At 38.6% G+C, this 288,358-nt stretch overlaps 5 protein-coding genes, 1 non-coding gene and 1 pseudogene across 16 annotated transcripts in view; 3 read left to right on the forward strand and 4 right to left on the reverse strand.

The window, feature by feature from the left end:
* The window catches only part of LOC148872198 (putative wall-associated receptor kinase-like 16), a 13,010-nt gene extending 12,216 nt beyond the window's left edge, over nt 1–794 (forward strand). Inside the window, exon 3 of the mRNA XM_088973282.1 lies at nt 1–794. This exon is cut by the window's left edge and continues 476 nt beyond it. Within this exon, the coding sequence (XP_088829408.1) occupies nt 1–699 (699 nt within the window). The 3' untranslated portion in view covers nt 700–794.
* A 7,451-nt stretch (nt 795–8,245) lies between these two features.
* On the reverse strand, nt 8,246–24,615 carry LOC148872199 (uncharacterized). The gene is made up of 4 exons (XM_088970100.1): nt 24,265–24,615; nt 23,987–24,155; nt 22,660–23,229; nt 8,246–8,865 (listed from the first exon to the last, which is right to left on the reverse strand). The coding sequence occupies exons 1-4, from the start codon at nt 24,613–24,615 to the stop codon at nt 8,246–8,248; spliced, it is 1,710 nt and encodes a 569-aa protein (XP_088826226.1).
* LOC148872200 (small nucleolar RNA R71) lies at nt 18,202–18,309 on the reverse strand. The gene has a single exon (XR_016108573.1). It is a non-coding gene; the product is annotated as a small nucleolar RNA R71 (small nucleolar RNA).
* A 7,556-nt stretch (nt 24,616–32,171) lies between the features above and the next one.
* LOC148872201 (uncharacterized) lies at nt 32,172–33,056 on the forward strand. Its single transcript, XM_088970101.1, has one exon. It carries the CDS (start codon nt 32,172–32,174, stop codon nt 33,054–33,056), a length of 885 nt encoding a protein of 294 aa, XP_088826227.1.
* Nucleotides 33,057–50,125: 17,069 nt separating this feature from the next.
* Nucleotides 50,126–63,560, reverse strand: LOC148872202 (heat shock cognate 70 kDa protein-like; annotated as a pseudogene).
* A 12,421-nt stretch (nt 63,561–75,981) lies between these two features.
* Nucleotides 75,982–87,402, forward strand: LOC148872203 (uncharacterized). 6 transcript variants are annotated; one of them, XR_016107982.1, is made up of 4 exons: nt 76,015–77,025; nt 79,746–83,440; nt 83,534–83,658; nt 86,777–87,402. XR_016107982.1 is itself a non-coding variant. In XM_088973053.1 (2 exons), exon 1 carries the CDS (start codon nt 76,276–76,278, stop codon nt 77,017–77,019), a length of 744 nt encoding a protein of 247 aa, XP_088829179.1. In that variant the 5' UTR covers nt 76,060–76,275; the 3' UTR covers nt 77,020–77,025; nt 86,777–87,402. The 6 variants fall into 6 exon arrangements, 1 of the variants encoding a protein (XP_088829179.1); XR_016107983.1 differs by lacking the exon at nt 83,534–83,658 and having other exon boundaries at nt 75,982–77,025; nt 79,746–80,073; XR_016107981.1 differs by having other exon boundaries at nt 79,746–83,658.
* A 12,550-nt stretch (nt 87,403–99,952) lies between these two features.
* LOC148872204 (protein FAR1-RELATED SEQUENCE 5-like) lies at nt 99,953–155,624 on the reverse strand. Of its 6 annotated transcripts, none has more exons than XM_088967270.1 (10): nt 155,488–155,624; nt 155,129–155,219; nt 131,064–133,241; nt 130,878–130,987; nt 129,948–130,049; nt 129,583–129,747; nt 128,259–128,422; nt 128,069–128,129; nt 127,782–127,842; nt 99,953–100,475 (listed from the first exon to the last, which is right to left on the reverse strand). In XM_088967270.1, the coding sequence occupies exons 3-5, from the start codon at nt 133,237–133,239 to the stop codon at nt 130,011–130,013; spliced, it is 2,325 nt and encodes a 774-aa protein (XP_088823396.1). In that variant the 5' UTR covers nt 133,240–133,241; nt 155,129–155,219; nt 155,488–155,624; the 3' UTR covers nt 99,953–100,475; nt 127,782–127,842; nt 128,069–128,129; nt 128,259–128,422; nt 129,583–129,747; nt 129,948–130,010. The 6 variants fall into 6 exon arrangements, with proteins under 6 accessions (XP_088823396.1, XP_088823399.1, XP_088823394.1 ...); XM_088967273.1 differs by having other exon boundaries at nt 128,259–128,417; nt 130,869–130,987; XM_088967268.1 differs by having other exon boundaries at nt 128,259–128,417; nt 155,380–155,556.
* Nucleotides 155,625–288,358: the final 132,734 nt, after the last annotated feature.

A 288,358-nucleotide genomic window follows, 5' to 3' on the forward strand; every position in this document is an offset into this window, starting at 1 on the left:
CAGAGATCTTCACTTTCATGGGACAACCGTCTAAGGATAGCTGCAGAAACTGCATCAGCACTCGCATATATGCATTCTGCAGCCTCTCCCCCAATCTTTCACAGAGATATTAAATCTGCCAATATTCTTTTGGATGATAATTATACAGCAAAGGTGTCAGATTTTGGAGCTTCAAGATTAGTTCCATTAGACCAAACTCAATTTACTACATTAGTACAGGGCACAATGGGGTACTTGGACCCAGAATATTTTCACACAAGTCGATTGACAGAAAAGAGTGATGTTTATAGTTTTGGCATTGTTCTTGCAGAACTATTAACTGGTAGAAAAGCACTTGAATTTGATAGACCTGAAAAAGAGAAAAGCTTGGCTCTCCACTTTATTAGTTCCATGAAAGAAGAAAATATTTTGGATATTTTGGAGGATAGAGTGCTTTATGAAGCTAATGAGGATCAACTTCATGAAGTCGCTAAACTTGTAGAGAGGTGTCTAAGAGTGAAGGGAGAAGAAAGACCCACAATGAAGGAAGTAGCGATGGAACTGGAGGGGTTGCGTAGGTCTAGCAAACATCTTTGTGATGAACCTCATGAAGAAGTAGAATGCTTGCTTGGGGAACCACCAAATTCTCAAAACTTCAATACTACTGAATATGATAGTTTGGGAAATCAAGTTGTAATATCATTAGATTGTGGGCGATGACTATATATAAAGAAGTCTTTGGATTATTGTGTGGTTTTTTCTTGTTAATTATATATATGATTTGTAATAATTTAGATGTGAAATTCTTACGTTGATAGAAAAGAAGAATAGTAACTTTTAATATAATGACTACTTGTCACTGGATACTGCTTGAATTTTCTATTTCTTAAGAGATTTACTCTATTCTATATAGATTTCTGTGTCATTAGAAACATCTAAATTCATAAGTTAGAAAGTAAGAGCATAGGTGCAAAGTTTTAGTTAGAATACTATTACAAGAACATAGTTGCATGGCATCTTAATTTTGTGTATATTAACTTCTAATGTGGAAAACAGTTTGCAAGGATATGAACTATAACATATTTGGTTATTTTGTAATGAGTTGTGCTAAAAAGTCTATGCAACTCTGATAAAACTCAGCCTAAAAGCATTTTGCACTCTGAAGGCGCAAGTAACTTTTAAGATATATCAATATTAAATAATAAATATTTTGTAATTAATGCATTTCTATATGTGCATTCTTAAAGCTAAGTCAAGATGAATTTCAACAACATATTCAGAGAAACTCATATCAAATATATTTTTTAAATATATAATCCCAAACTTCACTCATGTTAAAATTTTATTAACCATTACCAAAGAGAAACCAACCAATTACAAGAATGAGAGTTTTAACATTATGCTAGTCAGAGAATGATCTCTGAAATGAGTCATATTACTTCTCTATAGCCATGTAGCATTGCAATATCTAAATTATCCATGATCGCCTTGATGTGAATATTTTAACTAATGTTATGTACCAGACGGAGCCAATCCAAATCTCTCTTGTTTCGTACTCAAACCAGTTTCTTGCTTCTAATTGCAAGCCACAACTCGTGAGCCCATAATCTGCTTTAAGTTTCTAGGCAGTTACTACTCACCTAGCCCAACCGGTTTGTTTGAGCTCGGTAGGGCTGCAAGTAGACTTGTTCATGGGCCGGGTAGCCCGATGGCCCGGCCCGCACCCCGATCGGGCTTGGTCATGTAATTAGGCCAGCGGGCCTGACCTCGGGCCTAACACAATAAGCCCGACTGTGTTTCGGGCCGGGCTCGGGATTTGTCAAAAAAGCCCAGCCTGACTCAACATTATATATTTTATAAAATATATAATATGCATTTTATATATTATATGAAATATATAAATAATATAATATTTATTAAAATATATATTTATAATTTAATATATATATATATATTATTCTTTTCTTTATAATCTCTCTCTCTCTATTTAGCCGCTAACAATATGGTCTAAATTTCAGGCTCGGGCCCAGGCCCGGGCTTCAGGCTTTTTATGAGGGCCGGGCTTGGGCCCAAGTTGTAGGCCCGATGGTCGGGCCGGGATCAGGCTCGGGCCTTAGAAAATTCTATTAATACAGAGTGAAAGCCCGGCTCGAGCCTAGCCTGGCCTGGCCCATGAACATGTCTAGCTGCAAGTCTAATGGGTTGGGTTTGGTTTAATACCAACTCAGGCCGACCCATTTGGACCAAGTCCAAGGTCAATATTGTGTTTGGGCTCAGGATTGGGCCAGAATTGGGTTCGTTGATGAATCTTAAGCACAACTACTAGCAAGGACCCATGTGATGCACGGGAAAATCTGAAAGATTTAATAATTTTATTTACTATTAATTAATATTAAATTAATAATCAAAATTTGTTAATATAAAATACCCTTTTTAATATGAAATATTCTTAATTTTCAATAATTTTTTATTATTTTTAGTATTTTAATTATGTTTAGGGTTTTCAGAATTTTTTGGATTTTTAATTAATTGTTGGTATTTTTCACTATTATTAAATAATTTTTGCATATGAGTACCTTTTGAAATAAAATATTTTTAATAAAACAGGTTCTGCATTTTAAATTTTCATTAATTTTTATCATTTTTAATGAGTTCATTATGCATAATAAAGGTCTCAACTCATAAAAATTATTAATTAATTAGAAATTCATTAATACAAGGTTATCTAATAATATTATTAAAACTATCAATTAATATTTTATATTTAAAATTCTTATTTTTAATTAATTTTTTTATCTTTTTTATTATTACTCAGTAATTTTTGCAATAAAATACTATTAATAAAATGGCTTCTGCATTTTAAATTTTCATTAATTTTTATCATTTTTAATCTTGAGTTCATTTTGCACAATAAAGGTCTCAACTCATAAGTTATCTAATAATATTATTAAAACTATCAATTAATATTTTTATACTTAAATTTTTTATTTTTATTAACGTTTATTAAGTTTGATATTTACTAAGGTCTCAACCCATTTTATTAACAGTATTTTATGCACTAGTCCCTATAAAGAAAAATAACCAAAACATAATACAAATATCCATCAATTATTTTGAAGAGGAAAAAAGTGAAACCTTGCCAAACCAAGAACGAGCCTTAATGTGAAAACCATTTCAAGATAATACTTGTTCTCTAAAAAATAACCTGATTTATAAATAAAAACAATTTGTAAATAGAATTAAATTTCTGCATTTACTAATGCTTTTTCATTGAGCTATTGAAAGTATATGCCATCCCACCGGGGAGGTTTAAGAAACTCTCAAATAACCAAGGGAGGTTTGGCAACTGAAAAGGAAATAAGTATCATTGATATATCAAATTCTAATTATTGAACTCTAAATTCAATAACTGAAATATAAATGCCAACAATTACCTAGCTTATAAATCAAACTCCCATTATGCAATTTTAGAAACACCTAAAATATACAAATTAGAAGTAGAAAAAGAAATAACTTGGACCTCACCTTCAGGTTGAGAACAAAATCCATACACTTGTTATAAGTTGGACTCTTATCTACTCTTAAATCCAACATTACTGTTCTAACTACAAAGCCAAAACCCCTATGAAACTCTTAAATACTGTAACTTCATTCTACATCAACTTAGCAGCCTTCTTTGTAAGTACAAAAACCACTTGAACTTGCATCAATCCAACCATATTGTTCTCATCGATTGTCTTCCCCTCTGCTTAGCAAGTTGCATGTATGATTCCATACCGGAATTCACCATGGGAAGCCCACAAAGATATCATGTAAAATACAATAAATGAGAATAAAGGTAATAAAAAGGGGAAAAAAGTAACAACTAAAAAAGAACCCAAGTAGTTTGTATCTTGGAAAATCACATGAACTAAGTTCTTCATGAAAGTTGTGACATTGCTGAATTCTTTGTTATAGTGAAAACACTAACATATGAAACATGCTAATTTATATGATACATTGATCGCTTTCTCCAATATGCAAATCAGCAACAAACCTACAATATTATGTGATAATCTAGATCTAAAAAGGGAAGGAGATTGATTGCTCAAAACTATTTTTTTCCTTATTTAAGGCGGTAACTAGGGTGGGATCAAACTTGATAATCCACTTATTAATAGAATTCAAGAAAAAAAAATATCTAGAATTATAAGGTAAACATATGTGTTTATATGGCAGCCAAAAAACCAACACCAAACCATGCCATAAAAGACGTGAGATTTCCTATTTAAAAAACATTAATATAATTAACAAAAATGTTTTTTATTCATATAATTAACTATGAAATATGTTTACACATCCTCCAATAACCATGTTATAATGCCTATTTATAACCTCATATACCTACCAGAGAATGGTGAGTAAAAATATATGATGCAAGGCTTCAAGTCTACTATTTGCACTACAAAACCATGGTGGTTATGAATTTTTTCAAATATAAAATCCACTTATAGTGGTACCACTAACCCAAGTCTAAAAGAAAGGATAAAAAAAGAAAAAGAGAGAAATTTATATGGATGGCTCCTCATGGTGCGCGATCTGGATGCCCTTAGCTAGAGGGCAATTCGGATGTCAGTTTGCTTTGTTGGCCGGTCGAACTGCAAAAGAGGAAGGCTCAGAGGACCTAGAGTGGCTTATCCGGTGTGGGTGCTCCGATGCTTAAGTTAGTTCTCTGGTGTGCGATCTAAAAGCTTGTATGCTAGTAGGCTAGTGAGCAATAAATCGCATGTACCTTTAAACGTTGGGGTTGGTATCCATATATAGATGAGCTAATGTAGGTCTCACGAAACACCTCTGATATCTTTGGCCCACGCTACTAGGAATCCATTCTGCGCCAGGAGGTGAACTTCATGCTAGCTAATAAGGCTTATCGAGTCCGTCCGATCTGGGCGGGATGAGGATAAGGCTAGCAGATGTGCGACGTGATCCCAAAGAGGTTGAAGAGAATTGGTTTGCTTCTAGAAGTTGGCTAATGTTAGACAGTTATTCCCTTAGCTCCAATCAGATTGATCTATCTTTTGACATTTATTGTAAATGAATAAAGTACATAATTGATTCATGTAATTGTTGTGTGTTTCTGTGTAATACCCTTAAATTGGACACTTATGAGACTCGTGTTAGTTTAGAATCTTCACAACTGTTGGAATAGGGAGATTTATCTTGCCAAGGCTGACACTAATGTGCCGCCAAGTTGGTTGGGGTGGCTTGTCTCAACTGCTAGGGTGAAACCTGAGGTACATGTAGTGTAAGTTTTCTTGAAACCCTGAATCGGACCAAATTCCAGTATTGCCCTGGACCTTGGAGATAGAAGGGAAAAACTGGAATGTTACACTTGACCCCTAGACTCGATTATGGTACTGCACTAGGTGTCAGATTGGGCTGTCTTTGATATGCCAATCAGTGAGATCCTTAGAGGGGGTCAAAACTGGGTATGTTGGGACAATCTGAGAATTCACCTGAGTGGGTGATCATAGTGACAGGATCAGCCCCTTTATCGGACAAAGTGAATGATCGGGGAATGCACTATCTCTGATGGAATCCTAAACTGTCGGCAGTTGATTTCAAACGTTGAAATTTGTTATTGTAAAATATATTTATATAGAGATATACATATTTATATTATGGTTTCAAAATGTTTGCAAAAGGTTTTAATTCCCGGGATCCATGTGAGTAGAGAGTGCAGCATTGTACCTTGCAGCTGAGGGAGAGGTCATCTCTTGTCGGGCAATGTTTGATCATTATGGGCTGAGAGGTTAAGTGTAAAACCATTGAGGGTAATACCTGATGGGCTAATCTTGCATCTGCCCATAGTTCTTGGGTTTTCATAAGGTGGCTGAATCCAAGAACCATTTAGTGTAAATGTTGGGCCCATTAAGAGCCCATGGTGATGGACTCAGGGGTTCACTGTCTCCTATAGCGAATTCGGCCAAGCCTTGTAACAAAGGCTGGGCTGAACCCATGTAGCTGAACTGTAGATTGATGTAAGGGTCACACGCCATACAAAGAGAGCCAACTGGGCAACAGGCTAAGGAGTAAGTGAGCACATAAGCTTAATGGGCTTGAGGCCCAATTCGAACTGGGCTTAAGTTAGTTAATTAAAAGGAGGCAATATCTGATTTATAATCTGATTAAGATTAGCTGAATGGATAAGATAAGTCTTATCCATTTAAGAGTCCATATCCAAATATCAAATTTGGGTCAAGAAACTCTCTCCTAATTAGATTAGGAGGCTGATCCAAAGAAGACTATAAATAGGGGGCGAATTCCTCAGTTTTATACATAGTAATCTGCAGAGTTCTCTCTTGTTCTTGCCATCCCTACCCAGTTCGATCTCCACTTGTGGATCAGATCAAGAAAGGTTCTTAATATTGTTTCTTGGCTGAAGAAACAATCTAAAGTCGTCCTCACCAACCCTTGTTTCATTCTTGCTGAAGAGTCGTCCTGTTGATCCTGCTTCATCACACACTGTGTCATCTTCAATGGAGGCGGGTTTTGGTCTTCTGCTTGGGCGTGAACACCTTCATTAGGCGTTGTTGTTACTTTGTATCAGTTATATCCCTCTCCTCCCTTTTGGTTTAAGATCTAGTCCGGTTTTGGATTCAAGAACGAACCATGAAAATGTAGTTTTCTGAATTAGGGAATGCGATTCCCGGATGGGAGCGAAAGAAATTTTTGAAATTTTGCCCAACCTTCCTACAGGGCTCGGCCATCCATATGATGGATCTCCCATCCCTTCAATGGTATCAGAGCTAGGTTCAATTCTTGAACCGATTTGTGTAGTTTGTAGTTTCGTTGGGAAAAAGGTTCCTAGTTTTGGGCGAATGATCTAAAAATTAAATCTTTATTAATCTCTAATATATTTAGAGTTGTTCTATTTATATTTCTTAGATTTTGGGCCGTTCGTATGGTGGAGATTGAAATCTTTTATTGGTGCAATGAATCTGCGCAACTGCTGTATTCTATTCATTCTTGGTCTGTAAATATATTTTTTTATTTTTTACACAGAATGTATAGGATTTGATTTTGATGTAAATTAATAGAAAAATTAGGCTTTTTTTCTATTTTATTTCATTGGAAGAAGAAGCTAGTTCACATGGAGGAGAAGACATTTGCGCAGACGAGAAATCTGCGATCTACGATTTGCAAAAATCAAATCTGCAAGCAATGACTAATCTTTTTCTTGCAGGTTTGGATCCACACAAACAACCCACTGATATGTTTATTTGCTGATTATTGAGTGTCATTTATCAACCATGATTAATTTTCAGATAATCTTCTTGAATTGGATCTTGAATTAAACACCAAACCCTAAATCTATTCAACCCAGATTGGACCAAACTGGTTGAACTGAATCTATGGCTCAATATGGGTTGTTCACAGTCCTAAAATTCTATATATGGGCCGAGGGTTTAATGGCCAATTGCAAGATGCAATTCAGCCCACCTTTGTAAAACCCTATTTTAATTTGTTAACACTGCTTTAGCCAATTCAACCGAGCTACTCGTTGTTGGTAAGCCACAGTCCAAATGTAGGCCAGGTCGCGTACTTCTTCGATCAAGTCAAGGTTGGTCCACAACTCATCGTCATTGGCCTCCTCATCCTATTTCGATCAAGTCAAGGTTTGATGACAACCTCCGTACTATAGGTCAAATTGAATGGGGTCTCATCTGTCGCGGTCTTGATGGTAGTCCAGTAGGCCCATAGGACACTGGGCAACTCATCAACCCACAAACCCTTTACTCGTGCTAGCCAAGATTTTAGTCCACAAAGAATCACCCTGTTCATCACCTCAGCATGTCTATTTGCTAGTGGATGCACCACCTATGTGAAGTTTTATTGGATCCCCATCTTGGCACACCAATTTTGGAATTTAATGTCCTCGAATTGTTGCCCATTGTCGAAGATCAGCACCTTTGGCAGTCCAAATTTGTACACTATATTCCTCTGGAAAAAAGTTTTGTAAATTCTAGGTTGTGATAGTCACCAACTGCTCTGCCTCCACCCACTTCATAAAGTAACCTACTAGAACAACCAGGAACCTTCTCTACTCGATTGTAGGTGGGAATGGATCCAAGATGTCTATCCCCTATTGGGTGAAAGGTTACTAGCTGGTCAGATACTTCAGGTCGATTGTGGGCTCGTGAAGTATTTTAGTGTGCCTTTGGAAATTATCACACTTCCGGACGAGCTACAATGCATCCGATTTCATAGTAGGCCAGTAGTATCCTTACCTTAGTCTTTTTTGGGCAAGAGCCCTACTCCCCAAGTGTCCTCTACAAAGACCTTCATGGATCTCATGTAGCACTTGGCTCGCTTCTGAAGGTCGCAAGTAGTGCAAGTAGGGGAGTGTGAAGGATCTCCTATACAACTGCCTGTCAATGAGGACATACTGGGCTAACTGACGCTCTATCCGTCGAGACCAATTATGCTCTGCTGGTAGGGTCTTGTGGAGTAGATAGTCAACAAGAGGATTGATCTGGCTTGGTTTTTCTATCAATATGGGAAGGACCTCTTCTACCGCCCTCATGATGCTAGGTCGCGGCATGTCTTCAATGTACACCGTCCTCATGGTGATGTCACTAATGCTGACCAGCTTTGACAATGCATCAGCCTTAGCATTCTCCGATCTCGGTACTTTCTGGATGAACCAAGAGTGGAAGTCGTGCAGGAGTTTCCTCACTTTGGCCAGGTAGGCCATCATGGCGGGTTCCCGAGCCTCGTACACTCCATTCACCTGGTTCATGACCAGTTGAGAGTCACTGTATACCACGACATGCTTCACACTGACCTCCTTTGCCAACATCAACCTGGATATTAGTGCCTCGTACTCCACCTCATTGTTCGTTTCTTCAAATCCAAAACAAAGAGCGTACAACAACTTTACTTCGCCTGGCCCATACAGTATGAGTCTAGCTCCACTTTCTCACTGATTAGCCGAGCCATCCTCGTGGTGGATCCAGGGCTCCTCGTCCCAAGTTGGGATTCTCCCTACCTAGAATGGGTGCTGTGCTGGTCGAAGCCTCCGACATGCTGGTCGACTCAGCCACCTCAGGGGTCGGCATGCTGAACGTGCATTCGACAATGAAGTCTGCCAAGACTTGTGCTTTGATGGTTGGTCATGGCTCGAACCGGATGTTGTATTCACTTAGCTCAATGGCCCACTTCGTTATCCTTCCCGAGACCTTGGACTTCTGTAAGATGTGCCTCAGTGGTCTATCAGTTAGGGTGATGATGATATTGGCTTGGAATTAAGGGTGTAGCTTCCGAGTTGCAAAGATTAGGGCATAGGCCAGCTTTCAATGTCGAGGTACCTAGTCTCAGTTGCCTACAAAACTTATATAGTAGATGGGCCTTTGAACTTAGTCTACTTCTCTTATTAGTACCGAGCTGACCACCTCGTCACTTGTAGAGAGGTATAGTCTAAGCTCGTCTCCAGGTTCAGGTTGGGTTAAAACCAGTGGGGTACTTAAGTACTTTTTGAGCTCATCAAATGTGAATTGGCACTCTTTAGACCATTCAAAATCCTCGTTCTTTTTTATGGCCTTGAAGAAGGGTAAACACCGACCAACCGATTTAGGCATAAATTGGTTCAAGAAGGCAATTCGTTAGCCTTTGTACTTCTATTATGGTCTAGGGTGGTCTCATATCTAAGATTGCTTGTATTTTATTCAGGTTGGCTTCGATGCCACGCTGGTTCACTATGTAACCGAGGAACTTTCCCAACGTGAACCCGAAGGCACACTTGTTTGGGTTGATCTTCGTATTAAACTTTCTTAGAATTTGAAAAGCGTAACTAAGATCATCAATTAAAGAGGGGGAGAACTGGATCTTCAAGATCATGTCATCTACATAACCCTCCACTTTATTGCCTATCAAAGGCTCAAAAGTTTTATTTACATGTCTCAGGAAGGTCGCTCCAACGTTTTTCAGTCCAAAGGGCATGACTTTATAACAATATGACCCTAATTCTGTTACAAAAGCAGTCTTATCTTGGTCAGTTAGGTCCATCCGGATTTGATTATAACTGGAGTATGCATACATGAAGCTTAAAAACTCGTGCCCCGAGGTTACATCTACCAGGCAAACTATTCTTGGAAGAGGGAATTTGTCCTTTGGGTAGGCTCTATTGAGGTCGGTGTAATTGACACACATGCGCCATTTTCCATTGGCCTTCTTCACAAGGACTGGATTTGCTACCCAACTCAGGTACTGAACCTCCTTAACAAATTCTACTGCAAGGAGCTTCTCGACCTCCTCATCTACTACCCTCCACCGCTCTAGGGCAAGATTTCTTTTCCTTTGTTTGACTGGCTTGACTAAAGGTTCCACATTAAGCTTATGAGTTATTATACTAGGGTCAATACCGAACATCTCTGTTGTCGACCAAACAAAAACATCTAGATTATTTAATAAAAAACTTACCAATTGTGATCGAAGTGGTTCATTTAGGTGAGCGCCGATCTGGAGAGTCATTGTTGGATCAGTATATGAGACCGGGACCTAGAGCATATCCTCCACCTATGCAGCTTGCTCGTTGGTGTGTTTAGGGGGCGGCTCCAGCTCGACGTCATCTGCTAGCATTGATTAGACCTTTAACGTTGTGACGTAGCACTTCTGTGATTCCAGCTAGTCATCCCGTACTACCCCCACTCCACAACTGGTTGACACCATCGTACGTAGTGCATGTAGGATGGGTCGACCTAAAATAACATTGTGAGGGGACGGGGTGGCGACCACGAGGAAGGTGTGCTCAAATCAGACCATGTTGGGCTTCATTCCTGCTACCACTAGCACTATGACCCTACCGAGGGGCTTCACCACATCTCCATTGAAACCGACCAAGGGTGTATCTTCTGGCTGGAGATCTTACCGGTCTAACTTCATCTTGTCAAATGCCTCCAAGAAGATGATGTCTACGGAGCTGCCTGAATCTACCAGAATTCGTTTCACCTCGAAGTCATTGATGATCATCTTGACAACGAGGGCATCATTGTGCAGATACTGGACCCTGCAAGCATCGTCCTCGGTGAAGTAGATCACTTCCTCCACCCGAGGGTGCTTCAGCGGGTTCTTGTCCTCATGCTCAAGCTCTCAGACTGCTGCCTTGCCCATTGTTGTGCTACAACCTGCTACAATTGGTCCACCGGTAATCATATTGATTACCCCACAGATCTGCCTCTCCTTTGCTGGCAGATCTCAAGATGCCTAGTCGCGGTCATTCCGCTTACTTGACTCTGGTGCATCTTTTCGCAGCTCAGCAGGTCGATGATCTATTTCTTGATAAGCTTATATTTGCACATATTTTCATACCTCTAACTTGATGATTTTGGTAATAATGTTTTTGGAATTAACACGATATTGCACTAATTACGATGAAATTGTCTTGCAAGGTAATTTGGAGCTTAATTGTGAAATTTTAATGAAGAGTTGGATTTAATTGATCAAGATAATCATAGAGGAAGGACCATGCAGCAATGATGCTCCATGATGTAGCCATAAAGGAGAGAAACCATTGAAGTCGGATTTGATATGTATGCACAAAAATCGGGAATTGTCCTGTTTTGATATAGTTCTCGTATTTTGGGTATAGCTTTCTGCCTATAATTCGGATTAAGGTGATTCAAACGTCTAGTTAAAGCTAAGAGATAGGGCTACAACTCTTATGTTTATCGCTCACCCTAATTCCGCCGCCAACGAAGTGAAATTTGAGCTGCAAGTTTCGGGTCTGGTAGTTGGCAGTGAAGAAGAGATAGAAATTCAAGTGAGATAAAGACTAAGAGACATAATTTGTATTGAATTAGGAGACTGCATTGAGAAGCAATTGAGGGGAGGCTGCACTATAAAAATGACCATAGGCTCAAGGCAAAGGAACACATCCTTAAAGAGAATTTGGCAGAGAAGAAAAGATGAAACAGTCTCAGCACGCTAGAGAAGAAGAGAGGAAGCAGTTTCAGCAAGCTAGAGAAGGAGAGGAAGAATCTGAATCTAAGAGGGAGGAAGGCTTAGTTGCTACACTTATCTTCAATCTCCAAAGGCTAAAATTTTCTTGTTATTCTATTCATTATTTGAGATTTTTCTATATTTCTCCTTTAATTTCCGTGACACTACACAGGAAAAATGGCCTAAGTCGGCGGTCTTTCTGACCACCGCTATACTAATATCTAAGGCAAGGGTCTTTCTAAGACCACCGCCTCTATTGAATTTAAGAACAGGCATGAAGGTCTAAGAGAATAGATACAACACTTTTAAAAATAAACCTTTGAACTGGTCTAACAAAAGGGCGCGGGGAAGCCAAAAATACTTCTCCCGCGCACTCTCTACTTCCTGTTCGACGAGACAAAAGGTCTCCTTGCAGAGAACCGGATAATAGTTTTTTGAAAGAAGAAGAATATTGTAGAGGGAGAATCACTGAATCATTTCTCAAATAGAGATTGGGAAGGAAATCTAGGGTTATAAGTGTTATGCGACTCCAAATCCAGCATCAACTTTGCTTGAGAAGGCTGAAGATTTCTTTCAATTTGGAGATATCCAAGTCAACATCAACCCTTATTCGTTCGAGTAGGAGAAGAGAAGGTAATGCCATATCCTTCTGGGTTTAACATTTATACTTTTAAATCAAGAGGTTGAAGGGTATAAGGGAAGGGTTTTTGATGAAAAACCCTTTGGTCATCAAGTTAGTAACCTAATGAAAAACCCTTCGGAGCCCAGAGCATCATTCTTCCCGCCTTCTTCTCTTCGATCAGTATCTGTTTGTGGCCATGGAAAACCCTGACGAGGAGAGTTTTTCCTTAACCTATGCCCTCCTTCCCTTTAATGTGCCCACCTATTCAGCTTAACAAACCCTCTGCTTCTGTTTTGTTGCCCTAAATTTGTTCCAGTGGAGTTTCTAGTAGAAAAAACCTTCTCCATCGACGCGCTTCGTGTTCATATGGTTCTTCACTGTTTTCTCTAATTTTAGAAGTGAATTGTGGCTTCCCACGTAGGTTTTGTTCCTCCTCCTCCTGCACCCTCTAAGGGCAATGAGCCCAAGGCTGTGGAGAAAATTGATTACCTGAATCTTCCTTGCCCCATACTATACGAAGAAATCAATCGAGAAGCTCTAAGTGAGTCTTTTTCTTAGTATTCTATTTTTTTATGGTTTCTCACAGCCCTTTTTTTTAATGGTTTCATAGATTCTAGTTCATTTCCCCCCTTTAAATAATCTATTTGATCTTTGAGTGATTTCCTCTCTAGTGATTATGACATTATCTGCATTTATTTATTTCAATCATCTTTGTTTCAATTTAGTCTGATTTGAGATCAAATGGATGGTGAATAGGTGAAATGATGGAAAACATGGATCCATTACTCTAGGATGAAATAATGGATTATGAATTCATAGCTTTTTGTCAATGAAGTTTTTGTTTATGTTGTTTTTTTCTCATACCTGCTCATATTTTGCGTATGAGATTTCTGACGGTGTTGAAATTTTAGTGTTTTTTCTTGTGAATTTAATTTTTGACAATGTTATGAGCACTTTTGATATAATTATGATGCTTTGCAAATTAGTTGTAGATTGCAGATCCCCATTTAAAGGTACAAAAGCAAATATCACTTACATCGGAAATTAACACCATCTCCTAAACATATTCCGTCATTCATTTTTTTCGTTAGAACTATCTGGAATATCACACGAGAAAACTTAATTTGTGAAACTTAACTTAAGCTTTATGCTTTTTGCTTGATTTAATCTACTTAATGTGTGATAACATATGCATATGCAAATACTTTTTTTTAGTGAACATATATTCATATACACATGCTTATGTACGTAAACATAGACGGCATAAACAAAAGTTTATGCCATGTGTAGGCATAGACAATTTAGGTGATAATTTCTGATGAGACCTATAAATTGCAAACAACAATCAAATCATGAAAAAGTTCCTATTAGTTTCCCTTGTTTTGGGTGTTAGTGGGGAGTAGAAGTATTTAGCATGAACTGAAGAGTTTATTTAGGAGGATTTGTTTACAAAAATGATGAATTGGGTTTCTTCTTTAGGTGGAAAATCATATTTTGGCCATATTGGGGAGAACGCATTGCCATTCCAATATGTTTAGTAGAGAGACTGAGAGAGGACCTCTGCTTTGCTTGGGAACAGATTTTTTGACTAATTCATAGCAAATTTTTGTTCAACTCTGTATTTCTTTCTTTTAGTCATTTAGTACAATGTTTATAAATCTATAAGTGTTTGGAGGTGATGATTCTGATACTGAATCCCCTAGAGACAACCACACTTTGGGAACAAGTTTGAAGCAACATGGAGATTCTCAGAAGTCAATTAAAGATTCCAATAGTGAACATAATGAGCAGCAAGGAACATTGACAAATGGAAGTGAGAACCCAATGAATGAGATGGATGGTAGTAGAAATTTACCTGCCAATGAATCTCACCAATCAACGGGAGAGATTCTGTCTTCAATGGATCCGGGACTAGTCATCCTACACCTGGACCTGAATTATGTGTAGAAAAGCATGCAAGTAAACTAAATGACTCCAGCTTCAATGTCAAGCGCTTGACTTTCTGGGGAAGGAACACTATAAGATGTCCAACCCTGTTAACAGAGCAGAGGGAGTGCTGAAACCCAGAAGTTTAGGGGGTCTTTGTTGCAAAACAAAGCTTGGACGGCTAAGTGTCACCACCCCCTAAATCCTAAGTACAGGGTGGCAGTTTGTAATTTACCCTTTCTTTCTTTTGATGGATAATACATGATGAGCACTTGGCCATCTGAATGCTGTCAATATCTTATCACACCATTGACACTGATCTCTGCAAACCCTAATCAGCAATTGGCCTCTCTTTGTGGTTGCATTGTTGTTCTAACATTTTTACTTAGAATAGTTAGTGTAAATAAGAAGTTTTTTATACTTTCTAAAATATTAGTGTTCTCAATTCCTGCTTAAGTACTAGGATGTGAGATATTTCATTCTTAGAATTAAAGTTCTGGCATATTGTTCTTAATCCTTTTATTTTTCTTATAGACCAGGAAGAACACATCCATGAAGTCGATTGACTCTTCTGGTGAAGAAGAGTATGTTATCCCACCTTTAACAACTTAACATCTTTCTATTTACAGCTAAGAAAATTCTTACCTCTGCAATAATTCTTACCTTGGCTTGAAAATGAATGGCAACTTCTTGCTTATTTGGCTAGAAAGAGATAACCATTTCACAAAGTTTTGGAAGGTCCTGATCATGCATATGATAGTGCATTGAAACTTGAAGTTTTTTGTTTACTGTCTTGTATTCTCTCATGCTCATGGATTTGTATCACATGGTCATTCATTGAAGTGTTTCTGACTAGACTCGTGGCTCTTAATATCAAATGTGACAGTACTGAGAAAATGGTCACACCTTGTAGGAGTTATATGATGTACCAAGAAAAAAATGGTATTTTAAAAATTTAAAATCAATTCATATCCTTACATTTCCTATGAAACATTTTTGTTTCATTGGATTCTTATATGAACCATTATGCTTTCATTAAAACATTCTCTTTTCTTGTTTTATTTCATATTTGAGCAAGCTTACACAGAAAGCTACAAATTGGGTTTAAGGATGCACCTATTATATCCATTTCTCTATTACCATCAATGATCTTTTTACATTTTGGAAATTTACTTTGTCTACAATTATAGGTACCAGGCCAATCATGATAGGATCCATTCCACACATATATAGGGGGTATGTGTGTGTGTGTGTGTTTGTCATGCATATCATTCTGACTAACGTGGCATATATTGATATATATCATGGTCAGATCCATTATCTGATTCTTGTACATATATAATTGGGAATGAAACCTTTGAGCCAAACAAGAAAATAACACCTACATCACATCCCACATACGTTTTATTTTTATAATATATGAAATGAATTTCTGAATTTCTCAGAGAAATTCATGTATCCACTACATCTACACCTACACCACATCCCACAAGAGAATAGCACCTTTCAATACCATGTATCCACTGCTTAATCATTCTGAATGTCTCTGAGAATTAGAAGAAAAAAACTAATTATGTATGTGTGGGGACTAATTACATATGACAACAGCCTCGGCCATCACTCAAGTGTGTAGTGGGATTAATGTCTCTTCATACAATAGGTGAACTAATTAGTTGCAGCAATAAAGCAACTTCAAATGCTCTGCCACCTGTTCTCTAGAGATTGGTCAATTACCCATCCAGGCCATCTCTACTTCCAAAAGGATTATGGTGAAATAATATGTTAATGTTAACATTTGAGCAAGGTACCTTGGATGTTAAGATTTCTGGTAAGGGAAACAAGGAAATTGTCTGCTAACCTGAACTGCTTGTTTTTGGTGGAGCCCAGGATCAACAAATGCTTTGGCTTACAGTTTGGCTAAGGCTAGAGTAAATAGGGGCAATATGAATGTGGTAATCCAGGGCTAGATGGGACAATGAGATAACCAGTTTGAATCTTCCAATTTTCTTTTACAATCTCATTCTAGTGTACTGCATTCTTATCCAATTCCTTTAAATCTTATACATATCTGAATTCCATAATCCAAAACCACTAACACATTTTTTTTTTGTAGTTTGCTAAATTCCATAATCTTATGATGATGACTTAAAAGAAGGGTTATTAGGTGAAACTCCCCTTCTTTTTTGAAATTCTCTTGGTACAAGGACTATCTCAATGGAGGTGTGGATTTTAAAGGCAAAAGTTTGACATAGGGTTACTATCTCACTGGAGGTGTCCAAAAGTCAGGGTAAACCCAAGAGAAAGATAGAAAAGTGAAGAGTGATTTTAAATAATAACCCAAATAAGTAATACAATCTCTTTAATTAATCGAATTAGTTAATTGTTCAGGGTATCAGACTCCTAAGTTTGCATATTCTATATATTTGTGATGAGCATTAACTAATCATACACGTAATCTTGTTCTTTGTAGAGGTCAGATAGAGCTATTTGCTTATAGGTATTTACAATGTTTGAGCATAAAGCTTAGTGCATGATACAACCCAGAGGGAAAATATCTCTATTTTGTTGAGCATAAAACTTAACTTTATCATTCCCTAGGCTTTGTAGTAGAGGTTGTGGAACTAGGAAATTTAAATTATTCATTTGAAACATGAATATCCAATCGATCTTTAATCCTGAAAAATACTTTGATGATAATTATATTTAAGGAACTGTCATACAATCTGTCTTCATGCAGGAATTGTACTCAAAATTGAAGATTCTGAGAGAGATAAGGCATAATCAATTTATTTGGCTGGGCTTGATTAAAATATCCATCAATTCAATTTTTATTAAGTTCTTGGATTTGCATTAATTCTTTTAGTTTTTATTCATTCAATTGATTCACGAGTTCAACTTATGTTAGTTTAAAATTGATTTGGTACTGTGATCTAGTCTCTGTGGGATTAACACTTTTCTCATCATTATACGTACATTTGACTAAAGCACACTTGCTTGAATTAACTGTGCATAAATTACATTTGACTAAAGTACACTTGCCTGACTAAAGTACACTTTCCAGGGACTAGTTTATTTCATATCAAAACTACCTAAATTAGCCTTAGATTGAACTTCTATTTATTTTATTTTCAGATTTAAATTTTTTTTTCTATTTTAATTTCTGTTGGGTTCGGCTTTATAAAATTTTTTAGGAAATTTTTAATTTTTTTTCTTTACTTTGTAGGTTCTTAGTGCATGACACGCACTAGTGGTGGAGAATTAATACCCCTTGATCAAGAAATCGAAAGGACTTTGAAAAAGCAAATGAGGGAGAGAAAGAACAAAATAATCCAAGGACTTTGAGCTCCTACGCTATACCTACTCTGGATGGTACTACATCAAGCATTAGGAGGTCGAATGTGCAAGAAAACAATTTTGAGATCAAGCCTGCAATTATTCAAATGATCGAAATGAGTGTGCAATTTTCTAGCCCCAATGATGACCCTAACTCCAATATTGCTAATTTTATTGAAATATGTGACACTTTTAAGCATAATGGAGTTAGTGATGATGCCATTAGACTTAGGTTGTTTCCCTTCTCCTTAAGGGATAAAGCAAAAGATTGGCTTAATTCTCTTTCTGCATGTTCGATTACTACATGGGATGGCTTGGCACAAAAGTTTTTGTCTAAGTATTTTCCGCTTGCTAAAATGGCTAAATTAATGAATGACATAACAACTTTTTTCTCAATTTGATAATGAAACCTTATATGAGTCGTGGGAGAGATTTAAGGAACTGCTTAGGAAGTGTCCTCACCATGGTCTACCTGTTTGGATGCAAGTGAAAAACTTTTATAGTGGCATTAATCAATCTAATCGTTCAATGTTAGATGTAGCTGCAGGTGGTACCCTTATGACGAAAACTCCCGAAGAAGCATATGAACTTTTGGAGGAGATGGTGGCCAATAGCTATCAATGGGGCAATGAGAAAAAATAAAAAAAGGGAGTTGGAATTTATAATGTTGATTCTATCACTGCTTTATCAGCTCAACTTGCTGCATTAAATAAGAAATTGGAAAATTTGGGGGTTTTAGTTATGAGTGTTTCTTCTTTCCCTTTCTTTCATGTGAGGTTTGTAGGCAAGGGGGACATGCTAGTGTAGACTATCAAGTGGAAAATCCATTTTCTTCTTCCGAACAAGTTAATTTTGTTTCTCATGGTGGCAACATGTCCAATTTCAATCCCTACTCCAACAATTACAATCCAGGATGGAGAAGCCATCCAAATTTTTCTTGGAGTAATAACCAACAAAAAGCACCTCCCGGCTTTCAACAGCAACACTAACAAAATCCACAAGAGAAGAAGACAAATTTGGAGGATATGATGGCAAAATTTATCAATAGTACAGAGGCAAGACTTCAAGGGTTGGAAACTCAAATTGGACAACTTGCTCAAGCAATTTCGGCAAGGCCACAAGGAGGATTCCCTAGCAATACCGAGAAGAATCCCAGGGAACAAGTAAAAGCCATCATTCTGTGGTGTGTATTTATTACACTAGCAAGTGCACTAGCCGCATAAGTAATAGAGTGATGATTAGAGTATCGTTCCCACGAGGACTTATGTAGCAACTACTAGTAATATATCAACATACTCTTATCTGATTAGCCGAAATTTAAATCTAATTCAAATTTGAAATTTCCACTACAAAACTATCTCTAAAACATTGGATCAAACACATTGCAAGCGAATTGAGAAGACAAGCTAACTATACACAGAATTGACTTAGCAATTAGATCTATAGGTTATTCGATTAGATTAGGATTCAACCTTGGTTTGGTGAAACCCCAAGGCAATGAGCAGCCTCTCTCAAGTGCATGTTCATTCTATGTATGAGTGATGATTCTTTTATCTCTAACAAGAGTCTAATCCCCATGAATGCATTAAGATCTAAAATTATAGGGCATCATTTCAGATTCAATGATCACCAACCAAATTGTGCAAGTTATATCTAACATTCCACTCAATTCGATTCTTGATTAGCAGATCTGAAATCTTAGAGTCTTTCTCAAGCACTCTAGGATTTCCAAGGAATAATTCGGCCAAGCTGAATTAAAGCTACCTGAATTCTATCTCAAGTAATTTAGATATTACAATTTCATGATCTGAAATTATAGATCTGAGATTACAAAATAGCAATTCGGCTAGCAGTTCTACAATTGAATTTCTAATCAAGAAACATCAAATTTGAATCTAATCTATTCGAATAACCCTAGAGAACTAATTACAAATCTGAAATTACATGAGACATCATTCAATTACAACAAGAAAGATTGAATTAATAGAGAAAACATGAAAGCCCTAGCTGAATTCGATTACCACTTGTGTAGAAATCAAGGAAGAAGACAACCTAGATTGATCTCTTCCAATGGCTTCTTCTCCAAATTCGAATTCAGCTTCTTCTTCTCTTGAATAGTCTTGAATCTTCTCCTTTCTTCTCCTCTCTTGTGCCTATCTTTCTCTTCTCCCGAAAAGGTTTTTCACCCCTTTTCCCTTAGCTCTCTTCTCCTTTGATAGCCTTCTCTTCAGCCCCTTTCTCTCATCTAGAAAGTTCTCTCCTCTAGAAAGTTTGGCGTCTTTAGCCTCTTGAACCTTCTAGAAGTTGCTGCCCTTAGCTCTCTTGAACTTTCTAGAAGTTGCCGCCCCTAGCCTCTCTTGGCTGCACTTTGGGCTGCTCTTGAGCTATAATTGGGCCTCCTCTTTGCTGGGCCGAATAAGCTCCCTTGGAAGGCTACGGCTGTGCTCTCTCTTTAGGCTCTCCCAAAGAGTGTTGCATGGACTTTAAGGGTCGAATAGCCCTCCTTTAACCATTCGGCTTGGCCTTGCTCCCAGCTAGGCTGTATCACCTTCACTTTGGCCTCATTTAGCATGGTTTTATGCTTGTTTTCCCTAGACTTATCCCCTTTGACAATTTCCTGAAATCAAGCTCAATTGGGGTAAGAATTCACACAAATTAGCATCAAAACCATGCATAAACACCATAATTTATATGTAAATTGTGCACACATCAAAACACCCCCACACTTAAGCTTTTGCTTGTCCTCAAGCAAAGACATAACCCATAAACTGATCATCCCTCCCCCCCTCCCCTTATTACCATTTACCGGATGAATTTTTGGATGAGAATGCATTGAGTGATCAGGAAATTTGTAAGTATTCTGATTCATTCCTATGAACTACCATTTTTATCACAGACATAAGAGACAAGGAGGAGAGAATATGAAATTCTTCATGCTCTAACATTCACTTCCATTCAACATGCAAATCAACAACTTGACCTCTAAAATTAATCATTATTATGAGCTTGGTTTGTTCAACCACATTTTTGGTGTGAGTGCATTTTATGCTCCATCTCACATGGGGCATTTTCTCTCTTTTCTTTTGGTGTGAGTGCATTTTATTCTCCATCTCACATGGGGTATTTTCTTCTTTCTTCTTTTTCTTTTGGTGTGAGTGCATTTTATGCCCCATTTCACACTCTTTTTTTTTCTTTCTTTCTTTTTCAGTTATTGAACCTCGTGCATTAACAGTTCAGATGTGAACTAGCTCGAATGATCATTAATTATTCAATTAAGTCTATTCTACACATGAAGGTAGTTAGGGCCGGTCATGCTGAAAGTCATATTCAGCTTCCTTAACCTCATGAATTGTGATAAGTTTGGATCATTCATAAGAATAAACTTGGACACTTACCTCGATTTCCCTCGACTCAATGTATTCCTTCTTAGAATTCACCTAATAATCATCAATAATCTGGGGAAATTTCAGTCTATTCGGCCTGTCCATGCATGTATGTATGTATTGGGATGAGTGAGGTGCATGGCTACAGCCTAATTCCCCACACTTAAGATGAACATTGTCCTCAATGCTCCTAGTGTTAGGTAGTGAAAATGAATCCAGCAATGAGGGTAAGGGCATGAAGAGAAATATCAAGTAAGGAGAGGGGTTTAGAGGACTCTCCTGAGGATCATTCTGAATTCTACAATAGCTCCTTTGATGGGAAGCCTCTAGCTGCAGAGAATCACATAAAACTAGAGATAGAACAGTAGCTTTATTCAATTAACAACCTAAGAAATAAAAACTAAACTAAACTCAACTGATAAGACTAAGAAAAGAAGAAAACAAACAAAAAAGTTTATGACAGCTCTTCTAAAACTCGCCAGTCTAGTGAGATCATCGATCATCTAAGTACATAGTGGATGGAGTAGGCAACGTTCCTCCCACTATATATGGCTTGAGGCGCTGGCCATTCACCTTAAATGTGCCCTATGCCGGGTGGGTGACCTCTAGCATTCCATAGGGGAAAACCTGTGTGATGGTGAAAGGTCCAGACCATCTCGATTTCAACTTGCCCGGGAACAATCGGAGACGGGAATTATATAGCAACACTTGTTGGCCCACATGAAAATCACGTCTCAACAAGTTCCTATCATGCCATATTTTATTTCTCTCTTTGTAAACCTTGGCATTCTCATAGGTGGTAAGTCTGAACTCATCCAATTCATTCAGCTGCAGCTGCCTCTCTACTCATGTGGCATGTGAATCAAAATTTAAGAACATTAGTGCCCAATATGCCTTATGTTCCAATTCAACAGGTAAATGACATGCTTTTCCAAAAACTAACCTGTAGGGAGACATGCCGATGGGTGTTTTATATGCAGTTCTGTATGCCCATAATGCATCATCTAACCTGATTGCCCAGTCTTTCCTAGCAGAGTCTATGTCTTCTCCAAATTTCTTTTGACCTCCCTATTAGCTAATTCTACTTGGCCACTGGTTTGAGGGTGATATGTGGTAGCTAATTTGTGTGTAACACCGTATTTTCACATCAGCCGCTCAAACTGGGTGTTACAAAAATGGGTTCCCCTATCACTAATCATAACTCAGGGTGTGCCAAATCGGGTGAATAGATTTTTCAGGAAATGTACTACCCTCCTAGAGTCATTTGTGGGTAAATTCGTGGCTTCCACCCATTTAGATGCATAATCAACAACCACTAGGATGTACTTATTGCCAAAAGAAATCGGGAAGGGTCTCATGAAGTCTATACCCATACATCAAAAATTTCACAAATCAGAATATTAGTGAGGGGCATTTCATTCTTCTGGGAAATGTTACCTGCTCTCTGACATTGATCACATGTGGACACATGCCTATGAGCATCCTTGAACAAGGTAGGCCAATAAAAACTGGATTGCAAAACCTTGGCTACAGTGCGGTTGGCTCCGAAGTGGCCTCCCGCTTCTCTATCATGGCAGTACCAGAGCACCGACTCCATCTCCTCTTCGGGTACACACCTCCTTATGACTTGATCTACACATAGCTTGTACAGTAAGGGATCCTCCCACAAATAGTGTTTCACATTAGAGAAGAATTTCTTCTTCTCTTGATATGAAAGATGAGGAGGGATAACATGTGCAGCAAGGTAATTTGCAAAATCAGCATACCAAGGTGATGAATTTTCCTGAATGGAGTAGAGTTGTTCATCCGGAAACTCTTCTCGGATGGTGCTGATTGTCTTCTCCTCTAAATCCACATTATCTAAATGGGAAAGATGATCAGCAGCTAGGTTCTCGGTACCCTTCTTGTCTCGGATCTCAACATCAAATTCTTGCAACAAGAGGATCCACCTAATCAGCCCCGGTTTTGCATCCTTCTTGGCGAGTAGGTGCCTTAATTTCGAGTGATCTGTATACACAATAACTTTGGACAAGATTAGATACGAACGAAACTTATCAAAAGCAAAGATTACCGCTAGTAGTTCCTTTTTGGTTGTTGGCGTAATTTTGTTGAGCATCATTCAAGGTTCTGCTAGCATAGTAGATCAGCTGAAAGTGTTTGTTCAATCTTTGTCCTAACACAGCTTCTACGGCTGAATCACTCGCATCACACATCAACTCAAATGGAAGTGTCCAATCCGGTGCTATCATAATGGGTGCATTGATTAGCTTGTCCTTCAGGATGTTGAATGCTTGTAGGCATTCGACTGTGAACTCAAAGGCTACCTCCTTTTGAAGCAAAGTGGACAGTGGCTTGGCTATCTTGGAGAAGTCCTTGATAAATCTTCTGTAAAACCCGGCATGGCCCAAGAAGCTTCTCACAGCTCAAACTGATGTTGGTGGTGGCAATTTCTCAATTGTCTCCACCTTGGCTTTGTCAACCTCAATACTTCTCTGTGAAATCTTGTGCCCGAGCACTATGCCTTCTTGCACCATGAAATGACACTTCTCCCAATTCAGCACTAGATGTGTCTCTTTACACCGCCTAAGTACCTTCTCCAAATTGTTTAAACATGCATCAAATGAAGAGCCAAAGACTGAAAAATCATCCATAAAAATCTCCATGAACTTTTCAACCATACTAGAGAATATTGGCATCATACACCATTGAAAAGTTGCTGGAGCATTACACAATCCGAATGGCATTCTTCTATAGGCAAAGGTACCATAAGGGAAAGTGAAGGTGGTCTTCTCTTGGTCTTCCGGTGCAATTGGAATCTGATTGTAACCTGAATACCCATCCAAGAAACAGTAGTACTCATGCCCGGCCAACCTCTCTAACATTTGATCAATGAACGGGAGAGGGAAGTGATCCTTGCGTGTGGCTTCATTCAACTTTTTGTAGTCAATGCATACTCGCCACCCAGTGAAAGTTCTAGTCGGGATGAGTTCTTGGTACAACAGTTATGCCACCTTTCTTGGGTACTACTTGCACAGGGCTCACCCAAGGGCTGTCAGAGATAGGATAAATAATCCCAGCATCCAGGAGCTTAATGACTTCAGCCTTCACCACCTCTTTCATGTTCTGGTTCAGACGTCTTTGGGGCTGAACTGAGGGCTTGCTGCCAACTTCCATCAGAATTCTATGCGTGCATACTAATGGGTTGATGCCCTTGATGTTGGCTACCTTCCAAGCCAATGCTGTCTTGTGTTCCCGTAACACTCTCAATAGTTTTTCCTTTTGCAAAGGGCTCAATGCTTCTGATATGATTACCGGTAGAGTTGATGATGCCTCTAAGAAAACATACTCCAAATGTGGTGGAAGTTGCTTCAGCTCAAGGGGCAGGAGATTCATGGTTTGAAAGCTTGCTTGTTGGTAATGGCGGTCTGTCCAAGCTCTCCAACTTGAGAAATCCCTTCCCTTGGATTGGCATTCAGGTATGCTGCCATGCTTTGAATCTCCTCATTTTCATCTCTTGCATCTCCTCCCTCTTGTATGCAAAGGTCAAGGGGGTCGGCCAACCTGCTAACCTGAAAGCAATCATCAACCGCATAATCAATCATCAAATGTGGTGGAAGTTGCTTTAGCTCAAGGGGTGGGAGATTCGTGGTTTGAAAGCTTGCTTGTTGGTATTGGCGGTCTGTCCAAGCTCTCCAACTTGAGAAATCCCTTCCCTTGAAAATGAGGATTGGCATTCAGGTATGCTTCCATGCTTTGAATCTCCTCATTTTCATCTCTTGTAGCTCCTCCCTCTTGTATGCAAAGGTCAAGGGGGTCGGCCAACCTGCTAACCTGAAAGCAATCATCAACCACATAATCAATAACATCAACCATGTAACAAGAATCATCACTAGAAGATGCATGTTTCATAGCATAAGACATTTTAAAAATTATTTCCTCATCTTGAATCCTAAGGCTGAGTTGCCCTTGTTGGACATCAATCATTGCCTTCCCCGTAGCTAGGAAAGGTCTTCCTAGGATAAGAGGAACCTCAACATCCTCTTGCATGTCTAATACAATGAAATCAATTGGAAAGATGAACTTATCTACTTTAACAAGCACATCTTCTATGATTCCCCTTAGATGCTTTATGGATCTATCAGCTAGCTGCAATGCAACTCTAGTAGGTTGGGGTTCTCCCAACCCCAATTTCTTGAAAACCGAATATGGCATCAAGTTTATGCTAGCCCCTAAATCACATAATGCCTTTTCAATTTTTAAACTGCCTATTGTGCTAGGGATAGTGAAACTCCCTGGGTCTTTAAGCTTTTGGGGCAGCTTGTTGAGAAGGATTGTTGAGCATTCTTCATTTAGAGCAACCGTAGCCACATCTCCCAATTTCCTTTTGTTTGCCAATATCTCCTTCAAAATCTTTGCATAGTGTGGCATTTGGGCTAAAGCATCAGCAAAAGGAATATTAATATGTAAACTTTTAAACACTTCAAGGAACTTACCGAATTTCTCTTTCAATTTGTGTTTCTTCAGCCTATTGGGAAAGGGAACTTGCGGTTGGTGGTGTCTTTCTTGTTGCGGTTCAGATTGCTCCTCCTTCTTCATTCTGGTTTCAAGGTTTGCATCCGCCTTGTTTGTTAGATAGTTTTTGTATGCCCTTAACTTCAATCAGAATGATGTACATTATGAGTTTATTGTAAATGAATAAAATACATATTTGATTCATGTTCCTTTGGTATGTTTCTGTGTAATACCCTTAAACTGGACACTTAATGAGACTCGTGTTAGTTTAGAATGATCACAGCCAGTGGGTCGGTCTAGGGAGACCTATCCTGATAAGGCTGACACTGATGTGCCACCAAGTCGGTTGGGGTGGCCTGTCTCAGCCGCTAGGGTGAGACCCAAGGCACATACAGTGTAGGATTAATTGAATCTTTGAACTGGACCAGATTTCCAGTATTGCCCTGGACCTTGGAGATTAATGGGCAAAACTGGAAAGTTACACCCGACCCCTAGACTCGATTATGATACTACACTAGGTGTCGGATTGGGCTGTCTTTGATGTACCAATCAGTGAGATCCTTAGCGGGGGTCAAAACCTAGGTATGTTGGGACAGTCTGAGAATTCATCTGAGTGGGTGATCATAGTGACAGGATCAACCTCTTTGTCGGACAAAGGTAATGATCGGGGATGCACTCTGACTGATGGAAACCAAGACTTCCGGCAGCCGATTTCAATCGTTGAGATTTGTTTTGCAAAATGTATTTTATATGAGATATAAAAGTATATATATATTATGGTTTCCAAAATGTTTGCAAGAAGGTTTTAATTCCCAGGATCCATATAAGCAGAGAGTGCAACACTATCCCTTGCAGCCGAGGGAGAGGTCCTCTCTTGTCGGGCAGTGTTTGATCATTATGGGCTGAGAGGTTAAGCGTAAGACCATAGAGGGTAATACCCGATGGGCTAATCTTGCATCTGCCCACAGTCCCTGGGTGTTACAAGGTGGTTTGGCCTAGGGACCACTTAGGGTAAGTGTTGGGCCCATAGAGCCCATATGATGGGTTTTAGGGGGTGCACTGTCCATAACAGTGTATTCGGCCAGGCCTTGTAACAAAGGCTGGGCTGAACCCATGTGGCTGATGTGTAGATCAATGTTTGGGTCCCACGCCATACAAGGAAGCACAACTGGGCAGCAGTTAGGAAGGCTAAGTGAGCACATAACCTTAATGGGCCTAAAGCCCATTTCGAGCTGGGCTAATTTAAGTAGTTAAATATGGGGCGAATTCTGGGATGGATTAGCAGATAGGATAGGGTCTTAACCCTATCCACTCAGAGAGTCCAGATCTGAATGTGATCCAGATCTGGAAACCTCCTAATGGGATTAGGAGAAGGCTGATCTAATCTGCAGATAAGATAAGGGTTTATCCTTATCACCTAAAAGGGATGTCTGATCCAAATATGATTTGGATCAGCAACTCCTAATAGGATTAGGAGCTGATCCTTTAAGGTTACAAAAGAAGGAAGGGGTGGCAGCCTTTAGACATCACAAGAACATCAAATCACTACAAGTCTTTAGACCTGAAATCACAGAAAAAAGAATTCAGCATACCTGTGAAAATTCTCTCTTGCCGCCTCCTTCCTGTCGCCGCCTCACCTGCCAGTTCGACCTCCTTTTTAGTGGGAGAAATCAAGATTCGATATTGATATTAGTTCCTTGTGAAGGGACTGATAGGAAGTTGTGCTCATGTGCCATCCTGCTACTTCTTGCGAAGGATTAGGTTCTTGGAGAGAACACTACTGATTCTGCTCCACCCTACACTGCGCCATCTTCAGTGGGAGCAGGCTTTGGATCCTTCATTGGGTGTGAACACCTTCGTTGGGAGATATTATTTCTCTGTATCAGGTATAATCCTCTCCTACTGCTTTTGTTCAGATCCGGTTCAGTTTATGGTTCAAGATTGATCCTTGAAAATATGATTTTCTAAAGAGGGAATGCGATTCCCAGTTGAAGGGAGAGAAATTTTTTTTTTTGAAATTCGCCCACCTTATTCTGCAAGATTTGGGCGTCCATACAATGGATCTCTCATCCCTTCATTGTTTTCAGCCTTTGCTTTCTTCTCTAGTTCCGGCAGCTCCTTACCACTTCTTAAAGTGATAGCCTGCACTTGTTCTCATGGATTCACTTCTGTATTGCTCGGTAGAGTACCCGGTATTCTAGCTGAAATCATTTGCGCCAACTGCCCAACCTGATTTTCTAAGTTCTTTATTGAAGCCTCTTGGTTCTAAAATCTGGTTTCAGCACTGGCTATGAACTTGGTCATCATCTCCTCTAGGTTAGATTTCTTTTCTGGCTGATGGAAAGTTTGGGGAAAGGGCTTCGGCCCATGCTGATTTGGCCATGACTGATTCGGGTAGCCCCTCCATCCGGGGTTAAAGACATGGTGGTGCTGATTTCCTTTCTGCCTTAGAAAGTTGCTCACAAAGTCAACTTGTTCTGTGGACTGCCTAAACTGATTGCCAACTTGGCATTCAGTGCTGATGTGGCCTCCCCCACACCAATCACATGTTACGGACTGCACATGCATGGCTGCCATCTGCATCTCATCAATTTTCTTGCTAAGTACACCTATTTGTGCAGATAGAGCTGTGTATGTGTCCACATTGTGAAGGCCATGTTGCGTCCTCACTTGTGTTCTCTCTAAATGCCATTGGTAATTGTTGGTTGCCATCTCCTCTATGAGTGCATGGGCCACTTCAGGGGTCTTATTGTTGATGGAGCCCCCGGCTGCCACATCTAGGATGGTCTTGTTGGCTTCGATTAGACCATTGTAGAAGGTTTGCACTTGCAGCCATATAGGAAGTCCATGGTGAGGGACCTTCCTTAAGAGATCCTTATACTGCTCCCATGACTCATATAAAGATTCTCCATCTTGTTGGAAGAAAGTGGGATGTCATTAATCATTGCTGCTTTGGATGGAGGGAAGTACTTGGAGAGGAATCGGCTAGCCATCTCATCCCAAGTGGCTATAGATCCGGCCGGTAATGAATTCAGCCAAGCCTTGGCCTTGTCTTTCAATGAAAATGGTAATAACCTCAGCCTAACAGCATCATCACTCACCCCATTGTGTTTGAAAGTGTCACAAATCTCCAAGAAATTGGTTATGTGAGAGTTAGGATCTTCATGAGCCATGCCACAAAGTTGAATTATGTTTTGGATCATCTGAATTATGGCTGGTTTGATCTCAAAATTATTAGCAACAATGGCTGGTCTTACAATGCTTGAGGCAGCCCTGGTAAGGGTTGGTTTGGCATAGTCCATCATAGTCCTTGGTTCAGCTATCTCTTCAATTTCAGCTCTAACTTGTCTAGCAGCTCTTAGGCGGATGCGGAAGGTTCTTTCAATCTCCGGGTCGTAAGGGACTTCCTCCGGTTTAGGTCTGCTTGTCATGAACTGTACAAGTCAAAGCAAGAAAAAGACTAATGTACTCAAATAAAAAATGTAAATAATTAAACAATTAGCAGTCCTAATAGCCGCAATTCACAAGGCAAAAACTAAATGCTATTTGACAAGAGAAGTCTCAAGAACAAGAGAAATCAACAAGCTGAAATCTGATAGAAAAGCTTGAAATCAGAGAAGTATCCTAGCAACCTTAAGCAGATTGCACACTATTGAAGCAAGAATAGCAGCCTAAGATAGAGACAACCGGCAAGAAGAAGAAAAAAAATTCTGATTTCAGCAATGAAGATTAATATACACAGATCTGAATATCAGCTTAAGATTTTTCTATGTGCTCAGATCTGATTTTTGAACTCAACAGTGATAGTTAATGTATACAGATCTGAACTACACTACATATATCAGAAAATACAGATCTGAATCCTAATACAAATCAGAAACATATTAGATCTATTAAACTAGAAATGGAATCTATAACAGTAGAGATAAAAATCAGATTACCTAGAAACATTCGGCAAGAAGAAAGAGATTACCTAAAACAGTAGGTTAGTGTGTGCAAATCTGTAATGTATAGAACTAGAACTACCTCTATCAGTTATACTACTGAATTAAAACAACTACAATTTTTTTTTTCAGATTACCTAGAAACATTCGGCAAGAAGAAAGAGATTACCTAAAACAGTAGGTTAGTGTGTGCAAATCTTTAATGTATAGAACTAGAACTACCTATATCAGTTACACTACTGAATTAAAACAACTATAATGCAGCTACACTCTTTTTTTTATAAAATAAGAGTGTTCAGATCTGAATTCTGATTTCAGCAATGAAAGTTAATATATACAGATCTGAACCACACTCTTTTTTTCTATAAAATAAATAGAACTAAAATGCAACTACACTATTAAGACTAAAACAACAATCAAGGATAAAGCAAATCAGCAAAATGAAACAAGACTACTTATATCAGCAATGAAAGCTACCATATACAGATCTGAATCCTAATATACAGAGTTTGAAATCAGATTAATAGTGGCTAATAGTTCATAATATTGTTGCAATAAGTCCCCGGCAACGGTGCCAAAAACATGGTGCATATTTGTTACACTATCAAGTGCACTAGCCGCACAAGTAATAGAGTGATGAATATATTATCATTCCCACGAGGACTTATGTAGCAACTACTAGTAATATATCAGCCTACTCTTATATGATTAGCCAAAATTTAAATCTAATTCAAATTTGAAATTCTAACTATAAAACTATCTCTAAAACATTGGATCAAACACCTTGCAAGCAAATTGAGAAGACAAGCTAACTATGCACAGAATTGACTTATCAATTAGATCTCTAGGCCATTCAATTAGATTATGATTCAGCCATGGTTTGGTTAAACCCCAATACAATGAACAGCCTCTCTCAAGTGCATGTTCATTCTATGTATGAGTGATGATTCTTCTATCTCTAACAAGAGTCTAATCCTCATGAATGCATTAAGATCTAAAATTATAGGGCATCATTTCAGATTCAATGATCACCAACCAAATTGTGCAAGTTATATCTAACATTCCACTCAATTCGATTCTTGATTAGCAGATCTGAAATCTTAGAGTCTTTCTCAAGCACTCTAGGATTTCCAAGGAACAATTCGGCCAAACTGAATTAAAGCTACCTGAATTCTATCTCAAGTAATTCAGATATTACAATTTCATGATCTGAAATTATAGATCTGAGATTACAAAATAGCAATTCGGCTAGCAGTTCTACAATTGAATTTCTAATCAAGAAACATCAAATTTGAATCTAATCTATTCGAATAACCCTAGAGAACTAATTACAAATCTGAAATTACATGAGACATCATTCAATTACAACAAGAAAGATTGAATTAATAGAGAAAACATGAAAGCCCTAGCTGAATTTGATTACCACTTGTGCAGAAATCAAGGAAGAAGACAACCTAGATTGATCTCTTCCAATGGCTTCTTCTCCAAATTCGAAATCAGCTTCTTCTTCTCTTGAATAGTCTTGAATCTTCTCCTTTCTTCTCCTCTCTTGTGCCTATTTTCTCTTCTCCCAAAAAGGAATTCACCCCAAAATGTTTTTCACCCCTTTTCCCTTAGTTCTCTTCTCATTTTATAGCCTTCTCTTTAGCCCCTTTCTCTCCTCTAGAAAGTTCTCTCATCTAGAAAGTTTGGCATCTTTAGCCTCTTGAACCTTCTAGAAGTTGCTGCCCTTAGCTCTCTTGAACTTTCTAGAAGTTGCCGCCCCTAGCCTCTCTTGGCTGCACTTTCGGCTGCTCTTGAGCTGCAATTTGGACTGCTCTTGAGCTGCAATTGGGCCTCCTCCTTGCTGGGCCAAATAAGCTCCCTTGGAAGGCTACGGCTGGGCTCTCTCTTTGGGCTCTCCCAAAGAGTGTTGCATGGACTTTGAGGGTAGAATAGCCCTCATTTGACCTTTCGGCTGGGCCTTGCTCCCATCTGGGCTGTATCACCATCACTTTGGCCTCCTTTAGCATGGTTTTATGCTTGTTTTCCCTAGACTTGTCCCCTTTGACAATTTACTAATATCAAACTCAATTGGGGTAAGAATTCACACAAATTAGCATCAAAACCATGCATAAACACCAGAATTTATATGTAAATTGTGCACACATTACTCTGCGAAGTGGAAAAGAACTTAGAAAAGAAGAAAGAGATGATGAGCATGTGAAAGAGGAAGAAAGCTGAAACCTTGATGCCAAAGAAGGAGATTGTGAGTCATCAATGGAGAAAAAGGGAAGTTCTTCTACTCTTAATTTAAAATCTTACAAACCCCCTCTTCCTTTTCCTAAAGGATTTCTTAAGGCTAAATTGGATAAGCAATTTGCTAAATTTTTATAGGTGTTTCAAAAGTTGAATATTAACATTCCTCTTCTTCATGCTATTTCTTAGATGCCAAGTTATGTCAAATTCCTTAAGGAAATAATTTCAAACAAAAAAAAGTTTGAGGAGTTTGAGATGGTAAAACTTAATGAGGAATGCTCGAAAATCCTACAAAATAAATTACCTCCAAAACACAAGGATCCAGGGAGCTTCTCTATTCCGTGCACCATTGGCGAAATTAATTTTGATAAGGCTTTATGTGGTCTTGGTGCAAGCATTAATTTGATGCTTTTTTCTGTCTTCAGGAAGCTTGGGTTAAAGGAGCCAACACCTACCATTATTTCTCTTCAATTGGCTAACAGAAGTATCAAATATTCAAGGGGAGTAGTGGAAGATGTTTTGGTAAAAGTAGATAAATTTATTTTTCCAGTTGACTTCTTCGTTTTGAACATAGAAGAAGATTATGATATGCCCCTAATTTTAGGGAGACCTTTCCTTGACACAGGAAGAGCTTTAATTAATGTCCAACAAGGAAAACTTAGCCTTATAATTAATGATGATGAAGTTATTTTTAATGTGTTTAAGGCTATGAAACATTCCAATGATGAAAAAGAAGTCTTAATGATAGATTGCATTGATGATTTGGCAGATAGAAAGTTTCATGCATTTAGGTTAGATGATCCCATAGAAAATTGCATTGCTAACTATTTTGATGTGAAGGAACAAATTTTAGATGAGAAGCACAAGGAGGTCGTAGGCTATTTGGGAAAAAAGCAAAGAGGACTCGTGACAAAAAGAGAAAAATTTTTGCCTTTGGATATTTCCTCTTCTTCTTCAAAAGCCAAGTCATCAATCGAGAAGCCTCCTACTCTTGAACTTAAACCTCTTCCTTCGCATTTAAAATATGTTTATTTGGGGAATTCGTCTAACTTACCTATGATTATTTCTTCTTACTTGACAGGTCTTGAACAAGAAAAGTTGATAAAGGTGCTTAGGGAATACAAAAAGGCAATTGGATAGAGTATTGGTGAAATTCAAGGAATAAGTCCATCATTTTGCATGCACAAAATCTTGATGAAAGAAGGATTCAAGCCTATGGTGCAACCCCAAAGGAGGTTAAATCCTAATATGAAAGAGGTAGTAAAGAAAGAGGTGATAAAATGGCTGGATTCAGGTATTATCTTTCCTATCTCTGATTCTTCTTGGGTAAATCCTGTGCAAGTTGTACCTAAAAAAGGAGGGACCACTGTAGTCGAAAATGAAAATAATGAATTAATCCCTACAAGGACAGTAACAGGTTGGAGGGTATGTATCGACTATAGAAAATTGAATGATACTACTACAATAGATCATTTCCTCCTTCCTTTTATTGATCAAACAATTGAAAAACTTGTTGGTCAGGAATTTTATTGTTTTCTTTATGGTTATTCTAGTTATCACCAAATTCCCATTGCTCCTGAAGACCAAGAGAAAACTACCTTTACATGCCCTTATGGAACATTTGCATTTAGGAGAATGCCTTTTGGTTTGTGCAATGCCCCTACTACTTTTCAAAGATGCATGATGTCTATTTTCGGATTTCATTGATGATTTTATGGAGATATTTATGGATGATTTCAATGTTTTTGGATCTTCATTCGATGCATGCTTGCATAATTTGTCTTTGGTGCTTAAAAGATGTGAGGAATCTAACCTTATTCTTAATTGAGAAAAATGTAATTTTATGGTTAGGGAAGGAATTGTTTTAGGCCACAAAGTATCTTCTAAAGGTATTGAAGTGGATAGAGCTATAATTGAATAAATTGAAAAACTTCCTCCTTCAAAATCATTGAAAGAAGTTAGAGGTTTCTTGGGACATGCAGACTTTTATAGGAGGTTCATTAAGAACTTTTCTAAAATTGCTAGACCTTTAACTAATCTTTTAGTGAAGGGCGCACTTTTTGTGATTGATAGTGCTTATTTACATGCATTTAATTGTTTAAAAGAGAAATTGATCCAAGCCCCCATAGTTTCGGCCCCCATGTAGAATTTGCCTTTTGAGATCATGTGTGATGCAAGTGATGATACTTTAAGTGTCGTTTTAGGAAAAAGAATAGAAAAGAAATTTCATAACATTTAGACCTTATTTGATGCACAGAAATTATACAACAACTGAAAAGGAACTATTTGTTGTAATATTTTCTATTGAAAAATTTAGACCTTATTTGATATTGTCTAAACTGATTATTTATACTGACCATTATGCATTGAAATATCTACTTGCTAAAAAAGATGCAAAACGTAGGTTGTTAAGATGGATTTTATTGTTGCAAGAATTTGACCTAGAAATCAAAGACAACAAAGGCATCGAAAACATGGTAGCTGATCACTTGTCTAGATTGGACGGGGAGTATGTAGAGAGCATGGATGAACACCCTTTGCATGATGAATTTTCTTATGAGAAATTATGCTTTGTGCATGATGATGAACCGTGGTATGCTGATTTTGCTAATTTTCTTGTAGGTGACGAGTTGCCCCTTGGCATTTCTTTTCATCAAAAGAAAAAATTTTTATCTGATTTGAGGCACTATCTTTGGGAGGAACCATATCTATACAAGATTTGTGCAGATGGCATGGTGAGAAGATGCATACCAAAGAAAGAGGTGCGGAGTATACTTAGTTTCTGTCATGACAAAGAAGTAGGGGGACACCATGGACCATCCAAGATGGCGGCAAAGGATTTACAAAGTGGATTTTGTTGGCCTACCTTATTCAAGGATGCTTATGCCTATGTAAGTTCTTGTGATCGATGCCAACGAACAGGTAATATATCAAGGAAAAATGAGATGCCCCTAAACAATATTCTTATTTGTGATATTTTTTATGTTTGGGGCATTGATTTCATGGGTCTTATTCCAAAATCTTTCAATAATGAGTATATACTTGTTGTTATTGATTATTTGAGCAAATGGGTGGAAGCAATTGCATGTCCCACTAATGATGCTAAGGTTGTAATCAAATTCTTGAAAAAAATTATTTTTACTAGATTTGGTACACCGAGGGCTATCATTAGTGATGAAGGTAAACACTTTTACAATAAACAGTTTGATAATTTATTAATTAAATATGGTGTTACCCATAAGATTGCTACCCCTTATCATCCTCAAACTAGTGGACAAGTAGAAATTTTAAATAGGGAATTAAAAGGTATTTTGGAAAAGACTGTGAGCTTATCTAGGAAAGATTGGTCAATGAAATTAGATTATGCGCTTTAGGCTTATAGGAAAACTTTCAAAACACTTATTGGGATGTCTCCTTATAGGTAGGTGTTTGGTAAGACTTGTCACCTTCTTGTTGATTTAGAGCATAAAGCATATTGGGCTATGAAACTGTTTAACTTTGATTTGCAAGTTGCGGGTGAACAAAGAAATATACAATTGAATGAACTTGAAGAATGGCGGCACCAAGCTTATGAGAATTCTAGAATTTATAAAAGAAGAACCAAGGCATGGCATGATGCACACATTAAAATGAAAGAGTTCACAGTTGGAGACAAGGTTCTTTATAATTCTAGATTAAAGCTTTTTCCTAGCAAACTAAGGTCAAGATGGAGTGATCCGTACATAGTGACTATAGTTTTTCCTCATGGTGCAATTGAAGTATTTGATGAAACTAAGGGGACTTTCAAAGTTAATGGGCAAAGATTGAAGCCTTACATTAATGGTGGACATAACTTTTTCTTCAAATCCACCATTCACTTGAAGGATCCATGAAAATGGAAATAGAGTCAAGCTAACGACTATAACTTAGAACTATATTTTTTCATTTATGCACTTTAGGATTTCTAGTTGTTCCATATTTCCTTATTTCCTTTTAAGTTTTGTTTTAATTTATGCTTTCTTTTGCTACCGCCGTTTTTCTTTTCTTTCGATTGATGAAAGGTAGGTTACAATTTTGGAGTCTAGGGATAGGAAATTTCAACATGTGCAACCGAAACCAAGACTAACTCAAAAGGATGTCTCTTTCCCTTCTTTGTGAAAGGGATGGTAGAATCCATCGTATGGACGCCAAAATAGTTGCGGAATAGGTGGGCAAATTTCAAAATTTTTTTACCTGCCTCTCAATTGGGAATCGCATTCCCTAATTTTAGAATCAAGATTCAAGGATCCTACTTGAACCAGAACCGAACCAGATCTGAACCAAAAGTGAAGGGAGCAATTATACTTGATCCAGAGAAAAAAATTCTCCCAAATTTGGTGTTCACGCCCAAAGAAGGAACCAAGATCTGCTCCTGCTGAAGATAACACAGCAACTATGAAACAGAACTAGCAGGGTGCGCTCTACACACTGAATCCTTCACAAGAATCCTTTGGATGACAATGAGCATCAAACCGAATCAGCCTTTCAACAAAGACTGATATCAAGAACTTTTCTTGATCTTTCTATAACATAGAAAATGAACTGTGACAAATGGATGGCGGCTGCAACAGGAGGAAACTAGAGAAAAAAATGGCGAACTGCTTTTCTTTTCTCTAGGGTTTCTGAGATCCTATCTCACAAAACTGCAGAGTGTGTGTACTGTCTCCCCAGGGTTCGAATTCTTGTAATTCGAATAGGGTTTCCTCCAGTTGCTTAATGATTAAGAAAGGATTTCCTGATCATATCAGGAGTTGCCCCTTATTCAAATTTGTGTTTGGATTAAGACTCTTCTTAATCCTATCTGCAGATTAGATAAGCTTTTGGGCTCATCCTAATCTCAGATCCGCCCCTTAATAATGACTGATCAAATCAGCCCAGTTCGAAATGGGCTTTAGGCCCAATAAGGTTATGTACTGAAAAGTCTTCCAAACTGCTGCCCAGTTGGGCTTCTTTGTATGGCGTGGGACCCAAACATTGATCTACACACCAGCCACATGGGTTCGGCCCAGCCTCTGTTACAAGGCCTGGCCGAATTCACTGGAGAGCCCAGTAAACCCTCTGTGGGCAGGTGCAAGATTAGCCCATCAGGTGTTATCCCAAATGGCCTTACACTTAACCTCTCAGCCCATAATGATCAAGCACTGCCCGACAAGAGAGGACCTCTCCCTCGGCTGTAAGGAATAGTGTTGCACTCTCTACTTACATGGATCCCAGGAATTAAAACCATTTGCAAAAACTTTGAAACCATACTTAAATATGTATCATATATATAAATTTTGCAAAACAAAATTCCAACGATTGAAATCAACTGCCGGCAGTTTGGTTTCCATCAGAGAGAGTGCATCCCCGATCATTACCTTTGTCCGACAAAGGGGCTGATCTCGTCACTATGATCACCCACTCAAATGAATTCTCAGACTGTCCCAACATACCCAGGTTTTGACCCCCGCCAAGGATCTCACTGATTGGCATATCAAAGACAGATCAATCCGACACCTAGTGCAGTACCATAATTGGGTATAGGGGTCAGGTGTAACTTTCCAGTTTTTCCCATCAATCTCCAAGGTCCAAGGCAATACTGGAAATCTGGTCCAGTTCAAGGGTTCAATTAATCCTACACTGCATGTGCCTTGGGTCTCACCCTGGCGGTTGAGACAAGCCACGCCAACAGTTGGCAGCACACCAGTGTCAACCTTGGCAGGATAAATCTCTCCAGACTTATCCAATGGCTGTGAACGTTTAAAACCAACACAAGTCTCATTAAGTGTCTAGTTTTAGGGTCTTACACAGAAGTATACCACACAACATGAGTCAAACATGTACTTCATTTATTTACATTAAATATCAAAAGTACATCAAAACTGATTGAAGCTAAGGTTATACAAAAACTGTCCAACAGCTCCCACTTGCACTTAGGTCCAATCTGGTACAAGCCAGAGTCCCATACTTTCCACGTGTTTCTCAAACACCTTCTGTGTGAGTGGCTTAGTTAATGGGTCTGCCACATTATCCGCTGATGCTACCTTTTGAGTTAGGACGTCCCCTCTACCAACGATCTCCCACAGTACATGGTACTTTCTCTCGATGTGCTTTGACTTCGAGTGGGCCGGAGGCTCTTTAGCCTAAGCGATGGCTCCATTGTTGTCACACAACAATGGGATGGGAGATGTGCTGGACGGAACCACTCCTAATTCGTGAACAAACTTCTTCATCCACACAACTTCCTTGGCAGCTTCACTTGCGGCAATGTTCTCAGCTTCGGTTGTGGAGTCTGCCGTGGACCCCTGTTTGCTACTTTTCCAGCAAACAGCACACGATCCTATCGTGAAAACATACCCAGATGTAGACTTTCTATCATCTGGACCTGATTGGAAATCGGCATCAGTATACCCCAGAATTTGCAGTGAACTACCATCGAATACCAGACAAAACTCTTTTGTCCTTCGAAGGTATTTAAGTATGTTCTTCATAGCTGTCCAATGCTCCTGCCCTGGGTTGGCCTGGAACCTTCTTACAACACTCACCACCTGAGCAATGTCAAGGTGAGTGCACAGCATGGCATACATGATGCTCCCTACTGCTGAGGCATAGGGAACGTCTTTCATGCCCTCAATCTCCTCATAAATCTTGGGAGACATCTTCTTGGAGAGAGTGACTCCGTGCCTAAAAGGAACGTTTCCTTTCTTGGAGTTCTCCATGGTGTACCTTTTGACAATTTTGTCAATATAAGCAGCCTGGGATAATCCAATTATCCGCTTCAATCTATCTCTATAGAGTCGAAGACCCAGTATATAGGAAGCATCTCCAAGATATTTCATGGAGAACTGCTGCGAAAGCCATACCTTGACCGAAGTCAACATTCCTACATCATTCCCAATGAGTAGGATATCGTCCACATATAACACCAAAAAGGTAACATTATCCCTACTAGACTTCCTGTAAACATAGGGCTCATCTGGATTCTGCTCAAAGTCAAACGATTTGACGGCAGAGTCAAAACGGATGTTCCAACTTCTAGAAGCCTGCTTAAGTCCATATATGGATCTATTAATTTTACATACCATGTGTTCCTGACCAGCAGCAATGAAGCCTTGTGGTTGCTGCATGTAGATATCTTCACTAAGATCTCCATTCAGGAACGCGGTTTTGACATCCATCTGCCAAATCTCGTAGTCATGGTATGCTGCTATAGCTAGTAGGATCCTAATGGATTTAAGCATGGCCACGAGCGAAAAGGTTTCCTCATAGTCGATATCTTCTTTCTGAGTATACCCTTTTGCCACCAAACAAGCTTTTTAGGTCTCAATCCTGCCATCGGGGCCCTTCTTCCTCTTATAAATCCATTTGCAACCAAGTGCTTTTACCCCAGAGGGCGGATCTACTAGAGCCCAGACTCCATTGGCCTCCATCGAGTCCAACTCATCTCTCATGGCCTCCACCCACTTCTGGGAATCTATGTCCAACATAGCTTCCGCGTAAGTCACGGGATCCTCCTCACTAGTCAAGGCTTCCACCAGGTAACTATCCTGGTCATAACCATAACGAACTGGTGGCCTGGATACCCGGGTGGATCTTCTAGGTTGGTCACTACTTGGAACCTGCGGGACATCTCCCACTGATCCTGAGCTCTCCTCATCAAGAACTATTTCCTGACGATGAGTGTCCAAGATATAATCCGTCTCTAAGAACATGGCATTTCGACTGCAGAACACATTCTGTTCACTTGGGTCATAGAAAAGATAACCCACTGAATCCTTTGGGTAGCCTACAAACAGGAAACGGCTGGTCTTGGATTCCAACTTGTCTGCCCTCATTCTTTTAACGTGCATAGGACAACCCCAAATCTTCAAGTGTCTGACACTTGGTTTCTTTCTGGTCCATAGTTCGTATGGAGTTTTCATAACCGATTTGGTTGGAACCTTATTCAGCACGTAAATTACGGTCTCCAACGCATATCCCCAAAAGGATGTGGGCAATTTTGAGCGTGTGAGAAGTGAATGGACCATGTCAACCTATTCCTCCTCTCCGAAACACCGTTAAGCTGGGGTGTTGCAGGAGGAGCCAACTGTGAGATAATCCCTTTGGCCTTCAAGTAGTCCCTGAATTCATCAAAGAGATACTCGCCACCTCGATCCGATCGAAGGGCCTTAACTTCTCTCCCTAACTGTTTCTCGACCTCTTGTCTGAACTCTTTGAACTTTTCAAAGGATTCAGATTTATGTCTCATTAGGTACACGTAACCATATCGTGAAAAATCATCGGTAAAGGTGATGAAATACACGTGTTGATTGCGTGTCCTAACACTCAGGGGACCACATACATCACTATGTATAAGGTCAAGTGTGCCTGTACATCTTTCAGGCTTACCGTTAAATGGCCGCTTTGTCATCTTGCCTCTAAGGCAAGGCTCACAAGTGGGAAGGTCTTATACGATTAGAAAACCCAAAGGACCATCCTTTACCAATCTTGTGATTCGGTCAATACCGATGTGGCCAAGTCGGTAATGCCACAGGCACGTGGGACTTACCATGTCACGAGTCCTTTTCTTGGGGATTTCAACCGACATAGTTTCGGTTAGATTAGTTTCTAGATAAGAATGTAGAACATAGAGACCGTTCTCCAATTCCCCACATGCGATGAACTTGTTGTTCCTTTTGATAGTAATCATATTACTAAAAGAGACAGTATATCCATCCACACACAGTTTAAAAACAAAAATCAAATTTCTTCTTAGATTTTGTACAAAAAGACAATCTTTCAATACAAGAATCCCTTCTCTAAAATTTAATTCTATGGTTCCTATCGCCGTAGCTACAACACTTGCAGAAGTCCCCAAGTATAGTGTCACTTCTCCTTCACTCGGCCTTCTGCTTACTTTGAACCCCTACAAGGAGTTACACGCATGAGTTGAAGCCCCAGAGTCAACACACCAGGACACAGAAGTTACTAACAAATTAATTTCCATGACACAAGTTTCGAAAGTACCTTTCTTAGATTCCAGGTAGGCGGGACAGTTCCTCTTCCAGTGGCTGGCCTGCTTGCAGAAGTGACAGGCATCGGATGCCTTGTCTTTCTTTTGTTTCTTAGATTTGGTGGTTTTCTTCTGAGACTTTCTCTTTGCCTTCCTCTTCTTGCCAGATTTGCCAGCTTCAACAAGCATGGCTATTGGCTCATCCTTCCTTATTAATTCCTCAGCTCTTTGCAACATATTGCTGAGCTCTTGGACGCTAACATTCAGCTTGTTCATATTATAATTCATAATGAACGGGTTGAAGGACGGAGGCAGAGAGTTGAGAATAGCATCGATCTGTGTGACCAGATCTAGCCTGGAACCAAGGGCCTCCAGCTCGTTTATGTAGCCCATAATCCGAAGACAATGGTCATGCACTTGCTGCCCCTTAGTCATCTGCGTGCGCGGTCATGAACTGTTTCAAGACCTTTTGTCGAGTAGAACGATTATGCTCTTCGTATATAGTCTTCAGACTATCCAATATGTCTTTGGCGAGTTTGATCTGATCAAATTGCCTCTGTATCGGATTGTCCAAGGAGGCTATGATATAGCAATGGGCTAGGAAGTTTTTATCCTCCCATTCTTGTAATTCTCTCCTTCGGGCCTCAGAAGCCCCGTCACCCGGACGATCCGGAGCAGGATTTTTAGCCACCTTATCCAGTTTTTTTGAAGCTAGTACCAGCATAAGGTTTTTGTACCAGTCGGCATAATTGGGTCCCTTAAGCTTGTTGTCGTCAAGCAACTTAGCAAATTGTTCGTTTTCCATTTTCTGGTAAAACAGCAAAACATTAGTCCACAACCTTTAGTTTGATTCATGTTACCTACATAGATATGGCTTTTAATCTATGTTCCATTTCCATTTGTTCATGTTTGAGATTTCCTCCTATCTCAGTGATGGAGACGGCGAGATGTCTCTAGAAATGTGGGAAATCACATAGGGTGCATGGAGCCAACTGTTTTAGCTGCATAACCCCACCACCTTTCTGCGACGGATCACATCCACTCATCGTATGAGTTTCCCTTTTTGGCCTCTATCAGACAAGGTTCAGAGCCGTTTTCAGGTAAACCTTTTTGTCCAGTGAGTGCTCACCCATCATATTCAGGTTACGCCAAGGTACTGTGAAAGAGTTCCCATTTTTTTGTGAAGCCCCTCCCACATCGGTCTATGACGCCCCTATCATCTTATGAAACACTCTGATAGACCCAACAGCAAATGGATAACCCAATTTTATGGTGCATTTCCTCATTACTGAAGGACCCATCATCGTGCTAATGATGGAAGGCCTTTAGAGAGTCCATAATATGGATCTCCCTATCACATGCACTCATATTACTAGAGGGAACAAAATTATGCCCTAGTTCTAATTTAGGTCAAACCAAAGTGGCTCCCACTGACTTTCATAAAGTCAGATTTCTGGTGGGCCTAAATCGGCTAGGGTTTCCGCACGCTTCCCTTTTTAGGGTTGTGGGGCCCACCAAGCAAGGAGGGGAAATCCAATGACCTTATAGGACACCATGGCAATGATATGCATTCAGCCATGTTGTGCGCAAGAGCCACTAACGAGTCATCATGGGCCAAGTGCTTATGGCCCAAGGTCGCAGCACATCAAACATCCAAAAGGCCTGACACTTAACCTCTCAACCCATAATGATCAAACACTGCCCGACAAGAGAGGACCTCTCCCTCGGCTGCAAGGAACAGTGCTGCACTCTCTATTTACATGGATCCCGGGAATTAAAACCATTTGCAAACATTTTGAAACCATACTTAAATATATATCATATATATAAATTTTGCAAAACAAAATTCCAACGATTGAAATCAACTGCCGGCAGTTTGGTTTCCATCAGAGAGAGTGCATCCCCGATCATTAGCTTTGTCCGACAAAGGGGCTGATCCCATCACTATGATCACCCACTCAGATGAATTCTCAAACTGTCCCAACATACCCAGGTTTTGACCCCCGCCAAGGATCTCACTAATTGGCATATCAAAGATAGCCCAATCCGACACCTAGTGCAGTACCATAATCAGGTCTAGGGGTCAGGTGTAACTTTCCAATTTTGCCCATCAATCTCCAAGGTCCAAGGCAATACTGGAAATCTGGTCCAGTTCAAGGGTTTAATTAATCTTACACTGCATGTGCCTTGGGTCTCACCCTGGCGGCTGAGACAAGCCACCCCAACAATTGGCAGCACACCAATGTCAGCCTTGGCAGGATAAATCTCCCCAGACTTATCCAATGGCTGTGAACATTTAAAACCAACACAAGTCTCATTAAGTGTCCAATTTTAGGGTCTTACACAGAAGTATACCACACAACATGAATCAAACATGTACTTCATTTATTTACATTAAATATCAAAAGTACATCAAAACTGATTGAAGCTAAGGGCATACAAAAACTGTCCAACACTTTGTGCTCGTTAATTTTCTTAACATTGAGGACAATGTTAAATTTAAGTTTGGGGGGGAGGAGATTGCAATTTTTTTAAAAATTTTTTTGAACCCGAGAGCATGGTATGATTGCACCAATTTTTTTCTGAAATATGCTTTAGCTTAAGTTTGTGATTGCTGAATTTTTTTGATGACTAAAAGCCTATGATAAATTCTTGATTGAAGTCGAATATGACTTAGAAAAGGAAGATAAATGCTAATCTTGTGGATTGATTGATTCTTATGTTAACTCTATTGTATCATGCAAGTTGAAATTCTTGAGCACATTATGCCATGATCTTGTGAATTGTGTACAACTTGGTGAATGATTCTATGAGTTATATGGAACATTATGATCATTATGTGATATTCGAGAACTTGTTTGATTAGCCTTTGAGGCGAAATACTAAACAACATATTACTTTAGAGATGATTCAGGTCATCTTTGGATCGTTTGAGCCTTTTAAAGCCAACCTTGATATATTTCAATCCTTAGTTACCCTTTTGAGCATTTTCAAAAGAATAGCATATGCAAAGCATATGACTAGCCACCATTCGAATTTTTTTTAACACTCATTGTACTTAACCTGTCAAACCCAAAAAACCATGATCTACCCTTCAAGAGAGCTTAATTTTGCACAATGATGTTGATGAATGAAAGAAGGGAAGATGAAAAAAAAAAGTGTTGAGAAAGAAGGAAAAGAGGCTTCAAAAATATATCATGAGCCTAAAATTATGTGCTGAAAAGTTTATTCACTATCCAAGAAGATCAAAAGAAATAAGTTTAGGAATTGTGATACATGTGGAAAGAAAAATAAAGAATATAGGGATATCTGGAGAGTACATTTATATGTGCATATCCTTCTATGCTCTCTTGCTTTGTAATTCCTTATCCTTTCTTTGTTAGCCCCTACCTAGGCCTCACATTACAACCTTAATAAAGACCTATTGATCTAAAGCTTTACGATTGTCTACATTAGTGGAGAATGACTATGAAGAACAAGCCTATGAAATATCCAAAAATTTCAAAGATCTATCGGTTTGCATAATTTGAGCTAAGAACCATGCATGACACTCAAAAATTGGAAAAACACACACACACACACACTTCAATTTTCATGATGAGATTTTGTTAGCATAAGATTCATGATAATTCTTGGATGGTATTTTGAATGCTTTCTAAGTTATATACCTTATACAATCTTTGAGGCATATATTTTGGAAAATCAAGATAAGTAAAGCATGGTCAATTTATGAGCTTAAGTATGATTTTATTCATATTTTGATCGAGGACAATCAAAAGCTAAGTTTGGGGGTATTTGATAAGCCTATATTTGTACATATTTTCATACCTCTAACTTGATGATTTTAGTAATAATGTTTTTGGAATTAGCATGGTATTGCACTACTTATGATGAAATTGTCTTGCAAGGTAATTTGGAGCTTAATTGTGAAAGTTTAAGGAGGAGTTTGATTTAATTGATCAAGATAATCATAGAGTAAGGACCATGTAGCAATGGTGCTCCATGATGTAGCATGAAGGAGAGAATCCATTGAAATCGGATTTGATATGTATGCACAAAAATCGGGAAATTTCCTATTTTGATATAGTTCCCTTATTTTGGGCATAACGTTCTGCCTATAATTCGGATTGAGGTGATTCAAATGGATAGTTAAAGCTAAGAGATAGAGCTACAAATATTTTGGGTCTTGCAGTTGGCAGTGCAGAAGAGATAGGAATTCAACTAAAATAAAGACTAAGAGACCTAATTTGTGTTGAATTAGGAATCTGCATTGAGAAGCAATTGAGGAGAGACTGCACTATAAAAAAGACCATAGACTCAAGGCAAAGGGACACATCCTTAGAGAGAATTTGGCAAAGAAGAAAAGATGAAGCAGTCTCAACATGCTAGAGAAGAAGAGAGGAAGCAGTTTTAGCATGCTAGAGAAGGAGAGGAAGAATCTGAATCCAAGAGGGAGGAAGACTTAGTTTCTGCACTTGTCTTCGACCTCCAAAGGCTAAAGTTTTATTGTTATTCTATTCATTCTTTGATGTGTTTTTGCTGTGTTTCTCCTTTAATTTTCTTGAGTATGTTGAATTTAATGATGTCTAGATAAATTTTCGTAGCTAGGGTTTAGATGGATTTTGATCTTAAGATTATATAGTTATTTGTTTAATTCAATTCAAGACCTTTATTATTTGCATGAGCAATTTTTATTACTATGCTTAATGCTTTAAAATAATTGGCTAATCTTTTAATGATTTGATGATTCATGCATGACTAACCAAAGGATTGTTATGAATTAGATCCTTAGGCAATAAAAATCGCATGATAGACTATGATATCGAAAGATGATTAGCTCATGTGTGAGAATCAAGGAAGCTTAGTGAGTCAAATCCCCTTCTACAATTAGAGGTTTCCAAAGAACTTAATGCTTACTTTTCCTTTTGACAACCACTTAGAAATTTGATGGTAGAATTGGATTAATAAAGGATTAATATAACTTGAGAAAGCTTATTAATTAATTTAGGGAAATCCACTATCACATGCAAATAACTTTAATATACCTTAGGGTAATTTCAGTCTTGAGTTGGATTAAATAGGTAATTATATAACCTTGATTTAATGAAATCTAAACTCTAGTTGCATTCATCCATTAATTCAGTTTTTATTAAGTTCTTGGATTTGCATTAATTCTTTTAGTTTTTATTCATTCAATTGATTCACGAGTTCAACTTAGGTTAGTTTAAAATTGATTTGGTACTATGATCTAGTCTTTGTGGGATCGACACTTTTCTCATCATTATACGCACATTTAACTAAGGTACATTTTCTTGAATTAACTATGCATAAATTACACAACATTTCTCTGTCTCCATACCTGATTAATTTTCTTTGGTAACCGCAGTGGATCAGCTCCTTTATCTCATCCTTTAGGTTGCGGCAACTTTTTGTGGCATGCCTGATATCCCTGTGAAAGTGACAATACCGGTTCAAGTTATGATTTGTGGGATCTCCTCTCAGCCTGGATGGCCATTTAACATAGCCGGTGTCCTTGATCGACATTATAATTTCACCCCGTCTTGCATTCAGGGCAGTGTAGCTTGTTCTCTGGACTAGAGGGGTTCTAGATCGCCGACCTGATCCAAAACACCGATGTGGTGACCGACTCTTTCTTGGTGACTTGCTTCGCTTGCTACATGGTGACCTGCTTCTCTTCGGTGATTTGCTCTTTCACCGTTGTTGCTTGCTGCTACTTGCTTCTTCTTCAATTCTCTTCCTTTTCCTGGCCTGGTGCAGCTCTAATCGGGACTCGAGCGCCTCTTCTACCTTGATAAACTTATCAGCTTCCTCGAGGCACGCCTCCAAAGTACTAGGTGGGTTCAACTCAAGGTGCCAACGAAAATCAGGGTGAAATACTCCTCTTCAAGCCACAGTGAGTTGCACGACTGGGTCAAGGTTTGGTACTTGTAGTCTTTCAAAATTAAATATTTTTATGTAGTCTCGTAAGGACTCGTTCTCCCTCTAGACCATGTTTAGAAGGCTTGTCATGAACTTCAGGCACTTTTTACTTATGGCAAAGTGTGTCGTAAAGAGATTGACAAACTGCTTCCAACTCTTGATCAAGCCTAGGGGTAGACCTCGATACTACAATCTTGCATTTTGTCTGAAGGTTGTTGAGAAGACCATGTGGAGACAAGCTTCATCTACTTCTGCGAGCAGCATCAAGGACTAGAAACTATCAACGTGATCATTGGGGTCTGGATTCCCATCGTAAGTCTCCAGTACGGGTGTCTTGAAGTTCTTCAGTCGTGGGGCTGAGAGGATTTTAGGTGCTAGAGAGGAAGGCCAACTCAATGGAGTGGAGGTCGGTTGTGCTGCTACCGAGCTCACTTCTTCCCTTCTTTTATCAACTTCGGCCATTGGGGTGGCACTGCCCTTACTTGAGGTGCGGTGTGCACATTGGTGGCATCGTTTCTTCGTCACCTTGTTAGTGTTGTTCACCTTGGTGTTGGCCAAAGTCTCGACCTTAGTGTTCTCCCAGTCTCTAACATTGTCACAGATAGGTGGAAGATCCTGATTTCTGATGTTTTCTCGAGCAAGGGATGGATTCTGGTTACCGAGGTGATAGGAAGAATCCCGGGCGGGATCCTCTCCCCTCACCTCGGGCTACTTATTGCTTGGTTGCCTATTGTCTTGTTGATTGTGTTGGTGGTGCTGTTGGTCATGCTGCTCATGACGGCGTTGTTCGTTCCCTGCTCATTGCTACTGATCACTCTGGCAGCTACGTTGTGGTAGGTTGTTTCGCTAATTGACGAGCTGTCTGGGTGGTGGTGGACAGTGGCTTGGTGTTGGGTCCCAAGGTGGTACTTCGTTTCAAGGTGGAAATTGAAATCTATTCTGATTCTAGTTCTACTGAGGAAGAGGCGGAAATTGGAACTGCCTTACTTCTGCTTATGCATGATTCGGACGCTCTGCATGAGCTCATGGAACTACCATACTTCTATCCTGGCGGGAACCATGGAGGGCTCTACTACCAGGAGAGTGGCGCTCACATGAGGCAGGGTGCGTTAACTTGTTGGACTAGGAATGCAGGGTTCTGTAGTGCTGACACTCCTAGAAGAGTGAAGGGCACTATGACCTGCCCAATAGTCACAGAGGGGCCCTCTGGGTTGAGTGCTAGCTGCTCTTGCCCCCCAGTGACAGGCATCTAGACTTTCTTGTTGGTGATCTGGATGCTCATAGCTAAGTGGTAGGAACTTAGCTTTTATGTAGTGGTTCCTACAGATGGAATCAATTGATTGTGTGCGATCTGGATGCTCTTAGCTGGAGGGCAGCTTGGATGTCGATCTGCTTTGCTGGCCGATTGAACTGCAAAAGAAGAAGGCTAAGAGGACTTGGGGTGGCTTACCTGGTGTGGGTGCTCTGATGCTTAAGTTAGTGCTCTAGTGTGCGAGTTGAAAGCTTGTGTGCTAGTAGGCTAGTGAGCAATAGATCACGCATACCTTAAGACGGGGTTGGTGTCCTTATATAGATGAGCTGTTGTAGGTCTCACAAAACACCTCCAAGATCTTCGGTCCGCACTACCAGGAATCCGTTACGCACCAGGAGGAGGACTTCATGCTAGCTAATAAATCTTATCGAGATCATTCGATCCGGGCGAGATGAGGATAAGGTTGTCAAATGTGCAACGTGATCTCGGAGAGGTCAGAGACAATTAGCTTGGTTCTAGAAGTTGGCTTCGTGTCACCTTGACAGGTTGGGCATTGTGAGCTGCTCGGACCTTGGTCTTGGCCGAGGTGCCCGAGGTACCCAAATTGACCTAGCTTGCTGAGGTAGCAGGAAGTGTTGAGTCATCGTCCCGTCAGCAAGTCACTTCCACATGTTCAGGTGGTGATAGTTCGGGCCAAACTACCCCTCATTAGTCCCCATAGTCAATAAATTTTGATCAATCCACAAAATTGGTAAGCTAAACTAAAATTCAATAGAAAAAATATTTAAATTTCCATAGGTGGAAAAAAAGGAAAATCACTACCTACACGGTACCTACTAACCATTAATTTCTTGATTAGCATATTATAGTCAATCTGTCCTGGGAATAGAATAGAAAGGGTGAAGAAATGAGCAAGTTCCTTATGTGCCCATATGTTACAAATAATGTCAGAGAAGATCAAGACATATTGGATTATAAACTAAAGTCTAGGTATGAGAATTCCTTCAGCCTTCAATTATTCCATTTCATTCAGCCTTCGGCCTTCAATGTAGCAGACATCGTCTTAACCCTATAAATCAGAACTGGAAACCATTAGAGGATCACCCTTTATAGTTACCTAATAGAAGTCAAACTCACTCCATTATGCATCGAACTTAAGAATGTTACTTTTTCCTCACAGAGGCTTTCAAAGTTGAAAGGCCTCAATTAGAATTTGCCGTTTTGAATATAGCTTCCATTTAGAATATAGCTGAAAGACTTTCTGCTAGTTGATCAGCTTCAATTGATTGGTCGACTCCTTGAATCCTTAAAACATATAGAGATGCCGAGTTGAAACAATCACTTATTCCTCTTATCCTCCTATCTACTTTCTATCTCTCCTTCCCCCACTCACCTTCTTTAACCTTTTTTGATTAACAGATACTATCCCACAGTTTTCCACTCTATCTATGCAAATCAACTGAAAAGAAACTTCTAGACCTTGTCGCTCTATTTCTCCTGTGACATGAGAAGTAAGAAGAAAATTGTTGAAGGAAGATAGGGAGGGTAGCGTTATTGAGAAGATAGAGAGGTTGTGGAAGAGGTAGGAAAGAGAATACCAGAGTAAGAGAAAGACGTAGGGGAGAGAGAGCTCTCTCGTTCTGTGTTCTTTTCCTCCCTCGAGACCTTGTGGTAAATGAAAGAAAAGATGGAGGGTGGGAGATGTCTTGGAAGCCCAAACGTTTCTTGCTTTTGATTGATGTTCATACGAATTATGTGAAATAAAAGAAAAATAAAAATAAAAAAATAGAAAATTAGAATGAGGTTTTTGAAAGGAGAGGGCCGTTGACATAGACAAACCAATTTTAATACATACATATATATATATATATAGATAGATATATATGGACTAGCAGGGACCCATGCGATGCATGAGAAAATCTGAAAGATTTAATAATTTTATTTATTATTAATTAATACTAAATTAATAATCAAAATCCATTGTTAATTAACTAAAAGTATTCAAAATTATTGTTAATACCTAAAATTTTAATAATTGTTATTGGTAACATCCAGAAGTAGGAAGTCCTGCACTTTATCCTTACCCTCACCAGTCACCACTCAAGAGAGCAGCGTGGACAGCAACACCATAAGCAACGGCCTCGTTGGGGTTGATGTTCTTGTAGAGCTCCTTCCCGTTAAAGAAGTCCTGCAACAATTGCTAGAACTTAGGAATCCTAGTAGAGACTAGAGACCCACCAACAAGGACGACATCGTGAACTTTACTGTTATCCATCCTAGCGAGTTCGGATTTCCTGCACTTGAGCATTTCCAATCGGATTTTAACACGTTGTGGTTCACATAAACATCTGGCTCACATGAACATTTATTAATATTGCAAATTGTTTCCGTTTAATTTGGATTCAGCCACGGTGACCGGAGGAGCAGCAGATCCCCCTTCATTTTCTAATTTCCCTAATAATCGACTTGGACTTGCCATTTTGGAGAGCGAAGCGTGTTGTACTTGGCTGCTCTGATGTGCTGCCGGATTGCACCTCCGGCTGTACTGTGAAGTTGCAGTTGTTGATAATAGTTAATGTCTTTAATAATACCCCTGTAGAAACTGAAGCAAAATAAAACAAATAATATAATCCAAATCAAGAAATGAAATATGCGCAGAGTCGTCCTTGACACAGGTTCTTATAATGCATTACTTGAAACAAGCGCAGTAAGAATAACACAAGACAAGAAAAAACACAAAAAACGTTAAGCTAGGCCAAACTGTGAAATAGCTTCAGATTGGCTGTTTTAAATTGTCAACAACCATACAAGATTTTGAAACTTAAATGAAGATTCAATCTACCCAAGCGGTAACTTCCCCATTAGGCACTAGCTCTTTTTTTCCTCAAAGAGTATTTGTCAACGTTGTTTGATGCCACATAGTGAATGATCAAATAAGAGAAAGTGATCTTCTGAGTACCAACTTCTGTTACCCAGAGATGGAAAGGATTGAAGGGTGTATCCGTGAAGCTGGCCGCCGCTCTTTGATTGTCGAGTTGGGGAAGAAGATGAATAGTTCTCTTTTTCATTTTTTTAATTTCAAAAAATATTTTATAAAATTATAAGAGGACAAAGTTCTGTTTAATTTTTTGGCACATGTGAGATGGGTGTGCATGTGAACCACGACGTGTTAAAATCCGATTGGAAGTGCACCCCAGCATACACGAAACCAAGTGCAAGAAATCCGGACTCCATCCTACAAACCCAAAGACACTTTTCAACGGACTCCATACACTTTCTGAAAAGATCCACGTTGAGCTCTTCGAATCTGGCACGGGTGATTGTGCAACAGACGTCAATACCCTCGTACAAAGAATCAATTTCAATGGTGGTATGGGCAGAAGAAGACAGAATCCTCTTTAATTACCCTCTCACAATGAGTCCTCAGCTTCCGGAGGGCTCTGGGATCCCCACTTATGTCCTTGTTGTGCTTCCTTTTGAATTCCTGCACGAAGTGGTCCACCATGCGGTTGTCGAAGTCTTCGCCTCCAAGATGGATGTCTCCAGTGGTGGCCTTGATCTTAATGAGATCTTCTTCCACTCTCGATCAAGAAGGATGCATCCAAGGACCGCCGAGGTCGAAGATTAGCACGTCCTTCACTTCATCTCTGCTAAGGGCCTTCGTATCCAGACCATATGCGATGGCAGCCGCGCTGGACTCGTTGATAATACGCAAGACGGTGAGGCCGGCAATAACACCAGCATCCATTGTCGCCTGACGCTGAGAGTCGTTGAAGTAAGCAGGGACGGTGATGATGAAGGAAGATTTGGCCTGACCTCTTTATTATGAGACACATGGCAGCAACGACAGCTCGGCAAAAGGGACCAAGTCTAGGCGGGAACAAGGGGACACACTTCGCCGAACTGCCACCTTGTAACAGCTCGGGATAGAATTCGCCGAACTGCCACCTTGTAACAGCTCGGGATAGACTTCGCCGAACCGCCACCTTGTAACAGTTCGGGATAGACCGCCGAACTAACCCACCTTGTAACAGCTCGGGATAGACTTCGCCGAACTGCCACCTTGTAACAGCTCGGGATAGACTTCGCCGAACTGCCACCTTGTAACAGCTCAGGATAGACTTCGCCAAACTGTCGCCTTGTAACAGCTCGGGATAGACTTCGCCGAACTACCTTGTAACAGCTCGGGATAGACTTCGCCGAACTACCTTGTAACAGCTCGGGATACACTTCGCCGAACTGACCCACCTTGTAACAGCTCGGGGTAGACTTCGCCGAACTGCCACCTTGTAACAGCTCGGGATAGACTTCGCCGAACTGACCCACCTTGTAACAGTTCGGGATACCTCCGAGCTCAAGACCGCCTCGCTCAGCACTTCGCATCATCTTCTGGGCACCAAAGCCAAACAAGTCGTACCATGCCTGACACCAGGGAAGTCCGTGCTCGAGGGCGCCACGCCTGACTGACTTGGGATCTGACGTTTGGCAGCAGCACTCTAAACGGCCACCTGCCACCGTCACTGACGCCGCCATCTCCAGTTAGACGGTTAGGCAGTGACGGTTCTGTCTCAGCAGAAGGGACGACGGCCGAGTTGACAAGCGCAAGGGTAATCATACCCGGTCTGACAAGGGCCTCGGGACGAGTACACGAAGTGACTATAAGAGCCCCCTGCCCCCCGACAACGGAGGTATGCAAACTTTGCGCTATCTGGTATTACCTTGCTTTTGAAGGATTCTAACTTGAGATTCAGAGCCTCTACACCGGGTTCCCCCCGGAGCTTTCCCATCTCTTCCGTTTTAGGATCCCTGCTACCCCGTTCGGAAGCAAGGCAGCGGACAACTAAGACCAGCCGGATCGTGCTCCATCAATTGATGTCGTCTGTGGGAAAACGCTTCAAAAAGCCTCCCTCCAAACTTCGATACCCCCTTTCTTCTTCAAAAAACCCAACACTCATGGCCTCCTCCAGCAACACTGGACGTGGCACGGAGACAAACGCCACCAGGGAGCAACTTCAGGTCCCCGTAGTGTGCGTTGGACAGTTCACCATCCCCCTTTTGGCGGATGGGATCCCCATCCTGAACAAGCCACAAGCAGTGGCACCCGTAAACCCTCCTACCACAAACGTCCCCTTTCCTCTCCCCATTGAGACAACTTTCACTGAACCAACTACCGTCCCCCTGGCAGTTAGCCAAGACCGATTAGAGGACCTGATGCAGTGCATGCGGGCAATGCAAGCCCAAATGCAACAGTTCCAGCAACACCAGCTTCACCAGCACCAAGTGCTGCACAACATCTCCCCGTATCACTATCAACAGCAGTTCCCCCAACTGCCACTGAACCAACCACTACTTCCACCTCGCCACCTTGCCCCGAGGCCTGTCAAGGCCTCCCCGCAGGATGGGCGCCCCCGCCAGGTGAAGGCCTCCCGGCCCCAGAACCACCCCAACAGCCAGGCCTCGTCCCCAGGCCGAAGAGAGAAAAATGTCATCCCCACCTCGCAACCCGCGGGTGGGTCGGGAACCTCACCCGCGAGGTCGGCACCCCGGCGCTCCAAGCCCGAGCTCCCGCTCACCGAAAATCGATTCAGCACCCTGGCGGCGGACTACCAACATTCCGGGCCCATCGAGCTCGGTAACACGGAGGCCAACAGCGCCAGCACAAGGCCCGCTCAACGGCGAAGGCGCCGGTGAAGTCGCCAAACCACTACCCGCGCCTTATCGGAACTTAGAGGCAAAGCCACGAGCTCGGACGAGGTAGGGGCTACCCCGGCTCTCTCTGTTCCTTCCCCCCTCGCATCGGAACTCCTGGCGGTCCCCTTACCCAGAGACTTCAAACTCCCACCTCTGGACAAGTACGACGGGTCCTTCGACTCCAACGACCACGTTGACGCCTTTCAGTCGCAAATGCACCTCGCCAGGGCTAGCGAATTGTGCATGTGCGTGGCCTTTACCACCACCCTCAGAGGGGTAGCCCGCACTTGGTACAGGAACCTGGCCCCCGGGTCGATAAAGTGCTGGGCCCAGTTCGTGCAAGTGTTCACCACACACTTCGTCACCAGCTGACGGTGCCCCAAAACAGAGGAAAGCATCTTCGGAGTGGTCCAAAGAGAAGGAGAATCTATTCGGGACTACATCAAACAGCTCAACGAGGCATGCTTGCAAATACCGCGGTTGGACCCCGCAGTGCAGCTCGTGGCGGCCAAAAGAGGAGTGACGCACAAAGAGTTCAAATGGCACATGGTCGCCAACCAGCCCGCGACCGTGGCCGAATTCCTCAAACTCGCGGATAAGTTCATGAGGACTGAGGAAGAGAACAACCAACGAACCGAAGGCGGGAATGAGAAAAGAAAGAGAGAAGGCGAGCTCTCCAACCCAGTGAGTAGAAAAAACCCAACCCGGGAGCCAAAGCCGAACCAGTCCTTCCGGGCCCCCCTAGCAGTTCGGACAGACTACACGTCGTTGAACACGAGGCGGACAGAGATCTTAATGACGATCAAAGACGCTCCGTACGTTAAGTGGCCACCTCGCCTGAAGGGAAATCCGAACGATAGAAACAAGAATTTGTATTGTAGTTTCCATAGAGACCATGGTCATAGCACCGAACAGTGTAATAACCTTCGGGACGAGATAGAGGGACTCATCCGTCGTGGATACTTGAGAAACTTTGTACAGCACAACAATAATAAAGCAGGTCGGCAAGGGGAGCACGAAAGGGATGCACCCGAGTCTAGCAACAGACCTGTCAAACCGTTGCAGAAACAGCCTCCGAAAGAGAGGCTAGTTCGGGGAACCATCCATGTAATAGTGGGAGGATCAGTGGTAGCGGGGTGTACCTCGGCAGCAGCCCAGACTTCAGTTCGCAAAGCGGCCCTCGAAGAAAGGAACCCCCCAAAGAGGCCAAAGACCGAAGAGCCAATCTTTTTCATGGAGGACGACGCGCGAGGAGTCCACTACCCCCATGATGACGCGCTTGTCATTAAGCTAAGGATCAGCGATTTCGAGGTCAGGCGCGTACTCGTAGATTCGGGCATCTCAGCGGACATCCTCTTCAAATCGGCATTTGACCAGCTGCAGTTAAAGAGGAGCGAGCTGAAGCCCGCGAACACTCCCCTGGTAGGTTTCAGCGGAGAGGAAGTTAGGCCCCTCGAGAAAATAACTGTCCCTATGGAAGTCGGCACATGGCCTTGTGCGGTCAGACTCAACCATGATTTCCTGGTAGTCGCGACCCCCTCCCCATACAATGCCATAATAGGGCGGCCGATCACGCATGTCCTACGGGCGGCGGTCTCCACCTACTATTTGGCCATGAAGTTCCCTACGGACTTCGGTATAGGGGTAGCGCGGGGCGACCAGCTCGAGTCCTGCAAGTGCTACGTTGCCGCCCTAAAGGGAAAAACCAAGGCGGCCGACGACCTCGAGCTGGAGCGGCCGGCGGAGCAAGGTGAGGAGCGAGCTTCGCCCACGGAGGAAACAGTCGCAATCCAGACTTCAGCTACGGACCCAGCTCGCACACTAAGCATCGGAGCTTCCATCGAAGACCCCCTACGAGCCGAACTGGTGAGTTTTTTACTTTAAAATTTAGATATTTTTGCCTGGTCCGCGGCCGACATGCCCGGCATTAGCCCCGGACTGATAACTCACAAACTTAATACTGACCCTGTAGTCAGACCCGTTAGACAGAAGAAACACAACTTAGCCCCAGAACGCTAGAGAGCGGTCGACGAGGAGGTCGAGAAGCTCCTCGCAACAAACTTCATAAGGGAAGTCCACTACCCGAGCTAGGTGGCCAACCCGGTGTTGGTAAAAAAGGCAAGCGGCAAGTGGCGCATGTGCGTCGGCTATACCGATCTGAACCGAGCCTACCCGAAAGATTGCTTCCCCCTCCCCAGAATTGACCGCCTAGTGGATGCGACCTCGGGAAACGAGTTGCTAAGCTTCCTGGACGCCTACTCGAGCTACAACCAAGTTAGGATGGACCCATCCGATGAGGAAAAAACTAGCTTCATAACCGAGTTCGGCCTGTATTGCTACAAAGTCATGCCCTTTGGACTAAAAAACGTCGGGGCAACTTTCCAAAGACTTGTAAATAAGCTATTTCGGCCCCTGATTGGTACGAAGATAGAGTGCTATGTAGACGACATGGTCGTCAAAACTCAGTTTTCACAAGAGTTAATACCAGACTTAGATTCTATTTTCCAAATCCTGCGTCACTTTAGCATGAAGTTGAATCCCAACAAGTGTGTCTTCGGCGTCACTTCGGGCAAGTTCCTAGGCTACATTGTCAATCGGCGCAGTATTGAGGCCAACCCAGACAAAATAAAAGCCATTCTATATATGAAACCACATCGGAAAGTAAAAGAGGTTCAGAGGCTAAACGGCCGCATAGCCGCTCTAAGCCGCTTCTTATCTAAGTCAGCAGACCGCTGCCTACCCTTCTTCAAGGCAATCAAAGGCAAAGGGTTCGAATGGACCCAGGACTGCCAGTTCGCGTTCGACGAACTAAAAGGTTACCTCGCTAGTATACCAACCTTAGCCCGGTCCGAGGTGGGCGAGGTCTTACAACTGTACCTCTCGGCGAGTGACGAGGCGGTCAGTTCGGTACTAATAAAGGAAACAGACCGGGTCCAATGATCCATATATTATGTCAGAAAAATTTTGCAGGGAGCAGAGGCAAGGTACCCGGAGATAGAAAAACTAGCATACGCCCTATTAATAGCAGCTCGGAAACTCCGCCCGTACTTCCAAGCTCACACCGTCATCGTCCTAACTGACAAACCTCTTAGACAAGTTTTACTCAAACCCGAAGTCTCCGGTCGACTGACGAAATGGGCCATCGAACTTAGCGAGTACGACCTCCAGTACAAACCGAGAACCGCTATCAAGGCCCAAGCTTTGGCAGATTTTATCGTCGAGTGTACCTTCAGCCATGAAGCTCCACAGGTCGAGCCCGATGTCCCCATTTACGGCGAACCCGGAGCTCCTGAGCCCATAGAGTTTGAACCCCGTGAAGTAGCACCCAGTGTGGCCTCTCTCCTGATCAGGCGAAGAGCAAATTGGGATGAGGAGCCCTGGATCCTTCACGTGGATGGTTCCTCGAACCGGCAAGGCAGTAGAGCTGGAATAGTCTTGTGCGGCCCGAGCAGCACAAAAGTAGAGTGCGCGCTATGCTTTGAGTTTGCGGCATCCAACAACGAGGCAGAGTACGAAGCGCTAATCGCCGGGCTGGACCTAGCGCGAAAGGTAAAGGCAAAACACTTGGTCATCTACAGCGATTCTCAGCTCGTGGTAAACCAAGTCACCGGCGAATACGAAGCACACGATCTCTCCATGATCGCATATTTGGCCAAAGTAAAAGAAGCCCTGCTCAACTTCTGGTCACACATCATCAGGCAAATCCCGTGGTCCGAAAACACTGAGATCGACGCCCTGTCCCGGTTAGCCAGCACGAGTCACAACAATATGAGAACTGTGTACATATAGGACTTACCTCGGCCTAGTATTCTCGGGGGGACAGAGGAAGTCGCTCCCATCTTAGAAGCAGAGCCGAGCTAGATCGATCCACTCGCGAGCTTCCTGATAGACGGAACCCTCCCTGTAGAACGCAATGCCGCCAAGAGGGTGCAGCGCCAGGCGGCCAAATATGTCATAATAGACGAACGGTTATACCGACGGTCGTACACGCTCCCCTATTTGCGGTGCCTACGACCTACTGAAGCCGAGTTTGTACTCCGCGACACTCATGAAGGCCTGTGCGGGGGACACTTGGGGGGCAGAGCACTCGCCCAAAAGGCACTTCGACAAGGATACTACTGGCCAACAATGAAGGCAGAAGCTGTCGAGCTCGTCAGAAAATGCGACAAGTGTCAGAAGCACGCTAACATCCACCATCAACCTGCCTCCGACCTCAAATACCTCACCAGCCCATGGCCCTTTGCACAATGGGGCATCAACCTCCTTGGGCCATTCCCACCAGCAACAGGCGGAAGAAAATTCTTAGTTGTTGCGGTAGATTATTTTACGAAGTGGATAGAAGCCGAACCTCTGGCAACTGTTACGGCCCGAAACATACAGAACTTCTTTTGGAAGAACATAGTATGTCGGTTCGGATTACCTCGAGTTCTAATTTCCGACAACGGCAAACAGTTCGAGGATATCAAGTTCCAAGAGTGGTGCCAGGACAAGGGGATTCGGCAAAATTTCACGTCAGTCACGCACCCATAGGAAAACGGTCAGACGGAAATAATGAACAGAGCCATCCTGCGCGGACTGAAAGCACGTCTGGATCGAGCTAAGGGATTGTGGGCCGAAGAGCTACCAAGTGTCTTATGGGCTCACCGAACGACCGAAAAAGCAGCCACGAGAGAAACCCCCTTCAACCTCACCTACGGCACTGAAGCAGTGATCCCGGCGGAAATCGAAATACCAACGTTGCGATTAGAAACATACAACGACCGGACGAACGGAGATGAGTTACGCACCAACCTCGACCTACTGGACGAGGTAAGGGACCTCGCGCACATCCAAACAGCGGCATACCAGCAGCAAGTAGCTTGCTACTACAATAGCAGAGTAAAGCGACGAAGCTTCCGAGTCGGCGACCTGGTCTTCCGGAAGATTATGGTGCCCGAACCCGGCGTCAGCAAGCTTGGACCTAATTGGGAAGGGCCCTATAAAGTAAAAACAGCGCTCGGGGGCGCATACGAACTCGAAACCTTGGAAGGCAAACGAGTACCCCGAACGTGGAACATCGTGAACTTGAGGCGATACTACCTATAAACCACCTAGCGAAGTGGACGAAATCAGGCCATGTGCCACAAGGCAAGCCGAGGAACTTCAGCACATTATCAGCTCGGCAAAAATCAGTTCGTGGCATAAAAGGCCACGGAAATTTAAAAACCCGGCAAAGAAACAGCTTGGGGAAGATGAGCAAGGGGAAAAAGACTCCATTGCAAGAAACAGTCCACTGGCAAAAAAAAAAAAAAATTTACATTCCCGGAGCCACTTCTTCACCATCGGAAGGCACTTCAACAACACCCGAAGGCCCTGCCTCTCCTTCAGAGTCCGGCTCGCCATCGGCAGCGTTGGCCATCTCCTGAGTTATGCGCGAAGTGTTTATGGCACTTACATCGAGGTCGGGGTATGTATTCCGGATCATCCACCGGCTCAACTTGAACCCCCTCCTGTAAGAGTCCACCATCAGATCGTCAAAACGCGGGGAGGCAATGTAGTCTTCAACTGCCTTCTTTTTGGCGTCTTCAATGCCTTGGGAAAAAATCTGTGTTCTCTCCCTAATGTCCTCCTAAAAATACTCGACTTGATGCTGCAAATCCAACTTCAAGTCCGCCATGTGCTTGACAACTACCCCCATGGCCTCGGCGTCATGCTGAGACCTCGCCTGTCTGGCCATCGGGACGCGAGCAGCCTTTTCAGCAGCATAAGCAGCCGCCTCAGCAGCCCGGGTATTTGCCTCTGCAGCACGGAAGGCTTCTTCAGCAGCATGAGCAGCAGCCTCAGCAACTCGCGCCTGTCGCGAGCTCCTCTCCACTTGGGCCGCCAAGGCATGAATCGAAGAATTCACCTACCAAAAGAAACAAGTGAGCAAAAAGACAACAGAAGCAACGGAATTAAATAAGACAGAATCTTACTTACCACCATGGCATGTGTTACGGCGTGGCAAGCGACTTGATTCAAGGGAAGATCGGTCAACGCCGCGACCTCCTCGGGGAAAGTAGCGTCCCTACTCTTCTAAAGAGCGTAGTTCGGCGTCAACATGCTCCTAAACTCCCCTTGAGCTCCCGAGCCTGAGGGCCCAGCCCGCGTATGAGCAGACCCGGAGTGAGGAGCACTTGAGTACGTAGGGGCGCCCGTATAAGTGGTTTCAGCGAAAGGTGCCCCGGCAGTCTCGTGCACCGGTGGAGTCACTTCGGGCTCCCTGGGCAGATCCTCTGTCGTATGGTCTGGGGCTTGGGGCTCCTCATCCAGGGGCAGCTCGTTACGAGTTCGCTTGGCGACCCGCTTCCTCCTCTTTATACCTTGGAACAAACGCCCGCCGCGAGTTCTCTCCGCATCCATCACACCTACAGAAACGAGTTCGACATCAAAAAAAAAAACCGCATAGCAAGAAGCCTACCCGAACTCAGGCCGGCTGCAAAAAGCTTAGCCTCCGTTAAGTAGTGGTGGCACTTTAAGCCTTGCCGTGCCCACTGCCAGAGACCCTTCACCGTCTCTTTATCAAGAGTTACGCCCAAGTCGGGAGCGGCCTCACCCCACCCGGTCTAAAAGGGTCATCCTTGTGCACTTCGCACGCCGAAGTAGTCCCGCTTCCACGCTGGGACCTTGTTAGGAAGATCTTGCATAAGCTTAAAACCCTGGCGATGAGTAAGGTAATATGCCCGTCTCCCCCCAGGAAGAGGACCCGCCTGTCTCTTGAGCATCAAGATAGAGGAGAATATCTCTAAGTCCAAGGGGAAGTTCTGCTCGCAAAAAAGGGATATTGTCCCCACCAGGTTCCGAATAGAGTTCGGATGAAGCTGGCCAATGGTGACACCGAAGTGGTTTATGACTTCGACGAGAAGGGGATGGAAAGGAAGTCGCAACCCTGCAGCGAGCTGCTCTCGAAAAATCACGATCTCATCGGGACCGTGTTCCCAAGGAAAGCTACCCGAAGGAATGAAATATGTGTACCCCCCAGGAAGATTGTAGGACAGAAGTATGGATTGAAGCCCCTCAGGCGTCATGGTCGAAGGACCAAACCTGTCTAGCATCCGACCTCGGTGGGAGTTAGACGCCAAACTGCCCGAAGCGACTCGACCCACTGGTTCATAGTCTTCAAGCTCCACTTCAGGATCACTGAGGCAGTCTGGGGACACGGCTCGATTGGTGGAACCTACGTCGGCCCTACTCGAAGAATCGTCTGAGCTATCAAAGCTAGACATTGGGGGAAAGAGAGATTCAAGAAAGTACTCACCGGAAAGTTTGAAGAACAAGCCAAAGAACCGTGAAGACTGTATAACCAGCCTCGACGCGAGCTGGAAAAGATTTGGACGCGAGTTGAAAGGTTGGACGCGAACTCAGTAGACAAACCGCAGAAGTGACAAACCAACCGGGGTCCCCCACTATTTATAGCTACAGTAACCAAGAATCGACCGTGCAGACTGAAGACGATCCGACGGCCCACGTTCTTACCGACCGCACAACCCTTAAAGTCGAGACGTGATTGGCGCACGTCTTTCTGAAAAAAGTGAAACGTCAGCACGTCTTTTTGAAACCGACGTCGCTTCGACACGCGTCTTTTCGAAGCTGACGCGCCGCACGTCTCCCTGACAGTCAACGGCGCACGTACAGCAGTGGCGTGCCTTTTTGAAATGACCCGCTGTCACGTCCCAGTGGCGCGAGTTGGTTTGAAATTTAAAATGCACGGTCACAATCACCAGCGTTCTTGAGTAAGCATGTTTCCAGCCTTCTCGAAAATCGAAAAAACCCTAGCAAAAGCATCTCATACAATGAAGGTTTGAAGGACGGGACAAATCTACAACCACCTCGTGAAAACTCCCCGCACCATGGCAAGGCCCTCGGCGCAAGGAGTGGGGGGCAATTGATGAAGGAAGATTTGGACCGACCTCTTTATTATGAGACACGTGGCAGCAACGACAGCTCGGAAAAAGGGGCCAAGCCTAGGTGGGAACAAGGGGACACACTTCGCCGAACTGCCACCTTGTAACAGCTCGGGATAGACTTCGCCGAACTGCCACCTTGTAACAGATCGGGATAGACTTCGCCGAACTGCCACCTTGTAACAGCTCGGGATAGACTTCGCCGAACTGCCACCTTGTAACAGTTCGGGATAGACCGCCGAACTAACCCACCTTGTAACAGCTCAGGATAGACTTCGCCGAACTGCCACCTTTTAACAGCTCGGGATAGACTTCGCCGAACTGCCACCTTGTAACAGCTCGGGATAGACTTCGCCGAATTGCCACCTTGTAACAGCTCAGGATAGACTTCGCCGAACTACCGCCTTGTAACAGCTTGGGATAGACTTCGCCGAACTACCTTGTAACAGCTCGGGATAGACTTCGCCGAACTACCTTGTAACAGCTTGGGATACACTTCGCCGAATTGACCCACCTTGTAACAGCTCGGGGTAGACTTCGCCGAACTGCCACCTTGTAACAGCTCGGGATAGACTTCGCCGAACTGACCCACCTTGTAACAGTTCGGGATACCTCCGAGCTCAAGACTGCCTCGCTCAACACTTCACATTATCTTCTGGGCACCAAAGCCAAACAAGTCGTACCATGCCTGACACCAGGGAAGTCCGTGCCCGAGGGCGCCACGCCTGACTGACTTGGGATCTGACGTTTGGCAGCAGCACTCTAAACGGCCACCTGCCACCGTCACTGACGCCGCCATCTCCAGTTAGACGGTTAGGCAGTGACGGTTCTGTCTCAGCAGAAGGGACGACGGCCGAGTTGACAAGCGCAAGGGTAATCATACCCGGTCTGACAAGGGCCTCGGGACGAGTACACGAAGTGACTATAAGAGCCCCCTGCCCCCCGACAACGGAGGTATGCAAACTTTGCGCTATCTGGTATTACCTTGCTTTTGAAGGATTCTAACTTGAGCTTCGAAGCCTCTACACCGGGTTCCCCCCGGAGCTTTCCCATCTCTTCCGTTTCAGAATCCCTGCTACCCCGTTCGAAAGCAAGACAGCGGACAGCTAAGACCAGCCGGATCGCGCTCCATCAGGTGATAACAGCGTTCTTTACGGTGGAGCCAAGGTAGGCTTCAGCGATCTCACGCATCTTCATGAGGACCATGGATGATATCTCCTCGGGAGCGAACTGTTTCTCCTTACCCTTATAGGTGACCAAGATCTTCGGTCTGTCACCAGGGCCGGCAATAACCTTGAAGGGCCACAACTTAACATCGCTCTGCACAGAGGCATCACTGAATCTCCTACCGATCAAGCGCTTTGCATCTGTGATCAGTAAAAGAGTTGCATTCAACAGAAATGAATATAAGAGAACATAATTAGTAAGAAAATCCGATTCCTTTGTCCAAGGTAAAAGATTGCATCAACTTTCAAGAAGACGGAACGATGAAGACCAACTAAACCAACACTCATCCTATCTATCATATCAACGCTTAAATCGAGCAAACGCAGCTCCAAATAAAGAGAGAAGAAACAGCATAAATGTGAAACCAATATAAAGATTTAGGACCAAGAAAAGATAGGAGTTTAAAACTCGCCAAAGACGGTATTGGTTAGGTTCCTGGCACCCTGGTTAGCGCCATCTCCGATCAAACGCTCAGTATCAGTGAAAGCAACACACGATGGCGTAGTCCTCTTGCCCTGGACGTTAGCGATGATCTCAACACGACCATGCTGCAAGATCGCGACGCACGAGTATGTAGTTCCAAGATCGATACCTATAGCCGGACCTTTTACATTTTCGGCCATTGTTCTAAGCGCAAACCGATCAAAAAGAATCGAACATTTATACAAAAATTAAGGAACCTACGATGTATGATGAAAAATAAAAGGATAAAACCGGTTCATAAAATGAATTATATATCAGTGAGTGCAACAATCAGTTGGGGTCCATAGCTCAGTGGTAGAGCATTTGACGTCACTGGTTCGAACCTTTGTTTTTTCTCAAATGTGATATATTTTGCAAAGGTGCCGCACAGAAATCGATCTATATATAGATCTGCTGCTTTGTTTACACCATTCAGCTTGGTTTCTTCCACGGGCTTTTGATTCTTCGACTGCTGGCTGCATAGACAGGAACAAAATCTTTTGTCAGAATGATATATAACCTGTAGCTGCCACCCCTTTCAGGACTTCCGAAAACTGAATCAACAAGTAAAATCAAACCAACAACTTACATTGGATTCGAAAAATGAAAATAAAATTGTATTGGTCTATTCTTCTTGATTCTTGCGTAAAAACTTTCTGAGTTCCTTCATGCGTTTTCTTTTCATTCCTGTTCACGCCTTCACAAACTCTTTTCACAATCAAACCACGCGTATTTAACTATTTATCACAACTAAGTTGTCTACAGGAACTTTACAACGCTCGAGAGGCGCTTTGGTTTGTGTATTTATCACAATTAATTATATCTACGAGAGACGCTTGACGTCCTTATTAATACAGGGACGGCGAAGAGTTCTCTTCACAGTTTTTCCAGAATCAGATGGTGAGTTCATTTCAATTTTCTTCTGCGAGTCTTGCCCAGTTTGATTTTATAATTTTGCTACGATGACAAGAGTTCCGGCGGGGACCATTTGCGGAGAAGGTGGTTTCAAGGGGGAGTTCCCACATAACATCACAGCCATTCATGGAAAACATCTCATGTCCTACATAATATATTATGCAGGGGGAGATATTCCCAATTCATGGGGATAGTATGTTGTGGGTAGACGTGGGTAGAATTCTGGTGTGCAGGAGATCCGGATTGGATTTCAAAATTACTTTCCCCCGATTAATGGATGCATTACAAGAGTCATTTTATGTTAGGAGTTACGACCATGATGTGATCCGTTCCATCAAATTCGGAAGCATCAATCCTATAAAAGGGGGTTATATGTACTCAAAAGTGGGCAAGTACATTTCGAAAAAGACTAAGATAACCAAGACCAATACTGATGTATCCATTTCCCTCTAAGACCCAAGATAACAAAAACCAATACTGATTAATGATCTCATTCTTCTTTGTTAAACTTTTTACATAATTATACATTGAAGGCCATATCAAACCTTTTTTTTTCTCATACTAACCAAAAGAAAATATACAAAATTTGAACAAAATCATTTAACATAAAAAATATTTATTATAAGCATCTTAAATAAATTATTAAATAAAAAAAATTAATTGTTCTCTTGCAAGACAAGGGTGATTCAAAAGAAAACAAATGATCCAATGACATCCCATGCTCCTAAGGCAAATCCACTTAAGAAATTATTTCAATGATAGATATTAGAATTAATGTTGAAATGCTTGCTTCAAATGACACAAATAGTAAAAGAATCTTACAAATCAATAAAACCAAACAATTGGTACACCAACAACAATTCAGATTGTCATGTAACATCCATGTGGACGTACTAGAAGTGCATCATTGATGATAAGAATGTCGATCACAACCTCAACCCATCCTGGACCAAATCGGATACCGCCTACGGTTTTTGATTGATTGTTACTTATAATAGTTGCTTCCGCTATAGATGCAAACATCCCTTGATGGCTAGTCAACAAATAACATTTCATGTTTTCCTACAAATGTAATTCAATCATTATCAAATGTCTTTGTATTAATTTTAAAATTAATGCATCAGATAAAAAATAACACTTACAATTAAATTCTATAAATCATTGTTATGGTTGGCACTAAATTGATGGTAAAAGGGGCTTTGGAAAGCATGAGTGAAGAGTGCTTTGGAAACTGAGATGATTCTCCTTGTGAGCCCTTATTTATACACGATGAACACAAATATCAAATTAGTCCATAATAAGATTTCGACTACATATAAACAAACTATTTCCTGTCTATTAGCTGACCTAGCCTCCATTTCATCCAGTTGAGCTCGTAATTCCCTATTTCCTAGGCCAATTTATTTGCACGTTCTTCAACTATCTTTTTCATTTTTTTGTGCAATTCTTGTTTACTCTTCATTCCTTTGTCAAGGGCCATTGAACCTATTTGGGTTCGGACCCAATCCTAGTCCATGCACTTGGCCATGACGCTTTTGGCCTGTTACATAAGCATATATGTCATTTGGTCCATTATCCTCCCCCTATTTTAGATTTTTTAACATATAATTTTCCATTTGTCCCTTAAACAGAACACACAAGTTGAAAGCACTAGAAGATCATCCATTAATGTGTTATTAATAATAATGGTTTAACATGTCATTAATAAATTATAAGATTTCATATTTAAAATATGGTTACCATTATATCAACAAATTGTGGATCAACAGGTGCCCCATCTTTCTTCTTATGAGTCGTAAACTGTAAGTGATATTTCTTTATTCCTTTCCTTTCGCTGTTATAAAAAAAAAAGTATTATATATTTTCATTCTTAACACACAAATGATATAAATATAACAACAAACTTAGTAAATCAAATAACATGATACCAATTCTTCTTGAATCCTCACATAACTCTTTGCACCAGCAGTGTGCTTTAATCTCTGTTTAGAGAGATTAGCTTTATTGATCATAGCTCGTGCCTATAATCATATACAATTTTATTAGATATTCAATACATTCAATGTGGAACTTGTTTTAGTATATCTACTACACTTACAATCCCCTTCTCAAACTTCCAAAAGTTAACCAAGTTTTGCAATATCTGGATTTGGGTCAAAGTATTTAGCCTTTAAATCACATTTCCAATCTTTCCGCTTCTTACCCAAGGACTTCATAGAAAAGTCTTTCAACTGCTCATCAATATCATTTTTTTTTTCTAGAACCAAAATAAAACACCAATCAATATGGTGTCACAAGATAAATAATATTAAAAGAACAATGCATTTACCTCAACTGTGTCCCATATGTCTTTCTTTAATTCATTGGAGACTTTTCTCCAGTCTACAATGTCTATGGGCAATTTATATGATATTCATGAAATAGAACCCAAAAACTTAACCAATTGCTTTGATGCTTCATCACTCGATTGGTTAGGTTCATTTATCTCAACCTTAATACGCTGCCATTCAAACATGTTCCAATCATCTAATGCCATGGTTGGGTCTCTCAGCTTACGTGTATTAATAGAAGATGAATCTCTAATAGGCTGGCCTATAGTGGATTCTTCTTACAAGTTTGAGTGAGGTGTCGGGGGCTAAGTTGAATCATACTCTGTCTCATGTCTTGGTTTTGTTGTTAGTTGGAGCATTGGTCGGCTTGCTTGTGACCATGTTCTCTTTATTCTAGTTAGCCAACGCAAAACCATTTTCACATATTTTCAATATGGCTAGTTTATAGTTATTTTAATTTATTAAAATAAAAAAGAAAGAAATACAAAGGAAGCTGATCAACAGTCACTCAAGAGAAAAAGAAACAAAACTATACTTCCAAAAGGATAACTATAGAGACAAAAAATGGCATACTTGGAATTTTGTACGACATTATACAACTTAAAATATTATTTAATTATTTTCCAATTATACAATAAAATTCACATTGACTCTAACTTAGCTAAAATCAACTTCATCGTTATCTCCAAATCACTGTCAATGTCCCCATCATTATTATTAACATCATCAAACTCAATATAATCTTCACCCACTCCATTTGATTGTATGGAATCATATGCTTGCTCAATCTCTATACAGGGTGCATCTGTTCTATCCCAACTAACATCATCACTACTTAATGGGATATTGTCTACTAAGTTTTGCACACTATGAGGCTCATATAGTATATCACCATCATCTTCATCTGCATCAACATCCCCATGCATATCATATAAATCTCTAGGATTTGTCTTGACAACAACATGCCAATTTGAGTTAATGGGATCATGAACATAGAAAACATGTTCTGCTTGAGAATCTAAAGCAAACGGCTCATCTGTATGCAACAGGTGATTGAAGCTGACAAGAGTAAATCCAAATTCGTCAACCTCCATCCCCTTACATTGAGCAACATTAACCCAGTCACATTTGAATAGCATTACCTTCAAATGATCATAATAATTCAATTCTATAATATCGGTGAACACACCATAATATGCAATGTCACCTAAAACTGGGTTCATATCTCACGTATTGGAAAAACTATTTGTTTTTATAGTCACAACAATGCCACTATTTTGGGTTTTTCTGTTTGCTTCATGTTCAAAATTTGTTCTTTTCCCTCAATACGCAATGTCATTATCTATATAACAATCAAAGGATATCTTATCGAAAACATGATAATGGATTAACATCAAATATTTCCCAAAAGGAAACTTAAAATATGCATTACTAACAATGTTCATAAACCAATTAGGAAATTCCTTATTGTGGATTCTCTACACATGTGGCCATGATTTAGGGTTCCCTCCACGAATCTTTTCAAGGTGTTTCTTACAACTGCATATGTTGACACAAATTTCGTGCAAATTTTGGAGCACAAAAATTAATGAAGACAAATCGAAGAAATTTAATTTAATTTCTTTTGCAGAAATTTAAGTGGGATACAAACTCTCTTTTTCTTGGCAAATAAAACCCTTTGATTTGGCAGTTGAAGCCTTTTAGATTACGGGAACTTAAAGATCGAAATTTCCCCAATTGATATGGTATGAAGTTGTAGCAATTTCGGTGCTTCGGCAGTTGAAGAGTTGGAGTCTTTCTTCTTTCTTCCTTGGTCTTAGTATAGCTCATTTCTCCTCTTTTTTTTTCAAAAGCAACAGAAGTGGTCAGAGATGAAATCGGTAGTTGAAGGGAGGGGGGAGCCGAATGGGAGAAAAACCAACCGAACAAGAAGGCCCCCCATCCCCTTTTATAGTGAAAGAGCTTGCCCAATTCAGATTGGGAATCAAGCATTTAATTTGGGAGACCCACAAAATTAGCTATATATGACTATTAGCAGGATTCTCTCCACCGATTTTGGGTTTAATGCAATTAAGATTGATTGGTGAGAGAAACGCCTAGTTGGCAGGGTTTTGACTCCACGATTTCAAGGATCTTGTAAATCCGGTTGAGCTATCTATTAGCCAATTGTATTTCCCTTTTTAGGGATCTTAATTTAAGTGTGATTAGCATTCAGTTGGGCCCCACTAGGCTGACTGATTTGTTAACCAATCTTGCTGGATTAAATATTGTAATATAAGGATTTGAATGGGTCATCATGGAGAGGAATCCCATTTGTTGATGGGTTGGTGGGGTAACTCTCCCTTGGGCTGAAGGATTAGTGGGCCCCTACATTAGGTCCTACCATGATGGGCCCAAAAAATTATATTCCAACAAATGCCCCCGAAGTTGGTGGTTGTTTTTGTAATTGGCAATGCAACCACCAACTTATAAAGTTTATACTCTTGCAGGCTAGGGGCAGAGAATTTTCTCTTTTTTCTTTTTTTTTTTATGTCATCAGTAGTTCGTACTCTTGTAGGTTACTGAGTAAGATTTTTTTTTTTTTTTTTGGTTTTTAGCCATTCACAGTTTATATTCATGCGAGCTAGGAGTGATACAAATAAGTTATTTTGTGACTGCACCTTTTCAGGTTGCCTACATACCCCTTAGAGGGATCAAGTCATGACGTAGTTCATAAGGTAGTTTGTGACTTGGGGCTTTATAGATAGTTTAGGCTCTTATCTAGGAGCTCTTAGTGGATAGTTTAGGCTCGTGTCCAGGAGCATAAATAGTTTAAGCTCATATCTGGGAGCACTTAGTGGATAGTTTAGGCTCGTGTCCTGGAGTAAATTTTGAGTTACATAGGAAGTTGACTAGTTTATACTCATACTCGAGAGTCTTGTAAACAGTTTATGCTCGTATCCGGGAGCAAACACTAAGTTATTTAAAAAGTTGAATAGTTTATACTCATACTTGGGAGTCTCATAGTTAGCTTATGCTCGTATCTAGGAGTAAATTTTGAGTTACTTAGGAAGTTGACTAGTTTATACTCATACCCAGGAGTCTTGTAGACAGTTTATGCTCATATCTAGGAGCAAATTTTGAGTTACTTAGGAAGTTGACTAGTTTATACTCATACTCGGGAGTCATGTAGACAGTTTATGCTCATATCCAGGAGTAAACATTGAGTTGTTTAAAAAGTTGAATAGTTTATACTCATACTCAAGAGTCTCGTAGACAATTTATGCTCGTATCTAGGAGTAAATTTTGAGTTACTTAGGAAGTTGACTAGTTTATACTCATACTCGGGAGTCTTGTAAACAGTTTGTGCTTGTATCTAGGAGCAAACATTGAGTTGTTTAAAAAGTTGAATAGTTTATACTCATACTCAGGAGTCTCGTAGATAGTTTATGCTCGTATCTAGGAGCAAATTTTGAATAGTTTCAAAATGACAAGTAGTTTATACTCATACTCTTGGAGTTTTGTAGACAACTTATGCTTGTATCTGGAGCATAGATAGTTTAAGCTCATATCCAGGAGTATGGATAGTTTAGGCCCATATCTAGGAGCATAGATAGTTTAAGTTCATATCTAGGAGTACAGATAGCTTAAGCTCGTATCCAGTAGCGAACTTTGACTCATCTTCTTTTCGTGTAACGTGTGGTTGTATACACAGCTACACATCCTCTAGAAAAAGAATTCCTTTTGTATGTACTCTTGTAGAGTAATTGAAAATTGAGGGCTTGTTTCAAAACTTCATTAGTTACCACTCTCAGTGGTTGGGTAACAATGTTCTTGCCTTGTCTTTTCTTACTTTTGAGGGGTTTCTATAATCAAACATTCCTTTTAATTTGCTTTGGTTGTCCACAAGGTAGAGTTGATTGGTGCGGTGCATGACACTCCCGATGTGTAATGATGGTTCAATCATCTTTTGAGAGTGACGTGGTGGACCGGGGTGAAGTAATTTCCTTGGGACTTAAGGCCTGTGCTTGTGCTCGATTTAGTACTACCCCTAGTGTAAAGCAACAAGTAGAAGGGTCATTAGGGATTTGTGTTTGATTTAGTAATGCCCCCGGTGCAAGTTCATAGATGACAAGATGATGAGGGCACTGAAGAGCTTCAGGTTCAAAGGATCCAAATGTAACGGTTATCATGTTAGCGGTCTCTATGTCCTCACTTGGATCTAATTCGATAACTCTTGACTCGGCCAATTGCATTATCTTGTCTTTGAGGACAAAATATTTCTCAACTGGATGGGTAATTACCCAATGATAACGACAATACTTCGGATGATCAATTTTCCCTTCCCCTTCTAGTCGTTTACTATCAGGAAGCTCTATAAGCTTTTCGGCTAGAAGGGCATCCAACATTTCTAGGACATCTGAGTCAGGGAATGTATACACTTTCGCTTTCAATTCCTTAAGAGTGAATTTTGGATTTTCTTTCTCTTGTTGAGTATTTGATTTTATTTCTTTCTTGCTTTTTTTCTTCCCAACAACCTTGAAAGGGGCTATTGAGGTTGATAAAACTTGCATCGGCCTAGACGATTTTGTCTCATTTTCACCATCTTTCTTTTCCCTTTGAAAATCATCCAAGTGATGTTCTCCGAAGGTAGCCAAGCTAAGTTCCATGTCATGGGCATGGGTGGCAAATTTGTCAAATGTTTGGGGTTTTATTCCCTTGAAGATGTAATGCAAACCCTAATGCATGCCTTGAATACAAGTATCAATAGCTGAAGCTTTTGAGAGCTTGTCTCAACAGTTAAGGTAGAGATTTCTCCTCCTATCAATGTAGTCAACAACTGGTTCATCCTTCTTTTGTTTGTGGTGGTAAATTCATACATGTTTACAGTATGCCAAGTACTGTAGAAGCGATCCAAGAACTCTCTTTCTAATTGGTCCCAACCATCGATTGACCTGGAAGGGAGGTTAGTGTACTAGTTAAAAGCATTTTCTCGTAGAGATCGTACACATTGCTTTACCATCAAATCACCATAGGTCCCAGCATTGTTGCACGTCTCCACGAAGTGCACAATATGTTGCCTGGGGTTACCTTTCCCATAAAATAATTGAAATTTTGGGAGCTGGTACCCTAACGACATAGGCATATGATCAATGCACTCAGTATATGGTTTAGTATACACTAAGGATGATTGTGAGACATCTCCATACTGAGCACGTATCGCGTCAGCTATCATGTTTTGGAGTTGTACTGAGAGGGAGGCAACCGAAGCATGTTAGGCATCCTGTATATTAGTACCTTTTAGCAACTCCTCTCGAGGAGGGTTTACTTGTAGAGTGAACCCTGGTGGGTGCGAAGGCCCTTGGATGGATGTTGTTGTTTGCATTTGTTACATTCAGTTCATGAGAGAAGCAATTTGAAGGCCTTTCTCTTCCACCGTCTTTTTAACTTAGCGATAGCTGCAACCATCTCAGCAGGTTGTTCTTCCACTATAGTAGCTCATGCCATCATAACGGGCGCTACTGAAGTGTAGGAGTGTATCTGTATGTAATTAGACCCTCTAGTCTTAGGGGAGTTGGGATGAGAGTCGAACCTTGAGCCGTACTAGATTTTGCGTCCGACACATGTATTTGTCCACTTGGATGCTCAAGTGGAGTTGTTGAGATCAACTCTTTTCTTGGAGCTACCCCTTCCTTAGTAGCGTCCTTCACTATTGGTATCCCTAAAGGTTCCATTTTGGTGTTTCGGCTTTTTGAAGGGACCCCTAGAGTTGTACAAGGAGCAAGAGATGCAATCCAATTGTGAATTCTTGGACCTCGTCATGAGACAAGTGGTTGGCCTCTCGTAGTTGTAGGCTAAAAATGCACTTGGTTCGGACGAGCTTGAGCTATATGTGGCATTTTTCTTGTTCTCGATGATACTTGAAATGGTTCTCTTTGGAGCCATGCGTCCAAACTGTTTGTCAAAAACAAGCTTGATGTTTTGACTTGAGAGATGAGAGGAAAGAGAAGTCCCACCGAGTGTGCCAGAAATTTGTTGACACAAATTTCATACTAAATTTGGAGCACAAAAATTAATGAAGACAAATCGAAGAAATTTAATTTAATTTTTTTCTTGCAAAAATTTAAGTGGGATACAAACTCTCTTTTTCTTGGCAAAGAAAACCCTTTAGTTCTCTTGTCTTGGACAAAATCTGAAACCGCAACTGAAACTTGCAATTATGGAAAGTAAGTAACCCCCAACCTTGTGTGAGCAAAAATTTACTCACTCTCAATCAATGATTAGAACGTGAACAACTGAAAGAAATATCCTCGCTTGTAGAATTGACAAAAGCCTTTTGGATCATGGGAATTTGAAGGTCAAAATTTCCCCGGTTGATGTGGTACGAAGTTGTAGCAATTTCGGTGCTTCAGCAGTTGAAGAATTGGAGTCTTTCTTCTTTCTTCCTTGATCTTAGTGTAGACCGTTTCTTCTCCTTCTTTTTCAAAAGCACTGGAAGCAGTAGGAGACGAAATCAGTAGTTGAAGGGGGGGGGGGAAGCCGAATGGGAGAAAGACCAACCGAACAAGAAGACCCACCATCCCCTTAGAGCTTGCCCAATTCAGATCCAATTGGGAATCAAGCATTTAATTTGGGGGACCCACAAAATTAGCTATATATGACTATTAGCAGGATTCTCTCCACCAATTTTGGGTTTAATGCATTTAAGATTGATTGGTGAGAAATGAAGATCTTGTAAATCCAATTAAGCTATCTATTAGCCAGTCGTATTTCTCCTTTTAGGGATCTTAATTTAAGTGTGATTGGCATTCAATTGGGCCCATTGGGCTGACTGATTTGTTAACTAATCTTACTGGATTAAATCTTGTAATATACCGATTTGAATGGGACTCAGCATGGCAAGGAATCCCATTTGTTGATGGGCTGGTGGGGTAACTCTCCCTTGGGCTGAAGGACTAGTGGGCCCCTACACTAGGTCCCACCATGATTGGGCCCAAAAATTATATTCCAACATCATAGAATTGTAAGCATGAGTCGTGGTTATAATAGAGCATTATAAACATACAACAATTTAGTCAACTTACTCAATATATGGGCCACTAGCATTACAATTGCCTAACACATGCTTTCATTAGTGTTTCCTTGTCTAGTTGAACATGAAAGGGACTTTCAATGAAATGGCATATGCCCATCCTCTTTATTTCTTATTGGCCTATTTAGTGTAATTTCAACACCTCAGAGGTATCTAGAACAGAAGGTCATGCACTCATCCACTATGTACCCCTTGGCTATACATCTTTCTGGCCCAAGGTTCAAAATATTGATACGCCGGTAGGGGCATATTGGGCGATTTCGATACTTTTTTTTTCAAAACCGGTTCAAGGGGTAGTTTAAGGCTCCTCCACCCATGAACCGATCAAAACTCCGATACACCCACTATAGGGGCTGTAAATCTTGAATGATGCGTATCGATCAGAACCCCGATACACCCACTGTAGGGGCTATAAGCCATTTTTATATGGCTGTTGGGGGGCCAACAACCTATGTTATTGAGGTGACAAGATCTGCTCACAAATGGGCGCCTCATAGACACATCCACTGTGCATTGGGAACATCTCCCATGAATAACAACTAATAAGCACGGGAAATATTCCCAATGCATGATAGGATGTGCGAGTGAGGCGCTTGTGAGGCGCCTGGTGTGAGGAGCAGATCTGGTCTTGTTGTTGAGAACGTTTTTAGGCTAAACAGTTCACCAATTCATGCACATATCTATGTTTATGATTAAAAAGAAATAGAGGCAATTACTATTTTACCCCACTTTATGGTACTATGGCATTCCCAAAAACATTCTCAACATCATAGGCTGTTGGCCCTTACAGCCAAAGTTTTTCTGAGACTTTTCGCCCTCAGATATAAAAGTCATAAAGGAGGAGGAGACTTATCACCCTCAGATTTTAGAGTTGTAGAGGAGGAGAAAATTGTCGAGCAAGAGATATCCCTCGAAGATATATACAAATGATGAAAAAAATATAGAATCCCTAATTGATGGATATTCGTTGGATGCCCATGACCCAACCCACCCAATCCATTTAAATTCTTTTATTAGGTTGACCCACCCACTAAGGACTTAGTATTAAAAATTATGGCCCAACCGCTAATAAATGGGTGGATTGGGTGGACTGGGTTAAAAATTACTGCCCCTAGTTATACAAAAAGTCGTTGATTGAGTCAATAAACTATCGGTCTGGGTGGTTAAACCAGCTGGCAACAAAATTATCTTGTGACAGTTTAGATTTCGAATGATTTTTTTGGAGGTTTAATAGTTTGAAAATGGCCACCATGTCCCAAACTCATAGCTTAAGCCAGAGTGCTCAACCCCATTTTTTTCTGGGCATTTGTGCTCAACCACTGTACTTTGGGCCTAGTGCCATTTTGGTCCTCAAACTTTAAAACATGACAATTTTGTTCCCAAACTTTCAAAATGTGCCCATTTAGTATCAACCGTTGAGTGGCATTTTAAAAGACACAAATGCCCTTCAAGTGTCATCTAATTTTCTTTATCAACCATCCAAATGTTGACGAAAAATGATGTGACCCCAACCTTATTGAATAGAAGAGAAAAGGATTTAGGATTGTTCATTTTTTGTCAATGTTTGCTTGGTTGGTAAAGAAAAATAAATGACACTCAAAGGGCATTTGTATCTTTTCAAATGCCACTTAACAAGTGATTAATGGTTTTTGGTAGGCACTAAATTGACATGTTTTGAAAGTTTCATATACTAAATTGTAGGGTGTCAATTGAACTGGATTTGGTCCAATCCGATCTAGTCCAATGTGAGTCCATTATAAATGGATCAGGTCCAATCCAGTCCAATGAATGCGTTTGGACCAATTTGGACTGGTCCAATTCAATGTGTTCAAATTTATTTTGATTTAGATTGATTTCAACCCAAACCCAATCCATTGACACATATATTCTTATCTTGTATCAATGGATCAAATATTGGCTTAATCCAACCCAATCCAATATAAATTTGTTACGAATGGACCAAGTTTAATCTTATCCAATAAATATTTGAACCGAATTGGTCCAATCTAATATATTTTATGGTCCATTCAATCCATTCAATTTGATTTTAGATTGGATGGGGTCCAATTCAAAACCGGTCCATTGACACACATTTTAAAATTTGGGAATAAAAGTGACACTAGGACCAAAGTGTAGGGTATTAATTGTAAAAAATCAAAAGTTAAAAGAAAATATCAAAGAGGATTTCAATGAAAGATTTTTCTGAAAAAAGAAATCAAAGATTTAACGCCGGCAACTCCAGTCCAGTGATTAACGCCCACGAGTGTAATCTTTTTGAGTTTTTCATTTTAATTTTTGAATTTTCTTTTTAGTTTCTAACTTCTTAGACGATTGAGACATGCGAAACTCCACTATTCAGGCATTCATTCTAAATTTCTAATATATATATATTTTGGTAAACTATCTTGTCATATATTTAAAACCCTAGTTTGGGTTAGAGAAATCCTTCATCTATTAGCATAATCTCTCTCTCTCTCTCTCTCTCTCTCTCATTTCAGTGTCATCGAAGTTCAAACCTGAGAATCCCAGAAAATTTCTTAATTCCTTCGAGACTGGAAGATGATTCGAAGCTCCAACCTCTCTAGATTAAGATATCTTACTTCATCCGTCGAAACCCTAACTTACCAGTTTCTGCAACGATGTTCTGTCAGTGGAACTGCGAAAGGAAAATCCAAGATCAAAACAGCGCAACCACTGAAGAGGTCTAAGATCCCTAAGAAAAAAGGCACTTCTTCTGGCGGCGGGGGTCGAATGAACGAAGCAACTGAACGTTTGAACAGGATGGTTGATTCCTGTTTGGATGCCCCTACGCCAGTACGATACCTGACACCTAAACAAAGGGAACGAGAAGCCGAGCGGGAGAAGCTTGGACTCATAAGTAAAGATCGACAGCGCGAGATTGACGCTTTGAAGGCAAAGAAATCAGAGAAAAGTGTCGAAGAGAGTCCGACGATTATTGGGACTCCGGGATTGGATTTGATCTCGTTGGGCCTGGTCGATGCCAAGGACATCCCGAAGTATGAATTGACTGTCGAGGATGGTCGAAGACTTGCGAAGGAGTACAGTAGGGTTCTGATGAGGCGGCACAGGGCTAGGCAGGCAGCAGAGTCAATGTTGCTGCGATTGAAGAAAGAGGCAATCGAGGCACTTCCGGAGCATCTAAAAGCTGCAGCATTGGTGCCAGATCTGACTCCTTTTCCGGCTAATCGGTTCATGGCGACATTAACACCACCAATTGAAGGCTACATCGAGAAAATCAAGGAAGCAGCAAAGAAGAACGTTGGGAAGGAGAAGCTCAGATGACTCTAGGTTTGGAGTTTTGTTTACTCTCTCTTTTTCTCTTCTTTCTTCCAGGATGTTTCAAGGATTTTGAGTAGCTAATGTAAGAATGCAATTTTGATTAAAATGTCTCCTTTTGAGTAGCTAAAATAGGTATTCTTAAGCCTTAGGAAGAATTTAATTTATTTATACATTAAGACAGTGGAAGGATCGGGCAAACTATCACCCCATTGTGCCATTTATAATAACTAATTTGTTTTTCAAAAAATTAAGTGATGATAGTGCCGTTCTTTATCTTCCTCCATTTTTATTGTGGTCTTAGGTCAATATGTTATCCATCTTATTTATTGTTTTCTCAAACAAAGTTTAGCAGCACTATTAGCTCTCTTAAAGGTGTCAGTGTGAAGGAAGCGAAAAACATGACATGGTTTAAAGTTGTTATTATAGCATCCTGCCTTTTGTTAATTAAGCTAGCTAGGTGCCTTACAGTGTCTATTTGGACTTTATATACTCTTCTAGCACAGGTGATGTTTGTTTTAGATCGTTCGTATTACTCCTTTCTTTGCAAGCTGCAAACTTCTTTCTAAACCCAGTTTGCTAAAGCATTGTTCAGAATTTGTTAAATTCCTGCGGTAGATCCAACAACCCTAGAAGAGCATTCACAATGATTTATTGTGTCCCTGCATCACAAACCGTGTTCAATTTATTAGTAATTTTATGTCAAGCATTCTTTGGAGGTTCCCATGGAACAGGGATCTCAAGGGCATGAGTCATTTGGCAATTTTTAAAATTTATGTTACTACTTGTTCGTACCTTTCATCATGACAAGTAATAAGGGGTATGGATTCATTTTCATTAAGAATATCCAACTTCCTATTTTTACCAAGTTGCCCAAAGATTGTGAAAATTATCTCAATCTCAATCACTTTGATTCTATGTTTCGGATGTACAGTACCATATCATTAAAGATCAAGCCCACCAAAAGCAAAAGACAATTCCACTTATTGTGGTTTACGTTTAAGATAAAGCATACTAGGCTGGAGAACCCCTGGTTAGGCACTCGGGCATGCACAAACTCATCATTAGTAAGAATTAGATTATGGACATTTTCCCAAAGAGAACATTTTAATTATTTATTTGTTTGCTTATTTATTTATTTATTGTTTGCATGGGTTGGGCTGAGTTGGGAAGTTCTATATCTTCACCCAGTTCTTCTCTGTTCAATTGTCTTTTATGAGAAAGATAGCTTCTAATAACTGCTAGTTCCATTATCACCTCTTGCCTCCTTTTTGTTATCAACAGATTTCATAGTGATCTAGATGATACTTTATCAGAATAAGATATGGATGAGTAGGTCCTTAGCCATTTTCCTTTTAGCTAGGGCTTTGATAATATTGTTCTTTCCAAGAAGGATGCTTCTCCTTATCCAACATGTATGATGTTAAGCAGAGGTAGACACACATTATTTGGATTCAAAATCTTTGAAAAGAAGAATTCAGATTGCTGTGGAATTTTTCTTGCAAGATTGGTTTGCAAGCAAGGTTACAATCCTTGTTTTTAATTCCAAGGCCTCCTTCTACAGCTAGCAAATTGCCCTTGAAGCTGCATTGAACAGTTTTCCTTCGAAGGGTCATATCTCTCTAGAAATTTCCTTTTTTCAATTTTCAGCATTGAGAAAGTAGATCAATTATAAAAAAAAAGAAAAAAACATTGAGAAAGTAGATTTTGTGGGAATACACAAACCTAGAATGGGAGAGTTGAAACAACAGATTTATGGAAAATTTCCATTCAATCAAAGGTGACTATATGTTCCAAGAAGGGGATTAAAAGGTGCTCCTCAAGTTGGTAATTATGTATACTGCTGGATGTAGAGCGAGGTTTCTAGCAAATTTTTTTTTGGTGTTTGGGGTTTATTTTGAAAATTTAATTTTTAACCAGTGAATTTTCTAATGTTCATCAAAGATTCCCATGTTCCCTAATAGATCTAAAACTCCTTGAGGATGGCTTTGGAAGAAGGTAATGCCATAATTTGCAAAAGAATATGCATTGAGATTAGGCCATTAGGGGGCTCAGGACTCCATAGAGATTATATTGGTGAAGGGAGAAACTATTTAAGCCAGGAGCAAGAGCTACTGTCTCATCCAGGCATTTATTGGTTGATCTCTATGAGTGAGGTCATTTCACTTTTCAAGGTCAATTTTGAAGTCCAGATATTCATATAGTTCTTTCTCCCATTAGGATAACATTGATAAAAAATGATGAATGTTGTAAACAGTAAATCTGTTAATGACAATTGACAAATGCCCCTGGATTGGTGGACATCGGTTCGTAAGGAAGGGTTTGAGCCTGTTTAGCTTGCTTATGATTCTATAAGATATTAGACAGGCTAAAAGGTGAAAATGACGTGCTGATGGAAAAAAAGTAATTGATGGTCACAGAGTTTAGCTTTCTTTTTTAAATAATTTAAGGGTGAATGTTCTACTGCTTGCCTTTAGCCTTTATTTATTCAGAGCACTGCATCTCTTTAACTAAACTGCATGTGAGAAAATAAAGAGGGTATTCTTCTTTTTTGATCAATAATAAAGAGGGTATTCCTAACATTTGTATTATGTGCAATGATAATGAGGATGCTTCAAATTTGTTTGTTCTTTACAGCTTGGTGGATTTTAGTTGGATGTTCTTTTTTATCTTTATTTAGGGTGCCTACTCCCTAGACCTGATATTTCTCTGCCTAGTGGCATTTTTGCTAGGTGGCCAAGGATTGAAGGTGGAAAAAAGCAAAGGTTTCCTGAGGAATATACCATTTGCAATTTGTATCTGGAAGGAAAGGATCAAATGTACTTTTGAAGGCAAAATACACAGATAACAAACATGTTGGTGATATTGGCTCATTGATGTGGATTATGTGCTCACACACACTAAGAATTCAAATAGGCTAAGACTAAGAGGGAGGATTTTGGGGATAATCTGTCGGCAACTTTGGACCTCTGATCTATATCTTTATCCAGTCGGGCTGAGCTGGGAAGTTCTATTATCTTCACCCAGTTCTTCTCTGTTCAATTGTCTTTTATGAGAAGGGTAATTGCTAATAACCTCTAGTCCCTTTATCATCTCTTACCTCTTTATTATCGACAGATTTCATAGTGATCTAGATGATACTTTGTCAGTTATTGATAAGTATGTCCTTAGCGATTTTCATTTTAGAAAGGGCTTTGATAATATTGTTCTTTCCAAGAAGGATGCTTCTCCTCATCCAACATGTATGATGTTAAGCAGAGGTAGACACATTATTTGGATTCAAAATCTTTGAAAAGAAGAATTCAGATTGCTGTGGAATTTTTCTTGCAAGATTGGTTTGCAAGCAAGGTTTCAACAATCCTTGTTTTTAATTCCAAGGCCTCCTTCTACAGCTAGCAAATTGCCCTTGAAGCTGCATTGAACAGTTTTCCTTTGTTTTTTTTGTTTTTTTGTTTTTGATTGAAGATATGCCCGGATAACATAGAAATACAAGGAACAAGAGTCTGGCATCTCACTGGCCAAAGGAGAATTGAAAATGGTTTCAAATAGTTCTTGAACCTGGAATATATATATATATATATATATATATATATATATAGATAATGAAAAATTTATTAATTATAGAACTAAGTATACATCATACAATTCCCCACTAAGAGGTGCAAGGTGCAGCCTCCAAACTACATCAAAAAGCTTATAAATGAGCCCAAAAGAGCTGAAATACAAGGAACAAGAGGATGGTATCTCACCAGCCAAAGGAGAATTGAAAATGGTTTCAAATAGTTCTTGAACCTGGAATATGTTTATTTTTTTGATAGATAATGATAATGAAAAATGTATTAATTAAAGAATTAAGTATACATCATACAATTCTCCACTAAGAGGTGCGAGGTGCAGCCTCCAAACTACATCAAAAATCTTACAAATGAGCTCAAAAGAGCTGATTCTTATGTACTCGTTTAGCTAGGAGGTCTGCCATTTCATTTGTCAATCTTCTTTCCCATTGAAATGTGACTGAAATATTTGAAGTCAGCCACTTAAATCTTTTCAAAGTCCTGTACTGCCAGACTGCTGTCTCTGGTTCTTTTAGCCATCCAACAACCAATTTGGAATCACCTTCAATCATTAAATGCTCCACTGCCAAATCTCTTGCATGTTCTGCTTCTTCTAACACAGCTTGGAGTTCTGCATTAACTAAGTCTCCCCACCCCTATAGGACCAAAAAATAGAGCTACAATCTGATCCTCATCATTTCTAAAGACCCCCGATGGCCCTGGGTTGCCCAAACTATTGCCATCAAAATTTAGTTTAAACACACCTGCATCAAGAGACTTCCAATCCACCACCTGCTTGCTTCTATGGAACTTTTAGCTAGTTGTATATGGTTATTGATTGCCCAAGTGTTCTTGTTGGAGATATCAATGATGAGTCAACTTTACTTCAATTTTTCCAAGAATTCCACTTTCTTGTCATGATTTAACACATTAGGTAACCTAGACATCAAATGTGAAGTTAGACAAGTGACCAAATCTGCATACAAAAGAAAGGGTATTTTCATGTATTTTCAGGGCAATGACCATTAACCAATGATACAAGAGATAAAGGCCTTAAAAAAGGTATATGTTGTGTGTTAGGGTCCTAAATGGTTAAAATGCTTGGCTTGACCTATTCCATCAGTTTTAAGGCTTTTGGCATATTAGTCAAACACACAACATTTGGTATTAGAACCTACCATCACGTCTCAAGTTCAAATCATGGAGAGGGTTATTTGGGAGAAGGGCTACCTAGAGTAGAGTGAGCTGTTATGGAAAGGGCTACCTGGACTAAAGTGAAAGCTTTCACAGAAAGGGCAATTTGGAGCAAAGTGAAAGCCACCAAAGGGAAAGGGCTACCTGTTGTTAGAGTGTGAGCTGTCGTGGAAAGGGTTATCTATTGCCAGAGTGAATGAAAGAACTAGGGAGAAGGGATTGGGGAGAGATATTGCAGCCATCATTGCTTGGGTGTCGCGAGGTTGGGGAAGATGAACAATGTTCTTTTGAATTCACCTAAATTAGAAAGTTAGGTCACCTTTTATATTAGGGTGTAATGACATTTTGGTAATTTTGGGGACTCTGAGGGATAGTTTGGTAATTTAAAAAAAATTGACGTAGTCTTATCCAATTGGGTCTAGGGGCCAAATTGGGATTCTAGTTTAAAGGTGAAGATTTCAGGTAAAAATGGAGGGTTGAGATGAGTTTGGGTGCTCATAATGATTTGGTATTTACGAGTAAGATTAACCAAAATAGAATCTTTTCAAATGGAGTGTAAAGTGAGGGTATTTTACATAAAATTTTATGAGGTGGGGTTTTTAGGCATTCTAGATTGACTGATGGAATTAGATCGACCCAAATGGGTTTGGCTCAGGCAGATCTAGAAGGGGCTTGGTTCAGTCAATCTAAAGCTTCAAAATAGGATCTTGGTGTCATAGAGGGGCAAACAAGGGTATTTTTGGTTGAAGTTTCTTAAGGTAGGGTTTTTGAGCATTATGGGTTGATTGGTAGGATCAGATTGGGCCAACTAGACTTGGATTGGGTAAATTTGGAAGTGGTTTTATTCAAGTCAATCAGGAACTTTGAAATGGAATCTTGGTGTGACGGAGGGGCAAATGAAGGTAATTTTGGGTGAAATTTTATAGGTAGGGATTTTAGGATGTCTAGAATCTAATGGTGATATCTGATTATTATTGAGGGTCATGATTGTAGAAATTTTGGTCAACAAGGAGGTCCGAAATGGAATCTTGGATTAAAACTTTATGGGTAGGTGTTTTGGTGTGTCTAAAGTTCAGTGGTGTGGTCTGATTGGCTCATATGTGTCTGGATTGAGGGCATTTGGGTTGCGAGTGCTTTGACTAACGAGAGGGCTTAAAATAAAATCTTGGTTTGATAAAAGGGTAAATAGAGGAATTTAGGGTTAAAATTTCACAAGTAGGTATTTTGGGAGGTCCTGAGTATGAAGGTAGTATTTGATCTACTAGTCGAGGTGTAAATGATGGGTAATTTGGGCCATCAAATTGGGATCAGGTAGGTTTAACGGTGGATCTAGGGTTTCTAGGTTGAAATTTAGGTTCTTTGGGTTTTAGGTGTTTCAAAGGGATCAGGTTTGATCAGCAAAAAATGGGTGTTGACATCGGGTAACTGACAACCTTGGAAGCTTTGACTTACATGACACATTTTCCCTTATCTATTCGCATCACCTAGCCCCTTCGAAATGCATGGCAACACATTGCCTACTTGGTAGTGATAAGCCCAATTCCTTTCGCTTCGTGAGGAATCGAATAAGGGTCAATTCGACGTTGTGCAGGCGTACTCCTTAAGCAACGGACGGATAAAGCCCATCACCTTTGAATGTGTCGAATATGCTTTGACCAAGCTTCACAGTCTATATAAGGGTAACCTCTCACTCTCTAACTATATGCTTACACTATTATTCACTAGCTCTCTGCTCTAATTTCTTGCCTATTGACTCTTGTCATTTTCAACAGTTCGGAACTAACTTGATCGCCAAAGTCCTCTTGCTTGGGTCATCTTCTTGGGCTCTTTGACGCATTCTCCTTTTGTAGAACCGGCCTATCAACCTCACCAGTATTTGTCCAAACTGCCATAGCTAGTAAGGACTCGACACAATTTGAGCATCATCAACAATAAATTGAATTTAAAATGTTAAATAACAATAGTTTAATCTCTAATAATTCTTGAAATTTTCTGTTAAATAACAAAACAAAAATAGACTTATACATTGAAAATATATTTATCACAAAAATACAATAAATATTAATTTTAGTATATATAGATATACAATAAATATAGATAAATATTTTAAAATTATTATTAATTAATATTAAAATTTTCTCTCTTAAATTAGAGATACTTTTTTAGATAATTAGGAGTTAGACATAATAGAGATAATTTAAGAAAAAGTGGGGGATAGTGGTGCCACGTGGCTAGTGAGGGATATGAACAAATTGGAGTAAGGATTAGCTTTACAAAGGACTCTTGTATCTTTTCTAAAAATAGGTGCTAACTATATGGGTTTTATTAGTTTCGTAATAATAAAAGGATAGGATCAAGGGAGATTGCCATGCTGATGTGGAAGTCTCCAAGGCTTGGTAAGGGAATAAGTTACCCCCCTCTAGAATTGTTGGGTTGGGCAATGGAGCAAGGAGAGGCCACCTGATGTGGCCAGCCTTGTTTTAATATATAGTATAGATTATGGCCACATGACAATCAAAATTACTCATATGTTAAGGCAGGCTAATGGTGTGGCCCATGAGCTGAAAATGTGGGCTAAATTCATGAACTGAAGTTTGGGGACTGGGAACCCAGGGCGTAGAATTGTAACACCGCTCCTAGTAGTGAACTATCATCAATTGTACCCGATTACCCCCTCCCCCCAATGAAAATTTTCCACTGTACTATTAGTTTTAGTATTATTATTACTTTTACTATTACTAATACTAATAGAAACATTACTTTGGATGATGCACAAGCTATGTTAAGCGAAAGTTAAATAATAGAAACATAGAAGAGTAGACAATTGTTTTATATATATTTTTTAAATAATTAATAATTGTTTATATTTTATATGCTAATGTTAATAATATTTTGCAATATAAAACTAACAATAATTAATTTCAGTTAGGGTTGTAACAGACCAAACCAACCAACCTAACCTAACTTGACCCGTGTTTGTTAGTTTTCTAGTAGTTCCAATTGGCTTCAATTCAGCAATTTCCCAACTTGACCAAGTTGGACTTTGTTAAGCGAAAAATAATAGAAACACATAAGAGTAGACAATTTTATAAGCTATGCTAATAATATTTTGTAATATAAAAATAACAATAATTAATTTCAGCTAAGGTTGTTGATTAAACCGATAAAACCAACCAACTTGACCTGAGTTGATTAGTTTTCTAATCCAATCGACTTCAATTCAGTAATTTCCCAACTTGACCAAGTTGGGTCAGTTTTAGTTTGGGTATTTATAAACTGATCCAACCATAAATATATAATATATTTTATATTTTAAATACAAGAAAATGAAAAAAGTTCTGTATTTTTTAATCAAAAATATTTTATATTATAAATTATTTTTTTTAATTTATTTTTTAATAACACCGCTATAATTTTAATGCCTTTTGTGAGGTTGCAACACTACCTTGTAACCCTCCCAATTTTTCTCTGACCCACACACTTCATACATCCCTATTCGCAAAGACACTACTGCCATGTAGGAACATCTCATTGGAGATATTCCCAATGTTTACATATAGGTAGGGATATGGGAAGAGATTGTGGGTAGGAGATCCGAACTCCTAATAAAAGTCATATGTATGCAAAACACTCCCATGTTTACTCTGGATTGGTCTTGTAACACATGCAAAACATAGTTGAAATAATATTATGAGTTTATTCCCATCCATGAGCTGTCGATGTTTCACTGGGGTTGCAAATGAGTGATGCATGAATGCCCGCAACAAGTTTGCTCTCCCCATTGGAAAACAGCACTAACTCATTGCCACATAGATGCTTATCATGAAATGTTATTTGATAAAATTTTTATCAAATAATTATGTTTTGACTTGTGTGAGAGCCAACCATTTGAGGAGTTTCATTTTAATGTTTCTTTAACTTTAAAGTATTTATTTACTATTCAGCTTATGTGGTGCCTAATGGTGTCTAATGACGCTTAACTATCAAACAATAAAAAATGTTTTATCAGTCATTGTTCTCAGTTTTTAAGATAAATCTTATATAAAATGTTTATTAAATAAATGGTTACAGTATCAACTAAACAACCTCTAGGATTAAGGTAAAATCTAAAAACCTGCCATGAAATTTTTTGACAATCATATAAACCTCCCCTAGGTGTCGACCTTAACAAAAACCTCCCTAGAGCTTGAAAAAAAAAATACAATTTCCTCCCTTTCGTTAACTATCTAAACAGGAAAGGCTGGCGGAAATATATATTTTGTTTTCAAAATATCAGTTTTACCCTTGAAATTAACTATCCCTTATAATTACTAAAATACCCCAAAAATTTATTTCAATTCCTAAAATAAAAAGTTACTGGATGCGTTAATAAGACCTGGGTCGCATTCTATTGTCCTATCCAATTTTCACTGTGGCAAAACAACCAACAATTCACAAGCTACCGGTCGATTCTTTACAGAATCTGCATAACTAGATCAAATCTTAAGCTCTTGCATTCCATTTCAGCATTGTTCAATACTTAGCAAGATCTTACACGCTTCAAAAATGAGATATCTAAAACGTTCTTGTCAATTTCAGGTCAGTCGACGCTTCTTTCATGTTCTCTGAAGTTCATTTAACAACACATATACATGACTTGCATAGTTGCATCTCATTCTTTGTTGTTAGTTTTACCAAAAGAAAATCCTTTGTCATAAATCTTTAATGGATTTGTAGAATATCATTTGAAGGATGGTTGCATTGCATTTGAATTATTTTCCTTTATTACGACGGTTATATTAATTGATCTTCCAGCTCAAGAGTTTAGTTTTAAATGCTGCTTTTGAAAATTTAATATCAAGATTGGTTTGGATAAGCTAACAAGAACATTGAAGGTTTTTGAAGCTATTTTCTTTGGCCTCTTACTGTGAATTTGACTTTATTTATGAAGTCATGCAACTGTTTGGGCTTTTGATTTGTTAAATTGAAGTTCAGGATTTTGGTTATGGTGCATTCCTAATATTTCCTAATTTCAGGTAAAGCAAAGAAACAATAAAATTTGGGAGATTTTCGGTTTTATTTTGATATAGTTGAAGGAAACAAGCAAAGCTATTGGCCTTTGGATAGGCCAAAGGGCCGGAGTTGTTCGAGTAGAAGAAGGAAGAAGATGTAGAAAACATTTAACTAGAAACAAAGAAGAGTTAATATGTTGGAGTCAATGACATTCAAAGTGGAAGCCATGGACTTATCCTCTACAAATAGTGATCTTTCTCATGCTTGTGTGACAGAGATGGAATCATCTTTTCAGATCATTGTCCAAGGATTGCTGATGCGAACTTAAAAAAATAGAAGAATATTCTTCGTCATTGTCTTTTTTTTTTTTTTTTGATAAAAAGCAAGAAAATATTCTTAGCCATTGTATCTTTGTCAGAGAGGAGATAAAATCAGCCCCGCCACAAGACTGTGCCCCATAACCTCCCACAATACATCCCCACTATAGAGTATAGAATAATAATCTTGGTTGGGGAATGTATGCGGGCGAAATGAAATGCTGCGATTTTAAATTATATAATAATATCATAACAGTTGTATGGACATTTTTGTAATTTTAATGCCTTTATTACCCAATCTTAGTGAAAGAGAGGTATTTGTATTTTGTATCTTTTCTGGAACTACAAGGAAAGTCTATGATTGATAGAAACCCCAAGAGAGGTTTTATATTGTTTATTCTTAGGTTTTATAAAAATTCTCTTTCTTTTGCTGGGAAAGTAACGCTTATTAATTCTGCTGCGTCCATGGTTCTTCAGTTTGTCACGCAAGCCTTCAGTTTGTCAAATGCGAGTAGTCAAAACCCCATCCATTTAGTTTATTGGAGTAGAGTTTGCACTCCAAAATGTGGGGAGGATTAGGAATAAACAATCTGAAATGGTTGAACCGGACTTTACCTGTTAAGCTCGCTTGGAAAGTAATTAATTGTCAAGATAATCTATGGGTTAGAATGGTTTTATGTAAATATCTGAAGAAAAACAACTTTTGGGAGGTCAACCCAAAAGGAGGTGTTTCTTGGGGCTAGAGGGGGGATTATAGGCTCTAGAGATTTGATTAAAAGGGGATCCACTTGGAGAATAGGAAATGGTAATAATGTTTCTTTTGGGAAGAAAAATTGGGCTGGAAATGGTCCTATTATGGAGCTCAATGACTAGATTGATGTGAACAACATGGATTTCCCAGTTAGTAGGGTGATTGACCATGAAAAAAGGGTTGGATGGAGGATGTAATTAAAATGGTTGTCTCCCCCTCAGATTTGGTAATACATTAAACCAGTTTTACTTCCCCAGGATGATATGGAGGATAAGAGAGTGGAAATTATTTTGAGGAATGTCATTTTAATAGGGGAGCCTGTTTGTCAAATAATTATATAATTAATTTTTGGAGTCTCTTGATTCCTCCCAAAATTAAAACTTTCCTTTTCCTTCTCTTAAATGACAAACTTCCCACTAAAAATAATCTTATTGTGAGGGAGGGGTTGTAGAATAGACCCAACATGTGTTCATTGTGGGGAAGAGGGGATTAATGAACACCTATTTGTTAAGTGCGAATCAGCGAAACAAATTTGGAACAAGTTGGTTGAAGTGTTACTAGTGTCGAGATCCTATGATGTTATTTTGAAGCAGTGGTGGTCTAGCTTAGGTAACCAGAATTGGTGTTTCAAGGAAAAATTCATAAAAGAGAAAATTGCTTGTTTTTATATGGAAGAACAAAAATGAAAAATGTTTTGGTGGTAAATCTAGTAATTCCAAAATAATCATTAATAGAGCATTAAGTTACTGGAACGAAATTAAAGAAACCATTTTGAGTTTTGAGCCAGTCTTGCGTAAGTCTTGGAAGAGAGTTGAGTGGCTCAAACCTAAACCCGATTGCATCAAAATAAACTTTGATGCTACATGTTCTAATATTGGAAGTTGTGCCATTGGATGCATTGCTAGGAAATAATCAGGGCAAAGTTCTTGAAACCAAGGCCCTTAGGATTGGATCAATGACGATTAACCTTGTTAAAACGTGGGTGGCTTGGGAAGTTATAAACGTAGCGATCAACTACAAGAACCAACAGATCACCATCGAAGGAGATTCTAAGATTTTCATTGACTGTCTCAATGGTAGAATTGTTCCTCCCTGGAGATTGGAATGCATTATAAACAAGTTTCTCAATCTTATTGATTTCTTCAACTTGGGCATCAGTTTCACGCATACGTACCGGGAAGCAAATCAAGCAACGATTGGCTAGCTCGAAGGGCTCTAAGGTGTCAAGTTAGTAATAGAGATTTTAGGTTTTGTGATCTTAGTTTCATTTGTGATGCTGATTTGAGGAGAAGAGCTACCCTCCATCTTGTGTAGCTCAGCTTTTTTCTTCCATAAAAAAAAAATATAAGGGAAAATAAAAACCGGCCTCTCATAAAGTTTTGACAATCATATTAATCTCCCCTGAGGTTTCATTTTGATAAAAACCTCTCTTATGGTTTGAAAAGAACCTAAAGTTACCTCCTTTGCATCTTTGTCACAGTAATGGAAATTTTAAAGTCATGAAATTGCCCTTACAACTTAATAGGAAATCTTTCAACTATATAATTCGAGATGTCAGATTTTCCCTTCTAATGGTTTTGTAGAATAAAATTACTTTACTACTCTTTTTAATTTGACTCGAGGGAATTTTTAATTAGAAGTTCAAAATTTTTAGGGTATTTTAGTAAATTTCCATCTAAACTGAAAAATTAAGGGTAAAATGGATACTTTGGAAAAATTAATACATTAATTAAACATTTTTGTTTAGTATAATAACAAAAGGGAGGTAGTTTTTCAAAACCACACGAAAAAATTGTGTGGAAGTGAAGCCTCATGAAGATATTTATTATCGCCATAAACATTAGAGAGGAAATTGTTATATTTTACCCAAAGGCCCCGTTTGCTTTTCGGTAAGTTATTGATCTAGGTAAATGTACTTACCCAAGTAAGTGCATTTATGATTTATCCATGTTCTTTTATTTCCTAAGTAAATAAGACAATAACCATTTTAATCATAAAACCCATTAATAAAAGGGACAATTTTGTCCCATCAAAGTATTGGCAATTCGGGAAATGGGTATCACTTACTTGAACTACAAAGACTAAATTTTCCCTAACCCCCAAATAAATCTGGAAAAACAACATGGGTTTATTGGTCATGAAAACCAAAATCCCATTAACAAACTTCCTCCCTCTCAAAATCCAAAAACACAAACAAATCCTAAATATATTGGACTCATCCCAGAGATTGAATGCATTGGTTCCACTTCCATATCAGTAGTCTGCTTCTCCCATCCCCGCTTTATTGTTTCCACCTTGAAGCTCTCTCCTTTCTCCCTTCCCCCATCCTTGATCTCTCATTAATCCTCTCTCATTCTTCCATTCACTCTGTCCAATTATCTCATTAAGCTATGTGGCAAGATAGTTATCAAGGCAGGAAAGAGAGATTTGCTTTTTTAATATTTTATCTTCTCCCACTTCTTTTCTATATCTATCTTAACAAAGTTTGAATTAAAAAATTTAAGAAATAATTAAATAGTATAATGAAATCATGTAATACCTTTAAAATATTTATTAAAAACACAAAAAGAATAATTATAATAGATTTAATAATAATCATATTATTGATAATTTTATATTTTTATGAAATTCGAAAAAAATGATGTAATAACAATAATATTTTTACAGATTATTCAATTTAATAACTAAGTAATATTTTAAAATTTTAAATAACAAAATTATTTATATGTTATTCAAATAATAAAATTTATTTAAATATTTCAATAACTAAATACTTTAAATAAAAATTAAAAGTAGATAAATAATTATGTAACCTGATATATAATATTGCATAATAACTTTAAAAAATAAAATTTAAATAACAAAAAATTTAAATTTAAATAGTTAAGATAACAAAATTATGTAATAAATTCAAAAAAATTCTTAAACGAAGAAAAGTATAATAGATTTCATAATATTTGAACTAATAATTATTTTATACTGCACAAAATTAATAAGGAAATAATGCAATAGTATATATTATAAATTATGGATTATTAAATTTAATAAATAATTAACATTTTGAAAACTTAAACAATAACAATATTATTTACATATTTTAAATAGAAAAAATTAATACTTAAACCATATTTGAAATATTAATTAAAAATAAAAAATAGATTAAATAAAAAAACTATGTAATAATTATCAAAAAAGTTTATCAAAAACACAAAAATAATTATAAAAGATTTAATATTATTTGATAATTAGAATCTAAAATATAAATAATTTAAAAAATAACTAAATTTTAAATATTTAAAAATATAAAAAAAATAATAACTAAATTATGTTTTAAATATTATTTAAAAACAAAAATAGATTAAATATCAAAATTATGTTATAAATTTTAGAAAAATTAATATTTATTAATAATAATTTTAAAGTCTTTATCTATATATATTATATATACTCTAATTAATATCCATTGTATTTTTGTGATAAGTATATGTTTAGTGTTTGTTGTAATTTTGTAATTACTGTATTTATTATTTATTTATTTATTGTATTTTCAATAATTATGTATTTTCACTACAAATTTTGAATAATTATTGGAGATTAAACTATTGTTATTTATTAGAGATTAGACTATTAATTTAGTTGAAATTAGGAGTGTTTATGGGACAATTTGCTTCAGTTGTAGTCTATTTGGCCAACAAAATTGACCTGGTTGGGTTAGGAAGTTGGTCACCCGAAACTAACTAACCATTAGTGAAAATTGGCCAACTCAAGTTGAATCAGTTTAGGTCAAATGGTTCAAAAGATTAAAACTTAATAAAAAAATATAAATTTAAGAAGTTACAACAGTATTATTAGATAAATAAATAATTTAAAGTTACAATATAAAATATTTTAAACTAAAACATATAAAAAGTTCTCCAATTTCTTATATTAAAAAGTTATATATATATATATATTGATTTACAAATGAAACTGATGATTAAATTAGAAAATTATTGAATGAAAGCCAATTAAAATTATTAGAAAGCGCAACCAAATCGGATGAATTGATTCGGGTTAATCAATTAACCCATTTCATCGATTTGATGAACAATTCTAATATAAAATTAATTATTATTTTTGTATTAAAAAATTTTAAAAATAATATATAAAATATAAATAATTATTAAACAACCCGTACATCGCACGTATCCCACTATTGAACCTATATGTACGGCAAACATATTAAATGTAATGCTGAATGCTATTTGCCCGTGATCTCCAAATTTCCAAAATACTGTGGGCACCCCCATTATCGAATAGCCCACCAAACTTCCGTACCGTACATAATCTAGCGGCAAACCCACTCTCTTTCTACAAACCCTGGAGGCGCCCCTAGCTATTTCACACGTAATCCATGACGAATCAAAAGAAGTGCCCACTGTCTCTTTTCTGTAACCTTTTGTCTAAACGTGTAGATTTGACCAATCACAGAAGGGATACCAGATATCTGTAGGTCGGGTATGTGGGCAAAGCCTCTATCGGGTCTCGGGTCTGGTCGGGTTAAAGAGTATCCGTGCTAAATCGACCCATTGACATTGAAGCATTGAAATACATGCATATATTATAGGCTATGTTGAGTAGAAGAGTACGATATATGCCACGCGTCGGGCCGAATTCGATAATTTCATCATCTAATCGAGGATCGGTTCGGGTTGATGGTCTTTCGGTTCGAGCCCAACCGTGCCGGTCCCGACCCGTTGACACCCTGGACCCGGATGACATCCTTTCTGGAAGTGGGAACTTTGGAACCTAAATGGAATCTTCCCCAGGATCTTTCCATCCATATTCAATATTCAACAGTCCTTACAATGGTCAAAGCAAACTTAGAGGTCAAGTCATAATCGTCTCTCTCTCAATAAATATATATACATCGAGCTAAATACAACTCAAAACAGAAAAACAGAAATCCTTCCTTGTTATTCACAGCGTCTGCAATTCCTTCCTCCTGCCCAGCTCAGAATCCATGTCCACCCTTCTGTACAGCTTCTTCCCCACTGATTTGCTTCCTTCTGTCGAGACCCAGCAGCAAGTTCTTCCCCATCAAGCTCGTACCAGAGAAGGAAATATCAAAGTACAACAGCTCCGAGCACAAGCTCCGGATAACCTTGATCGGTACAACTTCTTCCCCACTGATTTGCTTCCTTCTTTTCACTTCTCAAGTGATGGAGACAGGACACGAGCACTGGTTCGCGACAACGTAGTCTCTGAAGATCAGAAGAATTTACAGAGGCAAGAAGGGCCCGCTCATCAGGGTGAATCAGAGCTTTCCTTGTTTCATCTTTCTTGTTCCTTGCCAATCTCCTGAGAGGTCTCCATAATTTCTTGAATTGGGTATCTCCAGAGCAGAGAACATTCTAACATTATAATCGGCGTCAAAAGATTTTTTTTTCTTCTTTTTCTCTTTTTGATCTGGACTTATTTTTCTTAATGTATTAAAAAAATTTCTTTTCAAGTTTTGTATTCATCTATCTCTCGTGGTAGATCAAACTGAGTGTATTCTGTTCTGGAATTGTTTTCGAGTTCTAAAATGTATTCTGTATCTATCTCATATTGTGTTTTTGTTCTGTTTTACTTCTCCCCTTTCTTCCTTCCATAAGCTTGGCTTAGAGCATTCAGGACTCGAAACCGGTTGTGAACCCGTAACTCGCCGTATGTCCTAAATGAGGGTGATCAGAATGATGCCATTGCCAGCTTAACGATTTGGTGGCCCAAAAATGGGTTAAAACTTTGTTAAAAATGGTTTTTTTTTTTTAACTAAATATTTGCACGGTGTTTAAAATGAGTTAAACCTCTGAAGTCTGAGTCAGATATTCGAGAGATATCAGATAATGCCGATTTTAGATGCAGGCCCCTTTGTTTGGGATTCACGGAGATGTTCCCAATGGATGTACGATCTCCCTTTGTTAGGTGGGGAAAGGTTACCTTTTAAAAAACATTTGCCACGTGGTAAGTTATTAGGTGTCTAGATGGAAACTTGCACTCCTGCCCCAGACCCGAGGGTCAACACTGGCCCCACTGAATGTCAACGATATCCGCGTTTACTATGTGTCATCAAAGAAAAAGGAAAAAAATTGCCCACCATACAAAATTACAAAACATAAATTGTCGAAAATGTCATTGCTAGATGGTTATGGGCCCTGGGTAATAGTTTTCTGGACCTGACACAATTCCAAGATTTTGCCCTTTTTGCTGGGAGAATGTCATGTAAACTTTCTGTTCAATACCATTTATAGATGATATGGGCCTCAAGCCCATATATGCAAATATTACGGGGAATGTTCGGATTTTAATCTCTTAATTTTCAGATTTTAATCTCTGGAACCTAAACCCTAAATCTTGATTTCTAATCCTTAAACCTTAAACCTTATAGTTTAAAGTTTAAACCCTTAAAAATCTTAAAGCCTAAACTCTTAAATCCCTAAACCACCCTAAAACTTAAATCCTAAATCCTTAAATTTTAAAACCTAAATCACTAAGACTGCATTTGTCATTTCTTATTTTAAGGATTTATTTCCTTTTTGCTCTTAAAATGCCTCTATGAATACTGAGGTTTTTAACTGTAAAAAGGAGATAAGTCCTTAAAATAAGGACTGTCAAATGCAGCCTAAATTCCTAAATTCTAATCCTACACCTTAAATTTATTGTATAAAATGTTTTTGGTAGGAAACATTGTCCTATAACGTGTAGGAGCCAAGCATTTTCCGTAATTTAGATGGATGGACAAATATGTATGTAAAATTTTGAAGGTTCAGTCCTTTGCTTAAATATTTTATGATATATTATATATTTTATTAATATTATATGTGACATATTATACAATTTATCTTACATATTATATGTTATATTATTACATATAATAATAAAAAGTTCAATTAATTAAATTTTTAATTCTAAAAATCGAAACCAAAAATTAAATTAACTGAACCAATTTAATCAAAAATCGGAAAACCAAACCCAAAAAATCAAAACCAAAATTTCTGATTTGGTTTTAACCGAATAGTGCTCCCCCCTAATTGAAAGTATCTATTTTTTAATTTTATCATCAGTCTCGAGACTTTGGTTCTTTTCCTAGAAATGAGTATACAATCCTAACCATCAATCACCCTCTCCACATGTCCATGGAACATATATATTTCCTAAATTTTCAAGTCAGTTTGGTTTCTTCCCTCCAAATGTGGGAGTATGGTATATGAAAATCACCATCACTTGGCATGTTCCTGCAGTCCTGGATCAGCTGTTCGCAATGCGATGCGGGATTATCTTTTTGAAGAAGACCGTTAATCGAGTTCATATCTCCACCCCACAAGGGGCTGCCCCACGTCCCACAGCGCATCCCTGTCATGTATTGGGAATATGTCCCGATGATAACATCATTAGTTTTGATACTATCATCGGGATATGTTATCAATACACGGCGGGGATATGCTGTGGGACATTGTGGGGTGGACCCTTGTGGGGTGGAGATGTAAACTCCTGTCAATCGCCATCTTAGAGTCCACTCCAGCACAGTTCAAGTGCCTGTTTGGGAGGATTTTTGGAACATGGCTTCTAGTGTTTCAAGTTAGATCCCACAGATAAATGTCAGAAGCTTTGTTTGATAAAAATTGTATCTTGGATGCAAAAAATGCCACTAAGCTATTTCATCAAAACGAGTCTGGATGAATTGGAGACAAAATTGTACACATCGGGCTGAATTACCTCCAGCCCAGTGTTGAGTACCTATCACAGTAAGCACTGGCATGTTTACTCGTGATAGGTAGCCCCCAGCCTGGTGTATATGATGTTGTCTTCAGCTAATCCGCTCCCAATTCGAAGAAACAACAAATATTGGCCTCTTGTTCGAAAATTCGTTTGCTCATGGGAGAATCTGGATCTTATAGAAACAAGACATAAATCAGGCTAAAAACACTGATCACAAGTAAACTGGTGAGAAAACATTTACATGTTTGCTTCTGACTGGTTTTCGTAGGGCATGTTTATTTTTCATGGATAATTTGGAGGTCGATGAAAAAGCCACCCATTGCCAAACCTCTAGCAATGTCATCCATAGAGAAGGGGTCAACCACCATTAATCAACCACCTTCACCAATATGTCTTCCATAATCTTCCCTTTAGACTTTGAGGGTATTTGGAACCGTAGACATTTATTTAATAAACACTGCCATATAGTCACTTCAGCAGTTTCCTCTTCATGCTCTTTCATATACATTGAGAATAGCAAAAGATGATTTTAGTTTCTGTGCACGTCTATCATTTAGAGAAATTTTTTAAAACTTCCTCAAATGGTTAGACGCTTTTTCACTATCATACTAATGTGGTGCCTAGTGATGCCTAATTATCATAAATAATTGTGATTATTACCTTTCTCGATTTTACAAACATTGAATAAAATACATAAACAAAACCACACATACTTTGTCTTGCCTAAGAAGCCTATAGTGTTTTGCTGTTTCAACACTATCCAAAAAATTACCATTCTGGTGCATCTCAAAAGTAATTTTCCCACCTTCCTTTGGTGAATTAAATGAAGATTTAACAAGTTCTCCATCTCAAGGGGAGGAGATCACCTGCACCTGAAAAGGAAAAAGAACCACTGCTAAATCCAATCAACAAAAGAACGGGACGCATAGGGTAGACTATCCACTTGCAAAACAAAGGAAGGAAACATCAGGAGACAACCACGAACCAAATTTAGATTAGCAATTTAAGAAAATCCATTTCTTCTAATTCTGCCTTTAGAGCTTTGTCCTCCTACGATTCCCTGTTGGAATTCCTAATGAAAACACTTTATTGGGATCATCCACCTAAAACAAGTTTTTTGTTGGGAGGTTATGCATAATCCTCTCTCTATCTCTCTCTCTATAAGTAAATGTACAAATTACAATGATACTGCCAAGCAGCCATTTGTCCAGGCCAATAAAGCAATGCAACCCTTACAGTTAGTTTAGCCTTCTGTACTTGTACTTAAAGGGCCTACAGTCCATTTTTTTTTTTTAATTTATGCATCTGCCCTATTAAGGGTAGTTTTAGGCTTCTGTACTTCATGATTACAATTAAGGCCCTGTTTGGTTTACGGGAATAAAGGTTTGGAAACAAAATCGGAATGGGTTATTCCGATTCCAACTGTTTGGTTAGATGGAATTAGAATCTTATTCCCATTTCTGCTGGAATGTCATTGTTGATGGAGCGCGATCCGGCTGGTCTTAGCTGTCTGCTGCCTTGCTTTCAAACGGGGTAGCAGGGATCCTGAAACGAGAGAGATGGAAAAGGTCCGGGGGGAACCTGGTGTAGAGGCTCCGAAGCTCAAGTTAGAATCTTTCAAAAGCAAGGTAATACCAGATAGCGCAAAGTTTGCATACCTCCGTTGTCGGGGGGCAGGGGGCTCTTATAGTCGCTTCGCGTACTCGTCCTGAGGCCCTTGTCAGATCGGGTATGATTACCCTTGCGCTTGTCAACTCGGCCGTCGTCCCTTCTGCTGAGACAGAACCGTCATTGCCTAACCGTCACTGCCTAACCGTCTAACTGGAGATGGCGGCGTCAGTGGCGGTGACAGGTGGCCGTTTAGAGTGCTGCTGCCAAAACGTCAGATCCCAAGTCAGTCAGGCGTGGCGCCCTCGGGCACGGACTCCCCTGGTGCCAGGCATGGTACAACTTGTTTGGCTTTGGTGCCTAGAAGATGATGCGAAGTGCTGAGCGAGGCGGTCTTGAGCTCGGAGGTATCCAAAACTGTAACAAGGTGGGTCAGTTCGGCGAAGTGTGTCCTGAGCTGTTACAAGGTGGCAGTTCGGCGAAGTCTACCCCGAGCTGTTACAAGGGTTAGTTTGGCAAAATGTACCCCGAGCTGTTACAAGGTGGTCAGTTCGGCGAAGTCTATCCCGAGCTGTTACAAGGCAATTCGGCAAAGTCTACCCCGAGTTGTTACAAGGTGGGTTAGTTCGGCGAAGTGTGTCCCCTTGTTCCCGCCTAGGCTTGACCCCTTTTGCCGAGTTGTTGTTTCTGCCACGTGTCTCATAATAAAGAGGTCGGGCCAAATCTTCCTTCATCAATTGTCATTCCCTCATTTGAGGGAATGACCATTCCCTGCCCCTCTCTTGGGAATTAAATACCATTCCTACTGATTTTAATTTTCATTTTCATTCCTGTCTGAACCAAGTGGACTATGGGAATGGATCATTCCAGTTCCAATTCCAGAAGATTTCGGCTCCGATTCCGACTACGAACCAAACAGACCCTAAAAAGTAAATATGATCGGGGGCTCGAGAGAGCTTTGATTGTTCTCTTTTCCTAACCCTTTTCTTCACTCATCTCTTCGACTCTCTTGCCCTGAATCCTTTTCTTTCTCTTTCACTATAAACTACTAATTTTTCATTAATTTTTGCTGTTTTTTTCTTCTTGGTATCACTTGTTCTCTCTTTTTTTCTCCTTTCTAAGCCCATACACACTAGGATCAATAGTGTGTACATGGACAAGTGAGGTGCTGATTTCCATCCATCATTGCCGCCCAATTGGTAAAAGATTTTGAAAACCTTTGAATGTTTTTTGGAGGAGTTACCTTAATTGGTCCTTGCATCAATTTGATGTTAAAAATTCCTTCTTGAATGGGGATCTGTATGAAAGGGTTTATATGTCTCTCCCTCATTGGATGTATGATAAGGAGATGCAAGGTAAAGTGTGTAAACTGAATAAATCTCTCTATGAGTTCAAACAGTCACACCAATCTTGGTTTGAGAGGATCCATAATGCTCCATAATGCACTTATCAGATTTTGTTACATTTATACTCAGATCATACTCTTTTTGTGAAGACGAGAGACACTTGGATAACTATACTTATTGTTTATGTGGATCATATTGTAGTGATTGATGATGATTTGCAGAAAATTGTCAAACACAAAAACTTCCTTAGCACAAAGTTGAGTTCTCTCCTCTCATTTTTTGGGAATTGATGTTGCTTGCTCAAGGATGATATTTTTATTTGCTAGCTGAAACTATGATGTTAAATCTGTCTTCACTCCTATAGACTTGAATCATAAGCTCTCTGTCACTGATGGTGAGCTATTAGATGACAAGGGACTGTTCTAGAGATGTGGCCCAAGAGTTCCTATGCAATAAAGTGTGATTAGCTAGTTTATACATTCTCCTAGATACTCATTTGGCTACCATAGAAAAGATCTTATTATGCTTGAAGGAGGTACTAGGAAAGGAAACCCTATTTTTCTAATCATAAGCATAAGAGGTTAATAGATTACACAAATGCTAGCAGGGGAAGTTGTATTAATAATGAATGAATGAATAGCATTTTCAAAGCAAGCACAAAAAGAAGCAAAATGCACAAATTTCAAAAAGGCACATGCCTGGGCTGAGCACAAGAAACACCAAGGACACACCTAAGCGCACTAGGTGTGCCTTTGAAACCACAGCTCCTAACATTTGTGTTTGTAAGGGAGATGTGTCATGTGTTTATACAGGTACTGACAACACTTATTAAATGGGTCAAATAGGCATTTTCCAACTTCCCACAATGAAATTCAATTTTAACCAAAATAACTGAATAAGAAATTCAGTTTGGTTATTTCGGTATTTCCTTAATCCGGGTCCAGTTTCGGCTTTCCCTCTTAGAATTTCGGTTAATTTGGTTACTCCTAATCATCTGTTCTTCCTTGCTCTGAAACTTTCTTCTTTCTTTCACCCTTAAACTATTAATTTTTCCTTAGTTCTTGCCATTTTTTCTTTTAGTCCCCAAGGATATTATCTGTCATATTGAAAAATATTATCAGGCTATAAGAGTCACATTATAACTCATTATTTTAGTTTCAAAATTTAAGTAGGTCCTGTCCTAGGCTCCTTAATGATTATGAACCCTTTCAGTGTCTTTGCATGCTTCAGCAGGACAAAACAAACATGCTAATAGTGGAATATTTAAGCATCAGCCAATCAGCCACTTAGGCTGTTATCAAATGGCCACTTAGCTGATGTATCTGCTATACCATTATCTGATCTTGGTATCTAAGACATACTGATGATCATTCCAATTGAAACTACCGCTCTTCTCTCTCTCATTCTCTAAGAAATGGTATCTCTGTGCATATATCATTTTTTTTTATAAATAAAGTTAAAATTTCATTGATATCAGAAAAAAAATAGTAACTGTTACAAGCATCCCAAAGAGAGGTGAGAGGTGCAGTCTCACACTTAAAAAAAAAACAGCAAGAGATTTACAACTGTGTCCAAAACAACTGATCCCTCATTACCCTTTGCTAGGCTAAAGAGTCGGTCAAAATATTAGCTTCCCTCCCCACCCATATATAACCAGATTCATATGTTTTTTTGATATCTTTCAAAGAGCTACACAACGAGGGGTAGCCCATCCCCCATGTCCCATCCAATACCCCCCAAGTGCAGACAGGATTCGATCCCAAGTTTCAACTATGACTAGCAGGAGACCTAACCAACCAGCTGGTTGGCACGTTGCATATGTTGCGTTAGCCATTTGAATTTCTTCATTTCATCTCTATGGCACCATATCACTGAATCCGGATTCTTTATCCAGCCCACCACCACCTTGGAGTGCCCTTCTATCACCAGATTCTTTATCCACCCCTTCTGTGCATATATCCTATTAAGACAAAGAGAAAGTCTACATCAGATATACACAATTATACACACAAAACAAAAAAGATGGAAGACAGCTATCCTCAAATTTTAAGTAGAGGATGCAACTTTCTCCTCATAAGTATACCATATAGATTGCACCAGCATAGCCACCTTTAAATAATCATATTTTTGTGCAGTGAGGCTGTTCATTGATCACTTGTTTCTCTGGTGTATTATTGCTTTTTTAGGAACACAAGTCCGAGAGCAGCCACTTTGTACCCAAAAGAAAAATGCCATATCTGTATCCAGTCCACTGCTCTCAAGACCCCTGATAGCTGGGTCCAACTGACTAACATTGGGTAATGGATTTTGTTAAAAAAAGTAAGCTCAATCAAAATACAGCACGAGAGTTCCAAATTATATTACCAATAAGTAAGAAAAGAATCGAGGACTTCATAATTAGAAATCGTGTTCCACCCTCTCTACATTCACTACACATCCCCATGACAGGTAAAATTGACAGCAATAACCACAACAAACCAAATATTCATCACCCCACACACACCTTGGGGGTAAACTAGGGTCTGGGGTTGAGGTGTATTTTATTTTATTTTTTGAAATCTTCTGAAGGGCTACACAACAGGGGGTAGCCTCCCCAACCCAGGTGCAGGCGGGATTCAATCCCAAGTCTCCACTACGACCAGCAGGAGACCTTACCAACCAACTGGTTGGCACCTTGCTTCATAATTTAGAGAAAAGGATCAGCTACATGCTGCTTTTGTTCAATCCTGCTAACCTTATTTTGGGTGGTAGGAAGTAACCACTTTATCATCAAAAATATTTCTTTTACTATTCCATATCGGAAAGGAAGAAAAAATTATTTCTCATTGACAGTGAAAACAATTTGTGGTTAACATATCAAGTATATTGTTTTTTGAAGAAGAAAAAATGCATTACCATGAAATGCCTATGTTTTCTTGATAAAAATAGAAAAACCAGAACGAGAAGGAAGAGTAAGAAAAGGGAGAGGAGAAAAGAGGAAGAGAGAAACTGAGATTGGAGAGGCAAAAATCTTGGCTGGAAGCACCAGCTTTCTATTTTATACTAGGGCAACATAATAAAACAATAAAAGTATGTAACAAGACTTCAGTACCCCTGTGGCCTATAATACACTAAATATTAACAGTTTTAACACTCTCCCTCAAGTAGGGACATAGATGTCAATCATGCTCCATTAGTCACACAAGTCATTGTGCCGCAAATGATAAAGGCCCTTTATGAAGATATTTGCAAGTTGTTCTTCAAAGTTAACATAGGGAGTACACACCTCCACTCATGAGTTTCTCCCTGATGAAATGCTTGTCCACTTCAATGTGTTTAACTCTATCATGGAGAAATAGGTTGGCTGCAATGTTGATAGCAGCCTTGTTGTCATAGTAAAGTGACATGGAACTGTCAACTGCAAACTCTAGTTCACCTAAAAAGTTCTTTATCCACATAATCTGAGCAACTTCATGGGACATAGCTTTGTACTCTACTTCCACACTGGACCTAGCCACCATACTCTACTTTTTATTTCTCCATGTGACTAAGCTTCCTCCCACAAAAGTATATCCACTAGTAGATTTTCTGTCATCTACTACCCCTACTGAGTCAGCATCTGCTACACTTTAACTTTCAAATGCCCATGTTTCTGGAACAACAAACCAGCACCTGAAAATTTCTTCAAGTACCTAAGGATCCTCTCGACAACTTCAAAATGTGTAGTCTTATGCATAAACTGATTGAAGACACCCATAGCATAAACAATGTCAAGTTTGGTCATGGACAAATATAAAAGTCCGCCTATGGAACTGCTTCACATCTTTTATAGATTCTCCCTGACTATCACCCAACCTATGATTTGGATCAATTGGTGAATCAATTGCTTCATTCCTAACTTCCTAGTATCCTCTAATAGATCTAAGACATATTTCCTTTGAGAAATGAATATCCCCTTTTGAGAATGAACAACTTCAATTCCGAGGAAATAGCGCAAAGGACTCAGATCCTTTACCTCAAACTGTATAGCTAAGAACTTCAATTTTTGTATTTCTGTTGTCCGGTCACCATAACTACTATGTCGTCAACATACAAGAAGAAAACCAGTCCAACAATTTCCTACTTGTATAACAAAGAAAATAAGGAAGAAGAGAGGAAGAGTTGTTCAAGAGGAAGAAGTTGGAAGAAAAAGAGGAAGAGAAGAGAGTAGAATTCGTTCCTCTCACTCCCTTAATTTCTTTACATATGTGCTTGACTAATTAAAGGAGATATTACATGGGTGCCCTCTAGTTAGGTGACTGACCCAAAAAACATAAGAACTAAATGTGTTAAGGGCCCATTGAGATAGTCCATTACAGTAGAAATAAAAACAAGAAACAACTGAACTAAAGTAACACCCATTCAGCCCAATCTCTCTATAATACACAATCAAGGCTGCAATTTTTTCACCTTTCTTCACAAATAATGTATGGTCTGACTGACACTGTTTAAACCCCATTTGTTGTATGGCTAAATGGAACCTACTGAACCAGGCCTACGGTGACTACTTCAACCCATACAAGGATTTCTTCAACCTATATACCTTTTGCTCAATACCTTTAGCACAGAAAACAAAAGGTTGAACAATGTACACCTCTTCTTCTAAATGACCATTCAAGAAAACATTCTTGATATCCAGCTAGTGAAGATCCTAGTCAAAATTAGATGGAAGTGAAATGACTCTAATGGAGTTCATCTTGGCTACAAGTGCAAAAATCTTTGCATAATCCACTCCATACACCTATATAAACCCTTTTGCTACCAATTTGGCTTTGTATCTTTCCACCATACCATCAGCCTTATGCTTAACTATGAACACCCACTTACATCCCACTAGTTCTTTTCCTTCAAGAAGATCTATCGCTTTTGTGCAAGGCATTAATTTTTTCATTGCATATGTTTATTCAGGTATGGATAAGGCTTTTGCCACATTCTTAGGAATAAAAACACTATCAATGAAAGTAAGAAAAGCACAAAAATATCTACATCAATGGGGTTAGGCATATCAATAGGAATGAGAATAACTGAATGAGAATAACTGAACTTGAACATGTTTCTCCTCAACCCTACTCTCTCCCTAAAAGGAGAAAAAGGGAAGAAGGGTTCACTCTCAAAAAAGGACACATCCATGGAGACGATACATGTGAGAGATAGGATCAAAACACCGATAGCCCTTTTGAGTGGAAGGATAATCCAAAAAGACACATAGGATAGCACGAGGACCAAGTTTACCACGAGTAGGAGATAAGTCATGGACAAAGGATCGACAACCAACACACGCATAGGAATGGGGAACAAAGGGACCTTGGGAAACAAAAGTTGATGTGGGACGTTGTACTCTAACAACCAAGACAACATACAATTGATAATATATGCAACAGGCATAATAACTTCCATCCAAAAATGTTTTTTTTTTCTGTAATTGAAAATGATTTCATTAAACAAGAGGAATAAGATTTTACAAGAATCCCTTGGAGAGGCACAAGATGTAGCCTCCCCTAACCATTACAAGAGATTAGAAATAAAATTACAATGCTGCCCAGAATAAATGGTCCCTAGTAGACCCCTGTTTAGCAAGATGATCAGCCAAAGCATTTTCCTCCCTACCCATCTACTAATATCTACATGCTATGTGCCTTGTTAAACATTTAACTTTTTTTGATGAGATCCCTATAACTCCAAACAACAAAGTCTGGATTTGACAGCCATCCCACAATCACCATACAATCCCCTTCAATCAGTAGGTTCTCCACTCCTACTTGATTAGCAAATTGAATTCTCTGTACTGCAGCCAATATCTCAGCTCTTGTAAAGTCCCCTGTCCCTATTGGGCCTGAGAATAAGGATATGATGTTACCATTTTCATTCCTCAATATTACCCTGGCTTCTTCCGTCAAAATTCAGTTTAAAAAAAGCCTTCTGGGGAGTTACCCAAACTGTAGTGATTGCACCAATATACCAGAGGAGGTGAGATGGGAAGAGGAAGCAGCAAGGAATTTCAAGCGGTGAACAAGTGGAAGATTGAATTGAATATAGAAGCGAAGAAAGTACTACTTGAGAGCGGAAGGGCCAGAGGTAAAAATCTGCCAAAGGTTAGAGAAGATAGGAAGGGGACGATACTTTTGGTTGAGGAAGCAGTTCTATGGGTGAAGGGGTTTATCGATGGAGTACTTCAATCGATCAGAATAGTAGGGTGGAAAAATACATTAGAGCTGGAAAGGAAGAAATATGAAGTGGAGCTGAGGCGTAACAGGAAAGGATGGTTCATTACCATCACAAAACACTTCGGCGATAGGAAACAAATGGTTTGCTTACCGGAAGGGAAGAAGACACAAGGTTGGACAGCCTTTGCAGGTGGGTTACAGCAGTTCCTCGTCGCTGTTGACAGTCACGTACATAAGGAAAATGAGCAAGAACAGAGTACAGGAGATAGCCCTCCTAAACCATCGAGCCAGCCTTCAAAGCACAGTTTCTGTAAAACGTTAACAAGCTCAAATAGGGGGATGAAATTCTGGTTTGAGGCTGTGCAAGAGGACTGGGAGAGGAGAATGGTGATAACAGCCAACAAGGAGGACAGGATTGGAGGAAGATACTACAATCTGTGGTGCATAACTTGAATCAGGAAACTGAGGTTGCTCTGGAGCCGTTCTCCGACAAGAAGGCGGTGCTAAAAATTGATGATGAGGTGAATAGGGAATTCACAGCATTTGAGTGTGAAGAAGGTTTGGTCTATATCCAGAACTGGAAGCCATTATGTAACGAGATGGTACATATCAGAGGAAGCTTTATGCTAAAACTGGTAGGACTTCCCTTCCACTTGTGGAACGAATCGAACCTGGGAAACACAATCAAGATGCTGGGTGGGGTAATGGAGGAAGTTCAGTTGCAAGATCTTCAAGCTGCGGAGGTTAGAATCAAGGGGGTGGAACCAGGTTTGCTCCCTAGAACAATCGAAGTTCTTGCGGATGGAGTTTGTTATAGAGTTTGGCTGGTTTCTTAGGTAGAGATGAAGCTTTGGGGGCGAGGTACGAACGTAGAAGACGATAAGGACGTGGCGGGCTGGGTTACATGTGGCACACAGGTATTGGCGAAATTGGGCGAAGAACAGCACAGGCCTTAAGGGGAAGCTAGGAAGTCGACAAAGTCGACTGTGGAAAACCAAAAGACACGCAAGCCTTTAAAAGAAAAAACATTGAAAATTTTTTAAATAACTGAAAATTTAGGGGCCCGGGCCACATTTGCTGACGTGGTTAAAAAGAGGGGTGGATCAGTCAGAGTTTTGGGGCGGGCTGGGTCGTCTGAACCAATAGGAGGACAGAACAGTCCAACCAAAGTGAGAACGTGGACTGGGGGCAGAGATTTGCGATAAGAATCGTCTATTTTCTTCTTCGACTAAACAGTTGGCAATGTTTCAACTTCGACCAGGCGGACTGAGAAAACCAGAGGCTCACTACAATAGATTTCTCACCCAATTTCTGAAATACATAGAGAGGGTCAAGCATCACAGGATCGGCCAAATCCCAGATACGCAGGGGAATACAATGAAGAGGAGGGCATTGATGAGGGATGGATAGACTGTATTGTGGAAGAGGAAGAAGCAGAAGTGGAAGTTGATTCTGATGACTAGTCCAGCATAGGAAGCGTTGAGTCCGACAAGAGGTCAGAGGAAGTAATGGAAGCAACCCTAAATCTTGGCACGCTGTTTACAAAAGAAGCAAAAGAAGTATTTTGCCAAGAACAGTCTTTACACCGTGAACCAATCAACAGAGCGGAACACATTCCAAATGTCAGGGACGAAAACCCTATCCCACACTCAGAAGTTCCACCACCAATTCCTTTTGCCAGACAGGAGATGTGTAAGGAAATATCTAAGACTCTCCAGGAACAAAACAGAGGTACAGTAGAGAGGGATAAACAGGAGCGTGAGGGAAGAGATCTTTGTATAAGAAAGGAGACGGGAAGGCAAACTCATCAGAACCGAGCCAAGGTGTTGGATGACTCTCACACTCCAATTCAGGACTTGACAGTGTCTGCTTTCAGCTCCAGAATTCCTATCCTATCCCATTTTAACCCAGGTAACAATGTCCTTTTGTCTTGCGTGCCAGATTCTGATCCCAATCCAGAGGCTGCAGCTTGTTTAGGAGAAAAAGGGGCAAGAGAGAGTAGCGGGGGTAGGGCGGGTCAGGAGAGAGAGACAAGATTAGAAGAGGAAGATGTAAAGAGGCCGAATGGGTCCTAGTATTTAGCTAATGGGCCTCTCTTAATGGGCATATTATTTCTTTTTGTTTGATCTAGTTGGCCGCCCACTTAAGGGTATATTTGTAATTATATTAACAATAATTTTTAGTAAAAAGGATTAGAGAAGGGAGGAAAGGATTATTCGAACCTTTCTTCTTCTTCCTCTTTTCTCCGTCTTCTTCTCTTGTATTACTGCTCTTACTTATCTTCCTCTTTCTCTATAATTTTTAAGTTTAAACCTATTTTGAGGATTGGTTTACATTTTGGTATCAGAGTTTCTTTCTTCCTTTTCTTCTTCCTCTTTTCCGATACACCCTTCGATTAAGAGAGTGTTATGGAGACAGTTCTATGAGAGAGTAAGAATGATGCTGAAATGTATAGGAAGTTGGTGGAGAGAAATATGGTGTTTGAATTTCTTACTGAACTCAACCTTGAGTTTGACATCATTAGGCAAAATATCCTGGCCAAAGATGAGATTACTCTTTCCCAGGCATATGCTATGATAAGCAGTGAGGAGAGTAGGCAACAGGTTCAGTTATAGAATCCACCTACAGAACACTCTGCACATGATGGAATAAAGCCAAAGGGTCCAACTGAGAAAAATGATAAGATATGTGATATTGCAAGAAACCGAGGCATACAAATGACACTTGTTGGAAGCTTCATCCTGAGCTTCTTCCTAACAGGTTTAAGAATAACAACAGTTCTAAGAAGGGCAGTCAAGCAGGAAAGACTAAGATAGCTAATATTGCTACAGTACCTGAAGGAGGAAATAAGGAGAGAAGAAAAATCAACCATTGAGCAATTGGCAGCAATGAAGGCGAATTTTGAAAAGTATGGGAGGCTGCTAAATCACTTGGAAGATACTGTTTTTCATCTCACTCTTCCAGCAACACATCATCATCATCAGCATTTGCTCACTCAGGTATTTGTGCTTTTGCAAATCATGCTTCAGTTTTAGGTAATCATAAAATCACTTGGATTATTGATTCCAGTGCATCAGACCATATGACCAGCCTGTCTAATCTCTTCTGCTCATACCACATTCTCTCTACTAAAGAGAAAATTTCTCTCTACTAAAGAGAAAATATCTCTTGCTGATGGGTCTCTTGCTCTCATTTTTTGTAAAGGGGATATAAAGACCTCTGACACCCTTTATTTATCCTTTGTCCTTCATGTCCCTAAACTTGATACAAACCTTTTATCTTTTAGCAGTTTAACTAAATCCATGAATTGTAGCATAACTTTTTTTCCCACTCATTGTGTTTTTCAGAACCTGCAATCTCAGAGGATGATTGGGAGTGGCCATGAGGCAAACGGAATGTACTTGCTGGACACACCGGATAGAGCTTTTGGACCACCTCATGGAGTTTCCTTAGAGTCATTCTTGTCAGAGTCCATTGACAAAGTCTTGCTACGTCACTTTTGGTTTGGTCATTTGTTTTTTTCTGCTTTGAGTCATTTGTTTCCAGATATGTTTAAGGGAGTGACTTTATCGAGCCTTCATTGTGAGTCGTGTGAACTGGCAAAGCATTGTAGACATTCTTATTCAGTAAGCAATAAAAGATCTCTCTCATTTTCATATTGTTCACTCTGATGTGTGGGGGCCATATTATTTGCCAACTATGGGGGATTATAGGTATTTTATCCTTTTTATTGATGACTACTCTCGTTACACTTGGATTTATCTCTTGAAATCCAGGGATGAAAAGAAGAACCGATATGTGGTTGAAGTTGCCAAATCCCTCTTGTTTGCATCCCATGTTCCTATAAAATTTTGGGGAGATATTGTTCTTACTGCTACCTTTTTAATCAACCATATGCCCTCCCAGGTTCTTAACTTCAAAACCCCCTTTATCCTTCTCTTCCCGGATGAGGATCTGTTTTCTTTTCCTCTTCGTGTTTTTGGGTGCACTTATTATGTGCATGTTCATAGCCATCAAAGGCACAAATTTGAACCTAAGGCTCGTAAATGTGTTTTTCTAGGATATGCCTCCACACAGAAGGGATATTGTTGTTTTGATCTAGTTAGTGGCACCCACTTTGTATCTCGGGATGTCGCATTTGCTGAGTTAACTCCTTTCTTTAGTATTTCTCCTAAGGGGGAGAAATCTGAAGAACCATTTTCTCTGTCTCTAGCTGTTCCTCTTCCCATTCCTCGAGTCCTCTCATGAGGTGTCCACTTCTCCCACTGAACCTACCTCTAATATTCCTGTTCCTCCTCCACCTCATTCTCCTGTAATTCCTTATCATCATGTTCTCCAAAGGTGGTACCAAAGGCACAGATTCAAACATGGGCAAGTTGTTTCCACTCCTACAGAAGAGCCTCTTGCTCCCCCCATCATTACTAAGGTAACATGTCAACCTTCTTCTGGCCCGTCTACATCTTTCCCAAACCTTGACCTTCCTATTGCTCTCCGCAAGGGCAAGCGGAAGTGTACAACCCATTGTATCTCCAAATCCAAACACCTGTCTTATAGCCTTCTATCTCCTTCCTACACTCATTTCTTACTTCTGTTTCTTCCCATGTGATACCCAAATCCGTACCAGAAGCCTTATCTAAACCTGAATGGAGGAATGCTATGATGGCTGAACTGGATGCTTTGCATAAAAACCATACCTGGGATATTGTTGACTTGCATGAAGGGAAGGAACTAGTGGGTTGTAAATGGGTGTTTACCATTAAATATCACTATGTTGGATCTATTGAGAGGTTTAAGGCTAGGCTGGTTGCTAAAGGCTACACTCGATGTATGGTATTGACTATCTTGAGACATTTGCTCCCGTAGCTAATATGACCTCAGTTTGAGTTTTGTTATCTCTAACCGCTACTTTTGATTAGCCCCTACACCAGTTTGATGTTAAAAATGCCTTCTTGAATGGAGACCTACATGAAGAGGTCTATATGTCTTTGCCTCCAGGGGTGTATGGGAAGGAAATGCAAGGCAATGTGTGCAAAAATCTATTTATGGTTTCAAACAGTCTCCTCGAGCTTGGTTTGAGAGGTCCAGGGCTGCTCTTGTCTCCTTTGATTACACACAAACTCAATCTGATCATACCCTGTTCTTGAAGAGAAATGGCTCTCTGGTGACATTTTTTATATTTTATGGATGATATTGTGGTTATGAGTAATGACACTCAAGAGGTCAGTAACCTCAAAAGATTTCTTAACTCTGAATTTAAGATCAAGGATTTGGGAGATCTTCGGTATTTTTTGGGCATTGAAGTTGCTAGATCCAATGATGGTATCTTCATTTCTCAGCGTAAATATGTTCTTGACCTCCTTATTGAGACTAGTAAACTTGGAGTTAAACCAATCTCCACTCCTATTGATCCCAATCATAACTCTGAATTTGAGATCAAGGATTTGGGAGATCTTCGGTATTTTTTGGGCATTAAAGTTGCTAGATCTAATGATGGTCTCTTCATTTCTCAGCGTAAATATGTCCTTGACCTCCTTGTTGAGACTAGTAAACTTGGAGTTAAACCAATCTCCACTCCTATTGATCCCAATCATAAGCTTTCTGTTACAGATGGTGGACATTTTGTCTTTGCATGACTCGGTCGGACATTTCCTATGTAGTAAGTGTTATCAGTCAATTTATGCATTCTCCCAGAGATACTCATTTAGCTGCTGTAGAAAGGGTTTTGTATTACTTGAAAGGTACTCCAGTGAAAGGTATTCTATTTGCCAAACATGGACATATGAAGCTGAAAGCTTTCACTGATGCTGATTGGGCAGTATGTATTGATGATAGGAGATCCACCTCGGGTTATTGTGCTCTAGTCGCTGGGAACATTGTGTCATGGAGGAGTAAGAAATAGTCTGTAGTTGCTAGATCCTTCGTTGAAACAGAATACGGGGCAATGGCACATGGTGTCAGAATTACTATGGCTACGATCCCTCTTAGAAGAATTGGGGGTTGACTATGAGAAGCCAATGATGCTCTACTGTGACAACCAAGCAACTATCATTATTGCACATAATTCTATTCAACATGACAGAACTAAGCACATTGAGATTGATAGACATTTTATAAGGGAAAAAGTTTCCTCAGGAGAAATTTTTCTTGCCATTCATCACATTAGAAGAACAATTGGCTGATATCTTGACCAAGGGAATTCCGAGAGGGAAAATGGCATACTGTATAGGCAAATTGGACATGATTGACATCTATGCTCAGCTTGAGGGGGAGTGTAAAGAGACTGGGCCGAATGGGTCCTAGTATATTCTCTTGTAATATTTTTTCTATTTTTCTGTTAGCTAATGGGCCTCTCTTAATGGGCCTGTTATTTCTTTTTGTTTGATCTCTTTATATTACTGCCTATCTGGCCGCCCACTTAAGGGCATACTTGTAATTATTTTAACATTAAATTTTAGTAAAAAGGATTAGAAAAGGGAATGAAGGATTATTCAAACCTTTCTTCTTCTTCCTCCACTTTTCTCCATCATCTTCTCTTGTACTGCTGCTCTTACTTTTCTTCCTCATTTTTCTCTCTAATTTTTAAGTTTACACCTATTTTGAGGACTGGTTTACATTTGAAAATAAAAGAAATAGCAGAATTCTGAAATTTCTTGAGAGCCTGGTTTATGAAGTTGAGGAGAAATCATAGAAAAGAGGGGTAGAGGAGTCTAGTGTAGAAGGAAGTCAAGAGGAAGAAGGTAGAGATGGGGAAAAAGGTCAGGAAGAGAGAGAGAGAGAGAGAGAGAAAAGGGAGTTGACTAGTGAGGACTTTATGGCAGTGTTTGTGTAGAAGTTGAGGTGTAAATTAAAAGATCCAAATGATTTAAAAGTGTTCCTTCATAAAAAGAGAAGTTAAGGCCAAAAGGAGAAAAATGAATAAGGCTGAAAGACTGTTAAAGGATGTAGAAGGAGATAAAAGCCTTGATATTAGAAGGGAAAGGAGAAAAGGAAATAAGTGAGGGTGATAGGGTTAAGGGGTGGAGAACAAAGATAAATGAGGATCATAAGTTAGAATGTTAGAGAACTGGGGAGTGCAAGGAAGAGAGCAGTAATAAAAGAGGCTATCAAGAAAATAAATCCAAATGTGGTATTGTTGCAGGAAACTAAAATAGCAGAATTTGACAGCAAGTGGGCAAGGAGTGTATGGAAAGGTAGGGGGATTAGTTGGGTAGCCTTACCTTCCTGGGGGTCTACAGGGGGTGTTGTGACAATGTGGAAGAATGAGGTATTAGTAGGTATGGAAGAATTGATAGGACAATATTCAGTCTCATTGAAGTTTAGGCAAGTGGAGGATGGATTTGAATGGGTCTTAACCAATGTGTATAGACCGAATGACTACAGAGAGAGGAGGAAGTTATGGGATGAGCTGGCTGACATAAGGGGCTTGTGGGATGGGCCATGGTGCTTGAGAGGTGACTTCAATGAAATCAAATTCTTGGAAGAAACAAATAGTCCTAGGCAGAGATCAACCATGAGTATGAGGAGATTTAATCAATTTATTGATGTCTATGAAGTTAAAGAGATCACATTATCAAATAGGTATTTTACTTGGTCCAACCTCCAAGTTAGTCTAATTTGTTCTAAGCTAGATAAATTCTTATTTTCAAATGATTGGGAAGAACATTGGGGGAATCTGAACTCTAGAGCACTTCCAAGGGTGACCTCTGACCATTGGCCTATAGTAATTTATAAGGAAGAGGTGTGAAGTGCATGTCTTGCACCATTTATATTTGAAAACATGTGGTTAAGACACCCGGGATTCATTAAGAAAGTTAAAGAGTGATGATTAGAGACCAATAAAACAATAGAATGGAGTGGAATGCAGTTTCACAAAAAGCTCCAATTTTTGAAAGTTAGAATCAATGAATGGAATTGTTTAGATTGTGGGAGATTGGAGGAAATGAAGCAAAATGTGATTGCACAAATTGAAATATTGGATAACAAAGAAGGGAGGGGTTGCCTAACAGAAGAGGATAAGGGACAAAGATGGAGGTTGTGCAAACAGCTAGAGGACTATCTTCTTCAGGAGGAAATAAGTTAGAGGCAAAAGTCGAGATGCAAGTAGTTGAAAGAGGGGGATAGGAACACTAAATTTTTTCATGCTATAGCAAGTGGAAGAAGGAGAAGAAACACTATTTTAAGTTTGGAGATTGAAGGGGTAACAATTTCCAATCAAAGAGATAAAGGAGGGGGATATAGATCATTTTAGGTTTATATTTAGACGATCCCTAAATAATAAGGTGTGGCTCGAGGGGTTGGAATGGCCAACACTGAAGCTAGAAGATAAGGAGTGGCTGGAGAAGAAATTTGAATTGGAAGAGATAAAGGAGGCGATATTCTCTATGGATAGATTAAAGGCACCGGGCTCAGATGGTTTCACATTGGATTTTCATCAAGATTGTTGGGAGATTCTAAACGGTGACCTAAGGCTGGTATTTGACGAATTCCATACTACAGGAGTGATTAACCTAGGGCTAAATTCCACTTTCATTGCCTTGATACCCAAGAAAAGTGATGCAAACCATCCGAATGACTACAAGCCGATTAGCTTAGTTAATAGCCTGTATAAGATCATCACTAAGGTGATATCCATTAGAATTAGGAAGGTGCTCCCATAAATCATAGCAAATAACCAATGAGCTTTTCTGAAGGGGAGGCAAATAACAGATCACATACTTATAGCAAATGAGAGTTTGGAGGACTTCAAGAGATCCCGAAAAAAAGGGGTGGCTTGCAAATTGAACTTAGAAAAGGCTTATGACTTGGTTGATTGGTCTTTCCTATTAGAGGTGATGATAAATTTTGGGTTTGGAGATAAATGGTGCAAATGGGTGATGGGCTGCATTAGGAATTGCCATTACTCCATATTGGTGAATGGGACAGTGGTGGACTATTTTCCAGCTTTGAGAGGGATTAGACAAGGAGATCCCCTTTCCCCTTTTTTGTTTACACTGGTCGCGGAAGTGTTGGGGAGACTAATCCAAAGTAGATTCTAGGTATTTAATAAGGGGATGTAGATTTGGAAGAGAGAATATACCAATCACACACTTGCAATTTGCAGATGACAATTATTTTTTTGCAAAGGAGGGGATCTCAATAGGATCAAAAACTTGAAGCTCAATTTACAACTTTTCGAGCAAATATCAAATCTTAAAGCGAATTTTGAGAAAGGTTGTATAGTTGGAATCAATACGGGGGAGGGAAGGTCTGTGAGTGTGCAGACATTTTGGGGTGTGTAGTATCTAATTGACCATTAAACTACCTTGGTTTGCCATTGGGAGATAGTCCTCAGAGAGATGAATTTTGGGTTTCGGTTGTGGAGAAGTTTGAAAAGAGATTTGCGAATTGGAAGAAAAACTATTTGTCTCTTTGAGGGAGAATTACTTTAATTAGGTTCACATTAGCTAACCTTCATTCTATTTTTTGTCGGTCTTTAGGATTCTGGTTAGGGTGGATAGTAGGCTGGAAAAACTTATGAGAGATTTTCTATGGGAACTAGGGGAGGAGAAGGACCATAGGGTTAGGTCGGAGGTGGTGTGTAGGAACATAAGGAATTTAGCATTACTAGGGAAATGGTTATGGAGATTTGGGAATTGGGAACACAAGGAATAGGAATTAGGTTGTATTTAGCATTACTAGGGAAATGGTTATAGAGATTTTCAGTGGGGAAAGAAAAACTTTGGGTTAAAATAGTGGGAAGTATTCATGGGGTGGCAAACAATGGATGGGACTGGGATTCTAGCAAGGACTACAAGAGCATCTCCCTGGAAAGCTATTCAAGCTACTTTGCCCGTGTTCTCTCCTTGGATAAGATATGACTTGCACTTAGGCAACCTAATTAAATTCTGGGAACATGTTTGGGTTGGGGATTCCCCTTTGAAAGATCAATTTCCAACTATTTTTGCTATCTCTACCCTTAAAAATGAACCAATCTCCTCCTTCCTTATACCTTCCAATTCACCTTTTGGATTTGGTTGGAACCTAGGTTTGAAAAGAGAGATCAAGGACATAGAATTAGGTTGTATTTCAGTCTTATTATCCATCCTTAAAGGGATTTTCCTAGAGCCAACAAAGGAAGACAATAGAATTTGGACACTCACTCCCTCGGGTTCCTACACCTGTGCCTCTTTCTTCAATGCCCTGTTACAACATTCTTTTATTGGACTGTCATTTCCTATTAAAGAGGTGTAGTGTCAATCTATACCTCCAAAGGTTGGGAGTTTCTGTTGGAAAGCCTTTTTGGAAAGAGTTAATACAAGAGATTTACTTCAAAGAAAAAGACCCAACGGTTGTTTGTCTCCTCATTGGTGTGTCCTCTGTAAATTTGATTGTGAGTTTGGATACCATTTACTAATTTCCTATCAGTTTGCAAAAAAACATTTGGGAATATTTTACTTCTTTGTTTGGGTGCAGGTGAACTCCCCCTTTGAATGTGCAAAGTTTATTCACTTCCATGCCCAACTAAATAACAAAAAGGGCAAAGCTCATGTGGAGATGTGTAAGGACTGCAGTTTGTTGGACTGCTTGGGAGGAGAGAAATTCATGGATTTTTCTAGATAAAGAGAGAAGCTTGGAAGTAATATTGGAGATTATTCACATCAGGGTGATACGTTGGTTAAAAACTTTGGAATTGTTTGTTGATTTCTCAGTTGATGAGATGCTAAGGAATTTGAAGGAAATTGCCGAATCAACTTCAGCTAAGAAAGCTTCAAGTTCTTGTAGGACCCCTCCACCAAGCGGCTTTATCAAACTAAACTTTGATGGCAGTAGTTTGAGTAATCCAAGGCCCTCCAGAATAGGGGGAGTGATAAGAGATGAAAAAGGGAATCTGTTAACTGTGTTCTGGTCCAATTGGGGTGGAAGACTCCTTGAGGACTGAGATACTAGGAGCTCTTGAAGGGGTACAAAGGGTCAAAGGCATGCATATTAAGAAATTGATCATAGAAGGTGATTCTAAAGTTGTAGTGAACTGGCTAAAATATGACAATTCCAAGCTCTAGAACTACAACAATGAAAAGAGGAAATTTAAGTGGCTGAGCAAGGATATGGAAGTTAGTTGTACATGGGTAAAGAGAAGTACAAACTCATTGGCAGATGGTTTAGGTAGGCAAGGAGTGAATAGAAACTCTATTTTTTGGGTTGTATTGTAATTGTTTTACGGTTTGGGTATACATTGATGTATTAGGGAGTTAAACTTTTTTAGCTCCTTAACTATGTACTTTCTCAATCTTTAATAAAATTCACTGTTATTGATAAAAAAAATGAGCTGAAAGAAGCCAAGGATTTCAACCAATGGATTGTCCTGGTTAAGATACATTCCTTCACTTCTGTAAAGGAGCTCTCTTTATCTTGGAAAATTCTAGCATTTCTTTCTCCCAAATTGTCCATAAAGTGGCTGCTCTAAAACATCTCCACATACTCCTCCCGCTTTTTGTTAGGCAAGCAAAGGTAATTGGTGAGAATAATGATTTTACTTCTACTGGTTGGTTCCACCTACATCCAAACAAAACAAACATCCAATTCCAAAGAGCTACAACAAAGGAACAAGAAATCAATAAGCGGTAACAGTCATCACTATGAGAATTGCACAGTACATACCAGTTTGGGGACAAACAAATAAAATGTTTTTTTTTTTTTTACATTTGTAAGTTTTACAAAGTAATAATCTTACCAATGTACATTTCCCAGCAGAAAACAACAATTTTGGGGGGCACAGGCTTTGTCCAAACTTCTTTCACTAGGAAAGGGTCAAAAAAAGTACTCAAAGAAAGGGATTTGAAGAATGATGCACAAATGAAAGAACCTTTTGGGATAGGAATCCACACCCTTTTATCAGGAGAAGAGAGATCCAAGCAAACTCTCTAGAATGGATAGAAGTTCAGTAACACAAGCAAGGTCCTCCTCCCTTAAGCCCCTACAAAAACCAAAGTCCTAATTCAAGGATAAAGGTAAAATTGGAGGGGGAAGAAAGACGGAGATAACCTCCTTTTTATAAAGGGAAATGGCATATAGAGAAGGAAATAGGTCTTCTAGAGGTTGATTACCCACCCAAGTGTCTTCCCAAAAAAGAACCAAGTGTCTTCCCAAAAAAGAACCAAATTTCCGGAACAAGTATCATACCTTACAAATTGAAGGAACTTGGGGAGGACGCCATGTATTGCCTTCCACGATGTCGTTTGGGTAGCCCGATGAGATACCCAACATCCCAACCAGAGACAGAACGATCATGAATACAGAAGAAAAACAACCTTTTGAAAAGAAATGACTGTTCAAAAGTTGTAGAAAATCAAAAGAAAGTAGTAGAAATCAGGTTTCAAGAAAAGAGGAGAAGAAGAAGAAGAAGGTGGCGGCAAATAGGATTAAGAGAGAGATTTTCAAACATAATCATCCCTCTTACACCCCTAAATTCTATTTCATTAAGTTAAACTTTAATAATTTACAGAGAGGTCCCTAGTTGGGTAGAAAAATAAAAAACATAACACAAGAAAAAATAAAGCCCAGATTAAGGCCTATTACAGCAAAGAACATAAAAAATAAAAAAGGATAAACAGCCTATGGGCCATTCGGCCCATCTTCTCTACACTCCCATTCAAACTGAGCATACATGTCAATCATGCCAAGCTTGCCAGTATCATGCTGAAGTTTAGCCTTGGGAATGCCTTGGTGAGGAAATCAGCTAATTGTCCTTCAAAAGTGATGAAAGGTAGACACACATCTCAAAAAGCCACTCTTTCTCGAATGAAGTGTCTATCAATTTCAATATGTTTAGTTTTGTCATGTTGCACGGGATTATGAGCAATGTTGATGGCAACTTAATTATCACAATATAACATCATTAGCTTATCATGCTCAATACCCAGTTCCTCCGTCAAGGATCTAAGCCATAGTAATTCAGAAACTCCATGAGCCATGGTTCTGTATTCAACTTCGGCTGAAAATCGGGCAACATCTGATTGTTTCTTGCTTCTCCAAGAGATAATATTACATGCCACCAAGCTATAGTACCCAAAGGTAGATCTTCTATCATCAATGTTTCCGGCCCAATCAACATCTGTGTAGGCTTTAAGTTTTATATGGCCATGCTTAGCAAATAGAATTCCCTTTTCCAAGGGAACCCTTCAAATAACACATAATCCTCTCTATTGTTGTCATGTGAGAATCCCTAGGAGCATGCATGAACTAACTAATGCAACTGACAACATATGAAATGTCTGGCCAAGTCATGCATAGATAGAGAAGTTTTCCAAGTAGTCTCTGGAAGAATCTTTATCTTCCAATAATATTCCATCTGAAGCAGAGAATTTATGATTCATATCAATAGGAGTAGCAACTTGGTCTAGCACACATCTTCCCTGTTTTAGAGAGCAAATCAAGTACATACTTTCTCTGAGAGATAAAGATCATATCCTTGGATTTAGCAATTTCTATGCCAAGAAAGTATCTCAATTCCCCCAGATCTTTGATCTCAAATTTTGTATAAAGGAAAGATTTGAAATTATTAATCCCTGGTACATCATTACCAGTCACAACAATATCATCAACATAGACAATCAGGTAAACAACCAAGGATCTTCTCCCCTTCACAAAGAGGGTATTGATCAGACTGTGTCTGTACATAGCCAAAACTAACAGGAGCAGTCATAAACCTTTCAAACCATTCTCTAGGGGACTGTTTAAGTCCATAAAGAGATTTCTTCAGCCTGCAGACCTTCATTTTCATATTTGTTTCATACATCCCTGGAGGAAGACATATATACCTCCTCATGTAACTCTCCATTCAAAAATGCATTATTTACATTCAGCTGATAAAGTGGACAGTCTGAGTGTATAGCTAGAGATAGCAAAACTCTCACAAAAGTCATCTTTGCAACAGGAGCAAAGGTCCCCAGATAACCAATCCCATATATTTGTGTATAACCTTTTGCAACCAGCCTAGTCTTGTACCTTTCACTGGTGCCATCAGCGTGATATTTGATAGTAAAAACCCACTTATAGCCTATTGGGTCATTTCCTTCAGGCAAATCAACCACTTCCCAAGTGTCATTCTTGTGCAAGGCATCAATTTTTGTTCTCATAGCATCCCTCCATTCTGGAATAGTAAGCTTATGACACATACCTGGGAATTGGGTTAGAAGAAACAGAAGAAAGGTAAGCAAAATATGGAGAGAACAAACTATAAGAAAGGTGTTTGGAAATGTAATGTATAGTACATTTTCTTTTTCCTTTCCTAATAGCAATAAGGATATCAAGGTCTGGGAAGGATGACTCCGAAGGGGATGTATCAGTACTTGTCTCTTCTATGACTGGAGCTGCAAGAGGCTCATGTGTTGTAGGGGAAACAATCTACTCACTTCTAGTTCTCTGTCGTTGATACAACTTAGGATTAAAAAGAGGACGATGAGGTAAAGGAGGAGGGATAGGAACACTGGAATGAGAATGAAATGAGTGATCCTCCATTGACTCATTTGAAGGATGAAGAGTCTTAACAGAAGACTCAACTGGGACAGGAAGGGGAAGAGCAAATAACTGTGACAAATTCTCCCCCTTTTGACAATGCCTCTCCTGAGAAGAATCATAAAAGGAAGAGAAGATACACATTCTCCCCCATTGAGACATACCGAGTGCCAGTCTTTGGATCAAAAACAACAGTAACCCTTTTGTGTGGGAAAATAACCAAAGAAGATACACTTGTGGGCTTTTGGTTCAAATTTATATCTCTAGACATTTGGGATATGTACATAACAAGTGCAGCCAAAGACACGGAGAGGAATAGGAAAAAGATCATTGCCTGGATAAAGAAAACTGAAGGGAGACTTAAACCCCAAAACCCTAAATGACATATAGTTGATTAGGTAGGTTGTAGTGAGAACATCACCCCAAAATTTTGTAGGGACATGTGAGGCAAATAAAATACTTCTTGCAAGTTCAACAATATGCCAATTTTTTCTTTCAACAACTCCATTCTGTTCTGGGGTTGTTACACAGGAACTTTGGTGAATAACCCCCAAGTCAGTGAGATAGCAGGTTAGGTTTTTCTCAAAATATTCTTTTGCATTGTATGATCTAAAAATTTTAATTCTGGTATCACTAAGTTAGGACAAATTCATAGAATTGCCTCACAAGTCTAGGAATTTCATCACGGGACTTGATCAAAAATATCCAAGTGAACCGAGAAAAGTCATCAATGAACAAGATAAAATATTTGTAGCCACCCATAGAAAGTAAGTGATAAGGCCCCCACACATCAGAGTGCACAATATGAAATGAAGAATAAGATCTTTTATTACTCAGAGGATAACTACTTCTATAATGTTTTGACAATTCACACGACTCACAATGAAGACTGGACAAACTAATTCCCTTAAACAGTTTTGGGAATAAATGACTTAATGCAGAAAAAGAAAGATGACCCAAACGAAAATGACATAACATGGCAACTGATGGACTCTATAGATATAGACTCAAAAGCAACTTTTGCAGGTTATCTATGGCTCTATCCAGGAGTGTCTAGCAAATATATTCCATTCGCCTCATGGTCATTCCCAGTCACTTTCTAAGACTCCAGATCCTGAAAAACACAATAGAAATGAAAGAAGGTTACACAGAAGTTCAATGACTTAGTTAGTCTACTTACAAATAACAAATTAGTATTTAGCTTGGGTACATGAAGAGTAGAGGGAAGTACCAAGGAATCTGTAGCCTTGATGGTCCCTTTGCCGGAGATAGGGGCAAGGGAGCCATCGACTATGATGATTTTGTCACGGCCATGAAGTAAATCATAAGAAACAAACAAAGTGGAAAGACTGGTCATATGATCAAAAGCATCAGAATCAATAATCCAAGGGATCCTACGATTACCTAAAATATTTGCATGATTGGCAGAAGCCCATATACCTGAATGAGCAAATGCAGAAGAGATTGAATTTCCTGGAGGGTTGGAAGAAGAGACAACACCTCTAGGTGATTGATCATCTTTCCAAACTTCTCATATTTTGCCTTCATAGTTGCTAACTGTTCACTAGCAGTCATCTCTTTAGTTTGGCATCTGTCACTATCTGAACCAGCAGCAATATTAGCACTCCCTGCCTTCATATTTCCATGCTTCTTTTGAAACTGGAGAGGAAGAAGCTCAGTATGCAATTTCCAACACTTGTCTTTAGTGTGTTTTGGCTTCTTGCAGTACTCACAAATAATTTCTTTCTTCCCTGAGCTACTTGGAGTCCCTGCAACTCCCTTGGGTTTCACTCCCATATTAGCAAAGTGATCATTAAGACCAGCCCCTTGAACCTGGACAAGTCTCCTGCTTTCTTCACTGCTTACCAAGGCATAGGCTTGAGACAGTGAAACACTATCCTTGGATAAAATATTTTGTTTTGTGATGTCATACTCTGGATTCAACCCTGTCAAAAACTCAAACACCATGTTTCTCTCAACAAGTTTCCTGTAGGTCTCAGCATCATTAGTGGTGTCCCAGGCTACAGCTTCTATCAAATCAATTTCTTGCCATAAAGACTTTAGTATTGAGAAATAAACAGCTAACGGTTTCTCCCTCTATCTCAAATTCTTCACATCACTTCTCAGCTTGTAAACCCTGGCCACATTTAATTCCTGCGAATAGGTTTCAGCAACACTATCCAAAATTTCCTTTGTTGAATTCATCCACAAATAGTGCTAACTAATCTGCGGTTGCATTGAGTTCACAAGTCATCCAATAACAATATAATTTTCTTGCATCCACTTCTCATATTATGGATCATCTTCCGAAAGAGTCTTCTTGCTCCCGAAGATAAAACCCCATTTGCCTCTACTATAGATATGAATTTTTACTGATTGTGGCCAAGCCAGATAATTAGTTGCATCCAGTTGACTGTGGTCATAACCAGTAGAGGGTCTACAGAGGCTCCCGGAACCTGTCCGGATTCAGCAACATGCTTGTTTTCAACTTCTAAAGGGTTCATCTTCTTAAATACTTCGAAAATAATTTCTGACAACTTCAAATAACAACAAATGAAGACAAAACAAAAACTGTGTTGTGAGCCAACCTCTATGCAGCCATACCAGCTACATGTCACACCCAAAAGTCGGGAGAAACAGAGAAATCTCAGCCGCTCCTTGTAGACTTAACAAAACACCAATCCACTTGATTCGATCTTCAAGATGAAGGATGAGAAGACTTTTAGTCACTGAATGCCCATGTCAAACTCCTTGTGGGGTCCACAATCAGATTTCTCCAAAAAGTTAGGGTTTCAAACAACACACTTAAATCTGTCAGAAGGATGACAAAACCAATCCCCTTCTCTCCAGAAACCACTAACAACTGGGTTGAAATAGGTTTCTTTAACTATTCATACGATTCAGTTCTCCATACACACTATGTATGGGAAAAAAGAGAAAAGTTGAGTTTTCTCTGATACCAAGAAGAAAAACAGCCTTTTGAGGATTGTTCAAAAAGTTGCAGAAAATCAAAAGTAGTAGAAATCAGGTTTCAAGAAAAGAGGAGAATAAGAAGGTAACGGCAACTAGGGTTAAGAGAGAGATTTTTGAACATAACCATCTCTCTTACACCCCTAATTCCATTTCATTAAGTTAAACTTTAATAATTTACAGAGAGGTCCCTAGTTGGGCAGAAAATTAATAAACATAACACAAGAAAGAATAAAGCGCAGATTTAAGGCCCATTACAGCAAAGAATATAAAAAATAAAAAAAAAAAGATAAATAGTCTATGGGCCATTCAACCCATCTTCTCTACAAATACTAAGCACAATCATGTGCTACAAACTTTCTATTTTTAGAGGCCATCTCCATAGCCACTTTCCCAATAAAGTTTCATTTTTTTAGGACCAAATACCATAATCCCAAACCTCCTGCCTCTTTACTGCGACAAACTCTCCCAATTAACTAAGTGATCATTTTTCTCCTCCCCTAGTTCACAAAGAAAATCTCTAATCATTTTTTCTAATTTCCTAGCCTTCTTATAGGGGATCCTAAACACAGAGACATAATAGACTGATAATTTGGCAAATGTAGCCTTAATCAAAGTTACCCTTCCTCCCATAGTGATATAATTCTTTTACCAAGCTGCCAACTTTCATTCAAATTTCTCAACAACTGGATACCAAAATCTGCTTTCCCTAGGATTCCCACCCAAAGGTAAACCCAAATAAGTCAAGGGCCAAGAAGAAATAGAACAGTCCAAAGAGTTAGCAATCAACTCAACTTCATTGTCATCCAGATTGACCCTACACAACTTTTTTCAAAGTTGATCTTTAGATTGGAAACACTCTCAAAGCGTAATATTAGATCCTTAAGATTTCCCACTCTTCTTGGCTCGCTTCTCTCACAGAAAATGATATTATCATCTGCAAACTAGAGATAAGTTACAGAGACATTGTTCCTTCCGATCTTCGAACCATCTATTACCCCCTCCCTATCTGCTTTTGATATCAATCTACTCAGCACATCCGCCACCAAAGTAAAAAGAAAATGAGAAAGAGGATCACCTTGTCTCAAACCTTTGCAGATTGGAAAGAAATCCTTTACCACTCCATTCACTAGCATAGAGTAATGAACCAAAGTGAGGCAACCAATCATCCATAAGTACCATCTCTCCCCAAACCCACAAGTCCTAAGTATCTATAAGAGAAAACTCCAGTCCACCATATCATATGCCTTCTCAAGGTCCAACTTGCAAGCAAAGCCTAGGCCCCCTGATTTTCTCATATCCTCTACACATTCATTTGCTATTAGGATTTGATTGGTTATCTACCTACCTTGTATGAAAGCTCCTTGATCTTGACTAATAATAAATGGTAAGACCACTATGATCCTTAAGGGTAACACCTTTGCCAAGATTTTATATATGCTCGTCACCAAACTAATGGACCTATAGTCTTTTGGGTGTTTAGCATCAATCTTTTTTGGAATGAGAGCTAAGAAAGTGGCATTTATTCCAGGGCTAATCACATGTCTCTCTTCAAACTCCTCCTTGATCTTGACTAATGATAAATGATAAGACCACTATGATCCTTAAGGGTAGCACCTTTGCCAAGATTTTATATATGCTCGTCACCAAACTAGTGAACCTATAGTCTTTTGGGTGTTTAGCATTAATCTTTTATGGAATGAGAGCTAAGAAAGTGGCATTTATTCCAGGGATAATCACATGTCTCTCTTCAAACTCCTTGAAAACCTCAATCAGATCCTCCTTAATTATTCTCCAACAATCATGGTAAAAGGGCATGGTGAAACCATCTGGACCTAGTGCCTTTGATCTATCCATAGAGAACACCGCTTGTTTGATTTCTTCTTCTTCAAAGCTCCTTTCCAGCCAACCTAAAATGCTCTTGTCTAGCCTTGGCCACTCTAATCCTTCCAACCTCTCTCTAATGTTTAGAGGTCCTCTCATCCTTGACTTGAAGTGATCCACAAAAAATCATTGCTATCTCTTCTTGAGAAGAGAAGATTTCTCTATCAATTTCTAATTTGGTCATAGAATTCTTTCTCCGTCTCCCATTAGCCAAAGCATGAAAATATTTGGTGCTCCCATCACCTTCCTTGATCCATCTATGCCTTAACTTTTGCTTCCAAGAGATTTCCTCTCTATAGAGCACTTCTTCCAATTCTTTTTTTAGTTTCCATCTTGACTCCTCTCTTGTTCATTCATTGTTTTTTGGGCTTCCTTCTCATCCAAAGCCTCAATGCTTGAAAGTAAGTTGGACTTGTGCTCCTCTATTCTTCCAAACTGATCTATGTTCCACTCTTTTCTTTTGGCCCTCAACATTTTCAGTTTTTTTGTGGAACCACACTCCTCTCCATTTTACACCCCTCAATTCCTCACTCTACCATTCCCCAACCTTCTTTACAAAATCCGGGTGTGTCAACCACATGTTCTCAAATCTAAAAAGCCTAGGCCCACTACCTAACCGTTCTTGTCCTAACATAATAGGGCAGTGATCAAAAGTGACTCTAGGTAAGGCTTTTGTCACCAAACCCCTCCAAAGATTTTCCCACGCTGCATTAAAAGAAAACGATCCAGCTTTGAGCAGGTTGGGTTTTCCTGAAAGTTAGTCCAAGTAAAGATGGCTTGAAGTAATGGGAATTCCTTCAACTCACAAAGATTGACCAAGTCATTGAACTTCTTCATACCGGTTGAACATCCATCCAGAAATGTTTGGAAACATGCATATGTAATAACAAGCCACGAGAAACTTCAAGGAGGTGATGGTTCTTTCTTCTAGCAACACTACTCTGTTAAGGTGTTTTAACACAAGAACTTTGATGAAAAGAGCCGCATGAGGCAATAAATTCTGTAAGATCACTATGAATTATTCTTTTGCATTGTCAAACTAGAAGATGTGAATCTCAGTCTAAAATTGGGTAAATACCATGCATTGAAAATTTTGCACAATCTTCGGAACCTCATCACTGGATCGCATTGGATAAACCAGATATATCAAGAATAGTCATCAATCTGTGATAAAGTATTTATAACATGTTTCATAAGACAAAGTAACAGGGCCCCAAACATTAGAGTAGATAATATGAAAAGGAAAATTAGATCTTTTATTTCTCAAAGTAAAAGAGTTTATACAATGCTTGCTCAACTGACATGTTTAACACTACAACTCATTTACTGACAAAGACTTGAATAAATATAGAAACACAATTTTTAAAGACTCAAATGACAAATGGCCAAGATGAATATGCCATAAATAGGCATAACTCTTACTAGATTGACTTCATAGACTCTGAAGCAACGAGACTAGCTTTATTCTCCAACGCATACAAACCATTCACCATATTACCTCTACCAATGGAAAGTAAAGGTTATTGAACAACTTAAGGAATGAGTAATACTACTAATGGAAAGTAAATTAATAGGTAACTTAGGAACGTGTAGCACATCAGAAAGTACAAGGCCAAAAGAAAGGGAGATAGTTCCTTGACCAACTATGATAGAGAACGACCCATTAGCTAGTACCACCTTGTATCTCCTAAAGAGGTTATATGCCTGAACAAGTTAGACTTACCCTTCATGTGATTTGAGGCCCTAGAGTAAATGATCCAAGGAGATTCAGATGTAAGGGATGACACATGGAAAGAAGTGGCAAAGTTACCTAATGCAAATGCAAAGGAGGTAGATGAAGTAGGACCACAGTCCATCTAACAAGCGTCCTAGCATACAGTTCCAAATGATCACGAAAAGAGTTGATAATCTCTTCCTTTGGATCATAAGCATAAAGATGATCCTAAGATATAGTGGTGCAAGTGGTCTTGAGTTGCCACATTTGCTGAATTATACTTCATTTGGCTTTGCTGGCCTGGCTTCTTATTTTGATAAAATGATTTTTTACTTAACTTCTAAGCCCACTTCAACTTCCCATGAAGATCCCAAAAATTCTCTCTAGTGTGCCTACACCATTGACAGTGAATGCACCAAAGTTTGTCCTTGTCCTTGACTCTTTTCTAGGAATCACCCTTCTTAAAGGAGTTACCACCATTCGCATTAGTACCACACCAAGCTATCAAAGCAACTAGCTCCCCCTCAGAATTATTCATCACATTTCCACAATTCTTCTACTTTCTTATGATTGCACTAAAGCATAAACTTCTTAAACTGAAGGGAGATCTTTACTTCCGAGGATTTGAACCCTAATAAATTCACACATAGAGTTCAACCCCAAAATAAAGGCAAACACCTTCTATTAGGAAACTAGGGTTTTGTAGGCATTAGCATCATTATCACATTTCCAATTCATATTTTGGTAGTGACCAGCTCCTTCCAGATTGAGGTCAAATCTGAATAATACATTGAAAGACTTCTCTCCCCTTGGTTGCGTGTAGTAGATGTAGCTTGCAACTAATAGATTTTTGCATAGCGTCTCTGTTTTGAATAGGTGCTTTTTGCTTGCTCCCAAATTTCAACAGTTGTTCAGCCCACATAAAGTTTCTTCTCACTTGTGAGAGGATAGATACAAGCAACTATTACATCACCATACTATTTCCCATTTGCCATGTTCAGCACTCCCAGACTTTGTTTCTTTAACTCTCCCATTGATATACCTTATCTTTCCCCTTGCAGCAGTATAGAGTTTAATTTCTTTCAACCACCCTAGATAATTAAGGCCATCTAGAGGGATAACAGCCATGGGAAAGGTCAAGTCCATACTCCCACTTAGTCCACCTTGGCTAGAAGACATACCCAAGGTAGTTGTATTCTTAGAGGACATGGTGTACAAACCAAAGAGTCACTTTTCAGCTACAAATCAAAGGACTCAACCACAAAAAAAGAAAGGTCTAGGACTACTGTATTAGCTAGCCAGAAAAAAGTGCACACCCCTGACAAGACAAAGACAGCACTGTTGTGGGGCCAGAAACACAGAAAGTACCAGGTTCTCCACCAGACCAAAAAACAAGATAAACAGGCCCTACGATCAGCCATTCACTTAAAGGGCCACACTATTACCAGTCACCACAGCTGTTACAGCCACCACTGGTCATACTTGATCTAAAACCTCCACCCACTTGGGTACAAAAGGATCACATGATTCATATAGGTGCTAAACACCACCAAAAACTTCACAGCATTCAGTCACCACAAGCCAGATTTATCTTGGCACACGACCAAGAAATAAAAAGGGAAAGAAGATAGAAACTACTCACATATCAATCTAATGTACTTTCTCCTAAGATCAATATGAAAATCAGAAAGAAGGGGAAAAAATAGTTCAATCTGTCTTCAGGCCCACAAAACCTGCTCTGATACATGTTTTCTTGATAAAAATAAAGAAAAACCAGAACAAGGAAGAGTGAGAGAGAGGAGAAGAGAGGAAGAGAGAAGCCAAAAATCTTGGCTGGCGGCACCAGCTTTCCATTATATACTAGGGCGACATAATAAAACAATAAAAGTATGTAAAAAGACCACAGTACCCCTGCGGCCCATAATACACTAAGTATTAACAGTTTTAACAGCATATACTCAAGAACGTGAAGAAAAGAAGCCAAACCAGAAAGAAGAATACAGCAAAGAAAGAATGGTTTTACCTTTTTCACACAACAATGTCTCTCCATCCGTATCCTTTGGCCAATGATAAATTCTTGATCACTGCAAAAGGAAGAAACTGCAAATCAGAACATTGTAGAGGCAAAATTAATAGGAATAAATAAATAAGCACATAAATTCTGCAGATCTACAGAATTTATAAATCACATTATTTTATCAAACCGTTTTTACCCAGTGGCAATCATTTCTCTGTACGAGGGTATTCCTGTAACACCTTGTAGCATGCAAGCATGGGTTCCCATTTAGGTCAAAGAAAGAATGGTTTTACCTTTTTCACACAACAATGTCTCTCCATCCGTATCCTTTGGCCAATGATAAATTCTTGATCACTGCAAAAGGAAGAAACTGCAAATCAGAACATTGTAGAGGCAAAATTAATAGGAATAAATAAATAAGCACATAAATTCTGCAGATCTACAGAATTTATAAATCACATTATTTTATTAAACCGTTTTTACCCAGTGGCAATCATTTCTCTGTACGAGGGTATTCCTGTAACACCTTGTAGCATGCAAGCATGGGTTCCCATTTGGGTTAAAGTTCATTCTAGAAGAAATATCTAACCAGCTCCAGAGTTGCATTCTCGAAAACAGTTTCGCTACAGTAAACGGTTGGCCCTGTTCTGATAAACAAGAAGCAACGTCAAATGCTAGTGCAGACAACTATAAAACTAACTTTGATGAAAACAAGACCAACAACTTGTAGACTGTAAAAGTCTATTCTATATCAGATGCAACAAATAGAAACTTAATATATATATATATATATATATATATATATATATATATATATATTAAAACAAAGCCCTCAAACTAGAGAAGTTCTCTCTAAGACACAGTGGTATCTTATTTTCTCAAGAAAGAGCATCTGATATAGCATTCTATATCAAATGCTAGTGCAGACAACTATAAAACTAACTCTGATGAAAACAAGACCAACAACTTGTAGACTGTAAAAGTCTATTCTATATCAGATGCAACAAATAGAAACTTAATATATATATATATATATATATATATATATATATATATATTAAAACAAAGCCCTCAAACTAGAGAAGTTCTCTCTAAGACACAGTGGTATCTTATTTTCTCAAGAAAGAGCATCTGAAAAGTGACTAGTCCCACTCTCTAACAAAAACTTCCTTCCTCAGACGTGTCTACCCACTCAAAAAAGAAGTGGAGGGTCATTCTCTAGTTTAGAATTAAATTAAATGATTAAATGTCAATAATATTTTAAGTTAAAGAATAAACCAACCAAGAATATAGAATTTGCAGCAGTCTGAGTAAATAACATGTTTAGTAGTGAACCCATCCTGTCCATTTCTTTTTCTTATTTTAGCCTGTATATACATGCTCATAAATTACAATGCCATATTAATGTAGCATAAAGGTAAAGTCTTCTGCCTGGAGAAATGAAAATTAAATCAAGAAAAAAAATGCAAACCCAATATGACTAATATACCATCCCTTAACAGAAAAGAAATGAATTTAGGTCAAACATATTTTCGAGGCCAATATTTTTTTTATCAATTTTTTGACCAATAACAGAATTTCATTAAAATTAATATAGAACAGTTACAAAATAGGAGAGGTAAACTTTTTTAACTCTCCATAACAGAACTTAGCTATTACAATTGAGCTCAAAACAAATGACTCCTTCCCACACCCTTGCTTTTTTATCAATAACAGAATTAATTTTGAGGCCAATTATTCACATAAGAATTCCTGAAGCATCCAAAAGTTAGAGAGAGACTGGTCCAATCTAAATATCAATATCTACCTGTCTCGTAACACCAAGCCGCAAATGTCATAGTTGCAGTAGACCATTCCATCATACTTTGTTGGCTGTTCTGTCCCCACCTTTTATTCTAGAAGAAACAATAGGTGCTCCAAATACTTCTCACTAACAATATCCTGCTCCACTTCTGAAGACATACCGCTAAGGCTGCAAAAAAGGTGGAGATAACCAAACAAATGCCTTATTCTCTGTGAAGAACTAAAACTACTAAAAACTCATAAATTGGCAATGACAAGCAAATTTTAAGTGATAATACATGTTCAATACTTCAATCTATCTCCAGAGATTGCAATTGGCACTAAAGTGGGAAAAAACAATATAATGAAGAGAAAATATTGTTTGTTTACCTTGCTTTTAGGATTCATTAAAACTAAATGGTTTTTAGTTCCACCAGAGAGTCAGAGACAAGCTCATAGCCCTACTTTAACAAGCTCCACAAAATTGGTGCGCTTCAGAAACAAAGTAGAATACTTATATTAACAAAACAATATCAGGCAGAAATTATAAATCTGCATTCAAAAGAAAAGACTAACATTGGAGGCAGGAACACAATGATTATATAAAATTTATGGAAATAACCATAGCTATACTGGGCAAGCTTTAAGCAATTATATTTTTTAAGGCAAAGTTTTTTTACTGCTGAAGGAAAACCCGATTACAAAACACACTCTCAAGACTGACATTGATGGCTAATATACAGTTAGAGATTGTATAAAAGAACTTGTTCTCAATAGGCTTTGTACCATGGAGGCAATGCCCTCACTAAGTAACAGATGAATCTACATGAACTCGACCACTTTTCGAAAGGCATAAATATACACATAGGTAGACCTTGATCTACTTCTGTCATATTGAATGTAAAGGACTAAACTTGACTGAAGAAGAACAACAAGAAAAACAAATGTGAAAAAATAAAACAGAAAACCCCTAGCCAAGCTCATTTCCAAGTAGAATCCTGAGTTCAAAAAAGTGAATACCTAATAAAAAACCATTTGAAACAGAAAAAAAAAAAAAAGGCAAACTGAACTTTGGTATCTTATAAGTCAATCCCCTAATAAAACATGCTCCCAAGAAACGCATTCACAAGCATGAACTCTGATTTCTAATCACTTTAAATAGAGAACAGCTTGCAGCCTAGAGGATCAATGGAATTGCTCGCGAATGAACTTCGATCAATGAAACTGTTTCCTTGAATGGTTCAATTGATTGTAGGAGGGAGCAGAATGCTTTGATTGATATAATTAATTAGATGACTGTGAAACTGATACATTTCATACAGATGCTTCCATTCTTTCATCGCCATTGCTATGCTCAGGTTCATTACTTGGCGGAATAAACACCGTCTCTTCATCAGATGATAATTGTCCCATATGACTTGGGATGGCACCTACAAGAGAGAAAATGTTTGAGCTACAGTCAAAAAGAAAACAAAATTTGTGAATAATTATTATATTTATACTCACCCAGCTTTTGAGAAAGTAAAATTGAACATGTACGCCTTGTGTGCCCTGCCTTGTTACAATGCCCACAATTTCTTTTCTTTACCTCATCATTAGTCTTCGGTCTCTTGTTACTAGGATCACCTTTTGTCTGAATTATGGAAGGATCATGAATAGGTTCCCCAACAAAATTCCAAGACTGAGGAGGTGTAGTGCTTCTCTCACCTACTTGATCTTTTGAAACTGAACTGGTTTGTACACTTTCTAAGCTTTCCACCAATTTATGTATGCCAACAATTGCCTGTTGAAATCCTTCTAATGATTTTGACCCCAAGTAACACAAACGATTGCACATGTTTGTTAGCTCAGCATATCGAATCGTACATGCAAATTCAGGGCTTATTTGCATGGTGGAGCTAAGGTTATTTAACTCAATACCAGATCTAGCATGTTTTGTCCATCTTTTCTTAATACAACTTGCAGGAATATCTCTAAGTTGCTCCACCTTAAAAACAGCAATCATATGCCCACAAGGAAACCCAGTCCCTTCAAACACCAAGCAAGAACATGTTGCTTTTTTCTCAAGAGCATCATATGAAACTGTCCATGAATGTTCTGGATGTAAAAATTCAGAAATAGTGTGAATATGATGATGTTCGTCATGCCTTTGAGTTTCCGCTACAAAAAAACTTTGTTCCTTCTTAAGTTCCTTACAAAACTCCACATATGAACTCTTAGTATATGTGGCTCCCATTTGAGCCCGATAACTTTTTAAATGATCCTCAACAACTGGTTGTGTCACCATTGATTCAAAATCCTCTCTTGCCTCACGAGAACGACTACGCGATAGAGCTAATTCAAAATCATGGATGAACTCAATAAAGTTATCTTTTACTTTCAAATATCGATTACAATATGCATTCTGACTCTTACATCGTTGAGTGCTCCTCATTCCTGCAAAAAATTGGCCCCTTAAGTATGCTTCTGCCCAATGTTTTCGTTTACCATAGATCTGATTTATCCATTCATGTTCACTTAAATTGTATCTTGCTAGCATTTCCATCCATGCAAGCTCAAATTCTTGAGGTGTTCCTTCTAAATTCATACATTTGTTAAACTCCTCAACAAAGCCATCAATTTTCACATTCGCCGATGCATTCCGACTAAGGTGCCATGAGCATAATCGATGTTGACATCCCAAGAATACCTTTTGGATTGATTTAGCCATTGCTATATCACCATCGGTGATAACAGAATTGGGAATTTTTCCATTCATTGCTTTCAAGAATGTTTTCAATGTCCATTCATATGATTCAGTTGTCTCATCCGCTAATAAAACACATGCAAATACAATTGTCTGGTGGTGATTGTTCACTCCAACAAAAATGATAAGTGACTTATTATAAATGTTAATCTTACAAGTTGAATCAAATACCAAAACATCACCAAAGCAACAATAATCTGCACGAGATCTTGAATCTGCCCAGAATAGATTATCGAGATGCTTTTCTTCATCAACGGTATATTCATAAAAGTATCCAGGATCGTCCTCAATTTTGGATTCCATAAAATCTAATATTGTTTCTTCATCCCCATCTTTTACAAGATCTCTTTTTTCTGAATCAACAAAATCTTTTACAAGATCTCTTCTTTTAACCTTTACATTCTGTCGAACAGGAACTAGAGCCTTGTCAGCCTCACTTAATGCTCTATGTGATTTCATGAACATTGAATTAGGGGTAGGTGCAAGTTCATGTGTATGTTCAGCAACGAAGTCAACCACCACCAATTTCTTCAATGTTTTGTCATATTTAACACGAAGAGTTGCATGACAATCAAATCTTGTTAAGCGTCGAGGTGGCCGTTGACGATTTTCACGATTAAGGTATTTTTGGCTCCTATGTCCTTCAGCAGCACATACAAATCGTTGAGACAAAATACATCCATCAACAACTCTCTTATCATCTCTCCGAACACTAAACCCTATCTCCCTTGCATATGAATTGTAAAATTTCCAGGCTGCCTCAGCATCTTCAAATTTCATTCCCATTATGTCTTCTGAAGTTAATTCTGCCCATGTCTTCTTAGAGATTCCATCAAATGAATTGCCACCTAATGAAGCATTACCCTCCATTGCACATGACAAGTCAACGTTTACATCATCATTTGAGTTATTTATTACTTCTTTACCTCGATCCATACCTAACAAAAATAAAATTATCAGTTAATTGGGTGAGAATTTGTCAATAAAAATATCCTATAAAATACCAATATATAAAAAAAGGCCAATATCTACATGAAGTAAAAGACAGATGTGTCCTTTTTATTCCCCTAACCCCAATATATTATGCTATCTATCTATCTATCCAAAAGACAAGATATAAGTAGAAAAGATATATTATCGGTTCAATCTACCAAATAATGCATAAACTTGAAACATGTGAATATGGTAATACAAGGTAGAGAACAAAAAGGTGCAGCCTCAATTTGTCCAATACAAAGTGAAAGTCCTACTCTATCCTAGACATAGAACCAAGTGGTAAGATATGAAAATGAAGAAAAAGAAAATGCAAATATTATATTAAAATTACAAAATTAAAGAGTTTATCATTATAAATAGCGATTTCAAAGACAGGACTCAACATTCCCAAATTTCAGAACTGAACATGTTAATCACATTGACTACCCAAACCTAAAACATCATAGGTGCAAAGAACCAAATTCATCAGAGACCACAGAAGGCAGCAACCATGCAACAAAACACACCCCAATTCTGGCCACTGATTAGAGAACCAAGGATCCCTAGTAAGATGGTTATGATTTAATGATTTAACAACATAATTCTATTTATGAAAGAAAGCAAAACTTATAAACAACGCACTTGCTTCAAACATCAATTCCACCTTTCTGTTATTGATTTTAAGGAATACTATAGATTATAATTGCAAAAACAGGCAATGTTATCATTAAGCTCAAGTTTTAGATAGAGGAAAAATGAGTTGAGCACCACAAAGGAACAAGGTCTTTTAAGAAAACATCAAATATTGAACCAGAAAGAATAAACAAACCAGGGGTTGTTGCTTAGTGTAATGGTAAAATCTCATGCTGGCAAGCACGAGAACGCAGGTTGAAATCTGCGAGCAGCCAGTTAGTGAAAAAAAAAAAAAAAGCAAATGTTAGGACTGGATCCAGTCTACCCCTTCGAAGACCCCAGATATCTCTAGAAGCAACATGGGTAATGGCCTTTTAAAGAATCAATAACATCTCAGTTCATGTTTATTGCAAAAGAAGCTAGAACAGAAATTATTTCAGCTCCTAGATTAGATGAACCAAAAAATATAGTTCAGAAAGAAACAAAATAAGAATATTCATGCTAATCGCTTGGTAAAAGGATCAGTAAATCAACTTTATTCATTAGTAAAAGGAGAGGTTTGGATCTGGAGCCCTTGGAGTGTGTAATGTGCAACAGGGATGAAGAGTCAACAGGTCAGCTGTTTCCACATTGTAGAGTTGTGGGTCTCTTGTACAACCATTTATGTAGGCTCTTCAATGTTAGTCCAAGGGATCTATTCAATCTGTTCAAATCCTGAAGCTAGCACAGCTAATCTAGAAGGGTAAGGTGCATTGGAATGATTCCTCTTGTAGCCCAGTTGGGTTATTTGAAAAGCAAGGAACTAAAGAGTGTTCAACAGGGGAGGAGATCTGAGAATGAGATGGTGTGTTGGGCTGTGGCCACTGTACACTCATGGCTGTCAGCTAATGAAATTTAGAGTTCCACACCACCGGTTTTTTTAACATAGCATACTGTTTAGTTGATAAACAGGCCTATATTAGAGTAATATTTTGGATTTTTTTCTTTTTTCTTTTTTTTTTTTTGGATGGGGGGGGATTGGTTTTAGTTGCCCTAGTTGATGTATAGTTTCTGGTAGTACATGTCTCGAACATGGTTTATACATAATCTATACATGTAATCATGGATCATTTCAGTGGAAGCTAATAGAATACCTTACCATTTCCTCGAAAAAGAATTTGTTCATTAGGCTACATCTAGAAATTACAAAATGCAGATAGGCAGTTCGCATGGATTCTTTTTTCTTTCTCTATCTCTCCCTCATTTCTCTCTTCAGAAGAGGAAGAGAAATAACAGTGGGGATTGGAGCAGCCCAAGCCCAGAGAAGATGCACCTTTATTCAACTACAAGTATGGAGAAAAGAGAAAGGGAAAAAACAAATCCTGCCAAAATGCATTCCCCCAAGCATTGAGTGATTCACATTTATTACCACCAGCTTTTACTTCTCCATTTCATTTCATATCCTGCCTGAGAAAGGGAATTTGCTTGGAATTAGAGTGACAAGACTAACAATTGTGGTTCCAGGGCTTCTTATTTGATCTGTGGAAACACCAAATCCTCCAAATCATCTTCAACTAGCATGTAAAATACCACTTCATTTAAATCTTTCAATGCCTGTGTTCTTCTATTTGTCAATTGAGATAATAGTGTTTCTTAAAACAAAGGATCAGTAGTTAAGCAACTCCATCTCTATGTAATACATCTATTCCCTGTTTTAAGTTGCAATATCTTCTGTATTGCTGCTGCAGCTTAAATAGTAACTAGTAAGACCCTCTATCAATACACCTACAGTTGGCCCAAATAGCATGTGTCATGCAGGGCCTGGTAATCATAACACACAATTGGGTTTACAATGAATTTGATGACCAAAATATACTATAGATGTTGTCTAGGTCAATCTCAATGCTTCAATGGCATGATTCACTGCTGAAGCTTTTGCAGCAAATCCATGCTCATGGCGTAACTTAAGTAGTGCCCTACCAAAAAAACCCATCGGAACTTATATGTAATTAGTGGATAATCCTTTTTACAGGTATTTTCAAACAAGTTAGAAATCTGAACAGGCTTAAAGTCTATTATGAGAGGAGTGCTGTTTGAACTTGTAAGGTGATGGTTCTTGATTTTTCATGATATGTCAGGGATACAATTCCCTCCCCCCCCCCCCCAGAAAAAACAAAACAAAAAATAGTCACAATATGTCAGTTTTGGTTGTATTAAGTTCCTCCACAGCTCTACATGAACATATATTCAGTGTTGGGTTTGCATTATACCTAATGAAATATTCACGATTAAAAAAATAAAAGGTAGTACTGATTCCTGTTGATACATATCTATTTTACACATGACAGCAAAGATCTTGGTTCATCCAAATTATGTCACTGCAATTTTTGCCCAAAGTGTCCAAGATACATGCCTCTATCTCAACATAGAGGATTATGGTAGCTGATGCTACAATGTTGTGAACTCAAAGTTTGAAGATTCTTTTGGGGTCAAGAACCCACCCATCTTTCTGCTCACGCCAGTAATTCTGGCATGCCACCCTTTCTCTATTAAGCAATTCTCTCTCTATCTCTATAATTTTCTTAAATCAAACAATACCTTTTTGTCAATCATTTATTAGAGTGCCATCCTCTCTAAAGTTGAAGTTGGAAAGAAAAGGTGAAGAGAATGGAAAAAGGACAGAGATAAACAGAGGAAACTATCAGAGATAAAGGAGAAGGCGAACAGTCAGATTGAAGAGAAAGACGATGAGCTTGCTTCTTTTAGTAGCAAAATGGTAAATTTAAAGAAAACTTGAAGGTTGGGTAAAGTAAATTCTGAGAAACAACATAGCAGAGAAGATTAAAGATTGTAAACAGAAGGGGAGTTGAAAAGTTGTAGAAAGAGAAGAATTAAATTGAATGGCATGTTCTCCTCATAAGTCAAATGATTTCTCATGGGGCCCACCTCTATAAGAAAAAGGAAAGCAAGACAAATTAATAGCTCAGAAGGGGGTTTAAAAGCTAAAATGAACAAGGGTAGTTTTGGAAAATTGGCTAAAAACAAATGGAGAAAAGATATTCAGGAAAGAAGAAAAGAGGAAGAGATTCTATTTGGGTAGTTACCAAGTTCCAAAGATCAATGGAGAAGAGAAAAATGTTAAGAGATTGTGGCAGCCAACTTTAGTGTTAAAGATAAATCTAAAAATGATAGAAGACCAAAAATTGGTGGAGATGAAATAATGGAGAAAGAAAAGATGGTTCACAAATGTTTTTCCGATGTCCAAGTCTAAGCTGACTTGAAATAGCAGGGTGGAGGGAGATGAGTCAAAGACAAGAAGATGAAAGTCTTCAGCTAATACAGAGCAAAGGAGTTGATGGTAGGAGTAGGGCAGAAGCTAGTGTGATCTCCTCTAATAATCACACTAAGGTGGATGAGAAAAAAGATGATGCGGGAATAAATAAGATCAAAAAGGTAAGATTTCCTAATCCTAAATAGAAAAGAGTGAGGATGGAGTCAAGAGATTGGTCTTAGTAATAGAGTTTTGAGTGAGAGGTTGATGGATTGGAGACAGAGATTGACAAGAATACTCTAGCTGAAACAGAAAGTTTTCTGCACTTTTGGAAAGGGACTTGCAAGAAATTGATTGTGTTCAAGAGAAGGGAGATATTTTTAATAAAAATGAGAGTATCCATGGTGATTCCTTACAGAGTGGGAATGTGTAATGAATAGGGTGATACACTAGGTTAGAACAATGGGCATCTTCTCACATCTATGTTTTGATGATATTTGAAGAAACTGAGGCAAGGTGGCGAGAAGCTCCTTAAGAAAGAAGTGGTAACCTCCGACTGTTGACTTGACCAAGCTAAACTTTGATGGGAGAAACCTTGGTAATTCAGGCCCTCATGAATAGGAGGGGTGTTTTGAAACAAAGATGGACATATTGTTGCATTGTTCTCAGGTCCAGTGGGTTTGGGGGACTCAATCTGGGCTGAATTCTTGGCAGTAATTCAAAGGCTGCAGATAGCTAAAGAATTGAACTTGAACAAGTTGATTGTTGAAGGTGACTCCAAGATAGTGGTGCAATGACTATAGAAGCCAGAGACTATTTGGGTGTATAGGAATGAAAATAAGAATTAGGAAAAGCTATTGAAGACAATGAGAAGAATTAGAGAAGCAAGAGATAGAGGCTGAGGTGATTTCTAACAAAGTTAGATACATGGAGAAGAAGATTGAAATCGAAAAATTAGTTGAGTAGGAAATTATAGTAAAAACGTTGGGACTTTTTTTCTTGGGAGGTGAGGATTTTGCAAGAAGAGCTTTCTCTTCTAGTTGGTGAAGAGAATCAAGTTGTTGCCAATTCAATACTTTGGAAAACATGCAAAAGAAAAGACCTTATTTGTGTTTATCCCCAAACGGGTGTATTTATGTAAGGTGAAAAGTGAGGACTGTTACCATTTGCTGATATCTTGTTCTTTTGCTGCTAACATTTGAAATTAGGTTTTCATGCTATTTGGCTGTAGGTGGAATTTGCCCTCTGAAGTAAAGCTGCTTTTTGAACTGCATGCCTTAAGGAAGTTGACAAAAAGAGGGAATTTAATGTGGAAGTGCATGAGAGCAGCTAGTTTGTGGACAATTTGGAAAGAGAGAAATGCTACTTAGATGAACTAGAACTTCTGCTGTGTAAACTGAGAAGAGATACACAGGTTCGATGGGAAGGAGAGAGAGGACAAAGAAGAGTGGAAGAAGAGAGGAGGAAGAGAAAACGGGGTTCTGATAATAATCTACCGCCCCATATTCTTTATTATTTATAGGCTTTGATTCCTTGCAAGAATAGGATAGAAATACATAAAGTCCTAATCCTAGTAAGACAAAAATAATATGGATAAACATAATAAGGCCAACCGGCCCAATCTTAAAAGAAAAATAAAACTAGGAAATAACTAGGTGTGGGTATGGAACCCCACACTCGTGACTTAGAAACTATTTCTTCACTCCCCCTCAAGTTGGGAGTAGATATTGTCATGCCCAACTTGCATAAATCTGTCTCCAATTTGATCTTTGTGACTGCTTTGGTGAAGAGATCAGCTAACTGCATGTCTGAGACAATGTAAGGAAGGCATACTTCTTGAGATGCAACTCGCTCTCAGATAAAATGTCTATAAACCTCGATATGCTTAGTCCTGTCAAGTTGTATTGGGTTGTGGGCAATATTAATTGCAGCCTGATTATCACAATATAACATCAGAGGCTTCTCATACTCAATCTCCAACTCATTAAGCAAGGGTTTCAGCCGTAACACTTCTGCAACACCATTGGCCATGGATCTGTATTCTGCTTCTGCACTGGAGCAGGCAACAATACTCTATTTCTTGCTTCCAGGAAACAAGGTTTCCCCCCACAAATGCACAATATCCAGAGGTAGATCTCCCATCATCAACACATCCAGCCCAATCCGCATCTGTATACACTTCCAGTTTCATATGACCATTATTCTTGAAGAGTATACCTCTTCCTGGACATCTCTTTAAATAGGCAAGAATCATTTCTACTGCAAGGAGGTGGGTGGTCCTAGGAGAATGCATGTATTGATTGACAACACTAACATCATAAGAAATATCTAGTCGAGTTAAGCAGAGATAAAGAAGTTTCCTAACCAGCCTTTGGTACATAGCCCTGTCCTCAAGGAGTTCTCCACTTTCTGCACTTATCTTATGGTTAGGCTCAATGGGAGTATCAACAGGTTTCACTCCTAACTTGCCAGTTTCTTCCAATAAGTCCAGAACATACTTCCTTTGGGAGATGAAAATTCTATGCTTAGATTGAGCTACCTCAATTCCTAGGAAATAGTGTAACTTTCCTAGGTCTTTCACTTCAAATTCCTTGTGAAGGTGCTGTTTAAGGGTTTCAATTTCACTAATGTCACTTCCTGTTATCACAATGTCATCTACATAAACTGCAAGTAGAGTCAGGGAATGACCTGTCTTCTTAAAGAAGAGAGTGATCTGACTGAACTTGTATGTATCCGAATTTGTCCAAAGCCAGTCTAAACTTATCAAACCAAGCTCTTGGAGATTGTTTCAGCCCGTACAAGGCCTTTTTCAAAAGGCAAACTTTATTTCCTTCTTCTGCATTATAAAAGCCAGGGGTAGCTCCACGTAAACTTCCTCTTGCAAGTCTCTGTTGAGAAAGGCATTCTTAACATCCAACTGAAATAGTGGCCAGGAGTAGTTTGCAATAATGGATAGAAGAACTCCGATAGTGTTCATTTTTGTAGCAGGTGCAAAGGTTTTTATATAGTCTATGCCATAAGTTTGTGTGAATCCCTTTGCAACCAATTTGGCCTTATACCTTTTTACAGTACCATCAGCGTTATATTTCACAGTAAATACCCATCTGCATCCAACAGGTTTTTTCCCTTCAGGTTGGTTAATTAGTTACCATGTGTTGTTCTTGACAAGAGCTTCCATCTCTACTTGCATTGCTTCCTTCCATTCAAATATCAAGAGGGCTTCTTGCACTTTTCTAGGTATAGGAACAGTAGAAATAAATGCCAAGTATGACTTGTAGGATTCTAAGAGACAATTATAGGAAAGGAACCTGGAGATGCAACAGGCAGTGGATGAAGTGTAACGGCGCTTCCCTTTACGAATAGCAATTGGAAGATCAAGGTTATCTGATGGTGGAGGCTGAGCATCTATAATAGTGGGATCAGCAGTGGGAGAAATAGTGTCTGGATCTGGGGCTATAGAAGATGTTGGAACTTGCATGGATTGCTGTTGAGTACGAGAGTCAACCTGCCTCCACCACTTTCTATGATACACTCTTTGTTCTTTGCATTTTTGACAACCTTCTTCACAACTTCCCCCCTCAGTAACTGGGACAGGTAAAGGAACTTTTGGGGCTGAAACTGAAATCTCTTCCTCACTATTCTCCCCCTGAGGAGAAGCCTTATGATAGTAGGGTGTATCCTCAAAGAATGTGACATCCATGGACACAAAGCGCTTCCCTGAAACTGGCTCATAACAGCAATATCCCTTTTGATTTTGTGCAAACCCAAGGAAAATACACTTAGTGGCTTTGGATCAAACTTGGAGCAATGAGGTCCAAGGATTTGAACAAAACAAGTACACCCATAAGTTTTGAGGGGAATAGTGAATAGGTCCTTATCTGGATATAGAAGACTGAATGGGGTTTGCATGTTTAGAACCCGTTAAGGAACCCTGTTAATGAGATATATTGCTCTACGGATTGCATCCCCCCAGAAGCGTATGGGAACATTGGAGTTGAGCATGATGTTGCTGGCTACCTCTAAGATATGCTTATTTTTTCTCTCAAAAACCCCGTTTTACTGAGGTGTGTAAGGGAAAGTACTCTGATTAATGACCCCACGATCAAGCATATAGGATGCCAAGGGTTTTGCAAAGTATTCCTTAGCATTATCAGATCTAAGAATTTTGAAATTGGTTTCAAACTGGATAAGAATCATCTGATGGAAAGCCTGAGTTAGAGAAGGGACTTCATATCGAGAGTGCATAAGGTAGACCAATGAAAAGCGGATATAATCATCAACAAATTATAAGAAACATCTATACCCCCCCATGGTGGAAGTATGATATGGTCCCCAAACATCGGTATGCACAATCTCAAAAGGAAAGTTACTTCTTTTATTACTTAAAAGATAAGATGATCTATTGTGTTTTGCAAGCTCACAACTTTCACATTTTAACTCAGACACTTCTACTGACTCAAACAAGTTTGGAAAAAGACTCTTCAAAGACCCAAAAGATAAATGACCTAAGCAGTTGTGCCAAAGTATAATCTTACTATAAGACTGTGAAACAAACAATTTCCCTACTTCCTTTTGCTCCCCCTGTGAATGATCAAACAGGTAGACTCCATTAATCTCACGGCCAGTCCTAATCACCTTCTTCTTTTCTAGATCCTGAAAAATACATCGATTAGGGAAAAAAGTTACCGAACAGTTTTGATTTTTAGTAATACTACTAACTGAAAATAAGTTAGCACTAAATTTGGGAACATGCAAAACGGAGGATAGGATGATGGCATCTGACAATCTGATGTCTCCCTTGCCAGAAATTGGTACAAGAGAGCCATCAACAATGGAAACTTTGTCTCTCCCAGAGGATAAACAATAGGTGTTGAATAAAGTAGATATGTTGGTCATATGGTCTGAAGCACCTGAATCTATTATCCAAAAAGGTCTAGTATTACCTACGACATAAGCATGGCATGCAGTAGCTCTTGTACATATATGACCAAGGGCTGAAGTAGGCTGAGCTGGTGTAGTAGCTGAAGATCCAGGAATACCAGCTTCCTTTTCTAACTGTGTCAATGCAGCTCGAACAGCTACCAAGCCATCCAAGGATGTGGTTCTTGTGCTGGAAGAAGATGTATTATCAATATTAGTTGTCGTATTGGCACTTCTCTTCTTGTTTCTGAGTCTAGTTGGCATTAGGTGCGGATGCAACTTCCAACAGGTCTCCCTAGTGTGTTTGGGATTCTTGCAATGGTCACAAAAATTATCTTTTTTGTCTTCCTTCTTAACTTCTTTTTCCGTTTCTCCTCCAGCTTTGAATTTTGTTGCTGCCAATGTTGCTTCAATGGGTTGGAAGGATAGCATTACCTTCCTCCTACTCTCTATTAGACAGTGTATGCCCTTAACTCCAACCAAATTGATGTACTTATTGACATTTATTATAAATGAATAAAGTGCATAATTGATTCATGTTGTTATGGTGTGTTTCTGTGTAATACCCTTAAATTGGATACTTAAGAGACTCGTGTTACTTTATAATCTTCACAGTCGTTGGATAGATCTAGGGAGGTTTATCCTGCCAAGTTTGACACTGATGTGCTGCCAAGTGGGTTGGGATGGCTTGTCTCAGCTGCCAAGGTGAGACCTGAGGCACATGCAGTGTGGGTTTTCTTGAAACCCTGAACTGGACCAAATTCCAGTATTGCCCTGGACCTTGGAGACAGATGGGAAAAACTAGAATGTTAAACCTGACCCCTAGACTCGATTAAGGTACTGCACTAGGTGTCGGATTGGGCTGTCTTTGATATGCTAATCAGTAAGATCCTTAGCGGAGGTCAAAACCTGTGTATGTTGGGGCAGTCTGAGAATTCACTAAAGTGGGTGATCGTAGTGACAGGACCAGCCCCTTTGTCGGACAAAGTGAATGATCGGGGAATGCACTCTCTCTTATGGAAACCTAAACTGCCGATAGTTGATTTCAAACTTGTTGAAATTTGTTTTGCAAAATATATTTATATAGAGATATACTTATATACTATGGTTTCACAAAATGATTGCAAAAAGATTTTAATTCTCGGGATCCATGTCAGTAAAAAGTGCAACACTGTACCTTGCAACCGAGGGAGAGGTCCTCTCTTGTTGGGTAGTGTTTGATCATTATGGGCTAAGAGGTTAACTGTAAGACCATTTAGGGATAATAAACTTTATGGGTTAATCTCACATCTGCCCACAGTCCTTGGGCCTTCATAAGATGGCTGGACCCAATGATGATTTAGTGTAAATGTTGGGCCCATTAAGAGCCCATATTGATAGACTCAGGGGTTCATTGTATTCAGCAGTGAATTCGGTCAGACCTTGTAACAGAGACTGGGCTGAACCCATATGACTGATGTGGAGATCAATGATAGGGTCCCACGCCATACAAAGAGAACCAAATTATTCAGCACTTAAAGGGAAGTGAGCCTAAAAGCTTAATGGGCCTAAAGCCCAATTTGAACTAGGCTTAATATGATTAATTAAATAGGGGGTGAATCCAAGTATGGATCAGCATAATAGGATAGGAGGATAACTCTTATCCACTTAAAGAGTCCAGATCCAAATAGAGATTTGGATCAGGAAATTTTTAATTTAATTAAGAGTAGTTGATCTTGATCTGTAAATAAGATAAGGGATTATCCTTATCACTTAAAGAGTTCAGATCCAAATAATGATTTGGATCAAGAAACTCATAATCTGATTAGGAGGTTATCTCTTTAAGGGCTATACAAAAGGAGGAGGGCGAACTAGAAAAATGTTACATAGTTCCTCTGTTTTCTACATTTAGTTCTCTCTCCTACTCTTGCCACCCTACCCTATCCAATTTCCACCTCTTGGAGTGATCAAGATTGGATCTTGATATTGTTTCTTGCTGGAAGAAACAATCTTGAAGCTGTGCTCACTACCCTATTCGATTCTTGCTGAAGAATCTGAGGTTCTTGCTGAAGAACCCCTTGTTGATTCTTCCTCACCCTAAGCTATGTCATTTTCAGTGGAGGAAGGATTTGGTAACCTCTTTGGGCATGAACACCTACGTTGGGAGGAGCTTTTTGCGTGGATTCCGTATCAGGTATACCTCTCCCTAATCTTGGTTCAAGATTTGGTCTGGTTTGCTTCAAGAACAAACCTTGAAAAATGTAGTTTTTCTAAATAAGGTAATAGGATTCCCGGAAGTGAGAAAGAAATTTTTGAAATTTCGCCCAACCACCCTACATGGTTCGGCCATCCATACGATGGATCTCCCTTCCCTTCACTCTCTTCACTGTGGACTAATGAGTAGGCCTGAGATAGGGTTACATTCTCCCTAGTGAGAAGTTGCTATCTTGTAATGTCAAAATCTGAGTTTAGGCCGGCTAAGAACTCGAAAATCCTATTTGTTTCAAGCAGTTTTCTACATGTTGTTGTAGCCTTCTGGCTTTCCCATTCAATGGTTTCTAAAGTGATCAACCTCATGCCAAAGGGATTTTAGGGTAGAAAAATATACTGATATTGGCCTCTCTCTTGTTTTTTTTTTATCAATAACACTTTCATTAATTCATCAGTAGAAAATTTACAAGTGGAAGACAAACACACTTATCTTCCAAGAGTCACAAAGAGCTTCAAGAAAGGAAAAAAGAAAATACAAAGACACTAACGTTATATTGGCCTCTCTCCTTACTTGAGGTTTTTCACCTCACATTTTAGTTCATAAGCTCTAGCAACATTGACAGGTTGGGAATAGGTCTCCTTCATGCTATCCCAAATCTCCTTGATTGTTTTAGCCCAAAGATAATTTCGGCTGATGTGGGGCTGTATAGAGTTGCATAGCCAGGTCATCACCAAGTAGTTCTCTTGAACCCATCTTGGGTGAGATACATCCTCCTTGGCTGGCTCTTTTGTGTCTCCAGTTACATACCCTAATTTTCCTCTACCCCCCAATGGCCATCTTTGCCGATGGGGCCCATTCCAAGTAATTTGTTCCTTCAAGCCTAACAGTGGTAATCTGGAATGTATTTTCAGTCATTACCAGTTCCAAAAACTTTCCCTTGAGCTTTTACTTCACTTCCAGCCTTTTCCATACTGAGTAGATCTCAGAATTCCAAGAAAAAGACTAATTTTTTAAAGAGAAAACAATCTGATCTCAGCAAGAATAAGTACTAGAACTCAATTTCAGTTGATAGTTTCTCTCTTAAAAACTATAACTTTAACCAAAAAATATCAGATATTAACAGTCTAGATGCTGGTTTCAGCCAAGAACAAGACCCAAAAGGATATCTTTTATAAGTCCAGAATTTGACCTAGTGCACACACAGTCGATTTCTTTCAAAGAAGGGTAATCTCAATCGTATTTACTCCTGGACTATACTCAGTCCAAAATGCACAGTTTAAGATCAAGACCAGATCCCCTTTTTTAGCCGATCACTTCAAGAAAATCTCTCAGTCAACAAATTCAAAGAAAGTTTCGTAGGGTTAAGAACAAACCCTAGAAAAAAAAAAGATTTTTTTTCTCTGTCGTACCTTCTGAAAAGAGATCAACTAATTTTTTACTACTGCTGTTTCAAGAAAGGAAGAGATCTTTCCCAGAAAAAACTCTGATCACCTCCTTTGATCTTGATAAAAAATCCAATCTTGAACCTTCTAACATTCTCTGATTCTTCCTGATTACCAAGAATCACTCTCCAATCTTTGGACAGCTGCTAAAGATCTCTGATAACCTCCAAGAATCAGGCAAAGACAACTTCTTTCTATTCTTCCAGCCTTAGATGATTCTTATGTGGTCGGCTGGGATAAATTTCACATGAGAAACCCTAGAACATGGCTCTCATACCAACTTGGATGAACTAGAACTGTTGCTGTGTAAACTGAGAAGAGATACACAGGTTCGATGGGAATGAGAGAGAGGAGAAAGAAGAGTGGAAGAAGAGATCTTGGTGGTGCTGCTTGCTATTTGGTTAGACTTATAGTAATGGTAAGACCTTGGTTGGTTGAGCAGTGTTTGAGGTAGGGGTGAATGGGTGATCATTTTCAGCCTAGTCAGCATGGAAATTCCGAGCTTGGGCCTAGGTTTTGTGTTCAGGCCTGGACCAGGCCCCATACTACAGACCTTTTCATAGTTTCATATCTCTTGATTCCCTCTTTTAATGATAAAGAAATTCCACACCCTAAATGTCTCTCTAGTCTCTCCTCTCATCTTCCTCTCTTCCATCAGTTCATTTACTGCTATCAACAATGCTGGAAGCATGCTGCAACCAAGAGATCCAAGACCAATAAACTCTATTGAAGATACATGGAGTGTTACTTCAATATCCACAACCATTGTTCATATAAAGAATGATTGCAGTGACACCGGTAATGAGGGTGTTGCTTTGATACAAACTCTAGGTCCAGTTCATTTCGAGCACTAGTCATTTTGATATGTCACTAGGTCTTATATCAACCAAACCTTAATTGGTGAAGTCAGTCCAGAAGGATAGAGAGAAAGAGAAGAAGAAACAGAATGAGAAACTTGGCCTTGATTAATGAGTGATTGAATCATCATGAAAAGTAGGGTAAGGTAGGGGAACCTTGGCTAAGAAGGTGCGGTGAAGTTCAGGAGAAATGGAAAGTTTTGTTCAGGCAACAAAATGGAGAAGAATACTTCAGTTGGAGAAGAAGAAGGTCCTTATGGAGGAAATAACAAGCCGAGGGAAGAAGCTATTGAAAATTAGGGAAGACCGACGAGCAACTATCATAATGGAATCAGAAGTAGTGGACTGGTTTAAAGGTTTCATAGATGGTCTTCTATTTGCAGAAAGAATACAAGGGTGGGGAAATGAAACGACAAACAATGGGAAGAGGTTCACAGTAGAAAATAGAAGGAATAGAAATGGAGGATTTATTTATTTTTTTGATAAATAAATGGAGGATTTATTTTACTAACAGAGTTCTTTGGCAAAGGGAGAAAACAGCTAGTATGCCTTCCGAAGGGACAAGCTAAACATGGGTGGAAGATGGTCACAGGTGCACTTGATGATTTCAACCAGAAAAAATGGGAGTTCTCGAATACTGAAGAGCAAACTATGAGGAAAGAACAAAAATCAGAGGAGGTAAGTGAGAGCCAAACTGGGAAAGCAAACCAAAAAGATTACTCCTATAACAGTACTTTCAACAGATACGAGTTCAAAAGTAATATGGGATGGAAGGAATGGGGACTGGTTTAAGAGGAAAGTTGTGAAAGTGAAAACAGAGGTTAACAATTGGGAAGAAGTATTGCAAATCCTACTGGAGATGCTTCAGCCAAAGGAGAAAATCACCCTCATCCCATTTGAAAAGAATAAGGCAATACTTGACATGGCCGAACTTCAGACTGTGAGAAGAGTCCTTGAAACCAAACTTGGCCAGATTGCAGTGGAAAATTGGTTGCCCTCCTGTAACAAACTGAACATCTCGCAGAACACCATAGTTATCAAGATTCTGGGATTACCCTTCAACCTCTGGCAGGAGCACATATTCCATAAGATAGCAGTGGCCTGTGGTGGGGTCTTGGAAGGTTTTTGCATGCAAAACCTTCAAGCGGCAAAACTTAAAGTTGCAGGTGTAAGATTGGAAAATATCCCAAGAAGTCTGGACATCTTTGCAGATGACTGTTGGAGAAAGGTGTGGTTGGCGTCAGAAGTCAAAGCAAGGCTGTGGAACAGTTCGGAGGTAGAAGAAGATGATGATGTGGACTGTTGGAGGCCATGTGGCGAAAGCTGGGTGGACTGCCCGAAAGGTCAAGTTGACCAGGCATTTATGGAAGCTGAAAATTCGGTCAATAGATTAAAGGAGAACTCTTGGCCATTTAAGGGAGATTTTTTGAAAAAATGCGAATGGGATCCAACGGCCCAAAAGAAATCCTATGCTGAGGTGCTGCAATCAAAAAATGGCCCACCTCACGCTCAGTTTACAAAGGCAAATGAAAAGTCGGGTCCAGGTCTACATAACCCGACCCAGAAGTTTAATTTGGGCCAAGAATTTCAAGTTGGGTCACGTGACCCTTTTAAAAATCATGCGCAAAGGTCCCTTGTGCTGATGGGGGATGATGATTGTGGTCTATCATCGTCCCCAAGTGTGCCTATTCACTCGGCTCGTCCCCAAACAGGAGCGGTGATCAGAACCCCCCCCCCCTCCTCTTCCTCTGGCAGCGGGAAAGACTTTGGCAACTAGGTTGAAGCTGCAATGGAGGCCGGCAACTGAAGATAACTCCATGACACCTGAGAAGCCGAACCCTCGCTACAATAGGGTCTCGCAAGGAGACTCTGAAGATGACTCAGATTGGGAGGCGTTAAGAGATGTGGAACAAGACGATGGTGATCTGCTATCAAGTATAGGTAGCATCAACTCGACAAAGACCTGTAACCTTATAGACTCTGAAGCTTTCGGAACTGAACTGCTCTTCTCTGAAGATGCTGGTACAGAGATTCTGGAGATACAGGATTCGGGAGTTGGTATCCTTACTGCAGAAAGTGGAAGACAGGAGATTCAGAGAGAGAAGAAAGTAGATACAAATCAAGAACAAAGACAGGACTGCAGCTTTGTGGAGACGGGTATACATTGCAAACCGACCTTGGAACCACTTGAGGAACAGCTCCCCCCAGCTGCGCAGGTAGACACTGTACCTGAACCGGAACCATCTGGATTTGTCTTTGGAGTAATTGGTGAAAACCAGATTCAAGATCAGAGAGTCTCTTCCCCCCTTCCTCTCAATCCAGTTCTTTCTTCGCCCCCACTTTACTGTCAAAACTCATTTGGTTTTGATCCTTGTAGTAACCTTCAGCCTTTGGATTTTGCAGTTCCAGCTGTTGAAACGTCACCGGTGGTGGATAATGACCCATGTGCAATAGAAAAAGAAGGTGGGGGAGGAGGAAAAGACAATGAGGAGATTGTTTTTTGTGATGGAATTGGAAAAGGATGCTGGGGGAAATGAAGTTATTGCAGGTACCCAAGAGAAGGAAAAGGAAGACTGTCATTTAGTTGAGGGAGAAGAAGGTTGTAGAGAGATACCCAAAGTAAAGGGAGAGGAACAAAAAGAAGCCAAAAGGAAGTTCGCCAAAGGAAATGTCTATCATAGAAAGGGGGTAGAAGATGATAAAAAAAGAAAGAGAATAATGAATGAGGTGGAAAGGCTAACCTGTGGTGTGTCCTATAAGAAGACTGTAAATAGGAAAAGGGAGAAGAAAAGAGGAGAACAGGATTTGGGATTGAATTAGGGTCAGGGAAAAAAGAGTGAAACGAAATTGTTTTGCTGGAATGTAAGAGGTTTAGAAAGTGAAAAGAAAAGGAGAATCATCAGGAATGTGATAAGAAAGGAGAGACCAGTTATAGTCATGTTACAGGAGACAAAGCTTTTGGATTTGGACAAAAGGTAGATAAGAAGTATCCGGAGTTGCAGGGGTCTAAGTTGGTTCTTTGCCCCGTCATGGGGTGCCTTGGGTGGAATCCTTACAATGTGGAAGAATGAGGAAGTTGACTATTAGGAGGAATTAATAGAACAATACTCAGTATCAATAAAAACCAAGAGAAAGAGTGATGGAAGGGAGTGGGTGTTGACTAATGTGTATGGGCCAAATTCATATAGAGAGAGGAACTCATTTTGGGGAAAGCTAGCTACAGTCAGAGGCATATAGGAGGGTTTGTGGTGTTTGGGTGGGGATTTCAATGTAATAAGATATACAAATGAGACAAACAACCCCAACCAACCCTTAACATCTAGTATGAAACACTTCAATTCCCTGATTGAGTCCCTGGAACTAAAAGAGCCTACCTTGTTACAAGCCTCGTTCACCTGGTCAAATCTCCAAGAAAATCAAGTGTGCTCAAAACTGGATAGATTCCTGTTCTTCATTGATTGGGAAGAGTTGTGGGGCACTTTGACACTAAAAACCCTACCTAGAGTAACATCTGATCATTGCCCTTTAAGCCTTTACCAAGAAAATCTTATCGGTGGCCCCACACCTTTTAGATTCGAAAACATGTGGCTAGAAGTTACAAATTTTTTGCAAAAGGTAAAAGAATGGTGGTCAAAAGATGGGATAAGGGCTAGAAATAAAGTGGTGAGATTCTCTAAGAAACTAAAAAGATTGAAGGAAAAGGTCAAGGAGTGGAACAAAGAGGAATTTGGAAAACTTGAGGTCATAAAGGAGGAATTAGCTAGGAAAATAGAGGAAGTGGACCAAAAGGTGGCCCAGAAAGAGTGTGGGGTGGAGGATAGAATAGAAAGATGGAACTTAAAAGTGCAATTGGAAGAGATTCTAAGAAAACAAGAGATTTTTTGGAGGCAAAAATCTAGATGTAAATGGCTTCTGAAAGGGGATGGAAATAGTCTTTTCCACTCTCTAGCAAACGGGAGAAGACGGAAAAACCAAATTTCCAGTGTAGAGGTGGATGGAAGAGTGATAACTGCAAAAGAGGAAATTGAAAGATGCTTTGTGGATCACATTAAGTCAATCCTAGCAACCTTTGATTAAAACATGGCAGAATTGGGAGATTTACGTTGGGACAAAGTGCCAGAATCCGAAGTTAACCTCATAGAAAGAGCTTTCACTATTGAAGAGATACATGAAGCAATATTCTCGATGGATAGATCTATAACTCTGGGGCCGGATGGATTTTCAATGGCTTTCTATCAGGATTGTTGGGAAATTTTGAAAGATGAATTAATGGATGCATTTGTGGAGTTCTATCAAGAAGGAAAATTATCGCTTGGAGTTTTATTGCTTTAGTGCCAAAAAAGAAGGAGGCCAAAACCCCTAAGGATTATAAACCGATAAGTCTAGTGGGTAGCTTGTATAAAATCATTGCAAAGTCCTGGCTAGTAGGTTGAAGACTGTATTGCCCTATATTATCTCTCAGAACCAAGGAGCTTTTGTAGAGGGGAGACAAATTGTGGATCAAGTCTTAGTGGCAAATGAGTGTGTGGTAGCTAAGAGAAAACAAGGTGGCAAAGGTTTGATTTGTAAATTGGACCTTGAAAAATCTTATGATATGGTGGATTGGTCCTTCCTGTTGAATTTAATGGAAAAGATGGAGCTAGATGAAAGATGGAGGATGTGGATTAAAGAATGTATTAGCTTAGCACATTTTTCTATTCTGATGAATGGAGTAGCAAAGGATTTCTTCCAGGCTAAAAGAGGACTAAGACAAGGTGATCCCTTATCTCCATTCTTATTCACCTTTGTGGTTGAGGTTTTGAGTAGACAAATCACCAAGGCTGATCAAGAAAACCAGTTTAAAGGTTGGAGGATGGGTAGATCAGAAGTGGTGGTGTCTCATTTGCAATTTGCTGATGACAATTATTTTTTGTGAAAGCTGTGATGAAGCCAATTTAAGGAATCTGAAAAGATTGGTGGATGAATTTCAATAGGCCTCCAAATTAAAAGTCAATTGGGGAAAAAGCTGTATAGTCGGAATCAACATTGAAAGGGGGGACATCCAAGCCATGGTAAATCTGTTAGGTTGTAAAGCGAAAAATTGGCCTCTAGAATACTTAGGTATGCCCTTGGGTGGGAATCCAAAAGCTAAAAGCTTCTGGAAACCAATGGTAGAGAGGTTCATGAAGAAGTTGGCAATGTGGAAGAGATAATATTTCCTTGGGGAGAAGAATCACCTTGATAAAATCAACCCTTGCAAACCTTCCCACTTATTTCCTTTCCACCTTTAAGATACCGATGAAAATAGTTAGGAAATTGGAGAAAATTATGAGGGACTTTTTGTGGGAACCAGGTGATTAAAAGAAAGATCATTTAGTGAAATGGGAGCAAGTTTGTTACCTTAAGGACCAGGGTGGATTAGGTATAGGGAACCTAATAAAGAAAAACAAGGCCCTACTAGGGAAATGGCTGTGGAGATTCCCTTGTGAGTTAGAAAGGTTGTGGCACAAGGTCATTAAAATCTTACATGGTGAAGCAGATAACGGTTGGGATGCAAAATTAGCCCCCAATGCAGCTCCATCTTCTCCCTAGAAGGCAATCTTTGAGGTATTTCCAACCTTTCTTCAATTTATCAAGTTTGATGTTGGTTGTGGCAACAAAGATTTATTCTGGGAAGACCTTTGGGTTGGGGATGTGCCTCTTATGTTCAATTTCCCAAACCTCTACTTTTTATCAAACTATATAAACAAACCTGTTGCTAGGTTTGGTGTGCTTTCAGAATCAGGGATTTCTTGGGATTTTGGTTTTAGAAGAGGGTAGAGGGAAAATGAGTGTGAGTCTCTAGTGTTGTTGATTTCAAAACTTGAGAGGGTCTACTTGGACCAATCTATTGCTGATTGTAGAGTTTGGTCCCCAACTTCTAATGGTTTATTTTCCTGTGCATCTTTCTTTGGTTTGCTCACTCATATTAATCCTATGAGGGTGAACTTCCCAGTGAGAGAAATTTGAACTAAACCGATCTCTCCAAAAGTACATGCTTTTTGTTGGGAAGTGTTCCTAGGGAAGGTAAACACTTGTGATGTGCTACAGAAAACGAGGCCAAACAATTGCCTCTCTCCTCATGTGTGTATCCTTTGTTTGGGATGTGGTGAAACTCTAACCCACTTACTATTATCCTGCTCTTTTGCTTCTAGTATTTGGAATGTTGTTTATTCTCTCTTTGGATGCAGATGGGCTCCCCCACAGGATGTGGTAAGTCTATTCAGCCCCTCTTTCCTGTGTCAACAGAAGAAAAGTGGAAAATGCATATGGAAGGCAGTGAGAGCATATACAGTATGAACTATATGGGAGGAAAGAAACCTAAGAATCTTTTCAGGAAAAAGCAAAACAGAGGAAGTTATTGAAACCATAAAAATCAAAACTACACATTGGGTGAAGACCATGGAGATATTCAGAAACTACTCCACGAATTAGATACTAAGAAATTGGGCTGAAATTGCACAAACAGATGTATCCAAAGTTCTTATAAGCATGGAATGGAAGCCACCAGCACGGAACAAACAAAAACTGAATTTTGATGGGAGTTCTCTTGGCAACCCTGGAAGGGCTAGCATTTGTTGTTTTTCTTTCAAGCAATAAATATACCCTTTTTTTCTGTTTATGAAATTTTATTTTATTATCAACATATGAACACCTATATGTATTTTTGAAGACAAAATAAAATTTTATTAAATCAAAAGGCAAATACAAGGAAGGCGATAAGCAATCACCCGAGGGGAAGCAAAAAACAAAGACCCAAGCAAGGAAGCCCCAACTGCCCAAATCCAGACCCGACCAACCAAAATTGACATATTGCAACACTAAGGCAATGTGTTGCAATGGCCCAACCAAAATTGCAACACTAAGGCAAAACCCACCCCTCCTGACCCGACCAACCAAAATTGACCCCTCCGAAAACCCACCCCTACTGCCCAAACCCAACCAAGATTCCCACTCAATGGCTCAACCAAAATGAAACCCATATGTATAAAACAATTTTTAAATCAGAGTTGCATATTGAGTTTAATATACCTGATCTTTGGTTCCACTAATTTTTCATAATCTCATTAGTAATTTAGTATAAATGTTTACAAGTTAAACAGGTACAAAACCCGAAGTATTATCAATGTGTTCTTAATGAAGTTATTTTATATTTTATTGTTTTTTGACAAAGAGATAAGAAACAAAAAAAACTGCATTAAGCAGAACGGATGGGAAACAGGATTCATGTAGCCAACCCCATATAGTTGGGATAGGGCTTGGATAATGATCATGATGAGATAGGAAACCAAGAAAATCCGGGCTTCTTATCTGGTGTCAGTTAAAGCTGAAAGGTACTTCTTTGTATTTATTTTCTTCTTTAACCTTGTTCTCCTTTTATGTGTATGACTTAGAGGTGTAATACCTTCATAGTTCTGTACCAGTAGCATTCATCATTTACAGTGTAACTTCTAATCTAAGGGCTTCTAAACTGGTGATTTTTCTTCTACAACTCTAATATAAAGCTTTTTATTTGTAGGAATGGCAAAGAGCAGCATTCTGGCCATAAGTAGGAAATGGCAAGGTTGCTTGTTTTGGGGGGCTAGATTAGATCTTCTTATATACCTCTGTACTATGTACCACTCAATGGGTTGATATCTTGACCTCTACTTCAGAACCATAACTATTTTGTTTCCCCTTCTCAATTATTGAGAGATTCCAATATACAGTATAATATGAGGGATTAACACTTTTCATTTCATGTTTCTACTTGAAGGATATGCTGATATGGCACTGTTTTTATTGGGGCTGTTCAATACAAAAAGGTCACATGTTCATGCACATTATATCAACTAAGACTTTGGTTTGACTTTTGGAATTGGTTGCAAAATTGATCCCCTTTGGTTGATGCACATTACATCAACTAAAAATTTAGAATATCATGATAACCAAAACAAAACTAAATTGCCTTAAAGAATGGCAAAGACAACAAAATTAATTCCGAGGCCAATAGATCCACATTATCCAAGTATAATCCATTGTAACTTAAGTCCACCATTTAATGTCGAAGAGAGCTAAAATGCAACCATAACATAAACTCCAAATTGCCAAGGGGGCGATGGACAGGGAAAAACAGATAGATAATACCCTGTCTCTAAAATGATAACAATGACAGATAGAGGGATCAATTCATGATTGTAGTTCAAGACCTGAAGATGAAGAAGGACAAACCGCTTTTTCTTTGAATTTTCTCCCTTAGTTGAGAAGAACAGTAAAAACAATGTGCTCATCTGCATATACTCTTTGAAGTAACTCTATAGACCCTAGAACTAAGAACGGCCAACAAAGAGTTGCTCAACACGTAAGATCAAGTTGTGGGAAGGGAAGTCAATAAAATGCAGGATAAACATGAAATAATGATGTGCAGATGCAAAACCTCAACTCAAGTCTCTAACTCCAAGCCTAAAATAATCCACAAAACTCCAATTCTCTAAATGCAGGTGGTTAACCTTAGTTTCAAAACCTCATGAACTTAATAGTTATGTGTACGGATTCATACCTTTTGTTCTATGTATGGTTCACGGGCTTGAGAAACATTGAAAATGAAACCCGTTTCTATTACTTCTATCTCTGCTCTCTAAGCTCACCTACTGCAAAAGAAAAAATGGGAAATTAAGATCAGAAAAAGGTAAGTTTGTCCTCTGAACACGATGTATTGTAACCCTTGCAAACACGTTAATCAGGAACAAAGAGAAGGAGATGGGGCTGCTAGAAAGGGAAAGTGTTGAATATCTGTTTTGGGGGGGTTACCAGAATCTTCCGTTAGAAGTTTCAGCCGGCGGGGACTTCCGTTTACGAAGAATAAGAGAGAGAGGAGGTTGATGGAGAGAGAGAGTGGAATATCAGGGGAGGATTTACCAAAACCTGCTGGCGAAGAGGAAGGAGTTACGCCCAACGAGAACGAGAGAATTTTGTTCGGGGCACTGCTTTTTTGCTTTTTGTGCCGCGGGCTTTTTTAATTTTGATAGTGCCACATTTCTCACTTGGAATGGAACGAGGGGGAGAGCACTAGAGCAGGAGGAATAAATGATCTAAACAGTGCTCAAAATGTGGCCCACGGCGAAGTCAACTTGAACGAAACACCATTCTTCTTCGGCATTTTCTATGATGCCGGAAGGGTATGAAACCGGAAGAGATTTGACCAATCAGAATTCTCCGTAAATTTTGATTGGTTACCACTTACCACTTCTATGATACCATTGATTGGTTATCAGTTATTCATGCCTTCAACGGCTAAAATAAAGTGATATAGAAAATGTGAGTCATTTACTAATGTACCCTTATAGTTTTATGGATTTATTAAATTTATCTATAATTTTTATTTTACTGAAATGTCCTTATAATTTAAAACTATTATTTCTTAAACTATATCTACTGTTTAGCTAACAAATTTTATCCTTATTATTTAACTATTGTCTTAAACCACCCCTAATATTTATAGCAATTGTCATCATCATTAAGCATTGACATAAAAATCTAAAAAATATATTTACCCTTCGTTATTTTTCATATTTTCAAAATAAAATAAGATATCAAATTTACCCTCCAATCTCAAATGTCGATCCTTGCTAGTAATCTGAAGACTAGTAATCGAGCAACAATCACAAACACCTCAAGCCAACGATGAGTCGATCAAGTACAAAGAACGCTCCATTTTCTTCTTGAATCAGAACTTTGCATTTTCGACCAAAAACTAAAACAGATGGAGCCTACCCGAGACCAAGATGGTCACAGTACCCACACACAAGCCTTCTCAAATATGCTCCTGGCACGGCTTGTGGGATGGCGACAAGGGCGTGTGTGGCCACAAATTAAAGTTTGTTGGAGAACAAGTTGTTTCGATTCAGACATACTTGTAAGAATGGATTGGGCCATCACCAACGGTGTGGATGTGCTATCACTCTTTCTCTCTTTGCTCTCTATCTCTCTCCCCCTTTCACTCTTTTTGTTTATGGCCGCCATCACCACAGCAACTTCAAGCGGCAATGGCAATGGTCACTCTCTCTCTGCTCTTCATCTCTCTCCCATTTTCTGTCTATCGCCGCCATCGTCGCTACAACTTCAAGCGACAATGGCTATGGTATCTCGCTCTCTCTCTACTCCTTGTCTTTCTCCCCCTTTCACTCTTTTTGTCCATCGCCACCATTGTCGCTGCAACTTCAAGCAATAGTGGCAATGGCATTTTTTTTGCTTGCTCCCCCAATCTCTCTCTCTCTACTCTTTGTCTCTCTCCCCCTTCATTCTCTATAGCGGCATCTTCATAGACAATCGAACATGCCATTAGTGGCCTTCGAATCATGATCCTAAGGCTTGGTTGTTATTACTTTTTGTGGGCTATATGTTACCACGGTTATTATAAAAAATGGGGCTCTCGACGGGTCTTGCCCCTTATGCTTGTCTCAACTTCTAGGGTAATCACATATCAGGATTGCATTTTTTACTTCGTACTATGGTTAATGATGTGTTATTGGCACCCTCGATGGTTGCACCTGTTGGATGGTTTGCACTGAGGGATATCTAGAGTTGTCTAGGACTTCCTAGTGTGGGTTGGGGAATAAGGCGAGGGCATGGGGGTGCCAGGTAATTGCGATGTACTCCTAAGGTCGTAGATGTGCTCCTAGAGTTTTTAAAGCCTTCCTAAGATTGCTATAGAATGTAAATGCCCTCCTGGGTTGCCAAGATCTTCTTAGGGTTTCTAGGGAATGTAAGTGTGTTCCTAAGGTTGCTAGTAGGGGTGAGCAAAAAAAAAAAAAAAACTGAACAAAAAATTCGGTTAACCGTACCTACTAGTATACATATATTTCTATATATTTTATATATATTTACATATTTTATATTTTTTAAATATTATAAATTAATAAATATGCATTATATATAAATATATATTTATAATATATGATATATCATTTATTATTTAAAATATAATATTTTATATGTTTTTTTATAATATATATTGTAACAATAAAAAAAAAACCAAAAAACTAATGAACTGAACCAATGGTTAACCGACTAGCTTCGGTTCGGTTTCAATTACTAGTTTTCCAAAAATTGGTAGTACCAGTTCGGTTCAAAAAAAGCCCCACGGTTCAGTTAATCAAACCGTGAGCACCCCTATTTTCCAGGGCCTTCCTAGGGTTGTTAGGGAATGTGGATATGCTCTTGAGGTTGCCAGGGCCTTCCTAGGGTTACTAGGGAATGTAGATATTCTCCTAGGTTTTTCCAGGGCCTTGTTAGGGTTGTTAGGGAAGGTAGATATGCTCTTGGGGTTGCTAGGGAATGTAGATATGGACTTGGGGTTGTCAAGGAATTGAGTTGCACCTAGGGTTGCTAGGACCTTCCTAGGGTTGCTAGGGAATTTCAATGAGTTCCTAGGGTTTCTAGGGCTTATTACAATTGAGGTATCAGACTGGAGGTGGTGCTCGAGTCTACTAGACCAGGCCTATAATGAATAAGCCACATTGGTGATTAGCAATTGTTGGTCAAGGCTTATTTATGATGCTACCAAAAATATGTTATCAAGTTGCAAAATATGTGACAGATGCATAAATATCTGCTCAAAACTTATTTTAAAATTTAGAAGATCGAATTAATGTCAAATCTTCATCATAAAAAAGTTAAAAACAAAACAAGAGATTGTAAGACATAGTAAATACAATTTTTGAAGAAGATAGATTTTATTGGTAAGAAACGATTTATTCAATACAACTTTACTCATTATACATTTTTAGCCAATGGCCATTCATGGTCTCATCATGTTCATTTATCTATGGGTTCCAGAGTACATAGTATCTAGTTGGGTGAGCCTTTTTGATGGTGTAAGGCCCGATCCTGTTGGGCACAAACTTTCCAATTGATTTGCCCTGTTGCACATGCATGGCTGTTTTTAGCACCTTGTTCCCTTCCTTTAACTTCTAGGGTTTGACCAATTTATTGAAATTTGATGCCATGAGTTGTTTGTATTTGATCTATTTTTGAAGGCTTCATTCTCTGCCAGCTTATCACACAGTAGTCAGTCCATTCCATCTATGTGAAAATGTTTCCCCATTGCATAGGCTACTCTAGTAGAAACTATTTCTATTTCAGCTGGTAGGTCTGCTTCTTGTCCATAAACTAAGGAATAGGTCATCACTTGTGTCCTTTTCTTAAGGGATATGCAATATGCCCATAGAGTTTTGGATAGTTTGTTAGATTAGTCCTTTTGGTTGTCAGCAACCATTTTGCTCAGCATCCTTAATAGTGTCTTATTGGTTGACTTTGCTTGCTCATTCCCTTGGGTGTAATATGTTGTTGATGTTCCTAGTCTTGCCTTGTACTAACCTAGGAAGTCATAGACTTTCTGATTTTTTATTGATAACCCAGTATCTGTTAGGGTTTTCATCGGTACTCTGAAGTGATGGATGATATGTTGCCTTAGAAAGTTGGTTATATTCTCATTGTAGATCCTCCTCAATGGTATAACCTTCGTCCATTTGGTGAAATAGTCTATGGCCACTATAATGAAGCAATGTCCCCTAGAGGGTGGGTGTGTTTTTCCTATCAAATCTACTCTCCATGTATGGAAAGGCCTCTAGGTGACATCTAGGGCGGAGTTCATTGGCTGATTGGTGGATCCACTACCCATGCACTTGACATGTGTGACATCTCTGCACATGCCTCTAGGTGTCTTCTAGCATTATGGGTTAGTATAAGCCAAGGTGAAGTGTGTGATTATGTAATGCCATTTGACCTTGATGGGTGGCATGTTCGGAGTTGTAGGCTACTTCTAAGGCTTCTTCTATTTCATCACTAGCTAGGAATCATAAGGGTTTTCCTGTATAGGATTTTCTATATAACATGTCATACTGTAGGAAGAACCTCTTAATTTTGGACATGACCTTTTTTCGTGATGAGAAGTTTACAGGCATGGTCCTATCTCTAAGGTATGTTATGTATACATCTCTCCAATCTGGACCTCTCACAATGAGACATTTTTTCTTGTCAGCCATAGATATGCACTTATCACAGTTGTGTCATACTCTAGCTGCGTCTTTCTTTATTTATGGTTAATGGTATCCCACCCTCTATAGTCTCTTATATAATGATTTGTTATATCCCCATAGTATGCTTCATGGATTTCCTTCAGTACTTCACTCTATTTTCCATCTTGTGGTATAGTATCCCATTCACTAACTAGTATCACAATAGTACCTTGTTATTACGCATGGTGGACACGGGGTTTTTGAGTTTTTCTATCACGGAAAACCTCTAATTGCCTTCCTTTACTATGCCCTTTGATTTGATCAAATGCACTAATTTTTCTGTTGAAGGTGCACCTTGCATCTGGATGGTATGGTGATGGGCCTTTTGCTTGGTTGAATTTTGGATCCTAGAGTGGCTAAGGCATCCAATACTGATTTTTTGTTCTATTCTGGTGTCCATAGCTCACTTCCAGGTCTTTTGTCAAGTTCTGGATCAATGTTCTATATGGCAGGATTGATAATTCTTTCACCATGGTTTCTCCTTCCATCTATCCATCACTCATTTAGAGTCTCCAATCACTTTCACTTTCCTTGCTCCAGAGTCTCTTGCTACCACCAACCCTAGCACGAGGCCCTCATACTCTGTGATGTTGTGTGAATAGGGGAATTGTAACTTAAATGAGTATGTGGAGGTTTGTCTTGTCGGGGAGGTTAAAGTGACCCCTGCTCTGGTAGAGGAGTTGGTACAACTACCATCGAAAGTGAGGGTCCACTCAGCATTTTCTACTATCGTGATGAGGGGGAGTTTGCCAAGTATTTCTTCGGAAATGGGGAACTCATCGTTGGAGGGAAAAGTTGTTAAAAGGTTTGTTACAACTTGACACTTGATGGCCTTTGGTCGGGTGTACTCAATGTTGTATTCGCTCAACTGCATCATCCACTTGACCAGCTTCCTTGACAGTGGTGATCTATCAATGAAATACTTGATTGAGTCATTTCTTGCTATCAAGACCACTTTCTACCCTAGTATGTAATTTTTAGACTTCTAGGCAACAAAGACTAATGCTAAACATTGCTGATCCATATGGAAGTAATTTTTCTCCATTGGTTTGAGTGTTCGGATGGCATAATAGATGGACATTCTATTTTTTCCTTGTTCTCTTGGGCTAACTTGCATCCTATGGCTTTTGAATTAGACGCAATGTATAGCTTGAATTCCTATCCACTCTTTGGTGGGGACATGGTTGACGCTTTTTAAGGGCTTGTTTTAGTTGGTCAAAAGTATGTTGGTGTTGCGATGTACACATATATTTTACAAACTTCTTTGTGAGATTTATAGAGGCGAGGCAGTGTGTGTTAGGCCTGGGATGAACCTCTTGAGATAAGATACCTTCCCTACTAATGTCTTTAGTTATGACTCAGTACTTGGGGGCGGGAGGTCGAGGACTGCTTTCACCTTCCCTTTGTCAGGATGGATTCTGGTCTGGTCAACCTTGTAGCCTAGAGATTTTCCTGATTGCACCCCAAATGCACACTTTAAAGGGTTCAACTTCAAATTAAAAGACCTATATTGTAGAAACACTCTTTTCAATACCTCTGTGTGATCTTCCCTTTTCTTGAATTTCACTATGATTTCATCCACATAACATTCAATTTCCTTGTGCATCATATCATGAAAGACACTTGTCATGGCCCTCTAATAAGTGGCCACAACATTCTTTAGATCAAAAGGCATCATATTGTAGTAGAAGTTTCCTATGAGTGTCCTAAATGCTATGTGTGGTGCATTTATGGGGTCCATGTATATCTTCTTGTAGTTACTATATGCATCTAGGAAGGAGAAAAGTTCATTCCCGGTCGTGGCATTTATAAGGGTCTCCAGGTTGGGCAAGGGAACTCATCTTTTGTACAAATCTTATTCAAATCTCTAAAATCGACGCAACACCTTAACTGGTTGTTCTTCTTTTTGACTGGTATGACGTTCGCCAACTACTATGGGTGCGCAATGGGTTTTATGAAACCTACTTTTAGAAGTCTTTCGATTTCTTTGATTTTTAAGGTCACTTATGGTTTGAAGACTCGTTGAGGCTATTTCATAAGCTTGAATTTAGGGTTACTACATAGTGAGTGCTTAACTATTGCTAAGTCCAACCTTGGCATTTGGTCACATGACCAGGTGAACACGTCTTGGAACTCTTTCAGGAGTTCGATTAGTTTCATTTTCTCTTTTTGCCCTAATTTAGTTGATATGAAGAGTGGTCTGTTGTCTGCTTTCCTGGTGGATATGTCAATTTTTTCTAATGGCTCTTTTACTACGCTGTTGGAGTCTTGCATGTGCCTAGGAGGCACATGGATTTTGTCATAGTATTTAATAGTTTCTTTAGATGTGTCTTTCTACGGATGTCACTTTGGTTATATAACCGCAATTGTTTATTTTGAATAATTGTTTGTAGGTGTTAGGCTATGTACCTTATGCACTATTGTTTATTGATGTTATGGATCATTTTCTTTCGACAATGTGAGCATCGCGATGGCAATATTTGGCAATTCTAGAAGTGTGTTCTTGGCAAGATGTTTTTGATAGGGCACAAGAAATCTTATAGTACTTTTATTAATAATTGAGTGTTTATAGCGATTATATGTTATCATAACAAAAATATTTATACCTCTGTGGTGGGATTTTTCACAACATATGCATCATCATCCTCATATTCTTCGACAATTGTGTAATAGCTCTCTCCATTTAAATGTATCATTCTTATACAATGTGATCGCTTCTTCCGCCTTGCGACCATTGGAGCCACACTTGTCAGTTTTGGTAGTCGTATTGCCTCTACCTTTGCCACTCGTGTTTCTCTGTCCTTGGTGAGCTCTATGTAGTAAATCACATCCTATAGATGTGCTTCTGACTTCTCAAACAGGACACGATTTGTAGGGATTCAGATGGTCCTTCCTCTGTTCTTAGCCTTCAGGCATTGATGATAAGTGAACGGGACCAATGCCAAGTGGTGTATGAGAGGTCATTCAAGGAGAGCATGGTAAGTGGTCTTTCCCGAGATCACTTGAAATTCTTGCTCTGTGAAGAATGGGAAAATGGCAATTGAGAGTATGATGGAACCCTTGGTGACAAATGCATTGCAATTGAAATTTGTGACTTCCATAGGCAACCCTTTGACTTTGTTCTCTTTCACATCCATTAGCTTCAGGGTGTGGACTGAGATGAGGTTCACAGAGCTGCCTTGGTCTATTAGTGCTTGCCATATTTCGTAGTCCCTATTTTGGTCGTTATATATAGAGGTCGATTATGATGGGGGTCTATGGCGAGCATGTCTTCCATGATGAACTTGACATTTAACTTGTCCATGTGATGTGGCTTCAACGACCTTCTGAAGGCCTCCACTAGTGCTCTAACAATGAGTTGTTGGACTGAAGATCAGTGTTTTGCTCAAAGCGCTGTGCTAGCATTTTCATGCTATCGTGGGTCAACATCCCGACGACATTGATGTTTCCTCCTTGTGGGTGTATAGGGAGGGGATCAATTTCAACTTGGACAGGCTTACGTTTGGTGTAATCATCCAAGTTGACCTTTTGCACAAAAAGCCGCTACAAGGTAAAACAGTCCATTAGGTCATGGTTTGACAATTGGTGGTAATTGCACCACCTCGACCCGTGCTTATCCTTCTTAGGGTCAATTCTAGCCAGTGGTGGTGGTAAGCTAATGACGCGGTCCTCTACCAACTTGTTCATGATCATGATCACTTCACTTTCGCTACAGGTGAATGTTGGTGGAGGTGGCGGTAATCAGTTGTTTTGCCAACCTTGGACACTATCATGATAGTATGGTCCTTGGTTTGGTCTCCTAGTGTTACAAGGTTTGTAGTCGATGGCATATGCTTTTGTTCTAGCAAATGACAGTCCCGGCATGGCAATCTGCATTATAGGGGCTGCAACGGTTCATGTTGTCCTTTTAGCACACTTCCAGAGCTGGCTGAAAGTTTCCACTTCGATGTTTTCAATACTAATTTTGTAGGCTGGGTGCATCCCCTATATGCATTGTTCCACAAAACTTTTCTCAGTTGTGTGTTCTTCGAAGACTGAGTAGGTCAACTTTTAAAAGCGCATGACGTAGGCTAAGGGGTCTTCTCCCATGTGCTGCTCCATGTTTCGAAGGTCTGTTATCATTAATCTCTGTTTGAGGGTGAACCATTTGGATAAAAACTTCTTTGTAAGTTTTTCCCAAGAGTCGATGCTTCTTGCGGTTAGATTAACAAACCAAGAACACGTCAGCCCAATCAGTGATTTAGAGAATTCCCAGACTTTCAAATCACTATCCAGGGTGAATATCCCCAGGGTGTCTTCAAACTTGTTGACATGTTCTTGTGGGCTTCCTTTTTGACTGTCACACGATGGCCATTGTTGTGGTGGCACATAGCTGACGGGGTAAGCTATGTACAGAATGTGGTTGGAGTATGATCTCTGGAGTGTTAATGTGGGCTGATATTTGTTTTGGCTTTCTTCCATTAGGCCCTGAATATATTCTCTAATCTCCATTCAAATAATGGGAACCTTGGTCATTGTGTAGCTCTGGGTAACACAAGCCTATTCGACAGTAGAGAGGTGTGTTTTCTAGACCATGTAGAGCACAGGTGGATGGTCAACTTCCGACATGTCTTGCTTAGTTGTTCCGAAAGTCGAGGTCCCAAGGTGGTCAGAAGACATGGGTGTAGAAGGGCCTACAGGGGTGAATGGGGAGTGCTCATGTGTGGTTGCCTTCGTAGTAACAACTATAGGGTTCTTCTCATCTCAGCCTGCATCTGTTCTAGACGGTCGAAATGGGTTTCGAAATCGTAGGCTTTGTAACATAAAATCTTAATGCTCGCTTGGTTAAAGGCTTCTTGAGAAACATGATCCTCAAGCTCCGTGTTGGCATCCTCGAGGTTATTGTATTGTTCTTCAGGGATAGGGGAGAGGTTGATTCTACGAGCAACCACTCTTTGTGATCAAGGACAATAACTAAAGATTCTAATGAAAATGTGATGGTGAGGTTGGGTAATGTGGTCTCCTTGAAGGATGGGGGATGGCCGAGATTGTGAGAGGGGTAAGGGATGGATCCTTTGGATTCTCGAGAGCATATTAATAGAACCAAGCGATAGGGGTGGTGAACGAATGAATGCATGGCTGTACTTTATTCCCCTTTTTATAGGAAAGATCTTAGACCTTAAGGAAAAAGATCCAAAAAGGGGTTTGATTCCTATTAGGAAAGGGAATCCTTATCTTTATGTCGGTTGACAAGGGAATGCTATTGGGGTTTCACCACGTGTCTAGTGAGATCCTCTAAAGACAAAGTTTCCTCTCTCTTAAGGATTTTTATCCAGCATGTGTAGGCTACATCCCATCATGGGTTTCCTTGTGGCTATGTGGTAGAGGTAGGGCCCGAGTTTGACTAGCGTGTGCATTTGTTCACTCGGTTATCTTTGAGGTGCTGTATTACAACATTTTTTGTTCTCATCACAAGTTCAAGGTAGTTATTTGAGCTCATCGTAGGCTTAGGAAGGCCTTCCATGCTGTTACAAGTATGTGTGTAGTTTTATTTTGAGATCTTTATCTTGGTTACAACAATGCTAAATTGCATGTGTGTTTACAATATGCAAACCTAGGTTAGTAATTGGTGAAAGTAGATTTCTAACCATACTTTCAAGAGTACAATTAGCATCACTTTTAGCGTAAGCATCCTAAGGAGAGTTTGGATTTGGTGACACAACACCTTGTTGGCCACATTCTCCCAGCCACACATTAACAACATCTCCTGTACTTTATATCATTGATATCCCCAAATGTGGCCAGCAATGTGTTGTGGTCAACATATCCAGACACTCCTAAGGTTCTATAAACAAATAGTTTTCCTACTTCACATACAAGATGAAGGATGTAGACCTCATAATTCAATGTTTCCGAAGAAGCTGATTGACAGGAGGTGAAGATAATAAACCTACTAGATTAGAGTTCCAAGCGTACAACCAGCACAAGGCTTATCTATGATATTGCAAATAATCAGTTGAAGACTTGATGATCTGAAGTGTGAAAAACAGAAGATGGTTATCCTCAAGATAGTGCAGTTGAGAACCCAAGGCCACTAGAGATGGGTAAGAGAAAGTAATAAGCAAGCCTAGGGTAAAGGGGAGAAACTAAGGCTACATTTCCATTCAAAACAAATTAGACCTTTTAATAAGAAATCAAAAAAGGAATTTGATTTTAAAATTAATGAAATTAAATATTTTTATTTGCCAAATATGATTTAAAATTGAATACTAAACAAATCGAACCCAAACCTATGTATCATATTAGGTATAACTTCCCCAAAATGGGATTTTCAATTCAAAGAAAAAGTTATTGAACACATTTAATATATATATATATATATATATATATATATATATATATATATATATATATATATATATATATATGTATGTATATATATATTAAAGAAAGGATTTCAGGCCAAATCCCCTCCCAATCAGACACGTGGCCTTTTCAAATGCCTTCCCATTTAGAGATGTGGCCATATAAAATTGCAGGCCACAGCCCCTCACGTAGTTAGTTAGCAGGCCACCCAACGAAAATGTAAGAAGCGGAGACGTTATTGGTTTAGTTGGAAGAGGAGGCGTAAGGAATGCAAAACCCCATTCGGACTGCATCTACCACCCACTGTTTTCAAACTCTGCACCTCTATTTTCGAACGCTAGCAAAAGAAAACTTTCAGCACGGACTGCATCCACCGCCCACTGTATTCAAACTATGCAAAATGCCACCATCCACCACCTCTGTTTCCAAACTATGCAAAAAACAATCATTTTGGTTCGGTTTATATTGTCTTTGGTTCGGTTTAAATTGACTCAAATTCCCAAGACACACGAATATTAATGTTTTGCTGAGCGAACTGATTAATGAACTAACAATAATTACTTATAATAATTAATTAACAACGTTAATTAATGTTTGCTGACCCAAATATTATTAAAAAAATTGTAAGTACCAAAATATTAATGTTTGCTGACCCAAATATTAATGTTTTTACCCACATTATTAATAGCGATAAATTATTTACTTATTAATTTGGACTGATAATTAATGACGATTTTAATAATGATAATTATTAATTTGGATATAATTATTTAACATTTATATTAATTCATAAATAAATAAGTAATGTTAATTATTCATATTATTATTGTCATTAATAATAATGAATAATAGTATTATTATCCATTAATTTTTTTATTTAGTGAAAGTTAAATTAAAAATATTTCAATTATTCAACATTGTTAACTAATTAATTATAACAGAAATTATTATTTCATTAATTGACTAAAAATTTAATTATAGCAAATTTCTTACTTAATATACACAAATTATTATTATTACTGATTTATAATTATTAATATATTAATAATACTGATTATTATCAGTAATTTGAATTAATAATATTATTATTTTCCATTAATTATTTGAATGAGTGAAAGTTAATTTATTAAACTTTTAATTATTCAACATTGTTAACTTAATTAATTATAAAAGCAATTATTATTTCATTATTTAACACAAAATAATTATAATAAATTTATTACTTAATATGAACATATTAAGTACTTACAATAAATTTATTACTTCATTAATTAAATAAAATGTTTAACTACAACAAATTAATTATTTAATAATAATTAATTAATTAAAAATAATTAATTAATTACATAATAATTATTATCCTGTTTAGAGTCAAGTATATATTAATATTTTCAGTTATTTTGATCAATTATTATTGAAAAAATTAATAATTAATTAAAATATTATTAAATGTACTAGCTGAAAATTATCAATTTCAGTTATTTAATTTCAGAATGTTTGCCTAAATTAATTATTTAAATAAATGATAAGTGGAAAATTAATAACTAATTAAACTATTAATAATTATAAATTCCATAATTAGAACTTATTGATAAATATTCACTACAAAAATTTATTTAAAAAAATATAAATTTATCTTGTTTGCATTTACATTATACTTGCTGAAAATTACTAATGTCGGTTATTTAATCTTTCTATTATTAATATTTAGATTCATTAATAATCTCAATTATTGATTTATAATTACTAAGATTACTGATATATAATGAAGATGATTTAATATCAGTAATTATAATTAATAATATTATTTTTAGCAATTAATATATTATTAACATTATTGGTTTAGAAATCATCAATATTAATATCTATATTATAATATAAGTAATATAAGTAATTATTCCAGTAATAATATAAGATGGTAAATAGGAAAATTTAATTACTAAGTATGACTTGCTAAAAATTACTGAGTTTGGTAATTTATTCATTTAACTCGATCCAGTTTCCAACAAACCCCAGTTTATATGTTATACTGATCATTAATTAATATATTACTAATATTAGTGATTTTATAATCACTAATTATATAACTTTGTAAATAGGAAAATTTAATTTATAGAAATTACTTGCTGAAAATTACTGATTTTGGTATGAAATGTGTCTAAATTAATTATTGAAATAAATGATTACTAACAAATTAATAATTAATCAGAATATTAATTAATATAAATTTCTTAATTAAAAATTATTGATAGATTTTTATTGGAAAATTTAATTCAATAAATATAAATTTATTTCATTTTTAGATTTACATTATTTTTTATATTATCACTAATTTTTTAGCAAAAAGTAGTTATTGATATTTTTTAGTAATTTTGTTCAAATTATTAATAAAAAATACCGCTTCTGGTAATTTAATTTATTGAAAGTTATATTATAAAACTTTGAATTTTTCACATAAATAATTTGAAGTTTTAATAATTCCCACAAGTATTGGATAGTACATTTATAATACATACTTATTGGAACTATATTCATGGGTTTGGGGGATGACCCCCTGGATTGGAATGGCAATGGGCAGTTTTGGAGGGTAAGGATCATACTCCCTGTCCCCACCCTAAGTTTTAAATACATAATAATAATAACTATTAAAAGCTTAATTAAGTAAAGAAAGAAATTATAACAATTTAATTACTTAATAAAGACAATTTAGGTAAATACTTCATAATAATAAATTATTACTTAATAATATTATTAATTATAACAAATTAAATGCTCAATAACAACAAATTAGGTAAAATCTATTATATATATATATATATATATATATATATATATATATATTAAAAGGAAGGTTAATTGTCAGGTTGGAGTCCTCCCCTTTTAGACATGTGGCATCCTATTAATTAAAGAAATATGATTCATCAAAAAGTGGGTAGTTTCACTCCTAAACATTCTCAATAGATGGTTATTTATTAACTTAACACATGTTTATCCATAAAATTTAATTAAACATGTGGTATTCTAAAATTTAATTAAACAACATCCCAAAAGTAGTTACCTTTAGTCACAAACAAATTTTAATTTTAATTTTAACTAAAAGCCCTATGGTTCAAAAACTGATTATTGTGCATTAAAGTTATGTAAATTACCAGAATTTAGTGTAACTAGAAAACCTATTATAACAACAATACTCAGTAATTAAATACTAATTATTAATAAGGATATAAGAAAACAGTCATCACCATTACTAATTAAAAATAATATTAATCTTTAATTAAATAATTAAGTAAATATTATATATTTGATTAATCTTTAAAATTTTACAGTAAAGATTTTAATTATAATAAGTATTATGATAATAAAAACATTAATTAAGTACTTAATAATTACAAGAATAATTAACTAACTAAATAGTACAAAATAAATAAACTTAAAAAAAATAAAAAAATAATAATAAAAAGTTGGACATTTTTTACTTAGACAAAATAAAAATATAAAAAACTACTAGCCTCATATTTAGTACGGGGGGTCATTCACTACTTACCTTTTAAAGTAGAGGCTAATGATCATCCACTGCATAAACCCTAAGCACAAGTGCATCATAACTTGCAAGAAAACAAATACACCTTACCATTAGTTCTTGAGCAAAATACCAACAAACGGAAAACAACTCAAAGTTTGATAGAAAACTTGCATTTACTAATCCAAAAAAAATTGAATTGCAAGAGGACAGAGGAGGTGTATAAGTAGATCTGATTGACCTCAGATGAGGTTTAGCTTTAAGCTATCAATGATGCTTCGGTTCAAACAAAGGAGAAACCGGAAAGAGAAGAGACACTAGAGGAGAAGAAAAGGATGATGACGAAAATGTCTTTTTTTGTATGATGAACATGGTCTAATGTAGAAATGATTGCTTTAATATCTTGTTTCAAAAAAGATTTAATAAAGAAAATAGAGGGATCAGGTAATAAACATGGGTTTGTATGATAAGATGTAAAGGCATATCTCTTTTCCATAAAGAATTTTTTTTTTTTTTTTTTCATTTCTCTTTGTTCTATCAAGGAAAAGAAATCTAAAGGTACAATTTTCAATGGAGAATCTCCAACACAAATGGACTAAGGCTCTCCTAAAACCACTCAATGCCACATAATAGGATAGAAAAGGGTATCACCGTAGAATAGAAGTTCCTCAAAAGAAACCAAAACATATTTATGAGCAAAAAATATTAAGGACTAAACAAGGAAAATAGAAAAAGAAAAAAAAGGAATTGAAACATATATATGAAATCTTCTTTAAATTTGGAGTTGCAAAAGTTGGTAATCTTCAAAATTGTTGACATTATTTTTCCATTAAAATGAAATTTAAGAAAATTATAAATAGCAAAATTTCAAATGTCTTTCTGTTCGACGACTATAGTTAACAGTAACCTCTGCCCCTACTGAAAGCGAGAGGAAGGAGAGCTATTCAGTCTGCTTGACAACGCCGGGTAGGTCAGTCATTCTGAGTTTGACAAGCATATCGATCGTGTCCTTGTCAACCTCGATTACATCAGTCTTTGATGGAGGGTGATTTGGCCCGACCTCGTAATAAGGGGACACGTGAATGTGATTTAGTATAGGAGACAACTCGGCATAGCCAGTTTGGTATAAAATAGATTCCATTGCCCCGAGTTAGGGATCCTTCGAGCTGAGATCATCCCGAGCTAAGAGCACCTCTGTACTCATTCCGAGCTAAGAGCACCTCGGCACTCATCCCGAGCTAAGGGCACCTCGGTGCCAGGTCGCGGCATCAATTCATAATTCAGTTCGGGGTGTACAACCCTTAGCTTGAGAACATCAGTTCGAGGTAGAAACCAGCTCGGGTATACCGATCTACCCTCAACACTCCCGAAAGTCACTCCAACGATTCTCGAATTCTGCAGGATCACGTCTCGCAATAGCTAGGCATTATCTCTCCGTCCAATTTGGGTGGAAGTGGTTAGCTTTATCAACTGATAACGTTATCTTCAGATAACACGAAAACGGACTCTATCATGGCAAAAATCACAGAACTACGCCGTAAAGCCCGCAAGGACTCCATTATATAAAGGCCTCCCTCCCAGGGCCCAAAGGTACGCGCAATCACTACTTACTAGCTCTCTAATTACTCTTAGCTCGTATATATTGACTTAAGCATCAGAACGACTTCGCCGAAAAAGCACCCCCGGGTTCTCTCATTTTCTGTACAGATTCTCCACGTCCGTCGCCTACAGGAAGCTAAGCCACCGCCAGTTAGGGCCTCTTTGGATTCGCTTCATGCGGTGGGTCCAAAATCCAACGATCTTGTTCCGTAGGTGCTTCAAAGGAATGATCATCACCTCCTCCAACATCTTATTGGTGTGGTCCAAGGTCATCCAAGAGTAGTACCTCCTGGTCACCTGCCGAGAGGACTTCTCAACGGTCTTGGAATCCTCCGCCAAATCTTCAAACATTAGCTAATTATAAAGAAATTTCAGCCCCCCATCCGATAATGTTATTAAAGAGGAAGATGAGGGGCACAAAAAGAGAAAGATAAAGGCTTGTGGTTAAGTTTCTTTATTTTTTGTTTAGGAAGAAAATGATGGCTAAGCTCTACCCTATTTTAGTGTTTTGGTGGGGGCTGGGTTGGTTTAGTTGTAGAAACAAAAAGTTGGGGAGGAAGAGAAAGAAAGAAATAAGAAGAAGAATAAGGAGAGAGAGAGAGTCGCCCATTCACCGAATAGGCATCTATTTTAATTTTTAATAAATGACCCAAAAAAATACATCTGAGTTTGGTCTATTTTAAATTTTACTAGCTGAGTGCACATATAAATACAACGGTAAAAAGAGAGAGATGAGAGTGGTGAGAGAAACATAAGTAGTCTAAAATTTCGAGGTGGTAGCCTTGATATAAGGCCTAGGCAAGTATCAACATCTATAATACTTGCCAAAGATTGGGTTTCAAATCATTATTATACCTGTGTCTCAAGACTTTCTTGATTTTTTTTTTTTTGTATTTTGAAAATATAAAAATTCCATGACAACATTAACATTAAGTGTCCCATTCACCTTAGAAGTTGAAATATTGAGGGCCTATTTATATGCTTTTTAAGTTTTGAACCACCAGCACCAAGCCACACTAACTCCTTAATCTTTTCTTTATAAATTACTCATTGGTTACCAATTGTAAGGCATTTACTAATGTTTAAAAATCAACCGAAAAATGAAATGTTTTTTACTTAAATCTAGTGCCAAGTTAACACAATTCAATCATTTTGATCAAACTAGCAAATGTGCACATGTTTTGCACATGACAATTTTAGACGATAATGATGAAAGTAATAATGTATCCATTTTTTTTTTATATTTTTATGTAGATAAAAATAATTCTTATTTACCACACTTTTTTTTGTTTAATATGATCAATATATATAATATTAGACATATGGTCAGATGTTTTCTACAAAATTTATATATATATATATATATATATATATATATATATATATTTCATAATTTATTTTGTGTTTTATCATTTTTTAATTTTTATTATATAATTATGAAATCATGGGTTAATCCATTTGCCCCAAATGGTTGAATTGATTACCCATCACATTGCTAGAAGAACAATTTATAATATTAGACATATGGTCAGATGCTTTCTACAAAATATATATATTTCATAGTTTTTTGTGTTTTATCTTTTTTTTTTTAATTTTTATTATATAATTATGAAATCATGGGTTAATCCATTTGCCCCAAATGGTTGAATGGCTTATCCACCACATGGTTAGAAGAACAATTTCATTTTTTGTCACTTTTAAAAAAACATGGGTTTTATATTGTTGAAGTATTGGATAAGATCTAACTAGTAAAGCTTATTGGTGAGAAAAATAATTAGTGTAAGATTTAAGGAAAAACAATAGGAATTGATGCATCAAGTATAAGACTTTGTAAGAGGGAATTGAATGAGATGAAAACTAGTAGTTCAAATTACATTTTATGATCTCAGAATTAGATAGAAGAACTAAATTCAAAAATAGGAAATTTTAGTGAAAAAAGTTCCACATGCTCATTCATACTTTTAATAGTATAGGTAGATATAAATGTGTCCCATTTTTTCTACATTTTTTATATTTCTATGTGTATAAAAGAATTCTTATTTATCACACTTATTTTTTCTGTGCCCAAAATTTTTATGCAAAATTTGTTTATCTGTACATTAATTTTTTGTCTTAATCTTTTTTAAGTTTTTATTATTTAATTATGACTTCAAAGGTTGACACATTTGACCCAAAAGTTGAATTGTTTGTTCACTAGAAAATAGGAAATCCATTTCATATTTTAGTTGATTTTAAATTTTGTATTCCATTTCCATTTTTAATAAAAATAATTCTTATTTATCAGACTTATTTTTTAATATGATTAACATAAAACATCAAAGACACACCCAATTTTTTTAACAGTCTTAAATTTTTTTATGTTATTCCTGTTTAAAATAACTGTGACATTACAGCCCATTTGACCAAAATGGTTGAATTGCACTCTTACTTGGCACCTAGATAGAAGTTTGGTTCTTGGTTGGTTCTAAAAACATTGATTTTATATTGTTAAAAACATTAGATATTGACCAAATTACTAAAATTTAATAGCAAGAAAAATACTTTAAATATAAGATTTTATGTTAGGGAATGGGAGTTAATACCTTAAATGTAAAATTTAATGAATGAGGGTTGAATGAGTTGAAATGTAGTGGTTCAATTTACATTTTCATCCCTCATAATTAGAGAGGGACTATATTCAAAAATAGGGATATTTTAGTCAAGAAGAAAAGTTTCACACCCTCATTAACACTTTTAATAGTAGTATAGATATTGATATAGATAGGTTAAACCATGAGGTCACAAATTAAATAATAGAAGTATGAGATAATTAAATTATTGGAAGCAGAAATTTTATAAAAAATGTGCATCTCTCTAATCTCTTATATTTATCATATTAAACCTTTTATTGGAGGACTTAAATTCTATATTCTTGATGTCCAAATTATATTGTTCCAAAGAGATCAAATCAAATTGGAAGCTAGCTTCCAAATAAAAAATTGATTCATTAATATAAAAAATACAAATCAAATTTTATCTATTGGATTTAGGTTTAGTTCAAATTGAATTTAGATTGATGTTGGATGTTGAATATCATTGATAAATTAAACCAAAAGTCGCCAGAATATTATATATTATCAATAAAATGAACTAAAGATGGCATCGATATTGTATATGATGAACAAAAGGAATTGTAAATAACTACATACTACTACAAGACTTGAACTTATGACTCTTTTAGAAAATATACAAAATTTAAAAATTTTTGTAAATAGATACAATATAAATTTTATATAGATACAAGAACATATATTTTATATATTGTTAGAGTTCTACTAAAGGTGGTCCATAGAGAACTACCTCTCCCTATGTTTTGTTTTCAACAAAACTCCTTGTTCAAGTAGGAGATAAATTATAAAGAGATAATAATCTATTTGAGATAGGACTTTGCCCACTCCTTGATGGGTTAGGAGTGTGAGGAAGTCTATACAAGGAAGTCCTCTCTTGGTCCCTTCTCTTGCCACAACTATTTCCCGTCACTTCTCCATTGAAAAGAGATAAAAAGGAGAAGGCTTAAGAAAATTTGAGAAAATGTTGCAAATTCCAACATGAAATCCAGGAGTGAGGGATGACCCAAACAATTTAGACATGGATAAGTTTATTTTGTTTTGCAATACTACTATGATTAATAGGGCATAACTCCTACCTATTTTGGTTATCAAATGTGGTATCAAAGCCACAATACATGGTTTTCTAGAAAACTTGTAGTTTCCATAATTCAATATTTTATGTATCTTTTGCGATTTCCATGACTATTGGTTTTGTGAGTCCTAGAAACCTTCTTGGGTGCTTTTATTGCTTTCCAATGGATTAAACAAAATTTTCAGTATTTTATGGGATACCCACAACAATTTTAGACCTTTCTTTGGCAACTTATTGTCGGATTCCACGTAATCTTCAATCACTGGTTGGTAATCCATGGATTGATCTACCATCTTGTCAAATTTGGGCTGAAAACTCCTTACGATAAGGGAGAGATGAAATTTCGAAATTTAATATAATTTTTAGGTAATTTTTCATGATACCCTATAACATTTTAGGTTGTTTTTCAACAAGTTTAGAGTTAAAACTCCCTAGATAAGGGAGATAGATTATCAAAGATTAAAGTATTTTTCAAAATTAAAAATCAAGGAACAGTAAACAAATTACGATCATTTGGGTGAACAAGAAGACCCCTCAAGGACGACCGACCTAACTTGACCCAAACTGGGCAATCTAAACTAATAGGATCTAACCCAAATTAGATTAACCTAACCGTTTGGCTTAACCCGCATATACTTGAACTAGATTGAATTGACCCAATCTAAAAACTGGCCAAAGTTGACTCGATTGACTTAGTCTTGACTTGGTATGACCCTAGCATATGGCAACTTAAAGAGTGTGCCTTATTGTTAGGAATGAAAACAGGGTAGGGATTGTATTCCTCATCCCGACTCGTGGTCCTTCATCCAGAGTTGGGTTTCTTATGGGATACAATTCTTCTAAATTTTTTAAATAATAGTATTTTTTGAAAAATAAATATATTTAAAATAAAAGAAATTTTAAAATATAAATAATATATATATATAAAATATTGAATCGGGGTGGTGGGTTGGGGAACCAACGGCGTGTAGCAACAACTGAGAGAACCAATGGCGCGCAGCAAGATGATGGAGTGGAAGAGAAGAAACGCAATGTGATTTTTGGAGAAGCAGAACGGAGGAGAAACGCAGAGCCGAAAGGTGAGAGGAGAAAATCGAAATGGAGGAGAAGAAATGCAAAGCCGAGAGGTGAGAGAAGAAACGCAGGGCCGAGATCAGGGAAAAAAGAAGTCGAAGAGACTCTTATCTTGTGGGGGGCAATTTTGAGATTTTACTTTTTATTTGTTTACTCTCCACTTGGGAAACCAATTTACCCGAGTGTCGCAAGGGTATCATTTACCTAGAGAACTGATACCCGCGAAAATAAAACTTAGCGTGGGTCTCATATGAATTTAAAATTCAACACAGGTAAATTGGTCAACCCTCCACTCTACAAGAAACGAATATGGCCTTAATTCTATCTCCATCCCTGCCCCGTTAAAGCAATCCCCATCCCCAATTTCATCGGGTTAGGGAAGTCTGATACCTAGCGGGGATGGAGAAAATTGTCATCCCTACTCATTGTAGCATGCCACATTATGTAAATATGCTTAGATCGGAAATCCTTTCCAAGCCAATTAAGAAATAACCATTAACTAACCTAATGGGATTATGCCAAAAAATCAATAAAAAAGTGGCTCTTCAATATTTTTTTAACTTCTTCCAAAATCATTAATGAACTTACAAAATTATAAATAAAAATCTTAAATAATAAGAAAGGAAAACAAGCTAGGAACATTTCATTAAAGTAATGCCCTTACTCTGAGTCTCTGAATTTTAGTCTAGAGATTTTTCTAGTTCTTGGTGTTCAACTGCTTCATGGCTATCTCTTTTCGTAAGAAATCTTTTGTTTCAATAGTTATAGAAAAATGTGCTGCTGAGAAAATTCGTATCAAAGTCAAGGCTCCACCCTTCATACAATATGGAGAGCCGATTGTACTCTTCACAGAGGATGAAGTTAATAAGGCGTGTGAACCATTTCACTTCTATTGTTAAATTCTCTCATGGAAGGCCTTCAATACCAGAAGATAAACTTTGTTACTGAGTAGATTTATTCTGCACAAATAAGTTGTGTAGCTAAGAGAATTCATTTATCTCCAAGTGATTTCTTTTTTGATTTTTCAAGTGGACTTCATTTCTCAAAATAGATGAAGATCTTACCATTCTTCCTCTATAGATTACTCTTCCGAAATTACCTTTATATTTGTTTGGAGAGGATTTCATCAAATCCATAGCCGAAAATGTTGGAAAGGTGTTAAAGGTGCATGTGGAAACATTACAATGTACTTTGGCCAAAAAAGACAAAGTTTGTGTGCAAATGGACATTTTAAAAACCTTTGGTTGATAAAGTTTGGATTGGAGTTGAGAAGGATGGTTTCTTTTGGTGTGTTGTTTATGGTAATTGTTGCTGTCAAATATGAGGCCGAGGGCAATAAGGGGATTTTGTTTAGAAACCCCAGGTGTTATTCCAGGGATGATGATTCCGACAATCAAATTAACCAAGTGCTTAAGAGGGGTCGGACCAAGTTAGAGATGGTGGCTCAAAACTTAGTCGTTAATAGCGAAGAATGTCTCTTTAATTACTAAAATTTGGGAAGATGAATTAAAATTACTTGTCATGATACTATTCAAGAAGAAAAGCTATTAATTTCTTTGAAATATATCTTCAAAGATGAGGGATGCAAAAATTATGATTACCTCTTTCAAACCATCCCTCTCCGCATTACTAATAAAGAAAATTATAGTTTGATTCAAAACCTGTCCTATAAAGAAATTAAGTCAATTGTATTCTCCATGAACTTAGAAAGCTCTCCGGGTCCTGATGGATTTAATGGGATGTTTTTCACTAGTTATTGGGGCATTGTGGCCCAGATGTTTGTGGTGCAATTATGGAGATTTTTTATACTAAAACTCGCCCAAGGTATTACACCACTACCTTCATAGTGTTGATTCCTAAGAAAGAGGCACCAAGGTCATTTGTTGACTATCGTCCATTTAGTTTATGCAACTTTTGCTACAAAAGTATTTGTGAAATTCTTTTTGAGAGGCTTTGCCCACGTCTACCACAACATACTGTCCCCCGTGAATTAGGAACATTTCCCCCTGCATAATACTATGCTCTCTATGTGTGGTTGCGATGTTTTGTAATTAAATGTGGGCTGAGTTTGTATGAACAGGAGATCCGAACTCTTCTATTTTTTTACCTAAAATTATATCTTTGGAGCAAGATGCCTTTGTGAAAAATAGAAATATTGGGGAAACATTGGTTTAGCTCAAGAAATGGCTAATGAATTCAATAGGAAGGTAAAACATGGTAATATAATTTTCAAATTGCACATGATGAAAGCTTATTATAGAATGAAATTGAACTTTGTGTTGTTGAAGGCTCTTCAAAGTTTTGGTTTCAGTAGTATCTAGATTGATCTGGTTAAGTTGTTTTGTGCAATTGTTTAATTTTTGTAACTGTTAATTACACTGTTTTCAAAATCGGACTGGATCGGACGGTCGGACCAGAAAAACCAGGAACCAGTCTCCGTTTTTCTTCAAAACCGCTTTTTCTTCCAAACTGTTGATTTTGGTCAATAAACCGCTGAATCAACCGGTTAACTGTTCAAACCGTTTTGATCGTTTTCCAATTTTTTATTTTTTATTTTTAACTTTTTTGTCAGAATGGGCCAACCGTTCGGGTTGAATGGTTGGACCGTTCGAACCGATAACCGAACCCCTGACTGGTTCGATAACCGATTCATTTTTAAAAACCATGGTTAATTAATGGTTATCTGGCGGGATATTTTCACTCAATGAGAGGCCTCAAGCACGGTGATATGCTATCACCTGGTTCATTTATAATTGCGGAAGAGATATTGAGCAAAGCTGCAAAGGTCCTAAGACATTGGTGTTTACAGGAAGGCTTTTGGTCAAGTAATTAACAAGGTGAAATCATGTTTCATTGTGAATTCTAATATGTGTGTGGCAGCAATTAATATGATAAAACATGTTACAAGTTTTACTCAAAAATCAAAATTTCTTTTTTCAGATTTATGTGGGGATTAGGAAAAGTTTATTTTCTTGGGTATTACTTACCCCCATCTCATAGGTGGATAAATAAATTTCCCACTTTGATGGAAAGTTGTCAATACTTGAAAGGTACAAAGATGTCCCTTGTAATAATGGATTTTTATAGATAAAAAGGTCAATGCCTTATTTACATGGGAAATAAAAGAACATGGATAAATGCGATAAATCTTTCTTGAAAAACAATTACCTGGGTAAATGCATTTACCCAAATAATATAAGTTACCAAAATGTGAATGGTCATTTGCCCAGGTAATTTAACTTACCGAAATGTAAACGGGACCTTAGTAATAAGGATTCCCAAGTGCATTATTTAATCAGCATTACTCCCACTATCTTACAATGGGTTTTGAGGGTTCAGGCTCCACTTCATAAGTTCTAAAATCTAAAGGAGATGGCTGGTGGAAATTAACTCCACTATGGAAGACCCTAAGTATATAAATAGTAATCATTATGCTCTTCAAGCTCTTAACATTCCGATTAAGGCTATTAAAAGGAGAAAAGTCAGGAGGGTAGCTTGGAATTTTACTTATAATCATCAATTTAAATTGAACGTGGATGGTGCAAGTTGAGGCAACCTGGGTGCTAGTTGTGGTGGTGGGATTGTTAGAAATGCAAATTGTTCCCTCTCTTGGCTTTCCACAATTCCTATGGTGTAGTTATCTCCATACAAGCAGAATTCTTAGCCCTCCTGGATAGAAATCAAATTTGTTTAAACAATTAATGGCATACATACTATTGAGGTGGAAAGTGATTATGAGGTTCTAATTATTATAAAGAAAGGTATGGCTCTCCTCCTTGGGTCAGTTTCTTACAAGGTCAATAGATTAAAATGCTTTCTTGATAGAATGGATGCTAGTTTTTTCATACATTAAGAGAAGGTAACTGGTGTGCTGATTTTTTTTGGCAAATTACAAAGTTACTGATGAATAAGGGTGTCAATGAATCGGTTTTGGATTGGACTCCGTCCAGTCCAAAATCAATTTGGATGGACTAGACGGACCGAGAAGACAAATTGGGTTGGACTAATCTGGTTCAAAATATTTATTAGATTGGATTGGACCTGGTACGTCCGTAGAAAACTTATAATGGATTAGGTTGGATTAAGTCAATATCCTGTCCATTGATGTAAACTAAAAGAACATATATGTCAATGGACCAGATTTGAGTTGAAACCAATCTAAATCAAAATGAATTTGAACAAATTAGACGGTCCAAACATTGAATTGGATCAGTCCAAATTGGTCTAAAACATTCATTGGATTGGATTGGACCTAGTCCATTTATAATGGACTCACATTGGACTGGATCGGATTGGACCAAATTCAATCCAATTGATACCCCTACTGATGAAGAGTCATTTTCTCTCTTTTTTTTATGATTCTCAACTTTCTCTGAGTCTCTCTAGGTTGATTTGAGAGAATTTAATTAACCTCCCAATGCTTCAATGTTAACTAGCATTTTAGGGTGGCTTCCCATCCATATGGAGTAAAAGTTTGGGGATAAAAATATAAGGAACATCTCATTTGTTTGCCATGTGAAAGTTTGTAGAGTTGATGAAGAAATTAGATTTTTGTTCTACTCCTATGACCTCCAACTAGGTAAACCTAACTATCAATAGGATCAGTTATGAGTTTATGACTTGCAAATCATTGTTGATGTAGCTAGTTGGACCATTCAACTAGTCAATTAGAAGAAAATCTGGGTTCATTTTATCTTAAATTCGTAAATGATGACATATCGAGTCAGTCAATAACCTATCAACCTAGTTGGGCAAATGTGTTAAATTGATCAACCTGGTCTATAGGTGGTGGTTTATTTCAATTAATCAGCCAAAAATTCAAAATGCAAAAAAAAAAAAAAAAGAAAAAGGTTGGCTTGGGCCTTGCATCTTTTGTTTGAAAATCACATGAGGAAAATAGGAAAGGATAGATAGAGAATGAGAGGAAACTACCATTGGAGTGTGATGATCGAAAAAAAAAAAAAACGATTGGGATAGTTAGAGATAGGGGTGTCAATTTTTTCCATTCTCGACTTCCGTTGAAATTCGCGGTTGCAATATTTTTTAATCTCCATATAAAAACACTTCCCCGACCTCACAAACAGCGCGAAGTCCTCCCTCTCTTTCTCTCGAATGAGGAAGCTTCACTCTGGACAATCGCAGAGATCGTGAATGGCATGGTGGAGATGATAGCAGCGGTGACGGAATCGGAACGCGAGTCTCTACTCCCTCACCTCCGAGACAAGCCCGTCCGCACCGCTTCTCGTATCGCCGTAAATTTTGTGCTGGCGAACCTCATGACTACCCAGTAACCCCCTTGCCTTGGACTGCAACTCACGAACCTCATGACTACCCAGAAACCCTGAACGGGCTACCCGATAACTTACTAACGTTGATCTGAGATGAGACGGTCGTTGCACAGTCATCTGCCAAATCAAATGAAAAAAAAGGATCCGATTCTGTGGATCAGTCCATCTCTTCTATGAGTTGAACTCCTGGGTCCTCCCATCTCAGCCCCTCTGTTTGGCAAGTTCGTTCAACTAAGCTGCAAGCTAAAGGTAGATTTAATCATTTCATGGTGAATAAAAAAATGACCATTATGCGTTTTCTATATGAGTTTTCTGTACAGAGACAATACTTCTCCGTGTCCAGTACTCGCCAATATAACTTTTCCATAATACTCTTCGGCTTTAGTCACATCTTTCTCCACCTGTACAAATCAGATTTAGAAAATAAAAACGATCATTATGAGATGATGGAGTAGAAATATACATGGTCATCAACGTCGGTAAATCGAACTGCCAAGTAACTCATGCAAGAACCGGTCGTAATTCCACAAGAGAAGTGGATTTGCTGGGTTCGATTTCAATATCTGTTGATGGAACTTCGAAGTTTCGCCAGCTCAAAACTTACGGCGATACCAGAAGCGGTGTCTCACTGTTTTTAAGTTAAGATTCTGCTGTTTTCGATTTCTATACCCTGTTATTCGTGCCATCCGGGGAGGGTCTAGGGGTGAAGTACGCCAAGCCGTCGAGTATGGAGCCCAAATCGGCTGGGCTCATTGACCAGTAAACCATGAATGCCGGTGCCGTTGGAGGAAGCAGGTATGTTTTTTTCTCTCTTCTTGGGTTGTTCACTCCTCGGCCGTGACAGAGGAGTCTTCAAAAGAGGGACGACGCTGCAATCCTCCACCAGTGGAAGCGGAGGCGTCGGTGACGGGTTCAGATCCGCCGCCCCTTTGCAATCCTCTGATCTCGTGTTTCCTTTCACTCTTTCAGGTGTTATTTTCTTGTTGGAATTGAAGGGTAAGAGAGGCTACAGCAAGCCTCAGGTCTTCAGAGGAGCACTCGCTCTCTCGCTGCCGGCTCGCAGCGGTTCCGTGAAGCATTGTACAGGGGGTTTTTGACAGTACGATGGCTTACTGTCAAACGAGGACTTACAGAATCCCAAGTGAAAGGTGCAAGGCCTCAGGACTTAGAGAAGCTGGATTGGCATGGACAAGACCTGGCTTGTTTTCATTTGGAATGGCTTTTTCAACAAAAGTTATGCTGTCGAACATGCTTCCATTCCATGCAAAACAGACTGACCTTCGGCCTTGGGTTGTTAAGCATTTATTTTTATCCATGTCCAGATTGTTTATTTTTAGTACACTGAAACACATGGTGTCCATCTGGGCTACGTTATGTGGGAACCGAGAGCGCCTGGCGTCTGTTGTCGGAAACCGTGAAAGCCTTGTAGTAGACGGAGCTGGAGACTCTCCTCCTGCAGCACTTACACTTGTGGAGCCGGAGCCGGCGTCACATCCCACGGGGTAGTATCGGAAGGGTAGTATTCGAAGGTTGGGAAAGATGAACAGTATTTTTTTTTTTACAAGGTAGTATGGGGATTAAAAAATGTTGTAATGGACTTTTTGGACGGAAAGCTAAGGGAAGAGTGTTTTTGTCTCACCCTCATAGTACAGGGGGGTCTTTGTGGCAAAATAAAGTACAGGGGTGTTTTTGTGACAGACCCCATAGTAGAGGGGGTATTTATAATTTATCCTTAAATTATTTTTATTTATTTCAAGTAAATTTATTTTTCAAAAAATACTATTATCTATAAAAAATTTTGGGAATTCAGGTCCCTATGGGGAATTCATCCCCGTTGGGGATCGGGGACGGAAGACAAATTTTATCCCCGACGGACATCAGGAACGGGGATGAGGTTAATTTCAGAATCGGGGGCGGAGACAAGGAATATGATCCCTGCCCCATTGCCATTCCTAGTGAGACACAATGAATAAATGAATTTCTTTTTCTTTTTCTCAATCAACTAAGGGTATTCATTATACGGTCCAGACAGTTAAATTAAGCTGAATCAAACTGAAACTAATAATTTGGTCTAGTTTGATTTTAAAAACGGTCTTGTTTGGTCTGGGATATTTTAAACTTTCAGTTTATGTTTTTTTTTTTTTTTTTTGTTCACCACTAGCTGGGAGTCACTGAAGACTTCAATGTGTTGGGTGTCGAGATCTTTGGCAAGCTGTAAACTGATGAGCAGGGCCTCATACTCAGCTTCATTGTTGAGGTCAAGAAGTCAAATCTCAATGCAGACTCCATTTCGTTGTCATCCGGGGTAAGGAGTATGAGGCCTCCTGCTCTGCTTCCCTTGGAGTTGGAAGATCTATCAATGAACAATTTCTAGGTCGGTTGAGGTCCACTATCATTTTCGGGAGCCTAGCCAAGAGGTCTACTAAAGGTGCACTCCACCAAGAAATTAGCCAGGGCTTGTGCTTTGATCGTAAACCTTGGCTAGTACTTTAGGTTGAACTCAGATAGCTCAATGACCCATTTGGTCAACCATCCCGAGGTCTCAGGCTTGGTGAGAATAGACTTGAGGTGCTAGTTGGTCAAAGATGTGATGTTGTGGGCTTGGAAGTATAGTCTAAGTTTCCTGGTTGAGACTACCAGGGCAAAGTCTAACTTCTCCACTTCGGGGTAGTTGGTCTCGACATTGCATAGGACCTTGCTGATACAGTAGATAGGTCTCTACACTCCATCTTCTTCTCTCACCAACACTGAATTGACTGTCTCATCCTCGGCCGAGAGGTATAGGTACAACATGTCTCCTGGAAGCGGCTAAGTGAGCAGAGGGGGCGAGGAAAGGTAAGACTTCAGCTCGTTAAAGGCACATTGGCACTCTTCTTTCCACTGGAAGTCCTTTAGTTTCTTGATGGCTCGGAAGAAAGGTAGGCAGCGGTCGACCGACTTCGACATGAAACGGCTAAGGGCAGCCACTTGGCCTGTGAGTCTTTGAGTTTCTTTGATTGACCGAGGTGGTGCCATGTCAAGAATGGCTTGAATCTTCTAGGGATTGGCCTCTATACCTCGTTGCATGACAACGAAGCCTAGAAATTTGCTTGAGGTGACATCGAAGGCACACTTGCTGGGATTGAGATTCATGTTGTAATTCTGCAGAGTGGCAAAGGTCTCGACAAGGTCCAAGGTGTATCGGTTGGGCTTCGGGCTTTAGACAACCATGTCGTCCACGTAGGCTTTGACATTTCTCCCTATCTTATGCTTGAAAACTTTGTTTACAAGCTGCTGGTAAGTGGCTCCGGCATTCTTAAGGCCGAAGGGTATGACCTTGTAGCAGTAGGTCCCATGTTCGGTGATGAATGAAGTTTTCTCCTCGTCCTCGGGGTGCATCTTTATCTGATTATATCCTGAGAAGGCATCCATGAAACCGAGTAACTCGTACCCTATGGTGGTATCGATAAGGTGGTCGATCCTCGACAAAGGAAAGCTGTCCTTGGGACAGGCTCGGTTAAGGTCTGTGAAGTCAATATAGATTCACCATTTCCCATTAACCTTTTCACCATAACCACATTAGACAACCAGGTAGGGTAGTGTACATCTTGGATGAAGCTAGTGTCAAGTAGATTGTCAACTTCCTCTCCAATGGCTTTCCAATGTTCCGGTGCAAAGTTCCTCTTTTTCTGTCAAACTGGCCTAGAACTCAGGTCCACGCTTAGCTTGTGAGTAATGATCGAAGGGTCAATTCTAGGCATGTCAGCGGTAGACCAAGCAAAGACGTCAGCATTAGTTTTGATGAAACTTACCAGTTTGGAAAGACTCCCTGGGGGAAGGTTGGACCCAATGCACATTGTTTTCTTGGGCTCGTCCTCATTTACAGGTACCGAGATGAGGTCCTCGAATGGTTGGCCTCGGCTCACTAGTTCGTCCCTGAGGTTGAGGCCCTCCAATGGCAAAGTTCTTTATTCTTTCCCTTCAGCGCCGCCACATAGCACTGTCAGGCTGTCTGCTGATCCCCATGAACGACTATGACGCCGTGCTCAGTGGGGAACTTGAGGGCAAGGTGGTAGGAGCATATGGTTGCCTTAAGTGTGTGAAGGTTCGACCAACCAATGAGTTGTTGTAAGGAGAACTGATCTTCATGATCAGGAGCTCAGTCATCCTTGTCACTTGTCAAGGCTCCGTCCTTACCGTGACTAATAGGATGATTCTTCCCTTTGATTTGATGACGTTCTTGGAGAAGTTGACAAGTGGCACGTCGGCTGGTGGTAGGTGATCCGCGGACAACTTCATCTTTCAAAGGTATCATGGAAGAGGATGTCTGTCGAAGATCTGCTATTGATGAAGATCTGCTTTACCATGAAGTTGGTGATGGTCATCGTCACCACCCTGGATGTTGAGCTGCCTGGCATAGGCTTTTCGGGTCAAGGCCGATGCTCCACCCAAGGCCATGCCCCCCACAATGACGTCGATGATGCCAACTAAGTTTTGCTACTACTATGAGGAGGAGGCATCGGCATCGCCCCCCACGTACTCTTTTAGGTGGCCATGGCGGATGAGGGACTCAATCTCGTTCTTCAGATTGTAGTAGTCCTCAGTGTTGTGGCTAATGCCACAGTGGTACTTGCAATATTTTTGGGATTGCCCCTCTTGGGGTTCCTTTTCATCTTCTCTGGCCACTTCTTGTACTCCTCCTTCCCTACTTACATGAGGATTTGCGTTTGGGTGGAGTTGAGTGGCGTATACCTGTTGTACGTTAAGGCCGGCGGCTTCTTGTTTCCATCTTTGTTGTTGCCATGACTATCTCCATTCTTTCTCTTTTTCTCTGACCCTCCCTAGTTGTGGTCGGCCTCTCCTTCTTGGTTCTCACTAGCCAAGGCCTCCTTGGTGACGATGTACTTCTGAGCTTTCTTAAAAAAAATCCGCCTTGGTTTTGGGCGGTGTCTTCGCTACGAAGCACTTGAGGGCTGACCCCGGTAGGAGGCCGTTGATAGCTACGTGCATGGAGACCAGAGCTCTTCTTTCTTGAAGCGGTCAATGTATGACCGTAGACTCTCCCCTCTCTTCTACTGAAAGGACATTAGTGAGATGGCGCTCTTCTGGCACCGTCAGCTGCTAATTAAATGGGCAAGGAAAAGGCTTGCGAATTGCTCCCACGAGCTAATGGAGCATGGTGGGAGTCTGGAGAACCATCAGTGGGCTGCCCCCTTGAAAGTCGCTTGGAAAGCCCAACACGTCAAGGTGTCAAAATATCCATAAAGGAGCATAAGCACTCTAAAACTTTTCAGGTGGTCGTTTGGACTGGTGTTGCCATCGTACATCTCTAGTGTAGGGGCTTTGAAGTGGGGCGGGAGGGGTTCTGAGGCGATGTCGCCGGTGAAGGTGTCCATCTTGTTGGATGAAGGATTCTGGCTTGTTGAGGCCTTACCTCGGCCCTCCTTTACCTATCAAAGTTCATTTTGCATGGCGTTGATCTGCACCTCTAGATCAACAATTCTTCTATCGACTAGAGCCTGGGCCTCATCTAGGTTCTCGAAACGCAAAATGCGTTGGCCCGGTTCCTTGAGTATTCCAATGTAGGCACGTCTTAAATCCTCTTGGCTTATCGGTCGTTGGTGATTTCCCAAAGGTCTGAAACATGTGAGGGAGAAGTGCAATGTCAGCCCCCCACCCTCGAAGAAGGACTGTGGTCACTTGAATGCCCGCCTTCATCTTGGGGGATTTCCACTCTGTAATTGCGTTCATGGTCCCAGTGCTCGTTGCAGGACCCTACTAGATCTCCTCCCCTTTGGCTGGGGAGGCGGGAGATTCTCGACGGTTGACTAGCACATTGGCTACTACCATAGGACCCTGAAGGGTCGGCCCCATGGGGTCCGACTGGGCGCTTAGCCAGCAAAGCTTGGGAAGAGTGCTCGCTGTGGTGCCCCAAGCTTCCAATGGGGCAGTCACCATGTCGGCGGCATCCTACGTGTCACCCCGACTCGTCCAATCACTGGGTGGTGTTGTCGAGTCGGTTGAGGACCATCTGAAACTGGTCCATGGTGACAAGGTTCTGAGCGTTTTGTTGATTGTCTTGGTTCTCAACCATTACATTGGAAGTTTAGTGATTAAGTTTGGAGTAAAAGTTCAATTGAGGGAAGTCTTAGCAGTCGTCCCACAGACAATGCCAATTGTGGCTGCCTGGAATAGGCTGAGGGCAACAGTGTAAATTTATTTCAAAGACAAGGGCTGGCTGAAGAGTCTGAGGGCTGGTAAAGCTGAGGGCCTGTAAGTTTGACCTGTGAAGGAAGAAACACATCAGAGGCCCCGGGTGTTATCGCAGGGGCAGAGACTCCGGCGATTAAGTTAGCAAGGCCGTAATAAGAAAGGTAGGACGAGGCTTGAGTAGAATAGCTAAAACGATGTCACTAGAAAGCTAGAGAGCTGGGAGTAATAAATGCCAAGATAGATTACCTAGGGAGTGACACCACTTATTTATACTTGAACCTACTTGGAGTTAGTTATAAGTGGACGGCTAGGATGCAATATGCCTTATGCCGCACGTCGTCATTTGAGGATGCCACGTGTCCGTGCACCATTGGGCCTGCAATGTGTGCCTACGTTAACAAGGTTTTACACTCCACATATTTGTATTTGTCCTCCTTCAAAACTAAGCCTTAGATGCAAAAGGTTTAATTTTTAGTAGATAAACAGATATGTTGTCGGCCCGTGAAAATCATGCACAAAGGTGGATGGAGGATTGCATTTGATTCTTTAAACATTTTTGTGGAAAAAAATTTATCAATAAAATTTTCATATTTACCAAGAATAATAGATATAATGGTGACCAAAACACCACTTTTTTTTTGTATTACATACTATACCTTATAGGGGAATCAAGTGTAAGGCAGATCTAGCAGGGTGTACATGAAACCCATTGACCATATGTCATGAACAGGTTTGATCCCATACCACTTATTTGTGGGGGGGGGGGTCTAAGTGATCATCGTGGCACAAATACCATTAAAAACCTTTCTTGACCATCACTCTATCTAACGGTGTCAATTGGCCGGTTTTGGGTTGGATCCAATCCGATTCAAATCTTATCAAATCGGATTTGGACGTTCTGTATAATTATTGGATTGGGCCTATCCAAAATAAATTAGTCCATATTCTTATTGACCTGAATTGGACCTAAACCAAAATTCCAATAATTTGATCATGAGGCCAAATCCTTGTCCAATTTGAAACCGATCAAAACTGAAGCCGGCATAAAATCACTTTTATGAAAGTACTTTTACGAAAGCACTTTTATAAAAGTAATTTTATAAAATCACTTTTACAAAAATAGTTTTACGAAAGCACTTTCACAAAAGTTCTTTTCGAAAGCACTTTTACCAAAGTACTTTTACATGAAAGCACTTTTACAAAAGAACATTTACATGAAAGCACTTTTATGAAAACTTTTATGAAAGTACTTTCATAAAAGTACTTATACAAAAGTATTTTTACAAAAGCACTTCTATGAAGTTACTTTTATAAAATCACTTCTATGGAAGTACATTTATAAAAGTACTTTTATTAAAGTACTTTTACAAAACACTTTTGTGAAAGTACTTTCACTAAAGTACTTTTACAAAAACACTTATGAAAATACTTTTATCAAAGTACTTTTATGAAAGCACTTCTACAAAAGTGTTTTTTCAATGCCAAAAGGGTATATTTTTGTAATTTTCAGATTTCTTCATTTTAATATCTTTTTATAATTTTTATATGTTCTGTTTTTTATATTTCATTCAGTTTGGATTGGATCCAATCCAATCCATTTACATTTTAATGGATTGGATTTACTTTGTATTGGATTTGGACTGAATTGGATCCAGTCCATTTGTAAGTGAACTCACATTGGACTAGATGGGGTTGGACCAAATCCAGTCCAATTGACACTTCTAACTTTATCTCTATATATTTACCATATTATGTATTTCTTCAACCTTTATATACATGCACATCCAATCTGGAGTAAGCAAAAAAGTAAAGTTAAAAACCACAATTTTAAATGTAATGATTTAGGTTACAACCTTTCCAAGACAAAATGATTTCATTCTTGAATCTGTTTGTGTTTAGAACCAACAAATAATGACAACAGTCCACCGATAATGGTATCCAAAACAAAAGAAAAAATACCCCTCCAGCTTGCACTCAATTACTTTATCTTTATATTTGCAAGCATACAATGAGATTGTGTTTAGTTTTAAGTACTGTGACAAAGATGAGAAAATTCTTAACAAAATTCACATTTTTTTTAACAAATTTCCCTCAACTTTCTGTTAATATTTCTCTTCTGCTTTTTCCATGTTTTCTCTTCCATACTTCACTTATCCATTCCAATATCTCAACTACTTTCTTTTATTAAATTCGAACTTTTTCCCCTTCTTTTCTACTTATCCAATTCAATACCTTAAATACTTCATGTAAGCATCTTCTTCTACGAGTATGATCTTTTGATTGGCTCAATATTCTTCCTCATAGAGCAAATAAAATCAAAACTTACACTTGTGTTCCTACAAGTGAAGACTTCTATTAACTTGATTTATTTATGATGCTTACACAAATAGCATTCAATAAGCTCTAACTCTATTACACGTTTCTCTGGTTACAAGTGTTAAGACAATGATATGCATTGTATAACTCCATTGTTTTTATGTTTCTGAGAACATGAAATTAGTTTTAAGTATCTGATCACAGGAGAACCTAATCTTGAGAATGCTGACACTATGTGGAATCAATCTATTAGTGGCAAGCCTAGAATGTCTAAATAAGTTGAACTGGACCAAGCCCTGCTCAAGAGCACATATCATTGCACACTTTATGTCAGAGCCTTTGGATATATGCTGGTTATCGATTTGGGCTGGCAATTTCTTCATATTTGGTGTTTTTTTATTTCTTGAAAAAATGGATTTTAAGTAGGAATGGGTTTTGAAATTTTACCACCTGTACCAATATAAGTAGGGTATAGTATTAAGCTAAACTCGACTTTCTCCAATCTGAATATTGTTAGTAGGCATATGAACTTGTGTGTTAGGTGTTGGATTTAATAATATTGGATAATTTATAGTGTATGTATTCTTTACATGTTTTAATCAAGGGTTCAACTATTATATGGAAAAGATATGATATAAAAAAAAAAAAAAAACATCTGACCAGTCAATTAGAATCATAAATGTGATAGACAATTAGGTTTTTGATTGGTCAAAACTCTTTCCATACCATATCTTTTTCACATCATAGATTTTCCCTTTAATCATATAGTTGAAAATTATGATGTTTGTTCATGTTATTTTACTAGTTTATTACTTATATATAATAACAAATAATAGAAAATTAGACACAAGTTTTGGACCCACCTATACTCAAACGCGAAGAAGATTTTACATTTTTATGTTCGGAAAGGGTTTGGATTCTGAAAATCTAACATTGCTATGGGTTTTGGGGAGAGTACGGATTGGGGTCAAGAGAGGTGAATAGGATCTAAAATTTAAACCCTTCAAAAACCTGTCCCATTGCCATCCCTATCATCAATTGCCTAGGCCCGTTATTGGAGCCCTGATAAAAGCACCGGGTGTTCTTTCAGGTAGCATTAAAAACTTGAGGCTTTTGGAGTGGACCTCTAAACGGCTTGGGTTGGGCCTGCCTTTCTATGAAACCCAATATTAATGATAGCAGTAACGTTGGACTGGGCGAGGCAGCGGTGACCATCCATGCCTGCACATGCCAATTAAAATCGCCTTCAGTTGAAAAGGGCAAATGGATCTGGTGGTTGGGAAATGAGTTGTTAGCTCATTTGGTTGGGCCACAACCACACACTGAAGCTGGTTCATCGCCAAAAGGTCAACTGGAGAATGTCGACATTGCTTTATTAACTATGCTACCTAGATTGCTTAACCAGTTATATTAGTTAGGGGCGTTAATGGATTAGATTGCTTAACCAGTTATATTAGTTAGGGGTGTTAATGGACTGGTTTTGGGTACATCCGTTCAAAATAATCTGATCCATCTTTAATGGATTCATATTACACCAGATCAGATTAGACTAAATCTGGTCCAATTGACACCCTTATTACTAGCTACACATTTGAGAAAAGCAAACTTTCAAGCCATCACATCTGAAACCAAGAAGTTTCATTAGTTGAGTTTTTCTCAAGCAAACCCCTCTATTCCTCTACCTACCAACCTACCACTACAGTTACTCCTTCCTACGGATGCAAACGAATCGGATTGGATTTGAATCAGGGTATATTCGAATTCGACCTTATGTCTGATCCGATCTGATAGGACTCAATTTGAATTCGAATCTATCGGTAAGTCGGATCTTCGGATCTGATCCAATCCGACTTGTTTTCTTTAAAAAATAATAAATTATTAAAAGAAAATAAAATATACTAATTTAAATAAAGTAAAAACAAAAAAATATAAATATATTTTAACTATTTTCATCATATATACACATGTTTTTATAAAAAAAATAGTATAACAAATTTATAAAAATATAATATAAAAAATATACTTACAAATAAATAAATAACATATATATATATATATTTATATTTATAAATATATAATATATATTGAATCAGATTTTCTCGGATCAGATAGGGGTGATCCGAATTACACCAAATAGGATTGGATCAGATCATGTTCCGATCCATTTGCACCCCTACTCCCCCCTCTGTTCATTCTCCCATTTGAGGAAATGTTCGTCTTTAGGAATGAAATCCCATTCTAACTGATTTTAATTCTAATTCTAATTTTTGTATAGTTATGTGAACCAAACAGACTATAAAAATATATCATTCAAATTCCAATTCCAAATGACTTTAATTTTGATTCCAACTTCAAACCAAACAGACCCATTTTAGGCCAGGCCTCTAGCATCACCCACAAAATGCATGACCCTCTTTTATTAGAAGTATCATTGATGGGGGAGATGTGATGGAGCATTGTTTAATGGAGTCAGCTAAGGGCTTTATAAAACCCCCACCAAAATGCAACTCAAACATACAACTTCTTTTTTTATATCCTAACGAGGTCTACCTAAACACACAATCAATCGAATAAACAAACTTAAGTCATGTAGGTTCCTTACATAACTGCCCTCCCGCGGCGGATAGAAATTTATGTTGCATTTAGTGTTTTAATAATTAATGCTTCAGGTGGATACTTTTTTACTTTAATTAGTAGAATACAAATAATAGAGCATATATAATATGGATTCCCCAGTCTGAACTATTTCATTCATCCATGTTAACCTGTTATTTATATGATTTGTATTCTATTTGATTTGGTCAAATAATATATACATATAAATATAAATATATTGAATTAACTTATTGGGTAATACCCCATTCTATTCATCGTTTCTTTTGTATTTTACTTAAAAAATATTAATAAAAATGTCTTACACTAATTAATTACATGAATGCAGCTTATAATAATAATGTTCACATCATCATTAAATTAATGAATAACTAATGTTGGATACTTACTTCATTGCACATGTCATGCTTGCACATTTCTCTTCTGTGGCGTACCGTGAATGTTGTTGCAGATACCTCAAGTCCTTGCCTACCGGGAAAAAAAATCAAAACAATACTTAAGTAGCGTAATTATTTATTTTGAGTGGTGGATATGATTTGCTTTGAACTGTGGGAGCTATACTATTAATTAAGCTTAGTTAAGAGTGACAAGAGAAATCTCATCCTGTTTTCTTAAGTAGAATTTTGTTCCTGACTAGGAGCAATGTCATCTGACATTTCTGGCCCAAGTTGTTGATTTGTTATGTGAGATTGATCATATACGTAATTTATTCCAAGTTTCCTACATATAAAAATACATAAGATGTATAGAGATTTGTATAATTAATATGTATATTATTGAACTTGGTAATGAGATATTCCTTGTACTTAGGCATTCAAATTAAACACAAAAGTTAATGCTTTTTTTTTATTATTTTTCTGAGATACATGGAGGCTTGTATCATCTAAGATGAATTGAATATGGTATATACATGATACTCAAACATGGGAGTTCAAATCAGCCCTCCACAAAACTGTCCTTATCGGGAGATGTTTCTAATACACGGCGGAGATGTGCTGTGGAACGTTGTGGGGGGCTGATTCGGTCTCCAAGCATGGATATATTTTTAAGCCATTTCTTAATAGTTTTTGTGGTATCGAATATTGGATTTACAGAAATAAAATGGTGGTTGTAGGAATATATTTGGTATGTGATCCAATCTGTTTCTGCTACTTAGAAGAATAATGAGGCTTGGTTTTGAGTAAAAGGCAATAAAATTTGGGCTTAAATCTTTTTCAAGAACAAAGAGTGGAGAGGCTTCTTTTGATCACCAAACCAAGTTCCCATTTCCTATATGAAAGATTCCTGGTTCATTTATAGCGCTGTCAATTGTCCAAATCAATCCAACAAACCAAAACTTATTACGAATATATATGCATATACATATTATTAAGGCCATATCACGACCCCTGATGCTTGCCACGTGGATGCAGATGCAACTAAGCCGACCTTGGAATTGGGATCTGTTCCTCACAGGTACATCCCACTGTACATTGGGGACATCTCTCGTAAATTTTAACATACAAGTACAGGGGATGCTTCCAATGCACAGTGGGATGTGCCTGTGAAGTTGGTGTGAGGCGCCATATGTAAGGAGCAGATCTGGTCTTATGACCTTGTTTGGCTATGTCACCAGTTCCAAGTCTGCATCGGAGTAGGTGATTGTGTCATCCAGTGAAGGGCTTAGACAGATAAGTTGTGGAATCATCCCATGCCAAAAAGTACAGACTGCAGAGCCCTCGAAGATCACGGACACCAACCTCTTTGGTAGGACATCGCGTAGAATACTGAATACAGAATGTAGTCCAACCATGGATTAAGGTATCGATACAATACTCTTGATTGGATACGGGTGTCGTGATTGGATACATATCCTGTAAGTCATGTGTATTGACATAATATTGTGCCGTATCAGTGAATATGGCCCTATACACAAGATACAGAGGTGTAACCGTGCCTAATTTGACAAAACTATATTCACTACTTTTGGATTGTTTTTCATCTTTAATAAAAATAAAAAAATAGTATTATGAAAAACTGAAATAAATAATTTAATAATTATTTTTTTCAAAAAATTTAATAAAAACAAAAAATTATAAAAATAATATATTCCATACACCTTAGATGATTTGTATATTTTACTTTACACATTATTATATGTTAAAAATGAAAACATAGTTATTATTTGAAAAATAGAGTTATTATATAAAAATACTAAATAAATAAATAAATAAAATTTTCCAACAAAATTAATGGAAAACAGAAAATTATAATTATAAACACTGAAATGAATAATTTAATATTTAATTTCCCTAAAAATTTTAATAAAAACTGAAATTTATAATTAATTTATTTGATCTACCTTAAATGATTTATTTGTTTTATTTTATAATTATATGTAAAATAAAAGCATTATATGTTAAAAATGAAAACATATTTATTATTTAAAAAATAGTTGTTATTTGAATGAAAATACTAAATAATAAATATTCCCAAAGATTAATAAAGATTAAAATTAGAATTATAAAAATTGAAAGAGTGATAATTATTGTATGACGTTTAAATGTTCTATAGTCTTGGTATTGTTTATTGTAATATTTCTCTTCATATAACCTATAGAAGTATGCATTTCTCATGTGTTTATATCTTATTCATAGATAACTCAGCTTTTGGTTTAGTATTATTAATATATTTATGTGATTTGTATGCATTTCCCTAGCGTATCCAAGCATTTATATATCTTTTGTTCATATCCACATGTTTCCAAAGTGTATCCATATCCGTATTCGTATTCAACTTGTCCGATACTGTATCCGATACCAATACTTTGAACCTTGAATCCAATGAACTACGACACTTAGCTATATTTAAAAGGCATCTCCCTTGAAGGTATATGCTCTCTTCAACTCTGGACACTTTAGATTTCCCTTTGCTCTCTTACTTCTTCAACCTTGCTCGGCCCAATCCATCTCGCCCTCTACAGATCAGCCCGGCCAACCCCTTCGCTCATTATTGGCTTGAGCATCGGAGTGCCTTCCCTGGGGACCTCCTCCTTAGGACTTTTGACTGTGTTTGGTTGCAGGTTCTGCTCAGTGCATCACTTTATCCTTCTAGCTTGGCTCGTCCAAGTTGGTAGGACTTCATCTGTTTCATTTCCACCTTTCGGATAGCATCACATATAAACACATACATACATGGGAAAATCACTTAAAACAATGCCAAAGGTTATGTTGAGAAACTTTTGAGAAACTTGACAAATACTTCACTTGAACTTTTAAGAAACTTGACAAAAACCTCCCTTCCATCACCTTTTTAGACAGAAAACGTTAGACAGATGTAACAATTTCTTCCAAATACCCATTCTACCCTTTTATAAATTATTTTACATACAAAATTACTGAGTAACCATGTTTTAATTCGATAAAAACATTATAAAATGATTGCTCAAAGGAGATTTTTGTCAAGTAAAAAATGGGGTTATTTCAGTAATTTTGTATGTAAATAATTTATAAAAGGGTAGAATGGGTATTTAGAAGAAATTGGTGCATCAGTCTAAGGTTTTCTGTCTAAGAAAGTGATGGAAAGGAGGTTTTTGTCAAATTTCTCAAAAGTCCAAAGGAGGTATTTGTTAAAATTAAATTAGAGGAGAAATTTTTATGATTGTCAGAAAATTTAGGAGAGATTTTTGTATTATTTTACCTATATAAATATATAAAGTGCAAAACCTGTATTTTGTATTAGTTTGTATGTATTTACATTCTACCTGTTTATATTTATACTCCTTCCAAACTGAGCTTAAAGCATTTTGGTGATCAGGTTTATGTATTTTCTTATTGGATTGGGAACTTGGGGAGGTCGGACCGGGGTCTAATTAACCTGACCCAGCTCGTACTCAATCCATCGACAACCCTTGTCATTTTTAGGTAATATCTTTAAGCAATCCTAAAAAATATTAATTATTGAATAATTAATAATGACCAAAGACTAATGTATTACCTGAACGAAAATATTATTTTCTTTTTATGTTTCAACGTATGCTCCATTATTTTCTTCATGGATTTGTTTAGATTATAAGAAAGAAAAATGAGACTCCAAGTAATTCAAAATGAAACAAGTATTTCTAATTTTCAACTATTTGCTAGAATAAATAAATATTTTACTATTTTACATAAAATATTAAAGCATTTAATTGTAATATTTTATTATCGGACGACAACTGTTAGACATCATTCATGCAATTTTTTCTAGGTTAAGAGTTTTCCTCTATAATTTCAATTATATATATATATATATATACCTGACGACACAACAGTCTCCTTCACGTCCACAAATATAATTGAAATTTTAGAGGAAAACTCTTAACCCAGAAAAAATTGCATGAATCAGTCAATCAGATGTCTAACAGTCACTCAATCATGCTGATTTTGGAATTTGCCTTGTGGGGTTGTAAATTGCCAAGATTGCTTTCCAAAATCTGGATCTGCTATTATGTACCTATAAGCCACTGCAACCACACATCTAAAGGTGGAAGTCGATCAGATCATGATCTGATCCTAATTTGTCAGATTTGGTATCCCTAGTTAAGAATTTCAAATTGGATTGGATTGAAAAATAGGATCTGAATTAGATTAGATTGAATTCAAATCACCCCATGTAATAGAATTTGACTTGATATATATGTTTATATTGCATTTTTGTAATTTGATTTTTTGTATCATTTATTAATATTTATGTTGTTTTATAAAAAGACATGTATATAATAAAAAAAGGTTGAAAAAATGCTTGGTTTTTGTTTTTCCATGTATAGACTATTTTAGATTCTTATTCAGTTAACAATTTGTTAAGTTTTAGGATAATCAAATTGGATTGAATCAGATTCGGATATCCAGAATCCAATTGAATCCGTTTCTATCTCTTATATTTATGTTGTCATTGATAAGAGCTATTCCAGATGTACAGTTATAGTGCCTTATGAGTGCTAGATCTGGAGTCATATCTTTGGGAAGGCAAGATCTGATGTTTGGCACCATTAATTGCATTTTAAAAGTGTTCCATTTGGTGGTTCAAGATCATTAAGGGGATTCGAGAAACGACTCTTCCTATTCCTGGATCCCCAAATTAGACTTGTGAAATAGATGCTTGTGAAAAGCAATGGTGTGAAATACCTTCGTACTACAATCATGGTTGCAACAAATAGAAAATAAAAGAACATGGATAAATGCACTTACATGGGTAATTCTTTCGTGGGAAACACTTAAATAACTTTCTGAAAAGCAAACAAAGCCTTTAGTTCAAGTTTTGAGGTGGGGTGGGGGCACGGACTCACTTTATTATGTTTTTGATCCAGGCTCCACTTAGTAATTACTAGTGGGGGCCCATGCGATGCATGGGCTTTATTAAGCGAAAGTTAAATAATAGAGATATATAAGAGTAGACAAATATTGTTTTATATTTTAATTTTAAATAATTAATAATTATCTATATTTTATATACTATTTTTAATATTTTTTGTAATACAAAAGTAACAATAATTAATTCCAGATAGGGTTGTTCATCAAACCGATGAAACTAACCAAACTAACCCAATTCGACCTGAGTTGATCACTTTTTAGTATTTCCAATTGGCTTCAATTCAACCATTTCCCAACTCAACCAAGTTGGGTTAGTTTTGGTTTGGTCATTTGTAAACCAACCCACATATATCTATATATATATATATACAAGAAAGTGGGAAAATTCCCATATTTTTTAATTTAAAATTTGTTATATTGTAAATTTAAAATTTATTATTTTAATAATATCATTGTAATACTTTAAATTTAATTTAATTTCTAAATTTAATCTTTTAAGTTTAAATTTTTTGAACTGGCCAACTAAATTAAAAATTGACCCAAATCGATACCAATGTTTTCAACCTGCCATTGACTCGACTGGTTGAACTATTTGAACGTTCACTCGACCTTGATTCCAAGTCTAGTGTCCCCATGTGATGCACAAACTTTGTTAAGCAAAAGTTAAATATATAGAATGCTGGCGTGGAATGGTCTGACCAATTAGACCCAGACAATTGAATCAATGGCTGCGACCCAAATGCAAAAGCGAGTTGGTTTTTAAAACATTGACTATATAACTTGAGTTGGTCGGTTTTCACCAATGGTCAGTCAGTTTTGAGTGACCAATTCCCCAAACCGACCAAATCAGTTTGGCTAGCTAAACAATCCGCAACCGAATTGAACCGCCTAATGAACACAATTATGAAATAACAATAGTTTAATCTACAATAATTATGGAAAATTTATAGAAAAAATACACAATTGCTGAAAATATATTTATAATGAAAATATAAATAACTAATAAAAAGTTTCAATACCTCTAAGTTATTCAATTTACTTTCACTTTTTAAATAATATTTATTTTTTTAATTATTTATATTTTATATTCTTATTATCGAATATTATTAAATCTTATAAATAACTAATTTTGTTTTTGATAAATTTTTTAAAGTTATGACATAATTTTATTATTTAATCTATTTTTTTCTTAAATAAAGTTTAAAATATGATTTAGTATTAATTTTTTTTAAAATTTAAAACATTTAAAAATTGGTTATTTATAATATTATTTAGTTAATTTTAAATTATTTATATTTTATGTTCTTATTATTAAAAATTATTAAATATATTATAATTATTTTTGTGTTTTTGATAATTTTTTTAAAGTTATAACATAATTTTGATATTTAATCTATTTTTTTTTTAAATAATATATAAGATATGATTTAGTTATTAATTTTTTGATATTTAAAGTGTTTAAAATTAGTTATTTACAATAATATTTAATTATTTAAATAATAACAGTACTTGGTTTTTAAAATATTAATTATTTATTAAATTTAATAATCCATAAAATTAGAACTTATACTATGATTACATAATTTTGTTATTTTTTTATATTCTTAAGAATTTTTAAGTTTATTACATAATTTCGTTATTTTAACTATTTAAAATTTAGTTATGTTAAATATTTAATAATATGTTAAATATTTAATTTTTTTTGTTATTTGAAATTTTATTTCTTTTAAGTTATTACATAACATTAAATATTTTGTTATTTAAAATATTTAATTAGTGAAATTGAAATGTTTAAATAATGTTTTATTTTTTAAATTTAAATTTTATTATTTGAATAAAATTTAAATTATTTTTTATTTATACTTTTAAAATATTATTGAATTATTGAATTGAATAATCTTTAAAATTATAATTTATATTGTTATTGCATAATTTCATTATGAATTTTGTAAAAATATAAAATTATTAATAGTATGGATATTATCAAATCAATTATAACTTTTGTCTTTTTAATAAATATTTTAAAGTTATTACTTAATTTCATTATAATAATTAAATAACTGCTGAATTTTTTAATTGAAACTTTCATTAGATAGATATGGATGAATAGTGGGGCAGAGGATAAATAAGAATTAGAGATAATATAGGAGATAAATAAGAATTAGAGATAGTTATAGATAATTTAGGAGAAAGTTGGTGATAACTAGTTTCCTAATAAATAGGAGAAGAAAAAGGGAGATAAGCCATGCTAGGTGGCAACTCCATAGGCTTCTAGAGGGAATTTTGTACCCCCCACTAGAATACTTCCCTTAGGGTAGCGGAATACAAAGAGACCATTTGACGTAGCATATGTAACACTAGCGTGGACCCGTGTGATAAATAGGCTTTATTAAGTGAAAGCTAGACGGTAGAAATGCATAAGAGTATATAGTTGTTTTATATTCTAACATTTTAATAACCAATCTGATTGAACTCAACCTGAGTTGGTTGGTTTTCTATTATTTTCGATCAGCTTTGACTTAGCAATTTTTCAACCCAACCAAGTTAGGTCAATTTTGGTTTGGCCATTTTGTAAACTGGCCAAAACTGAACCGACCTGACCATATATATATATATTAACATTTAATATTTTAAATATAACTTTTTAATATGGGAAAGTGGGAAATTTCCCATATTTCTTAGTCTAAAATATTTTATATCATAAATTTATTATTAATAATATACCACTATAATTTATTAAATTTGAATTTAAATTTTTAAGTTCAAATCTTTTAAACAAACAAACCAAACCAAAAATGGACCTAAATTGATACAACTTGAGTTGGCAGGTTTTCACTAATGGTAAGTAGGTTTCTAGTGACAAACTCTTGACCCGACCAAGTTGATTTGGTTGGCAAAACAACTTGCAACTGAACTAAACCAGTCCTTGAACACTCTTAATTTCAACTAAATTAATAGTCTAATCTCTAATAATTAAATAACAATTATTTAATCTCCAATAATTATTAAGTTGGCAGGTTTTCACTAATGGTAAGTAGGTTTCTAGTGACAAACTCTTGACCCGACCAAGTTGATTTGGTTGGCAAAACAACTTGCAACTGAACTGAACCAGTCCTTGAACACTCTTAATTTCAGCTAAATTAATAGTCTAATCTCTAATAATTAAATAACAATTATTTAATCTCCAATAATTATTAAAAATTTATAAAAAAAATACATAATTATTGACAATAAATTTATAATGAAAATACAATATATATCTAATAAAAATACAATAATTACAAAAATAGAATAAATACCGAAAATATATTAAATTAGTCAATAAAGTGTAATCTAAAAAACTAGTTTAATCTGTAAAAATATTAATCAATAAATTATAAAAAATACATAATTATTAAAAATAATTTTAAAACAAAAATACAATAAATTAAGTTTCAAAAGTTAAATAATAGTTATTTAATCTCCAATAATTATTGACAATTTTTTGTTAAATAACAAAAACAAAATAGATTTATAAATAATTATTGAAAATTTATTTATCAAAAACTACAATAAATAATTACTTAAAACATATTAAATATTAATATTAGTATATATAAATATATAATGAATATACAATATTATTGTAAAATTATTACTAAAATAAATATTATTTTTTTGAAAGTTATTTTCTATAATTATTAATTAATATAAGTTAAATTAGTTATTTACAATATAATTTACTTGTTTAAAAATATTGTTATTTAAATTTTAAAATATTAATTATTTATTGAATTTAATAATCCATAAAATCATAACTATTACTATTATTACATAATTCGTTATTAATTTTGTAAATATTAAATTTTTATTAATATGAATATTACGAAATCTATTATAATTATTTTTCTACTTTTAAGAAAATTATTTAAATTTATTACATAATTTTGTTATTTTAACTATTTAAAATTTAGTCATGTTAAATATTTTGTTATTAAAATATTTAAATAATATGTAAAAAAATTTCATTATTTGAATTTTATTTATTTTAAAGTTATTATGTAATATTAAATATTTTGTTATATAATTATTTATCTAGTTTTAGTTTTTTGTTATTTATGATATTTAGTTATTGAAATATTTAAATAATATTTTAATTTTAATAATAAATTTTATTATTTGAATAACAATTAAATTGAATAATTCATAAAATTATAATTTATATTGTTAGTATATAATTTTATGATGACTTTTGTATAAATATAGAATTATTAATAATATGAATGTTATGAAATCTATTATAATTAATTTTTGTGTTTTGGATAAATATTTTAAAACACATATATATATTCGTTATAATATTTAAATAATTTTGAATTTTTTTTAAATTGAAACTTTCTTTAAATAGATATAAATAAAAAAGTGGGGGAGAGGATAAATAGGAATTAGAAATAGTTTAGAAGATAAATAAAAATTAGATACAATTTTAAAAAAAGTTGGAGAAAGTAGTGCGACTTTGCTCAACATTAGAATGCACATTTAATGTGATGTTTTGAATTTATCTCCACCATTTAGAAAATGGAATTTATTTCCACTAATTACTATCATAATGATATTTTTATAGGGGTTCGCATGAAGCCTGACTCATGCAACCCATGTGACTATGTGGAAATTGGAGCACATTCAATGGTCGGTCTTGATTCTTAAAAAATTGGACAGGTGGCAAGTTATGTGGCTCCCAAACTTTAATGTACGGATCAAAATAAAAAGGTGGAATGGAACTGGAGGCAAGCACTTACCCTGGAATCCAATTCGATGGGAAATTGCTGAAAACGAATTTCTGAGTTTTATCAACCATAGAAAGCAAGGCCCCACATATATTTATTTTAATTTTATAACCCAATGTCCAAACTTGGAATATAAGAAACTAGAAACTTTCTCAAGTTTTTAGAGTTGACTTGTGGTTTGTGGTTTCCATATTCCTTGACTAAGTGTCGAAAAATCTGACGTTAGATCCCACGCCATAAACCATCTGCCTCTATATATGTCTTCAGCCATCATCAATCTGAATTTGCTCTACCCCTAGCTCTTTCCTCCCTCTGATAGCTAGCAACTTCGGATCCATGGCCAGCCTTCTTTACAACTTCTTCCCAACTGATTTACTAACTTCTGAAGACAACAATAATCGTCGACATATTCTTCTCCATGAAGCCCGGACAATGGAAGGAAAGGCCAAGGCAGAACAGCTCCCAGCAAGAGTTCGCGACAACCTTCAATTCAACTTCTTCCCCGCCGATTTGCTTCCTTCTGTTCAGTTTCGAATGATGGAGCCATGATTCAAGCACGGTCTCTGAAGAACAGACAAACACAAGATGGGTCTGTTCAGGCTAACCCAGAATTGTCCATTCTTCATATATCTTCGGTTCTACCAAATTCAGGAGAAGCTTCAACAACTTCCTGATTGAGTATTGGACTATTGGAGACTTGTTTTCGTTTCTCTTTTGTTTTATGATCTTTCAGTATAAACTATGAAGAACTGTCTTTTCTTCATGTTTCTTCTGTGTTTTGTCAATTGAGGAGATGCTTCAACACAGTTTGTTGAATGGGTATCCCAAGGTTTTTGTTTTCCGCTAGTTTCATAATCGGTATTGGACTTTGGGTAGATTATTTTGTTTCTGGCTTCCCTATTGTTTTTGATTTTGCTGTAAAAACTACAAAAAGTTGCTGTTTTTAGTCTACTACTGATTTAAGCTCTTACGTATGAACAAATTCAGAGGAAGCGCTCTGTTATGGAACTCTGTTTGGTTTGTGTTCTGGAACAAATGGAGTAGTTGTTTGTTACATAGAATTCAAATATTACAGAAAATAAATAAATAACCGACCTTACCGCCAGATAGGTAAGTCCTGACCTAAGTGACCTCCCATAGTTTTCTTTTTTCTTGTTTTGGTAGCTGCAGATAATTGTGTTGGTGTGAATATATCACACTGTCAATTCCAAGCAGGAGGAGGATTGTTTTGGTAGCCCAAAACCGGATTCATGTACTTATCCCATACATTCTGGGTTAACCCAAAAGACCAGACTCATCACAACTCTATGACCCAGTCCCTGTGTATGCATTAATGCATCTTCATTCTTGAGTTTCGATTACTAATCAGGATTGGGTCTAGAATCTACATTTTGAGTTCCCATTGTCATTAGTCTGGGCTCAGTTTCATTTTTGGGCTCATTAAAAACTTAGCAAATTCCAAATCCAACCCAATCAAAGTTGTAGCCCGAATTGTGACAGGGCGAGGACTTGTTTACCTATTCTGTTCTGATTATGTATGACAAAATACTCATAACGTTTTTGTGCATGTTTCTCATGCTTACCCAGTAATAATTTCATATAAAATGTCCAAACTTGTGCTTCGATTTGTCTTGAGAAGGTCTGCCGTCTGCGTCTACTTAAACAAATCATCAGTCGGATAAACAAAAACTTCAATCATGTAGATTTCTTGCACAATTGCCCTCCCGTGGATTCAGTTCTCACAAAATTTGTCCTCACACCTAAGGGTGTCAATCGACTGGTTTCGGATTGGACCCCGTTCAGTCCAAAATCAATTTGGATGAATTGAATGGACCAACAAGACATATTGGATTGGATCAATTCTGTCTGATGTAACCGTTTCTAATCACGTACCAATTTTTTTTCGTGATGTATCAATTTTTGGCTAAGTACTTCGTCATTTGACCTGCACCCAAGTGGCCTGTGACTCAGAGGATGATGGAGCCCTTGGTGGCGAACTACCTGGTGGTGAGTTATTTGGTGGCGAACTCCCTGGTGGTGAGCTACGTGGTGACGAGCTCCCTGGTGGTGAGCTACGTGGTGACGAGCTCTCTGTTGGTGAGCTACCTGGTGACAAGCTCCCTGGTGGTGAGCTACTTGGTGACGAGCTCCCTGGTGGTGAGCTACTTGGTGACGAGCTACTTGGTGACAAGCTCCCTGGTGGTGAGCTACCTTGATGAGCTGCTGGGTGCGTTGCCTTGGTGGCGAGCCTCCTAATGTAGTGCAACCTGACTGCCCTCCGCATGAGATGATCTGCTCCTCTTTGTAGACTGTGGGAGCCGATGAACCTGCAAGAACTGAATTAGAGGACCCGGGGGAGTTTACCCGACAGGGGCACTCCGATGGCTAAGTTAGCACCCTGATAGTAGAGAGCTTGAAGATGATATTAGAGAAATGAGAGAGCTAGAGAGCAAAGGTTACCTCCATTTTTCATCCCCCTCTCCTCTGGGGGGTCGGAGCTCTTATATGGCAGTGTTCTGACAGATCTGGCGTAACCGCCTCTGATTCTCTGCCGCAGCCGTTACTTGCCAGGGCTGAGCTGGTGGGCGCAGGTAACCGTTGCAGGGTACGGCCCTGCCAGACAGGGGACGCTTGTCAGGGACTGGCAGGCACGATGCCGCTTGGCCAGAGTCGTGGGAGCAGTCTCCAGATCTGGCAGGTACAGTTGTCAGGTAGGAAATCTTCCTACGGTACGCCGAGCTGCTCTGCAACGAGCTACCTTGCACCGAGCTACTTTTCACCGAGCTGCCGGTAATGTGCCGAGGTGCTTCTATCCGAGCTGTTCGTAAGATGCCAAGCTCCCTGTAAGTGGCCAGCTGCCTGTGTCGAGCTGCCTATGGCGAGCTACCTATAGCGATTTGCCTATGCCGAGCTGCCTATAAGTGGCGAGCTACATGTGGCGAGCTGTCTATGTCGAGCTGCCTGTAAGTGGCGAGCTACCTGTAAGTGGCGAGCTACCTGTGGTGAGCTACATGTGGCGAGCTACCTATGCCAAGCTGCCTGTAAGTGGCGAGCTGACTATGTCGAGCTGCCTGTAAGTGGCGAACTACCTGTGGTGAGCTGCTTGTAGGTGACAAGTTGCCTGTAGCTAGCTCGAGCTGTCTAGTTGTCAAGAGGCTGCACTTAGTTGGCATGAGGTGGTAGGTGTCATAATTTCACTAGAGGGCCAAATCCGCCCTCATCACTGTCCAAAATATTTATTAGATTGAATTTGATCTAGTCTGTCCGTAACATATTTATATTGAATTGAGTTGGATTAAGCCAATATCTGATCCATTGATATAAGATAAGAATATATGTGTTAATAGACCAAGTTTGGGTTGAAACCAATCTAAATCAAAATGAATTTGAACAGATTGGATGGTTCAGACATTGAACTGGACTGATTCAAATTGATCCAAAACATTCATTAGATTGGATTCGACCTAGTCCATTTATAATGGACTCACATTAGACTGGATCGGATTGGACTAACTCCAGTCCAATTGACACCCCTACTCACACCATCTTCACAACACTTATAGCCGTGCATTTAAAACATCTATTAGTTTTTTTTTTTTTTTTTCATTCATGAGGATATGTTCCCAATATAAGATTGAATCTGGATTTCCTTCTCTAGTTGCAGATAGTGTTTTAATAAAAACAATTAATGCTTCAAGTGGATTTTTTTTTTCTTTTGCTTTAAATAATAGGAAAACCAATTAATCTGTTCTGTGTATTCTGTTTGACTTTAAGAGAGAGACAGAGTGAGAATATTGAATCAACAAAATTCTTTTTCTTCTTTTTCTTCCTCCTCTTTTCATAATACCCCATTGTAATAAAACGTCATCAGATAAATACAATAATTATATGCAGCTTATTATGATTGTATTGTTTTCATAATGTGCACATCTGGGGATGCAACTTTGGATGGGCTCGGGTTGAGAAATTGATAAGATTTGAATGGGTCTGATAGGGACCTGGTGCATTGTAAGTTCTTCAAAACCTCCTCTCACGTTTCATTTTAATAAAAATCTCTTCTATAGTTTAATAAAAAAAATCTTGCAATTACCTCCCTTATGTCATTGTCCAAGATGGAAAATATTGACCTAAGTACCCATTTTAGTCTTATATCTATCAATTCAAATGGAAATTTGTTAAAATACCCCAAATGAATCTTTAAATTTTAAATAAAAGATTACTAGGGTCTGATTGAAAATAGTAAAGTAACTTTATAAACTCACTTGGATTTGTCTATTTTATCGGGTTAAACCCATTAAGCCCGATTAGTAATTAATTCAGATTAACCAAACACAATGACTATATAATGAACCGTAGAACCAATGATAATGCTCTACGCCAGTCTTAAAATACATGCAGCCCATAACCATTCAATCTTTCACTGTAGGATTCATGTATTTTATGACTGACATGTTGTGTTTTTGTTGAGCCACTGCATCCAGCTACTCAGATTCATTGGCAATTAGGGGTGGCCACGAGCTGAGTTCTTCACAAGCTATTTGAACTTGGTTTGGCTTGATTTCAATAAAGCTTCGAGCCGAGTTCGGGCCCAATTTATAGGTTTGATTAATAAACAAGCCAAGTTTGAGCCTAATAGAGTTTGGCTCGTGAGGCTCGTGAGCCAATATCAAATATATATATATATATATATTAAATAAAATTATAGAAAATGATATATATAATAAAAATATTATAATTCTTAATTTTTTAAATATCAAATAAAAATATTTTTTATATATAATTTTTTATTTTTATAAAACCTTTTTTTCTCAAATCAAGCTCAAGTTTATGAATTTTTTACTCGAGCCGAACTTGAGCTCAGTGTTTTAGCTTAAACTTAAACTTAAGCCTTGTACAACCTTGACAAGCCGAACTTAAACTCGTACTATTCAACTCGACTTAACTCGAACCCAACCCTTTCTGAATATAATGCTTCAAGACCCTAAAGGGTTTTAATTGCTGATCAGGTTTTATGTATTTTCTTATTGGGTTGGGAGTTGGAACTGGATCTAACCTGACTCAACCCATTCATAAACCTAGTCACTTGAAGGAATCTCTTTAAATAATCCTACTGAAAAGTTAATCCTAAAATATTAATTTGTTGAATAATCAATAATGACCAAAGACAAATCTACCTGAAGTAAAGTATTGTTTTCTTTTTATATTTGTAATATATACTCCATTATTTTCTTCTTCGATTAAATAATATGATACTCCAAGTAAGGCATGATGTCACAACAAATACTTCTATTTCACATAAAAAATATTAAAGCCTTTCATTGTAATATTTTATTATCCAACCACACAACACATTCTTCTTGACGTCCACAGACATTATTGAAGTTCTAGAGGGAAGCTCTTACCTCTGAAAATATACATGATTAATTCAGATGTTTGAGCAAGCAAATTATGTTGGTTTTGAAATAGCTGGTACTCTCTTGTGTGGGGTCTATGTAAATTGGGCGGCAAATTTTATTAAGTTCATATCTGCTACCCACAAGCCAGTGCTGCAGCCATACAACAGGAAGATCTTTCATAATTATTCTATAATTAATAAATGTGTACATATTTTGCATCATATGATAATTTTAGATGATAATAATTATAATAAATTTTTATAATTTCTAATATTTTTATTTATTACACTTATTTTTATTTAATGTGAGGAATGTGAGGAATATATGATATTAGAGGTGTAACCAATGATGTATTAGGGGTGTCAATAAAATATTGGAATTACGATGACCGCCGTCTTAGGGGTGTCAATAAAATATTCAGGCCCCCTTTGATTTGCAGGAATAGGGGTCTCAAAATGGAATTGGAACCGGAATTCCATTCCCATTCTTGCTGGAATGACATTCTCCGATTTGAGGGAATGGTCATTCCCTGTCCCTTCCTTGGGAATGAAATCCCATTCTTACTAATTTTAATTCATATTCTCATTCCTGTCTTAACCAAATAGACTATGAGAATGGACCATTCCGATTCCGATTCTGGAGGATATATATATATATATATATATATATATATATATATATATATATTATCAATAAAACATTTAGGGTCCGTTTGATTTACAGGAATAGGGGTCTAGAATCGGAGTCAGAGATAGGCTATTCCAATTCCAGCTGTTTGGTTGGGCAGAATCGAAATCCCATCCCATTCCTGCTGGAATGGCATTCCTCCATTTGAGGGAATGGCCATTCCCTACCCCTCCCTTGGGAATGAAATTGCCCCTCCTTTGGGAATGAAATCTCATTCTTGATGATTTTAATTCCTATTCCTATTCCTATCTAAACCAAACAAATTAGAGGAATGGAACATTCTGATTCCGATTACGAACCAAATGGACCTTTATGTATAATTAAATTATATAAATAATTTATATATTTATATACTTTATATCAATAAAATATTTATTTTATATATTTATTAATTATCTAAAATAATTAACTAATCAAATTTAAATCGAACCAACTATTTGAATATTTAATTGGATTCAAATTCGAATATCAGATTTTCTAATCGAATATTGCCTAATCCAATTTGAATTCGATCCGTTTACACTCCTAAATGCCAAATGAATATTTAGTATCCTCATAAAAACTATGTCTATTGAATTCAGTCTCATTGAGAAGAGTGAAGGGGGATACGTAACTTTAAGTTTCATAGTATTGGGCTGTCAACGGTTGGGTTTGGGTGTAGACTGGGTGTCCCAGTCCCAAATCAATCATTAATGGAGGGACACAGTTATAAGTATTTATATAAATGATTAACTTAAATTCAGGTTTTTGATAATATAATCTTAATAAAAATGATAGCAAAACAGAAAATTGTTTATAAGTTGATAAATTGAGTGTTTTTAATTAAAATTATCTCATTACCATTTTTGGCATAAAACATAATAAAAATTACAAAAAAAAAAGTATCGTTTATAAATTATTAAGAAAATAATTGGTAGAACTAACCCAATTTTTAATCAGGGCATAATCATAGAACCTTAATCGATATAATTAGTTCAATTCGGTTTGGTTGGTTGTAGAACCAACCCATTGACAGCCATAGTTTCATATCCTCAACTCTAAGGGTGCAATTGGGTAGGTATGGCTTTAGCATTTATTGAACTTTTAAAAGGCCCTAGGTTTGCTGTAGAAAATATCAAACATCTGATTAGGGGTGCAAATCGGACAGAGTTAGGTTGGGCTGAGGCCAGCCCTAACCCAACCCAATCTGTGGAATCCTCAACCCGATGGGATGAGGTTGGGTTAGGACTGGGCTTAGGTTTTTCCAATTTCTTGACTTCCTTTTCCCAAATATTCTTATTAAAGGGTTGATGTCAATTTAGTTTTAACATTATCATATATAGATGTACAGGCATACATACATACATATACATAAATGCTACATGCATACATGCAAATATGCATAAATAGATACATACATAAATAAATGCTTACAAAACATTTAGACATACAAATATGAAGATAAATAAAGTTTGGATTGGATCCAAATATCAACACCACAATCTTGATCCAACCCAAAATTAGATTTGATTCATATTTTTCAACCTTAACCCTAACCTGAACTTCAACCCAACCAAATATCTAAATTGGGTGAAACTAATTCAATCCAAGTTGCAACATCTTTGTTTATGTTGCTCGCCGCACTCTGAGTAATGGGCCACATAATCAATCATCCATAGTAACAGTGGCATATTCATTCGTGATTGATTACTAATCTGTTACACAGCTTGTTGAGTAGCAGGTCTACACTCATCTGCTGCTTGGCTTGTAACACTCCTTTGTGAACCCTCAGTGAAACATAGACAAGTTAGGTGATGTTTGGTGCCATTTACATTTATTCAGTAAATGTTTATTGATGTTGTCACATAAGCTCATCTCAACATTTTCTCTCTCTTGCTTTTCTGCATACATCCAAAATGTAAAAAATGAACTTTGGTTTATGTGCATACCAGCCCTGTGTAAAAGTTATTTTTTAAAACTTTTACAAACGGCCAATCGTTTATTCACTGTTACACTTCAGTGGTGCCTAATGGCACCCAATTGTCATAAACAATTGTAATTGCATTTTTCGATTTTAACAATAAATAAAATACAAACATTTATTCAATAAACATAAAGATACCAAACACATACTTAGTGATGGAGTGCTGCGACCATGCTGCCAGATGGTTTAAGGTGCGACCTGTTTTAAGGTGAAACACGGACAAGGTAATTAATGCCGTGTTTTGATTTTATTTCCATTAATTGCTACCAGTTGATATTTTATTTGAAAACCAGAAAAAATCCAGTGGTCGATCTTGATTTTTAAAAAATAGGACAGGTGGCAAGTTATGGTCTCCCAGACTTTAATGTGACAGATCAAAATAAAAAGGTGGAACTGGAGGCAAGCACTTACCCATTTGATGGGAAATTGGGAATATATGTTATTTGAAAGCGAATTTCTGTATTTTATCAACCATAGAAAACAAGGTCTTAGCATAGATTTTTATAACACAATGTCCAAACGTGGAATATATAAGAAACTTTCTTAGATTTGACTTCTAGATGGGATCTTCCCTAAAACCTTCTATATTTCCTTAATTAAACGTCAAAAAAGCTGAGGTTATAGCCCACGCCATAAACCATCTGCCTCTATATATCTCTGTCTTCAGCAATCAGTCTGAATTCGCTCTAGTTCTCTTTCCCCCTCACATCTCTGCAACTTCGGATCTATGGCCAGCCTCCTTTACAACTTCTTCCCAACTGATTTACTACCTTCTGCAGCTAGCAACACTCGCCAACAGGTTGTTCCCCATGAAACCCGGCCGATAGAAGGAAAGCCCAAGGCAGAACAGCTCCCAGCAAGAGTTCGCGACAACCTTCAGTGCAACTTCTTCCCCGGCGATTTGCTTCCTTCTGTTCAGTTTTCAAATTATGGAGCTAAGAATATTCAAGCTCGACCCCTAAAGAACAGACAAACGCAAGATGGGTCTGTCCAGGCTAACCCAGAATTGTCCGTTCTTCATATGTCTTCTATTCTACCAGATGCTTCAACAACTTCTTGATTGGGTTTCTCAAGATAATTTAAGTGTTCATTCCTATAGTTTCATAATCAGTTTTGGAAGATTTGTTTTCGTTTTAATTTTTGTTTTGATTTGCAGTATAAAACTATGAAGAACTGTATTTCATCATATATCGTCTAGTTTCACAATCGGTGTTGGACTTTTGTTTACGTTTCTCCTTTTGTGTTTGATTTTGCAGTATGAAATATAAAAAGTAGCTGTTTTTATTCTACTACTGTTTCTTTTTTCTTTTTCTGGAACAAATGGAGTAGTTATCTGTTACACGGAATTTACATATAACAGAAGAAAATTTAAATAAACATAAAAATACAGAAAAGCACAAAAGCATAAAATTTGAGAATTATGAATTGAATTTTACTGCTTAATTATGGGCAAGAGGCCCACCAAACAAAGCGGGCAATCAGATGATTTACCGAATCGAAAGGCCAGTTCTTTACATCAAGGGTTGATTCTAACTAAGTGTGTCCAATTCCCAAATCTCACCCACGTAAATCGGTCAATTCCCTGTTGCACCCAAAGCGGAGTTTCGACTGGAGTTGCAAAAGCACAACCACAAACTGAGCGGTGAAATTTGTCGAACAGATGTGAAGCCGGATCCGCTGTAAACCTATAGTTATTGACTTTGCTGTAGATCCAATGAATGACCGCCATGTGTACTCTTTGCACAGGTAGTGGTCTTCCTTATGTGTGTAACGTTAGTAATGGGTAGACCTGTTTGTGGCTGGGCTAGGTTCGGGCCGGGCTTAGCCTAAAATTACTAGGTCCGAGCCTGAGCCTGAGCTCGGCACAACCATTGGGCCTAGATCTTAAGCCTGAGCCCAGCCCTACTCAAGGCCCGATTTTGATAGGTATTTTATAGCATATTAATTATATACTATTAATAATGTATTATATATTATATAATATTTTATACTTAATTTTATTATTGTATAATATATACTACATATTATTAATATATATATATATTATATTTCTGCTATATGTTTAATATTGTCGGGCTGGGCTTGGGCTCGAGCTGAACTTATTGGGAAGGCCCGAGCCCACGGACTTAAAATTTTGTCCAAATCCAATTTAAGATAGGCCAGGCCAGCCCATCGGACTACCTGGCCCATGAAAAGGTCTAGTAATGGGTATTATTTACTTTCATTGTTTTTTTTTTTTTTTTTTAATTTCTTTACACAACAATTTCCTCCCATGTTTTTCACTCTTCTGGTCTCTTCCCAATCTTTCTTCCCCAAACTCTAACCCACTTGTCTTCTTACCATACTACCCGAAGCCATGACCTCATGTTCAACTTGCTTCTCTACTTAATCTATTTACTTGGCCTATCATTCAAGCAAAAGCTTTTCTTCTGCAAGCATTGTTCACATATGGAACTTGAATAAAAGAACAGTTGATATATTAATCATGCCCAGTGACCAGTTGCTCAAGTAACTGTCTCCATGGGATGGAGTGCTAATACGATAAGGATTCAATCCAAGAAATCCAAGAAATTCAAAAGTCTTAACACAATCATATAATAATTCATTGTTTTTAATGGATTATTCTTTCTACCAAGAAAAAAACTCACACAATAATTATTTGTCATTTGCTAAAATAGGGGAAAATCCGATTCAAATAGTCAAACCATTTAACTTATATTGTTGAAATCTACTAGTATTCAAAGTAAAATGAAGACTTATACAATGGCAAAGATCTATATTAGAGTTTGGAGTATGTTTATCCTTTTATGAAATGTATAGGTTACTTTGGATATTGGTATAGCAGAAAGCCAGTAGATTAGGTTTAGGGAAGGAAGAGAGGGTGAGGAAAAGAGGAAGAGTGAAAATAGAAAGGAAAGACAAAAGTACAATTTTTGGGTTCATGAATTATGGGCTATATAAATTAAAATATTAATAATAAAAGTAAATAAATATTGGTATTAGAGTAACTGCGGGCTTTGTTAAGTATTACACACATGGGAAGACCACTACCTGTGCAAAGAATACATGGTAGTCATTTATTGGGTCTACACCAAAGTCAATAGGTATAGGTTAACAGCAATTCGACTTCAACAGATGTAGGTGGGAGGAAATGCATGGCAAAGTGCTAGTTGACCTTGTTTTAGGGGAAATAAGGTTGCATTTGGCATTCCTTATTTTAAGGATTTATTTCTTTTTGCAGTTAAAAATTCAGTGTTTATATGGGCATTTTAATTGCAAAAAAGATAAAAATTCATAAAATAAGGAATGCCAAATGCCGCCTAAATGGCCTTGGCTTTGACTCTAACCAATGGTTTATGTTCAAATCAAGCTTTGATTTTTTTTCCTACTAATATGAAAATCATGAGCAAATGAATTACGCCCATGATCCTGTTAGGGTCTCTTGGTACCATTCCAAATAAGAGACACGAGATCAAACTCCTATGGATAGGGCTGGCAATCTTAACCCCAACCCATTTGACCCACCCAACCCACTCACCTCGGACCCACCCATACCTACCCAATCTTTTGACGGGTCAATGTGGGTCGAATAACCCATCATAGTCAGTAGAAAAGGGTCAGGGTGGGTTGAATTGAGGGTATCCATTAGGGTCATGATGGGTTCGGTCGCGTGGGTCAGGATGGGTTGGGTCAAAGTCAACTCTATCTATACTTGCCAAATCTCAAAAAAATAATAATTGAAGTGACTCGAACTCAAGCCTTCTAATGCATCCACATCTCATTACAATTCCAAACCACTATTACACATCTCATTTTGAAATTAAACATGAAATAAAATAGATTTTATTTTTCGTGTTCACACACGAAAGCACTTTTACAATAGCAATTTTATGAAAAGGACTTTTATGAAAGAACTATTACACGAAAGCCCTTCATGAAAGTATTTTATGAAAACACTTTTATGATAGCATAAAAGCACTTTTATAAAAATACTTTTACATGAAAGCACTTTTATGAAAGTACTTTTAATTACAAAAATATTTTTATGAAACATAAAAGCACTTTTACAAAAGTACTTTTATGAAAGCACTATTACAAAAGTACTTTTACACGAAAGGACTTTTATAAAAGTACTTTTACGAAAGCACTTTTATGAAAGTACTTTTATGAATATACTTTTAAGGAAGCATTTTTATGGAAGTTATTTTATGAAAACACTTTTACGGAAGTACTTTTATAGAAGTACTTTTATAAAAGTACTTTTATGAAAGCACTTTTATGAAAGCACTTTTATAAAAGTTATGCTTTTTTTTTTTGCATTTTCTGCTATTTTCTACATTTTCTGAAATTTTATGGTATTTTTCTGCATTTTCTACAATTTTCTACATTTTCTGTAATTTTTTGGTATTTTTGCATATTTTCTGATTTCTTTTCTACAAAATATTTGTTTTTTTTGGTATTTTCTGCATTTTTTGGTATTTTTTGGTATTTATTTTTGTATGTTTGAAATTTCTATAATTTTTGGTATTTTTTTCATTTATCTACAATTTTTGCATTTTTGGGTAATGGGTTGACTTGACTCATTTTTGTCACATGGTAGTCTTGAGAGAGATGATTCTCTCAAAAAAGTTTTTTTTTTTTTTTAGGGGTCAGCCCAACCTATTTCTGTCACGTGGTAATCTTAAGAGATGATTTTCTCAAAAACGTTATTTTTTCGGGAATATGGGTTGACTCGCCTTGGTTCTTTCACATGGCATCTTTGAGAGAGATTATTCTCTAAAGAATTATTATTTTGGGTATACGGGCTGTCCCGATAGATTTTTGTATTTATAGGTGATGGTGGTTAAGGATCAATATGGATGGGTCAAGTTGGTCAATATCGGTGGGTTATGACTCTTTAACAAGGATTTATGATGGGTCATCGTGGGTTGGTGGGTTGGTATTCAACCCTTACCCAACCCACCCATTTGCCACCCCTACTTGTGGAAGCATATAGACTCTCTATTTTATGGAAAGTAGGCCTCATGTTCATCATGTTCTCCCAATAGGGCTGTAAACAGATCGGATCCAGAAGAATCCAAATCGAATTGAATTGCTTATTAAAAACTTGCATCCAAATCTTATTGAATTTGAATACATCATATTTGAATTCAAACCTTCATGGATTCAGATTTAATCCAAATCAACTTTATTTATTTTTAAATACAAAGAAATAAAAAAGTTAATTGTTTTTTCTTTTATATATAATAAACTAATCTAAATATAACATACTAAATTTATTTATATATATTCATTTAATATAATATATAAACATATAATTTTATAATTTTATATATTGAAATTAATAAATAATATAATATAATTAGATTCGGATTTTAATCATATCAGGTCATGGAATTTTGAGTATCATTGACAAGCCTACTCTCCCCCACCCCAATATCCCCTTTATGCAATAAAAAAAAGTTCAATGGTTGAACTAGTGAAATGCTATTTGTTGAGATCATCATAATCATCCAAGCCTTATCTTGACTATGTAGAATTGGCTATATTAATCTTGTTTTGTCTTTCCATTCTGTTTAAAGTCATATACATTGTTAAACTATTAGGGTTTAAATCATTTTTTACTACTTCTACCTTAGTCCTTTCTGGTCTACCCCTAACCCTTTAATTAACCTCTTCAACTTGTGATGAATCACTTTTTCTTATGGGTCTAGTTGATGGTTTTCCATGCATATATGATCAGACCATTTAAGTCTAGCTACTTCCACTCATTTTATCACCTATTGATGTTATTCCTATGTTCCTACGAATGACTTCACTCATAATCCTATACTTTCTAGGTTTTTTCCTTTTTTTTTTTTAAGAATAGGTAAGATAGTTTTATTGCTAAAAAAAGATACAACATACAAATAGTTAATCTACCAACATACAGTGATACTAATCAACTCATTAGAGCCTTTTTGTCCAAATGGAACCGACCATTGTAGCGGGAATTGCCTTCCAAAGACATTTGCCTTCTTTGGAGAGACCCAAGAGGTACCAACTACATTGCACATCCCTTATTGAGATAGGTATCACCCAACTTACCCTATTAGTTTTAAAGAAGTGAATCCAGATTGCTCAGGCTATTAGACAATGAATGCATAGGTGGTCAATGGGAACACCTCTCCTTTCCAGGTTGCATCTAGTCAAGCATTTTCCAAGAGTAGCTATGTAAACTAAGAAATTAATCTTTAAGGGGGGAACAAGGAACAATAAGCCAAATTTGCTTTGCTGAAAAACCATACATCTTCATACTACTTAGACTCTCAACAAATCATTTGATTGAAAATGTACCATCAGCACTTGACTTTCAACTACATTAGTCTAGTTGATTTGGATCAAAAGGAAAGAACTGAAGTGTTGCAATAGATTAAGCACTTCCTTCAACTCCCAATCCTAAAACACCCTTATAAATCTAGGAGTCCAAACTACCATACCCTTTACTAGCTCAAAGGAATTTACAACAATGGCCTCTTTGTCTTTAACTAGAGAGAAGAGTAGGGGAAATTAAGTGTCTAAAGTTGAGTCCTCTAAGCAAACATCTTTCCAAAACCCAAATCCTATGACCATTTTCCACTTTAAAACCCACTCCTTTTGGCTATGTTTGGTTTGAAGGAAAAGGTAGGGAAAGGAAGGGAAAGACGGGGAAACCTATACAAGGTTTGTAAAGGTTTCCTTATCTTTCCCTTTCTTTCCTTACCTTTTCCTTCAAACCAAACATAGCCTTAGAGAAATAGGAAAGTGCAACCTTCAATGCTACCTTTCTATAGAGAACAACCATAAGATGAGAGTTCCACAATTGTTGTCCAACCCCCTTCTTGAAGACCATATTTATCATCTATAAGACTTCTCCACCACCTTTCCCCTTTAATCCCAGATCTCAAAATCCATTTACCAAGAAAGGCAACGTTGAACCTTTTATTCCTATCAACCTTAAACCTCTAAAAATCAAGGGAGAGCAGATCTAGTTCCGGGCCAAAACATGAATCTTATTTCTGTCTTCCCATCCCTCCCATAAGAATTCTCCCTAAGATTCTCAATCCTCTTTGCCACCTTCCAATATTGGAAAGAGATAGGAAATAAGTTGGAAGTTTTGAAAGAGTGTTGTTAATCAAGGTAACTCTTACCCCTTTAGAAAGGTATTTGGCCTTCTACAATGATAACTTTCTTTTGACTCTTTGCATGATAGGATCAAATAGCTTCTAAAGAACATTTTGCACCAAAAGGCAAGCCAAGATAATTAAATGGTAAACTTCTCACCTTGCACCCTAGTTCATCTGCCCAACATTCAACATCTTCCACTAGAATGAAACAAGACTTCCCCAAATTCACCTTCAGCCTTGTCACCACTTCAAACTTGAAAAAAAACCCCACCAAATTCTCCAGTTGATATGGAGAAGCTTAAACAAAGCACATGGTATCATTAACAAAGTGAAGCACCATAACTTGTTCACCACCTGGAGTAATTTTGAATCCATCCCAAAGTCCTACCTACAAACATTGCTTATAAACTAGGTCAAGACTTCCATTAGATAGACAAACACGAGAGGAGAAAGATGATCTCCTTGGTGGATACTCTTCAACTTTTGAAAAAAAAAAGTTTTACCATTCACTAAGACAAAATTTGGGGGATGAGATACAAATCTTCATCTAGTTTTTTTATTTCTAGCGAAAGTTCATCTTTTCAAGAATGAAATCTAGGTACTTCTAGTTCACATGATCATAAGCTCTTTTAAGACCAATTTTCTAGAGAAACCCTGTCTTTTTCGACCTTCTTGAATCAATCAACTCATTTGCCACTAGAAAACTATCCAAGATTTGTCTTCCACCCACAAAGACACACCGATTCTCTAAAATGACACACCCTAACACCCTTTTTAGTTTTTGGTCTAACACCATAGCTAGAATCTTATAAAAACTGTTCAACAAGCTTATTGATTTGAAGTTTTTAAGGTCCATTGCCCCTTCTAAATTAGGGATTAGAATAATAAAGGCAGCTATTGGGCTTTTAATGAAAGAGGTAGATTCATGGAAATCCACTAAGGCCTTCATCACATCAACACGCACTATCTCTCAACATTTATTATAGAAAAAACTTGTTAGGCCATTAGGAATGGGAAATTTATTCCCATTCAATCATTTTATAATCTCCCACACCTTCCCTTTAGGTCCTGTTCATTTTTCGGTAAGTTACTTACCCGAGTAAATGCAATTACCTGGGTAAGTTTTTCCTAGGAAACACTTACCCAGGTAAGTGCATTTACTCATGTTCTTTTAATTCTCAGATAAATAAGGCAATGACTATTTTAGCCATAGAAATCCATTATTGAAAGGGATATTTTTGTTCCATTCAAGTGTTGGAAACTTTCCCCCTATGTGGGAAAGTTATCTACCCACCTAGGAGATGGGTATCACTTTTTTGTGTAAATGATACCCAGGAAAATAAACATTCCTTGGTCCCCACATAGAGCTGAAAAAAGAACATGGGATTCTTGGTCAATGAGAACCAAAATCCCATTGACCAACTTTCCCCCCTCTTTAAATCCAAAAAAAGAACACCCTTAGAGAAAGGCTTCTCCAACTCCTTTTGGTCTTTACTGAGGCAAATTAAATTGAATGCTAGATGGCAGAGGGCGACAATGCCAAGGTTTCTTGAATGGGAACTTATTAAAGTTTGAGGCAATGGCTTGGATCCTATTCAGGTGGTCAACTACCAACCCCTTATGTCCAATCTATTAATATTATTGAATCTGTAACTGTTAAGTGCATTGTCCACCTTATGGAAAGTTCTAGAATTTTTGTCCCCTTCCTTGAGTCATTTCATTAGCCCTTTGACACCAACGAATTCATCTTTATAAACCAACTTGTCAAAGAGTAACTTGACTTCATCCATTCTTAGCCTTTCCTCATGTGACAAAATCCTTTTCTCTTTGATCTTGTCATGGTTTTCGAACTGCCGTTGACCCAGATGGTCAGACCGTTCGGCCTAGGAATCATCCAGACAACTAGTTCCATTTTACCCCAAACTCGCTTCCTGGCCAAAAATCGTTGAATCAGTCAATGACTCGTTGACCCGAGTGGTCAAACCGTCGACCATTCAACAATTTTTGGCCTTTTTTTTTTAATTTGTAATTTATTTTTTATTTTTCTGTCAAATGGGTCGTCCATTTGAACCAGACAATTGAACTATCGACCCAAAAACCGGTAGCCAAAATGATTCTATTTCCATGGATCTTGTCATATTCCTTTATTAACTCAAGGCATTTTTGCTTTTCCTTCTCAGAATCATAAAGCTTGTATGTCTTCTAGAGCTTTATAGTAGACTTAATTGCATTTAGCTTTCATGCTAGAATAAAGAAACTTGAACCTTCCACCTATGTCTCAACTCATTTCGTTGAGATCAAATTCACAAAGCCATATGTCCTTCACAATCATCTATAGGCCCATAAACATTTGTTATTTGCAAGTGGTTTCCCTTGAATCTCCAACACCCATGTAATTGAAAACTTCTCCACCATATGAAATCATAATATACACCTCTGAGGATCCCACATAGTTAAGAAATCCCCATTGTTGTATTTGCCATCGACCTCACTTGACCTTTCCATGACACACTTCTAATCAAGAAAGCATCAAACTTTTCTAACTTGGACTCTTGAAGTAGCACCACCCCTAACCTCCACCCTTTTAGCACTTCATTTCCTTCACCCTTGCCTAGCCTCTCTTCACTCTATCCTCTATTAGTTAGTCCCCAAGATAACTACATAAGTTCCTTATTCTTCTTCACTTGATTATCTACCTTGTTCATATATATTCTGTTTCCCCTTCTCTTCTAAGATTCAATATTCAATCCATTTTAAATTACTAATTACATCCTCTAGCCCTTCTATTAAAACCTCTAAAATTTTACCCAAAAAATGAGATTTGACATTACCCAAAAAATGGAGGAGTATCCCAAATCGTTTCCCTTTATTCTTATCGAATAGGTTGTTACTCTTTGAATCTAAGCTCGTAGTCATATCCCATAGTTGATCGATGGGGAGAATGGTGTGGGTTCTTTTGAGGCTGAACCCATTGGAGAAGAAAGACCACCATACACCCTAAGTTGTAGGCCTTCATCATACCCCCTTCTTCAAAGTTAGAAACTTCCATGGTGAAGCCTTATTCCTCGGGCTAAAAGAGGCATTTGAGAGCTCCCTTGGTCCATCATGTTGTGTTAACCAATTCGGCCCATCCAACATTGTTGGGTTAGGCAATCTTTACACACTTCTCGCCATTGGGGCTCCTCAAACCATTTCTGCTTGACTCATTCAAGTCACACAGGCTTGGAGAGCGAATTGGGCCTTACACTCCCAGCCCTAAAGAGCCCTTCCTTTCAATGCTTAAGAAGCCCCAACCTGACTTCTCCTCTTGACAACCCACAAGAACCCACTTTAACATATTCCTCCCCAAACCCTTTATACAAACACCACTATTTACGAGTATAACATACAATATGGGTTTCATGTATTTTACATTACCCATGCTACTGTATCTTAAACTCAATTAATAATAATAGTTTTCAAAATTCATTAGTTAGTTAACTAATACTAGTGATGTGGGTATACTTGGTAGGATTCCAATTGTGCCACGTGGCATCGGTAAGATGAAATACTGGCCACACATCTCTAACTGCCTCCAACCACTCCAAGGCAAGCTCAACTATAAAAGGTGGTTCACATCCCAAGGTAAACTCACTTTGCTCTCTTGCATTCAAAATCCCAAGAGAACTCTCTTTAACTAAGCTTTGTGCCATCGTCTCAAGCCTGGTCTAACCCGACCCCTCTTTGGCACTTTCCTAACTTGACCATCAAAGTCTCTGCCCCTAGGATAACATTCGGGGCCTCTGACTTGTACTCTTCTCCTACTTACAGTCAGACCCATCGGCCTTGGACACTAGGAAAATTCCCTTAAAGCCAGTAACAACTGGCACCGTATGTGGGAACGTTTTCAAGACTTCCCTCTCATAATGCTTAGAACTTGGTCACTATGGACCAATTAAAGCTGGTCCTCTACAGGCTAGACAACCTAGCCCAATGAAGTGATGAGGTGGGGCATCTGATAGAGGCTCCCGCACGGTGGCCACCCCGTCATAAGCTAGGGGCAATATAGTAGGCACTCCACTCATGTGCTAGTCCATTGCCCGATCAGCCCCGAAAAGGCCGACCCCTTAATGTTCAACAGCAATAATTGGCGGGCCAACAAGCCCCCTTTGAAGACCTCTTGGCTCCCCATCTAGAGAGGTGATCCAGTGGGGTCCCACGACAACCACCAGGACCACGACTGCCATCATCACTATGCAGAGAGCAACCGGGATGGTGGCGGGTGCTCTGGCCAATACATCCCTCCTCCGAGGGCTAGAGGTTGACACTACGCGTCTCCCCCACCATTGTCAGATCTTTGCGATCTTCTCAACAATCGTCAAGCTCATAAGGCTCACGATGTGCCAACATCCGAACAGTTAGGAAATAGGACCGACCTATTCCGCATGGGAGAGAACCTCGACAAGGCCTTGGCCCCTATCGACTGACGCCTTGGCGAATTTCAGGTGTAGATAGGCGCCATCCAAGATAAAATATGACAAGTGAAGGAGGAACAAGGTGATGCCTCCACTGGTTAGAACTCCTAGTTCACCCAAATGGATGCCTTCATTGACTCCATCACCTCAGAGCCGCTCCCACCTCACTTCAAGGTTCCAACTTTGGAGACCTACGATGGAAGCACAATCCAGATTACCAAATAGAAAGCTTTAGGACACTCATGCTCCTCTATGGGTATTCAGATGCCCTGATGTGCCGAGTCTTCCAAGCCACCTTGAAGGGAGCAGCACATAGATGGTTCTCTACGCTCCCTCCTCGGTTTGTCAACTCTTAGGACCAGTTTTCCAACCTCTTCTTCTCGCACTTTGTCAGCAACCGACGGTGTCAAAAGACCATCATATCTCTAATGCCAATCAAGTAGATGTGCAGAGAAAGCCTTCGGGCATACATTAACCTATTCAAGCATGAAGAGCTCGGAGTAAGAGATTTCGACCCCTCGATGTCCATGCATGCAACTATCAATGGCCTTTAGCCCAGACCCCTTAAATTGTCCATCTCCAAGACCCCGCCCAAGAACAAGGTAGAGCTCTTGATGAAGTCACAAAAGTACATCACTGCCAAAGAAGCCAAGGCCAGTGAGCACCTTCATGAGCTAAAGGCCGACCTCAACCAAGGGGTCACTGATAAAAAGAGGAAGGAAAGGTTAGGCTACGACCACGATGACACTAATAAAGACAACAAGAAGAAGTTGCTAGCCCCTTCCTTCAATAAGTATACTCCACTGAACTCCACCCGAACGTACATACTTATGCAAGTAGGGAAGGAGGAGTACATGAAGTGGCAAACCAAGATGAAGATGAACCCCAAGAAATATTGCAAGTATCACCATGACACTGGCCATGGCACTGAAAACTGCTATGAGCTCCAAGACAAGATCGAATCCATCATTCACTGCAAACACTTGAAAGAGTACGTCGGGGGTGACGTCATTGCCTCGTCCTCGTAGCAACAACCACAAACCAAGTCCTAGATTCAACACCCCTTAGCTAGAGTTATTGATGTCATCGTTGGAGGCTCGACCTTGGGTGGAGCGTCGGCCTCAGCCTGAAAGGTGTACGCTAGGCAGTACCACATTCAGAGCCCGACGCCTAAAAAATAACGGTCGGAGGATGCCATCACCTTTACTGACGATGACTTGCAAGAGGTCTCATTGCCCATGATGACGCATTGGTAGTATCTGTCACCATTGCCAACTACCTGGTAAAGAAAGTCCTCATAAACAATGGCTCCTCAGCCAACATTTTGTTCTTTGATGTTTCCAAGAAGATGCAACTGAAGTCGGATTGGCTACAACCTGCAGACATGCCACTAGTCAGATTCTCCAAAGCAGTCACTAAGCCTGAGGGGAAGCTATCCCTACCTGTCATAGTAGATATAGGGCCTCGGCAAGTCACCAGGATAATCGAGCTCTTGGTTGTAAAGAAAGAGTCCCCATATAATGCTATCATAGGGAGGCCAACACTTCATGCACTCAAGGTGGACATCTCATCATATCGCCTTGTCATGAAGTTCCCCATCGAGCATAGTGTAGGAATAGTCAGGAGGCACAAACAAGTTGCCAGATAGTGCAACACCATAGTTCTTGAAGGCAAGAACTAAGGAGCCTCACAACAGGGAGGGGGTTGGCCTTAGAGACAAATCCTTGAGACAAGGCCAAGCCCGATAGTTTCCCTGACCGAATGCACTTGTGGCCATGTCTTCGGCCAAACCCACAAAGGATATGAGAAGCCTCGGCTTTCCTACACTCTACTCATGAGTAGAAGATCAGTGCCTCACACTTGGAACTCCAAAGACATCCGAATGCATTGTCTATGATGCAAATATGACTAGTGAAAGTTTTGTAAATAAAGTGTACAAGTTTCTCTCACCTTGGCTTGAATCTTTGGTGTATACGTTCTTGCCTCCTTCACTCATCATGACCCCTCAGCCGAGCGACCAGCCGCAACACACAACTAGGAATGGCAATGGGGTGGGGCACCCCCTCCCCCTCCCCACCCCATCCCTAGTATCGGGGTAAAGATTCAACTCCCATTCCCGGCCCCGTAGGGTATGGGGAATCCCCGACATATCCCCGCCCCACAACCATTGAACTTGGGGACAAGTAATCCTCGACATATCTCTACCTCGATGACTGTACTACTCTAATAATCAAAAGCTATTCTATTAATCTTAATGCAGAGAAAAAAAATCCACTTGCTTCATTGTATTGCTTGATCGCAAAAGCTTATGCTGCCATGCAAGAATAAGGCAACAACCAAGCACGAGGGTAGAAAACAAGAAATGTTATTGACATTAAAGCCTTTTGAAATCTCAACAACACTTCACAAATCACATTATTCAACCTAATAAAACCAGCAATAAAAAATATAATGTGAATGGATGGAAACCAAATGGAATCGGTCACCACATAGGATCATGAAAAGAAACAAAATCTGAATGATAATTGAGAACCACTAAGAACAAAAGTACATAAGGATTTGATCATAAGGGATGGTGAACGATGACTACTGATTAATCGAAGATCAAACTCAATGAAAACCAAGAAACACAATTATAGAGGGAGAAACACAGTTAAATACATACTTGATACATGACCACCGGTCTCACTATTACAAGGAGAAACACAGTTACAGAAGGAGAAACTCGGTGGACAAATGGAGAGAGGAAGAATGATAGATATGGCAGTTCCTCTATAATTGGTCACTGATGCTACAATGACAGAGCAGCGCCCAGCGGTTGGCAGATGAACGGAGAGAGGATGAACAATAGATATAGCGGTTTCTCTGTCGGCAGCGGTGCCCAACAGTCAGTGGACGAATAGAAAGTCATACGCCTATTGGCCTTTTTTTTAACTAAGGCAAGAGATTACAGGACCTCGACCATTGTTAATGAGTGGCCTTTGACATCGGCCTCTGCCTTAGAGACCCTCTAAATAGTGAGTCTCTATGCAAGCTAAATAGCCAAGATCGGTCCATCACTTAACACAAAACATGACAAACAAACACACTAAATGAATAACGCTATCTCACTAAGGCAAAGGCATTCCGTGACCTTGGTCGAGCCCCATTCGCTAGGCCTTGGCCACGTACAAGTCCAGTCTCTAAACCCTTAAGGAAGAACAAGCCAAGCAGGTTAAGGCAATCGCCTCCCTTCTCGCTAAGGAAGAGGGTCCTGAGACCTCGACGATGAGGGTCAGCCTCAGCTTAACAACCTTAAGGAGGAATGTCTTCGCAAGGAGCTAAGCTAGGAGTTATGAGTTTTTTTTTTTTTTTTTTTTTTTTTTTGCAAATTATGCCTCTTTGATGGGAGGCATTAGCCCCTTGTGTAAATGAAAAGAAAAGATGAGGAAAAAGGAAAGGTCGAGCCCCTTATCAAAATGATTGCAAAAGAAAAGGAAAAAAAAGAAGGAAAAAAGCAAAAAGCTGTTCAAATGGAGCCTTGGCCCTACACGAGCGTCTTTCATTCAGCCTCGATGTCAATGTGCTCGTCAGCCACCTCTTGTTGTGCAGGCTGCTCAGCACCGCCCTGACCCTCGTGTCTTGGTTGGCCCTGTCACCTTGGCTGCTTGTTGGCCTGAAGGCTGAAGTCCCAGTTGGCTGACAATGAAATCCGGGAGGAGCACTAGCACCTGAGCCTTTGTATCTTCAATGCCCTCCAAGTAATAAGCAACACCGAATTGGGCCAGCTCATCCTTGTGGGCCTTGGAGGCTTTGTACTAGTAAATTGTTTTATCTAATTTCTTTTGTATTTAAAAAAAAACCACCAGTTCTTTCATTTCCTTCTTCCAACTATTTGGTTTGAGTTCAAAACCATGAGCCAAGTTGGAATAGACTCCCTCATGCTGATTGGGATCATATTAGTTCCTTAGGCTCCGTTTGGTTGGAGTATGAATACAAATTTGTAGAGTGCAAAACAAAAATGTTTGGTTCATTTGAGTGCAAAGTGATTCAAGATTTACACACCCACTTTGCACTCAGCTCATTTGTTATGAAAGATGCAAATAAGAATACAATTTTTGTGGATGTTTGGCATTTCCATCAATGCAAATACAACTGTTTCTTGCTACCAAATGGTGTTCCATCTACTCCCACCATTAAACAAATATAAAAAATAACAAACTGTCCGGGCATACAACGGGCATCTTAGTAAAAAATAAAATAAAAACAACCAGCTACTCCCACCATCAATGCAAATACAACGGTTTCTTCTACCAACGATGACTATTCTTTTTGAATAGGAACTATGGAGCTTCCAAAAAGAAATAGAATTAGTTGCCCGGGCATCCTGCCACATAAAGGAAGAAAAAAAATTAGTGACATAAACCATCCCGCATACATCAAAGTCTAGAAATAAAAGAATCCAATTGGCTTGTGGACAAGAGATGGATCATAACTGGGATCATTTCCCAATTTCCATGTGCCAATTAAACCATCTGCATATAGATATATATAAAGAAAATCATAGCAATTGATTAATTACTACTAACAGTAATTTGTGGAAATTGTATGGATGAACCTCTTCTTGACATAAAAAAAAAAAAAAAATCACATAAGAGAACAGAAGAACCCACAATGAGAATATGAAAGCTATGGTAGAGAATGAGAAGGATTTTGATAACTTTACCTGCTGGTGTACCAGCAAAGCAGTTGTACCCAGAGCTGTTGTAACAGCACCAACCATGACTCTATCACCGTTCTCTGCATCACCTTTCTCCTTGCCACTGCTTATTGAGCTGTCTATATCAAAATATTGATTTTTTTTGTCAAAATATTTATGATTGTCTCCTACATCAACCACTTCATCATAAAACTTCTCCCTCACGTTTTCAGCTTTACTATGACAATTATCATGCAGTGTAGCCACATTGAAGTATTTTCTCAAAGCAGCTAGGCTAGAACCTACAATAACACCAACCGATAGAACTTTTCTCAAGTAACTAGTATCTTGAATGGCATAGGAAATTGCTCTTATAATATGTTCTGCATCAAGAGTGCCAACCTTTCCTGAAGCACTATCTTTGTTTTACAAAGACTAGCTCACCTCCTTGCTATGTTCTATTTCCAAAGACACTGTATCTGCAACTTTCTCCAAATCTTCGGCAATATTGGACTCCATTGCTTCCATATCAGGTGAACCAAGTCTGCGACCAACTTCCACCTTCAAAGAATCCAGTATAATGTTCTTAAATAACTGTACTAGATCCAAGGATTTAGAAGGGATTAGTTCATCCTTTTTATTACAAGTATTTATGGTCTCATATTCTCCTGCTGATTCCTATTCTTTCTTAGTTTCTAAAATTACATAATTATATGGAAGATACCTGGAATGCATGCATGTGGGCGCATCACCCAGCTGACCACTAATTTTCTGAAAGTCACCATTGAATCTTCAGAGATAACAGACTTGATTTGATCAACTGTCACTGTTCTCAGCGACTACAATAATAGAAAGCACTCAGTGCTAGATGAAACAATTATAGAACATTAGTAACGAACCATTTTTGACTAGTAGTGAACCATTTAAGTTTGAAGAAATAAGATGGAAATTTACCATTAAAATGTACATGGGGTTCTGGAATCCTGTGAATGAATTGAACTTGTTGATAATTTTTATATGAGCTATTTGGAGATCTGGCTCAATAAAAACCTTGTACATTGGATATACCTATGCGAAAAAAAAGAACTATAAATGTAAATGCTTCATGGTAACCTAGTTTGCCAGTATCACACAGTCAAAACTTTCTAAAGAAAACATCTAACATGGGACAAGTGAAAGAACCATTTCACTGATCTGATGGATTATTTCTTCCGGTTCTTGTCCAGCACGTTGTATGTCACGTAAAACCCATTTTACAAGGTCAAAGTGAACTCCACCAGTAACAGATACTTGAAGGTCCAGAAGAGGTCGCAACTTTTCACTCAGAGCATAGATGCCCTCAATAATCACAAGACGGGAGGTTGGAACTTCAACTGTCCTGTTAAGAATATGTATAAAAAAATATATTAAGAATTAGGAATATTGAGGAATGTTGATAACTTCATTAGATCTATTAGGCTCCCCACCTTTTCTTTTTTAAGAAAAATGCATGAAAATAAAATATTTGAACCTGGAGAATGCATTCCTTCTACAAAACAAAAATAACTCCAATAGTATATGCCTGTAATTCTGCAGACACATTGAAACATGCACATTGGTGTTGCAGTGAAAAGACAAAAGGAATTCTTAGAAAGTTTTATTGAATAAGTGGAAAAATCTCACTCAATTGAGGAAATACATGACCACCTACTGGTTGATCAGTTGGTACTAAGTCAATATATGTAGCTCTAGTTCCATATGTTTAACTATGGGAAATGTTTACCCAAACAATTAACCACATAAAACATCCATCATTCCATACTTTTTTGGTAACTGTAAGCCTTATTGCATTATTAAAAAGATGTTATTTACAATGTGCCATGCACCCCTACTATAGCTCAGCATGTCTTTGTAGCCCTTCTGTGTTTTGGTTTTTAGATTACAAGTTTCCCCCATGAGAAGTATTTCCACAAAACAGTTGCTCCCCAATGGCACATTCTTTTGCCAATGATCATCCATGTCATTCACGGATCACTGTGTCCATTGAAACCTTAGCCCCAATTCTGCAGCTAATCTTCTTACTTTCATTATCTCTTGTCTGAAGAACCATGGACCAGAATTTTATTGTTTGAACCAACCAACAACCAATTTGGAGTCACCTTCAGCCACAACGTGACTATATTGCAAGGATTTTCCTATACTTAGCCCATGTTGTAATAAACTCAGCATTTATAGAATTCTATATTCCAATGGGACCTGAAATATAAGGCCAAGACATCTTTGTTCCTGAAAACACCTCCAATACCTGAAACTCCAAGGTTACCCAAACTACAATGATAAAAATTGAATTTATTGAGATTTGGTTACAGAGGGATCCATATTCATCTTATCCCCCTATAAATTGATGAGTGTGGCACAATATTTCAATTTCAGAAAATGTTATCAGCTGTGAAAGGCTTGAAGGCTTACGTAGACTTCATCTAATGAGCAACTTCCATGAATATGATTTCAATAAGGACCCATTTGGACTGAGATTTGTCTTCAGGTCATAGGTTACGGGTTCGACTATCAAGGTCAAATGAGTCAAACCGCTCTGTGTAAAAATACATATTTTATCAATAAATATTATAATTATATTTTACACATATTAATTACATATAATATATGTATTATGTTACATTTATTTATGTTTTTAATTGAGTTTTAATTTTTTATTTTTAAAAATATTAACAATTTCAATTTGGGGCCAAAAAGGGTTTTTTTTTTTTTGCAAAAATAGCAAAGAAAGGTGCCTAAGGTCCTTGGGATGTATAGATCTTGAAAAGTTATTGAAAAAAAAAGATAACTCCAATCTGACATCGAAGTGCAAAGTTATGGCTTTCAAAAGTTTGCACATAATTAAAGTGCACAATCTACGACCTAATTACTAGGTCAAACGGGTCAATGGTTGAACCACCCAAGTTAGACAACTTTTAACCGAAGGGGGGAATTTTAATAGAACCAAATCTAGAATCAAGGCCGAATAATGGTTTGAACGGTTCAATCGACCAAGTCAACAACATGTTACAAACATTGATGATAAATAAGAAATTTTTTTATTAATGATGGAAATGGAATGTAAGTTTTAAAACCAATTGGAATTTGGAAGTAAAACTATTTTCCTATTATCTTTCATTAAATCTCATATCTAAGGTATATTCTCTTATTAAATCCTATATTTAAGATATATTTTTCTCATCATGAAATTCTACTAATTAAATCTACAACATTAATTTTTATAATATAAAAATAAATATTTTGAAAAATAATTTGAAAACAAAACCATTTTCTTCCATCTCGCTGGTGGGTAAGTAATTCAACCATTTAGAGTCAAATGTATTAATAAATAATGTCATATTAAATAAAAAAATTAAAATAAATAAAATATATAATACAAAATAATAAAAACAACTAGGCATGTCACTAATATTGTATATTCATTATATTGAACAAAAATAAGTATGAAATGTAAGAAGTATTTTTATAAATGATGAAAATGGAATGCCAAAATAAAAATTAACATAGAAATGATAATAAAATTTTTAAAATATAGAAAATACAAATAATCACAAAAATAAATATTATGCATAATATATAATATAATCAAAAGAATATATAAAAAAATATATATTAATTATGCCAAACAAAAATTAAGTGTGATAAGTAAAAATTATTTATACAATGTTGATTAAATATATAATTTAAAACTAATCTAAAAGCAAAGCTATTTTGTTATCTAAATGGTGGGTCAATGATCCAACTTTTTAAAGAAATTCATGATGTCATAATTGAATAATAAATATTTAAAAAAAGATAGAACACAAAAGATAAAAAAAGTACAGAGTTTTGTCAAAGACATTTCAGAACATTTCTAATGTAATATAGTTTCATCATATGAAATAAAAACAATTTTTTATTTGGTACAAGTATTTAAGTTTATTTTTAATCATATTGTTACTTTTATTAATTTTCAATTTCTATGTTAACTATGATATTTCTAAAATTCAAGTAATTAATATGAAAAAAAATTCATACTTCAACACACGTGCTTAATTACTAGTATATATATATATATATATATATATATATATATATATATATATATATATATATATATATATGCTGATCCAAAGGAGGACACCATATTTTCCAAAGTTAGTGCGAAACTCATGACTCATGTTGTGTTTAGCAGATCGCAATTGAAACAAACAATGGCATACTTGGATAGATTACACAACCATGTATTTCTCAAACTCTGTTGCATGTAAGGCCTGGTTTGTTAGAATGCAATTTCTTTTTCACTGGTGATATTTTGATTTATTAATTTTACATTTATATATATTTATGTATATAAGTAAGGTTGATAGATATGTCTGTATATATGTCAATAAATTATGTTTAGAACTTAATTCAACTCAACTTGAGTCAAGGAAATAAGATCACTTTGCAAAAGGTGGTAGAGAAATCATACCAACCCAAATCCAATATTATCCCAACCTTAAAAGTTGGGGGTTTTAACAGCTTGGTTAAGATCAACCCCATGGAAACCCAAAAACTAGGATCCATGAAGTAATAGGTGGTAATAGTAGGTAGACAAGAAATGAGATGGAAAGACATGAACTTTATTTTCTATACAGTTTTTTTTTTCCTTATGCAATTAATTTAAGCTAAGATATATGAAGTATTTAAAAAGTATATAGAGTAATTTTCCTTTCTAATTATTTGGTCCAGCCAACTCCTCCCAACACACCCCTAAATCCCTAATAGTAGGATGGTCTTTCTGAAGTTCTCTCTCTCTTTCTTCACCTTGGCTGGAGAGAGACCATGGGTCATCCATATTTTCCTATAGTTCAGTTTTAAAAGAGTACAAATTACAATTATGTACAGTCCAAATACATACAAAATAATATAAAATACAAGGTTTTACACTCTACATATTTCTATTCGTACTCCTGAACCCATCTCCCAAACCTATAACCCCTCAGACCGGGATTTGATCTCAACAAGTCACTGCTACAAATAAGGAGGTCTGGCCTTTTCATCCACCACCAAAAAGTCGATGTACTTCATGAAGGAGCAAATTTCTATTTTCAACCAGTGCAGCAAGGAAATACCTTAACAACAAGCCAACTGGCATGTTGTAAGCTTTCAAGCCATGTCTATCATTAAAAAAAAAAAAAAAAAACGTGTAATTAGGGTCTACCATGAACTTCTCCCAAAAAATAAGCAAGCTGGTGAAGGTTGAAAGGCACCAAGTCAGTGTGATCATTTCCTATAGCCATGTTTTTCTCCAAACCATCTCCTTGCAGACAACCCAACTAATGCTAGAAACATGTGATCTCATATAATTACCTACTTTTATATTTAAATGCTAACTCCTATACAAACCCAATTTCCTCTCTTTGATTTTTTGGTGCATCCCAAGATCCCTGACAAGCCTCCTCCTCTTCTTCTCCTTGATTGAGAGAGAGAGAGGGCTGTGAAATGGACAGAAGAAACAAAATAGTTGAAGTGCTTTTGATATTTGCATTGGTGATGTCTGTGAATATTTCTATCTTTCCTTCAGTTTAAGGAACAAAAACCAGATATTGCGGACTGCATTCAAAATTCATGCCTACCCTCTTGCATGGCAGTTCCTGGTGCCACAAATGAAGCGTGCGAGAAAGAATGTAGACAAGTATGCGCATCTGCCGGTTCGAATCCAGGAAACTAAATAGCACTCAAAGCCCAAATAAACAAAATGTCCAAATTGAAATGTTTCTCTGTAATTTTCTCTCGCCTTAATTAGGAGTGGCCAAAGTCTTTTATTATTTTCTCTATTCTTTGGGTCGTTTGTGTATTGATGCTTTTTATCTTCATCTTGTATTTATATATCTTCGAACCCAACATTAAACAATAGAGAATGGTAAAGTTAGCTCTAAACCTAAAATCGACCAACTTTACCAACTGTTATGTCAGTAAAAAAATAATACATTTTTGCTGATATGTTTATTAGTTTTTGTCTTTGAAAAGAATCAGGGTTTGGTCCTCATTGGAAGCATCTCAATTTATGGGGAGATGCATTCAATGCACAGCTGCAGCCTGATGTGAGATAGGTTGGTGTGAGGAGAAAATTCAAATTCTTTTGTAAGCAAAACCACTCATATTGTTCAACACCCCTTAATTTTTAAACTTGCTAACAATAATTTGCAGTATTACTAGTAGGGACCCATGTGTTGCACGAGATTTATCAAAAAAGTGAAATAACCAAAACTTATAACTAATGAAAGAATGCAATGTTGTTTGAAATAGTTAAATCTTTATTTTAATAATTTATTACAAAAATGTTTTACTAAATTAGTAATTTGAATTAATTATATTAATATTTTTAACATAAAATAAATTATTGCTATTTACTTAATAAAATAATTATTTTTCCATATTATTTGTTAGTGTTCTATTTTATTTATTTTACTTTATTAATGATTAAATGTTTCAACCGTTTGTAAATATCACTTAAATATTTGAAATTCCTAAATAACAGTAAATATATAAAATTAGGCTGTAGTCATAATTAAATTAATCTATAGTTAACTTTTCTACTCATAATTAAATTAATCTAAGCCCAAACTTAAGGTTCAAGAATTTGGATTAGACTTGGATTGATCCTCATCCTGACCCATCCCACCCAAGTTACATGCATCGTAACATTCGTAATTAGATTGAACCAAACCAACTTCAACCCATGCATGCATTATTTTGTCTTTTTGTTTTTTTTTGTTTTTTTTTTTACTTTAGATAATATTGAAGCTAAAGTATATATGAAGGATGGTCTACTCCCATTTTGTAGCCTAATGAACCAAAAAATCAAAAAATCCTGGGCTAAATTTTGATAGTGCATTAGTAGTTTTCAAGGTTGCCTGGCCTAGCCCAACCCACACTTTAAGTGTAATAATATTTGTCTAGGCCTACAGGCTTGCCCGTGTTAATTATAAAACTATGATTTTTTTACAATTTAATTTTTTTTTACATTTCTATATATTAATATAAAATTTTTTATCTAAATATTATATAATAATATTTACCATATGTGCATATGACTTCCACATTGAACTTATTACAGATTGTTTAACTTAGGCCCTATCCGCTAGCGCCATCATTGGACTTCAAAAGTTCGATACTCAATTAGACTTTGAATCTAATTATCCTAGATTTGGATGTTAAAACTTACATCTGGTAAATAATTCGACTGGATGTAGATTTAATCCCATCCAATTTGATTAAAATCTATATCTAACAAAAAATTATTATTTTGTATATGTAGTATAATTATTGTATATACATAAATATTAATATATGCAAAATCCAACATAATAATAATTAGACATGGATGTAAATCTAGAAATTTCATAATCGGATGTTGATGTAGATGTAGTTGGATTTGATTTGAATTTGATCAGTTTACAGCTTTATATTTGATTTGAAAAGTGATCATTAATTGTTTACTTTTTATATCCTAACTTTTTATTATTAATTTTAATTATCTTATTAATATTAATTATATTCAAATAGTGGATGTAATTTTTATTAATTATAGTTATTAAGTTTCAAATTTATTATTATTATTTTATATATTTATTATATAGATAAACCGGAACTGTTTTCGAAAATGGGTCAATATAGACCGTTTAACTTGTCTTCTTTGTTTGAGTGATAAAATGAGTTCTACATTTTAAATTTTCATTTAAGTTTATAAATCTCTTGTATAGTATAGGCACTACGCATAGTAAAGATCTCAACTCATAAAAACTATTAATTTTAATATTATTATTAATTAATTAATAAAAATACATTAATATATCATTATCCTAATAAAATAAAAAGAATAAAAAAACAAAATACAATATTAAAACATGGATTTTATTTGCAATATATCAAACCCATGTTTAAATCATAATATTATTAAAACTATCAATTAATATTTTTTGTATTTAAATTTATTATTTTTATTAGTGCCTATTAAATTTTAAGTGGAATTGGAACTAAGTTTTGTTAATATTTATTAATTTTAAGTGGAAGTTTAGTAGACTTTTAAATTAATAATTTTTTAAAACAATGTTTTTATTTTTGTTGTTTTATGTTTGATTGTTTAACCTCAATTCACTTATATTATTTTATTTATTAATATTTCACTTTAATATGTTATTTTACTACTTGGGTTGGGAATGATGAGATGGCTTAATGAGAGTGGTGGGAGGAAAAAATGAAAGAGAATCAAAGAGAATGCAAGATAAGAATAAAGGAGCAAGGAGAGGCATGCTGACATAGACTATAACAAAATTTATTAGCTTATTAATGAATTGCTGGTTTTGCTCATTAGAATCATATATGATACATTATATGCCAACTACATTTAATTCGGGTGGGAGAATGAATTTTCATACGTACAAGTACGGATACACACGATGCAGAATTCTGAATTCCAGCCCACCCGCCCCCACACCCCCCCACTACTACTAGCCTACTAGCCCTCTTCCCCCCTATAAATCACATCCTGCCCGTGAATTTGGCATCAATTCACGGTCAGGATGCACTCCCCCTGTACTTTGAGGCTATAAAATTCTGATATGGGCTGATTGCTCATTCTCCTTTTTTTTATATGAAGTGGACCGTTGATTTATGTTGCGGATCAGCATAGAATTTGGACTTGCCATTTCATCAAATGGCAGTCATGGAGAGACCAAATTATTAGATGTCGGGCTCACTTAAAATATATAGGGTATAATTGCGTTAGTTTGTTTTATTAGTTATGGGCTGTGGGCTCGTTATCTAAATTAATGTTTGGCATTGAATTGCTTGGACCAGAAAAACACCAACTTGCTGGTGGAATTAGTGACCCAATCGTCGTGTGTTGAACTGAACCGGTCTGAACCAGTTCAAATAATGTAAATCGACTAGTGGTCCAGTTCATAGCAGAACCGATTGGGTTGTCCCAAAACCTTGTCAGGCCATTATGTTTGATCTTTTTGGAAACTAATTACATCAGAAAATTGGAATTTATGACTTGGTCTTGAAATTAATTATTTAAATGACCATATTTTATTAAACAGATCTAGTAAAGCTCGTTAATAACGCTAGAATGTCAGAATATGATATTAGCATTAAATCAGAATTTTTTTTGGGCCCAAAGGCAAGAAACTATGATTTAATGACACCCTAAATGTGACTCAGTTGAAGAAATTTAAGGGTTCGTTTGGTTTGTAGTTGGATTTAGAATCGGAATTGAAATCCTCTCGAATTGGAATGGTCTATTTTCATAGTCTGTTTGGTTTAGATAAGAATGAGAATAGGAATTAAAATTAGCAGGAATGGGATTTTATTCTCAAAGAAGAGACAGGAAATGGCCATTCCTTCAAATGGAGGAATGTCATTCTAACAGGAATGGGAATGGGATTCTGATCCTGCCCAACTAAACAGTTGGAATCGGAATAACCCATTCCGATTCCAATTCCAAACCCCTATTTCTGCAAACCAAACGGGCCATAAATTCCTAATGGCCAAAAGTATGGGATAACCACTTCAAGTGATGCACACTTATATGATACGACAAGGTTGAATGCCCAAAGGTAAAATTCAATTGCTTCGACCCCATAATAAATTTAATTTAAATTTGCAAAAAACATAGATTCTTTCAACATTTATGCTATTCCCATGTTGGATGGAAAAAAATTATGCAAAGTGGAGTGGAGTGAGATGCTCTACACAATTCTAGGATGCAAAGATATCGAATTAGCTATACAGGAAAAGAAAAAATCCATAATTAATGGTGATACATCACAGAAAGAGAAAGAACACGTAGCTGACTAGGAAAGATCCAACCAAATCTATGAAGCCATTACAAAAGCTCGCATAAACAAAAGAATAAGTGGTACGATTCCTAAGAAGGACATTATGGCTGAATATCTTGTCACTTAGACACTTTTGAACAAATTGGTTAAAATGTGATTAACCAAGATCTATGAGAAATCATATTCTAAAGATGGACATATAGCCATAGTGTAACTATCATAGATCCCTCTCTAGTCACCTTCATTCCAACCTCCCTGTGGTGTGGGCTGAGTATGAATCATTCAAAGTGTCATACAATATATAGAAGGAGCCTTGGAGATTGAGCAAGCTCCTAGCAATGAGTGTGCAAGCGGAAAAAAGACTTAAACAAAAGAGACTAGAAACAATCAATCTTGTCATGAGTGATGAGAAGAAAAGGAAAGGTCGCCACAATCCGGATCATTACCCATATGGGTATTTTTATACCAATCTCCCATTTGGCCCAAATAGTGGGCATAGTAAGAAAATATAATAAAAATAATTTACTTGATCAAGGCTAAATGTTATGTCATATGTGTGAGTACACATATAATCATACCACTTAGGAAAGTTCTAGCATAATACAAATTATGGTGGGTAGAGTTTACTTCTATGTATCATATCATTACACATTGCAACCCGTAGTGTAAGGACCCTGTTATGGTATTTTGATAAGTAATAAGGTGATTAATTAAAAATAATTAATATGAGACAACATAAGGCGCAAGAAAGAGTTCCCACAAAGAGAGCGAGATGTTGCCTTAGAAACAAATACAATTGAGCCTAGAATAAATGATCCATATGCACCCTTCCTTGGCTAAGAGATCTGCCATCCCATTAGTTGACATCCTTTCCCACTGAACTATAAAATACTTGTGGCCACTCAACTAGGGAATTGGGAGTGGTCCACATATGTTTGTATGAATCAAAGCAAGTCTTATTTCTAGTAGCATTCTTTGCCTTCTTTTTGTTTGTTTTCATTTAATGCAATTGACACAAGTGGGAGAATCCTCAAGATTCATGGATTAAAAAATCCCGTCACGCATAAGTATCATGAGGCAGCCAACTAAAATATAACCCAACCTTGTATGCTACAGGAATAGAGAGTTCTCCATTGTCAAACTCCTTTCTGTCCTGTCCTAACTATGTAGGACATTAATTTGTCCAATCCAATGAATAGTTTAATTTTTTACAAGTTATCAATCAAATCACCAAAATTAATTAATCTAGATGAATAAAATATTTCTAAATTTAAATCATAAAAGCTAAGTCTATATCCATTAAGGACTAGTTTAAGAACAAAAATTAAATTATTGGAGAATCCAAGAATGCAAACAATATTGTTTAAAAGTAACTTATAACCAGTACTTAAAACAAATTTCAAACTCCCCTATGGCTTTTACAATCACTTTATTTCCATCTCGCATAAAAATGAACTATTCAATTAGGTTTGGTTTCCTTGTCCTTTGCAGCCCCCTACATGGTGTTAAGAATATGGGTTATAGCACCCAAATCAATTGACCATGAATCAAAGTGATACTTAACAAAATTAGATTTACAAACTAAGAAAAGATTATTATCTAATTCTAGATTCTTCTTTTCCAGCCAGCTCTTAACCTTGTGCAGCTACTTTTAAAATGGCCATTCTTCTTGTAGAAGAAACAAGTGGGCTTGTTCTTTGGTTTGTCATTTGCATTTTTATGCCCCTTACCTTTCTGTGCAGGACCATTCCTTTTCTTCTCACCACTCATCACAAGATTTGTTGTTTCTAACTTCTCTTGTTTAAGCCTTTCCTCTTAATGCACACTCACTGGTAGGAGCCTATTAAAGCTCTAGGGTTCCTTCTAAGAATTGTATAACACTTTGAATGGTCCATAGTCAGCCAACAGGGAGGTTAGAATGAAAGTGACTAGAAAGGGATCTATAGTGGTTACACCATGGCTATTAAGGTTGCCCACTTATGTCCTTCATCTCTAGAATATGGTCTCTCATATATTTTGAATTGGCTAATCTCATGTTAACCTTCATCTCACGATGTCTTTCTCAGGAATCACACCTCTTATTCTTTTGTTTATGTGAGCTTTTATAATGGCTTTACAAATTCGGTTAGATCTTTCCTTGTCAGTTAAGTGTTCTGAGATGCATCCTCATTAAGCATGGATTTCTTCTTTTCCTATATAGCTAATTCGAGATCTTTGCATCCAAGAATTATGTGGAGCAACTCGCTCCACTCTGCATAACTTACATTGTCAAACATGGGAATAACAGAAATGTCAAGAGAATCTATGTTTATTGCAAATTTAAGTTAAAATTATTAGGATTTTGTTGTAGAATCAATTGGGAACCTGCATTCAACCTAATTTCTGAATCAACTAAGTGTGTATCACTTGAAATTGTTATCTCATACCTTTAGGCATTAGGGATTTAAATTTCTTCAACTAAGTCACATTTATGCTATGTTTGGTTTGAAGGAAAGAGTCGGGAAAGGAAGGAAAATGCAAGGAAACTTATACAAGATTTGTAAAGGTTTTTCTTCCTTTCCTTTCCTTTCCCTGCTTTTTCCTTCAAACCAAACATAACCTTAGGGTGCCCTTAAATCATATTTGCTTGCCTTTGGGCCCAACAGCTTCTGATTTAATGCCAATATCATATTCTAACATCCTAGCAATATTAATGGGCTGCTTTGGCTAGACCCATTTAATAAAATATGGTAATTTAAACAACTATATAGTTTCGAGACCAAGTCATAACTTCCATTTTGCTAATTTATTAGTTTTCAAAAATATCAAACATAGTGGTGTGACATGGTTTTGGAACAACCCAATTGGTTCAACTATGAACGGGACCACTAGTCGACTTACATTAATTATTTGAACTGGTTCAGACCGATTTGCTTCAACCCACCATCAAGTTCTTTTTTAATTTTTTTGTCGAAGCAATTCCATGCCAAACATTAATTTAGATAATGGGCTATAGCCCATAAGTTTGTATTTGGTCGCAATGCAAATAAATTTGTACTGATACAAAATCATGGCAGTGCAAATGTTTTGAGCGTAAATTCTGACCTATTTTTGTGTCAATTTTTAATTTATTATGTTTGGTTGCAATTCAAATAAAGTAAATTAAGACATAAGGAGAATAAAATAAAATCCAAAACAAAATTAAATTAGAATTTGCATTTTTTTACATTTGCAGTCCCATGCATTTGTAATAGTGCAAATAAAATTACATTGCAATCAAACACAACCTAACTAATAAAACAAACGCAATTGTGCCCTTTGTTGACTGAGCCCAACAACTAATAATTTGGTCTCTCCATGAATACCATTTGATGATATGGGAAGTCCAAATTCTCTGCTGGTCAGCAACATAAATCAACTAAATGTGGGGTCCTCTTCATATAAAAAAAATCATTCGCCCACTCAAATTAAATATGGTGGGCATATAATTTATCATATACGGTTCTAGTAAGCAAAACCGTCAATCAATTAAAAAGCTAATAAACTTTGTTCACAGAATTTTTTTATCATTAAAATTATGTATGTTAGCCCATAAAATCGTTCAGTGGATCTTTCAGTCTGCGGGTATCATCCTTATCCATGGCTATCTATTAGACATGCTGGAATATACAATCCAATGAATAAAGGGAATAAAAGAAACCAGAGGAAGAAATATAAAACCAAATAAACCTCTTGAATCTAATAGATTAGGCATAAAATACAATCCCAAATTCAAGCAATGTTGAGGATAATCTGTGGCAAAACCCATTAACATAGGCACACCAAAACAACAGTAACCAAGATAACAAGATTAATGGCAGCCATGAAATCTACCAAAATAACAAGAGGTTTAGCCAACATAGAGCAATGGTCTGGAGGACCGACTCTGATACCACTGAAGGTGGGCTATGCAGTCACTAGTGAGAACTATGAGCGAATAGAATCCTTCTACAATAATCGATCGTTCTCTTCTTCTTAACTTTGAATCCCTAGAGAATACATAGTAGAATCCTTGTTGTTTTGAGTCTGAGCACCACCAGATTGTAGTAGTAAAATAAAGTTCTCTATCACTAAGATGGACAGTTAGGCTATGTTTGGTTTTAAGGAAAAAGTAGGGAAACCTATACAAGATCTGTAAAGGTTTCCCTACCTTTCCTTTCCTTTCCCTACTTTTCCCTTCAAACCAAACACAGCCTTAGTGATTACAAGGCCTGATTTTTTTCCCTTGAGTCTCAATGGCTCTTCCTATCTTTCTCAAAATGGTGTTGATAGGAACATACACACAAAAATGGAGGCTCGGTGGTAGAGAGAATATGCATGTATTGACTAGGGGTGAGGGGTCCTCTCTATTGTTTTCTATTAGTTAAGTTCCACCTATCAAGGAGCTTTCCTAAAACAATGGGATTTAATTCCTTAATTTCTCTCAAATATCAGTTCCATCATGTCTAATAAATGGGGTCAGTTTTGAAATTTAAATTTCTAATTTGAAATTCCCTAAAATCTAGAGCTAATTTGGGAGAGATTTTTAACTCCAAAAACCCACCTAATCAACTCTAATCTGGGTGATTAGGATTAGGACCATGCAATATGGATTCTGGCCACTATGATGGGCCACAATCCCGGTCCTACCCATATGGGCATTTTCTAACAAAATTATTTCATATGTCACAAGAATGTTGTTTGAGATGGCTCTACTCACCAGAAAATCACTTTGGTTCTTACTTATTTTCTCAAAAATTCTTTTCATTCTACTAACAAAAAATATTTGCAATGATCTTGTGATTAGTATTACACAAAATGATAGATAGAAATTGGAATTTCTCCTCCAAACTCTTGGCTTTTGGAATCAAAGTAATGAAAGTTTCCTTCAACTCCCAATTCAATCTACCAATATGAAAAAGCTCTTTTATTGTAGTAATAATATCCATCTTTAAACCTAATACTTTAGATAGAAAAAATTTGGGTGTTCACCAGGACTAGGAGCTTTCCTTGGGGCTATTTAAAAAGAAGCTGATTTTATTTTCTCTTTTATTACTTCCAATACTAGCTTATTTTTTTCCTCTGTCTCCTCACTACCAAATTTATCATCTAATCCACCCTTCTCAAATTAATGGGCTAATACAAAGTATCCATTGCGTGTGAGGAAGGCCCATTTCTTGTTCCTTAACAATTATTAATGTGGTTGAATTCTTGTTTATAAGGAAGGCTCGTGAAATTGTGGCATCGAGAAGATAATATAGAAGCTAGATTAAAGAAGATTTGAAAATAGTTGTTGATTGTTTATCCAATAGAACTAGTGTATAGCTGTGGAGTTTATCAAGATTGTGCAGCTAAATAGATGGACAATAGATACACATACTATCAAGGAATCATTATTCAACCTAAAAACATAAATTGTTAGATGAAGTCCCTGAATGGGTTTTTTATTCTCTAGTACACCCCGTTGTGAAAACCCCATTGGGCTTGAATAATAGACACGCATGGATCAACCCATACCTTGTGTTGAAATTTAATCAATTATAATAAGCGAGATGAGGATCAAAGATCAAACACTAGGCCACTAGGTCTAACAGATTCTAATACCATGTCAATGAACCACTCAACCTAAAAGCTTAAGCTGTTAGGCATGGTCCTTGCATTAATTAGGGGTACAACTTGGGTGGGTTCAATCCAAGCTTTTGCACAGGTTGGGCCTAAGTTTTTGGGCTGTGGGCTGGACATGGGCCAGAAATTTGGGTTTAACCTAAATATGGGTTAGTCTTAGGTTGAGGCATCAGGTAGCCCAAGCCTGTCCAAAAATTTCATACATATATGTTATATTTATATAAAAATATTTTTTTTATAATAAATATAAAGTATGCATATGTACATTTATAAATGAAATTTGTACATATTTTCAATCAATTATACTCTTGAATTGAGCCATAAAAACCAATAAAAGATGACCATATACATAAATTCTTCAAAACCCAATTAACCCATCTAAGCCTGACTAACCCAGCCTGACCTAGTCCAAGCCTGTAGCAAACCTAATTTATTTGGTTAAGCTCAAGTTAGGCCCGAATTGATAAACTTGGTTTAACCTTAGGTTGGGTCAGGCCCAAACCCAAGGCTTACACCTTTAGAGTTGCGCTTGGTTCACCTTCAACTTGACCCAACCCGCCCAAATTGCACCACCTGCATAGGTTCTTATTCCCTAGTGATGGAGGGTGATTTGGCTCGACCTCGTAACACAGGGACACGTGTGCGTGACCTGGCTCAATGAACAGCTCAGCCTAGCAGCGCAACTGTGACTCGACGGGAGGGACCCGCCAAGTCCAACATTGGCCACTCGGAGGGTTAAGCGACTCACCGAGGACTAGTGCCCAACCAACCTTGACTCCCGCCAAGTGTGGGAGATCCTGAACTCCTCCTAAGGGGCCTTGAGCTCTCCCTTCCAAAGAAGGGAGCACCACGGTTTTTGGCTAAGTGTCCCGAGGGAGAAACACCTCGGGGCAGCACCATCGAGACTCCTATTCAAACTTGCTTAAGGCCCGCCTCTAGTACAGGCACCTCGGCGTACCTCGGCACATCGGTGCAAGGCAAACCTGCCCCAGGTGGTTCGGCGTACAATAGCTCGGCAGGATGTAGGGAGATCTTCCTGACATCCGTGCCTACCTGACATCCATACCTTCCGGATCTAGTGGTAGGGCTCTGATCCCTTGCCAGGTGGCGTTCTACTTGCTAGGCGGCATTCTTCTTGCTAGGCGGCATTCTACTTGTCAGGCAGCATTCTGCTTGCCGTCTCTAAAAAGCATGGCACGACTGTCGAGTCTGTACCTTGCAATAGCAGCCTGTAGCAGCAACCTACACCTACCACACATGCCCTAGTAGTAACGACTAGGGCAGTGGCGGTTATACCTGATGTGGCCGAGCTTCGGTATAAAAGGACTCCAACCCTCACAAAGCAAAAGTATTGAAGCTAGCACTCTCAGCACTCTCACTCTATTTTTCCTTGAGATTTCTCTAGAGTTCTAACTTAGCCATCGGAGTGTTCCTGCCGGGAGAGCTCCCCGGGAACCCTTCACTTTCTTCCTCCTCTCAGGTGTCATCCGTCACAGCTAGGAGCCAACTCTCAGCTAGCTAGGAGTGCCCAGATTGTGCAGCATCATTTGGCGTCGTCTGTGGGAAACGCTTCAAAATTCCTTCCTCTAACTTCTGTGAAACTTCCCTCAAGGAACTCATCATCACCATGGCCTCCTCCAACAACTCCGGATGCCAGAACACCCCAGAGGAACAACTCCAGCTACCCACCGTCTATATCGGGCAGTTCACCGTCCCCCTCTCCGTGGACGGGGTACCTAGTCTGAATGTGCCCCTGATGGTGGCACCCGTGATCGTTCCATTACCCTCTACCATTGGAACAACCTTTGCTGAACCCACCATCCTCCCTCCGGTGGCCAGCCAAGGTCAGTTCGAACACCTGATGCAGTGCATGCGAGCCATGCAGGCCCAAATGAAACAGTTCCAGCAACTTCAGTTCCACCAGCAGCGAGTGTTGCACCAAGTGTCCCAGTATCTGTATCAGCAACAATTTCCTTCACTCCCTTCCCGACATCCAGCTGTGCAACCGACCAAGCCTCACCACCCAAGTGAACTTCCTTCCCGCCAAAGAGAGACCTTGGTATCATCCTGTGGAAGGAAGGAAAGACCCCCTACCCCCGCCTCGTGGCCTGAAACTAGGTCGGGGGCCTCCCAGCCAGTCAAGCCGGTATCACCTCGGTGCTTGCAGTTCGAACCTCTGCTTGCCGAAAACCGGTTCGAAGTGCTGGCCGACGACCTGGAACAAGGTCCTTCTATTCGCAGCTACCGACAGTCGTCCGAGCATTTCCCTGGGCCCATCGAGCTCAATAATACCGAGGCCAGCAGCACCAACGCCGAGCCTATTAGACAGTTTTTGTATGCCCTTAGCTTCAATCTGATTTGATGTACTTTTGTTATTTAGTGGAAATAAATAAAGTGCATGTTTGATTCATGTTGTTTGGTTTAATTCTGTGTAAAACCCTAAAACTGGACATTTATAGAGATTCATGTTAGTTTTAAATGTTCACAGCCGTTGGATAAGTCTGGGGATATTTATCTTGCCAAGGCTGATGCTGGTGTGCCACCAAGTGTTGGGATGGCCTGTCTCAGCCATCAGGGTAAGACCCGAGGCACATGCAGTATGGGATTACTTGAATCCTTGAACCTGACCAGATTTCCAGTCTTGCCCTGGACCTTGGAGATAGATGGGCAAAACTGGAAAGTTACACCTGACCCCTAGACTCGATTATGACACTTCACTAGGTGTTGGATCAGGCTGCCTTTGATATGCCAATCAGTGAGATCCTTAGCGGGGATCAAAACCTGGGTATGTTGGGGCAGTTTGAGAATTCATCTGAGTGGGTGATCATAGTGACAGAATCAACCACTTTGTCGGACAAAGGGTAATGATCGGGAATGCACTCTCTCTGATGGAAACCAAACTGCCGATAGTTGATTTCAATCGTTGGAATTTTGTTTTGCAAAATTAATATATTTATATTTATATGTACGGTTTCAAATTGTTTGCAAATGGTTTTAATTCCCGGGATCCATGTGAGAGGAGAGTGCAGCACTGTTCCTTGTAGCCGAGGGAGAGGTCCTCTCTTGTTGGGCAGTGCTTGATCATTAAGGGCTGAGAGGTTAAGTGTAAGATCATTGAGGATAATACCTGATGGGCTAATCTTGCACCTGCCCACAGTCCCTGGGTTTTTATAAGATGGCTTGGCCCAGGGACCACTTAATGTAAGTGTTGGGCCCATAGGGTCCATATGATGGACTCAAGGGGTTCATTGAGTTTTTCAGTGAATTCGGCTGGGCCTTGTATTAAAGGCTGGGCCGAACCCATGTGGCTGGTGTGTAGATCAATGATTAGGTCCCACGCCATACAAAGAAGCCCAACTGGGCAGCAGATTGGAAAGTAATTAGACACTGAACACTTAATGGGCCAGAAGCCCATTTCGAAGTGGGCTGATATGATTACCCATCCTTGGGGCGAATCTGAGATTAATGTTAGTAAAAGGATTGGGCCTTTAGCCTTATCCACTCTTGGAGACCAAATTCAAATTAGATTTGAATCTAGTAACCTCCTGATAAGATCAGGAGTAAGCTAACTTTATCTGCAGATAGGATTAAGACTATCCCCTATCCAAATACTGATTTGGATTGGGATAACTCCTAATTAGGAGGTTTCTTAATCAAGAAGAAAGGAGGAGAAACCCTAACCAAAAAGGAGAGAAACACAACAGTTTTCGAATCAAGAAAAATAGCAAGAAAGGTTCCTGCGAATTGAGATCAGATCTCATACTCCAGAAAAAGAAAGAAGAAGCAGTTCAGCTTTTTCGCTTTTGGAGTTCTCCTCCTGCCGCCGCCATCTGTTTTTGCAAGATTAGATCTTTGCAGAAAAAGAAAGTCAAGATTTGAACCAAAAGAAAATCAAATCTGACCCTGCACAGGTGGATAGAAGGTGTTCTTTCAAGATTTGCGCAGATTGTTTTCTTTTTTCAAGAAACTGTTTCTTGTTAAGGGCGATTGATCTGAAATTAATTTTTATTAAATCCAAAATTTATTTAGAATTGTTCTTTATTTATTTTGATTTAATGGATTGTTCGAACCTGGAGATCGCAGTGCAGATTTGGCGTAGATAGTCTGCGCACCCTTTTTCTTTCTGTTATTTATTTCATTTAATTCGGTTTGTAAATATTTTTTTTTATTTTTAGACTGAATGTATAGGATTTGATCAAGAATGTAATTAATAGAAATAGGATTTCTATTATTTTTTCTTGATTAAAGAAGAAGGAAGAAGAAGGCGGCGCTGGAGATTTGCAATTGGAGAAATCGCTTTCTGCGATTTGCAGTTTGTGAAACTGCAACCCTTGTGATTAACCTCTGTTTTGCAGGTGGTGCGAACAGTCCATAGTTTGATTTGTGATTGTTTGAAATCAAAATTATTAATTTCAGATCTTTCATGAATTAATTATTGAATTGAAAATCAGTTTTGGATCCTCTCGGACTAGAGTGGACCAAAACTGTTTGGACCGAATCTGGGGTTCGATAGGGACTATTTTTCAGTCTGTATTTCTCACACTTGCTGTTCCAAATCTGATGTTCAATTACAGGGATTAATTCGGCCCACCTGTAAAGCCCAGTTTTAAAGGGTTAAAACTGCAAAAGGCCTATTACTGTGAGATAAGCTGTATGGGCCGAACTGCTATCTGCGATTCAGCCCATACACCTAGTAGTCATTAATTGTTAATGACTTAGATTTTCAATGGGCTATTCGATGGGCTTTACAGCAGTTAATTGATTGGATCAATTCTTCCTTTACATGTGATGTTTGGATGTTTGATGTGCTGCGACCATGGGCCATAAGTACTTGGCCCATGAAGACTCGTTAGTGGCTCTTGCGCACACCATGGCTGAATGCACATCATTGCCATGGTGTCCTTCAAGGTCATTGGATGACCCCTCTTTGCTTGGTGGGCCCCACAATCCTGAAAAGGGATGCGTACAGAACTCCTAGCCGATTAAGGCCCACCAGAAATCTGACTTTATGAAAGTCAGTGGGAGCCACTCTGGTTTGACCTAAATTAAAACTAGGGCGTAATTTTGTTCCCTCCAGCAAATATGAATGCATGTGATAGGGAGACCCATATGATGGACTCTCTAAAGGCCTTCCGTCATTAGCACAATGATGGGTCCTTCAGTAATGAGGAAACGCACCATAAAATTGGGCTATCCATTTGCTGTTGGATCTATTAGAGTGTTTCATAAGATGATAGGGGCGTCATAGATCGATGTGGGAGGGGCTTCACCAGAAAATGGGAACTCTCTCACGGTACCTTGGCGTAACCTGAATATGATGAGTAAGCACTCACTGGACAGAAAGGTTTACCTGAAAACGGCTCTGAACCATGTCTGACAGAGGCCAAAGGGAAACTCATTTGATGAGTGGATATGATTCGTCACAGAAAGGTGGTGAGGTTATGCAACTGAAACAGTTGGCTTCACGCACCCCATGTGATTTCCCACATTTCCAGAGACATTTCGTCGTCTCCGTCACTGAGAAAGGAGGGAAATCTCAGAGATGAACAAATGGGAATGGAACATAGATTAAAAGCTATATCTATGTAGGTAACATGAATCAAACTAAGGTTGTGGACTAATGATTTTGCTATTTTATCAGAAAATGGCAAACGGTCAATTTGCAAAGCTTCTAGATGATAACAAGCTTAAGGGCCCAAACTATGCTGACTGGTACAAAAATCTTATGCTGGTCCTAACTTCCGAAAAGTTAGACAAGGTGGTGAAAAATCCTGCCCCGGAACGTCCAGGTGATAGGGCTTCTGTGGCCCGTAGGAGGGACTACCAAGAGTGGGAGGATAAGAACCCCCTAGCCCGCTGCTTTGTCATTGCCTCATTAGACAACTCAATACAGAGGCAGTTCGATCAGATCGAACTAGCCAAGGACATATTGGACAGTCTAAGAACAATGTATGAAGAGCAGAATCGTTCTACTCGACAGAAGGTCCTGAAATTGTTCATGACCGCGCAGATGACCAAAGGGCAGAAAGTTCATGACCATTGTCTTCGGATGATGGGATACATTAACGAACTTGAAGCTCTTGGATCCGGGCTAGATCTTGGCACACAAGTGGATGCCATCCTCAATTCTTTGCCCTCTTCCTTCAATGCATTCACAATGAACTACAATATGAATAAGCTGAATGTCAGCGTCCAGGAACTCAACAATATGTTGCAGAGAGCCGAGGATCTACTCAAGAAGGATGAGCCTGTGGTTATGCTTGCTGAAGCTAACAAATCGGATAAGAAAAAGAGAAAGGCAAAGAAGCCCCAGAAGAAAACTACCAAACCTAAGAATTAGAAGAAGAGCAAGGCATCTGATGTCTATCACTTCTGCAAGCAGACCGGCCACTGGAAGAGGAATTGTCCTGCCTACCTGGAATCTAAGAAAGGTAACATCGAAACTTGTGTCATAGAAACTAACATGTTAGTTACTTCTGTGTCCTGGTGTGTTGACTCCAGGGCTTCAACTCATGCGTGTAACTCACTGCAGGGGTTCAAAGTTAGTAGAAGGTTGAGTGAAGGTGAAGTGACACTATTTTTGGGAACAACTGCAAGTGTTGCAGCGGCGGCAATAGGAACCGTAGAATTAGATTTTAAAGAAGGAATACTTGTACTTAAAGATTGTCTTTATGTACAGAACTTGAGAAGAAATTTAATTTCTGTTTCAAAACTGTGTGCTGATGGATATACTGTTTATTTTAGTAATATGATTACTGTTAAACGGAATAATAAATTCATCGCATGCGGGGAACTAGAGAACGGTCTCTATGTTCTACATCCTTCTCTAGAAACTAACTTAACCGAAACTACGTCGGTCGAAAATCCCAAGAAAAGGAATCGTGATACAGTAAGTCCCACGTGCCTCTAGCATTACCGACTTGGCCATATCGGTATTGACTGAATCACAAGGCTGGTAAAGGATGGTCCTTTGGATTTTCTAACCATAGAAAATCTTCCCACTTGTGAACCTTGCCTTCAAGGTAAGATGTCTAAGCGGCCATTTGACGGTAAGCCTGAAAGATCTGAAGGCACACTTGACCTGATACATACTGATGTATGTGGTCCCCTGAGTGTTAGGACACGGAATCAACACGTGTACTTCATCACCTTTACAGATGATTTTTCACGATATGGTTACATGTACCTAATGAGACATAAGTCTGAATCATTTGAAAAGTTCAAAGAGTTCAGACAGGAAGTCGAGAAACAGTTAGGGAGAGAAATTAAGGCCCTTCGATCAGATCGAGGTGGCGAGTATCTCTCTGACGAATTCAGGGACTACTTAAGGGACAATGGGATAGTGTCACAACTAGCTCCTCCTGCTACACCTCAACTCAACGGTGTTTCAGAGAGGAGGAATAGGACCTTGATGGACATGGTCCGGTCGCTTCTCGTATGCTCACAATTACCCACATCATTTTGGGGATACGCATTAGAGACTGCAATCTATGTGCTGAATCGGGTTCCAACCAAATCAGTTCTGAAAACTCCATATGAACTTTGGATCGGAAGGAAGCCAAGTGTAAGACACTTGAAGATTTGGGGTTGTCCTGCACACGTTAAAAGAACAAGTGCGGACAAGTTGGAATCTAAAACCAGTCGTTGCCTGTTTATAGGCTACCCAAAGGATTCGGTGGGTTATCTATTCTATGACCCGAGTGAGCAGAAAGTGTTATGCAGTCAAAACGCCCAATTCTTAGAATCCGATTACATCCTGGACACCGCTTCTTTCAGTTCCCTCCCCCTATCACCAGAGCTCCTTGCTGTCCCTATGCCAAGGGACTTCAAGCTCCCCCCATTGGACAAGTACGATGGGTCCTTTGATCCCAATGACCATGTGGACGCCTTTCAGTCCCAGATGCATCTAGCAAAAGCGAGTGAGTCTTGCATGTGTGTGGCCTTCTCCACTACTTTCAAGGGAGAAGCCCGCACCTGGTACTGAAACCTCGCACCGGGTTCAATAAGGAGTTGGGCGCAGTTCGTGCAGGTCTTCACCTCCCACTTCGTCACTAGTAAGAGGTGCCCAAGGACCCAAGAAAGCCTCTTCAGCATAGTCCAGAGGGAAGGAGAGTCCATTTGGAACTACATCAAGCGGTTTAGTGACGCTTGCCTACAGATACCTGACCTAAACCCTGTTGTTCGTCTCACTGTGGCCAAGCGAGGCATTACCCATAAGGAGTTCAGATGGCATGTGGTGGTCAACCAACCCAAGACCATTACTGAGTTCCTCGAACTGGCAGATCAGTTCATAGGGACAGAAGAGGAGATCAACCAGAAGGGCGAGCAGGTCCTTGAAAAAAGAAAAAGGGAACCAAAGCCCCCAACTCCAAGTGACAGCAAGAAGAAGAAGGACCTAGCTCGGGGGGCAAAGCCAATCCAACCTTTTTGAGCTCCGGTAGCGGAAAGGGATTATACACCCCTCAACACAAAGTGGGCCGAGATCCTCATGGAAATCAAGGACACCCCATATGTGAAGTGGCCACCTCGGCTTAAGGCCGATCCCAATGTTAGGAATAAAAACTTGTATTGTAATTTCCATAGAGATCACGGTCATAGTACCGAAAACTGTAAGAACCTCCGCGACGAGATAGAAGAACTTATCCGTCGCGGGTATCTAAGAAATTTTGTATAGCATAATAATAATAATAAAGTAGGTAGGCACGGGGAGCAGGGTAAAGAAGCTCCCAAGTCCAGCAGACAAGTAGAACAGCCGCAGAGGCAACCTCCCGACGAGAGACCAGTTCGGGGGACCATCCATGTCATTGTCGGGGGATCAATTGTTGCGGGCTGCACTTCGGCAGCAGCTCGGTCATCAGCCCGCGAGGTCACCAAGGAAGAGCTTAACCCCCAAAGCGGCCAAGGATGGAGGAATCAATCTTCTTCACTGAGGACGATGGTGAGGGGTCCATTACCCCATGATGACGCACTCATCATAAAGATTAAGATCAATGACTTCGAAGTCAAGGGCATCCTAGTCGACTCGGGCAACCCGGCAGATATTCTCTTCAAGGCAGCCTTCGATCAGCTACAACTCCAAGAAAGCAGCCTATAGTGGTGAGGAGGTCAAGCCTTTAGGGAGAGTCATTGTACCTGTGGAGGTCGGCACTTGGCCTAGTGTGGTAAGGCTCAGCCACGAGTTCTTGGTGGTCATGACCCCCTCCCGGTACAACGCAATAGTAGGTCGACCCATCACCCATGCCCTACGAGCAGTAGTCTCCACCTACCATCTGGCGATGAAGTTCCCTACAGACTTTGGAGTCGGAGTGACGCGAGGTGATCAGCTCAAGTCCCACAAGTGCTACATAGCCGCCCTCAAAGGAAAGGCCAAGGTAACAAACGACCTCGAGCAAGAACGGCCTGCGGAGCAGTTCGCAGAGCAAGCCGTGCCTACCGAAGAGACCATCCCCATCCCGGCTTCGGCAGGTGACCCAACTCGGGTACTTTAGATTGGTGCTTCTGTTGAAGAACCCCTACGATATCAACTAGTAAGTTTCCTACTCAAAAATTTATATGTTTTTGCATGGTCAGTAGCAGAAATGCCCGGCATAGACCCCAACATTATAACTCATAGGCTCAACACTGATCCTTTAGTTAGGCCTGTTAGACAGAAGAAATGCAACTTAGCCCCAGAGTGGTGGAGGGCAGTCGACGAGAAGGTCGGGAAGCTCCTTGCAGCCGATTTCATCAGGGACGTTCATTACCCGAGCTGGGTGGCCAACCCCGTTCTAGTGAAAAGGGCCAACGGTAAGTGGCGCATGTGCGTCGATTACACCGACCTGAACCGAGCTTTCCCAAAGGACTGCTTCCCACTTCACAGGATCGATCGTCTAGTGGATGCAACCTCGGGGCACAAGTTGTGAGCTTCCTGGATGCTATTCGGGCTACAATTAGATTAGGATGGACCTAGCTGATGAAGAGAAAACTGCTTTCACAACTGAGTTTGGCCTGTACTGTTACAAGGTCATGCCCTTCGGGTTGAAAAATGCTGGGGTCACTTTTCAAAGACTTGTAAATAAGCTGTTTGAGCTACTAGTTGGCAGAAAAGTAGAGTGTTATGTAGATGACATGGTCGTCAAAACCCAATTTTCACATGAATTAGTACAAAGATTTATGTTCGGTTTTTGAAATTCTACGTAAATTTAATATGAAGTTAAATCCAAACAAGTGTGTCTTCAGTGTCACCTCAGGGAAATTTCTAGGGTACATCATTAACCGACGAGGCATTGAGGCCAACCCGGACAAAATCAAGGCCATCCTAGAAATGAGGCTACCATGGAAATTAAAAGAGGTTCAGAAGCTGAACGGCTAGTTGGCCGCCTTGAATCGCTTTTTGTCCAAGCCAGTAGATCGCGGCCTGCCTCTCTTTAAGGCCATAAAAAGAAAAGGTTTTGAATGGACCAAAGAGTGCCAGCTCACATTCGACGAGCTCAAAAGGCACCTCGCCAGCATCCCAATCTTAACCTGACCCGAAGTGGGTGATGTTCTAGAGCTATACCTCTCAGCAAGTGATGAGGTGATTAGTGATGAGAGGAGAATTTATCATATTTTTATCCTCAACTACTCTGTCTTTTATACTGAATTAGCACCTAATTGGACTCATATTTCTGTTCAGGGCATGAAAGAAGGCATCAAGAGCAAAGAAAGACAAATCGGATGATTTTTCACAGTTTTGACATCATTCAGTGATCTGAGCCTAACTCGCGTCTCCGAACTCTGAATGGGCTGATTCAAGACCTACTGGAAAGATAAGAGAAAAATCCACAACTTTCATATTTGGGCTTTCACTGATTCAGCCTGCATTGAAGTCAAATTTGGGCCCGAAGTCAGGGCAATTTCGTAGGAAGGCCCAATCCACAGTTGAATCCCAACTCGTCGAAAAGCCTGGCTGAAGCCCAATTCGCAGAGGAGGTCTATTACGAATCCAAGAACAAGAAACTAAGAAGAATCCTTCCAGATCTAAATTCTTGATGTAATCTTAGAGAGATAAAGGGATTGAGTTCATTAGATAAAGAGATAAGATTAGAATTAGGATAGGACTTTCCATTCTTGTAAGATTAACTTCAAGAGGAAGTAGGAGACCACCCCCCTCCCCTTCAATCTATATAAAGGAGGGGGAGGACCAGCTAAAGGCATCACACAATCACTCAATCTTGAGGATTGAATCAAGAAGAAAGGAGCAATTAGTCAAGAAAGGAGCAAGAATTCAAGAAGAAGGTGGCGGCAAGAGGAGGGGATCTCAGCATCATGGACGATTCTAAGAGTTCTTTCTTTCCCTTTGTTTGCTTTAATTCTTCTATCATGAACTAATTTGTTTCTTGCTAGGGCTGAGGAAAGCCTAATCATGTTAATGAATATATTGTTATCTTTATGATTTATTCAAAATTATGATTTTCATATAGTCTATGAATTATTGTGCTTAATGCAATTAAGAGCTTGGCCACCTCTTAATTGATTTGAGTTATGTGAATGAATCGAGAGAAGAATTCACATAATCGACTGAAATAATTCATAGTGTGAATTGAATGGTATATAGAATTATATATACATGATTCATCTGAATTTCATGGTCTTCTTGGACTTAATGCACTCCCATCTTGAGAGTTCTATTCGAGAGATCAAAGGGCTACCTGATGAGCGTAGGTTTAGTATATCTCGAGAGAGAATATTAAATAAAATTGGTAAGACTTTATCTTATGAAATGACAACTAATCTTGGTAAATCAAACCCATAAATATTCATTGCATTGGTTAGGTGGACCAAAAGCCCTAGCGATCCCATCCTTTGCAGATTCGATTAGTGATCACCTTCGCTTTTACTTTCTTATGCTAGCTTTTATTTTCAGTAGATCTTGCTCAAATCTGATATTCGATTGTCCAGATAATTAGGGAAGATGATTGTTCTAATGCTTATTTTGTTAAATCCCTGTGGGAACGATATTTTTTATACTACTTGATAACTAGTGCACTTGCTAGGGTTATATATTTATAGCTATCAGGTCAGCTTGGTACTAATAAGAGAAGTATTGCAGGGAGCAGAGACAAGGTACCCAGAGATAGAAAAGTTAGCCTATGCACTGGTTAGAGTAGCCCGAAAGCTTCGCCCATACTTCCAAGCTCACACCATCGTTGTCCTTACCATCAAACCACTGAGGCAAGTTTTGCTCAAGCCCGAGGTCTCGAAAAGGTTGACGAAGTGGGCCATCGAGCTCAGCGAGTACAAACTCCAATATAAACCATGAACTGCTATCACGGCCCAAGCCTTGGCAGATTCCATTGCAGAATGCACCTTTAGCTCCGAAGTCTCCAGGCTAGTGGAACACGAGGCCCCCAGTATGGGAGAGCTCGGAGTTCCTGGGCTGGTTGAACTCAAGCGCCGTGAAGTAGTAAACAACGCGGCATCTCTCCTAGTTAGGCCAAGCCTGAACTGGGATGAAGAACCCTGGATCCTTCACGTAGATGGCTCGTCAAATCAGTAAGGCAGCGGAGTTGGAATCATTTTGTACGGGGCAAGTGGTGTGAAACTGGAGTACGCGCTACGCTTTGAGTTTGCGGCATCCAACAACAAAGCAGAGTATGAGGTGCTGCTGGCCGGGCTGGATCTAGCAAAAGAAGTGAAAGCCAATCACATCGTCGTCTGTAGTGACTCCCAGCTCGTGGTCAATCAGGTTCTGGGTGAGTACGAAGCTCGCGAGCCAACCATGGTAGCATACTTAGCCAAAGTAAGAGGGACTCTGCTCAACTTCCGATCACACTTTGTCCGGCAAATCTCGATATCAGAGAACGCTGACGACTGTGTATATAGAAAACTCGCCTCGGCCTAGCATTCTCAAGGGGGCAAAGGAGGTCGCTCCCATCGCTCAAGTAGAGTCAGGCTGGATTGATCCACTCATGAGCTTTCTGCTACACAGGTCCCTCCCCGTAGATCGTAATGCCACCAGGAGGGTAGAGCGCCAGGCAGCCAAATACATCATGATAGACGGGCGGTTGTACCGAAGATCGTACACGCTCCCCTACCTGCACTGCCTGTGACCCTTTGAAGCTGAGTTCGTCCTCCGCGATACTCATAAGGGCCTATGCAATGGACACCTGGGGGGTAGAGCCCTCGCTCAGAAAGCACTACGACAAGGGTATTACTGGCCAACGGTGAAGGCAGATGCGACCGAGCTCGTTAAAAAATGCGACAAGTGTCAGAAGCTTGCCAACATCCACCACTGACCTGCTGCCGACCTAAAGTACCTCACTAACCCGTGGCCATTTACACAATGGGGGATTGACTTACTCGGACCATTCCCATAGGCTACAGGACAAAGGAGGTTCCTAGTGGTGGAGGTTAACTATTTCACAAAGTGGGTCGAAGCTGAACCTCTCGCAACAATCACAACTCGGAATGTGCAGAACTTCTTTTGGAAGAACATAGTGTGTCATTTTGGAGTACCTCGGGTACTGATCTTAGACAATGGTAAGTAGTTCAAAGACATCAAATTCCAAAACTGGTGCTGAGACATGGGAATTCAACAGAACTTCACCTTAGTGGCGCACCCTCAAACAAATGGTCAGACGGAAGTCATGAACAGAGTTATTCTCCATGGACTAAAGGCACGACTAGACCGAGCTAAGGGACTATGGGCAGACGAGCTGCCCAGTGTATTATGGGCCTATCGTACTACAGAAAAGACTGCCACAGGAGAAACCCCCTTTAACCTCACCTATGGCACCAAAGCAGTCATTCCAGTCGAGATCGAAGTACCCTCACTGAGAGTAGAAGCACATGATGACAAGCCAAATGAAGACGAGCTACGCACCAACCTCGACTTGCTTGAAGAAGTACGGGACTTCACATACATTAGGACTACAACCTACCAGCAAAGGGTAGCTCGGTACTATAACGCCAGGGTCAAAAAGTGGACTCTCCACGTTGGCGACTTGGTTCTCCCTAAGGTTATGGTGCCTAAGCCCGGTGTTGGCAAGCTCGGTCCAAACTAGGAAGGACCCTACCAAGTAAAGCAAGTACTCGAGGAAGGAACGTACAAGGTCAAAACCCTAGAAGGGGAACAAGTATCTTGGGCATGGAATATTGTCAACGTAAGGCAGTATTACCTATAAATGAGTAGACCATGAGTCATTCTCAGGGCTTAAGGGCCAAAATGTCGAGCTAACAAAGACATCGACACAATAAAACACCGAGAGCGGACCACGAGTCTCTCCAAGAGCGGACCACCTCTATGACGCGAATAAATTTCAAGGGGCCACCACAGTACATGACATATCGAGGGCGCAAGCAAACTAGTAGATTCCATGACACTTAGCTTACCTCGTTATACAACCAGAAGACAGTTCGGGCATATGCCTTACTATGCCTTACTTTGCCTTACTGTGCCTTACTACGATAATATTACCCATAAATTACTGAATTGAGTAGACCATGGGTCGCTCCTAGAGCCTAAGGGCCAATTCGTAGAGCTTGCGATGACTTCGGAAACACGAGACCCAATCACCTCCTCGGTAGGGGCAAACTTCAAGAGAATGGACCACGAGTCACTCCCTCTAGCCTAAGGGCCAACGTGCCGAGCTAACTGAAGACCTCGGCGCTATGCATGACTTAACCATCTCGCCAGCATAGGATTAGTATGCCAAGGACAAAAGGAGTCTCGGGTATGAACTCCCTAATGCTTAGCCTACCTCGATATACACTGATAGGGGTAAACACCAACCTAAGTAGCCAAGTCGGGCACACACCTTACTATGTCCCCCTCGGGGTATGTTGTAAAATCTTATGGTCACCCCTACCGAGTACAGGGAAACAGTTCGGGGTGACAGCGGTAAAGGGACGCCCACCTCAAGAACTAAACTCGCTAGCTCAATAGCTCGGGATAAGACAAACACTTCAGCAGAAGAGAATTACACAAACACTTAACAAAATATGTACTTTCATTACATAATATGTGCTTCCATTACAAAAACCTCAGTACAAAGGATCAAGAAAAAGAGAAAGTAAAACTAAGCTCGCAAGCCCAGGGTACAAGGAGCACACAACTACTTCGAAGGCTTGTCGACTTCGCTCGGAGCCTCTTCGGGGGTGTCAGCTAGGTCAGTAGCACCAGCCTCCTCATCGTTGCCCTCCTCTTCGGAGTCTAGGTCATCCATGGCCTAGAGGGCCATGTTGTTTGTGATCCTCCAAGTGGTGATGGGACTTGTGTCGAGGTCGGGATATGTTTGCCTTATCAACCACCTGTTGAGCTTAAACCCCCTACGGTAGACCTGTGACATCACATCGTCAAACCTAGATGATTTGACGTAGTTGATGATGGCCTGGACCTTCGTCTCCCCGAGAGCTTGAACGAAGATCTCGGTCTTCTCCTTAACATCAGCTTTGAGGTACTCAACCTCATGCTCCAAGTCCCCCTTGGCTTCCTTAAGTTCCCACACCTCAAGCTGCGAAGCCTTCTGTCCCGCCTTGAGGCTCTCCACCTCGTGCTTTAAGGCCTTCTGGCCTGCTCTAAGCTCGTTCACCTTAGCCTTCAGCCTGTCCCTCTCGTGGGCTAGCTCCTCTTTCTTTGACAATAGAGCTTCAATGAAGCTCTTCTGAACTGCAGCGTCACCTTCCAACTGATGGATCATACACCGAGCTGCCCTCAAATCAGTATGAGCTATGCGAGATGACTCCTTAGTAGCCAAAGCCCGTTGCAGATGTTTGTCAGACTGAAGGGTCAACAAGTGCACAGTGGTGTTCACTTGACGAAAGGAGGTCGATTAGTGCCAAAGAGAAGAAAGAAATAATGGGAAAATGATGATTCTTAGAGTGTGAACTCACCACCATAGCATGGGTTGCAGCACGGGCCCCGAGCTTACCAAGGGTGAGCTTGGCCCAGTTTGTAACATCTGCGGGGTAGACAACCCCTTTACTTTTTTCAAGGCTACGCTGGGGGATCAGAATGCTCTCCTCCTCCTCCTGGCTCCCTGAGCTGGACACCGTCGTCTCAACACCACGATGAGCCGATTCTTCGGAAGCCTCGGTAGCAGCCCCAGCTAGCTCAACGACCGGCTTTGCCGCCACCTTAGGCTCCTGAGATGGCAAGTCCCCCTCCAAATCTATCACTGGAAGGGCATTAGGGAGCTCAGGTTTTGAGATGGGAGCCTATGGGAGCTCGAGCTCCGAGATGGGAGCTTGTAGGAGCTTAGGCCGTGAAGAAGGAACCTGCGGGAGGTCAGGCTCCAGGGTGGGGGTACTTGGGGGCTCTATGCATGCCTTCTTGGCGGCTCGCTTCTTCCTCTTCTTCATTTGGTGAAGGAGCCTCTGACCAGTAATCCTCTCTTTCTCCATGGGACCTGCAATACAGCTCGGTGTCAGTAAGCTTGAAAACACTTAGCTGATTAAGCGAGACACTAAGGTAAAAATAGACCTACCCGGGCTCAAACCAGCCTGAATGAGCTTCTCTTTGGCAATGTAATCTTTGTGATCGAACCCGACTTGAGCCCATGAGTGGAATGTTTCCCTCATCTTCCGGTCGAGAATAATGCCAGGGTCTTGGGTAGCCACCCTCCAGCTAGTAAGGAAGGGCCACCCCGTGCTGCTCCAGACTACAAAGTAGTCCCACTTCCAGGCTAGGACCTTGCTTGGGAGTTTATGTAAGAATTTGAAGCCCGGGTGAGGGGATAGATAGTAAGTCCGCCTGTGCTCGGGGAGAACTCTCGAAGTGCTCTTCTTTATTGACAAAATAGAACAAAGAATATCTATATCTAGGGGAAGGTTGTATTTGAAACAAAGGGAGATAGTCCCGACCACATTTTGGATAGAGTTTGGGTGGAGCTGGTCTAGCGTGACGTTAAAAAGTCTCAACACCTCGAGGATAAGGGGGTGAAGAGGGAGATGAAGCCCGCCGACGAGTTGCTCCCTAAAGGCCACGATCTCATCCAGATCGTGCTCCCAAGAGAAGTTGTCGGTAGGAAGACTATATGTGTATTCCTGAGGTAGGTTGAAGTTTTCAAGTAATAATGAGATCTTTACACTAACTGGAGAATGCTAGAGATTGAGGAAGAAGGAGATATTGACCGAGAGGAAGAGTGAGGGAAAAGAATGAGAAATATTGAAGGAGAACAATAGAGAGAGAGGTTTTTAATTTGGCTACTGACTGAAGCTGAGAGAGTGGGAGATCGAGAGATGATTGTGAGAGTGAGAGAAAAGAGAGGGAGATCAAGAGTGTTAGACAATGTATGCCCTTAGCTCCAATCAGATTGATGTGCATTATGTCATTTATTGTAAATGAATAAAGTGCATAATTGATTCATGTGATTTTGTGTGTTTCTGTGTAATACCATTAAACTGGACACTTATGAGACTCGTGTTAATTTAGAATCTTCACAACCGTTGGATAGATTTTGGGAGATTTATCCTACTAAGGCTCACACTGATGTGCTGCCAAGTTGGTTGGGGTAGCTTGTCTCAATTGTCAGGGTGAGACCTAAGGTACATGCAGTGTGGGTTTTCTTAAAACCCTGAACCAGACCAAGTTTCAGTATTGCCCTGGACCATGGAGATAGATGGGCAAAACTAGAATGTTATACCTAACCCTACACTCGATTATGATACTGCACTATGTGTTGGATTGGGTTATCTGTGATATGTCAATCAATGAGATCCAAAGAGGGGTTCAAAACCTGGGTATGCTGGGATAGTCCAATAATTCACCTGAGTAGGTGATCATAATGACAGGATCAACTCCTTTGTCAAACAAAGTGTATGGTCGGGGAATGCACTCTTTCTGATGGAAACCTAAACTGCCGACAATGGATTTTAAATGCGTTTGAATTTGTTTTTGCAAAATATATTTATATAGAGATATACTTATATATATTATGGTTTCAAATTGTTTGCAAAAGGTTTTTAATTCTCGGGATCCATGTGAGTAGAGAGTGCAGCACTGTACCTTGCAGTCGAGGGAGAGGTCCTCTCTTGTCGGGCAGTGTTTGATCATTAAGGGCTGAGAGGTTAAGTGTATGACCATTGAGGGTAATATCTGATGGGCTAATCTTGCATCTACCCACAATCATTGGGTTTTCATAAGGTGGCTGAACCTAAGGACCATTTAATGTAAATGTTGGGCCCATTAAGAGCCCATGGTGATAAACTCAGGGGTTGTTTGCAAAAGGTTTTAATTCTCGGGATCCATGTGAGTAGAGAGTGCAGCACTGTACCTTGCAGTCGAGGGAGAGGTCCTCTCTTGTCGGGCAGTGTTTGATCATTAAGGGCTGAGAGGTTAAGTGTATGACCATTGAGGGTAATATCTGATGGGCTAATCTTGCATCTACCCACAATCATTGGGTTTTCATAAGGTGGCTGGACCTAAGGACCATTTAGTGTAAATGTTGGGCCCATTAAGAGCCCATGGTGATAGACTCAGGGGTTCATTGTATCCTACACTGAATTTGGCCAGGCCTTGTAACAGAGGCTGGGCTAAACCAATGTGGTTTAAGTGTAGACCGATGTTAGGGTCCCATGCCATACAAAGAGATTCAAGTTAACCAGTAGATTAAAGGGTAAGTGAGCTATGTGACTTAATGGGCCTAAAGCCCATTTCAAACTAGGCTTAAGTCAGCTAATTAAAAGGGGGCAAAATCTTATTTATAACTTGATTAGGATTAGTTGAAGGATAAGATAAGTCTTATCCATTTAAGAGTCCAAATCCAAATATGAGATTTGGATTAAGAAACCCTCTCCTAATTGAATTAGGAGGTTGATCCAAAGAAGGCTATAAATAGGGGGCGAATTCCTAGTTTTTACACACTCAGTAACCTACAAATTTCTCCCTAGTTCTTGCCGCCCCTACCCAATTCGATTTTCATCTGTGGAATTGATCAAGAAAGGTTCTTGATATTGTTTCTTACTGGAAGAAACAATTCTAAGTCATGCTCACTAGCCCTTGTTCAATTTTTGCTGAAGAATTCAGGTTCTTGCTGAATAACCATCATGTCGATCCTGCTTCACCATACACTGTGTCATCTTCAATGGAGGCGGGTTTTGGTCTTCTCTTTGGGTGTGAACACCTACATCGGGAGTTACTATTACTTTGTATCAGGTATATCCCTCTCTTCCCTTTTGGTTTTAGATTTGGTCCGGTTTTGATTCCAAAATGAACCTTGAAAGTGTAGTTTTCTAAATTAGGGAATACGATTCCCGGATGGGAGATAAAGAAATTTTTGAAAATTTTCCCAACTTTCCTACAGTGTTCACCCATTCATATGGTGGATCTCCCATCCCTTCAGTGGTATCAGATCCAAGTTCACATTCTTGAACTAAAATCATACCTGATTTGAACCTACGCAAATAGGTAGAATCGGTTCTACCCAATTTGTGCGGATTAGGGTTTTCTCTAAGAATTTGGTTCTTAGTTATGGGCGATTGTTCTGAAATTAATTTTTTATTTTTTTGCAATAATTATAGAAGTGTTCTATATTTATTTCTTGAGTTATGGGTTGTTTGTTTGGTGGAGATTAAAATCTTTTATTGGTGCCAGGAATTTGCACACCTACTGTATCATTCTGTTCTATTCATTCTTGGTCTGTAAAATATATTTTTTTATTTTTTAGACAGAATGTATAGGATTTATTCTAATGTAAATTAATAAAGAAATTAGGTTTTTTCTATTTTTTTCATCGGAAGATGTGTTGGTTCACGTAGAGGAGAAGAAGACATTTGCGCAGATATAATATTTGCAATATGCAATTTGCAGAAAATAAATTTGCAAACTGTGACTAACCTCTTTCTTGCAGGTTTGCAGCCACACGAACAACCCACTGTTATATTTATTTGCTGATTGTTGATTGTCATTTATCAGCCATAATTAATTTCAGATCATTTTCTAGAATTGAATCTTGAATTGGACACCAAACCCTAGACACATTCGACCCAGATTGGACCAAATTGCTTTGGCCGAATCTGTGGCTCAATAGAGACTGCTCATAGCCCTAAAATTTCATAATGGGCCGAGGGTTTGATGTCTGATTGCAAGATGCAATTTGGCCCAACCTGTAAAACCTAGTATTGTTGAGTAAAAATTGCATCAACTTTGATTCAACTATATGGGCCAAACTACTTTTTGTAGTTCAACCCATGTACCTAGATAATGTTATGTGCTCTAATGGGATGATACTAATTTAACGTAACTATTTTAGGTTTTTATAGATGATTAAAATTGATTGGATCAATTGTGGTTTTATTTCAGGCATGTGATGTATGTTGTGTGATGTGCTACGTACATGGGTCATAAGCACTCGGCCCATGTTAATTCGATGGTGGCTCTTACGCACATCATGGTTGAATGCACATCATTGTCATGATGTCGTTAAGATCATTGAATGATATCCCTTCTTGATGAGCCCCACATCAGCTTCATTCCCAAGAGGAACCGTGCAGAACACTAGCCGTTTAGGGCCCATCTAAATCTAACTTTAAGAAAGTTTTTGGGAGCCACTTTGGTTTGACCTAAATAAAACTAGGGCGTAATTATTCGTTCTCCCCTGAAAAATATAAGTGCATGTGATAGGGAGATTCATATGATGAACTCTCTAAAGGCCTTCCATCATTAGCATGAAGATGGGTTCTTCAGTAATGAGGAGATTGTTAGACAGTTTTTGTATGCCGCTAGCTTCAATCAGAATGATGTACATTATGAGTTTATTGTGAATAAAGTACATATTTGATTCATGTTCATGTGGTGTGTTTCTGTGTAATACCCTTAAACTGGACACTTATTGAGACTCGTGTTAGTTTAGAATGTTCATAGCCAGTGGGTCGGTCTGGGGAGACCTATCCTGATAAGGCTGACATTGATGTGCCACCAAGTCAATTGGGGTGGCCTGTTTTAGCCGTCAGGGTGAAACCCTAGGCACATACAGTGTAGGATTAATTGAATCTTTGAACCGGACCAGATTTCCAGTATTGCCGTGGACCTTGGAGATTAATGGGCAAAACTGGAAAGTTACACCCAACCCCTAAACTCGATTATGATACTGCACCAGGTGTCGGATTGGGTTGTCTTTGATGTACCAATCAGTGAGATCCTTAGTGGGGGTCAAAACCTGGGTAGGTTGGGTCAATCTGAGAATTCATCTGAGTGGGTGATCATAGTGACAGGATCAACCCCTTTGTCAGACAAAGGTAATGATCGGGGGTGCACTCTCTTTAATGGAAACCAAGACTGTCGAAAGCTGATTTCAATCGTTGAGATTTATTTTGCAAAATATATTTTATGTGAGATATAAAAGTATATACATATTATGGTTTCCAAAATGTTTGCAAAAGATTTTAATTCCTGTGATCCATAAAAGCAGAGAGTGCAACACTGTTCCTTGCAGCCGAGGGAGAGGTCCTCTCTTGTCGGGCAGTGTTTGATCATTATGGGCTGAGAGGTTAAGTGTAAGACCATTGAGGGTAATACATGATGGGCTAATTTTGCATCTACCCACAGTCCCTGGGTGTTACAAGGTGGCTTGGCCCAGGGACTACTTAGGGTAAGTGTTGGGCCCATAGAGCCCATGCGATGGGTTTCAGGGGGTGCACTATCCATAACGGTGTATTCGGCCAGGCTTTGTAACAAAGGCTGGGCTGAACCCATGTGGCTGATGTGTAGATCAATGTTTGGGTCCACGCCATACAAGGAAGCCCAACTAGGCAGCGGTTAGGAAGGCTAAGTATGCACATAACCTTAATGGGCCTAAAGCCCATCTCGAACTGTGCTAATTTAACTATTTAAATAAGGAGCGAATTCTGGGATTGGATTAGTAGATAGGATAAGGTCTTAACCCTATCCACTCAAAGAGTCCAGATCTGAATCACATTCAGATCTGGAAACCTCCTAATGAGATTAGGAAAAGGCTGATCTAATCTGCAGATAAGATAAGGGTTTACCCTTATCACCAAAAAGGATGTCCGATCCAAATATGATTGGATTAGCAACTCCTAATGGGATTAGGAGCTGATCCCTTTAAGGTTACAAAAGTAGGAGGGGGGCGGCAGCCTTTAGAAGACACGTATTCACATCCTCTTCAAAGCTGAAATCACAGAAGGAAGAATTAAGCAACCCTACAAAATTCTTTATTGCCGCCTCCTTCTTGTTGTCGCCTCACCTACCAGTTCGATCTCCAGTTCAGTGGGAGAAATCAAGATTCGATCTTGACATCAGTTCCTTGTGAAGGGATTGATAGGAAGTTGTGCTTACGTGCCATCCTACTAATTTTTGCGAAGGATTAGGTTCTTGGAGAGAACACTGCTGATTCTGCTCCATCCTGCACTGTGCCATATTCAGTGGGAGCAGTCTTTGGATCCTTCCTTGGGCGTGAACACCTTCGTTGGGAGATATTATTTCTCCGTATCAGGTATAATCCTCTCCAACTGCTTTTCTTCAGATCTGGTTTAGTTTATGGTTTAAGATTGATCCTTGAAAATATGATTTTCTAAAATAGGGAATGCGATTCCCAGTTGAAGGGAGAGATTTTTTTTTGAAATTCGCCCACCTTATTCCGCAAGATTTGGGCATCCATACGATGGATCTCTCATCCCTTCAGTGGTATCAGAGTCAAGTTCAAGTCTTAAACCAAATTGGATCAAATCTGAACCTGCGCAAATGGACAGAAGGTGTTCTACTCGATTTGCACAGATTTGATGTTTCTCTGGAAAATTTGTTTCTAGTTAATGGGCGATTAATCTGAAATTAATTTTTTATAAATCTGATTATTATTTAGAACTATTATTTACAATTTTCTTGATTTATGGGCTGTTCGTACACATGGAGATCGAAATCTTGATTGGCGCAGGGAACCTACGATTTTGCAGTTTCATGATTATTCTATTACATTTGGTTTGTAAAATAATTTTTTTTTTATTTTTTAGACTGAATGTATAGGTATTTAATCTGATGTAATTATTAATAGAAATTAGGTTTTCTATTTTTTTTTTATTTTGGATCGAAGATGGCAGCGCAGAGAAGGAGATTTCGCAGATAGGAGAATCGTTATCTGCGATTTGCAGTTTGTGAAACTACAACCTGTGATCTAACCTCTATTTTGCAGGATGGATTGTGCGAACAACCCTATGTGATTGATTCTTGCTTGTTCTTTTTCAGTAATTAATTTTAGATTAATTCTTGAATTAAAATCTTTAATTAAAGATCAAACCCTAGACACATTCGAACCAGATTGGTCCAAACTGGTTGGACCGAATCTAGGGTTCGATCAAGGCTGAATGTCAGCCCTACTAATATTAATAGTTAAAACTGCTAAAAGCCCACTCTGCGGATAAAGATATATGGGCCGAACTGATCAAACCCTATTCAGCCCATATACCTAGATAATATTAATAGTTAATATTATGGATTAAAAATGGGCTTCAAATGGGCTTTATAGATATTTAATTGATTCGATCAATTTATCCTTGCATGTGATGTATGGATGTGTGATGTGCTACGTACATGGGCCATAAGTGCTTGGCCCATGCTGAATCGATAGTGGCTCTTGCGCACACCATGGCTGAATGCACATCATTGCCATGGTGTCCCTTTTGGTCATTGGATGACCTCCCTCAATGGTGGGCCCCACACCTCATGGAGAGGTTAAATGCGGAACCCTAGTCGATTTGGGCCCACCGAAATTTGGCTTTATGAAAGTCAGTGGGAGCCACTTTTGGTTTGACCTAGATCAAATTAGGGCGTAATTACTGTTCCTTCCAACTAATATGAGTGCATGTGATAGGAAGATTCATGTGATGAACTCTCTAAAGGCCTTTCATCATTAACATGAGGATGTGTCCTTCAGTAATGAGGAAACACACCAGAAAATGGGCTATCCATTTGATGTTGGGCTTGTTTGGGTGATCCATAGATGATAACGGCATCATAGACCGATGTGGGAGGGGCTTCACCAGAAAATGGGAACTCTCTCACGGTACCTTGGCATTCACGAATATGATGGGTAAGCACTCACTAGGCAGAAAGGTTCACCTGAAAACGGCTCTGAACCTTGTCTGACAGAGGCCAATGGGAAAGCTCATGTGATGAGTGGATATGATCCTTCATAGAAAGGTGGTGGGGTTATGCAGCTGAAATAGTTGGCTCCATGCACCCTATGTGATTTCCCACATTTCCAAAGACAACTCGTAGTCTCCATCACTGAGATGGGAGGGAAATCTCAAAGATGAATAAATGGGAATGGAACGTAGATTAAAAGCCATATCTATGTAATGAACATGAATCAAATTAGGTTGTGGACTGATGTTTGCTCTTTTATCAGAAAATGGCAAACGGACAATTTGCAAAGCTTCTTGATGACAACAAGCTGAAGGGCCCAAACTACGCCAACTGGTATAGGAACCTTATGTTGGTCCTAACTTCTGAAAAGTTGGACAAAGTGGCTAAAAACCCTGCCCCAGAGCATCTGGGTGATAGGGCTTCTGAGGCACGAAGGAGAGACTATCAGGATTGGGAGGAGAAAAATTCCCTTGCCCGGTGTTACATCTTTGCCTCCTTGGACAATCCAATACAGAGGCAGTTCGATCAGATCAAACTTTCCAATGACATATTGGACAGTCTCAAGATGATGTATGAAGAGCAGAATCGGTCTTGAAATAGTTCATGACCGCACAAATGTCCAAAGGGCAACAAGTTCATGACCATTATCTTCGGATGATGGGCTACATCAATGAGCTTGAAGCTCTTGGATCCGAGCTGGACGTTGCGACTCAGATAGACGCTATCCTTAATTCTTTGCCTCCTTTCTTTAATCCGTTCATCATGAACTATAACATGAACAAGTTGAATGTCAGCTCAAGAGCTCAGTAATATGTTGCAACAAGCAAAAGAATTGATTAAAAAAGATGAGCCTGTACTATGCTTGTTGAAGCTAGCAAGACAGGCAAGAGAAAGAGGAAGGCAAAGAAGCCTCAGAAGAAAGGCACTGAGGGTAAGAAGCAAAAGAAAGACAAAGCATCGGATGCCTGTCACTTCTGCAAAAAGACCGGCCATGGAAAATGAACTGTCCTGCCTACCTGGAATCCAAGAAAGGTAATTTTGAATCTTGTGTTATAGAAACCAATTTATTGGTAGCTTTTGTGTCCTGATGTATTGACTCTAGGGCTTCAATTCATTCGTGTAACTCACTGTAGGGGTTCAAGGTAAGTAGAAGGCTGAGTGAAGGAGAAGTTACGCTCTACTTGGGGACTTATGCAAGTGTTGCAGCTGCGGCCATAGGAACCATGGAGTTAATTTTTAGAGAATGAACTATTGTACTGAAAGATTATCTTTATGTACAAAATTTAAGAAGAAATTTGATTTCTGTCTCAAAACTGTGTGTGGATGGTTATTCTGTCTTTTTAGTAATAGGATTACTATTAAAAGAAACAACAGATTCATCGCATACAAGGAACTAGAGAATGGTCTCTATGTTCTACATCCTTCTCTAGAAACTAAAATAACCGAAACTATGTCGGCTGAAAACCCCAAGAAAAGAGTCAGTGATACAATTAATCCCACATGCCTGTGGCATTACCGACTTGGCCATATCGGTGTTGACCGAATCACAACGTTGGTAAAGGATGGTCCTTTGAATTTTATAACTATAGAAGATCTTCCAACTTGTGAGCCTTGTCTACAAGGTAAGATGACGAAACGACTATTTAACAGTAAGCCTGAAAGATGTACAGGCACACTTGACCTTATACATACTGATGTATGTGGTCCCCTGAGTGTTAGGACACAAAATCACACGTGTATTTCATCACCTTTACAGATGATTTTTCATGATATGGTTACGTGTACCTAATGAGACATAAGTCTGAATCTTTTGAAAAGTTCAAAGAGTTTAGACAAGAGATCGAGAAACAGTTAGGGAGAGAAATTAAAGCCCTTCGATCTGATCGAGGTGGCAAGTATCTCTCTGATGAATTCAGGGACTACTTAAAGGACAATGGGACGGTATCATAATTGGCCCCTATGTTTATAGGAAGTCTAGTGGGGATAAGGTTACTTTCTTGGTTCTGTATGTAGATGACATTCTGCTCATTGGGAATGATGTAGAAATGTTGACTATGGTGAAAGTATGGCTTTTACAACAATTCTCCATGAAAGATCTTGGAGAAGCCTCCTGTATACTAGGTCTTCGACTCTATAGAGATAGATCGAAGCGGATAATAGGATTATTCCAATCTGCTTACATTGACAAAATAGTCAAAAGATACAGCATGGAGAACTCCAAGAAAGGAAATGTTCCTTTCAGGCACGGAGTCACTCTCTCCAAGAAGATGTCTCTCAAGACCTCTGAGGAGATTGAGGGCATGAAGGACGTTCCCTATGCCTCGGTCGTAGGGAGCATCATGTATGCCATGCAGTGCACTCGGCCCGACATTGCTCAGGCAGTGAGTGTGGTAAACAGATTCCAAGCCAACCCAGGGAAGGAGCACTGGACTGCTGTGAAAAACATACTTAAGTATCTTTGGAGGACAAAAGAGTTTTGTCTAGTATTCAATAGTAGCTCACTACAGATCAAGGGGTATACTAATGCCGATTTCCAGTCGGATCCAGATGATAGAAAGTCTACATCTGGATATGTTTTCACGATAGGATCGTATGCTATTTGCCGATTTCCTGTGGTGTGTTTCTGTGTAATACCCTTAAATTGGACACTTATTGAGACTCGTGTTAGTTTAGAATGTTCGCAGCTAGTGGGTCAGTCTGGGGAGACTTATCCTAATAAGGCTGACACTGATGTGCCACCAAGTCGGTTGGGTGGCCTATCTCAGCCACCAGGGTGAGACCCTAGGCACATAGAGTGTAGGATTAATTGAATCTTTGAACCGGACCAGATTTTTAGTATTGCCCTGGACCTTGGAGATTAATGGGCAAAACTGGAAAGTTACACCCGACCCCTAGACTTGATTATGATACTGCACTAGGTGTCAGATTGGGCTGTCTTTGATGTACCAATCAGTGAGATCCTTAGCGGGGCTCAAAACCTAGGTATGTTGGGACAGCTTGAGAATTCATCTGAGTGGGTGATCATAGTGATAGGATCAGCCCCTTTGTCGAACTAATGTAATGATCGGGGATGCACTCTCTCTGATGGAAACCAAGACTACTGGTAACCAATTTCAATCGTTGAGATTCATTTTGCAAAATATATTTTATATGAGATATAAAAGTATATACATATTATGGTTTCCAAAATGTTTGCAAAGGATTTTAATTCCTGGGATCCATATAAGCAGAGAGTTCAACATTGTTTCTTGCAGCCGAGGGAGAGGTCCTCTCTTGTCAGGCAGTGTTTGATCATTATGGGCTGAAAGGTTACGTGTATGACCATTGAGGGTAATACATGATGGGCTAATCTTGCATCTACCCACAATCCTTGGGTGTTACAAGGTGGATTGGCCCAAGGACCACTCAGGGGGTGCACTGTCCATAACAGTGTATTCGGCCAGGCCTTGTAACAAAGGTTGGGCCGAACCCATGTGGCTGATGTGTAGATCAATGTTTGGGTCCACGCCATACAAGGAAGCCCAACTAAGTAGCAGTTATGAAGGCTAAGTGAGCACATAAACTTAATGGGCCTAAAGCCCATCTCAAACTGTGCTAATTTAACTAGTTAAATAAGGGTCAAATTCTGGGATTGGATTAGTAGATAGGATAAGGTCTTAACCCTATCCACTCAGAGAGTCCAGATCTGAATGTAATTCAGATCTGAAAACCTCCTAATGAGATTAGGAGAAGGCTGATCTAATCTGCAGATAAGATAAGGGTTTACCCTTATCACAAAAAAGGATGTCTGATCCAAATATGATTTGAATTAGCAACTCCTAATGGGATTAGGAGCTAATCCCTTTAAGGTTACAAAAGTAGGAGGGGGGTGGCAGCCTTTAGAAGACACGTATTCACATCCTCTTCAGAGCTGAAATTACAGAAGGAAGAATTAAGCAACCCTACGAAATTCTTTCTTGTCACCTCCTTCCTGTTGTCACCTCACCTGCCAGTTCGATCTTCAGTTTAGTGGGAGAAATCAAGATTCAATCTTGACATCAGTTCCTTGTGAAGGGACTGATAGGAAGCTATGCTCACGTGCCATCCTGCTAATTCTTGCGAAGGATTAGGTTCTTGGAGAGAACACTGCTGATTCTGCTCCATCCTGTACTGCGCCATCTTCGGTGGGAGCAGTCTTTGGATCATTCCTTTGGCATGAACACCTTCGTTGGGAGATATTATTTTTCCGTATCAGGTATAATCATCTTCTACTACTTTTCTTCAAATCTGGTTCAATTTATGGTTCAAGATTGATCCTTGAAAATATGATTTTTTAAAATAGGGAATGTGATTCCCAGTTGAGGGGAGAGAAATTTTTTTTTGAAATTCGCTCACCTTATTCCACTAGAATTGGGCGTCCATACGATGGATCTCTCATCCCTTCAAAGAAGCACCATAAAATTGGGCTATCCATTTGCTAATGGGTTTGTTGGATTGTTTCATAAGATGATAGAGGCATCATAGACCGATGTGGGAGGGGCCTATTTTAAAATGGAAGACTCTCTCATGGTACCTTGGCATTCACGAATATGATGGGTAAGCACTTACTGGACAAAAAGGTTTAACCTAAAATGACAATGAACCTTGTCTTATAGAGGCTAAAGGGAAAGCTCATAAGATGAGTGGATATGATCCTTCACAGAAGGTGGTGGGGTTATGCAACTGAAACAGTTGGCTCCATGCACTGTATGTGATTTCCCAAATTTCTAGAGACATACTTTGTAGTCATTGTTAGTGAGATAGGTGGGAAATCTTAGAGATAAACAAATGGAAATAAAGCATAGATTAAAGCCATATCTATGTAGAAAACATGAATCAATTCAGGTTGTGGACTAATAATCTGCCTTGCCTTTTATCAGAAATGGAAAACGAACAATTTGTTAAGTTCTTGGACGATAACAAACTTAAGGGCCCAAATTATGCTGACTAGTTTTGTAACCTTATGCTGGTGTTAATGTCTGAGAAATTGGACAAGGTTGCTATGAACCTTATTCTAGATCGTCCAGGTGATTAGGATTTTGAGGCACATAAGAGAAAGTATCAAGAATGAGAAGATTATAACTCTCTTTCCTGGTGCTACATCATAGCCTCCCTTGACAATCCGATACCATTCGATCATATCGAAGTGTCCAAGAATATCCTAGATAGTTTGAGGACCATGTATGAAGAGCAGAATCGTTCTACTCGACAAAAGGTCTTAAAGTTGTTTATGAACGCAAAAATGACCGAGAGCCAGATGGTTCATGACCATTGTCTTAAGATGATGGATTACATTAATGAACTAGAGGCACTTGGGTCAAGGCTAGATCATGTAACCAAAGTTGATGCCATCCCGAAATCTTTGACTCTCTCCTTCAATCAGTTTATCATGAATTACAACATGATAAGCTAAATGTTAGCCTTTAGGAACTCAGTAATATGTTACAGAGGGCTGAAGAATTGATTAAGAACGATAAACCGATAGCCATGCTTGTTGAAGGTGGCAATTCGGGTAAGAAGAAGAGGTGGGCAAAGAAGAAGCATCAGAAGAAGACTAGCAAACCAAAAAAGCAGAAGAAGGGCAAAGCATCAGATGCTTGTCACTTTTGCAAACAAACCGACCACTAGAAGAGGAATTGTCCTCAATATCTGGAGACTAAGAAGCAAGGTAATTTCAAACCGTTTATAATAGAGACCAATTTGTTGGTCACTTCTGCTTCCTAGTGTATTGACACTAGGGCTTCAACTCGTGCATGTAACACATTGCAGGGGTTCAAGACAAGTAGAAGGTAGAGTGACGGAGAAGTAATGCTCTACTTGGGGACTTCTGCAATAGTTGCAAGTACAGCTATAGGAACTGTAGAATTAGTTTTCAGAAAATGAACAATTGTACTTAAAGATTGTTTTTTCGTACCTAATTTAAGAAGAAATTCAATTTCTGTCTCAAAATTGTGTTTAGATGGTTATTCTATCTTATTTACTAATGTGATTACTATTAAACGGAATAACAAATTCCTCGCATACAAAGAACTTGAGAACAGTCTCTATGTTCTCCATCATTCTCTAGAAGCAAATATAACCGAAACTACGTTGAAAATAATCTCTAAGAAGAGAACTCATGATACAGTTAATCCCACGTGCTTGTGGCATTACCGACTTGGTAAAGGATGGTCCTTTGAATTTTCTAACTGTAGAAGATTTTCCAACCTGTGAACATTGCCTTCAGGATATGATGACGAAGCGGCCATTTACGGAAACGCCTGAAAGATCTACAAGCACATTTGACCTTATACATACTGATGTATATGGTTCCATGAATGTTAAGACGCTTAACTAGTACGCTTATTTTGTAACATTTACCAATGATTTTTCACGGTATGGTTATGTGTACCTAAAGAAACATAAGTCTGAATCCTTTGAAAAGTTCAAAGAGTTCAGACAAGAGGTCGAGAAATAGTTAGGGAGAGAAATTAAGACCCTTCAATCAGATTGAGGCGGTGAGTATCTCTCTGATGAATTTAGGGACTACTTAAAGGAAAACGGGATTGTATCACAACTGGCTCCTCCTGCTACACCACAATTAAACGATGTGTCTGAGAGGAGAAATCAGACTCTATTAGATATGGTCTGTTCACTTCTCGTCCACTCAGAGTTACCCATATCATTTTGGGGTTTTGCATTAGAAACTGTGATTTATATGTTGAACTGGGTTCCAACCAAATTTGTTCCTAAGACTCCATATGAGCTATGGACCGGTAAGAAACCAAGTATGAGACACTTGAAGATTTGGGGTTGTTCAGCACATGTTAAAAGAACTAGTGCTGAAAAATTACAATCCAAGACCAGTCGTTCTTAAGGAGGAGAGCCCGTGGATAGTGGGAGATGTCCCACGAGCTCTAGAAAATAACCAACTTAGAATATCTACCCAGGTTTCTAGGCCTCCAGTTCATTACGGCTATGACCAAGAAAGTTACTTGGTGGAATCCATGACTAGTGAGAAGGATCCCGTGACTTATACGGAAGCTATGTTGGACATAGATTCCTTGAAGTGGGTAGATGTCGTGTAAGCGGAGATGGACTCAATGGAGACTAATGGAGTATGGACTCTGGTAGATCCGCCCCCTAGGGGCAATTGGTTGTAAATGGATCTATAAGAGGACAAAGGGCCTGATGGTAAGGTTGAGACCTACAAGGCTCATCTTATGGAGAAAGCATACACTTAAAAAGAGCGAATCAACTATGAGGAAACCTTTTCATCCGTGGCCATGCTTAAATCCATTAGGATCCTATTAGCTATAGCAGCATACCATGTCTATGAGATTTAGCAAATGGATGTCAAAATCGCATTCCTGAACGGAGATCTTATTGAAGATAACTACATGCAGCAACCGCAATGATTCATTGCTGCAGGTCAAGAACACAAGGTATGTAAACTTAATCGATCCATATATGGACTTAAGCAAGCTTCTAGGTGCTAAAACATCCGGTTTGACTCTACCATCAAATTGTTTAACTTTGAGTAGAATCCGGATGAGCCCTATGTTTGTAGGAAGATCATTGGGGATAAGGTTACGTTCTTTTTTCTATATATAGATGACATTCTACTCATTGAGAATGATGTAGGAATGTTAACTATGGTGAAAGTATGGCTTTCGCAGCAATTCTCCATGAAAGATCTTGGAAAAGCCTCCTACATATTAGAACTTTGACTTTATAGAGATAGATCGAAGAGGATAATAGGATTATCCCAGTCTACTTACATCGACAAAATTGTCAAAAGGTACAACATGAAGAACTCTAAGAAAGGAAATTTTCCTTTCAAGATGGAGTCACTCTCTCGAAGGATGTCTCCCAAGACTCCCGAAGAGATTGAGGGCATGAAAGAGATTCCTTATGCCTCAACCGTAGGGAGTATCATGTATGCCTGTTGTGCACTCATCCTGACATTGCTCAGACAGTGAGTGTGGTAAATAGATACCAATCTAACACAGGATAGGAGTAATGGACCATTGTGAAAAATATATTGAAATACCTTTGAAGGATAAAAGAGTTTTGTATGGTATTCGATAATAGTTCACTACAAATCCAAGGGTATATTGATGCCGATTTCTACTCAGACCCAAATGATAGAAAGTCTACATCTGGTTATATATTCACAACGGGATCATGTGTAGTCAGTTAGAAAAGCAACAAATAAGGGTCCACCACAGATTCCACAACCGAGGCCGAGTACATTACTGCAAGTGAAGCTGCTAAGGAAGTCGTATGGCTGAAGAAGTTCATTCAAGAAATAGGAGTAGTTCCATCCAGCACATCACCCATTCCAGTGTTGTGTGACAGCATTAGAGTCATTGCTCAGGCTAATGAGTCACGAGCCCACTCAAAGTCGAATCACATCGAGAGGAAGTACCATGTATTGCGGGAGATAGTTGGAAGAGGGATGTCTTGATTTAGAAGGACGAATCAGCCAAAAATGTAGCAAACCCATTGACTAAGCCACTGACACAGAAAGTGTTTGAGAAACACGTGAAAAGTATGAGACTCCAGCTTGTACCTGATTGGACTTAAGTGCAAGCGGGAGTTGTTAGACAATGTATGCCCTTAGCTCCAATTAGATTGATGTGCATTCTGTCATTTATTGTAAATGAATAAAGTGCATAATTGATTCATGTGATTTGGTGTGTTTCTGTGTAATACCTTTAAGCTGGACACTTATGAGACTCGTGTAAGTTTAGAATCTTTACAACCATTGGATGGATCTGGAGAGATTTATCATACCAAGGCTAACACTAATGTGCTACCAAGTTGGTTGGGGTGGCTTGTCTCAACTGCTAGGGTGAGACCTGAGGTACATGTAGTGTGGATTTTTTTGAAACCTTGGACCGGACCAAATTCTAGTATTGCCCTGGACCTTGGATATAGATGAGCAAATTTGGAATGTTATACCTGACCCTTAGACTCAATTATGATACTGCACTAAGTGTCAGATTGGGTTATCTTTGATATGACAATCAGTGAGATCCTTAGAGGGGGTCAAAACTTGGGTATGTTGGGACAGTCCGAGAATTTATCAGCACTCTCTCTAATGGAAATCTAAACTACAAGTGGTGGATTTCAAATGTGTTTGAAATTTGTTTTTGGAAAATATATTTATATAGAGATACACTTATATATATTATGGTTTCAAATTGTTTACAAAAGGTTTTAATTCCTGGAGTAGAGAGTGCAGCACTGTACCTTGCAGCCGATGGAGAGGTCCTCTCTTGTTGGGCAGTGTTTGATCATTAAAGGCTGAGATGATAAGTGTAAGACCATTGAGGGTAATACCTGATGGGCTAATCTTGCATCAGACCACAGTCATTGGGATTTTATAAGGTGGCTAGACCCAAGGACCATTTAGTGTAAATGTTAGGCCCAATAAGAGCCCGTGGTGATAGACTCAGGGGTTCACTGTGTCATATAGTGAATTCGGCCAGGCCATGTAATAGAGGTTGGGCTGAACCCATGTGACTGATGTGTAGATCGATGTTAGGGTCCTCACCATACAAAGAGAGACAAGTTAGCCAGCAGATTAAAGGGTAAGTGAGCTATGTGATTTAATGGGCCTAAAGCCTATTTCGAACTAGGCTTAAGTCAGTTAATTGAAAGGGGATGAAATTTGATTTATAACTTGATTAGGAATAGCTGAAGGATAAGATAAATCTTATCCATTTAAGAGTTCAGATCCAAATATTAGATTTGGATCAAGAAACCCTCTCCTAATTGGATTAGAAGGCTGATCCAAAGAAGGCTATAAATAGGGGCGAATTCCTTAGTTTTTACACACTCAGCAACCTACAAAATTCTCCTCAGTTCTTGCTACCCCTACCCTGTTCGATTACCACTTGTGGAACTGATCAAAAAAGGTTCTTGATATTGTTTCTTGTTGGAAGAAACAATTCTAAGTCGTGCTCACCAGCCCTTGTTTGATTCTTGCTGAAGAATCATCTTGTTGATCCTGCTTCACCATTCATTCTGTCATCATCAGTCGTGCTCTCCTCTATTTTCTTGCTCTTGCTCAACATGGTATCAGAGCAAGTCGTCCAGGCCTGAAGGGTGGTGTCAAGTAAACCTGTTGTTCAATGTCGTGCAGATGGTCTCTCCATCTCCCAGAGCTATATCCCTCAAAATGCTTAGCTGTTGCATCCAGTTTGACCTAGAAGTTATTGAAAGGGATGGTAGAATCCATCGTATTGACGTCAAAACAGTTACGAAATGGGTGGGCGAATTTCAAAAATTTTCTACCTACCTTTCAATTGGGAATCGCATTCCCTAATTTTAGAATCAAGATTCAAGGATTCTACTTGAACCAGAATCGAAGCAGCTGAACCAAAAGTGAAGGGAGTAATTATTCTTGATCTAGAGAAAAATTTTCTCCCAAAGTTGGTGTTCACGCCCAAAGAAGGAACCAAGATCTGTTCTTGCAAAAGATGACACAACAACTATGGAACAGAACCAGCAGGGTGCGTCCTACACACTGAATCCTTCACAAGAATCCTCTGGATGACAATGAGCACCAAACTGAATCAGCCTTTCAAGAAAGACTAATATCAAGAACCTTTCTTGATCTTTCTCTGGCAGAGAAAATGAACTGCAACAGTTGGGTGGCAACTACAACTGGAGTAAGCTAGAGAAATAGATGGTGAACTGCTTTTCTTTACTCTAGGGTTTCTGAGATCCTATCTCACAAAACTGCAAAGAATGTGTTCTGTCTCCCTAGGGTTCGAATTCATGTAATTCGATTAGGGTTTCTTTCAATTGCTTAATGATTAAGAAAGGTTTTTCTGATCATATCAGGAGTTTCCCCTTATCCAAATCTGTATTTGGATTAGGACTCTTCTTAATCCTATCTGCATATTAGATAAGCTTTTAGGCTCATCCTAATCTCAGATTCGCCCCTTAGTAATGACTAATCAAATCAGCCAAGTTTGAAATGGGCTTCAGGCCCAATAAGGTTATGTGCTCAAAAGTCTTCCAAACTGCTGCCGATTTGGGCTTCTTCGTATGACGTGGGACCCAAGCATTGATCTACACACTAGCCACATGGGTTTGGCCTAGCCTCTATCACAAGACTTGGCCGAATTCACTAGAAAGCCCAGTGAACCCCTTGAGCCCATCTCATAGACCCTATGGGCCCAACACTTACACTAAGTGGTCCCTGGGCCAAGCCATCTTATAAAAACCCAGGGACTGTGGGTAGGTGCAAGATTAGCCCATCAGGTATCATCCCAAATTGCCTTACACTTAACTTCTCAGCCCATAATGATCAAGCACTGCCCGACAAGAGAGGACCTCTCCCTCGGCTGCAAGGAACAGTGTTGCGCCCTCTACTTACATGGATCTCGGGAATTAAAACCATTTGCAAACAATTTTGAAACCATACTTAAATATATATCATATATATAAATTTTGCAAAACAAAATTCCAATGATTGAAATCAACTACTGAAAGTTTGGTTTCCATCAGAGAGAGTGCATCCCCGATCATTCCTTTGTTCGACAAAGGGGCTGATCCTGTCACTATGATCACCCACTCAAATGAATTCTCAAACTGTCCTAACATACCTAGGTTTTGACCCCCGCTAAGGATCTCACTGATTGACATATCAAAGACAGCCTAATCTGACACCTAGTGCAGTACCATAATCGGGTCTAGGGGTCAATGTAACTTTCCAATTTTGCCCATCAATCTCCAAGGTCCAATGCAATACTGGAAATCTGGTTTGGTTCAAGGGTTCAATTAATCCTACACTGCATGTGCCTTGGGTCTCACCCTGGTGGCTGAGACAAGCCACCCCAACACTTGGTAGCACACCAATGTCAGCCTTGGCAGGATAAATCTCCCCAGACTTATCCAACGGCTGTGAACATTCAAAACCAACATAAGTCTCATTAAGTGTCCAGTTTTAGGGTCTTACACAGAAGTATACCACACAACATGAATCAAACATGTACTTCATTTATTTACATTAAATATCAAAAGTACATCAAAACTGATTGAAGCTAAGGGCATACAAAAACAGTCCAACAGTTATACAGACCTTTCATCTCCCATAGCTGTCTCCATCGAACTCCTAATCTGGTGTACTCAGTTTGACCCAGAAGTTACAGAGTCTTTTCATCTTCTAACCCAGAAGTTGTACCTCTTGTCTACTTGGCTGTAGAGAGGCTATTGTTTGAGGTTCGTAGAGGGAGTTCTGGTTTACAGAGAGACTATCATTTGAAGTTAAAAAAGGTGTTGGTCATCTTCTGTTCGGCTGCCCTACTGATTATCTGTTCAGCCGATTGATGGACTGTTGATTGACTGTATTCCTTAACAAAGTAACTGTATTCAATTGTTTTCTTTTGGTATTATGGACTGTTGATGCCTTGGAGCTGATATTGTATTAATCTTATTGATTGACTATTTGGCTACCCTGTTGATTTCATTGACAGGTTGGCTATCAGGCCTACTGATTAGGTGTATGGTAAACTTCACCCTTTTTTTTTGTCACTCTGTTGGGAGGTCATATGACTTTTGTTCAATTGTATGTCATTCAGACCTAGTGATGTACTACAACTGCAGTGTTTCTTTTTGATTCCTACAAAATCGTAGGTCATATAGACCTGTTCTTGTACTGCAACAGTAGTGTTCAGACTTTGTTCTCAGTGAAACTGTAGGTCAGAAGGACATGTTCTTGTACTACAACAGCAATGTTCAGACTTTGTTCTCAGTGAAACCATAGGTCAAAAGGACCTGCTCCAGTACTACAATAGTAGTGTTCAGATTTTTTGCTCCTAGTGAAATCGGAGGTCAGAAGGACCTGTTTCTGCAATAGCCTTGTATGGCAGTACTCATTTGGTTGCTGTTTTGTTTTTATTCTGATATCATGGACAGTGAAGATTCAGCCACATCTGGAGTTTCCTCAATGCTGAATGGAATGGGTGGGGGTGACCTATCATTTCCTATGGTTGTTGTCCCTCTTGATGGTTTAAATTACCTAGAGTGGTCAAGAGGGATCAAATTATACATCACTACAAGGGGGGAGATAAGCTATATTAATGGGAGGATAAAAGAACCATCCTCTGGGAGTGCTGAATATGATAGATGGAATCAGGAGAACAGTATTGTTATGTCTTGGCTCTTGGTTTCCATGCAACCTCAAATAAGGAAGAATTTCATGTGGGCTAAAACTGTAAATGAAATCTGGGAACAAGCAAAATCTAGATATTCAGAATTGCGATACTATGCCAAAATTTATCAACTGCAGGCAACATCATCTACTTGTAGATAGAGGGAGAGGGGTTTATCATTTTATTACTCTGACTTGACCTCTGTCTAGAAGGAGTTGAATCACTACCAGAGTGTCGATTGGAAGTGTGATGAGGATGCCAAAAGGTACAAGCAAATTGTCTCCCAGCAAAGGGTGTTTGCATTCTTACATGGTTTGAATCCTATGTATGAATCTATCAGAGTTTAGATTCTCAGCTCTAAGGATCTCTCATCTGTTCAGGAAGTCTATGCTCTTGTACAATCTAAAGAAAGCAGAAGAAATTTGATGAATAGCCCTGGTGGGGATGCTATTGTGTTGGTAACAAAAGGGGGTGTCTCTACTATTGTGGGATCTTCTTCCATGAAGGGAGATCTCTAGAAAAAAAAATAGAAGATAAGGATAAATTGTGATGCACTCATTGCCAGAAACCCTGACACACCAAAGATACCTGTTGGGATCTTCATGGGAAACCAAAATGGGCTCAAGATCTAACTAAGAAGCAAGGTTCATAGGTGAATAAGAGGTCCGGACAGCAAGGTACAAAGAAACATCACATGGCCAACATGGTTACTTGGGAGAATCAGCCCCCCATTTCTACTATGACTCAGACACATCTCACTGGATCTGACCCGCGAGAGGATATTATGAATTCCTTCCGTGACCATTTAGAGCTCTATGGTAGAGCAATTCTTCAGATGGATGCTCCTCCCTCAACCTCATTTGCATCTACGTCAGGTAACCCTGCCATAGCTTTCCATGTTGCTTCTCACACCCCTAACTCTCCATCGGTCATTGATTCTGGAGCATCAAAACACATGACTGGTACATCCTCTTACTTTCAAACCTATCACCCTCTTTCTAGAAGAGACAAGGTGAGACTAGCCGATGGATCATACACTTCCATAGCTGGTCAAGGAACTCTCTCTCTTCCTCTTGGTCTTACCCTTTTTGATGTCCTTCATGTTCCTAAATTTTCCATTAATTTGTTCTCTGTTAGTAGTGTTACTAATTTCTTGAATTGCTCAATGACTTTTTTCCTTCTCATTGTGTGATTTAGGATCTGGCCTCGGGGGAGGATCATACTCACTAAAGTATTTTGGCTCCCAATGATGTCCTTGAATCTATTGAAAATGATTCCTCTACTGCTAATGATCTTGACCGTCCTATTGCTCACAGGAAGGGTGTTAGATTGTGCACCACTAAACATCCCATTTCCAACTTTGTCTCCCATGAGAACATTTCATCCTCATTCTGTGCTTTCCTTACCTCTATTGATAGTGTCCCTATCCCTAAGAACGTAATAGAAGCTCTTTCAGTGCCTGAATGAACAAATTCCATGAAGGAAGAAATTAATGCCCTTCACAAAAATGGCACATGGGAACTTGTTGATCTTCCTAAGGGAAATGTTCCAGTTGGATGTAAATGGGTGTTCATAGTCAAGCATAAGGCTGATGGAACAATGGAAATGTATAAAGCTCGCTTATTGGCAAAGGGAAGTGTATGGAGTTGATTATGCAGAAACTTTTGCCCCTGTTGCCAAGATGAACTCCATTAAAGTCCTTTTCTCTCTTGCAACTAATCTGGATTGGGATTTACACCAGCTTGACATCAAGAATGCATTCTTGAATGGTGATCTTGAAGAGGAAGTTTACATGATTCAACATCCTAGTTTTCTGGCTCAAGGCAATGAACAGAAAGTGTGCAAGTTGAAGAAGTCCTTATACGGGCTGAAACAATCACCAAGAGCTTGGTTTAGCAGATTCCATGTGGCAGTTCAGCAAAAAGGATTGGTTTTGAAAACCATGCTGTCCATCATGACTAAGAGTCCAATGTTGGCAATAGACACATAAGCCTCCGATGACATGGTAGAGAATTTTATAATTTGAAATGTAGAGCTGGTTGTTAGAGTTTTGTTGGTTTCTGAACCAACCTGCATCCTAATTTTAAATGTACAACCGACTTTGACTATAATTTTCCCTTTACATTATGTATTTCATTTACATTATATAAAATATTTTTTACTTATCACACTTAATTTTTGTTTGTCTATTGTATCATTTGACTCAAACCACTAACCCACCATCTAAAAATAAAAATTGCTTGATTTCTAGGTTGACATTAAATTTTGTATTACATTTCCTGAAAAATTGGTAGGATCCATCTAATGGACGCCATGAAGGGTGTGGAATGAGTGGGCGAATTTCAAAAAGAATTTCCTACCTTCTCCCAACTGGGAATCATATTCCCTAAATTTAGAATACGATATTCAAGGATTCTACTTGAACCATAATCAAACCAGATCTAAACCAAAAGGAAACAGGAATGATTATACTTGATCCAGAGAAACAATATCTCCCAAAGTTGGTGTTCATGCCCAAAGAAGATACCAAGAACCGCTCCTGCTGAAGATGACACAGTTGTGGATGGAATGGAACCAGCAGGGTGCGTCCAACACACTGGATCCTTCGCAAGAATCCACCGGAAACTCTGAACACTGAATCCTTTTTCAGTCTTTTCTACAAGACTGGTGTCAAGAACTGATTTCTTGACTTCTTTCTCCTACAAAGATTGAATCTTGCAAGAGGGGTTGGCGGCAGCTGGAGGAAAAACTCCTGGGATGAAGATGGCTGAACAGCTTTTCTTCTCTCTGGAGTTTTGAGATCTAACATCTGTTGCAGAAGACTTTCTTCTCTCTTCAAAAAACTTGGTCCGAAATCTGGTATGTTCGAATCTTATTTTCTCCTCCTTTCTTCTTGATTAAAAAATCCTCCTAATTAGGAGTAATCCCAATCCAAATCAATATCTGGATAGGGGATAATCTTAATCCTATCTGTAGATTAATTTAGTCTACTCCCGATCTTATCAAGAGGTTACCAGATTCAAATCTAATTTGAATTTGGTCTCCCAGAGTGGATGAGGTCAATAACCCAATCCTTTTACTAACATCAATCTCAGATTCGCCCCTTGGATGGGTGATCATATCAGCTCAGTTCGTAATGGACTTTTGGCCCATTAAGTGTTCAATGTTTAACTAGTTTCCAATCTGCTGCCCAGTTGGGCTTCTTTGTATGGCATGGGACCCAAGCATTGATCTACACACCAACCACATGGGTTCGGCTCAGCCGAATTCACTGAAAAACTCAGTGACCCCCTTGAGCCCATCACATGGACCCTATGGGCCCAACACTTACATTAAGTAGACCTTGGGCCAAGCCATCTTATAAAAACCCAGGGACTGTGGGCAGGTGCAAGATTAGCCCATCAAGTATTATCCTAAATGGTCTTACACTTAACCTCTCAGCCCTTAATGATCAAGCATTGCCAGACAAGAAAAGACCTCTCCCTCGGCTGCAAGGAACAGTGCTGCACTCTCTACTCACATGGATCCCGGGAATTAAAACCTTTTGCAAATCTTTTGAAACCGTACACATACATTTATATATATATTAATTTTGCAAAACAAAATTCCAACGATTGAAATCAATTGCCGGCAGTTTGGTTTCCATCAGAGAGAGTGCACTCCCGATCATTACCATTGTCTGACAAAGGGGCTAATCCTATCACTATGATCACTCACTTAGATGAATTCTTAGATTGCCCCAACATGTTCAACTTTTGACCCCCACTAAGGATCTCACAAATTGACATATCAAAGACAGTCCGATCTGACACCTAGTGAAGTGTCATAATCGAGTCCAGGGGTCAGGTGTAACTTTCCAGTTTTGCCCATCTGTCTCTAAGGTCTAGGGCAATACTGGAAATCTGGTCCAATTCAAGGGTTCAAGCAATCCCATACAGTATGTGCCTTGGGTCTTACCCTGATGGCCAAGACAAGCCATCCCAACACTTGGTGGCACATCAGTATCAACCTTGGTAGGATAAATCTCCCCAGACTTATCCAATGGCTATGAACATTTAAAACTAACACTAGTCTCTATAAGTGACCAGTTTTAGGGTCTTACATAGAAATATACCAAACAACATGAATCAAACATGCACTTTATTTATTTACACTAAATGTCAAAAGTACATCAAATTGGATTGAAGCTAAGGGCATACAAAACTGTCTAACAGCTCCCACTTGCACTTAAGTCCAATCCGATACAAGTTGGAGTCTCATACTTTCCACGTGTTTCTCAAACACCTTCTGTGTCAGTGGCTTAGTCACTGGGTCTGCCACATTATCCACTGATGCTACCTTCTGAATTAGGGCGTCCCCTCTACCAACGATCTCCCGCAATACATGGTACTTCCTCTCGATGTTCTTTGACTTCGAGTGAGCCTGAGGCTCTTTAGCCTAGGCGATCGCTCCATTGTTGTCACACAACAACGGGATGGGTGATGTGCTGGACGGAATAACTCCCAATTCGTGTATGAATTTCTTCATCCACACAACTTCCTTGGCAGCTTCACTTGCACAACGTACTCGGCCTCGGTTGTGGAGTTTACAGTGGACCCCTGTTTGTTGCTTTTCCAACAAACAGCACACGATCCTATCGTGAAAACATACCCAGATGTAGACTTTCTATCATCTGCATCCAACTGGAAATTGGCATCGGTATACCCTAGAACTTGTAGTGAACTACCATCGAATACTAAACAAAATTCTTTTGTCCTTCAAAGGTATTTAAGTATGTTCTTCACAGTAGTCCAATGCTCCTGCCCTGGGTTGGCCTGGAATCTGCTTACCACACTCACCGCCTGTGCTATGTCTGGGCGAGTGCACAGCATGGCATACATGATGCTCCCTAAGGCTGAGGCATAGGGAACGTCTCTCATGCCCTCAATCTCCTCAGAAGTCTTGGGAGACATCTTCTTGGAGAGAGTGACTCCATGCCTGAAAGGAACATTTCCTTTCTTGGCATTCTCCATGCTGTATCTTTTGACAATTTTGTCAATGTAAGCAGCCTGGGATAATCCAATTATCCGCTTCGATCTATCTCTATAGAGTCGAAGACCCAGTATATATGAAGCTTCTCCAAGATCTTTCATGGAGAACTGCTGTGATAGCCATACCTTGACCAAAGTCAACATTCCTACATCATTCCCAATGAGTAGGATATCGTCCATGTACAACACCAAAAGGGTGATCTTATCCCCACTGGATTTTCTGTAACATAGGGCTCATCCGGATTCTGCACAAAGTCAAACGTTTTGACAACATAATCAAAATGGATGTTCCAACTCCTAGAAGACTGCTTAAGTCCATATATGGATCTATTAAGTTTACATACCATGTTCCTGACCAGCAGCAATGAAGCCTTGCGACTGCTGCATGTAGATATCTTCATTAAGATCTCCATTCAGGAACGCGGTTTTGACATCCATCTGCCAAATCTCGTAGTCATTGTATGCTGCTACAGCTAGCAGGATCCTAATGGATTTGAGCATAGCCACGGGCGAAAAGGTTTCCTCATAATCGATACCTTCTTTCTGAGTGTACCCTTTCGCCACCAAACGAGCTTTGTAGTTCTCAATCCTACCATCGGGGCCCATCTTCCTCTTGTAGATCCATTTGCAACCAATTGCTTTTACCCCAGAGGGTGGATCTACTAGAGTCTAGACTCCATTGGTCTCCATCGAGTCCAACTCAACTCTCATGGCCTCCACCCACTTCTGGAAATCTATATCTAACAAAGCTTTCGCGTAAGTTACAGGATCCTCTTCACTAGTCAAGGCTTCCACCAGGTAACTATCCTGGTCATAACCATATCGGACTGGTGGCCTGGATACCCGAGTGGATCTTCTAGGTTTGTCACTACCTGGATCTTGTGGGACATCTTCCACTGCACCTGAGCTCTCATCATCAAGAACTATTTCTTGACGATGGGTGTCCAGGATGTAATCGATTTCTAAGAATTGGGCGTTTCGACTGCAGAACACTTTCTGCTCACTTGGGTCCGAATCTTTTGGGTAGCCTATAAATAGGCAACGACTGGTTTTGGATTCCAACTTGTCCGCACTTGTTCTTTTAACGTGTGCAGGACAACCCGAAACCATCAAGTGTCTTACACTTGGCTTCCTTCCGGTCCATAGTTCATATGGAGTCTTTGGAACTGATTTGGTTGGAACCCAATTCAATACGTAGATAGCAGTCTCTAATGCATATCCCCAAAAGGATGTGGGTAATTTTGAGTGGACGAGAAGTGACCGGACCATGTCCAACAAGGTCCTACAACGTTGAGTTGAGGTGTGGCAGGAGGAGCTAATTGTGACACTATCCCGTTGACCTTTAACTAGTCCCTGAATTCGTAAGAGAGATACTCGCCACCTCGATCTGATCGAAGGGCCTTAATTTCTCTCCCTAATTGTTTCTCGACTTCCTGTCTGAATTCTTTGAACTTTTCAAATGACTCAGACTTGTGTTTCATTAGGTACACGTAACCATATAATGAAAAATCATCTGTAAAGGTGATGAAATACATGTGTTGATTTCGTGTCCTAACACTCAGGGGACCACATACATCAATATGTATTAGGTCAAGTGTGCCTGCAGCTCTTTTAGGCTTACCGTCAAATGGCCGCTTAGTCATCTTACCTTGAAAGCAAGGCTCACAAGTGGGAAGATTTTCTACAGTTAGAAAATCCAAAGGACCATCCTTTACCAGCCTTGTGATTCGGTCAACATCGATGTGGCCAATTCAGTAATGCCAGAGGCACGTGGGATTTACTGTATCACGATTTCTTTTCTTCAGATTTTTGACCGACGTAGTTTTGGTTAAGTTAGTTTCTAGAGAATGATGTAGAACATAGAGACCGTTCTCCAGTTCTCCGCATGCGATGAATTTGTTATTCCGTTTAACAGTAATCATATTACTAAAATAAACAGTATATCTATCAGCACACAGTTTAGAAACAGAAATCAAATTTATTCTCAAGTTCTGTACATAAAGACAATCTTTAAGTACAAACACTCCTTCTCTAAAAACTAATTCTACGGTTCCTATTGCCGTAGCTGCAACACTTGTAGTCGTTCCCAAGAATAGTGTCACTTCGCCTTCACTCAATCTTCTGCTAACTTTGAACCCCTGCAGTGAGTTACACGCATGAGTTGAAGCCCCAGAGTCAACACACCAGGACACAAAAGTAACTAACATATTAGTTTCTATGACACAAGTTTTGTGATTACCTTTCTTAGATTTTAGGTAGGCAGGACAGTACCTCTTCCAGTGGCCGGTCTGCTTGCAAAAGTGATAGACATCAGATGCCTTGTTCTTCTTCTACTTCTTAGGTTTGGTAGTTTTCTTCTATGCCTTCTTTGCCTTTCTCTTTTTCTTGCCCGATTTGTTTGCTTCAGCAAGCATAACCACAGGCTCATCCTTCTTGAGTAGATCCTTGGCCCTCTACAACATATTGCTGAGTTCCTGGATGCTGACATTCAGCTTATTCATGTTATAGTTCATTGTGAACGCATTGAAGGAAGAGGGCAAAGAATTCATGATGGCATTCACTTGCATGCCAAGATCTAGCCCGGATCCAAGGGCTTCAAGTTCGTTAATGTAGTCCATCATCCGAAGACAATAGTCATGAACTTTCTGCCCCTTGGACATCTGCGTGGTCATGAACAGTTTCAGGACCTTCTATCGAGTAGAACAGTTCTGTTCTTCATACATTGTCTTTAGACTATCCAATATGTCATTGGCTAGTTCGATCTGATCGAACTGCCTCTATATTGAGTTGTTTAGTGAGGCAATGACAAAGCAGCGGGCTAGAGAGTTCTTATCCTCCCAATCTTGGTAGTCCCTCCCATGGGCCTCAGAAGCCCTATCACCCGGACGCTCTGAGGTAGGATTTTTCACCACCTTATCTAACTTTTCAGAAGTTAGGACTAGCATAAGATTTCTGTACTAGTCGGCATAGTTTGGGCCCTTAATCTTGTTATCATCTAGAAGCTTTGCAAATTGACCGTTTGCCATTTTCTGCTAAAATAGCAAAATCATTAGTCCACAACCTTAGTTTGATTCAAGTTACCTACATAGATATGGCTTTTAATCTATGTTCCATTCTCATTTATTCATCTTTAAGATTTCCCTTCTTTCTTAGTGACGGAGACAACGGAATGTCTCTAGAAATGTGGGAAATCACATGGGGTGTATGAAGCCAACTGCTTCAGCTGCATAACCCCACCACCTTATCTATGACGGATCATATCCACTCATCAGATGAGTTTCCCTTTGGCCTCTGTCAAACAAGGTTAAGAGTCGTTTTCAGGTAAACCTTTCTGTCCAGTGAATGCACACCCATCATATTTAGGTTACGCCAATGTACCATGGGGGAGTTCCCATTTTCTGGTGAAGCCCCTCCCACATTGGTTTATGATGCCCCTATCATCTTATGAAACACTCTAACAGATCCAACAGCAAATGGATAGCCCAATTTTATGGTGTGTTTCCTCATTACTGATGGACCCATCATTGTGCTAATGACGGAAGGCCTTTAGAGAGTCCATCATATGGATCTCCCTATCACATGCATTCATATTTGCTGGAGGGAACAAAATTACGCCCTAGTTCTAATTTAGGTCAAACCAAAGTGGCTCCCACTGACTTTCACAAAGTCAGATTTCTAGTGGGCCTTAATCGGCTAGGGGTTCCCATATACATCCCTTTTCAGGGTTGTGGGGCCCATCAAGAAAGGAAGGAAGGGCCATCCAATGACCTTAAGGGACACCATGGCAATGATGTACATTCAGCCATGGTGTGCGCAAGAGCCACTAACGAATCATCATGGGCCAAGTGTTTATGGCCCATGGTTGTAGCACATCAAACATCCAATCATCACATGAAAAAGGAGGAATTGATCCCATCAATCAACTGCTGTAAAGCCCATT

The sequence above is a fragment of the Nelumbo lutea genome, chromosome 2, assembly GCF_056320005.1.
Source record: "Nelumbo lutea isolate HS-2025 chromosome 2, American lotus-T2T, whole genome shotgun sequence".
NCBI lineage: Eukaryota > Viridiplantae > Streptophyta > Magnoliopsida > Proteales > Nelumbonaceae > Nelumbo > Nelumbo lutea.

Bases quoted from the DNA above. Each gene is read 5' to 3' on its own strand.
- LOC148872201 (XM_088970101.1), top strand. From the start codon at position 32,172: ATGGTAAAACTTAATGAGGAATGCTCGAAAATCCTACAAAATAAATTA.
- LOC148872199 (XM_088970100.1), bottom strand. From the start codon at position 24,615: ATGAATCTCCTGCCCCTTGAGCTGAAGCAACTTCCACCACATTTGGAG. The intron at 24,156-24,264 runs GTGAGCCCTGTG...GACTACAAAAAG, and splicing joins CTATCTCTGACAGCCCTTGG to TTGAATGAAGCCACACGCAA. The intron at 23,230-23,986 runs GTACCTTTGCCT...TTGTGTATACAG, and splicing joins CACCTTCACTTTCCCTTATG to ATCACTCGAAATTAAGGCAC.
- LOC148872204 (XM_088967270.1), bottom strand. From the start codon at position 133,239: ATGGATCGAGGTAAAGAAGTAATAAATAACTCAAATGATGATGTAAAC. The intron at 130,988-131,063 runs GTGAGTATAAAT...TCTCTCTTGTAG, and splicing joins TTTACTTTCTCAAAAGCTGG to GTGCCATCCCAAGTCATATG. The intron at 130,050-130,877 runs GTATGAAATGTA...TTGTTTCTGAAG, and splicing joins ATGAAAGAATGGAAGCATCT to CGCACCAATTTTGTGGAGCT.
- LOC148872203 (XM_088973053.1), top strand. From the start codon at position 76,276: ATGATTCGAAGCTCCAACCTCTCTAGATTAAGATATCTTACTTCATCC.